Raw genomic sequence first — 243,793 nt, 5'->3', positions numbered from 1 at the left:
CTTTTTATTATTATACGTGATATTTATTTGTAATTTATTTTTTATTGAATATTTTAAACATACAATATACTTGCAGTGAAGCCGCTCAACAACTACATCACATTAGTCATTGAACAGACTCCCATCCAGAGCGACACATAGAAGCAACCAGGGTCAATTGCCCTCCTCAATGGCACGTCGACAGATCTCCCACAAGGTCAAAATCGGGGACCCGAACCAGTGATCCATCAGCCACCGGCCCAAGCTCCCAACCACCAGGCCACCAACCCTCCAAGACCCCCTCCTCCCACATACACACATTTCCCCAAGAGCTGCCCCTCAACCATCTGAGACCCCCCACACAGCCCCACCCCCACAGTGCCCCCTGAGAAAATAAGAAAAAATGATAATAATTCCCCACCCCCAAGACCCCACCATAACCAAGAAAATGAACAAAAGAGACAAAATTGAAAGACAAAGGAAAACAGAAAACAACAATGTAAAAAACAAAAGACATCAAGGACAACAAAAATCATAACAGCAAGGCCAACTGAATATGTTTGAGTGCATTTATGGCACTATGTACATGTGTGTGTGTCTGTGTACAGTGATTCTTCCTGTAAAAGTTGCATCATACTGCAGCACACCTTGCGGGCTGCCGTAGAATTCTATGGCACATTATTTAAATGTAAGCCATTGTTGCCATTAATGCTAGTTAGTGCTAGCTTGACCACCAGAGGGCAATGTTGAGAAGTATTTGACAGTCTTTAATATTGGCTGTACTAGATCATTTAAAAACTTTTTTTGAAAGGAGCAGTGGGGCAAAAAAGTATTTAGTCAGCCACCAATTGTGCAAGTTCTCCCACTTAAAAATATAAGAGAGGCCTGTAATTTTCATCATAGGTACACTTCAACTATGACAGACAAAATGACTAAAATAAATCCAGAAAATCACATTGTAGGATTTTTTATGAATTTATTAGCAAATTATGGTGGAAAGTAAGTATTTGGTCAATAACAAAAGTTTATCTCAATACTTTGTCATATACCCTTTGTTGGCAATGACAGAGGTCAAAAGTTTTCTGTAAGTCTTCACAAGGTTTTCACACACTGTTGCTGGTATTTTGGCCCATTCCTCCATGCAGATCTCCTCTAGAGCAGTGATGTTTCGGGGCTGTTGCTGGGCAACAGGGACTTTCAACTCCCTCCAAAGTTTTTCTATGGGGTTGAGATCTGGAGACTGGCTAGGCCACTCCAGGACCTTGAAATGCTTCTTACGAAGCAACTCCTTCATTGCCCGGGCGGTGTGTTTGGGATCATTGTCATGCTGAAAGACCCAGCCACGTTTCATCTTCAATGCCCTTGCTGATGGAAGGAGGTTTACGATACATGGCCCCATTCATTCTTTCCTTTACACAGATCAGTCGTCCTGGTCCCTTTGCAGAAAAACAGCCCCAAAGCATGATGTTTCCACCCCCATGCTTCACAGTCGGTATGGTGTTCTTTGGATGCACCACAGCATTCTTTGTTCTCCAAACACGACGAGTTGAGTTTTTACCAAAAGGTTATATTTTGGTTTCATCTGACCATATGACATCCCAATCTTCTTCTGGATCATCCAAATGCTCTCTAGCAAACTTTAGACGGGCCTGGACATGTTCTTGCTTAAGCAGGGGGACACGTCTGGCACTGCAGGATTTGAGTCCCTGGCGGCGTAGTGTGTTACTGATGGTAGGCTTTGTTACTTTGGTCCCAGCTCTCAGCAGGTCATTCACTAGGTCCCCCCGTGTGGTTCTGGGATTTTTGCTCACCGTTCTTGTGATCATTTTGACCCCACAGGGTGAGATCTTTCGTGGAGCCCCAGATCGAGGGAGATTATCAGTAGTCTTGTATGTCTTCTATTTCCTAATAATTGCTCCCACAGTTGATTTCTTCAAACCAAGCTGCTTACCTATTGCAGATTCAGTATTTCCAGCCTGGTGCAGGTCTACAATTTTGTTTCTGGTGTCCTTTGACAGCTCTTTGGTCTTGGCCATAGTGGAGTTTGGAGTGTGACTGTTTGAGGTTGTGGACAGGTGTCTTTTATACTGATAACAAGTTCAAACATGTGCTATTAATACAGGTAAGGAGTGGAGGACAGAGGAGCCTCTTAAAGGAGAAGTTACAAGTCTGTGAGAGCCAGAAATCTTGCTTGTTTGTCAGTGACCAAATACTTATTTTCCACCATAATTTGCAAATTAATTCATTAAAAATCCGACAATGTGATTTTCTGGATTTTTCATTCTCATTTTGTCCGTCATAGTTGAAGTGTACCTATGATGAAAATTACAGGCCTCTCTCATCTTTTTAAGGGGGAGAACTTGAACAATTGGTCGCTGACTAAATACTTTTTTTCCCCACTGTACATAGTATATGGGATTGATTTGAAGAAATGTAGCTTAATTAATATGATTAATATTATGGTGTTTCTATCCCCCAAAAAATAAATAACGAAACTCTCAGGGTTTCTGTTAGGAAAATATGGTGCTGTACAACGTGACCGGTAGGGAGTAAGTAGTACAGTAATAAGAGCAAAATAATCCTAATATTTCCATACATTAATTGTAGTCTAACCAATACCCAAACAGAGATTCATTGAAAATCAAATCTAATTGATTTATCAAGACCAGTTCCCATTCTTGTCTCAGAGCAGGGCGAATAAGTGCTTAAATAGTTGACAACACGTGGGTAGGCTATTGCTTCAAATCCTATTGCTTCTATCTTCAATTTTCTTTAAATGCCACAAATAATTGAACACACACAATTCTTAAAACTCTGAGAAGGGTAATGGGAGGTGATCTGCACTACATATTAAACTGACATTCTTATTGCTATATTCCACGCATCTCTCTCTCTCTCTCTCTCTATCTCACACACACTCTCTCACACACACTCTCTCACACACTCTCTCTCTCACACACTCTCTCTCACACACTCTCTCTCACACACTCTCTCTCTCACACACACACACACACACACACACACACACACACACACACACACACACACACACACACACACACACACACACACACACACACACACACACACACACACACACACACACACACACACACACACACACACACACACACACACACACACTTGCTGTCTTGACCTCTGAATGCTCAGATATGAAAAGCCAACTGGCATTTACTTCTAAGGTGTTGACCGGTTGCACCCTCTATAACCACTGTTTATATTATTTGATCCTGCTGGTCATCTATTAATGTTTGAACAGCTTGAAAAAAAATCTAGCCTTTATGGCTTGATCAAGTACTCTTATAATCTCCAACCAGTTCGGATTTAAGTATACATTTTGTATGACCGACGCCTTTATGGAGAGGTCTAATGCTTTAATATTTTATAATTTCTGCCCTCCAAATTCATATTCATTATATAAATGGGACCATGAGCACCTTGATATTGGGGCTGTGACATGCGGCTGTGCCTAACAGGGAAATGAGGGGTGGAGCAGGTCGGGTGCAACACAGGCGACATGGAGATGCGGGGATCCGAGTTCGGGTGAGAGCCGAAGCCACCATCCTGACCCCCCGGCCCAGCACCCTGCAACGAAGGAAGGGAGAAGCGGAAGGCGTGGGTTCCCTATCCTACCCAGTCCTCAGAGAGTCAAAGATACTCCCTTCTTTTTCCCGTGCTTCATTGATCTGTTTCGCTTGATGGCCCTCCAATCTGCACTTGGAGGGCCATCACCTGAAACCCCACCTCTTCAAGGAATACCTAGGATAGGGTAAGTAATCCTTCTCACCCCCCCCCCCCCTAAAAAGATTTAGATGCACTATTGTAAAGTGGCTGTTTCACTGGATGTCATAAGGTGTATGCACCAATTTGTAAGTCGCTCTGGATAAGAGCGTCTGCTAAATGACTTAAATGTAAATGTAAATGTTAGAGGGCACTCCAACCTGCAACCGTTTTCTACGGTTATATACAGTGTGTTCCCTTTCTTGTAGTGTATTTTATTGCCCATCTAACTATCGTCCTGGGATTATAGATCGAGTCAATCCTTCATCAGATGAACCACAACATGTCGGGTAAAGCTTTTTAATTCATGAATACATTTGAAAGTTTTGAATATTGTGATAGATCAGAGCAAAATTCCTCTCAGGAAAATTATCATTACTGTTACGTCAACTGGTAGGCTAACCACACAATTGTACAAAATGGTAAGAGAACTGGTGAAGAAAGTCAACCCTCTAATTACACATTTCTTTACCGGAATCTCTAAATGAATATACTGGCAGATCCATAACATTTCCTTGTACAGTAGTATATCTAATTAAATGCAGAGGATTATAATTCAATATCTAAGGGGATTTTATACAATTTACATTGCATGGTAAATTTAAAAAAACTGTTTAAAAATATATGTTCATTATTAAGTAGTCTTGCTTGTCTCAGAGCAGCGCGAAATGGTGCTGAAATAGTTAACCACACGCAGGTAGACTATTGCTTGTTGGGAGGTATTTTCACAAGGTAGTTGGGCTACTAAACTAATCGTTGAATAACAGATCGGCTCTCGGAACTCATTAACACACATAATGTGTGTGTTTCGATATTTGAAGAATCCCTTATAATGGTTCCTCGAAGAACCTCCATTATAGAAACATATTTAAATAACAAGAAGAAGAATAATATTGACAATATGGATTTAAATTATTAATTGTTTATTTAGAGGCATCACAAATGTGAATATTTACAAAATAATTTAGCAAACAAAACACATTACAAAATTGCTAAAGGTTTCTGCAGACAAGTCAGACCATAATAAATAATAAATGTACTTTGTATAGTGCTTTTCATTACAATTTCCAGCGAGACTATTCAAGCCATTGACTCAATGATGGTTGAAGATGATGGGCGATCGGCAAATGCAGTCTGGAATCTGCTGGCATCACAGGAAAATATCAATATTGCTCAAAATCACAGTCAGAAGACAGTTGAAGAAACTTGAGTGGACTTATGGAAAGGCTTTGTTAGGCATGTTATATATGGGGGTGCCACAGGGTTCAATTCTCGGGCCGACTCTTTTCTCTGTATATATCAATGATGTTGCTCTTGCTGCGGGCGATTCCCTGATCCACCTCTACGCAGACGACACCATTCTATATACTTCCGGCCCGTCCTTGGACACTGTGCCATCTAACCTCCAAACTAGCTTCAATGCCATACAACACTCCTTCCGTGGCCTCCAACTGCTCTTAAACGCTAGTAAAACCAAATGCATGCTTTTCAAACGTTCGCTGCCTGCACCCGCACGCCTGACCAGCATCACCACCCTGGATGGTTCCGACCTTGAATATGTGGACATCTATAAGTACCTAGGTGTCTGGCTAGACTGTAAACTCTCCTTCCAGACTCATATCAAACATCTCCAATCGAAAATCAAATCAAGAGTCGGCTTTCTATTCCGCAACAAAGCCTCCTTCACTCACGCCGCCAAACTTACCCTAGTAAAACTGACTATCCTACCGATCCTCGACTTCGGCGATGTCATCTACAAAATTGCTTCCAACACTCTACTCAGCAAACTGGATGCAGTTTATCACAGTGCCATCCGTTTTGTCACTAAAGCACCTTATTCCACCCACCACTGCGACCTGTATGCTCTAGTCGGCTGGCACTCGCTACATATTCGTCGCCAGACCCACTGGCTCCAGGTCATCTTACAAGTCCATGCTAGGTAAAGCTCCGCCTTATCTCAGTTCACTGGTCACGATGGCAACACCTACCCGTAACATGCGCTCCAGCAGGTGTATCTCACTGATCATCCCTAAAGCGAACACCTCATTTGGCCGCCTTTCGTTCCAGTTCAACAAATTGCAAAAATCGCTGAAGTTGGAGATTTTTATCTCCCTCACCAACTTCAAACATCTGCTATCTGAGCAGCTAACCGATTGCTGCCGCTGTACATAGTCTATCGGTAAATAGCCCACCCATTTTTACCTACCTCATCTCCATACTGTTTTTAGTTATTTTATTTTCTGCTCTTTTGCACACCAATATCTCTACCTGTACATGACCATCTGATCATTTATCACTCCAGTGTTAATCTGTAAAATTGTAATTATTCGCCTACCTCCTCATGCCTTTTGCACACATTGTATATAGACTCTCCTTTTTTCTACTGTATTATTGACTTGTTAATTGTTTACTCCATGTGTAACTCTGTGTTGTCTGTTCACACTGCTATGCTTTATCTTGGCCAGGTCGCAGTTGCAAATGAGAACTAGTTCTCAACTAGCCTACTTGGTTAAATAAAGGTGAAATAAAAAAATAAAAAAATATACATAAATACAGTTGAAGTCGGAAGTTTACATAGACCTTAACCAAATACATTTATACTCAGTTTTCCTAAATTCATCACATTTAATCCTAGTAAAAATGCCCTGTCTTAGGTCAGATAGGATTACCACATTATTTTAATAATGTGAAATGTCAGAATAATAGAAGAAGAGGAGGATTTATTGCAGCTTTTATTTCTTTCATCACATTCTCAGCGGGTCAGAAGTTTACATGCACTCATTTAGTATTTGGTAGAATTGCCCTTAAACTGTTTATCTTGGGTCAAACATTGCGGGTAGCCTTCCAAAAGCTTCCCACAATGAGTTGGGTGAATTCTGGCCCATTCCTCCTGACAGAGCTGGTGTAACTGAGTCAGGTTTGTGGGCCCCCTTGCTTGCACATGCTTTTTCTGTTCTGCCCACACATTTTATATAAGATTGAGGTCAGGGCTTTGTGATGGCCACTCCAATACCTTTACTTTGTTGTCCTTAAGCCATTTTGCCACAACTTTGGAAGTATGCTTGGGGTCATTGTCCATTTGGAAGACTCATTTGCGACCAAGCTTTAACTTCATGACTGATGTCTTGAGATGTTGCTTCAATATATCCACATATACTTCCCACCTCATGATGCCATCTATTTTGTGAAGTGCACCATTCCCTCCTGCAGCAAAGCACCCCCACAACATGATGCTGCCACCTCCGTGCTTTAAGGTTGGGATGATGTTCTTCGGCTTGCAAGCCTACCCTTTTTCCTCCAAACATAACGATGGTCAATTTGTCCAAACAGTTCTATTTTTGTTTCATCAGACCAGAGGACATTCCTCCAAAAAGTACGATCTTTGTCCCCATGTACAGTTGCAAACCATCTGGCTTTTTTATGGCGATTTTGGAGCAGTGGCTTCTTCCTTCTTCCTTCTTCCTTCTTCCTCGTCAATATAGGACTTGTTTTACTGTGGATATAGATACTTTTGTACCTGTTTCCTCCATCATCTTCATAAGGTCACTTGTCGCACCAAAGTAAGCTCATCTCTAGGAGACAGAACGAATCTCCTTCCTGAGAGGTATGACGGCTGCATGGTCCCATGGTGTTTATACTTGCGTACTATTGTTTGTACAGATGAACGTGGTACCTTCAGCCATTTGGAAATTGCCCCCAAGGATGAACCAGACTTGTGGAGGTTTAAAAAAAATTCTGAGGACTTGGCTGATTTTTTTTGATTTTCCCATGATGTCAAGCAAAGAGGCACTGAGTTTGAAGGTAGGCCTTGAAATACATCCACAGGTACACCTCCAATTGACTAAAATGATGTCAATTCGCCTGTCAGAAGCTTCTAAAGCCATGACATCATTTTATGGAATTTTCCAAGCTATTTAAAGGCACAGTCAACTTTAGTTTACGTAAACTTCTGACCCACTGGAATTGTGATACAGTGAATTACAAGTGAAATCTGTCTGTAAACAATTGTTGTAAAAATGTCTTGTGTCATGCACAAAGTAGATGTCCGAACCGACTTGCCAAAACTACAGTTTGTTAACAAGACATTTGTGTAGTGGTTGAAAAACAAGTTTTTATGACTCCAACCTAAGTGTATGTAAACGTCTGACTTCAACTGTACATAACCTTCCTTATGTTTCACTATATTGGATCACTCCTGTATATTGTTATACCTGTACCAGATTTAGTAGGTGCTAGAGGGACCTAGCCAGCCGGGGGCGAAGACCCAGCGCAGGATCGAGACGCAGGGGCCGTCATTGTGGAAGTGGGGTCCCGCCAAAGTCCCCAGAAGGGGAGGCGATGCCCAGGACCACTGAACCAACCGCAAAGGAAGGTGCCACATTTACTTGATAGTACCTAGCAAAGGTGCAAGAGGAAGCCCAGCTAACCGCAGCACAGATATACTCCACCCACCGGGGTCCATCCGGTAGCACTCAGAACTTACAAAAAGAGCATGGTGCGCACCCACCCTCTTCATGGAAGTAATCGCTACCAGGAAAGCCACCTTCATAGAGAGGTGTTTCAGTGAGGCAGACTCCAAATGTTCTAAATGCGGCTTCGCCAAAGCTGCCAAGACCACATCCAAATCCCAGCTCGCCATTGAGTGGGTCATAGCTGGATGCAGAAGACGAACCCCACTTATAAACCTGGAGACCAAGGGATGGTGCCCCACTGGCCTGTCCATCCACCCCACATGGTAGGCAGATATAGCGGCCAAATACCCTCTCAGTGTAGAAGCTGCCAAGCCTTCATCCAAGTGAGACTGCAGGTATTGGAGGACATACTGCACCCAGCATGACTCGGGCAAAACCTCAATACCAGTGCACCAAGAGCAGGACAACCGCAAGCGCAACTGTTATGCCGCGGTTGTAGCCAGTGGCTTTGCGCTCTGCATGGTGGACATTACACCCTTCTGTAGTCCTAACATGGACCATTGGTCAAATCAAATCAAATTTTATTTGTCACGTGCGCCGAATACAACAGGTACCTTACAGTGAAATGCTTACTTACAGGCTGTCGTGTCTTCACTATCATTAAATTGATTTAGTTTTATCAAATATTCTCTGTAATTAGTATTACGCGATTAGACTGATTAATCATGTAACTGTAATTAACTAGGAAGTCGGGGCACCAAGGAAAATATTCAGATTACAAGGTTATAATTTCCCAATATAACCTTACCGACGTACTCGGTGCTCCTTTTCCTGTAGTCCACAACCATCTCCTTAGTCTTGGTTACGTTGAGGGATAGGCTGTTATTCTGGCACCACCCGGCCAGGTCTCTGACCTCCTCCATATAGGCTGTCTCGTCGTTGTCGGTGATCAGGCCTACCACTGTTGTGTCGTTAGCAAACATAATAATGGTGTTGGAGTAGTGCCTGGCCATGCAGTCGTGGGTGAACAGGGAGTACAGGAGGGGACTGAGCACGCACCCCTGGGGAGCTCCAGCGTGGCAGATGTGTTGCTACCTACCCTCACCACCTGGGGGCAGCCCATCAGGAAGTCCATGATCCAGTTGCAGAGGGAGGTGTTTAGTCCCAGGTTCCTTAGGTTAGTGATGAGCTATTATTCAGTAATAAGATCTAAATTAAGTTTAGCAATGAGCAAGTGATTTGTCCCAAAAGCCTATTGCTAGTTATCCATTCTAAAACTGACTGGAGCTCTATGTTAAGTTACTCAGTTATTTATTTTACTGTTGAAACCGATGTGTACAGTATACTGTTAAGTTGTCAGCGTACATAGACACACATGCTTTATTCAAGGTCAATGGAAGGTCATTTGTAAAAACAGAAAACAATAATGGCCCTGGCCGGCTGCTTTGCAGTACACCACACTCAACTGAATTTGCGAGACAGGCTTCCATTAACAAAAACCCTTAGTTTTTTATTTGATAGGTATCTCTCAATGCATAATAAGGCAGAGGAGGAAAATCCATAACACCTATGTATTTCAACATGGGATAAGATCAATGACATCAAAAGCTGCACTTAAGTCTAACATAACAGCCCCCACAATCTTCTTACAATCAATTTCTTTCAGCCTTTAACCTATAATCAGTCATTTGTTTCAGTGCCGAGCATGTTGACTGCCCTTCCCTATAAGCATGCTGAAAGTCTGTAGTTAATTTGTCAGCTGTTTGAACCTTTAAAGAGTGCTCTACTACTCTTGGGTGGCGGAATGACCTTTGCCACCCCCCATGTCTGAGGGCTCACACTGTCTTCTAGGCTTAAATTGAGATGTGGCAAAATGGATCCACAATGTATTCTGCTACCAACCTCAGCAATTTACCATCCAGGTTATTATGAACAAGCCTTCTGCCTCAATGAAAGATGGAACCCGAGTTTGCGTTCTTGCCTAGAATATCATTTAAAGTACTCCAGAGCTTTTTACTATCTGTCACGCCTTGGTCATTGTATTTTGTGTTTTCGTTATATGTTTGGTCAGGCCAGGGTGTGACATGGGTTTGTATTTCGTATTTCGTATTGGGGTTTTTGTATTATTGGGATTGCGGCTGAGTAGGGGTGTTGTATGGGCTTGGCTGCCTGAGGCGGTTCTCAATCAGAGTCAGGTGATTCTCGTTGTCTCTGATTGGGAACCGTATTTAAGTAGCCTGGTTTCGCTTTGTATTTCGTGGGTGATTGTTCCTGTCTCTGTGTAGTTTCACCAGATAGGCTGTAATAGGTTTCACGTTCCGTTTGTTGTTTTGTATTTTGTATCGTTATTTCATGTGTCGCTTTTGTCATTAACCTCTTGCTCCTACCTGACACGCAGGCGTCCCATCTAGACATCTGGAAATGCAAATGCGCAACGCTAAATGCTAATAGTACTAGTTAAAACTCAAACGTTCATTAAAATACACATGCAGGGTATTGAATTAAAGCTACACTCGTTGTGAATCCAGGCAACAAGTCAGATTTTTAAAATGCTTTTCGGCGAAAGCATGAGAAGCTATTATCTGATAGCATGTAACACCCCAAAAGACCCGCAGGGGACGTAAACAAAATAATTAGCATAGTCGTCGCTACACAAACCGCACAAATAAAATATAAAACATTCATTACCTTTGACCATCTTCTTTGTTGGCACTCCTAGATGTCCCGTAATCACTATTGGGTATTTTTTTTCGATTAAATCGGTCCATATATAGCCTAGATATCGATCTATGAAGACTGTGTGATAAACGAAAAAAAATAGTGTCTTATATCGTAACGTCATTTTTTTTAATTAAAAAAGTCGACGATAAACTTTCACAAAACACTTCGAAATACTTTTGTAATGCAACTTTAGGTATTAGTAAACGTTAATAAGCGATCAAATTGATCACAAGGCGAAGTATATTCCTTTAGCTGTGCGTCTGGAAATAATGTCCGGGTAAATCTCAACCAAAATATCCGGTCGGAGACCTGAAGAAATGCGCTGCCTTGCGTCTGTTTGACCAAGAAACAAAGCCTAGGCAAATGACAAGACTCTAGACAACGTGTGGAAGCTGTAGGTATTGCAACCTCAGCCCCATTAAATGTGGTTCACCTTTATCAATGGGTTCAAGTCGCGCATGGATATATTTTTCCATTTTCAGTGATCAGATTTTCCTGCACTTTTCGATGAAACGCACGTTCTGTTATAGTCACAGCCGTGATTTAACAGTTTTATAAACGTCTGAGTGTTTTCTATCCACACATACTAATCATATGCATATACTATATTCCTGGCATGAGCAGCAGGGCGCTGAAATGTTGTGCGATTTTTAACAGAATGTTCGAAAAAGTAGGGGGTAGGAGTAACAGGTTAAAGTCATGAGTAACCACTACGCTGCATTTCGGTCCGACTCTCTTTCTACAAACGAAGAACGCCGTTACAGAATCACCCACCACACTCGGACCGAGCAGCGTGTTAACAGGCAGCGACAGCAGGAGCAGAAAAAGGAGGACGTTATGGATAGCAGAGGCATGGAGTATACGACGTGGGAAGAAATCGACAGGTGGGTGGCCGACCCAGAGAGAGTGCAGGAGCCCGCCTGGGATTCGCTGGAACAGTGCGAAGAGGTCTATAGGCGAATGGAGTCGAAAAAGAAGACACGCCGGCTAAAGCGGAGAGGCGCTGGTATAAACAGGCAGCGACAGCTGGAGCAGCAAAAGGAGGATGAATTATTCGGAGAATGGACATGGGAAGACGTGTTGGATGGTAAAGGTTGTTACTCTTGGGAGGAGATACTGGCCGGAAGAGATCGCCTCCCATGGGAACAGGTGGAGGCACTAAGGAGAGCAGAGGCAGCCGGAGATAGGAGCCGACGATATGAGGGAACACAGTTGGCAAGGAAGCCCGAAAAGCAGCCCCAAAAAAAATATTGGGGGGGGGGGCTTAATGGGAGTATGGCTATGCCTGGTAAGAGACCTGCGCAAACTCCCTGTGCTCACCGGTGGGCTAGAGAGACCGGGCAGGCACCGTGTTATGCCATGGAGCACACGGTGTTTCCAGTGCGGGTACATAGCCCGGTGCGGCACATACCAGCCCTTCGTATTGGCCGGGCTAGAGTGGGCATCGAGCCAGGTAAGGTTGGGCAGGCTCGGTGCTCAAGAGCTCCAGTGCGCCTGCACGGTCCGGTCTATCCAGAGCCACCTCCACACACCAGTCCTCCGGTAGCAGCTCCCCGCACCAGGCTTCCTGTGCGTGTCCTCAATCCTGTAGCACCAGTTCCAGCACCACGCACCAGGCCTTCTGTGCGCCTCGCCTGTTCAGCATAGCCAGAGCCTTCATTCCCTCCTGCGCTACTGGAGTCTCCTGTCTGTTCAGCGCTATCAGAGCCTTCCTTCCCTCCTGCGCTACTGGAGTCTCCTGTCTGTTCAGCACAGCCAGAGCCTTCATTCCCTCCTGCGCTACTGGAGTCTCCTGTCTGTTCAGCACAGCCAGAGCCTTCATTCCCTCCTGCGCTACTGGAGTCTCCTGTCTGTTCAGCGCTATCAGAGCCTTCCTTCCCTCCTGCGCTACTGGAGTCTCCTGTCTGTTCAGCGCTATCAGAGCCTTCCTTCCCTCCTGCGCTGTCGGAGTCTCCCGCCTGTTCAGCGCTATCAGAGCCTTCCTCCTCTACAGCGCTGCCGGAGCCTCATCATGCCTGTTCGGAGCAGCCTGAGCTGTCAGTCTGCATGAAGCAGCCAGAGCTGCCAGTCTGCAAGGAGCTGCCAGTCTGCAAGCAGCTGCCAGTCTGCAAGGTGCTGCCAGCCTGCATGGAGCAGTCAGAGCTGTCAGCCTGCATGGAGCAGTCAGAGCTGTCAGCCTGCATGGAGCAGTCAGAGCTGTCAGTCTGTATGAAGCAGCCAGAGCTGTCAGTCTGCATGAAGCAGCCAGAGCTGCCAGTCTGCAAGGAGCTGCTAGTCTGCAAGGAGCTGCCAGTCTGCAAGGTGCTGCCAGTCTGCAAGGTGCTGTCAGCCGTCATGGAGCAGTCAGAGCTGTCAGCCTGCATGGTGCAGTCTGAGCTGTCAGCCTGCATGGAGCAGTCAAAGCTGTCAGTCTGTTCGAAGCAGCCAGAGCTGTCAGTCTGCATGAAGCAGCCAGAGCTGTCAGTCTGCAAAGAGCTGTCAGTCTGCATAGAGCAGCTAGATCCGCCAGTCAGCCATGATCTTCTAGATCTGCCAGTCAACCAGATTCTTCCAGATCTGCTAGTCAACCAGAATCTTCCAGATCCGCCAGCCAGCCAGGATCTACCGGAGCCTACTACCTGCCTGAGCTTCCTCTCAGTACTGGGCTTCCTCTCAGTACTGGGCTTCCTCTCAGTACTGGGCTTCCTCTCAGTACTGGGCATCCTCTCAGTCCCGAGCTGCCCCTCAGTCCCGAGCTGCCCCTCAGTCCCGAGCTGCCCCTCAGTCCCGAGCTGTCCCTCAGTCCCGAGATGCCCCTCAGTCACGAGCTGCTCCTCAGTTCTGTAGGGTTCTGGGTTAGGACTATTAGGCCATGGTCAGTGGCGAGGGTGGATTATCCCAGGACGCGAAGGGGAGGAAAAAGGACTTTAATGGAGTGGGGGCCACGTCCTGAGCCGGAACCGCCACCATGGACAGACGCCCACCCGGGCCCTCCCTATGGTTTTGAGGTGCGTCCGGGAGTCCGCACCTTAGGGGGGTTCTGTCACGCCTTGGTCATTGTATTTTGTGTTTTCGTTATATGTTTGGTCAGGCCAGGGTGTGACATGGGTTTATGTTGTTGTATTTCGTATTGGGGTTTTTGTATTATTGGGATTGCGGCTGAGTAGGGGTGTTGTATGGGCTTGGCTGCCTGAGGCGGTTCTCAATCAGAGTCAGGTGATTCTCGTTGTCTCTGATTGGGAACCGTATTTAGGTAGCCTGGTTTCGCTTTGTATTTTGTGGGTGATTGTTGCAGTCTCTGTGTAGTTTCACCAGATAGGCTGTAATAGGTTTCACGTTCCGTTTGTTGTTTTGTATTTTGTATCGTTATTTCATGTGTCGCTTTTGTCATTAAAGTCATGAGTAACCACTACGCTGCATTTCGATCCGACTCTCTTTCTACAAACGAAGAACGCCGTTACACTATCATTCTTCATATAATTTATCTTGGTTCCATAGGATAGTTTATTTTTCTTCTTTTTAGTTTAGTTATGTGAATTTTCAATTTACTATATGTTTGCCTACTATATGTCTGCTGTGTGGTCAGAATTATTTTTTTATTCCCTTTGCCTCATCCCTCTCAGCCATACATTTTTTAAGTTCATCATCTATTGGGGATTTGGTAGTTCTTAACAGTCAGTTTCATGATGGGCCTATCATGCCTATCAGTAACCGAAAGAAGCAGTTTCTTAAATGCTTCATGTGCAGCGTCCGGATGTTCCTCATTACACACATCAGACCAACAAATATTTTTCACATCTTCGACATAGGAATCATTACAAAACCTCCTGTATGATCGTTTATACACATCGTTTATACACATTGTGGTGGGAACTGGAACAAACTGTCACACGCATTGATCCAGAGCACTGAAAACATGCTCAATTGGTGATATGTTTGGTGAAGCCAAGGAAGAACTGGGAAATGTTGAGCTTCCAGGAATTGTGAAACATAATAACATGAAACATAAACATCAGGATCTCATCATGCTTTCTCTGTGCATTCAAATTGCAATTGTCCGTAGCTTATGCCTGCCTATACCATATCCCCACCGCCACCATGGGGCACTCTGTTCACAACTTGACATCAGTAAACCACTCGCCCACACGACGCCATACACGTGGCCTGTGGTTGTGAGGCCGATTGGACGTACTGGCGAATTCTCTAAAAGGACGTCTGAGGCGGCTTATGGTATAGAAATGAACATTAAACTCTATGGCAACAGCTCTGGTGGACATTCATGCAGTCCACATGCCAATTGCACTCTTCCTCAAAACTTGTGTAGTGTGATAAAACTGCACACCTGTGAGGTGGATGGATTATCTTTGCAAATGAGAAATGCTCTCTAACAGAAATGTCAACACATTTTTGTCCAGAATGTGAGATAAATAAGCTATTTGTGTGGGTTTTTAAACTTCTTAGGGATAGGGGGCAGTATTCGGAAGTTCAGATGACTGACGTGCCCAAAGTAAACTGCCTGTTACTCAGTCCCAGAAGCTATGCATATAAAGGATATGCATATAATTTGTAGAATTGGATAGAAAACACTCTGATGTTTCTAAAACTGTAAAAATAATGTATGTGAGTATAACAGAACTGATATGTTAGGTGAAAACTCGAGGAGAATTCATCCTGAATTTTATTTTTTAAATGGGAAATTCAAAGGAAATCCTCCCAGATTGCAGTTCCTATGGCTTCCACTAGATGTCAACAGTCTTTAGAAAGGGTTTCAGGCTGGTTGTTTGAAAAATGAGCTAGAATTTGTAGTTTTTCAAGGTGGCTCTCATTTTGACTGTAGTCTTGTGGCGAGCATGGATGAGGGCGCGCACTTTGTTATTTATCTCCGGTATTGAACACACTATTCTCCGTCTTAAATGTTATCTTTTATTTACATATTAGGGTACCTGAGGATTGATTAGAAACATTGTTTGACTTGTTTGGATGAAGATTATTGGTAACTTTTTGGATTCCTTTGTATGCATTTTGAACGAGTGGAACAGGTGGATTACTGAATCAAGCGTGCCAACTAAACTGACTTTTTTGGGATATAAAGAAGGACTTTAGAACAAAAATAGTATTTGTTGTGTAGCTGGGACCCTTGAGGTTGCAAACAGAGGAAGATCTTCAAAGGTAAGTGATTTATTTTATCGCTATTTCTGACTTTTGTGAAGCCTCTGCTGGTTTGGAACTGTTTTTAATGCTTTTGTATAATCGCATGGTATGCTTTCACCGTAAAGCATTTTTTAAATCTGACGAAGCGGCTGGATTAACAAGAAGTTAAGCATTTAAATGATGTATGACACTTGTATTTTCATGAGTGTTTAATATTACAATTTTTGTATTTTGAATTTTTGTATTTTGTATTTTGAACCTCCCAAAGAAGTGTTAACATTTCTGGATTTGTTTTATTTCAGAACATGAAACATGGGACCAACACTTACATGTTGCATTCATATTTTTGTTCAGTGTAGTTTAGAGCAATGATGCCCGGACACCTCCGTCTTGTGGTTTTGTTTGAAAAATATCAGTCAGTTAACATGACCTTTATGAATTATGAAGTCTTTATGTACTTGTTTTGATTACATACACTTTTCAAAATTCACATAAGGTTATCTCATTGGACAAAACATAGAAGATCTCCTAAGCCTGTGTTTAGCACAGACCTCGGCATTTATACAAAAAAAACTACAAAACCCCCATTAATTTCCCCAACGGAGTAAGTGCCTATTAAAAGCCATTAGGTTACTAGTGCTTTCTACAGCTACTACTGTCATGCGGCTTTGATGGAACAGGTCCTGTATTTTCTAGCGCTGGTTCTGGGGGTCAGACATATTAAGTTAATGGGGACTGTGAACACAGATCTTCCCTGCTCGGTATTGGCGGTCGCGCCTCTGACCTGATGCCTGTCAAACTGCACGTGTGTAATCCAATTGACTTCTTAGTGCCAGGGCGGGCTAATAATAGTGGCAATTTACAGGAAGAAACCAAACGTTTTGAAACACCGTAACATTTCAAGGATCTGGTAATGGAAGAAATGGATTTGGCTGTTTTGTGTTGAGGCACTGGCATGGAGTACAGTTTGGTTACAGTCTTGCGTTGCTTGATGGACTGTAGCTCCGAGTTACAGAGAGGACGAGAAAACTACATGCAAGGATTATATTGGAGCAGTGTTGAAGACGCTAAGGATATTACTGAAGGTTTGAGTTCTTCACATATCGATTGTGACCAGGTGAAATGAAGCCCACATAAACAGAATGTTCTTCTTTCTATCTATTTAAACCGGGAAGTGTAATTTAGTATATCACCTGCTAATAAAATTAGATAATTGGATAGTTAGGGGCTGTTCTGTATCCTGTTGTAAACCCACTGTATCACTTTTGTTGTTGATACAAGTAGGCCTAAACATTATAGACCATACAGTATATTGCCATATCCATGTTGGCTTCATGCCAAACAAAATACAAAAAGGTAGGCTTAAAGTTTATGGGCTTATATAGGCTACTCAACAACTGCACACTTACTTCCAGTCTTTGCCTTTGTAGGTTGTCCTTTGGTAGACACTCAGCCTAAAGTGTTGAAAGTATGCATGAAAGTACATTTCTGTTTGAGTCTGACAGTGATTTGTAAACATATCATGGGCAAACTCCAACACACACACACACACACACACACACACACACACACACACACACACACACACACACACACACACACACACACACACACACACACACACACACACAGTTTCCAGACTCACTCTCTATATTAGATATCCCTCTCAATGTCTGACACAAATATTTAAAATATAATTCAAAGTATGTCTTTGTCATTCATGTGACAAGAGCTACAGTTAGTGTCAGACCACGACAGTACAGTGAAGTTCACACGGCAGCTTTTGCTTTATGTCATTGGTTGTCATGATATGCGCGATTTAAAGGGATACGTCACCAAGCCTACTGTAAATGACTGGGAGCCACTGATTGTCTGATGTGTTGTGTGTTGTGGTGTAGATTCAAAGAAACAATGGAGAGTTTTACTTTTGTTAAGTTTTTGTTTAGGCAGCATCCCTCCCTGCAGACCATTTTTGAACAGACACTTATCTCATACAAGCTCAGAAATGATTTCAGACCCCTTCCATGTACTTCACCCCGAGTATCAGCTTCTCCCCTCAGGCAGACGCTATAGGGTCCCAAAATGTGTGTATGCTGAACATGCATAAGCACTCCTTTATTCCCATGTCTATCAAATACCTAAACAGCGTAGTTGAGCTGTGTTAATACACCACTGGCATAATGTGCAAGAGCAGTGTGCAATATGCATTATGTATGTGGTTGTACGAGACATGTACAATATGTATGACATGGGTAATGTGTGTATTATGTTGAGTGTGTAATGTACCGTGTTTATTTTGGATACAGTCAGTAGTACTATATACAAAGTAGTCCTATCCTATTCTCTAATCTACTATTACATGTGCTACTATTCTACCAAGTTTATAGAGGAGCCTTCCCCTTCCTGGCTGATAGGGTTCTTACTTCCTGATTAGGGCTTTTCCCATTTATCTTTAAGGATTTTCTAGAAATGAGTGGGCTGCTGCACCTGAGAGGTCGCTGTCCACTGCTTTGTGGTGCTGAACTTCAGAATTCTGATTATCCCGCTGTTCGCTTCAGTGGTGTCTGCTATTTGTTTGCTTGTTTTTAGCACCCTCAGAACTTCTACACATGTGACAAAGTTGCCACAAATGTCTCAAACGGCCAACATGGGCCTAAGCGATGGACTGGGGCGTCACTCTGGAAAATGATGTTGCAGGAATGTTAGTACTTGAACCATAATCACCAGTGGGAAGCCTCTTCTTGAACTATCCTGTAGTTTTCAATCCATACATTTTTTTTTTAATGTCTCCTATCAGTAGATGCAATCACATTGAAGATTGCAGTCAGAAGCCTACATTTCCATGGAGTGTGTCTGCCCCAAGTCCCACCATTCACCCTTGTACCACACAACCTGGGCCTAAAGTGACAGTGGCAGTGGTTTTGGAGTTGTTTTTAAAGTGGTAGGAATTTACAGTATATCTGATCCAGAGCTTGTAATGGATTACAACAGGAACATGGGCAGGGTTGACCATCTTGACCAACTGAGGAGCTATCACAATGTTTGACACACAGACAGAAAATGGTGGAAGAGAGGGTGTGTGGTGTGCATCCGGAGTGGATGCAGTGCAAAGAGTGGGAAATGTGTAGAAACCTCCTGAAGCTGTCATCAAGGCAAAGGGGGGCTACAATGTAGAATATAGTTAAAATAAATCAAATCCCTTGAATGTCCAAACTTTTAACTGGTCTGTGTACTTCCATATATTTTTTCAACTGGTACCGGGGGATCTTCATTCAAGTCATGAGGCCTGTGGGCATCCTAGAACAAAACAACATGTACAAGTTCATGAGAGTCTCACCTCTCACCTATTGTGTAGCCCAAACTATTATTGTGTAGCCCAACTGTATATATTTGTAATATTGACAATTACAACAATACTGAATGAACAATGAACACTTATTTTAACTTAATATAATACATACTAGTAACTGAAAGGTAGCAAGATAAAATCCACGAGCTGACAAGGTAAAAATCTGTCGTTCTGCCCCTGAACAAGGCAGTTAACCCACTGTTCCTAGGCCGTCAAAGAAAATAAGAATTTTTTCTTCACTGACTTGCCTAGTTAAATAAAGGTAAAATAAAAAAATAAAAAATTGCCATTCTAATCTCAGGACTTGATAGGCTTGAAGTCATAAACAGCGCTGTGATCAAGCATTGCTAAGAGCTGCTGGCAAACAAAGTAAAGTATGAATGAATGCTTACGAGCCTGCTGCTGCCTACCACCGCGCTATCAAACCACAGACTTAATTATAATATAATAAACACAGAAATACGATCATTGGTCATTAATATGATCATATCTGGAAACTATCATTTCGAGAACAAAACTTTTATTATTTTTATTCTTTCAGTGAAATAAGGAATCATATTTTATCAAACGGGTGGCAGCCCTAACATGCTGACCAGACCATATGCGAGCGTCGCAAAATAAATGTAGAAAGCCATGTTATTCAATTATTGCACCCATACTGCTCGCATGCGCCAACGATCATCTGCGTTGCCAAAGGCTAAAATAGAAGTCATTCCTATTTCTGACGCAGATCGCTCTGTAAGTCCTGCCTCTCCCATCTCCTCATTGGTTATACCCATGTGGCAATACTATGAAAGTGTAGATGCCAATCACCATATAAGTTTGAAGATGAAAAAGCCTGGAAGGAGGAGAGATGAATAGAAACGATTTGGTTGGCCGTTTTATGTGTGGATTAATTGTCGGAGTAGAGGACCTTGTGCATTTCAGGTAAAATAACAACTCAATGTTTATGTCCCAGGACAAATTAGCTAGCAACAGCAAGCTAACTAGCTAAATTACCATACATGTTTAATGCTTTGAGACCTGTCCCCAAATTAATGTCATTGGTTCAGAGTTTGTTTTGATATTTGAACCTGTGTGTCGTGATCGCGTTTGGTGTAGGGGGACAAAATAAATTTGCGCACGATAGCGCACGCGGCAGCCGGTTTGGGTTCCGTGTTAGTCTAAATATTGCTGTTACATTGCACAACCTTCAATGTTATGTCATAATTATGTAAAATTCTGGAAAATTTGTTTGCAACAAGCCAGGCAGCCCAAACTGTTGCATATACCTGTAACGGTTTCCTTCTGGTGAAAGAGAGGCGGACCAAAATGCAGCGTGGTGGTTATTCATGTTTAATTTATAAAGACACTATACATGAATAAACTAACAAAAACAATAAACGTGCGAAAACCTAAACAGCCCTATCTGGTGCAAACACAGAGACAGGAACAATCACCCACAAACACACAGTGAAACCCAGGCTACCTAAATATGGTTCCCAATCAGAGACCATGACTAACACCTGCCTCTGATTGAGAACCATATCAGGCCAGACATAGAAATAGACAAACAAGACATCCAACATAGAATGCCCACTCAGATCACACCCTGACCAACCAAAACATAGAAACATACAAAGCAAACTATGGTCAGGGTGTGACAATACCCTGACTCTGCATGCAATGAACACAAGAGAAGTGACACAATTTCCCTAGTTAATATTGCCTGTTAACATGAATTTCTTAACTAAATATGCAGGTTAAAAAATATATACTTCCGTTTATTGATTTTAAGAAAGGCAAAAGATGTTTATGGTTCGGTACATTTGTGCAACGATTGTGCTTTTTTCGCGAATGCGCCTTTGTTAAATCATCACCATTTGGCGAAGTAGGCTGTGATTTGATGATAAATTAACAGTTGATAAATGTCTCATTTTCCAGGTGTGTGAGCAGAATGAGCAGAACATTTGTGACGCTAGCAGAGGTGTTGGAGACTCGAGGAGGTCCCCTTCTGGAGGATGAAGTGTGGTCCCTCCTCCTGGGCACCACAGAATCCCTGGTTGATGTCTCATACAAAGGTACGACTGATGTTCTAACTCACTACTATTAAATACTAAATAATACTAATACTCCTCCTGGGAATCCTTACTGAAAAACCACATGATTTTGTATTAACTTCACATAAGATCACATGTGATCACAGAAAAACATTTTTGGAACACTTACGTGATCACACGCTTTGTGACCCTTCACCCTAATTACATGTAACAGATTTTAACCAAAATTCATATTCTATCAGGCAGATAGAGTTGACAGTTTATGGTTGTGACCATGGTGATTACAATGTTGCTTACAGACATTAATGGTATTGTTGCACTACATGCAACGGGCACATGAATAAGGGGTCCTTATGGTACAGCTGACCATGCTCATTCCTGATTAATTTAGGATTTTAGGCAAATCTGACTGAGTAAACCGACTCTCTTTTGGGAATGTAAGTTTTGCCATGAAAGATTTTTAAAGTCACATAGGGCTATTGCAATAAACTCCATAAGACAATTTTTCAGTTAATATCAATTTCTGCCAGTTATTTTTTTACATTAAACCATTTTTGTGAGAGGTTGAAATTGAGATCCTTTTCTCCGGACAAGGGCATTTCCAGGCATTGAGCAGGCATGGAAATTATTGATATAGAAATTATTGTGAAAAAAACAACTCTTTTCACTTTTTCCCCCTAAATGTACATTTTTAGCTCAAATAATGCAACAAAATAATTTTCTTTACATCAAAATAAAGTTTCACTGCCGGACAAGGATTGTCCTGACTTTCAAGAATCCCTTTGCTAATTTCCTGCTATTCTACACATTTTACCATGAGCCTGAGAGAAAATGTTGCAGTTTTAAAGCTAATTTCAGTAAATTACAGTAAATTTGCTCATGAGCTTTGAGGGCCACCAACCCCCAGAAGTCAGACCCCCCAGATAGCATAGCCATAGCATAGCTGTCTGGGGGCCTGACCACTGGGTTTGGGGGCCCTCAAAGCTTGTGAGCCCCCCCCCCGCTTTGCAATATTATTTGCTTTGCCAGTGGATCACATGTGAAATTCATCTGTCTTTTATGTAAGGGTACCCACTACAATACTGTTCTATACAGCTACTAATAATAATGTCGTAACTACCGCATACTAAATACTACTTCAGTTGTACAGCTTAATATTACATACTGACCACATGCTAACTAAGGGGATATGGATTTGTGGAGAAATATGATTTAGAGACATTGATCAGGTATTGCATGTCATTTCCAGTATCTTTATTTCTGTTCCCTTCTCAGGACATAACAGTATGTGTAGCATCATAAGCCCCTCCTCCCTGCTGCTCTCGGGCACCGGCACACTGGCGTTTAAGAACTGTGCCCTATCAGACGAGGCGTGCAACTTTACTGCGCCAGAGATGCTGCGAGGCTGTGCTTCCTCAACCAAAGATGTTATGGAGAAGGTAGCACACACCGGACACAAGTCCCAACACACGTTTCCCGTAGGCACAGATCTAGAATCAGCTAACCCTCCCAAATCCTATCCTTATATATCAGGGGGCATAAATGTAAACCTAACATTAGATTAGCGTCTATCACAATGTGGTTTCTGATGTTGACATTAGTAACAGTTCTGCTGTTGACCGTTAGAGAGGTGTGAATTTGGTTTTTCATGGTTCACCTCAGAGAGAGAGAGGATTTACAGTATGATGTAATCCATCCCTCACATGGCCTCGGGCCAGCACCACTAACTAAAAGCATTAATGGCACTATCAGCACAAACACTGCTGCAGCGAGCTAAGTCCTTGTACTGAAGCTAATACACAAGGGGGCAGCACTAACATACTGTGTGTGTGTGTGTGTGTGTGTGTGTGTGTGTGTGTGTGTGTGTGTGTGTGTGTGTGTGTGTGTGTGTGTGTGTGTGTGTGTGTGTGTGTGTGTGTGTGTGTGTGTGTGTGTGTGTGTGTGTGTGCCATGTGTGCCGTGTGTGCGTGCGTGTGTACTCCTGATACAGTAGATGGAAGCACTTACAGCAGTGAGCCTCAAGTAATAACTCGCACATAACCCCATCTAGTGGTACGGAAAACCGTTTTTTAAGTGCTGCCCTTGTGTAGACACTGCTTTGCCTGTGTAAACCAAACACAATACACCATCTGCGCTGTTGAGGTGAATTGTTTTGGCAAACAGGGGTGTTTTCAGAAGGATTTCATGTCTGACTCATATTAAGTGTCGTGCTCTTATCTGTCTGTCTTCTGCCAGATGCTGGTGTATTCACTGGGTATGACTCTCTACTGGTCTGTCAATTATCATCTACCTCAGAATCAGGTGAGGCCATTTTCTTTTCAAACAACACATATAGATTTATAAGACTTATCAGAGCAGTGATACCAAATGTGGCTCTCTGACATTACTATGGCCCTCAACGTTAATTTATTTAAAATCAGAGTAGCATTAAACTTGTACACAACAAAGTTAGTCTCTCAAGTCTTTCTCTCAAGCATGTTCTTCCAGTGGTTTCGGGCACACCACTACACTTCTCTTATTCTTTCTATTCCCGTATTGGTATTAGTACCTGGAGAGATATTGATACCTCGTCTATCGTCTCTATTCCTGTCTCTCCTAGCCGGTCCAGTTGAGTGACCACCTGAACGGCCTGCTAGTGAGTATGTGCGAGGACCTGGCCCACCGCAGGGTCAATCTGAACAGTATCCTGGAGTCCTGTGAGTCTCAGCACAAAGCCTCTCTCCTGCCTCCGCCCAACAGAGTAATACGACAGCTGGTGGAGGATGTCTTTAACGAAGTTGTGAGTGTGTGTCGGGGAGGGTGGGGGGAGTCTATCTATGTGTATGTGTGTGTCTGTCTCTCTGTAATGCCGCAATCTAATCAGTAGAATGCTTTTCTCTCAGGTGGACCATGTGTCTGAGCCTTTTGTTCCACTGTGTGGGAGGAGTCAGATGATCAGAGAAAGGGTTAACGGTAAGGACCGCTTCTGAACAATCTCTATAGCCCTGTCTGGGATCTTGTCTGATTAGCTTTTTGTGACATTATGTCCAGATTGTTCATTGGACCTAATCTCCAGACCTTACAATAAACTAATCCGGTTGTAGTACTAGTAAACTGGGACAGGTCAGAGTGTCCAGGTCCCCTATCACTGTTAGAGGCTCTTAGCTCTAGATTTGAACTACTACCCTGACAAACAGCAGCATGACATCATCGTACATCACATCCTCTGTCAGCTCTTGTTTCCATGATAACAGAGTGATAATAGTGGGTAATAGGGATAAATAGAGTCCTAAACAAAAACAAAATTCTAATCCCCCTGACTGCCACTATATTATCTTCCCAATGTGATTTGACTTCTGTTTGCTGAGTCTACCTTTAATCGCATCTAATAGTTTGGATTAGGTTGTTGTATGTCGCGTGTAAACGTAAATAGGTCATTTTTACCTTTTAGCGTTACTGACAACACAAAGACGTAGACCACCTAAATTGTTCCTGCGGTAAGACTTTGGTAAAAAAGGATTAAGAGTTTAACCTTGAGGCACAGTAAGGATTAGGACCTGCAGTGATAACTAGTAATCTACGGATGCAGAGTAGACGCACACACACAAACACACACTTACAAACTCGAAGATGGAGTAGTTACCCAGGTCAAACGGACAGGCAGCCATACTTACCCCTATTTCTGGAACTTTGTGTTAGAAGCAATAAAGAAAATAAACTGTAAACTTTTTGATCGCTGACCATACTATTTTGGCATCTATGGACTAACTGGCTTTAACGCCACAAACAAAGATATAGACAGCTAACGAAGCTGGGTAAAATGTGCGTTTTTCAACTGAAAAAACAACACTGTGCTATGGAAAGTCTATGGTATTTATGGAACGTGGAACATTGATTTGAACCTTTAAACCAGGTAAAGCCATTAGTCACCTGGTTGTTTACCTGGGTTGTATTCACAAAGCACTAAAGGGAAGAAAACTTGTTTCCATTTCCTTCTGCAAAACATATTCTTATGTTTTGCTACGATGTTCACTAATGAATACACCCCTGGTTTTACGTGTTGTTTTACCTGGTATTTCCCCTGTTGTTCTACCTGGTATTTTACCTGGTGTTTTACCAGGTAAGCATGATCGGTATCCTGACTACAGTGAGGGCTGTGCGGCTGGAGCAGGGAGCAGACAGTACTCTAACAACTCTGGCACCAAGTCAGGTAAAATGCATGGGTTAGAATGCTTTGGTAGGAACAAATGATAGAAAGTGTTTTGAACAGGAGAATTAGTGTTCTTATTGGACAATTGTTTTCTCTCATTTAGTGACTCCTGAAAACAATTACTGATGTACAGTCCATTCGGGAAATGACTTTTTCCACATTTTGTTACGTTACAGCCTTATTCTAAAATTGATTAAATGATTTACACACAATACCCCATAATGACAAAGCGACAGGTTTTTCGACATTTTTGCAAATGTATTAAAAATGAGAAACCGAAATAGCTTCTTTACATATGTAACGGCTCTCTTCTATCTCCTCCTCTGACGAAGAGGTAGAACAAGGATCGGACCAAAATGCAACGTGATGATGATTCATGATATTTTAATGAAGGTAAACCTATACATACAGAAACTACAAAAATAACTAAATGAAATAATGAAAACCGAAACAGCCCTATCTGGTGCAAACACAAAGACAGGAACAATAACCCACGAAACACTCACAGAATATGGCTGCCTAAATATGGTTCCCAATCAGAGACAATGATAATCACCTGACTCTGATTGAGAACCGCCTCAGGCAGCCATAGACTATGTAGACACCCCACAAAACCCCTAAGACAAAAACACACCACAATAACCCATGTCACACCCTGGCCTGACCAAATAAAGAAAGAAAACACAAAATACTAAGACCAAGGCGTGACAACATAAGTATTCAGACTCTTTGCTATGAGACTCGAAATTGAGCTTGGTACATCCTGTTTCCATTGATCATCCTTGAGATGTTTCTACAACTTGATTGGATCTACCTGTGGTAGATTCAATGTATTGGACATGATTTGGAAAGGCGCACACCTGTCTATATAAGGTCCCATGTCAGAGCTTGAGAGGATCTGCAGAGAAGAATGGGAGGAACTCCCCAAATACAGGTGTGCCAAGCTTGTAGAGTCATATCGAAGAAGACTTGAGGTTGTAAACGCTGCCAATGGTGCTTAAACAAAGTTGCTTTCTTCCTGGGAAGGGGAGGCGGACCAAAACGCAGCGTGGTTATAGTTCATGGTAATTTAATAAGGTAACTCAAACATGAACAGGATACAAAACAATAAACGTGAAAACCGAAACAGCCCTATCTGGTGCAGAAAACACAGACAGGAAACAACCACCCACAAAACCCAACACAAAACAGGCTCCCTAAATATGGTTCCCAATCAGAGACAATGACTAACACCTGCCTCTGATTGAGAACCATATCAGGCCAAACATAGAAATAGACAAACCAGACACACAACATAGAATGCCCACCCAGCTCACGTCCTGACCAACACTAAAACAAGGAAAACACAAAAAAACTATGGTCAGAACGTGACAAAGGTACTAAGTAAAGAGTCTGAATACTTATGTAAATGTGATATTCCCGATTTTCATTTGTAATAAATTTGCAAACATTTCTAAAAAACAGTTTTTGCTTGGTCGTTATGGTGTATTGTGTGTAGAATAATGAGGGAAAAAATCAATCTACTCCATTTTAGAATAAGGCTGTAACGTAACAAAATGTGGAAAAAGTCAAGGGGTCTGAATACTTAATGAATGCACTGTACATTGTGTCTATACATTTTTGATGTGCAAAGGGGTAGCTAGACAGAGCTCAGTGTTTTTAAAACGGTATATTTGTTACTACTGTACAACAAATTAGATTTCTATGTTTCACCTGTTTTTGAAGAATGTTGTAGATGGTCTAGATTAGGCACTCCTAATGGTTAATTTGCTCAGTACAGTTAGTGAGATAGTATTGCATTTGACCATGGAAGCTGCTGAAATGTGTCCAAAGGGAAACCTTCCTTTTTTTAGTAAATGAGTGATATGTGTATAATTTTATTGAAATAGTTTCAACAGTATAATGTGTGATATATGTTTAGAATATTTAAGTATCTTTGAACGAAACAAATGTTTGTATTAGGCCTATCTATTCCTTAAGTATGTGTTTTATCAGTGTCATTTGGTGTTTGTGTTACAGAGAGTTTACTTCACAAACCCTGGAGACAGAAACCCAGAAGTTCTCCCACCCCTGCATACCCACCTAACATAGACAGGTATACACGCCTAACAAAGCAGATAAACACACACACACACACACACACACACACACACACACACACACACACACACACACACACACACACACACACACACACACACACACACACACACACACACACACACACACACACACACAACTGTGGGACTGACCTGTGTGTGACCCCAGGCCGTTAACAACAAGTAAGAATCTGGGGAAATACGCACTCAAACATCCATTACTGTGTCCTATACAATAACGGACATAAATAAATCATTTTAAATCAATAATTTTATGTTGATTTACAATCAACTTGATAATGAGCAACTAATGTTGTGAAAGTATTGGAAAATGTGGACAAGTGTTTAGATTTTTTTGGATTGAGGCATACGGTTGAAGCACTTTTTCTGAACTTTCTATATCTGTCTCTCGCTACCTGTCGTCTTTAACTTGAGTGTCTGTCGCTCATCTCCCTTTCTCCCCTTCCCTTTCCCCTTCTGAATGTTCTCTCGCTCTCTCTCTCTCTTTCTCTCTCTCTCTCTCTCTTTGAATCTCTCTTTCTGACTCTCTTCTCTCTCTGACTCTCTTTCTCCACTGTCCCTCCAGACTGCCACAAGATCTCAGACACATGGAAAGTAGCAGTAGCCCCTACATTGGTGCCCCCTCAAAGGGTGCACCCCAACCCCACAGCCCCTTCATCATCTTCAGTGACTCCTCAGCCAGCCTCACCGAGAGGAAAGTCAAGGTAAATCTGTCTGTCTGTCACTCCATCATCTGTCCATACATCCATCCATCCGTCTATGATCTATCTATGGCAGGGTTCCTCAACTGGCGGCCAGCAGGCTGAATTTGACCCACAGGGGATTTTATTTGCCCCCCCAGGTTTAATTATTTGCCATTAAAGACTGTAAAAAAACAGCAAATCAGCTCCAAGTGATCTTCATTTTGGAAATCTGTTCCAAAGTATTCCCAATCATAACAAAGAGATGTGATAGTATACATACAGAACCAGTCAAAAGTTTGGACACAACTACTCATTCAAGGGTTATTCTTTATTTTCACTATTTTCTACATTGTAGAATAATAGTAAATATATCAAAACTATTAAATAACACATATAGTAACCAAAAAAGTGTTAAACAAATCAAAATGTTTTTCATATTTTAGATTTTTCAAAGTAGACACCTTTTGCCTTGATGACAGCTTTGCCCACACTGGGCATTCTCTCAACCAGCTTCACCTGGAATGTTTTTCCAACAGTCTTGAAGGAGTTCTCACATATGCTGATGTCGTGTCTTGGACTATCATTAATGTGAATACTTTTATATTATCAAATCAATTCTCTATGTCTATGTTGTTTAAAGAGTTACTATTTCCCGAATTGAACTCTCTTCAGATATGTTCATATCTTATCAATAACAGTCACTTATTAATGTATTATTACCTCATCAGTCATATTCGGAATGTTGCAAACTCTTGGAAATCTAGCATAAGTGATGAATCAGCGTTATACCAATTGGCTTAACTATATATTTACTAACTAACTAAATAATCACACAGGCTAGGTTATACATTGGTTACTAACATGATACAATGAAAAATCCCCAGTAGACTAAACCGATATGACGGCTTGTTAAACCAAATGAAAAGGGAGGGGCATGTAAGAAAGAGTGGGTGAAAAGACAAAGGACTCTACTATCGTACACACAGCTGATAACTATGCTCATGGAAATGCCACTAATTCCAAAGGATTTTCCATTTACATATTTCCGATTGTATGCCTTTGTTGTCTCTCTGTTGAAATCGCCGGTCCGTCTGCTGGAAGGTCAGTCGACAGAAAGTCTCTGGTTTGTCCCCCAGATTCTTTGTAGTTATACAGTTGAAGTCAGAAGTTTACATACACTTAGGTTAGAGTCATAAAAACTCATTTTTCACCCACTCCACAAATTTCTTGTTAACAAACTATAGTTTTGGCATCTACTTCGTGCATGAGACAAGTAATTTTTCCAACAATTGTTTACAGACAGATTATTTCACTCATAATTCACTGTATCAAAATTGCAGTGGGTCAGAAAATTACATACACTAAGTTAACTGTGCCTTTAAACAGCTTGGAAAATTGCAGAAAATTATGTTATGGCTTTAGAAGCTTCTGAAATGCTAATTGACATCATTTGAGTCAATTGGAGGTGTACCTGTGGATGTATTTCAAGGCCTACCTTCAAACTCAGTGTCTCTTTGCTTGACATAATGGGAAAATCAAAAGAAATCAGCCAAGGCCTCAGAAAAAATTGTAGACCTCCACAAGTCTGGTTCATCCTTGGGGGCAATTTCTAAATGCCTGAAGGTACCAATTTCATCTGTACAAACAATAGTAACCAAGTATAAACACCATGGGAGGATGCAGCCGTCATACCGCTCAGGAAGGAGACACATTCTGTCTCCTAGAGATGAACGTAATTTGGTGTGAAAAGTGCAAATCAATCCCAGAACAACAGCAAAGGACCTTGTGAAGATCCGGTAGGAAATAGGTACAAAGTGTCTATATCCACAGTAAAACAAGTCCTATATCGACATAACCTGAAAGGTCGCTCAGCAAGGAAGAAGCCACTGCTCCAAAAAAAAAAAAAAAAAAAAAAGCCAGACTTCGGTTTGCAACTGTATATGGGGACAAAGATTGTACTTTTTGGATAAATGTCCTCTGGTCTGATGAAACAAAAACAGAACTGTTTGGCCATAATGACCATCGTTATGTTTGGAGGAAAACGGGGGAAGCTTGCATGGGGTTGGCAGCATCATGTTGTGGGGGTGCTTTGCTGCAGGAGGGACTGGTGCACTTCACGAAATAGATGGCATTATGAGGGAGGAAAATAATGTGGATATATTGAAACAACATATCAAGACATCAGTCTGGAAGTTAAAGCTTGGTTGCAAATGGGTCTTCCAATTGGACAATGACCCCAAGCTTACTTCCAAAGTTGAGGCAAAATGGCTTAAGGACAACAAAGTCAAGGTATTGGAGTGGCCATCACAAAGCCCTGACCTCAATCTTATATAAAATTTGTGGGCAGAACTGAAAAAGCGTGTGCGAGCAAGGGGGCCTTCAAACCTGACTCAGTTACACCAACTCTGTCAGGAGGAATGGGCCAAAATTCGCCCAACTTGTGGAAGGCTACCCAAAACGTTTGACCCAAGTTAAACAATTTAAAGGCAATACCACCAAATACTAATTGAGTGTATGTAAACTTCTGACCCATTTGGGAATGTGATGAAAGAAATCAAATATTAAATAAATCATTCTTCCTACTATTATTCTGACATTTCACATTCTTAAAACAAAGTGGTGATCCTAACTGACCTAAAACAGTGAATTTGTACTAGGATTAAATGTCAGCAATTGTGAAAAACTGAGTTTAAATGTATTTGGATAAGGTGGATGTGGAGGTGGATGTCAACTGGTTAAGACTTCATATGAAAAACAATTATCTTGTTTAGAAGGCTAACATTACATTACACCTTCTCACAAATAGTTTAATATTTAATCATATAAGATCTCCCACATTTGGATATGACGCTGAAAACTGGGAAATATATACATTCAGATATACAGTTATGTTGTTATGCTGACCTTCATGTGATCCCCAGAAACAACTGATCTGACATAATTGGTCTGCGAGTACCCACGGACCACTCCAAATGTTTGGATTACAGAAATACTGTTTAATTATTCAACCTTTTGATGTTACCATACTGCAATGTCTCTCTCTGTGGTAACAAAGGGATTTAACTTCAATTTCTGAGAGTGGGAGAGAGAGTTTTCCTGCAGGTATTTATGACTGTCATAAAACTGTGGATAGAGAGAGAGAGGGGAAAGGGGGTGGCACATATGATCCTCCCCCAAAGTGCACATCATGACACTGAGCACTTGTTGGCTGCTTTTCCTTCACTGCAGTCCAACTCATCCCAAACCATCTCAATTGGGTTGAGGTTGGGTGATTGTGGAGGCCAGGTCAGGTCATCTGATGCAGCACTCCATCACTCTCCTTCTTGATCAAAAAGCCCTTACACAGCCTGGAAGTGTATTTTAGGCCATTGTCCTATTGTAAAACAATTGATAGTCCCACTAAGTGCAAACCAGATGGGATGGTGTATCGCTACAGAATGCTGTGGTAGCCATGCTGGTTAAGTGTGCCTTGAATTCTAAATAAATTACTGTCAGTGTCACCAGCAAAGCACCCCCACACCATCACACCTCCTCATCCATGCTTCACGGTAGGAACCACACATTTGGAGATCATCTGTTCACCTACTCTGCGTCTCACAAAGACATGGCGGTTGGAAACAAAAACCTCAAATTTAGACTCATCAGACCAAAGGACGGATTTCCACCAGTCTAATGTCCATTGCTCATGTTTCTTGGACCAAGCAAGTCTTTTCTTATTATTGGTGTCCTTTAGTAGTGGTTGCTTTGCAGAAATTCAACCATGAATGCCTGATTCACGCAGTCTCCTCTGAACAGTTGACGTTGAGATGTGTCTGTTACTTGAACTCTGAAGCATTTATTTTAGCAGCAATCTGAGGTGCAGTTAACTCCAATGAACTTATCCTCTGCAGCAGAGGTAACTCTGGGTCTTCCTTTCCTGTGACGGTCCTCATGACAGACAGTTTCATCATAGCGCTTGATGGTTTTTGCAACTGCACTTGAAGAAAGTTCTTGAAATTTTCCATATTGACTGACCTTCATGTCTTAAAGTAATGATGGACTGTCGTTTCTCTTTCCTTATTTGAGCTGTTCTTGCCATAATATGGACTTGGTCTTTTACCACATAGGGCTATCTTCTGTATACCACCCCTACCTTGTCACAATGTAACTGATTGGCTCAAACACATGAAAGAAATTCCACAAATTAACTTTTAAGAAGGCACACCTGTTAATTGAAATGCATTCCAGGTGTGTGCAAAGCTGTCATCAAGGCAAAGGGTACATTTGACAGTGCAAAGCTGTCATCAAGGGTGGCTACTTTGAAAATTCTCAAATATAAAATATATTTAGATTGGTTTAACACTTTTTTGGTTACAACATTGATGTCATCACTATTATTCTACAATGTAGAAAATAGTAAAAAAAATAAAGAAAGAAAAACCCTTGAATGAGTAGGTGTGTCAACACTTTTAACTGGTATTGTATGTAAGCAAGGTTTCACATGATTATGTTTTAGTCAAATATTGCTTTAAATGATGTGCAGCTGATAAAGGCTTCATAAAGCCTCCATACATCCTTCATAAACACAACATAAATGTGTTACAAATCATCTACAACTATGTGTTATGCTTTATAAAGAGTTCAAAAATGTGGCATGTGTAAGCAGAATGAAGGCTGAAGCCCATGTGAGTGTACAAAGCTGGATCAATATCAAATTGATCATTGGACATGTAAAAATGTATTCTCTATCCCTCTCTCTTTCACTCTCGCTCTCCACCCATCCCCTCCCTACAGGTGTGTTCTAGCTCTACCTCCATCTGCAGTCTGAGGGCTGGGAAGCAGCTGGTGGTGGAGCTGAAAAAGGCTAATGGCAGCCTGGGCATCAGTGTAGCTGTGAGTAAATCTATATACGTTACAATAGTGTTTCCCAACCCCACACCTTGGCCATCCCATAGAAACGGTATTACTAGAATGTGTACACATGAGTGTTTCAGTCAAATTGCTGTGGTCTGAGGGGCTTTGTCCCCTCTAGTAATTATATTCCTAATTTCCACTGATTACACTCCTACTGTCTCAGTCACACCAATCTATAGTACACACTCCTCTATAGAGTGGAGTTTAGAGGTCAGACTAGGGGTTAGGGTTAGGGGTCATGCTAAAAACAACCCCTAGTGCCTTCGCCTAGCCCGTACTCATAGTCTCCTATACTTAATGCAGTATGTTATATGTTCTCCAGGGGAGTCAACACCATTGTTAGTTTCAGGGGAAAGAGTCAAAGGCTAGGGGCAGGGGTAGAAGCTATGGTATAATATATACAGTACAGTACAGTATGTGTTGTTATCTCCAGGGTGGAGTGAACACCAGTGTTCATGACGGGGGGATCTACATCGAGAGTCTGGTGCCAAGGGGTGCTGCTGAACAGGACGGACGCATTCAGATTGGTAACCAAACATCACTAATCAACCAATACCTGACTAGTTTCACACATTCAGATAACCAGACAGCACTAATTAATCATGTGTGTGTGTATGACAGGTGACCGACTGCTGGAAGTTGATGGGTCCAACTTGCGAGGTGTAACACAAAAACAGGCCGTGGAGTGCCTGAAGAGGACTGGAGAGGTACGATGCACACACACTCCATCCATCTTTCTCTCGCTCTTTATTCTTTTTCTCTTTCCCTCTCTCTCTCTCTGACAGTGGCAAGGTAAACCATATGTTTGCAGTTGTTGTTATTTTAGCCCATGCTAATGAGCTTTAGCCTCAACCTTTAATTTAATTGGATGTTTAGCGTGCTCTACACTGAAACCCAGGTCATAGAGCTAACATAGCGATAACACAGCCTAGCTTAGCTCCGTCCCCTCTTGTCCCCTCTGGGTTACTGTGCATTTGTAAAGTATTAAGACCCCTTTACTTTTTCCACATTTTGTTACATTACAGCCTTATTCTAAAATGTATGCGCAATACCCCGTAATGACAAAGCAAAAACAGGTTTTTATACATTTTTGCCAATGTATAAAAATGTAATAAATTCGGAATACTTTCCGAATGCAATGTGTATATAAAGCCCAGATTCCAGGACAATAACTAGTAACATAACAAATCTAGCTTTTTCCTCACATGGCATAATGAGTCTCTAAACACCCGTGTCTAAACCTTTACGGACAGCATTCTGTGTTTTTAGCTGTTACAGTAAGTGCTTTTTGATGTTTTTTTCTTCTTCTGTGTATGTTCACTGAGCTGTGGGTGAATGACCGTTATATGTGCAATTGCTGTGTGTGCTTAGGTGGTGCGCCTGCTTCTAGAGAAAGAGCTCCAGGTGGCTTCACAGAGCCAATCAGGAAGCCTCAGGAGAGACAGCTCCATGGAGATGACCTTGAGTGGCAAGGACTACAGCTTTGTCACTGATGGTGAGAGGACGCACACACACACACACACACACACACACACACACACACACACACACACACACACACACACACACACACACACACACACACACACACACACACACACACACACACACACACACACACACACACACACACACACACACACACACACACACACACACACACACACACACACACACACACACTCCTGTGACTTATCTGACAGCTACATTGTGATGACTGTCACACAGGCACACTGATGCCTTTTACAGCTCAGTGTTCGTGTGTGGATTCCACAGTGCACTTGTACGTGAGTGTGTGTGTGTTCCGAGTCAGAAGCACAATCTGGGTTTTACGGTTTACACACATTCCAATCTGGTGGAGGGGCATAATGTACTCAGTCATTTTTTAACAGTAGAACATGCTAATTGTTGCATGTAAATAATGTGAAGCTGAATTAAAGGTGCACTAAGCAGAAATCACTCTGCCCTTTCCTGTTTGCAAAAATTAGAATAGTTAGTCTAATTTCAGTTTGTGACAAAACAAGGAAGTATAGTGTAGAGAATCATTGTACCATCTAAACCGTTGTTTAATATCTTTTCCATAAACAAAGATTTAGCATTTTCAGCTGGTGTACAAAACCAAATGTAAAAGACTCAAAAATGGAACTTAAGTACGGGAAGCATAGAAATAGTGCACATAGAACAGGGAAACCGCTTCTTAGCCTTGTTATTGCAGGTACATTTGGTTGGGTCACCCAAAAAGTTACATATTGCAGCTTTAAATTAAACACAAACACACACCGTCCCCCCTCTTTCAAACACAGCTAAATAAAAATGCACTCTTCTCAGACAACACTCTGGATGTGCGGTTGAAGAAGAGTCTGTGTGGTTTGGGCTTCAGCTTCTACATCAGTGAGTTGAACAGTGGTTCTGACCAGGGCAGCAGTGTGGTGCACATCAAAACTCTGTTCCAGGGTCAACCAGCCCAGGAGTCAGGACAGATCAGAGAGGGAGACATCATATTGACTGTCAATGGAAGATGGGTTTCAGGACTCAGCTACCAGGTACGCAATGTTTTTTTTTTGTACAAATCCCTTTGTCAAATCTCTTTGTGTTAAGGTTCGGTGTTAAATATTTACATATGTTGACGTACCTTGCTGAATCTGAGTGAACGGGGGGGTGGCGGCCGTTTCCACTCCTAACCAATTGTGTTTTTTTTGCGTTATTTGTAAATTATTTTGTGTATAATGTGTCTGCCACTGTCTCTTATGACCGAAAAGAGCTTCTAGAAATCAGGACAGCGATTACTCACCTCGTATTAAAATACAATGTTTTTCTTCAACGAGTCGGATGAGGTGGATTTACTCCAGACACCTGACATCCCCATCATTCGCAGGAGAAAAAGACAAGAGATATCGAGGACGAAGGTCGGGATGCCTTGTAAGGATCTGGCAGCGAATTTGCCTTTAGCATCGGTCCTATTAGCTAACGTACAATCATTGGATAATAAAATAGATTAACTACAAGCAAGTATATCCTACCAACAGGACATTAAAAACTGTAATATCTTATGTTTCACCAAGTCGTGGCTGAACGACCACATGAATAACATACAGCTGGTGGGTTATACACTGTAATCAGCATAGAAGCCTCTGGTAAGACAAGGGGTAGCGGTTTATGTATATTTGTAAACAATAGCCGGTGCACGATATCTAAGGAAGTCTCAAGGTTTTGCTCGCCTGAGGTAGAGTATCTCATGATAAGCTGTAGACCACACTCCAAGAGAGTTTATATCTATTCTTTGTAGCTGTCTATTTACCACCACAAACCGATGCTTGCACTAAGACCGCACACAATCAGCTGTAAACGGCCATAAGCATACAAGAAATGCTCATTCCGAGGCGGCACTCCTAGTGGACGGGGACTTTAATACAAGGAAATTTACATCCATTTTACTTCATTTCTATCAGCATGTTAAATGTGCAACCAGAGGGGAAAATGCTCTAGACCACCCTTACTCCACACACAGAGACGCATACAAAGCTCTCCCTCACCCTCCATTTGGCAAATCTGACCATAATTCTATCCTGATTCCTGTTTACAAGCAAAAACTGAAGCACCAGTGACTCGGTCAATAAAAAAGTGTTCAGATGAAGTAGATGCTATGCTTCAGGACTGTTTTGCTAGCACAGACTGGAATATGTTCCGGGATTCTAACGTTGGCATTGTGAAGTACACCACATCAGTTACTGGCTTCATCAATAAGTGCATTGATGACGTCGTCCCCACAGTGACTGTACGTACATACCCCAACCAGAAGCCATGGATTACAGGCAACATCCGCATTGAGCTAAAGGATAGAGCTGTCGCTTTCAAGGAGCAGGATTCTAACCCGAAAGCTTATAAGAAATCCCACTATATCCTCCTCCGAACCATCAAACAGGCAAAGTATCAATACAGGACTAAGATCAAATTGTACTACACCAGCTGCGACGCTTGCCAGATGTGGCAGGGCTTGCAAACTATTACAGACTTCAAAGGGAAGCACAGTCGCGAGCTGCCCAGTGACACGAGCATACCAGATAAGCTAAATGACTTCTATGCTCGCTTCAAGGCAAGTAGCACTGGCCAGACGGATTACCAGGACGAGTACTGCGAGCATCCAATGACTGACTAGCAGTGTCTTCAATGACATTTTCAATCTCACCCTGTCTGACTCTGTAATACCAGCATGTTTCAAGCAGACCACCATTGTCCCTGTGCCCAAAAACACTAAGGTAACCTGTCTAAATGACTACAGACCCGTAGCACTCATATCTGTAGCCATGAAGTGCTTTGAAAGGCTGGTAATGGCCCACATCAAAACCATTATCCCAGAGACCCTAGACCTACTCCAATTTGCATACCGCCCCAACAGATCCACAGATGATGCCATCCATATTGCTCTCCACACTGCCCTTTCCCACGTGGACAAAAGGGACACGTGGACTCCTGCCTCTGTAACTGGATCCTGAACTTCTTGACGGGCAGCTCCCAGGTGGTAAGGGTAGGTAACAACACATCTGCCATGCTGATCCTCATGGGGTCCCCTCAGGTGTGTGTGCTTAGTCCCCTCCTGTTCTCCCTTGTTCATTCATGACTGCATGGCCAGGCACGACTCCAACACCATCATTAAGTTTGCTGATGACACAACAGTGGTAGGCCTGATCACCGACAACTATGAGACAGCCTAGAGGGAAGAGGTCAGAGACCTGGCTGTGTGGTACCAGGACAACCTCTCCATAGTCTCTAGGCAGTGCTGAGTTCAAGGACATGCCCCCACTTGACCGTAGCTCGCTCGTCCTGACAGCAGTGAGCGTGCAAAAAAGTAGGCCCAAAATTAAGCCTGACCTAAAGTTGAGGTGCTTTTGGGTGACAGTGGCAGATCACCGTTGAGGCTAGAAACAATTCAACCACAGGAACGTTCCTAAGGTCCTCCCAATCTGTACAAGCATAACCTGACCGTGTGGAATTAACCCTTAAGCGTGAAAACATCTTACATCTTTCCCCATAGGTATACGTTGCCTGCCTGCTGATTTCAATTTTCCTGGAACAACCGGAAGTGTTTAAATTTACCTTAAAAGTGGTTTTGATTTCACAACCTACAGATACATTTTACATTACATTTAAGTCATTTAGCAGACGCTCTTATCCAGAGCTTACAAATTGGTGCATTCACCTTATGACATCCAGTGGAACAGCCACTTTACAATAGTGCATCTAAATATTTTAAGGGGGGTGAGAAGGATTGCTTTATCCTATCCTAGGTATTCCTTAAAGAGGGGGGGGTTCAGGTGTCTCCGGAAGGTGGTGATTGACTCCGCTGTCCTGGCGTCGTGAGGGAGTTTGTTCCACCATTGGGGGGCCAGAGCAGCGAACAGTTTTGACTGGGCTGAGCGGGAACTGTACTTCCTCAGTGGTAGGGAGGCGAGCAGGCCAGAGGTGGATGAACGCAGTGCCCTTGTTTGGGTGTAGGGCCTGATCAGAGCCTGGAGGTACTGAGGTGCCGTTCCCCTCACAGCTCCGTAGGCAAGCACCATGGTCTTGTAGCGGATGCGAGCTTCAACTGGAAGCCAGTGGAGAGAGCGGAGGAGCGGGGTGACGTGAGAGAACTTGGGAAGGTTGAACACCAGACGGGCTGCGGCGTTCTGGATGAGTTGTAGGGGTTTAATGGCACAGGCAGGGAGCCCAGCCAACAGCGAGTTGCAGTAATCCAGACGGGAGATGACAAGTGCCTGGATTAGGACCTGCGCCGCTTCCTGTGTGAGGCAGGGTCGTACTCTGCGGATGTTGTAGAGCTTGAACCTACAGGAACGGGCCACCGCCTTGATGTTAGTTGAGAACGACAGGGTGTTGTCCAGGATCACGCCAAGGTTCTTAGCGCTCTGGGAGGAGGACACAATGGAGTTGTCAACCGTGATGGCGAGATCATGGAACGGGCAGTCCTTCCCCGGGAGGAAGAGCAGCTCCGTCTTGCCGAGGTTCAGCTTGAGGTGGTGATCCGTCATCCACACTGATATGTCTGCCAGACATGCAGAGATGCGATTCGCCACCTGGTCATCAGAAGGGGGAAAGGAGAAGATTAATTGTGTGTCGTCTGCATAGCAATGATAGGAGAGACCATGTGAGGTTATGACAGAGCCAAGTGACTTGGTGTATAAAGATACGGCATTCATCTCTCTGTAAATAAGTCCGTTCTTAACATAAAGACGTGAAACTCAGGATTCTGTAAAAGCCTGCCCCAAGGAGGATATGTTTACTTTCAGTTTCCAGTGACAACTGGAAGTGTCATAAATTGGGGTCATAGGGGCTGTTGCAAAGGGTTAAAAAGGTCACATCTTTCCAAAATGTCATATGTGTGATTAGGCAACCCTCATGAATTGTAAATCAGTCATTTCTCCCATCAGATGTCCAAGAAAAAACATACACACTGCCAGGATGTAGTGACACAGTGTGGTACGTACAGACACACAGAGCCTGTAATAGTTACCGCCGTTCACACCGTCAAAGAACCGTCAGACCTAGAGCGCTGAAACTTAATGAAAATGTTCTAGAGCTTATGTCAGTAGTGTACGGTGAGTTATGTGGCTCTAGAAGGTTCTCAGGCTGAGAAACAGCCTCATCCATTTGCAATATATTCAATACATTTTTAGTGTTGTAAAAATGACGACATTTAGAAAAGGCCCAGAATCACAAGACTTGGTGCATTGAAACCGCCTCGGCCCATAGACTGACCCTACACGTTTCTGTTCGCTAGCTCGTGCATTTTCAGCACTAATTAACATCACTGCTCGGGCTCCGAATGACCTATCGAGCCAAGATTTGAGGTCGCCTCAGCTAGGCCTACACATAATGTCAGAACTGGACCTCCAGCTCGAATGTAACTATGTTTCTGAAGGTTTTTTATGGTTTTAACAGAAGGTGCTATGAATTGTGGGCCGGCTCGGAAATATGTGATAGTTGGCTACTAGAAGAGTTGGACAAAGTGGGTTTGGTGTCTGTATGTACAGTGGGGAGAACAAGTATTTGACACACTGCTGATTTTGCAAGTTTTACTACTTACAAAGCAGGTCTGTAATTGTTATCATAGGTACACTTCAACTGTGAGAGAAAGAAAATCCAGAAAATCACATTGTATGATTTTTAAGTAATTAATTTGCATTTTATTGCATGACAAATGTGTTTGATACATAACATAATATTTGGTACAGAAACCTTTGTTTGCAATTACAGAGATCATACGTTTCCTGTAGTTCTTGACCAGGTTTGCACACACTGCAGCAGGGATTTTGGCCCACTCCTCCATACAGACCTTCTCCAGATACTTCAGGTTTCGGGGCTGTCGCTGGGCAATACGGACTTTGAGCTCCCTCCAAAGATTTTCTATTGGGTTCAGGTCTGGAGACTGGTTAGTCCACTCCAGGACCTTGAGATGCTTCTTACGGAGCCACTCCTTAGTTGCCCTGGCTGTGTGTTTCGGGTCGTTGTCATGCTGAAAGACCTAGCCACGACCCATCTTCAATGCTCTTACTGAGGGTCGGAAGTTGTTGGCCAAGATCTCGCAACACATGGCCCCATCCATCCTCCCCTCAATATGGTGCAGTCATCCTGCCCCCTTTGCTGAAAAGCATCCCCAAAGAATGATGTTTCCACCTCCATGCTTCACGGCTGGGATGGTGTTCTTGGGGTTGTACTCATCCTTCTTCCTCCAAACACGGCAAGTGGAGTTTAGACCAAAAAGCTCTATTTTTGTCTCATCAGACCACATGACCTTCTCCCATTCCTCCTCTGGATCATCCAGATGGTCATTGGCAAACTTCAGACGGACCTGGACATGCACTGTCCCCACCTTGCGTGCACTGCAGGATTTTAATCCATGACGGCATAGTGTGTTACTAATGGTTTTCTTTGAGACAGTGGTCCCAGCTCTCTTCAGGTCATTGACCAGGACTGCCGTGTAGTTCTGGGCTGATCCCTCACCTTCCTCATGATCATTGATGCCCCACGAGGTGAGATCTTATGTCATGCAATAAAATGCAAATTAATTACTTAAAAATCATACAATGTGATTTTCAGGATTTTTGTTTTAGATTCTGTCTCTCACAGTTGAAGTGTACCTATGATAAAAATAACAGACTTTGTACATTTCTACATGCTTTGTAAGTAGGAAAACCTGCAAAATTGGCAGTGTATCAAATACTTGTTCTCCCCACTGTATAAGTTTGGTGTCGGTATGAAATCATACTGACTGATGGCTGACTTGATGGCAGTATAATATATTGGGATTGTAGATTTTATATTGCAAATGGACAGTGTACATTTCCAATGTGTTTAATGAGGGATTTTCCATCATAAAATGGAAAGGCTGAAATCAACACCAACAAGCGAATGAGGGAAAACACTATCACTGCTCGGCCATCCCGAGTTCAACGTGCCAGACAATTGGGCATTTAAGCAGTATATTAAAGCACCGAGTGATGTTAAATGCCCATTGTAATACATTGCAAATGGACCGTGTACATTTGTACTTTTCCAATGTATTTAATGAGGGATTTTCCATCACCAAATGGACAGGCTGAAATCAACACAAACGAGCAATTGGACAGTGTCTATTACACATATGCCAACTTCCTATAATCATATATGGCAAGTGGACATAACATACTGATTTAGTACTTTCAATACTGATATATGCCATTTGGACATGGTTCACTGACTTTTGGGCTCTGGCTGACTTCCTAAGATCATATATGGCAAACAGACAAAACATAGGCCTTATGGACAAATTCAAAAAAATAAGAAATGCATGTCCTTATGGTTGCTACATATGCATAGTTGACACTTTCCCCCCTTTTTTCTCTCTCGAAAAACAGTCCAAAAAGCACTTTTTATGAGGTTTTAAAATTGCACTTTTATTTTTATTTTGAAGATGTCACCCTTGAGACCCAACTTTGCCCATTTCCCATATGAAATCCTATGGTGGAGTGTGTTCACTGCCTTTGGAATTTTTGGAGAATGACACTTGGCATTTGCCATGTGAACTACTGTCCATTTGAGTGGTATTTGCGATTGTGTATATGTTTCGCCCAATGCCAGTAAGATGCCCTTCATTTTGTCCATTTCATGGGGGTCTTCTCTTTTATGTTCTTTGGTGAGTCAGCATCACAGATTATTTTGACAATTTATGGAGTAGTTGCTTGAAGCGGAGGCTAGGATTTTAACCAGAAAGTGTGGGTAGTTATGTTAGTCAGCTAGCTAGCTAAAGCATGCAAGATTTGGTTCTGGTTTCTGATAATAGGGTTAGTTCAGTGTTAAAATGCAGTGTGTGTCTCTGTATGTTAGCTCTGTGCTTTATTTATTTATTCCTCCTCTCTGTTCCATGTTACATTTAATTATCTGATCTAGTAGAAATTAGCTCTGTGTGTCTCACTTCCACTGACTCTGAATTCAGGATTACACAGCGATCAGACTGTCTGCCTCAGTCTAGTTAACATGCAAATGAGTTGTTGTCATGGAATGCTTGGTGCAAATTGATACTGTATGTATCTGTGGCCCACCAATGTAACCACACAATCTAATTTTACATTAGTGCACAAATATGGGGAAAAATAAATTGAGGCTAATTCAGATCATTTGTTGTGGTTAGTAAAAGCCTGCAGACCTCCCTACCAATATGCCCCTGCCCTCCGCAGCAGACACACACACATCCATAATTCCTTGTACTGACCCTTGACCTGTCATCCACAGAGGGTCTTGTTCCTGCTCAGTGGGACTCTGTCTGAGGTCCACCTGACTCTCTGCAGACCTGTTCCTGGAGTACCGTCTCAACTGGACACTGACACACTGGTGATTGTACACACACACACACACACACACACACACACACACACACACACACACACACACACACACACACACACACACACACACACACACACACACACACACACACACACACACACACACACACACACACACACACACACACACACACACACACACACACACACTCACAGTAACAGGCAAACACATACTGAGCACGTACTGAGTTTTATCTCACTCTTTAAATAGGTTCCTTTCTCATATCCTACCAGTGGGGTGAGGTCCAGGTCTCTCGACATCAGGCTGGGAGAAGACTACAGCCAGCTGCTCAAGCTACAGTCACACCAGATTCACCAGAACCATCAGTACAACAAGGAGAACCAGGCCCAGAAGGGGCCTATGAAGTCATCATATGCACAGGAACAAGCCTCCGGTCAAGAGAGTCAGGACAGCGAGATGAAAGCAGCTGAGAAACAGCCATCCTCACTCTCTCCCACCCCTCCCTCACCCCCCTCCCCGATTTCCCTCGCCAGCAGAAGTGACCCAGCAGACCATGAAGAGTTGTCTGTTGTGGACGAGGAAGTTTCCAAAGAAATTAGCTTGGCATCTGGTGGGTCCAAGACCAGCGTTAGTCCCATGTACACCAGGTAACATTATTGAACATTCTATATACAGTAACATATTATTGATTGCTGCCTTTTGGAAACAGGTCTCGCTTGTAAAATACATGTTTGTTTTCAATGGGATTTACCCGTATAATTAAAGGATCAAATAAATTAACACACACAACCTAACTGTGATTGAACTCTGTATGCACTTCCAGTGGCATCAGAGACAGGGCGGATGGCGGTTTGACATACTGCCTTATGGGTGATCGAATAACCATTCTGGCTGATAAAGAGTACTTGACCGTCAGTTCAACAGTCCCTCTAGCCTCACCTCAAACACCTCATGTACCCCCTCATGTACCCCCAGTGTGGTTTCACACACCACCTCTCATACACCCAGGCCCAGGTCCACCACACCTACTAGTGTCCGATCCACCAGTCCCAATTGTACTTCCATCCCCCACAGCTTGTCCTCGCAGACCACAAGCTCAACAAACCCCAATCTGTCCTCGAAAACCACCTCCGTCCAGCAGACACGATCTCAGCCCTTTTCTAGGCCTCCATCCAGCCTCTCTTCTAGGATGTCTGACCTCAACATCAGCCACTCTGTGCATCAGCCCCAGCCTGCTATACCCCCTCTTCCCAGCCTCTCCTCCCATACTGCAAACCCTAACTCCAGGACCTCCGATCGCAAACACAGCATCACCTTTAAGACTACCAATGCCTCCAACCTCACTAGTACAGTCATCCAATACCACCCCCAGCCCCCTGACACCTTCCCCCTCTCGCAACCCCCCACACACCACCCCTCTCCCCAGCCTCCCCCATTCTCACTCTCTCCCCCCATTCAGCCCGCACCCCTCCCATGCACATGTACTAGCTGGAGACAGGAGACAGAAGGGGAGGAGGATGAAAATGATGATGAGGATCCCAGAAAGGTAAGACCTAGGGCTCTATTGTAATAAACCTAATGCAATGGTCAATCTAAGCGCTTGCGGTAGTGCCATAAGAAAGTATTCAGCCCCCTTGACTTTTTCCACATTTTGTTACGTTACAGCCTTATTTTAAAATTTATAAAATACCCGATAATGACGAAGCAGAAAATAAAATATCACATTTACATAATTATTCAGACCCTTTACTCAGTACTTTGTTGAAGCACCTTTGGCAATTACACTCTTGGGTCTTCTTGGGTATTTGGGAAGTTTCTCCCATTCTTCTATGCAAATCCTCTCTAACTCTGTCAGGTTGGACGGGGAGCGTCACTGCACAGCTATTTTCAGGTCTCTCGATTGGGTCCAAGTCCGGGCTCTTGCTGGGCCACTCAAGGACATTCAGAGACTAATCCCGATGCCATTCCTACGTTGTCTTTGTGTGCTTAGGGTCGGCTTCCTGTTGGAAGGTGAACCTTCGCCCCAATCTGAGGTTCTGAGCTCTCTGGAGCAGGTTATCATCAAGGATCTCTCTCTACTTTGCTCCTTTCATCTTTGCCTCGATCCTGACTAGTCTCCCAGTCCCTGCCACTGAAAAACACCCCCGCAGCATGATGCTGCCACCACCATGCTTGACCGTAGGGTTGGTGCCAATCTTGCTTTTATCAGATCAGAGAATCTTATTTCCTTATTTCATCTTAGTCCTTTAGGTGCCTTTTGGCAAACACCACGTGGACTGTCATGTGTCCTTTACTGAGGAGTGGCTTCCGTCTAGCGACTTTACCATAAAGGCCTTGTTGATCTAGTGCTACAGAGATGGTTGTCCTTCTGGAAGGTTCTCTAATCTCTGCAGAGGAACTCTGGAGCTCTGTCAGTGACAATTGGGTTCTTGTTCACCTCCCTGACCAAGGTCTTTCTCCCCGATTGCTCAGTTTGACCAGGCGGCCAGCACTAGGAAGAGTCTTGGTTGTTCAAAACTTCCATTGAAGAAATGGAGGCCACTTTGTTCTTGGGGATGTTCAATGCTGCAGAAATGTTTTGGTACCCTTCCCCAGATCTGTGCCTCGACACAATCCTGTCTCAGAGCTCTACGGACAATTCCTTCGACCTCATGGTTTGGTTTTTGCTCTGACATGCACGTTCAACTGTGGGACCTTATATAGACAGGTGTGTGCTTTTCTACATCATGTCCAATCAATTGCATTTACCACTGGTGGACTCCAATCAAGTTGTAGAAACATCTCAAGGATGATCAATGGAAATAGGATGCACCTGAGCTCAATTTCAAGTCAAGCAAAGGGCCTGAATACATATGTAAATAAGGGGATTGTTTTTCACTCTCTTTGTTAGACTAGTCAAAGCTCAAACCACGTTCATTCACCAAAGGGATCAAACAGCTGCAAAGACCAAGACATTTACACGAGCACTGGTATTTATACCCTCCTGCTATGCTGCTTCTCCTCCTTACACATCTGGACAGCAAATCCATCTGTTGCTAGACACGATTTTAGTGAGACCTGTTCATTCTCACTTCATCCAACCTGACCTTGGCCCAGAATGCTCACTCCTCCCCAACTCACAACTGTCCTGTTGTCTGGAACCAGACTGTGACCCTTCTCGTCTCCATAGGATACCTGATGTCTAACAAGATGTTCTGACAGAATGTAAACTTTCCTCATTCCCCTCTCTCCCTCAGTAACATGAATAAGGATATTTCATATTTCAAGATTAGAGGTCTGTACCCATCAATCCCTCCTCATGAACATTAACTCCATACTGTTCAAATTATATAAACTTGGAAATGACTTTTAAACTAACAGCAAATAACACATGATTAACATTCACAGTTGATTATTATGTTTACACCTCCGAGATGTATGGCCTCTGATCTAGACTTACACTATGCACACTCATTTCCATTTCTCGTCAGACAACTGAGAATGACATTTCAGCTGAAGCTTTTAACAACCTCCATTTCAGCTGGAGCTTTTTACTTTCTCCATTTCCTTCTGATTCCTAAGAGAGTGATAGCATAAGACTTGAAAAGCATAAAGAAACACAAAACATAACAAGTATTAATATTGTGTTAAGCTATGCATAATTATATATGCAAAGAAAATCTGAAGTTTAATAACATGATGATACCCACTCTCTTCACCTGAATCTATTCCCTTCTGGAACATTTTCTGCTGGGTTACACAAATATGAAAACTTCCTCATGCTTTCACCCAGTCTTCCCCGTCCGGGACACTGGTTACTAGAGGTGTTCCCAAGCCATGTCATTTTCACTTTGCTCCCAATCTCCTTCCTCCTCCATGGCCACCGTATATACACATACTGTGGCCCTAATCAACTTTACCTCACCCTGAAGAAAATCAGCACTGTATATAAGTTTCAACATAAATGCCCTCAGAAGATGATATCCCAACAATGCTATCAAGCTAACCCCTGCTACTACTAACACTGCCCATGACGCATACTTCAAAATACCCCTCATTTGCACCTTAGTCCACTTCCATGCTGTGACTATAGCATCCTTCACTACTACTATCACTCCTTCAGTTACTGTCCCTACTGTGACTGCCGTGAGAATAACTATTACATGGAATCTGTCTCCTGTTCTCCTATTGCCTTCGTGGTTCACTGATGGATCTAGGACTGAAACTTTCAGATACTCCCTACCTGTCTCCCAACTTATACACGGTTCCATAGTCACCAACCTCTCCAATGACCTCCTGTTTTCTGCTACAGTCGGTACCTGTGGATGACACTTCCCTGTGCTCAGGTTAGGTAAACATCGCTCATCCCAAGGCCGATATACACCCCACCCCTTTGTGAACGCCCTCTTTAGTGTAAACGTTGGGTCCTAACGGTTGATAAGCAGACACCTTCTGACACTTTCCGTTTAACGTCACTCGGTCCCATTCTTCTGGGAGATGTATCAAGTGTTTGCTGGCTGTTAGGAATGGGGGAGAGATTAGTGGTGTTGGAAGAGTATCCAACCTCACAAAACTAACTCACATGTTTCTTAATCACACTCTGCAGGAGATGTGATGCTACTACCACAGCAAACTTCTCTTCCGGTGATATGGCCTTCTGTATACAGGGATCTGTGGCTATTCTTTCAGGCGTTGTACCTTCTTTGATCACTGAAAGTTGATAATAGTGTCTGAAATGACAACACGATCTCTGCTACTCTAACCATGATCTGGGTATGTGTGACGTTAAATTTAACTTCATAATAGTCACTATATTGTGCACAGTTAGCTGTCCTTCCTCTCCTACGAGCTGTCCTCTGTAACAATATACATAGAGGAGTGGTATCGTTCCCAGAGACTCTATTACCCACTTCCTTAATTTATTAGCCAAATCTCCGCCACAGTCATATTAAATTCTGCTTCCCCAATTCCCTGTGATGTTAACACCTTGGTTTTTGGGACTCCATAGTATAATTAAGAGATTATAAGAGTATAATTACCCCCAACAAGCTATCTTTCCCCATGTCTAAAACTTTCCCTGACCACTTCACTCCCTTAGTTGCTGTACTAACACTATCCTTTGCTGCTCCAATGTCAGCAATGGTTGTGTCAATGCTATTAACCTCCTGAAATGGTTTTAGTTCTGGTAGCATTAATCTGAAACCTGACCTTCAGCTGATTTATAACCCCGGCACCTTATGTCCATCTGCGGCAAAAGAGAAAATCTAGTTTAGTTCTTTAGACTCTATTACGTTCCTTCCACACTCAAATCAAATCAAAATTTGTCATGTGCGCCGAATACAACAGGTGTAGGTAGACCTTACAGTGAAATGCTTACTTACAAGCCCTAACCAACAGTGTAACTTTTAAGTAAAAAATAGGTATGGACCCACAGTACAAGTCAACGTTGTGGGGATGTTTTTCAGCAGCAGGGATCAGGAGACTAGTCGGGATCAAGGGAAAGATGAACGGAGAAATGTACAGAGATCCTTGATGAAAACCTGCTCCAGAGCGCTCAGGACCTCAGACTGGGGCAAAGGTTCACATTCCAACAGACAATGACCCTAAGCACACAGCCAAGACAACACAGGAGTGGCTTCGGGACAAGTCTCTGAATGTCCTTGAGTGGCCCAACCAGAGCCCGGACTTGAACCTGATCGAACATCTCTGGAGAGACCTGAAAATTGCTTTGCAGCGACGCTCCCCATCCATCCTGACAGACCCAGAGTGGCTCTGCAGAGAAGAATGGGAGAAACTCCCCAAATACAGGTGTGCCAAGCTTGTATCGTCATATCCAAGAAGACTCTAGGATGTAATCGCTGCCAAAGATGCTTCAACAAAGTACAGAGTAAAGTGTCTAAATACTACTGAAATGTCATATTTCCTTCTTTTTTTGTGTATGAATTTGCAAACATTTGCAAAAACAAATATTTCTAAAAACCCGTTTTGGCTTTGTCATTATGTGGTATTGTGTGTGTGTGTGTGTGTGTGTGTGTGTATGTATATGATTGAGAGGGGAAAAATATTTAATCCATTTTCGAATAAGGCTGTAGTGCAACAAAATGTGGGAAAAGTCAAGTGGTCTGAATACTTTCTGAATGCACTGTATTTACACAAGCACTGGTATTCATACCTTCCTTCTATGCTGTGTCTCCTCCTTACACATCTGGACAGCCAATACATCTCTGTTGCTAGACAGGACATTAGTGAGACCTGTTCTTTCTCATTTCATCTGACCTGACCTTGGCCCAGATTCCTCATTCCTCCCCAACTCACGGCTGTCCTGTTGACAGGAACCAGACTTTGGCCCTTCTCTCTATAGGATTCCCGATGTCTAACAATAACATGTTCTGATAGAATGTAATATAAAACAGCAGAGATGGTGTCCAGTCCTTTGGTCTATATATCTATCTTTGTTTCCCTCCAGGGTATGATGAAGGAGTTTGAGATGTGTGTTGTTCTGACCAAGTTGTGGCGCGGAGGTTTTGGGTTCACCATCACACGCAGCAAACTGGATGCCTGCTACTACATCCAGGACATACTGGACAACCCTGCTAAGACTGATGGACGGCTCAGACCAGGGGACAGACTAGTCACGGTACACCAGTGGAGGCCGCTGAAGGAAGAACGGCTCATAATGGCTGGAATGGAGTCAATGGAGTGGTATCAACTACATGGAAACCACGTGTTTGATATGATTCCATTATAGCCATTATCATGAGCCGTCCTCCACTCAGCAGTCTCCACTACGGTACACACACATACACACACACCCACAGGCACACATTATCCCTTACCGGTTTCTTCCATTTTCCCCTCTCCCAGGTCAACGGCCAGGATGTGACAAACGTGACAGATGAGGTTGCCATGTCGATCCTGAGGTCATCTCCTAGGAGGCTGAGTATGACTCTGGGGAGGGCAGTGACCAACCTGATAGCTCCACCTTCTCCAGACAACCTGCAAGACATCATTCTACACAAGACACCTACTGGACAGCTTGGTAAAAAACTGAGAGGGAGCGGGACAATTAGGATTTAGTTGAGGGAATCATCTTATAGGTATGCTTGTAGTCGTTAAGGACAGTTTTTCAGGATAAAAATGGAATGGAGCCTAAGGACAGTTTTCCTAGAGGAAAACAATGCAAGCCCAAATATACACTGGAGTTGCTTACTAAGAAAACATTGAACATTCCTGAGTGTCAAGTTACAGTTAAAGCTACTTGAAAATCTATGGCAAGACCTAAACATGGTATTGTGGGGTATTGTGTCTGGGTGAGGGGAAAGAATCTTTGATTTATCCATTTTGACTTCCGGCTGTAACACAACAAAATGTGGAATAATTCAAGGGGTATGAATACGTTCAGAACTGTATATCTGGATGGTGTTCATTAGGGCACACCGTAGCAAATATTTGTAAGATGAAAACATTGTTAGTCAAGTCTAATGAACATTTCTCAGGTATAAAGCTGACAGGTGGTATAGGCAGCAAGAGGCAGGGGATCTACTGTCTGGAGGTGGTTCCTGGTTCACCTGCCAGTGAGGAAGGCAGCGTCCAACCAAACGACAGGATCCTGTACATCTGTGGCCGATGCACCATGGGAATGACTTTGGAGGATGCTGTCAAGGCCTGCGAGAACGCTCCACGCAAAGTGAAACTCAAGGCCACCAGGTGTGTTTGGAGGGCGGTGTGTGTGTGTTTGCATGCCCTTATGCTTGTGTGTGTATCTTCTGCATGCATGCGTGTGTGTGTGCACTCAAGTGTGTGTTTTTGTGTTAAATTAAGTTTCTTTCTTGTTGTAGAAATGATCAGCCTGTGACGCCCAAAGCCAAGAGGAATGGTGTGTATCAGATGATGAGCACTATGTTCAGCTCAGAACTCCTCTTGATGTGGATGACTGCTGGTTCAAAGAGAAACAGAAACTCTGGAAGGTGGCCAAGTGGTGCAATAGGTTAAGTTGATATAATGAGAGGTTCGTAGGTTGACACCTCATTGAGGATTAGATGCTATTCTCAGATCAATCGTTACCAGAGTTGATAACCATACCTCAGACAGAGACAGAGGCTTTATGGTGTGGCGTTTCAACCAGTGGAGGCTGCTGAGTGAAGGATGGCTCATAATAATGGCTGTAATGAAGTGTAAAGGCCTTTAATTAAGTGAATGAAATGGTATCAAAACAATGACAACCATGTGTTTGATACCATTCTGTTCACTCCATTCTGGCCATTATTATGAGCCGTCCTCCCCTCAGCAGCCTCAACTGGTTTCAAAATAGGGTGGCAGGTAGCTTAGCGGTTAAGAGCGTTGGGCCAGTAACCAAAAGGTCACTAGTTTGAATCCCAGACCCGGCTAGGTGAAACATCTGATGTGGCTTGAGCATGGCACTTAACTCTAATTGCTCTTGTAAGTCACTCTGCATAAGAGCATCTGCTAATTGACAAAAATGCAACAGTAAATGTAAACATGACAGTGTGATTCTGGGTCCTGTCTGTCTAGGTCTCAGTGACCTGAGAGAGTGGAAGAAGGAGAAGGAATGGAAGTATTTCACTCATTTTGAGGAACCTGTCTCTCCTGAGCCAGAGACACCTACTGAGCAGGGTAAGAAACTTCTTGCTCATTCTTTCTCTCTTCTCGTCTCTTTTTCTGTGTTTGTAGCCGTAGACTGGTGTTAATAGACAGGGTGCTGTGTGTGTAGGGGGGTTGCTGACGACCACACGGTTGTAGGCCTGATAATCATCAACAACGACGAATCAGCCTATAGGGAGGAGGTAAGTGAACTGGTATTGTGGTGCCAGGACAACAACATCTCCCTAAACGTCAGCAAAAGAAAAGGAGTTGGTGGTTGACTTCAGGAAGCAAAGGTAACATGCCCTGATTCACACCAACGGGACTGCAGTAGAGAGTCAGCATTCACATCGTTGAGGACTTGACATGGACAAAAAAACACCACTCTCGTCAAGAGGGCACAACAGCATCTCTTCTTCCTAAAGCGGCTGAAGACGTTTGGCATGCTTCCCCTGGTCTTCTCAAAATACTACGGCTGATTCATTGAGCGCGTCCTGACTGGTTGCATCACGGTCTGGTACAGGAATTTCTCAATCCAAGACCACAAGGTGAAGACAGCCCAGTACATCTCTGGAAACGTGCTCCCACCCATCCAGGATATCTACTTGAAACAGTGCCTAAGGAAGGCCCGCAGCTTCAAAGACCCTACACACCCCAGCCATGAGCTGTTCACACCTATACCGTCGGGCAGACAGTATCAGAGCATGAGGTCTGATACTAACAGGCTCGGAGACAGTTTCTATCTACAAGCTATCAGTCTGCTGAACACATGAACTGGACTAACCACCTGCACGAACTCTCCGCACCTTAGCACACATGCACTCACTCACGCACACACCCACACAGATATACACTCATCCACACACACACCCACATAGACATTCATGCTACACACACATCACAACCCCAATATACTGCACAATTTAAACACTTGCCCCCCAAGACATGTAAATATTGGACTATAAATTGTACTTTCCTTTGGAAACACTGAAGCCCAAGCCCCCCCATTTTTTGTTGTTGCAGTTACCTTGTTTGAACACCTTAGTATTTAGTTTTGAATGACTTAATTGTTTTGTCTAATTAGGCCTATTTTATTATGCAGTTTGTCATACCATGTAGTGGTGGATGCAGCCATTCATTCATTGACAGTTCTTTTATAGCCTAAAGCCGAGTTGCTTTTAAATACTGGAGCATGTAAAGGGGAGAGTTTGGAGCAGAGCATAATTCAAGCAGATTTTAATTCAATTGTATCGGCCTTCTCTCATGCTCAATTTTTTGTTCTGGTACTGCTCAGCCACAAGCTCTGGGCTTGATCTGCCAAACATTTATCGTTTCCTTTATCACTATTTTAATTAGAACCCAAAGCAGGTGGAGGAAAATACATTTATTCAAAGAGAACAAATTGTGTGGGGAGGTAGGTTAATTCTCCCTTGTCCTCAGTGATTCTCTCCACAGAACAAAGAGACAGTATGCAGCTTTTACAACCCAGCCCTAGCCCCCCAGTAAAACTTGTTTTTCAACCACTCCACAAATTTCTTGTTAACAAACTATAGTTTTTGCTGTGGATATATTTCAAGGCCTACCTTCAAATGCAGTGCCTCTTTGCTTGACATCATGGGAATATCAAAAGAAATCAGCCAAGACCTCAGACAAAAGGCTGTAGACCTCCACAAGTCTGGTTCATTCTTGGGAGCAATTTCCGAACGCCTGAAGGTTCCACGTTCATCTGTACAAACAATAGCACGCAAGTATAAACACCATGGGACCATGCAGCCGTCAGACCGCTCAGGAAGGAGACGCGTTCTGTCTCCTAAAGATGAACGTACTTTGGTGTGAAAAGCGCAAATTAATCCCAGAACAACAGCAAAGGACCATGTGATGATACTGGAGGAAACATGTACAAAAGTATCTATATCCACAGTAAAACAAATCCTATATCGACATAACCTGAAAGGATGCTCAGCAAGGAAGAAGCCACTGCTCCAAACCGCCATATAAAAGCCAGACCACGGTTTGCAACTGTACATGGTGACAAAGATCGTACTTTTTGGAGAAATGTCCTCTGGTCTGATGAAACAGAAATATAACTGTTTGGCCATAATGACCATCATTATGTTTGGAGGAAAAAGGGGGAGGCTTGCAAGCCGAAGAACACCATTCAACCGTGAAGCATGGGGGTGGCAGCATCATGTTGTGGGGGTGCTTTGCTACAGAAGGGACTGGTGCACGTCACAAAATAGATGGCACCATGAGGGAGGAAAATGATGTGGATATGTTGAAGCAAAATCTAAAGACATCAGTCAGGAAGTTAAATCTAAAGATATCTAAAGACATCAGTTAAAGTCAGGAAGTTATTAAAGGGTCTTCCAAATGGACAATGACCCCAAGCATACTTCCAAAGTTGTGGCAAAATGGCTTAAGGACAACAAAGTCAAGGTATTGGAGTGGCCATCACAAATTCCTGTCCTCAACCCTATAGACAATGTGTGGGCAGAACTGAAAAGGCCTGTGCGAGCAAGGAGGCATGGCCTGCAAACCTGACTCAGTTACACCAGCTCTGTCAGGAGGAATGGGCCAAAATTCATCCAACTTATTGTGGGAAGCTTGTGGAAGGCTAACCAAAACGTTTGACCCAAGTTAAACCATTTAAAGGCAACGCTATCAAATACTAATTGAGTGTATGTAAACTTCTGACCCACAGGGAATGTGATGAAATAAATAAAAGCTGAAATAAATCATTCTCTCTATTCTGACATTTCACATTCTTAAAATAAAGTGGTGATCCTAAGACAGGGAATTTTTACTTGGATTAAATGTCAGGAATTGTTAAAAAAACACACAAAAAAAACAGAGTTTAAATGTATTTGGGTAAGGTGTATGTAAACTTCCGACTTCAACTGTATATGTTTTGTAAAAGATATGGGCAATACTGTGAATTCTTCACCCGTATCTACTGCAAAGCTATTAGCCATGTTCACATATATCCCATCCGATTTCATATGTACCCCAGCTGAGATGGGACGTAAGAGGTGGTCTATTAGTTTACCTCCACAGCATCCAGCAAACTCTGCTGCTGAGCCGGAGAGAGATTTTTCTATTTCTCCATCAGCATTGCGTCGTTGGGGCTGTTGTCTTGATTCCATTTTCCCTTAGACGGACCCTTCCAATAAGAACACGTTTTATTTCCCGACATTCTCGTTGCCAGTGACCAGAAATCCCTCAATGACATTCACCAGGATTCTCTTCTACTGAACGAATAATGTTGGTTTCACTCGGAACCTGCACAACTCGGACAGCCGGTTTATTACGTTGATTGATGTCTTTCTCCAATCGTGACAACCTGTTGCCAAAGTTTTGTCTCTCCCAGTCATTAGTTGTGGAAACATGTTGACTCAAAGCCAGGCAATGCTGACCAGATGCTTGAAACCTGATCTGCCCTGCGCGACTCAGTGTGTGTTGATTGAGGGAACAAAGGGTCCACATGTTGGAGCCAAGTCTGTTTTTATGACCATTGCCTATAATTGTTGTATTTCTACTTACAAGGTTCACCAAGAGCTCTCAAACTATCTTTATCTCTCTGCAATGTCCTGTCATGATTCTCCAGAAACAAGCTGTTTGTATATCAGACAAATTCCATCTTTGTCAACAATGACGGAGTATTTCTTTATCACTTGCCTACACCTTTCTACTTTGAAATGGTTCTTCAGATCACAAAATCGTTTTCATGCTCACATACGGAGAAGCTGTCCCGCCCTTTCCAAAGTGTTTTTTCACTTAACAATGGCATTACATTAACTTCAAAAGTTGTATAATATATTTTTAACCCCCCCCCCCCAGAAAGAAAAATATATATCACCCCTTGAGAACTCAAACCTCCTATCTATAGAACACATTGTTTCTGTGGGGCCTGGTTACCCATAACACTTGTGTTCACTTCAAAAGCTTGTGGAAGGCTTACATTAACCACACATGTAAAAATTGCTACTCAACTAGCAACTCGCTTCTATGCCTCAAGGTTTCAAAGAAACAGAGGCCTCAAGCCTTTTAATTGTAATGGTTTTCTTCATCTGAACGAGAGGCGGACCAAAGCGCAGCGTGGTTGTTTTGATTCATGCTTTAATAAATCACTACACATGAACAAACTAACAAAAACAAGAAATGTGAAAACTCAAAACAGTCCTATCTAGTGCATACACAGAGACAGGAACAATCACCCACAAACACACAGTGAAACCCAGGCTACCTAAGTATGATTCTCAATCAAAGACAACTAATGACACCTGCCTCTGATTGAGAACCATACTAGGCCGAAACATAGAAATACCCAAAACATAGAAAAACAAACATAGACTGCCCACCCAACTCACGCCCTGACCATACTAACTAAATACAAAACACAGGAAATAAAGGTCAGAACGTGACATTAATAGAGGACTTGAACCCCTATAATAGATCTAACAAACCTGTAACAGAGCAAAGGACTTGAACCGTATACATCACAGATACAGTGGTTTGTCCTTCAAAATGTGCAGCGTACTGCAGCACAGCTTGCATGGTGCCGCAGAATTCTATGGTACGTTATTTAAGTATCAGCCATTGTCACTTTTAAAGCTAATTAGTGCTAGTTTGACCACCAGAGGGCATCTTTGAGAAATCAAATCAAATCAAATTTATTTATATAGCCCTTCGTACATCAGCTGATATCTCAAAGTGCTGTACAGAAACCCAGCCTAAAACCCCAAACAGCAAGCAATGCAGGTGTAGAAGCACGGTGGCTAGGAAAAACTCCCTAGAAAGGCCAAAACCAAGGAAGAAACCTAGAGAGGAACCAGGCTATGTGGGGTGGCCAGTCCTCTTCTGGCTGTGCCGGGTGGAGATTATAACAGAACATGGCCAAGATGTTCAAATGTTTATAAATGACCAGCATGGTCGTATAATAATAAGGCAGAACACTTGAAACTGGAGCAGCAGCACGGCCAGGTGGACTGGGGACAGCAAGCAGTCATCATGTCAGGTAGTGCTGGGGCATGGTCCTAGGGCTCAGGTCCTCCAAGAGAGAGAAAGAAAGAGAGAAGGAGAGAATTAGAGAACGCACACTTAGATTCACACAGGACACTGAATAGGACAGGAGAAGTACTCCAGATATAACAAACTGACCCTAGCCCCCCGACACAAACTACTGCAGCATAAATACTGGAGGCTGAGACAGGAGGGATCAGGAGACACTGTGGCCCCATCCGAGGACACCCCCGGACAGGGCCAAACAGGAAGGATATAACCCCACCCACTTTGCCAAAGCACAGCCCCCACACCACTGGGGAGAAGCATTTGATAGCCTCCAATAGTGGCTGTACTAGAGAATTTAAAACCTTTTTTTGTAAGAACACTGTATATGGAACTGATTTTATGAAATGTTGCTTAAAAAGTTTGATTAATATTATGGGGTTTTCTATTCCAAGAAAAATGAAAAACCGTCAAGGTTTCCATTAGGATGAATGTAAAATATGGCACTGTACAACGTTACGGTCGGGAGTAGGCTACAGTACTAAAAGTATAACATTTCCACACCCTAATTGTAGTCTAACCAATACCCAAACAGAGATTCAGTGAAAATAAACATTTCATTGATTTATCAAGACCAATCCCCATGCTTGTCTTAGAGCCACGCGAAACAGTCCTAAAATAGTTGACCCACAACGGGTAGGCTTTTGCTTCAAATCCTATTGCTTCTAACTTCAATATGCTCTTTAAATAAACAAGACCTACAACACTTTTAACAGCACATTACTCAACACTAGTGCGACTCATGTCACCTACGGTAGGCCTACAGCATATCGAAAAAATATTTTTTTCAATTTGTGACCGCCAATGATTACATATGGGTCTCCGGCACGGGTATCTAACCTGCATCTGTAGCAACGCATTTTGTACTGCGATACAGTGTCTTAGTCCACTGCTCCAATAATGAGGCCCCATCCACAAGTATCAAAATACAGAGAGATGTTGGTAAAGGTATATTGTCCTGCTAACAGCCCATAATGGGCTATTATAATACTCTACATGGTTTCCAGGTCAGGATAACCAAAACATTTCTTCATTAAAGACTATCAGAAAGAATGTTGGTACCTATTTATTTTGATCCAAGGCCAAGAATGAGTGAGTCACTCAGCTTTATGTAGGTGCCGGGCTATATTACTCTGCCATCAACTTGATAATAAATGACAATATTTTGGAGGTTATTTAGTTTTCAAAAGAAAGTGAGCAATTGTAATTTGAATAAAGGCCAAAATAATATTTTTAAAGGCCAAAACATTTATTTCTGTTTTCTAGAGGGAGAAACGCTGGGCCATTTGTCTGCCGCCCTGTGGGACTCCCAATCACAGTCAGATTTGATACACAATAAAAACATGACCGTGTGTGTTTGAAAGAGTACTTTCCAGTAAGCAACCATTTGTTTACCTTCATTATTAGACAACTTTGTTCCAATATTTCTGTAATTCAGTGATATTTATTCCCATAGTAATTCATTATGGATCCATATTCTGACGAGGAGTAAGACATATCGGCCCAATTTGCAGCGTGGTAAGTGTCCATTTTAATATGTAAAACTGAACACTACAAAAATACAAAATAACAAAGTGAAAGAACGAAACAGTCCCGTGTGGCACAAACACTGACACGGAAAATAGTCACCCACAACTCAAAAGTGAAAGCAGGCTACCTAAATATGGTTCTCAATCAGGGACAACAATAAACAGCTGCCTCTGATTGAGAACCATACCAGGCCAAACACAGAAACCCCAAAACATAGAAAAAGGAACATAGACAACCCACCCAACTCACGCCCTGACCATACTAAAACAAAGACATAATAAAATAACTAAGGTCAGAACGTGACAGTACCCCTCCCCCCCAAAGGTGCAGACTCCGGTCTCAAAACCGAAACCTATAGGGGAGGGTATGGGTCGGTGTCTGTCCGCGGTGGCGGCTCTGGCGCGGGACGTGGACCCCACTCCACCATCGTCCTTCTCCGCCTCTTTACCCGCCTCCGTGGCCTCTTTAACGCGGCGACCCTCGCCGCCCACCTCGAACTGGGGACCCAAGCCACGAGTCCCGAATGGACGGGAGATTCCGGCAGCACCGGACGGACGGGAGATTCCGGCAGCACCGGACAGGCGGGAGACTCTGGCAGCTCCGGAGTGAACGGTGATTGTGGCAGCGCCTGCGTGACAGGCGATTCTGGCAGCTCCTGGCTGACGGACGGCTCCTGGCTGACTGGCGGCTCTGGCAGCTCCTGGCTGACTGGTGGCTCTGGCAGCCCCTGGCCGACTGGCGGCTCTCGCAGCTCCTGGCTGACAGGCGGCTCTGGCAGCTCCTGGCTGACGGACGGCTCTGGCAGCTCCTGACTGGCGGACGGCTCTGGCTGCCCCTGACTGGTGGGCGGCTCTGGCAGCTCAGGACAGACTGGCGACTCTGGCAGCTCCTGACTGACCGTGGCTCTGGCAGCTCCTGACTGGCGGGCACATTGCTTGTCTTTACAATATGAGTATAGCCTACCTGACTGGCATGAAAATGAACCACGGGAAAAGCGTCATCCATTTGCTATTTAAGTGCATAGATGACATGGATTTTTGTTCTGCCCGTTTTGAGACAGGTGCATGATAATGGTCCACTCTAGAGGTCGACCAATTATGAGTTTTCAATGCCGATACCGATTAATGGAGGACCAAAAAAAGCAGATACCAATTATTATTATTTTTTACGCTGATTTAATTTTTTATTTATTTGTAATAATGACAATTACAACAAGACTGAATGAACACTTATTTTAACATCAATAAAATCAATTTAGTCTCAAATAAATAATGAAGCATGTTCAATTTGGTTTAAATAATGCAAAAACAAAGTGTTGGAGAAGAAAGTAAAAGTGCAATATGTGCCATGTAAAAAAAAAAAGCTAACGTTTAAGTTCCTTGCTCAGAACATGAGAACATATGAAAACTGGTGGTTCCTTTTAACATGCGTCTTCAATATTTCCGGGTTGTAGTTATTTAAGATTGTAGTTATTATTGGAATTATAGGACTATTCCTCTCTATATCATTTGTATTTCATATACCTTTGACTATTGGATGTTCTTATAGGCACTTTAGTGTAACAGTATAGCTTCCGTTCCTCTCCTCGCCCCTACCTGGGCTCGAACCAGGAACACTTCGACAACAGCCACCCTCGAAGCATCGTTACCCATCGCTCCACAAAAGTCGCAGCCCTTGAGGAGCAAGGGGAACAACTACTCCAAGTCTCAGAGAGAGTGACGTTTGAAACACCATTAGCGCGCACCCCGCTAACTAGCTAGACATTTCACATCGGTTACACCAGCCTAATCTCGGTAGTTGATAGGCTTGAAGTCATAAACAGCGCAATGCTTGAAGCATTGCGAAGAGCTGCTGGCAAACGCACAAAAGTGCTGTTTTAATGAATGCTTACGAGCCTGCTGCTGCCTACCATCGCTCAGTCAGAATGCTTTATCAAATCAGACTTAATTATAACATAATAACACAAATAAATACGAGCCTTTGGTCATTAATTATGGTCAAATCCGGAAACTATCATTTCGAAATCAAAACGTTTATTCCTTCAATGAAATACGGAACCGTTCCGTCTTTTATCTAACGGATGGCATCCCTAAGTCTAAATATTGCTCTTTACATTGTACAACGTTCAATGTTATGACCTTCAACGTTATGTCATAATTATGTACAATTCTGGCAAATTAATTACGGTCTTTGTTAGGAATAAATGGACTTCACACAGTTCGCAAAACGTTTATTCCTTCAATGAAATACGGAACCGTTCCGTCTTTTATCTAACGGGTGGCATCCCTAAGTCTAAATATTGCTCTTACATTGTACAACCTTCAATGTTATGACCTTCAACGTTATGTCATAATTATGTACAATTCTGGCAAATGTATTACCTTCTTTGTTAGGAATAAATGGACTTCACACAGTTCGCAATGAGCCAGGCGGCCCAAACTGCTGCATATTCCCTGACTGCTTGCACGGAACGCAAGAGAAGTGACACAATTTCCCTAATTCATGTTAGCAGGCAAAATTAACTAAATATGCAGTTTAAAAATATATATATACTTGTGTATTGATTTTAAAGAAAGCATTGATGTTTTATGGTTTGGTACATTGGTGCAACGACAGTGCTTTTTTTTCAAATGCACTTGTTAAATCGTCACCCGTTTGCCGTGATTCGATGAGAAATTAACATGCACCGCATCGATTATATACACGCTAGATAAACTAGTAATATCATCAACCATGTGTAATTAACTAGTGATCATGTTAAGATTGATTGTTTTTTATAAGGTACGTTTAATGCTAGCTAGCATCTTACCTTGGCTTCTTGCTGCCCTCGCGTAACAGTTAGTCAGTCTGCCACGCAGGCTCCTCGTGGGGTGCAAGGCAGGTGGTTAGAGCGTTGGGACTCGTAACCGGAAGGTTGCAAAAACGAATCCCGGAGCTGACAAGGTAAAAATCTGTCGTTCTGCCCCTGAACAAGGCAGTTAACCCACCGTTCCTAGGCCGTCATTGAAAATAAGAATGTGTTCTTAACTGACTTGCCTAGTTAAATAAAAAATAAAAATAATCGGCAAATCGGTGTCCAAAAATACTGATTACCGATTGTTATGAAAACTAAATCTGCCCGAATTATTCGGCCATTCCGATTAATCGGTCGACCTCTAGTCCATTCTAAATCAAAACAAATTTCACACATATTATTTAGTATAAGTAAAGAGAATATTAAATAAATAATAGTCTCATGGCTGATAATATTAGCATATCACTTGTGAATTATATCTTATCACCTGTGATTGATGCAAAGCATACCTTTTTTGCAACTTTTTCAAAGTCATGTAGCCTATCCCATAGGCCTATATGTTTGTATCACTAAAATCAACTAAAATTGCCAAATAACTTTTTAATATTAAGCACATTAATCCACTTTACAATGGGTGTAGAGCGTAAATGGCATACATACGTAGTGCGTGAGTTTCAATTTTGGGGGAGAATTTTCACCATAAAAATGCACCTTCATAAATAAAAAATAATCGCATTTGTGCTCACTTTTGATAGTGATGTTTTCCTGCTATTTGAACATCCAGGCTTATATCCTTGTGCTGTGGGCTCATTACTGTGCTTATGTGAAGAAATAGCCTAATAGTTTATCAACATTTTAAGCTAAATGTTCTGATCTGTTGCATCAACCTCATTGTGTATTTTTAATGCAAGTGGTTGTATAAATTTGGTATTTATCGCATCCCACAACTGTCCTAGACTTTGGAATATTTATCTCTCGCACAGAATAGTATAGTTCAACTTTTGTACTATGGGGGACAGTAGATTGACATAGGTTAGTGCTTTTGCTGTTCGTTAGGCCTACTTAATCTGTTTGGATGACGAAAAGTAAATGTGGACAGTGGACACTTCCAATATCTTCAATATGCGCCTCGGAATTGTAGTTGTGTCTCCGATGTGTCTGTCTTCACTTGAAGCGTCTGAGAAAGACCCGATCACCTGACTGAGAGCCATGTGAGTGAGAGATGCTTCGGAACATTAAGCATGCAGGGAAAATGGAATTAAAATTATTATATTCAGCCCAAGGGCACAACGGCTACTGGCCGCATAAGACATGGATTTTTTTAGGGGTCATTACGGTCACACAAAGGGGATGCCGTAGGGAAATTCAAGGCATTAGCAAGTGCTTGTCAAATTGTGAATGAGAGACTAATGAAGTGTTCACAGCCTGCACAAAAAAAACATAGCAGAGCTCATGCCTTTCATGCAAACTTTTTCAAAACATCATTAGTTGCATCATGCAGCCTTAGAATCTATTGAAAAATGTAAACATATAGCCCAACGTTTGTATCACAATTAAAGTTACATAAATAATTCTAAATTAACACATTCCTCTCATCATTATCCATACCGGAGCCATCTCTCCCTGCTACCTCATAATACACAAACACCAACTCATGCTATGGAATGCAGTCTTTAGGTTTTATCACCAAGGCATTGTAAATCCACTGTCAGCATTAAGCCCCAGAGGCCCCCTCTCAGCTCACACAGACAGATGAGTGAGTACTAATAGAACCCTATTCTATTGCATAAAACAACCATTCGATGCAATAACAGTATTATAACATAATCGTGTAATTTCCCCACCACAGTATCCTGTACAAACGACTAACTTGAGTGTGTGTGTGTGTGTTTGTGACTGCAGGATTAATTATTACAGAGGGTCTACCCCTCCACGGTGGGTATTGAGGGACACACATTCACACACACACACACACACACACCAGAGATGGAAACACAGACACACACAAACACAGGTACATGACCAGCCACCCATACACACACACATTCTTGCGCTCTCTACTGGGCGGTCTATTTGTGTGGTGACAGTGAGGGGTGAGGTAGCGGAATAAGAGGGGAAATCTAGAAGGCCAGTGTTGTCTTTCTGTCTGAGAGGAAACCTACACACCAAAATGGCCACAGAGGATGGAGTTCAACGTGAGTTTTTGTCCTGTTCTGACTACAGTGCATTCGGAAAGTATTCAGACCCGTGGACTTTTTCCACATTTTGTTACGTTACAGCCATTGACAATCACCAGACCCGGGCTTTCGTGGCTCTAGCCGTCCAAATGATTTTGACTCAGAGTCTTTTGCCTTGCTGGGATGGTGTAAAACAAGCTAGGCTATACTACATTTCACATGGCAATGAATACTCCAAACTTGAGCCCTGGCCTGGCTCTGCCTTTTTAGTGCTGCCTCAAACTAGCATTTCTGTGTACGGTGGTGTCTCCAGCAGGCGGAGTCAAAGTGGTTTTCCAAAGTCTTTTTTATTCATCACCAAAAAGTATATTTCGGTGCCTGCGGGCGACTGTTCATTCTCTGAGGGAGAAAGTGTAAAGATGAGAAGGAGAACTGGAGGTGAACTTTGTTGGCTTGCTATTACTATAGCACATTTTGTTAGCCCAGTTATTGACCTCACATTAAGACAGATTCGACTAACTTACATTTAAACATGTTGACTCAAACGCTGCACTGACAGATAATGTTAAGATAACTCATTAACGTGAGGGACTACCCAGTCTAGCTAGCAGCAGTGCTGCTTAATTAGAAACCTAGCAAATTTTATGTTATTGATTAGCTATCTGGACACTGAATCCGCTGCTGGAGCTCTGTTCACCAGCCGACAAAGTATAACTAACTAACCAATTACTGTCTAAGCAAGGACTGTCCAAATATGATTTTTTTTTTAATTAAGATGACTTGCTTTTGGAAATGCCGAAGGAATTATCTAAAGGACTCTCAAACCATGAGAAACAAGATTCTCTGGTCTGATGAAACCATGTCACGACTTCCGCCGAAGTCGGCTCCTCTCCTTGTTCGGGCGACGCTTGGCGGTTCGACGTCACCTGCTTTCTAGCCATCGCCGCTCCATATTTCATGTATCCATTTGTTTTGTCTTGTTCCCTTCACACCTGGTTTGCATTCCCCAATCAATCCATATGTATTTATTCCTCTGTTCCCCATCATGTCTTTGTGTAAGATTATTTGTGTTATGTGTATTTTGGAATTGTGGATATTGTTACGCGCATTACTTTTTGTCTATGTTCCGTGTTGTGGTGGAAATTTCCTCTATTTACCAAATCATGAGAGCAAACCACACACAAGTCAGAGTTAGTTATCAAAGTCCATCTTTAAGGATCTCTATGTTCTCTGCTCTGTTTATCTTACCCTCAATCCTGACTAGTCTCCCAGTCCAAACCGCTGAAAAACATCCCCACAGCATGATGCTAACACCACCATGCTTCACCGTAGAAAAGGTGCCATTTTGAGGCGAAGTCAGGTGCAGGAAAGCAGAGTGTAGTGAACAGGCGCACTTTTTATTCCGTTCCAAAATGACAGCACAAAGTAACATAAAATGTGCCCAAACAATGTTGGGGAATAATCAGAATTGGTTGGTAACATAGGTAAGATGTTTAATATTCATCATATGTTTGTAAGTTACTTCTCATCAGAATGTTATTTTTGTATAATACTGTGGCGGGGTTGCAGTATCTGTTCTATGTCAAGACTAAGTTGCTTGGGCCGGAGAGAGGGGAGGTCAAGCGTGTATCTCTTGGCTCCACAATGTCTGTGTGCCAGTCAGTGTTTCTCTGTGATCTTGTCAAGATAGGATGGATTTGATATATGCCTGTTGACATGGAGGATTGGTTTATGGTTCTGAGTTTAAGAAAATAACATAGTTTAGGAGACAAAGCTGAACGATAAATTATGCCTATGCTGTCTCACTATGTGTCTTTGCTATAAAGGATCTCAGTTGAAATGTGTGAGGGACTCTCAGATAATTCATTGATAGACACTGAATTGATCTGAGAGTCACAGGGTTGTGATAGAGCTCATATAATTAACCTTTTGCGTGTAGGGGGCAGTATTTTTGTTTTTGGCTAAAAAATGTACCCATTTGAAACAGCCTATTTCTCAGCCCCAGAAACTAGAATATGCATATAATTGTCCGATTAGGATAGAAAACACTCTAAAGTTTCCAAAACTGTAAAAGTATTGTCTGTGAGTATAACAGAACTGATATTTCAGGAGAAAACCTGAGGAAAATCCAATCAAGAAGTGACTCTTATTTTGAAACCTCTCTGTTCCTATGCATGCCTATCCTCCATTTAAAGGGATATCAACCGGATTCCTTTTTCTGTTACTTCCTTAAGGTGTCAACAGTCTTTAGACATAGTTTCAGGCTTTTATTTTGAAAAATGAGCGCGAAAGATCACATTGCGTAAGTGGATAGGTGGGAGCTCTCAGAGTGAGTTTTGCGCTACAGAGTACAGCAGCAATTGTTTCTCCCGGTGTTATTGAAAAACCTACACACCCGCTTGATATATTATCGAATATATATTTTTAAAAACAACCTGAGGATTGATTATAAAAATCGTTTGACATGTTTCTGTGGACATTATGGATATGATTTCTGTGACCGCTCTTTCCTGTGGATTTCTGAACATAACGTGACAAACAAACGGAGGTATTTTGGGTATAAAAATAATCTTTACGGAACAAAAGGAACATTTGTTGTGTAAAAGAGTCTCGTGAGTGAAAACATCCGAAGATCATCAAAGGTAAACGATTAATTTGATTGCTTTTCTGATTTTGCTATGCTATCGATAAACTTACACAAACGCTTGGATTGCTTTCGCTGTAAAGCATCATTTCAAAAATCTGAGACGACAGGTGGATTAACAAAAGGCTAAGCTGTGTTTTGCAAAACCTGCTCCAGAGCGCTCAGGCCCTCAGACTGGGGCAAAGGTTCACATTCCAACAGAACTATGACACAAAGTACACAGCCAAGACAACGCGAGTGGCTTTGGGACATGTCTCTGAATGTCCCCGAGTGGCCCAGCCAGAGCTCGGACTTGAACCCGATCGAACATTTCTGGAGAGACCTGAAAATAACTGCAGCAACGCTCCCCATCCAAACTGACAGAGCTTGATAGGATCTGCAGAGAAGAATTGGAGTAACTTCCCAAATACAGGTGTGCCAAGCTTGTTGCGTCATAAACAAGAAGACTCAAGGCTATAATAGCTGCCAAAGGTGTTTCAACAAAGCACTGAGTAAAGGGTCTGAATACTTAAAAAGTGATATTTCAGTATTTTATTGTTAACTTCTTGCGTCGAGCCATCCTGGATCCGGTATCGTGACTACAGCCTCAAGCTCATTACCATAACGCAACGTTAACTATTCATGAAAATCGCAAATTAAATGAAATGAATCTATTTGCTCTCAAGCTTAGCCTTTTGTTAACAACACTGTCATCTCAGATTTTCAAAATATGTTTCTCAACCATTGCAAAACAAGCATTTGTGTAACAGTATTGATGGCTAACGTAGCATTTAGCATAGCATTTAGCGTTAGCATTCAGCATGCAACATTTTCCACCAAAACCATAAAAGCATTCAAATAAAATCATTTACCTTTGAAGAACTTCAGATGTTTTCAATGAGGAGACTCTCAGATAGCAAATGTTCAGTTTTTCCTTAAAGATTATTTGTTTAGGACAAATCGCTCCGTTTTCTGCGTCACGTTTAGCTACGGAAAAAAACCTGTATCCAGGATTGTGTAAATCTATCAGCAAGCTCATTACCATAACGCCACGTTAACTATTCATGAAAATCGCAAATTAAATGAAATTAATCTATTTGCTCTCAAGCTTAGCCTTTTGTTAACAACACTGTCATCTCAGATTTTCAAAATATGCTTCTCAACAATTGCAAAACAAGCATTTGTGTAACAGTATTGATGGCTAACGTACCATTTAGCATTAGCATTCAGCGTTAGCATTCAGCATGCAACATTTTCCACCAAAACCATAAAAGCATTCAAATAAATGAATTTACCTTTGAAGAACTTCAGATGTTTTCAATGAGGAGACTCTGTTAGATAGCAAATGTTCCGTTTTTACAAAAAATATTATTTGTGTCGACTAATCGCTCCGTTTTGTTCATCACATTTTGGTAAGGAAAAATAAATTAAAATAAGTAATTAAAACGCAAACTTTTTTCCAAATGAACTCCATAATATCGACAGAAACATGGCAAACGATGTTTAGAATCAATCCTCAAGGTGTTTTTCACATATCTATCGACGATAAAATCCATCGTGGCAGTTTACTTTCAATTCTGAAGAAATGGAACACGCATGGACTGATTACGCACACAGGACACCGGGCGGGACACCAGGTAAATGTAGTCTCTTATGGTCAATCTTCCAATGATATGCCTACAAACACGTCACAATGCTGCAGACACCTCGGGGAATATACAGAAAGCACAGGCTCATTCCTGGCGCATTCACAGCCATATAAGGAGACATTGGAACACAGCGCCTTCAGATTCCGGGGCATTTCCTGTATGAAACATCATCTTGGTTTCGTTGCATTAGTTCTGGGGCACGCACAGATAACATCTTTGCAGTTTTGGAGAAGTCAGAGTTGTGTCTTTCCAAGGCTGTCAATTCCATGCATAGTCGAGCATCTTTTCGTGACAAAATATTGCGCTTAAAACGGGCACGTCTTTTTATCCAATAATGACACAGCGCCCCTATAGGTTCAAGAGGTTAATACATTTGCAAAAATATGTAAAAACCTTTTTTGCTTCGTCATTATGGGGTATTGTGTGTAGATTGATGAGGGAATAAAACAATTTAATAAGGCTGTAACGTATCAAAATGTTGATAAAGTAGTGGAGTCTGAATACGTTCCGAATGCACTGTATATTGTTGAAGTGAAGAGAAATGTTCCTCTTGAAGAGGCTTTGTTTTGTGACTGGAGGGATATAACTATTTTCAAGGTCAAACAGGCATTGATACAGTGTATGTGTTAGATGAATCTTGTTTCACTATAAATCTGCATTGGTTATGGTACCTGCTTATGAATAAGATCAGGAGCGGGGGTGTGTCTATTTGTCAATAACCGCTGTGCGATGTCTAATATTAAAGAAGTCTCGAGGTATTGCTCGCCTGAGGAAGAGTACCTTATGATAAACTGTAGACCACAAAATCTACCATGAGAGTTTTCATCTACGAATATTGTTTGTAGCCGTCTATTTACCACCACAAATCGTTGCTGGCGCTAAGATCGCACTCAACCAGCTGTATAAGAAAAACAAGAAAATGCTCATCTAGTGTTGCCGAGGAAACTTAAATCATTTTTACTTAATTTCTACCAGCATGTCACATACATGTGCAACCAGAGGAAAAATGCTCTCGACCACCTTTACTCCACACAGAGATGCATGCAAAGCTCTCCCTTGCCCTCCATTTGGCAAATCTGACCATAACTCTATCCTCGTGATTCCTGCTTACAAGCCAAACCTAATGCAGGAAGTACCAGTGACTCGCTCAATACAGAAGTGGTCAGATGACGCAGAGGGTACGCTACAGGACTGTTTTGCTAGCACAGACGGATTTTTTTCCCAGGATTCATCCAATGGCATTGAGGAGTATACCACCTCAGTTATTGGCTTCATCGATAAGTGCATCGACGACATCATCTCCACAGTGACCGTACGTACATATCCTAACCAGAAGCCATGGATTACAGGCAACATCCGCATCAAGATAAAGGCTAGGAGCGGGACACTAATTCTTATATAAGAAATCCCGCTACGCCCTCAGATGAACCATCAAACAGGCAAAGCATCAATACAGGATTAAGATTGTATCCTAGTACTCCGGCTCTAACGCTCGTCGGATGTGGCAGGGCTTGAAAACTATTACAGACTACAAAGGGAAACCCAGCCGCGAGCTGCCCAGTGACACGAGGCTACCAGATGAGCTAAATGCCTTTTATGCCCACTTTTAGGCAAGCAACACTGAAGCATGCATGAGAGCACCAGCTGTTCCGGACGACTGTGTGATAATGCTCTCGGTAGCCGATGTGAGCAAGACCTTTAAAACAGGTCAACATTCAAAAAGCTGCGGGGCCAGACGGATTACCAGGATGTGTACTCAAAGCATCTGGCAAGTGGCAAGGGACTTTACTGACATTTTCAACCTCTGCCTGACCGAGTCTGTAATACCTACATGTTTCAGGGAGACCATCAAAGGTTGTGTGCCAAAGGAAGCGAAGGTAACCTGCCTAAATTAACCCGCCCCGAAGCCATGAAGTGCTTTGAAAGGCTGGTCATGACTCACATCAACAGCATCATCCCGGGTAACCTCCCCTCTGATTCACATACCGCTCCAACAGATCCACAGATGATGCAATCTCTAATTTTTTAACCTTTATTTAACTAGGCAAGTCAGTGAAGAACAAATTCTTATTTTCAATGATGGCCTAGGAACAGTTTGTTAACTGCCTGTTCAGGGGCAGAACGACAGATTTGTACCTGGTCAGCTCAGGGATTTGAACTTGCAACCTTTCAGGTTACAAGTCCTACACACTAACCACTGGACAAAAGGAACATCTATGTGAGAATGCTGTTCATTAACTAAAGCTAAAGTGTTCAACACCATAGTGCCCACAAAGCTCATCACTAAGCTAAGGACCCTTGGACTAAACAGCTCCCTCTTGCAACTGGATCCTGGACTTCCTGACGTGTCGGCCCCAGGTGGTAGGGTAGGCAACAATACTCAGGGTCTGTGCTTAATTCCCTCCTGTACTCCCTGTTCACCCACAACTGCATGGCCAAACACGGCTCCAACACCGTCATTAAGTTTGCTGAAGGTTGAAAGTCATGCGTCCTCCGATACACAACCCAACCAGCCGCACTGCTTCTTAACACAGCGCGCATCCAGCCGCACCAATGTGTCGGAGGATACACCGTGCACCTGGCAACCTTGGTTAATGCCCGGCCCGCCACAGGAGTCGCTGGTGCGCGATGAGACAAGGACATCCCTACCGACCAAGCCCTCCCTAACCCGGACGACGCTAGGCCAATTGTGCGTCGCCCCACGGACCTCCCGGTCGAGACCGGTTACGACAGAGCCTGGGCGCGAACCCAGGGACTCTGATGGCACAGCTGGCGCTGCAGTACACCGCCCTTAACCATAAACTTTTATGTTCTTGCAGAGACATGTTTTTTTAAGCTCTCCTCTGTCTCATTTTGTTCCGTCTCTCTGTGTTTGTTCTGCAGCTAAAGCCGTGACCGAGACCACTGGGAAATTCAGATCACGTCTCTCTGTCACCTCAGATCAAGATGTAAGTAATATCGCTGTCTACCTATCTCTTTTTCTTTCTCGCTCTCATTATCTCTCTCTCTCTTTCTATCGCTCTCTCTCTCTTTCTCTCAGTGATGACACAGGTTGAAGCTAGAGTCATCTGTGCTTTCGGCTCTGGGGAGCTGTGTGGGCATTCTCTTCACCTGATTAATGCATTCATATTTTACTGCTCAAACACTGCTCACTTCAGCCTGTTGGCAGAGAATTGCTTAATGCACCTATATTTTTACTGTCTTGGTACAAGGGATATGGGGAAATGCCTAACTTCCTAAACTGAATTTTCACTTAATCATGCATTGATATCAATGGGAGATTTAGTGCAAATTTGACTTTAAGTGGAAGTTAGAATTGACCCCTTATGAGTGGATTTGTAACATCCCCCTTTCCCTCAATCAGAGCTGTATCTTGAAGATAGATGTCTGTAAGCCAGAGGGAGGGTGGCTGGGCTTTGCTCTGATTGGAGGATGCAATGGGAGCGTGCTCAGAGTGAAGAAGATCTGCACTGGAGGCGTGGCCCACCAAGACGGGCGGCTCAGAGTGGGAGACATACTTCTCGAGGTACGCACAAGCACGTACACACACACACTTATCAATAACTGATTGAGTCCTAACATGAGTCCTAACATTACTTTTAATATATTTGTAGTAAATACAGTGAGCTCCAAAAGTATTGGGACAGTGACTTTTTGTTTTGGCTCTGTACTCCAGCACTTTGGATTTGAAATGATACAATGACTATGAGATTAAAGTGCATTTTGGGTAAACCGTTTGAGAAATTACAGCACTTTTTGTACGTAGTCCCTCAATTTTAGAGGACCAAAGGTATTGGGACAAATTCACGTACTATATATGTATAAAAATAATAAAAATTAAGGTATTTGGTCTCATATTCAAAGCACGCAATGACTACATCAAGCTTGTGACTCTACAATTTGTTGGATGCATTTGCTGTTTGTTTCGCTTGTGTTTCAAATTGTTTTGTGCCCAATAGTAATTCATAGTAAATAATGTATTGTGTGGTTTTGGAGTCACTTTTATTGTAAATGAACACTTCTACATTAATGTGGATGCTACCATGATTACAGATAATCCTGAATGAATCGTGAATAATGATGATTGAGAAAGTTACAGAGACATACATATCATACCCACCCAACAAACAAAAAAATCAAGGAAAAGGGTGGCTACTTTGAAGAATCTCAAATATAAAATATAAAAACTTTTTGGGTTACTACATTATTCCATATGTGTTATTTCATAGTGTCGATGTATTCACAATTATTCTACAGTGTAGAAAATAGTTTAAAAAAAACAAAAAAAAACTGGAATGAGTAGGAGTGTCCAAACCTTTGACTAGTACTGTACATGTACTTGGATGTGTAGTGTCAGCTTTTGTTGCTGGCATTTCATGCCTACGTTTGAAAAATTTGCCAATGAAATATAATTAAAGTAGTTGGCAATATCAATTGGTTTTGAATTGAATGAGCCAACTGATTCAATGAATGATGGAGCTGAGTTTGCCTTTTTCCCCCAAAATATCTATGAAGGTGCTCCGAAACTTTTTACTGTTATTTTTTGTCATTTATCTTTGTTTCATAGTGTAGTTTCTTCTTTTTATTCCGTTTAGTCACATGATTTCTCAATTTGCAGTATGTTTGCCAATCGGTTGTGAAGCCATTCCTTTTGCTTTATCCCTCTCAACCATGCACTTTTTCAATTCTTCATCAATCCATGGGGATTTAGCAGTTTCTTAATGTGTGCATGCTTTTTAGTAACCGGGATAAGCAATTTCATAAATATGTCAAGTGCACCGTCTGTTTGCTCCTCATTACACACCACAGACCAACAAATATTCTTTACATCAACAACATAGGAATCACTACAAAACTTATTGAATGACCTCTTATACACTGTATTAGGCCCAACCTTTGGAACTTTGGTTTTCCTGTATATGGCTACTTTATTGTGGTCACTACATCCAATGGATCTGTGTACTGCTTTCAAGAACATTTCTGCAGCATTAGTAATGATGTGATCAATACATTGATTATATGTTGATTATTTCATTCCTGCGCAGTTTGAAACTACCCTGGTAGGTTGACTGATAACGTGAACCAGGTTGCAGGCACTGGTTACAGTTTGAAGCTTTTTCTTGAGTGGGCAGCTTGATAAAAGCCAGTCTATTTAAATCACCCAGAAAATATACCTCTCTGTTGATATCACATACGTTGTCAAGCATTTCACACATGTTATCCAGCTACTGACTGTTAGCACTTGGTGGTCTATAGCAGCTTCCCACATGAATGTAACTTTGCATCCAACACTTTTGTACAGTCACAAGCTTAATGTAGCCATTGTGTGTTGGGAATATGGGACTAAATATGGAACTTTTTATCTACTTTAATACACATATAAGTGAATTTGTCCCAATACTTTAAAATAGGGGGACTATGATAAAGAAGTGCTATAATTTCTAAACTGATATGGATGAAAATACCCTCAAATTAAAGCTGATAGTCTGTACTTTATCCTCATGGTCATTGTATCATTTCAAATCCAAAGTGGTGGAGTACTGAGCCAAAACAACACAAATGTATCACTGTCCCAATACTTTTGGAGTTCATTGTATGTGTCAGTGTTGTATTCCAATGTGTTTTAGGTGAATGGGATAATAGTATCAGGTCTGAGCCACAGTAAGGTGGTGGATATCCTCCGTAAGGTAAAGGGAAACGTCCAGCTCAACATCTGTAGAGACATCATACGACGGGCCAATACAGCACCCTGCACTGATGGTTTCTTCTATATGGCCTCTTGCCCTAGAGACAACATGGCTGCATGCCCTGGGTCAAATACGGCCTCCTGTCCTGGATCAGGATCCAATATGGCCTCTTGTACTGGATCCAATATGGCCTCCTGTCCTGGATCAAATATTTCCCCTTGTCCTGGGTCAAATATGATGACCTGCCAAGGCGTCAACATGGGGGATAAAGCAGAGCTTGTCTCTAAACCTGCTGCCTGCTTCTTACCTGATGTCCAGCAGGAGGACCTTCCCCCTGGTGAGATATAAGAGGGCCAGTTAATCCCAAATTCATGTTTGTTGGGGGGGTTTCATACTTAAAAAGTTGTATTTTTAGCTAAGTATATATTCCAATCTGAAGTCCTCAAACCTAAACAAAATGTACTTAAGTAATTGAGTTATACTGTATGTAATTTAGCCTGTATGTTTGATTCCAGAGTTGACTTCAGATCCAGTACCTTATGTAGAGGAGGATGCCCCCCACTCTCCCCCCCAACCCTCTCCTCCCCATCATCCCGCACACCGCCTGCAGGCCCTGACAGAAGGCATGGCTGGACAGGTAACACACACACCCACACACAAACTCACAGAGCTCTAAATAAAACAACATAAATGGTGGCACTGGTGCTCCCAACTTTAGAAAGTTAGAAGTACCACATAAAATTTAGGAGCACCAGAAAATACAATTTCTTGTTGATTGAGACAGTCTTTATTGGGCATATAATAATTCTAGTTATTGTAGTTTTCAAGCAGATGTTGTGCCATAGAAACAAATTTGTTACCCTGTAAAGACATTTGTTTATTATAAAAGCTAAAATCTTGATACAAATACCTGTCATTGAAAGTTTCCAATTGAGATGCATTACATTGAAAATTGTTCACTGTCTCTTTAAGAATGTCAGTGATGTTCTGAGTGACAACATGCAAATATGTCATTCATTAATTGCTATTGATCTCTAATTTCCATTTTTTCTGTGCCCCAAAATGTTTGGATATACTGGTAAAGTTGGCAGGTGGTTAGCTAGCTACCTATTGAGGTAACATGACTGAACAAGGTGTTAACAGCCTACAATTAGTTTTAAAACAAGATGGTTTATGAATGTAAAATGTGGTCCGCCAATTGAGATGCATCCAGCTGCAACGTAGATTATATGGGTCACAAATTTTGAACAGTTTGGGCTAGAGACAAGCGGTTTTCAATGTAGTATTGGTACAACCACCACGGTCACAAATCTGCACTCACTTTTTTCTCTAGGGCACTTGGAAACAGCAGTACAGTGATGCTTATTGCAAATGCTTTTACTCAAATAGTATTTTACTAGGTGACTTTTACTTGAGTAATTTTGTATTAAGGTATCTCTACTTTTACTCAAGCAAGTATGACAATTTAGTACTTTTTCCACTACTGCATGTTATGTGTATTATGCTTGTCATCAGTAAGGACTTGGGAGTTTAGGATAAAAAGAAACAGAATAGAGTTTAGCATGAGCAAAATCGAGCAAAACCCTAGAAGAATATCTGGATCAGTCTGCTTCCAACAGACACTGGGAGACAAATTAATCTTTCAGCAGGACAATAAACCTAAAGCCAAATATACAATGGAGTCGCTTACCATGACGACCTTGAATGTTCCTGAGTGGCCTAGCTACAGTTTTGACTTGAATCATCTTGAAAATATATGGCAAAACTTGAAAATGTCTGTAGCAATGATCAACAAATCAAATCTATTTATATAGCCCTTCTTACATCAGCTGATATCTCAAAGTGCTGTACAGAAACGCAGCCTAAAACCCCAAACAGCAAGCAATGCAAGTGTAGAAGCACGGTGGCTAGGAAAAACTCCCTAGAAAGGCCAAAACCTAGGAAGAAACCTAGAGAGGAACAAAGCTATGAGGGGTGTCCAGTCCTCTTCTGGCTGTGCCAGGTGGAGATTATAAAAGAACATGGCCAAGATGTTCAAATGTTCATAAATGACCAGCATGTCAAATAATAATAATCGCAGTAGTTGTCGAGGGTGCAACAAGTCAGCACCTCAGGAGTAAATGTCAGTTGTCTTTTCATAGCCCATCATTAAGAGTATCTCTACCGCTCCTGCTGTCTCTAGAGAGTTGAAAACAGCAGGTCTGGGACAGGTAGCACGTCCGGTGAACTGGTCTCGGTTCCATAGCCGCAGACAGAACAGTTGAAACTGGAGCAGCAGCACAGCCAGGTGGACTTAGGACAGCAAGGAGTCATCATGCCAGGTAATCCTGAGGCATGGTCCTAGGGCTCAGGACCTCCGAGAGAGAGAATGAGAGAATTAGAGAGAGCATACTTAAATTCACACAGGACACCGGCTAAGACAAGAGAAGTACTCCAGATATAACAGACTGACCCTAGCCCCCCGACACAAACTACTGCAGCATAAATACTGGAGGCTGAGACTGGAGGGGTCAGGAGACACTGTGGCCCCATCCGATGATACCCCCGGACAGGGCCAAACAGGCAGGATATAACCTCACCCACTTTGCCGAAGCACAGCGCCCACACCACTGGAGGGATATCTTCAACCACCAACTTACCATCCTGAGACAAGGCCGAGTATAGCCCACAAAGTTCTCCGCCACGGCACAACCCAAGGAGGGGGGGGGTGCCAACCTAGACAGGAAGATCACGTCAGTGACTCAACCCACTCAAGTGACGCACCAGTAAGCCAGTGACTCAGTAAGTCAGTGACTCAACCCAGTCAAGTGAAGCACCAGTAAGCCAGTGACTCAGCCCCTGTAATAGGGTAAGAGGCAGAGAATCCCAGTGGAGAGAGAGGAACCAGCCAGGCAGAGACAGCAATGAGTCTTCAGTAAAGACTTAAGGTTGAGACCGAGTCTGCGTCTCTCACATAGGTAGGCAGACCATTCCATTAAAATGGAGCTCTAGGAGAAAGCCCTGCTTCCAGCTGTTTGCTTAGAAATTAGAGGGGCAATTAGGAGGTCTGAGCCTTGTGATCGTAGCATACGTGCAGGTATGTACGGCAGGACCAAATCGGAAAGATAAGTAGGAGCAAGCCCATGTAATGCTTTGTAGGTTAACAGTAAAACCTTGAAATCAGCCCTTGCCTTAACAGGAAGCCAGTGTAGGGAGGCTAGCAAAGGAGTAATATGATTTTTTTTAAATGGTTCTAGTGTCACGACTCCCGTCGAAGTTTGTGATTTCTTGATTTGCTTTCCTATTTAAGCTTGTGTAGCCCACCCTTGTTTGTGCGGGATTATATTTTGTTCACATCTTGTATTGGAGGTGTTATTGTGCTCCGGACCATTGTTACCCTGTGTTTTGGGCATGACCATTTTGTGCCGGATTAAAGTGCATTTTTCCGTGAACCCTCTGCTCTCTGCGCCTGATTCCTACCTTCACCTTCGAGTCATCCGTGACATCTGGTCAGGATTCTAGCAGCCATATTTAGCACTAACTGAAGTTTATTTAGTGCTTTATCCAGTTGCAGTTACCAACGCTCTGGATAACATAACAGCCTAACCAGCTCTGCTATAGCGAGCAATGTTCAGTGAGCTGTTCCCTCACTTGTGTCTGGAAGTAGCTAGAAAGTTAGCTTGAGTGCCTGACTGCTTTTTAATCAGGATCGGTGTCCCGTTAGCGGGCACACAATTCAAATAAATAATTGTAAATATTATGGATTTTAAACATTTAGGTACATATAAGTGTCTTATATCAGATGTAAACTTAAATTCTTGTTAATCTAAATGCACTGTCCGATTTACAGTAGCTATTACAGCGAAAACATGCCATGCGATTGTTTAAGGACGGCGCCCCACATCAACATATTTTTCCACCGGCACAGGTTTCATACATTTACATATAAAGATTAAATATTCACTTACTTTTTGAAAATCTTCCTCTGATTTGTCATCCAAAGGGTCCCAGCTATAACTTGTAGTGTAATTTTGTTAGATAAAATCCTTCTTTATATCCCAAAAAGTCTGTTTAGTTGGCGCCATCGATTTGAGTAATCCACTCGTTCAATTTGCAGAGAAAGGAATCCAAAAATCTACCCCTAAACTTTGTTTCAACAAGTCAAAATATATTTCTATATACCCCTCAGATACCCTAAAATGTCATCAAACTATAATATTTATTTCGGAAAATTTAGCAGTTGCGTAATTTCTTCATGACGCATGCAAATTCGGATTTCTAAGACTGTGTCCTTCAACTAAAACTATTATTTCTTATTCATTTTTGAAGTTATAAGCCTGAAACCTTGAACATAGACTGCTGACACCGTGTGGAAGCCATAGGAATTCCATCCAAGGAGCTCATTTTCAATATGACCTTTCTCTTGTATTTCTAAGAGGATGGTCTCTCTCTCTCTCTCTCTCTCTCTCTCTCTCTCTCTCTCTCTCTCTCTCTCTCTCTCTCTCTCTCAAAAAAAAAAACATTTCCAGACGGAAATGGAGAAAAAAAGGGCCTAGCCCATAGAAGTTAAAATGTGTTTTGTATTATTATTATTGTTATTATCAACAAAACAAATACAAAAACAGAAATATACAAACAAGAGTACATAAACCTAACAGTATTACATATCGAGATGATACATTTTCATTTTGTCAAAATTTTTTATGGTATGTATTGCTTTTTTGTTTTTACACTTACTGATAATTTCGAAATAATATTTAGATTATATTTTAAACAATGTAAAGATGGGTTTGTTCTCCACACACTTCATTTTATGGATAAAGAATCTGCTGTGAAAAATCAACAAATTAACAATGTAAGTTAAATCAGGGTCCGTATAATTTGGATCAAAATAAAACATACTGGCCTCCCGGGTGGCGCAGTGGTATAAGGCACTGCATCGCAGTGCTAGCTGTCCCACCAGAGATTCTGGGTTCAAGCCCAGGCTCTGTCGCAGCCGGGAGGCCCATGGGTGGCACACAAGTGGCCCAGCGTCGTCTGGATTGGGGAAGATTTGGCTGGCAGGGATATCCTTGTCTCATCGCGCACTAGTGACTCCTGTGGCGGGCCGGGCGCAGTGCACGCTAACCAGGTCGCCAGGAGGTGTATGGTGTTTTCTCTGACACATTGGTGCAGCTGGCTTCCGGGTTGGGTGTTGGAATTGTGTCAAGAAGCAGTGAGGCTTGGTTGGGTTGGGTTGTGTTTCAGAGGACGCGACCTTCGCCTCTCCCAAGTCTGTATGGGAGTTGCAGCAATGAGACAAGACTGTAACTACTACCAATTGGATTCCATGAAATTGGGGAGAGAAAAGGGGTAAAAAAATATATGAATCATAATATCAGTCTTTCAAATTAACATAGTAGTTCATTTTATACTTCTTCTAACGTACTCCAAAATCTTCTGAAATAAGAACAGTCTCAACATAAATGGTCAAGAGTCTTTGGGTCACAACTACAAAATAGTGTTATCATTTTGAATCTGACTAAAAAAGGTCAGATAAACCCTTAAAGAGATGGGTGGGGATAAAGCTTAAGAGGGTGTGAGCGATGCTGAGTGGGTGTAGACAAAGAAAGGCTCTCCAGTAGTAGTAGCAAAACATTCAAAGGCCATTTTTTCAAAGTGAGTTTATAAACTTTCAAAATAACTTCCCCATTGCTCTTTAACTGTAGTGTATGATATACCATTTTCTAGCTCCTCGTCTCTACTTTTATCCAATGTAAAAAACACAATTTCAAATTTTGCTACATGATTTGAGCCAGTCGGTCACATATATTGTTCTTTTCCAGGTGTGCAAAGCTCTTAGAGACTTACCCAGAAAGACTCACAGCTGTAATCACTGCCAAAGGTGATTCTAACGTGTGAATACTTTTGTACTTTTGTAAATTAGATATTTCAGTACTTAATTTTCAATACATTTGCAAACATTTCTTAAAACATGTTTTTACAACAAAATGTGGAAAAAGTCCATATTTACTGTATGTAACAAAATGTTTGCGCTTTAGAGTCTTACACACATACACACCACTGTAACATTGCAGTGTATCTTAAGAGCCACCTGTCACCTCACTCTCTTTCTCTCTTTCACTCTCTTTCTCTCTTGTTCTCTCTCTCTCTCACTCTCTTTCTCTCTTCTTCTCTCTCTCTCTCTCTCTCTCTCTCTCTCTCTCTCTCTCTCTCTCTCTCTCTCTCTCTCTCTCTCTCTGTTTTGTGTAGGAGAGCTGTACCAGTATACCCTCTCATCCGGCTTGTTGCCTGTCTAGCAAGAGTGTGGCTAACTTGCTGCATGAAGCCTCTGACAGGTAAGACTAATTTCTATCCTCCTCTTTTCCTCTCTTCTCTTCCTCTGCTCTGTCTGTCTCTCAAAAACAATCACACATTTGGGCCTGTACGTTTTGGATTCTTAAAGCTAAATTCACTTTAGTTGAATGATCAGTTTCAGACACAAAATAGATGTTTCCTTGATGAGTTAACTGCCATGTAAGTTCTGTGTATTAATATTAAAGTCATGTTTCAGTTGTTGTTCTCCTGTGTACATCTGTAGACTGACTTTGACCACAAGGAGGGAGCAAAGAGTCACTAATCAAACACAAACTCATGTTTCCTATGATGATATACCCATATCACAATAGAATGTTCTAGTTGAATAGAAGTTGACTTGACTCTTAAAGGCTCTTCATGGTCAATCCGAACTGCAGTGGCCATACAGCATTTACTGCCTCCCCAAAAGTCAGAGCATTCATGCTTTTTGCACTTCAGGGAGCTGTCATTCATATCCAATACATTTTTCTGTACTGCGCTACTCGTAATGATTGAGGGTTAATCTCTATAGCCATCCAGTTAATTTCAAGCAACTGGCTCAATGAAAATACCTTACCTCTTCTGAGATGTTGGAGTTCATTTCCCGGTGCTTGACATAGGAGCTCAGCCAAGATAGCATGAAATAAAAAGACTGCCCTGTTTTCCCACCTGCATCTCAATACCACATTTCTCAGCAAAATTAGCCTACATTTAGGCTATTGTTTATTTGTGTATTTCAAACAAAGTTGAAGTAAAAATCTGAGTATAATGCTTGTATGGATTTCAACCCCATTGTCATCAATCAACTACATAACCGTTAAAAACTACTTTGACAACCATAAACAATTTCTGTGCGCCAGCTATGCTACCAGCTTATACGAATGGGAGTTAGCATTTGGCAGTCACTTTTTCTAAACCTTAAAAGGGACAACTTCTAAATGCTATGCAGCCAAATATATCTAAATCGTATTTTAGTAACCACATTGTAGAGCTGTGGGCCGGTTACAATACATCAATCATGACAGATTTGACAAATATCCACTGTTAGATCAGATGTGTTAAATGTGCGCCAATCCAGTGTCCTATCTCCCATGGTCTGCATTTGATTGACCTATTTACAACTAATATGTATTAAACTTAATCTACCTTTTAATGGGATTTATTGAACATTGTAAACCTCCCATTGTTAAAAACTCCCGTGCTGAAGCTATGACTTTCAACATTCTATTCACTTTAAACAGTGTAACTTTTGATGTAGATCAGCTACTTTGACCACTTTCCCAACAACTTAGAGAAAAAGATGTATGACATCTTTGTCTTCTCTACTATTCAAATCTGGAATAAGTACAGAATTATCTACTACCTATCAAGAGGTAGAGCTGTTTTAGTAACCGCATCAACTACTTTCATTAGCTAACTTCCTACTGTTGAATTCATTGTTAAAGACCTTTCAGAAATGTCTAGGTATAGCACTGGGTGAGCACATTTTAAGCATTGTGACCTTTGACACAAATCAGCTACTTTGACCACATTCCCATAATTTAAAACAAAACTTAAGAGTGTATGAAATCCTTATCTACTTCTCTGCTTTTCAAATATAAAATCAAAACAATTACAGCTCTTTTAGTAACTGCATCAACTCCATTTTTTTTTCAACTTTTAGAAACAACTGAATGTTTGACCACTTTCCCAGTACTTTAGACAAAAACTTAAAGGGTATGTATGACATCTTTGCTATTTAAATCTGGAATAAGAACACAATTATCTTCTACCAATTAAGAGTGTCGTAACTTTACTTTAACATCAATCTGAAGACTTATTTATCTAATTAACTAACTATGTTTAATTGTTACCTGAATAAATTAATGTAACAATTATCTCATTAGGATCTGGGGCACCATGAAAGCAGTTCTTTAAAGTGTTACCATCTCCCGAATTAAACTCTAAAAATGTCTTTAGCTATCACATATATAATCAGTTAACTTATTAATCATAACCTCGTATCATATCATCACTCTGAACAGTTGTAACCTCCTTGCCTCTGCAAAAACCTGAGCCTTACTTATGATTCAGTACTACACAAATTGGTTTAATTATTTATTTACTAGCTAATTAAATGGGAACACAGGATAAACATACACACGTTGCATCGGTTATTGACTTAATATGCAGAAGACAGGTCCCTCGCAGAATGACAACAATATGGCTGCTTGTTGAAGAAGAGATGGAGAGAGAGAGGGACAGAGACACTTAGCATTAGTACATTCAGAAATGATTGTCACTTACAGTAACCATATACTTTGCATTTACCATCATGTATACAGTTTGTAGGAAAAGGGCGGTTCCGGCAGGCTGACACACTTTCTGATCTCACTCAGTGGCGGTGACTACACACTTTGCAAAGTCTTTAAAAAATAATTACTTCTTATAGCTAATCAAATCACATCCCACTCTGAACAAAAACACGTTAATCATTTTTAATAATACATGCTCAAAGCACAGTAAGGAAACTATATACATGTAGTGGGTATACTTTCCAAGTTACAGTATTTCCTTTATAACATTCTAAGCCTGAGACGATGAGTAAACATTATGACTTTTGATACAAATCAGCTACTTTGACCATTTCCCAACAACTTAGACACAAACTTGGAGGGTATGACATCTTGGTCTACTTTTCTGCTTTTCAAATCTAAAATCAGAACAGAAATCAAGAGTGACCTCTGTTTTAGTAACCACATCAACTATTTTTCATCTCAACTTTTACAAATAACAGACATTTTGACCATTTACCAGCACTTTTGACACAAACTTAGTGGGTATGAAGTATTGATCTTATTTCTCTACTATTCAAATCTAAAGCCAGAACACTTCTTACAGTACTAGAAAAACAATTTTAAAGAGATGAAGCAAGGCACATCATTTTACCTCATGTAAAATTACCATCTCGTTTGATATCAGATATAATAGCAGCTTTTCTAGACAGTATTTGGTCCCGCCTAAATTACATGCAGCTTATAAAGCCTTCATAAACCCTACATAAATGTGTTACAAATCATCTATAGCCATATGTCATGCTTTTATAAAGGGTTCATACATTTGGTCTAACTCTGTGACATAACCACCAATGTCAAATCTGACATAACCCACTATGTCCAATATGACATAAACCTGTGCTTCATAAAGGATTACATATTGGATTCAATTCCCTTGACAACCCATACGTAAAAATGTATTCACGCATGACTGTATGGTACATTTTATTAATTATATTATATTTCACTAAAACATTTTTAGGGTGGCCCAACCTCTTTCCCACTAGGGTGCATATTCAATATTGGACCTGATCTCAACTTCAACTTGTTAGGGCCTTTTAAAATCGGTTTAAATGTTTTGCCTACTTCTGTTTTTTCTAATATTCCGTTTTCTTGCTTTTGGTTTTCCAGGTTTCGGTTTACCCCAGCTTTTTCACTAAAAAACAACAGCATTTGATTTTCTGTGTTTCTTGCTTAAACCACATCAAGGGGATGTCTTTTGAGTTCTGGAAACAATCTAAGAAACGTCGATTTTTGAGTGTACTTGCCCTTTAATTCAGTGTGCATGCCCTGCACTGTTGTTTGGTGAGCAGATTTTCTGTAATGCAGTAAGCGCACATTGAATGTGATTCGGCCGCCAATGGAATGGGTGGAGGAAAAGGCCACTCCGTATCATTCAGACCCCCATGAAATGATACCATACAGTACATTCTACAGACCCTACTGAGTATTCACTACAATTATTTTGCTGTTGCAGAATGAGTTATTTCTCTAAGCCAATATGTATTCCATATACAGTGATTCGCATTGTCTTCATTTATTTGACAATGGAACATGTTTTAAAACAGTCATTTAATGCATGTCACTTAAATATGAACAAATATAAATCATTGTTAATGTTTAGACAATTATTTTACATATATCATGAATAGTTATTGACACTTTTCTACTATTACGTGGGGGACCTTTATTTAGATTTTGTATTTGAATCTCGTGACCCGGAAGTACTTTTTTTAGTGTTGTTGATGAGACTGATTTTTCCACATTTTGTTACGTTGCAGCCTTATTCTATTCTGTTGCAGAATGAGTTATTTCTCTAAGCCAATATGTATTCCATATACAGTGTTTCACATTGTCTTAATTTATTTGACAATGGAACATGTTTTAAAACAGTCATTTAATGCAGGTCACTTAAATATGAACAAATATAAATCATTGTTAATGTTTAAACAATTATTTTACATATATCATGAATAGTTATTGACACTTTTCTACTATTACGTGGGGACCTTTATTTAGATTTTGTATTTTAATCTCGTGACCCAGAAGTACTTTTTTTAGTGTTGTTGATGAGACACTGATTTTTTCACATTTTGTTACGTTGCAGCCTTATTTTAACATTGATTAAATATTTTTCTTTTTTCAACAATCTACAAACAATACCCCATAATGACAAAGCGAAAACAGGTTTAGACGTTTTTGCAAAATATATTTTTTTTAAAGCAGCATTACAGCATTATTTACGTTAGTATTCAGCCCCTTGGAGTTTGTCAAAATGCACCTAAAGACTCTCAGACCATGGGAAACAAGATTCTTTGGTCTGATGAAACCAACATTGAACTCTTTGGCCTGAATGCTTGTGTCACTTCTGGAGAAAACCTGGCACCATCCCTACGGTGAAGCATTGTGGTGGCAGCATCATGCTGTGGGGATGTTTTTCAGTGGCAGAGACTGGGAGAATTGTCAGGATTGAGGGAAAGATGAATGGAGAAACAGAGAGATCCTCGATGAAAACATGCTCCAGAGCACTCAGGACCTCAGTCTGGGGCGAATGTTCACCTTCCAACAGGACAACGACCCTAAGCACACAGCCAAGACAAAGCAGGAGTGGCTTCGGGACAAGTCTGAATGTCCTTGAGCGACCCAGCTAGAGACCGGACTTGAACCCGATCTAACATATCTGGATTGACCTGAAAATAGCTATGCAGCAATGCTCCCCATCCAACCTGACAGAGCTTAGGTGTGCCAAGATTGTAGTGCCAAACCCAGGAAGACTCGCTGCTGTAATCGTTGCCAAAGGTGCTTCAACAAAGTGCTGAGTAAAGGGTCTGAATACTTATGTAAAAGTGATATTTCAAGTATTACATTTTTTATGAATTTGCAAAAATTTCTCAACCTGTTTTTGCTTTGTCATTATGTGGTATTGTGTACGATGAATACATTTTAGAATAAGGCTGAAACATAATTTGTTTTTGAAAAAGTCAAGGGGTCTGAATACTTTCCGTAGGCACTGTATGTGTTATGAATGACCGAAGGTGTCTCACTTTAAACAAAGTATTACAGGACACCACATAGTGTCAATAAATAGGTTATTAATGTTCTGCTAATTTATGAAGGTTCCTTCATGATCCGCAGGTGGTTACTGTAGGGTGTGAGAGGTATTTGTAGGGTGTGAATGTTTTTGTTGTGTGTATGTTTGTGTACTAAGGAACATGTAACTTGGTTCCAGAAGAAAGACGCTTTCAATTTCATTAGGTTGGGGGCTTTCATCAAGTGTTTCTTGTGGTAGCGTCATCCCATATAAGCCTGTGAATATCTATCAACCAATTTGGCCTTAGTGGGAGTGACCATAGAATTCTATAGGAATGACCTTACTGAATAAAGTATTTGTCATTGTCACTGCTAAACACTACTTAACCCTTCCCATTTCCATAATTTATCTTCAGAAAATTGTATTTTAAACCTAACCCTAACTAATGAAGTTTGATGCGTTGGTCCACCAGACCTTTTGCACATTTGGGCGGAAGTGTCTAGGAATGAGATTAGGTGTAATGTGTCTAAAATGTCATCCCAGCCCAAAATGTCACCCTTTATAAAGCACATGTTTTCATTATATGTCACATTTGTTATGTCACATTTGACATTGGTGATTGTCACACAGTTATGCCACATTTATGAACCCTTTATAAAGCATGACATATGGTTATAGATGCTTTAACACATTTATTTAGTGCTTATGAAGGCTTTAGTACGGTTTTAGGAAGCCTTTATAAGCTGAAAGTCATGTAAAGCGTAAAGGTAAAAAAGAAGCAGGGAAAGGAGGGTCAGCCTTGCATGATTTCAACCCTATTACAGAACACTATAATAGTCTGGTCTGACCCCTACAGAAGAGTAGGAATGGTCTCATCCCTGACCCCCCCCCCCCCCCTTCCAGGAACCAAATCTCTGTGACGACATTGGGCGAACCCATCACGGGCAGCAAGAACAGCCAATCAGATGGCTGGAGCAGCGTGGATGAGGATGATGGGGCGTTTGAAGCTAATGGTCAGGAGGCGATGTCACCTTCTTCAGGTACATGGCAGGGCCGCCGGTTCAAATCCCCATTATTTTTTTTGAGCAAGGGCACTTAACCACTAAACTGCTCCAGGAGCTCTTGCATCATGGCTTTTTCTTTTTCAAGCACTGTTAAATGGTTGGTCTACAAAAACCTTACTACAGGTAGCCTAGCGTTTAAGAGCCTTTGCTCTAAAGTCCGCTAGTTCGAATCCCCGAGCCGACTAGTTAGCAAACTGCCGATGTGCCCTTGAGCAAGACACTTAACCCTAATTGCGCCTGTAAGTCGCTCTGGATAAGAGGGTCTGCTAAATTACTAAAATGTAAGAACTGATTCCCTCCCTTCTCTCTCCAGGCCCCCCTATAGTTTCAGAAGAAGAGTTGGCCAGCCTAGCCATGATCAGTCCAGCTAAAACCAGTCAATACTCTGGGCCCAGAGTGAAAGCCCTGATACAGATACTACAACATCAACTAGACCAGCAAGAACTGGTCCGAGAGTTCATGGTGGGTATATAGTTTGTGTTCCTCATACACATACACGCACGCAAACACACACTAATGAAATATGCTAACCATATCATGCACGTTGGTCTGGCTTTTCAATAGCAGAAGCAAACATTTTCAGTTGCTGTTATTTGTGTTGCTTGTTTTAGGCCTTGGAGCATCTACAGCCATTTGATAACCTTCTGGTGGGGAAAGCTCCTGAGAACCGGGAGAAGAACCTCTACCGGGACATCCTGCCCTGTAAGTTCTGTTAAACTAGTTAAACTACAGTCCCTTTTACCCTGCTGTGTAGTCTGCACTAGAACTATCTAATCTGGGCTGGGGCTGGAGAGAACAGCTGCGGGCCAAATTGACACAAGACATCTTAATGTCATCATTTTCTGGTTGCAAGATTACAACCCAGTGGTCCTTGTTGCAACCAGATGAAGAGGTATGTTTAATGACAATAACAAGACATTATGGGAAAGATGTCATATTTTGGTTGTTATCTGGTCAGATAATAGTTCAAGATAAATATTGTTTTTTTTGTGGTAGCTTAAAGAGCTGAGGGATGGGGCTGGAGAAATGTAACCACTTTCAAATTAATAGACAGAGCTATGGATGCAAGGACTTACCATCCACGAGATCAAGTGTACAGTTCTAGCCCTGATTTGAGGCTATACAGTGTTTGTTTACAATGACATTGGTTACAAACATTGCTTTTATTTTGGGTTCTGAAGGGGTAGCACAGTTGAACTAACTCATGAGGCATTCACAAGTTATATTCTTCAAGAATCAATGGGTATACAGTATGTCATTAATTTAAAAGTCCAGAAATTGATGTAGCTATCGCAGGTTGCCGCTTTAAAGACATCAACAAAACGTCCTTATACAACCAGTATATAACCTGACCATAATATCGTCATTGCAACCAGTTTTGCTTGCTGGGCAGTGTTTACACAAATCTTATCCCTTATTTTATGACTTCCCATATTTAGGATATTTATTTTCTCTCACAAATGAAACATTTCTAGTCAGCATGTTTACAGTGTTGACTGATCACTATTACCTGAGAGGAAACTGCCACAGCACCCCCATATACAGCAGCTAGTGACAGGATGGAAAGAGTGTAACAGAAGGTATACGTTTACAAGTGAACAGTGGAGCACTTGAATCCATACAACACACACACACACACTGGACTACATGCAGCATGGCAATTAAATGAAACTAATCCGATTGCTGTGGTAATTTACGGCTATGTGAGTGATAGGTGAGGCAAGTCTGATTGTCAGAGACTTCTCACCCTCTTACAAGATGGAGACAGAAAGTTCTACAAACATAAACAGTTTAGCACATTAGAAGGTTTGAGAACATTATCATGGGAAAAGATCAGACCTGATCCTCAAATACATACACACACACTAGGGCTGGGCGATATAGACAGAATATCATATAATTATATTTTTTACTGTATTTTTTGAATAATAAAAGTTCTACATTGGCTTTATGAGTTGTGCATGACACTAGCTTAGCAACACATACATTTTAAGTATTTCTATGGGGTTTTCACCATTTCAATGGGGTTTTCACCATTTCAATGGGGTTTTCGCCATTTCAGTGGGGTTTTCGCCATTTCAGTGGGGCTTTCTGATTGTTTCATCACTCAAACTTCAACCAAAAGTTTATCTCATTTGAGATCATTTCCACACTGTCACATAGGTCTGCACAATATGGGCAAAAAAATCTAGGCCTTATTTGTAAACAAATATTGCTATTTCCCTTTGACTGGTGATTTAGATCAAAACACTTGGGTGATCTGTTGAAATTTTAGAAATAGAATCATTATTCTAATTCTACAGTTAGAATGTACAGTTGAAGTCGGAAGTTTACATACATCTGAGCCAACTACATTTAAACTCAGTTTTTCACAATTCCTGACATTTAATCCCCTGTCTTAGGTCAGTTAGGATCACCACTTTATTTTAAGAACGTGAAATGTCAGAATAATAGTAGAGAGAATGATTTATTTCAGTATTTATTTATTTCATCACATTCCCAGTGGGTCAGAAGTTTACATACACACAATTAGTATTTGGTCTTGTTTAAATTGTTTAACTTGGGTCAAACGTTTTGGGGAGCCTTCCACAAACTTCCCACAATAAGTTAGGTGAATTCTGGCTCATTCCTCCTGACAGAGCTGGTGTAACTGAATCAGGTTTATAGGCCTTCTTGCTCGCACACGCCTTTTCAGTTCTCCCCACACATTTTCTATGAGATCGAGGTCAGGGCTTTGTGATGGCCACTCCAATACCTTGTCTTTGTTGTCCTTAAGCCATTTTGCCACAACTTTGGGAGTATGCTTGGGGTCATTGTCCATTTAGAAGACCCATTTGTGACCAAGCTTTAACTTCCTGACTGATGTCTTAAGATGTTGCTTCAATATATCCACATAATTTTCCTCCCTCATGATGCCATGTATTTTGTGAAGTGCACCAGACCTTCCTGCAGCAAAGCACCCCACAACATGCTGCCACCCCCGTGCTTTCATGGTTGTGATGGTGTTCTTTGGCTTGCAAGCATCTCCCTTTTCCTTCCAAACATAATGATGGTCATTATGGCCAAACAGTTCTATTTTTGTTTCATCAGACCAGAGGACATTTCTCCAAAAAGTACGATATTTGTCCCCATGTGCAGTTGCAAACCGTAGTCTGCCTTCTTTATGGCAGTTTTGGAGCAGTGGCTTATCCTTGTTGAGCGGCCTTTCAGGTTATGTCAATATAGGACTCGTTTTACTGTGGATATAGATACTTTTGTACCTGTTTCCTCCAACATATTTACAAGGTCCTTTGCTGTTGTTCTGGGATTGATTTGCACTTTTCGCACTAAAGTACGTTCATCTCTAGGAGACAGAACGTGTCTCCTTCCTGAGCGGTATGACGGCTGCATAGTCCCATGGTGTTTATCCTTGCGTACTATTGTTTGTACAGATGAACGTGGTACCTTCAGGCGTTTGGAAATTGCCCCCAAGGATGAACCAGACTTGTGGAGGTCTACTTTGTTTTTCTGATGTCTTGGCTGATTTCTTTTGATTTTCCCAAGATGTCAAGCAAAGAGGCACTGAGTTTGAAATACATCCACAGGTCCACCTCCAATTGACTCAAATTATGTCAATTAGCCTATCAGAAGCTTCTAAAGCCATAACATAATTTTCTGGAATTTTCCAAGCTGTTTAAAGGCACAGTCAACTTAGTGTATGTAAACATCTGACCCACTGGAATTGTGATACAGTGAATTATAAGTGAAATAATCTGTCTGTAAACAATTGTTGAAAAAATTATTAGTGTCATGCACAAACTAGATGTACTAATTTGCAAATCAATTCATTAAAAATCCTACAATGTGATTTTCTGGTTTTTATTTTCTCATTTTGTCTGTCATAGTTGAAGTGTACCTAGGATGGAAATTACAGGCCTCTCTCATCTTTTTAAGTGGGAGAACTTGCACAATTAGTGGCTGACTAAATACTATTTTGCTCCACTGTAACTAACTTTCTCTGCCCCTCTCTAACCCCTCTCTCACTCTCTCTTCCCATTCTCTAGATGATAAGGCACGTGTTCTAGTGGGTGATAACCAGGACTATATTAACGCCAGTTATATCCGTATGGAGGTTGGCAGTGAGGAGTTATTCTATATCTCCTGCCAGGGTCCTCTGCCCTCCACCGTGCCTGACTTCTGGCAGATGGTCTGGGAGAACAGGTCTGTGGTGATTACTGTGTTGTGAAAAGTGTTTACATACAGTACATGACATCAGTGCACACACAAGTGTTTTGACAGAAAACATTTTCCAGTAGAAAATCTGCATTTATTATTCCATGTTTATTAGTCCATGTAGTCCCTCCCTGTTTCAGTCTGTTTTCTTCTATTTGATGCCTAATAAACACTATACTGGTGTGTCAGTGCTGACCTCTAACTAAAATCTTATAGCATATAATTGAACAGGACAAAGTTGTTAACAAACCTCCTCCCCCACTTCCCAGGTCTGATGTGATAGCCATGATGACCCAGGATGTGGAGAGAGGCAGGGTTAAGTGTCACCGCTACTGGCCAAAGAAGGTTAGCTGTCCCCTGGACACGGGACCCTTCCATCTCAGCTTGGAGAACCAGCAGATCCAGGAATACTTCCACATCAAGATCATCCGCATGGTGGAGAAAGAGGTGAGGGGGAGAGTGGGATGACAGAAAGAGAACACAGCTCAAATACGGTCTACTCATAGATGTGACGGAGAGAGGATAGTAGAAGCTGAAATATGTAAAGAATGAATTAGCATGAGTATAATGTGCTAATTTTGTATCTACTAAATCCAATGAAAGCAGTTTTGAAGGATGCAATTAAGTCATTTCAATTAAGTCGTCGATAAGCCACTGTCATCTCTTAGAGGGTTTAGGCCCTGGTTTTTGTTATGTTAAAATGCATTTGTACAAATATTATAATTTTACATTTTATTGATTGATCAGTTGATTGATATCTGTTCCCTCCTGTTCCAGTCTGGTAAGACCCACTTTGTCCATCACCTGAAGTTTACCCGTTGGCCTGATCACGGTGTGCCGCAGTGTTCAGAGCAGCTGGTCAGGTTTATCCGTTACCTCCGAGCGGTCCACCATAAAGGACCTGTCACTGTACACTGTAGTGCTGGAATAGGACAAACAGGAGTACTGATCTGCACCGATGTCATACTGAGTCTCATAGAATACGATCTCCCGGTAAGTTGGAGCACACGTGCTCACCAATGATGTAAACGCTAGATTACTGATACTATGTTTTGGCAATGAGAGATTTTGAATCCCCCGTCCACCATATTGGTACTGCTCAGAAGGAGCATTCCTCCATCGGATTGAATGGAATTCTACAGTATTTCAATTAAATGTTTCAAGGACAAAAGTACATGTACACTGTATTTAAGTATTTATTGTTGTAGTGGGGACAGTAACATTAGTACTCTCTACAAATTATATTTTAAAGGGGCAATCCACTGTTGACACAATAAAAGCTGAAGGATGGGCCAGGAGAAATGTAACCAATCTCAAATTGATAAACAGAGCTATGTTCTTACTAGTTACTGATTTTAGGCACTGATAAACAACATGTAGCTTGTTCTTTATTGACAATAGTTTGACCGCTTTCTGATGAATAAGTGTTCTCAGAAATCAGTCCGTACTGACAGCATGTTTCTAAGCAATGTTGTGTCAGCTGTCTACACTGTCTACTTTAAATGGAAATGGTTTTTCTTCAGAAATAATGCACAAAACACCTTAGCTCGATGTAAAATTGTGCGACTAAAACCTCTGTAAAAATGTCAAATTTTCTTCCTGATTCATCAAAGATTAATCCTGAAAAAAGTAGTAGTGGCAATGTTGTTGCTATGGTGACTCAAGATGGACAAAGAACAACGAATGTCAGGGTACGATATAGCGAACATAACACACCCACATCGAAGACGCAAATCTTGTTTTGAGCAGCAGAAAAGCCCAGACAATATCAGTTAGTTCAGACGCTCTTCAATCTGCAATTGAGACATTAACAAAGTGTTTCCCCCCCACTGTTTCGATAAACATCTGAGGTATGGGGCTGGAAAATTGTAACCACTCTCATATTCATAGACTGAGCTATGGATGCAACGCCTGACCAACATTTTAGTTGTTAATCATGTTTCGATGCTTTACAGTGTGTGTTTACATTCACTTTGTTTACAAACATTGGCCTAAAATGCTACTGAACAAAAATGTAAAATGCTATATGCAACAATTTCAAGATTTTACCAAGTTAGAGTTCATATAAGGAAATCAGTGAATTGAAATAAATTAATTAGGCCCTAATCTATGGATTTCACATGGCATGAGCAATAATAATAATAATATAATATATATATATGCCATTTAGCTGACGCTTTTATCCAAAGCGACTTACAGTCATGTGTGCATACATTCTACGTATGGGTGGTCCCGGGAATCGAACCCACTACCCTGGCGTTACAAGCGCCATGCTCTACCAACTGAGCCACAGAAGGACCACAGGCATGGGTGGGCCTGGGAGGGCATAGGCCCACCCACTGGGGAGCCAGATCCAACCACTGGGGAGCCAGTCCCACCCACCGGGGATATGCCACACCTGTCAGGCAGATGGATTATCTTGGCAGAGTAATGCTCACTAACAGGGATGTAAACTCATTTCTGCAACATAATATTTTTGTGCATATGAAAAAAGTCTGGGATCTTTTATTTCGGCTCATGAAACATGGGACCAACACTTTACATGTTGTGTTTATCAAATCTAATTTTGTTTTGTCACATGCTCCGAATACAACATGTGGACCTTACCGTGAAATGCTTACTTGCAAGCAATGCAGTTCAAGAAATAAAGTTACGAAAATATATACTAAATAAATTAAAGTGAATTAAAAAAATGTAAAACAATATAAGTAACACAAGAAAATTACATAACAATAACAAGGCTATATACATATACAGTGGGGCAAAAAAATATTTTGTCAGCCACCAATTGTGCAAGTTCTCCCACTTAAAAAGATGAGAGGCCTGTAATTTTCATCATAGGTACACTTCAACTATGACAGACAAAATGAGAGGAAAAAAATCACATTGTAGGATTTTTAATGAATTTATTTGCAAAATATGGTGGAAAATAAGTATGGTAGGATCGCGTAACTGGGCAGCTGCGACTGGGTTTCCCTTTGTAGTCCATAATATTTTTCAAGCCCTGCCACATCTGACGAGCGTCAGAGCTGGTGTAGTAGAATTCAATCTTAGTCCTGTATTGATGCTTTGTCTGAGGGAATAGCAGGATTTCTTCTAAGCGTCCAAATTAGTGTCCCGCTCCTTGAAAATCGGCAGCTCTAGCCTTTAGCTCAGTGCGGATGTTGCCTGTAATTCATGGTTTCTGGTTGGGAAATGTACGTACGGCCACTTTGGGAACGACGTCATCGATGCACTTATTGATGAAGCTGGTGACTACGGTGTTATACTCCTCAATTCCATTGCCTGAATCCCAGAACATATTCCAGTCTGTGCTAGCAAAACAGTCCTAGAGCGTAGCATCTGCGTCATCCGACCACGTCTAAGATGCAACAGTCAACATTTGAGCTGGCCACACTGTTTTGTCACAGAAACATTTTACACAAACAATCATCACAACTTTATGTTCTCAGTGTGAGCAGTTTATTTTTGGATGGAATGTTCAGACATTCAAAGAAATAGCAACAGCAAAACACAATTCTCATCCAAACCTAAAAAATGTAGGCTATATGAGTCCTAGCGCTAACTGAGGAAAGAGTGAGCTAATCTGAGTGGTCATATTTAGCTAACTCTCAGCTGACAGAAACCATACTATAAATGAACAAATAGCAATTACTATTTACAATTCATTACATCATGGGTGAGCTCAGTGATTAAACACTTTACAAAATAAACACGCTGAAAATAAACAAGACTTCATTGCATTGCACACACTATCCAACTGCCGCGCCAACCAAGAGCTACCTTTCAGAGAGCCGGAATAGCTATCTTTATTTCCTCCTACCTTACTGCTGATGTGCTCTAAAGGTGTCAGCGCAGGGTTTCACCACAACACAAACCATTTTCTGATAATGATTTACAGATACGTACATGTGGCACGTTCCGTCAGTCAATCACGTAACCTCTTGACACTCACTCAGAGCCTTTCAGTATTGTTCTTTAAGTATGTAGCTAGTGGGCTAAGTAGTAGCACTAGCAATGTCAATCAAAAGGCGATAACTCACAAATGTGGAATTTCTGGCAATTTTTTAAAAAGTCTGAGAATGAAAGTGAGAAATCAGATTGTGACAGTGAGGAGCCATTGAGAACCCTGCATCTGAAGACCCTGGCCCACCAAGTCCCAGGTCCCTCTGAAGATGCTGGTGGTGATGGAGGCAGACCAACAATGGATGGGGTACGGGAGGTCTGCGGTAGCTGGAAAGCCACCAGCCATTTCACCCGTCTTGGCCCTGCTGTTGACTTTGATGAGTCCCAGTCTGAAATGCAAAGCCTGGAGTGCTCCAAGCTGTTTCTGACAGACAAGCTGGTCAGAGACATAGTGGGGGAGACCAATCGCTATGCCTTGGAGTTATAGGAGAAGAGAAAGCCAGGCTTGAGGGGGAAGCTCACTAAATGAGTGACAACCACAATTAGTGAAATGAATACCTTTCTGGTGACAGTCCTTCTCTTTGGGAATAGTGAAGCACAAATCCACTTTTCTCAAGACCTCTTCCTAGTTATGCTATGATGCCTGCATTTCGCCAACAATGCTACTGCCCACCTACAGTGCCTTCGGAAAGTAATTTGACCCCTTGACTTTTTCCATATTTTGTTACGTTACAGACTTATTCTAAAATGGATTAAATCCTCAGGAATCTACACACAATACCCCATAATGAGAAAGCCTAAACAGGTTTTTAGACATTTTTACAAATAAAATAAAACAAACAGAAAGACCCATTGTTATGAGATTCGAAATTGAGCTCAGGTTTCTACAACTTGATTGGAGTCCACCTGTGGTAAATTCAATGAATTTCAATTTATTTAGAAAGCCACACACCTGTCTATATAAGGACCCACAGTTGACAGTGCATGTCAGAGCAAAAACCAAGCCTTGAGGTCAAAGGAATTGTCCGTAGAGCTCAGAGACAGGATTCTGTTGAGGCACAGATCTGGGGAAGGTTTCCAAAAAATGTCTGCAGCACTGAAGGTCCCCAAGAACACAGAGGCCGCATCATTCCTAAATGGAAGAAGATTGAAACCACAAAGAATCTTCCTAGAACTGGCCGACCGGCCAAACTGAGCAATCGGGGGAGAAGGGCCTTTGTCAGGGAGGTGACCAAGAACCCGATGGTCACTCTAACAGAGCTCCTCAGTGGGCACGGGAGAACCTTCCAGAAGGACAACCATCTCTGCAGCACTCCTATCAGACCTTTATGGTACGACAAAAGCCACTACTCAGTAAAAGGCACATGACAGCCTAAAGACTCTCAGACCATGAGAAACCAGATTCTCTGGTCTGATGAAAACAATATTGAATTCTTTGGCCTGAATGCCTAGCGTCACTTCTGGAGGAAACCTGACACCATCCCTACTGTGAAGCATGGTGGTGGCAGCAACATGCTGTGGGCATGTTTTTCAGCGGCAGGGACTGATAGACTAGTCAGGATCGAGGCAAAGATGATCGGAGCAAAGTACAGAGAGATCCTTGATGAAAACCTGATCCAGAACGCTCAGGACCTAAGACTGGGGTGAAATTTCACCTTCCAACAAGACAATGACCCAAAGCACACAGCCAAGACAATGCAGGAGTGGCTTTGAGACAAGTCTCTGAATTTCCTTGAGAGGCCCAGCCAGAGTCCGGACTTGAACTCGATCAAACATCTCCGGAGATGTCACGTTCGTTGGAATGAATATCGGACCAAAGTGTAGCGGATGTTGAGTTCCACATGATTTATTATTTATTAGTGCTACGTGCACTAACTGAAAACAAGATCCCAAAACACACAGGTGGAAAAAAGGCTACCCCCCCCCAAAGGTGCGGACTCCGACCGCAAAACCTGAAACAAAAAGGGAGGGTTAGGGGGGGGGGTGTCTAGTATCAGTGGCGGCTTTGGTGCCTCTTGATTCTAGCCATCCCGGATCCGGGATCTTGAATACAGCCTCAAGCTCATTACCATAACACAACATTAACTATTCATGAAAATCGCAAATGAAATAAAATAAATATATTTGCTCTCAAGCTTAGCCTTTTGTTAACCTATTAAGTCGACCCGACACACATGCGTCCCATCTAGCCATCTGGAAATGCAAATGTGCTACGCTAAATGCTAATAGCACTCGTTAAAACTCAAACGTTCATTAAAACACACGTGCAGGGTACTGAATTAAAGCTACACTCGTTGTGAATCCAGCCAACAAGTCAGATTTTTAAAATGCTTTTCGGTGAAAGCATGAGAAGCCATTATCGGATAGCATGCAACACCCCGAAATACCTGAAGGGGACGTAAACAAAATAATTAGCATAGCCGGCGCTACGCAAAACGCAGAAATAAAATATAAAACATTCATTACCTTTGACGATCTTCTTTGTTGGCACTCCTAGATGCCCCATAAACATCACTATTGGGTCTTTTTTCGATTAAATCGGTCCATATATACCCTAAATGTCGATCTATGAAGAGTGTGTGATCCAGGAAAAAACAGCGTTTTAAAACGCAACGTCATTTTTTTAAATTAAAAAAGTCGGCGATAAACTTTCACAAAAAACTTCGAAATACTTTTGTAATCCAACTTTAGGTATTAGTAAACGTTAATAATCTATCAAATTGATCACGGGGCGATGTGTATTCAATAGCTCCACGTCTTAAAATCATGGTCGGAAATTTCTCTGCCAAAACATCCTGTCGGAGACCGGAAGGAATGGGCTCTCTCTTACTCGTTTGACCAAGAAACAAAGCGCAGGCAATTGCCAAGACTGGCAACATCGTGTGGAAGCTGTAGGACTTGCAATCTCAGCCCCATGTAATTTGCTTTCCAATAGACAATACATGCAAGTGGCGCATTGATATATTTTCCAGATTTTGGTGATCAGTTTTTCTTGCGCTTTTCACTGAAACACACGTTATGTTATAGTCACAGCCGTGATTTAACCAGTTTTAGAAACGTCAGAGTGGTTTCTATCCACACATACTAATCATATGCATATACTATATTCCTGGCATGAGAAGCAGGACGCTGAAATGTTGCGCGATTTTTAACAGAATGTTCGAAAAAGTAGGGGGTAGACTTCACTCTTCTCCAATTTATCCAACAACTCCTCGAAGGTCTCTAACTCTCCCCTCCGTTTACTCTCCTCCAATTTATCCAATAACTCCTCGACGGTCTCTGACTCACCCCTCAACTTCGCCGACCACCCCATGTCTGTCGCCAAGGAAGGGTTTCGTATCTCCCCATCACTTCTTCCCATGTCCAGAAATACTTCACCTGGTTAACCTGCTGCTTGGTCCTGGTTTGATGGGATATTCTGTCACGTTCGTTGGAATGAATATCGGACCAAGGCGCAGCGAATGTTGAGTTCCACATTATTTATTAGAAAGTGAAACTAAGCAAAGACAAAAACAAATAAACAATAAACTAACAACTAACCGTGACTACAGAGATGCTACGTGCACTAACTCAAAACAATATCTCATAACACATAAGTGGAAAAAATGCTACTTAAGTATGATCCCCAATTAGAGACAACGATAGCCTCTAATTGGGAATCATACCAAAACACCAACATAGAAAAAACAAACTAGAACCCCACATAGAAAATATAAACTAGACTAAACCCCTAGTCACGCCCTGACCTACTCTACCATAGAAAATAAAGGCTTTCTCATGGTCAGGCCGTGACAGGAGATACCTGAAAATAGCTGTGCATTAACGCTCCCCATCCAACCTGACAGAACTTGAGGGTATCTGCAGAGAAAAATGTGGAAACTGCCCAAATACAGGTGTGCAAAACTTGTAGTGTAGACCCAAGAAGTCTCTAGACTTTAATCGCTGCCAAAGGTGCTTCAACAAAGTCCTGAGTGAAGTGTTTGAATACTTATGTAATGTGTATTCAATTGATTACGTTGTTTTTTCCCCATATCAATACCCCATAATGACAAAGCAAAAACAGGATATTAGAAATGTTGCTTTGTCATTATGGGGTATTGATATGGGGAAAAAACAACGTAATCAATTTTAGAATAAGACTGTAACCTACCAAAATATGATAAAAGTCAAGGGGTCTGAATACTTTCCAAAGGCACTGTATATTATATATGTATTATAATATCAATAATAATAACAATGATTATTATTATTACTGTTTATATACAGTACCAGTCAAAAGTTTGGACACACCTACTCATTCAAGGGTAGTGTAATAGTGAAGTAATCAAAACTATGAAATAACACATATGGAATCATGTAGTAACCAAAAAGTGTAAAACAAATCAAAGTATATTTTACATTCTTCAAAGTAGCCACCTGTCTTCCAACTGTCTTGAAGGAGTTCCCACATATGCTGGGCACTTGTTGCCTACTTTTCTTTTCCTTTACTCTGCGGTCCAACTCATCCCAAACCATCTCAATTGGGTCGAGGTTGGGTGATTGTGGAGGCCAGGTCATCTCATGTAGCACTCCATCACCCTCCTTCTTAGCCAAATAGCCCTTACACAGCCTGGAGGTGTGTTGGGTCATTGTCCTTTTGAAGAGAAAAAAAATAGTCCCACTAAGCGCAAACCAGATGGGATGGCGTATCTCTGCAGAATGCTGTGGTAGCTATGGTGGTTAAGTGTGAATTGAATTCAAATATCAATCACAAACAGTGTCACCAGCATCACACCTCCTCCATGCTACACATGCGGAGATCAATCGTTCACAAAGCATTAAGAAGGAAAGAAATTCCACAAATTAACTTTTAAGAAGGCACACCTGTGCAAAGCAGTCATCAAGGCAAAGGGTGGCTACTTTGAAGAATCTAAAATCTCAAATATATTTTGATTTGTTTAACACTTTTTTGGTTACCTATGTGTTATTTCATAGTTTTGATGTCTTCACTATTATTCTACAATGTAGAAAATAGTACAAATAAAGAAAATCCCTTGATGTGTGTAGGTGTGTCCAAACTTTTTTCTGGTACTCTATATCTGACCAAATTATGAAAGACACAAATTGTAATTTTGAATTCTGTAAAGTGAGTGTGGAAGAGGTGAACACATTTTTTTTGTCTATCAACAATGACAACAATTATAAAAACACCAGGAAATCAGCTCCAAGTAATTTTATTTAGGAAATCTGTTCCCAAATATTATCATGCATTATAGAGACATATGTGGTCATATACTAATAATAAACCATAATTAATTTGATTTATATAGTGATTTTGTACCAACTGAGGTACTCAAAGAGCTCCAGGGAGAAACTTGCCTCATCCACCATCAATGTGTAGCACCCGACTATTTTTGTGCCAGATTGCTTTACATTACCACACATCAGCTAAATTGGTGCATTCACCTTATGGTGGAGATGTGCATCTAAATCTTTTAAGGAGGATTACTTTATCCTATCCTAGGTATTCCTTAAAGAGGTATATGCGAATTAGGAATGAGTGGGCTTATTAGGTGGCCATGATTGAATGTGGCCAGGTTGGGAATTTAGCCATGACACCGGGGTGAACACCCCTACTCGTAAAATAAGTGCCATGGGACTTTGAATGACCACAGAGAGTCAGGACACCCGTTTTAACGTCCCATCTGTAAGACGGCACCCTACGCAGGGCAATGTCCCCAAATGTAATGAAGATTTGAATTGATTATTTAAGTCAAATATTATATCTGTTTAGGCTTCTTGAAGTCAATTTGCAATCTAAAAATATTTGTTTTATTATATTCTGGCCCCCTGACCATCCGCTCAAGAAACAATTGGCCCACGGCTGAATCTTGTTGAGGATCCTTGCCCTACCGCAACCATGTCAGCCACAAGGAGTCTGCATGACCTGACGGGAAAGAGAAAGATCAAGTCAGACTGTACTTGACGATAACCTCAAAATGGGGGCAGTGGATAAAGCAGACATTATAAACAGCTTTGTGGAATGTGCTTGGAAAACTACCAAGTAGTATAAGAAGATAATTTTCCATTTGATCCTCACTGCTGTCCTCAATGGCCACATAATTCACCACCAGCTAACAATTGAGATTATTGCTGAACAGGTTTTTTTTTGTAATTGGACATACAGTTCACATACAAATCACATAGTCCAGCAGTTTGGTGAAGTCATTGTTTCATTTTATGATACAAGTATCAAATAATAATACTAATACTAGATACCTTAAGGAACATTTTAAAGATCATATTCAGTCTGTCAGTCAACCAGGTCGGCCTATCAGGGCAGTCCTGATAATGAGTGGCAAGAGTGTGGCATTGAGAGAGAGAGCCAACAGGTGAAATCAACTTGGTTGATCAAGTTAATCTCAGTTGTATGCTGCTCCACTCCGAGGGCTTTTGTACAGCTGCCAAACAGCTGCAATGATATACAGTATAATATGATATTCTGTTTTGTGTCTATTTTAAGAAACGTGACAGGAAACAGCCCTGTACACATCACTTTAGGTAAAATCCAATAGGAATGCATTATGTCCAGCAGACAGGTAATCCATTAATATTATACCTTTCAGTCTTTACACAAAGTGAGTCAACTACTACATAACTACTGCATAACCTATTATACTCTAAAATACCAGTTTTCTAAAATGACCACCAACCAGCTACATTGGTTCTAATTGGACAGGATTCACATGGCCATTTAGCCATAAATAATTGGTACATACATGGCTTAAAATGTTTGTGGTGGTGTGGAGAACACAATAAAATGACCCAAGTATGCCTTGTGGTGAAAATGCCCCCTAAAACTTTGAATTGGCCATAACTTCATTAGTAAGTGGTGTATTTAACCTAATGATAGCTTAACTTGTTCAGGATAGTTTGGTAAATACAATATAATGAATCATGTGTGTTTTTTTAAGATGTTTTTGAAAATAAAACAAAATAATTGCCCAAAATGCTGTCTAAATCACAGATTTTGATAATATTTTCATATCTCAATTGAGCGGATTATGGTTCAGCATGCTCCACAATACTGTGTGATATCTGTGGATTAAAATGATATACAACATGTGCGTAATGGCAGCCTTAGTAGTCCCATACATCCCATTTAAAAAGGTAGACTTCTATTGACTTCTAATGGCTTCACATCCATGTTTCCATTTTCAACATTCTAAATAGAGAAGGGGGGATACCTAGTCAGTTGTCCAACTGAATGTATTCAACTGAAATGTGTCTTCTGCATTTAATCCAACCCCTCTGAATCTGAGAGGTGCAGGGGGCTGCCTTAATCGCCATCTTCGGTGGGTTAACTGCCTTGCTCATGGGCAGAACAACAGCTTTTTACCTTGTCAGCTCGGGGATTCGATCCAGCAACCTTTCAGTTACTGGCCCAACGCTCTAACCAATAGGAAACCTGACGCCCCAATACAGGGAAGGTTTCTTGTCACCTTTCTTGAAATTGTGTGCTGAATAGTTACAATTTTTCTCATGATGCAGTTAAAACTGGTATTCGGGTGCAGCTTGGATGTTTCACCCGTAAAACAATAATAATTATCTTTCACAATTAGCCTAAAGGTCTCATCATAAAAGTATTTTGTTAAAATGGGTTACAAAATCCTGGGGCGAACCCTCGGTTACCTGTCTCTCTGGTGGACATGTATTCATTCCTATGGGATTTGCCCTAAAGTGACATGTACGGGGCAGGTTTCCTCTTTATTTTTTATTTTTTTTACAATTGAAACAAAACCGAATATCATATTATATATCACTGCAATCACAGTAGACTTCAGGGAACACCCATATGACTTGTTTTTAGAGTGTTTACTTGTAAAGCTATTGGAATTAACCATGAAAACATTGACACGCATTTTCACCACTTTTCTACTTAAAGCTTAAAGGATGCATCTATATGTGGCATTTCTGGGCCATTTTATTTATATAGTGTTTTCCAGACCCCCTCAAACATTTTAAGCCATCATTGGGCTGTATCTACTGTATAAATTATTTATGGAGATATGACCAAGAAAATCTTGTCCAATATGTCCCCATGTAGCTGGTTGGCCACCAGGGGGTAATGGGCAAAATCTTCTTTAGACATGCGTCAGCTGTGTGTGAAATTTGGTGACTAACAAGTCCAAAATGTTCTCCCCTCGCAGCTGGACTGTGGTTAAAAGGACCTCAATATGACCCCCATGAAGGTCTTGAGTATTTTATGATCAGCATTATTGTCTACATTAATTGTGGGGTTTATTTGGTAGGTAGATAACATTACAAAGTCATTTTCAGATTGTTTGGAATGATTCAACCCTATTTTATTCTAACAGGAAACCCAAATGGCAGCCATTTTGTTAAAATGGCCGCCCTTGTTGACTGACAGACTGTCACCTAGTGTTTATGTACATCATTGGTGCGCACCCAAACACACACACATACACGCACACACTCCTTACCTTAAAATAAGGACACAAACTATGCTCTTCAGTTGGTGTTCACAAAAGTTTGTGTGTATATCACAGACATATATATACCTGTACTGACCTCCATGAACCTACAGTAACTCCTTGTCCCTCTCTCTGTCCACAGATCAAGGTCAGTAGCATTGTTAGGGAGATGAGACTGCAGCGATATGGCATGATTCAGACCAAGGTCAGTACGGTAGGCCTACCATACAGAGGTTAGTGTTCAGAGGTCAGAGGTTAAAAGTTTTTATGGCCATTCAGGGTACCAATGATTCTTTGTCTATGGCTTCCATAATCCTGTCCACTCTATTGTTTCCTACATAGTCAGATATTAAATTACACATATTCCAGAAACCCAGGTTGAGTAGTAGTTCTTTGGACCTACTAACCTGGTGTGGGTTTCCAAAGACTTCATAGCGAGTTGTATTTTATTTTTCTCTGCCACACAGCCGCAAGAGAGTAACAACAATCAAACCAATGTTTGACAGTCAATCTATGCATGACCATATCTAATTCATTAAAAAAATAAAGCACTTTGCGGTTGGAGTGGCCTGAGTCTGGTTGGACCAGAGAAAGTATTTTAGCTAAGAAACTTACGAGAAACCCACCCTCATCATTAATGACCGTGTGTGAATAGAGTAAGTGGACCCCCAGAGAGCTAGAGAAAGAGGCTTCCACCCAGAAGCTATTTCCCCCTAACCACTAATGTACCACATCATTAGTCATTAAAACATCCTATAATAATTTGACTACAGTCGGCTCTTTACTGCACTCTGTGTGTGTGTGTGTGTGTGTGTGTGTGTGTGTGTGTGTGTGTGTGTGTGTGTGTGTGTGTGTGTGTGTGTGTGTGTGTGTGTGTGTGTGTGTGTGTGTGTGTGTGTGTGTGTGTGTGTGACCACAAGTCCCCACAAGAATAGTAAACTAACAAACATTTTACCAACTGGGGACATTTTGTTAGTCCCCACAAGGTCAAATGCTATTTTTAGGGGGGGGTTGAGTTAAGGTTAGAATTAGTGTTAGGGTTAGAATTAGGTTTAGAGTTAGGAGCTAGGGCTCGTTTTCGAGTTAGGATTAAGTTTAGGGTTGAGGTTAGGTTTAGGCTTAGGCTTAGGCTTAGGGAAAATAGGATCTTCAATGGGACTGAATTGAGGTTAGTTATGAAAGACTGTGTGTGTGTGTGTGTGTGCGCGTGCGCATGTTGTAACACCTGTCTTGTCTCTGCATAGGAACAGTACCTGTTCTGCTACAAGTTATGGTTGGAGGTTCTACAGGGCATCCTGCAGCTGCATGGTAACCGATGGCATCCTGAGAGCCCCCGCAAATTGCAACCCGAGAGCCCCCCGCAAACTTATGGGCCCTCACAAACACAGTAGCCGATGGCAACCCGAGAGCCCCCATGAAGATAACCAATTTGTTTAACCAGTTACTTCCCACCTTCCCAAAGAAGATACCTTATCAATGAAGATGTGTAATATTTGAATAGTTGACTGTGTAAGTTATACATTTGTTAGCAGTTTAATTTGTTATGAGCACTGTAAGTATGTGTTTTAGCCAGCTACTTTATTTGTTGTCATGTCTAACATGACTATTAACAGTTGGCTATAGCACATATAGATGGAAGATATAGATGGAAGACCAGGCTATGTTTCTGCAGTGTTTTGATATTTGGGTTATGCATTTATTGATGGAGGTAGACATTCTTACTGTTGGTTCTTTCTGTGTTCTCAAACTGTGATTATAGTATTTAAAAAATTGTAAAATAAGTGCATGTTAATCATTTATTAATTCTGTCCATGACTGAAACCAAAAGTGAATAGAATCAAGTGCCTTGGAAAGACTTGCAGCTTTATGTGACACTGATTAATAATCCAGTTTTCTGGGGGTGAATCCAAACATGCGATCTTGGAGTGCTAAGAGATTCATATTTTTGTTTGTTTCACCCACAGAAACCTGGAAACCAGGTTTGATTGAACAGTAACCTCAGTACAAATGCTCTGTGTGATTCTGAAAGGAATGTCTGTCCGATACTGATTTTGTTCGAATCTTGTTGTCCCAAAACTCTGATTCACTGTGTGTGAATTTTGCAGCACAGTAGTGAAACTCTATTCATTTTGCAGTCTAATCTCTATGACCACTGAGCAAGTGCTTGAAGTTTGAAATATAATGGGGGTCAAATGCACAAAATCATTGTACAGTAACATCACCATTGTAGTTGCAGTTTCAGTAGCATGATAATATGCTTTAACATTCACTACCAGTACAGTATAGCCTCGGTCTGATCACTGATCCTCCTATTACCTTGGACCGTCAAATAAGAGTTGTTCTGAAATACTGCTTTGTTTCATGGCGTCGTAAGGGCTGGATCACAATTAGAAACTGATATTTTTTATTTGGTAGGTCACAGGTGCTGTCTGTATATGACAAGGCAGTTGGCTATAGTAATATCTACAAGCAGAGAGAGTGAGAGATTTACCTACAAGTGCTAACTGACAGAACATGGAAAAGAGTCCCGTACTAGGCTTACTGAAGGGTAAATAAGTGTGTCTCAGAGGGGCCCTTGTGACTGCATGGGGGGAAAAAATCTAACAGTATGCTCCCTAAGAGGAAACAGCTAGCCACACACACAGAGGCTCTGGAGTGGGAAGTCTTCAAACCTGAGTTTGTGGAAAGCCCTGTTGTACAGTCTACCTCTCTCCCACTCAGTGTCTCCATCAGGACTCCCAACCTCACTCATTCACTCACTAAGTCCCTTCCTCATTCCCTCTCTCGCACTCTTTCCCTACTTCCCTCTCACCCAGACCTTATTATAGTTTTGAGTTATTGCATAATAGGCACGACGTGGGTTATTCAGGGTCCAGTTACTTTTATAGGTTTATGGAGTTATATAAATCCTACTTGCCTTCCTAGTTTTATATAAATAGTTGTTAATTGGAATAGTTTTGTATATAAGGAGAGGGCTATCAACCAACGTGAGTCGAGTTCAATGCCTTTTATAGTTTTGTGTAAATAGTTCTTTCATCTTTATAAAAGGTGATCACAGGAGTCGTGAGGGACCTCTGACCTTCTCATCCAATGGGTTTTGAGGAGGCGAGAGGATGCAAGGAATCAAGGAAATGCATTTGAGATTCTAACCTTGATAAAGTCTCACATTCTCCTCATCCGTCACCAGCCACCGTTCTATAGCAGCACTGTAGACACTGTAATCTTCTCTCTAACTATAAGGCACATGTGAGAGGATTATGCTTTAGCTGTAAGGAGAGGAAAGAAGGAGTGGAGGAGAGGACGTCCAGAGGTGATAGGAGTGTGGAGAACATGGGGAGGTGGTAGAGTAATTAGTTGTGTGTTCAGTGATTTACAAACCATGGGAACATGTAGGAAGGAACTTACCAACTTCCAGTAAATCCTCCTCTCTGTTGGATTCACAAAGAAACACACACACAACCATCTTTTCTGTTAATACATTTAAAATGCAGGCTGTATCACAACAAAATGTGGGAAAAGTCCAGGGGTAGAATACTTTCTGAATGCACTGTAAATAGGGGACTTAACATTTCACCAAAACACAACATAATGATATCTTCTCAATGTAGTTGTTTTAACAACCAGTTAATCCAATTGTAAAAAATGCTAGATATTTTTTTTTAAATTGCCCTTTGAATGTAATATGCTATAGTAATATAAATTACACAACATTACACCATTTTTACATTAGGCAATACACTTGCACTACCGACTGAAAATCACATTTCCATCATTTCTATCCCATGTGTTATCAAAGTTGTGATCCCTGAAGACAACGTTCACAAAATGCAAAAAAATAAAATGTTTTGTTCCAATATAATTACAAGATAGGTGTACTGTAATCAAATTAAACATAAAATAAACAATGTTTAGCAGGCACTAGTTTGCATCCGGCCTGTCCTGAGCATTTGGCCATAGGTTCTCTTCGACATTACTGTAAATGTCCTCATTGTTTATGCAGCTGGGAAAAAAACTTTTGGCATGGCGAATCCAAGTGTGACATTGGTCTGGAAAGAGGTCATCGCATGCCTCATTCATCGCCTGAAGGAGGGTGGCTCACTCATGGGGAGTGTGCCTGTACTACACCTGTACTGTAGTCATGTATTGTATTTTACAGTTTGTATTGTACTTGTGTATTGTAGTGTATGTGACTCAGTATGGAGCACGACTTTAGCAACACAAGAGTGGTGGGTACGATTCCCACTGGGGTCACATACGAAAATGTGTGGAGTCACTGTTGTCACTTTGGATAAAAGCGTCTGCCCCCATCAAAAAGACCCCGGCAATTTAATTTTGGATACATGTTTACTGTTGTAAGGTTCTTATTTTTCAGAGTAAATTCACAGACACTAGAGAAGCTTGACCAAGTTTAATTCTTCCTAAAGGGTCCACACAGCTGTATTCAGACAAAAAACGTGCTCTCACCATCACAAGTATATATACCCCACTTTGGACACTCCTCTCTAATCTTTACATCGTATGGTTTAACAGGAAGAGGGTAACAGGATACAGGGGATCTGACCTGACCTCAACCCCTCCTTCGCCTAATCCACAGATGTCCTCTCGTATCACCTATAGCACTCCCGTGACTCTCTCCCGTCCACGCATCACATTCCACAGCCACTGTCTTTCTACAGATCTCACTCCTTTATATACTATGCATCTATCATGTCTTTAATATCTCAATATTCAAAGTTTAGCCCGAATCCAACACTGTATAGGGATGCATTTGTCATTATAGTATATCTTTTTTTTTTACTTAGTCTGAAGTAAAATCATAAGTCATTACAGTATATACAGTTGAAGCAGGAAGTTTACATACATTTAGGTTGGAGTCAATAAAACTCATTTTTCAACCACTCCACAAATTTCTTGTTAACAAACTATAGGTTTGGCAAGTCGGTTTAGGACAATCTACTTTGTGCATGACAAGTAATTTTTCCAACAATTGTTTACAGACAGATTTTTTCACTTATAATTTACTGTATCACAATTCTAGTGGGTCAAAAGTTTACATACACAAAGTTGACTGTGCCTTTAAACAGTTTGGAAAATTCCAGAAAATGATGTCATGACTTTAGAAGCTTCTGATAGGCTAATTGACATAATTTGAGTCAATTGGAGGTGTACCTGTGAATGTATTTCAAGGTCCATCTTCAAACTCAGTGCTTCTTTGCTTGACATCATGGGAAAATCAAAAGAAGTCAGCCAAGACCTCAGAAAAACAATTGTAGACCTCCACAAGTCTGGTTCATCCTTGGGAGCAATTTCCAAACGCCTGAAGGCACCACTTTCATCTGTACAAACAATAGTGCGCAAGTATAAACACCATGGGATCACCAGCCGGCATACCGCTCAGGAAGGACACGCGTTCTGTCTCCTCGAGATGAACGTACTTTGGTGCAAAAAGTGCAAATCAATCCCAGAACAACAGCAAAGGACTTTGTGAAGATGCTGGAGGAAACGGGTACAAAAGTATCTAAAAAAGAAGCCAGACCACGGTTTGCAATTGCACATGGCACAATTGCACATGGGGACAAAGATCATACTTTTTTGGAGAAATGGCCTCTGGTCTGATGAAACATCAATGGAACTGTTTGGCCATAATGACCATCGTTTTGTTTGGAGGAAAGGGGGGCTTGAAAGCCGAAGGACACCATCCCAACTGTGAAGCATGGGGGTGGCAGCATCATGTTGTGGGGGTTCATTGCTGCAAGAGGGACTCGTGCACTTCACAAAATAGATGGCAACATGAGGGCGGAAAATTAGGTGGATATATTGAAGCAACATCAAGACATCAGTCAGGAGTTAAGGCTTGGTCGCAAATGGGTCTTCCAAATGGACAATGACCCCAAGCATACTTCCAAAGTTGCGGCAAAATGGTTTAAGGGCAACAAAGTCAAGGTATTGGAGTGACCATCACAGAGCCCTGACCTCAATCCCATAGAAACATTGTGGGCAGAACTGAAAAAGCGTGTGTGAGCAAGGAGGCCTACAAACCTGACTCAGTTACACCAGCTCTGTCAGGAGGAATGGGCCAAAATTCACCCAACTTGTAGTGGGAAGCTTGTGGAAGGCAACCCGAAACGTTTGACCCAAGTTAAACAATTTAAAAAGCAATGCTACCAAATACTAATTGTGTGTATGTAAACTCCTGAGCCACTGGGAATATGGTGAAATAAATAAAAGTTTAAATAAATCCCTCTTTAGTATTATTCTAACATTTCACATTATTAAAACAAAGTTGTGATCCTAAGTGACCTAAGACAGGGAATTTTTTACTAGGATTAAATGTCAGGAATTGTGAAAAACTGAGTTTAAATGTATTTGACTAAGGTGTATGTAAAACTCCGACTTCAACTGTATATAATTAACATTGCATGTCATTGCAGAATGTGTAGAACTGACCAGAGTGGGTGAAAGTACACTCTGGTGATGACATTTCACTTCCTTATGTTATGAAATACATTTTGCCAAGACAAATATGGTTATTCATGTTCTAAATCGTTCATTGGGTTCTTTCTCTAACATATCATTCCACCGGTCTAATGTCCAGTGTTTTTTGGCCGAAGCGAGTCACTTCTTCTTATTGGTGTCCTGTAGTAGTGGTTTCTTTGCAGCAAATCGACCATGAAGGCTTGATTCATGCAGTTGATGTTGAGAAGTGTCTGTTACTTGAACTCTGTGAAGCATTTATTTGGACTGCAATTTCTGAGTTTGGTAACTCTAATGAACTTATCCTCTGCAGCAGAGGTAACTCTGGGTCTTCCTTTCCTGTGGCGGTCCTCATGAAAGCCAGTTTCATCATAGAGCTTGATGGTTTTTGCGACTGACCTTCATGCCTTAAAGTAATGATGGACTGTAATTTCTCTTTGCTTATTTGAGCTGTTCTTGCCATATTATGGACTTGGTCTTTTACCAAATAAGGCTATATTCTGTATACCACCCCTACCGTGTCACAACATAACTGATTAGCTCAAATGCATTAAGAAGGAAAGAAATTCCACAAATTCCTTTTAACAAGGCACACCTGTTAATTAAAATGCACTCCAGGTGACTACCTCATGAAGCTGGTTGAGAGAATGTCAAGAGTGTGCAAAGCTGTCAAAGGGTGGCTACTTTGAGGTATATCAAATATATTTTAATTTATTTAACACTTTTTTGGTAACAACATGATTCCATGTGTGTTATTTCATAATTTTATACAAAGAGTGAGCTTTCCAACACCATACATGGCTTGCGGTAACAGCAAATTGTTGGCTGTCTATGAACACGCTTTCATACTTCACTGCAACAATACTGGCAACTGAGAACATGGAGGAGAGGGACATAACAGAGAACCTAAAACGGCATTAATGACCATCGTTGCTCAGTGGGTGAATAATACCAGGCATACACTACACAATTTTTTCCCGTCCAAGACTAATTTTCATGATCGGGGTGAAATCCTTTGAACTTGGGCAAGATTCAGTACGTCGGGACTCACGTAGTTCGAGCAGGTTAAGGACACACCGATGATGGCTGTTCCGTTCTCCAGACCCCTGTCTGATATCACAATCATTTTCTGAGTTCAGAAATGTTGGTCGTGCCTCTTGTAATATGAGTTGTGGTATGATGCAATTGGGCAAGGACTGCTGCCAATAGCCAATGACCATCCAGCATCTAAAACCAAAACAAAGATGGTGAAGAGGAAAGCAACAACACGCACCGTGTGGACCGAGGTGATAGAAGACAGATTGGAGGCGCTGTGGAGAGAACACAGCTGCCTTTTCAACAGGCAAGTTCGTTTTACATGGGGCGGAGTTTGATTATTTTAGACCATTCCAATGGTCCTTAAGTGAAATCTCCACCCACCCTAGGCACCGGGCCATGCAAAATGAACACCATCAGTAGTACATCTGCGTCCTACTATGACAGAAACAAAAAAATGAATTTCATATGATTATTGTTTCATATTAATTCCATATTCTGCACCTCTGCCTCTTTTTTAATGTTTCTTAATGTGTCTACATAATGTTTGCGTGTCTACATTTTTTCTACAACAACTGAGAAACACAGGGCAGGATCAACTAGCACCCACGTCCTGGGGTTGAGGATGGATGGAATGAAAGATCTGAGACACGGAAATTGCGAATTGTGAGCACATCCAAGTTGTTAATATTTTAGAAGTTGTGTAGTGTATGCCCAGCATAAGGTGAGCGCTGTCTGTTATGTAGCCAGGACAGTGGTAGAACTGCATTGCCCCCTAACAGTCATATGAATGGTTAATATACATCATTGGGTCATATACAGGACCATTTTTGAATTGACGTCATTTTATGATTGCGGTTTAAATGTTAAGAACAATTGTACATTTGTCACATCCCTACTATGTACTGTAGATACACTATAATTACAAGTAAGTACCCCTCAATATACACCTTGTAATTACCTTGTACTTATGCAGATATTACATGCATTCTGTGGTGTATTAGTGTGTTTATAATCTTGATCAAGCAGTTGATAGTGTCCTGTGGAATGTTGTCCCACTTCTCTTCAATGGCTGTGCGAAGTTGTTGGATATTGGCGGGAACTGGAACACTCTGCCGTACATGTCGATCCAGAGCATCCCAAACATGCTCAATGGGTGACATGTCTGGTGAGAACAGTATGCAGGCTATGGAAGGACTGGGACATTTTCAGCTTCCAGGAATTGTGTACAGAGCCTTGCGACATGGGGCCGTGCATTACCATGCTGAAACATGGGGTGATGGCGGTGGATGGCATGACTATGAGCCTCAGGATCTCATCACGATATCTGTGTGCATTCAAATGCAATTGTGTTCGTTGTCTGTAGCTTATGCCTGCCCACACCATAACCCCACTACCACCATGGGTCACTCTGTTCACAATGTTGACATCAGCAAACCGCAGGTTGGACGTACTGCCAAATTCTCTAAAATGTTAAGTTGGAGCCAGCTTAATGGTAGAGAAATTAATATTCAATTCTCTAGCAACAGCTCTGGTGGACATTCCTGCAGTCAGAATGCCAATTGTACACTCCCTCAAAACTTGAGACATGTGTGGCATTCTGTTGTGTGACAAAACTGCATATTTGGGTGGCCTTTTATTGTCCCAAGCACAAGGGGCTTCTTGATATGCCACACCTGTCAGGTGGATGGATTATCTTGGCAAAGGAGAAATGCTCACGAATAGAGATGCAAAAAAAATTGTGCACAAAATTGGAGAACATTTTGGGGATCTTTAATTTCAGCTCATGAAGCATGGGACCAACACTTTACATGTTGCGTTGATATTTTTGTTATGTGTAGTTTGTAACCCAAATGGTTACAGACAGAAGTTAGCACATCAGCAGTACCGATTTAAGACTAGTTTGTGAGGCTTGTGGGGGTCGTAAATAGAAATGGAGAACGCCATTGTGTTCGTGAGAGTCTCATCTTTCCATAGTGGTCATATTATTTTGTAGGCCAAACCGTTCTGACGCTCTCGTTCTCTTGTCACACATAGGACTATTGATAAATTACACATTTGCACATTTAAATCTCCTCCAATGTCTCTAGTCTTTCTAGTGAGGGTGATCAGGCCTCACCAGTAAGTCAGAACAGAGGTCAGAGGTCATTCAACCCCATCAAGTGAGTGTTTGTCTCCCTGTATCTCAGACATTTTTAAAGATATTTCAAATATTTCAAACATTTTGTGTATCAGGTTTACATTTTCAGTACATTTCTTATCAAGAGAAATTACAAGTGTACAACCAAAACTCTCACAATAGAAACCCCAGAAAAATGTAATTTGTTTACCATTTAAGTTGCATCCTTTCCAACCCACTAAAACAAAAATAAATATACCCCACACAATAAATCAGAGTATTAACCACTAACAAATATGAATTAACAGGTGGGTTGTGTGTGGGTGCTGGTGTGTGTGTGGTAAAACTCTCAGGGTAAAAACAAACCAAATGGCCAGGCCTTACCCTTACATCAAGCTGAATAGGCACATTCTAAAGTAGACAATCCCAGAGCCCCTCTCTTGTAATCATTGTTATTTTGATCTGTTGCATTGAAATACAGTTCTGTACAAACTGGTGCTACCCAAACTATAGATTTGATTATTAATAATTGGAAATGGTCAAAAACCTGCCTTATTCAATAATTCATACCTCTGTCCCAAATTTCAATCAATCAGCTTATCATCCAAATTTCAATCAGCTTAACACATCCTTTCCACACTCACAAAACTTTCACATCCACATTCACTTAGTACTATTCCCAAACATGCTCAGTAATCTCCCGTATTACTTCATGTGCATCTTCAATGATTCTCCTGTCGTTACATAGGAAATGCACCATATGCATCTTTCTATACATATAGAATAGCCTCATATTCGGAAATAATACTCTGTTCTTTCATATCTCCATACAGAATCCCTATATAATGTTATAAATCTTTAGTTATTCATGTCCACACCACAGCAACGATCACAACGCAGCAGCCCAAGAGGTACACATATCTTTCATATCGAGGAAATCAGTGTCCGGGGGCTGTTACCCTCTCAAATATTTCAATGTCTTCTCCTGTCAGTGCTCACTACCTGTAGATCGATGGGCGCTGATGGACAGAACCCCAAGATGACGTTATAGATCTGAAAACTCAGCTCACACAGAACTGGTTGGGGTATTCATTATTTTCCTTATATAACTATACTTAGGTATTCATATCCACACAACTCGATGTGCGTATATGCACCATAAGTGACCCGTTTCAGGAAACTAGGCATATGTCATGGGTCACTACTTCACAGGAGAACCGTTTGAACGTAAACTTGTTATTTTTATCAAAATGCGTTTTTTGGCAGAAATGCCTTCTCGAACATGTGAACTTTCATGTGCCTTGATAACAAAGTTGTATGCCATCTGTAAATATGCATACTATTTTTTAATGACGAGCATAATTGGTTAAGCCACAGAAAAAGTGAGCAACCTTCGCGCTATCCATGATTGGCTGAGATGAGTGGGCTGGACATGCCGAGAGATGATTTTGGATTGGTCTGCCATATAGCACGCTTCTGTCTATTTGAACTGGTCAGTATGTGTAGTGTAGGTAATCCTATCTAATGCTGCTTTTTTTAAATGTATTGCATCGTAAAACTTAACAAAAAAAATACTATGCAAGTATCCATTTCAATAGAATGTCACTGCAACAACTGATGAATAACTGATGAATTTACAAACGCTCAACACCGGTTGAATATGTCCAGTAAACGTCTGCAAAAAAATGGGATTAAATTGTTGCCAGGAGCACAGTTACAGTCACCAACGTTCTGGATAACATGAAAACAGGCTAACCATCTCTGCTAGGGCGAGTAAAAGTTTGGGTGGGGGCTAAAGCTTAAGATGATTCTTATGGCATTGCACACGGTCAGTGTGAACCAAAGTGACTTGACACAACAGGTCAAGCAAGTTGTACAAACAAAACGGAAAAGACACAGGATGGGTTGCATTCTGCCGTGAAGTGTTCATCCATGTATATGGGTAAGAGTCTAGCTACAGTTTCAGATGTTATACATTTCTAATTTTGTCAGAAAGTTGTTTTCATTGCAAGTTAAGCTTACTGTTAGCTAGCTAGCTGATGTTAGATGGCTAGCTCACTAGCTAACATTACGTTTATGATCTGTGTGTAGTAATGTTTTCTCAGAATGCCATATCGCATTGCTAATTATAGCCTAATATTAGCTAGCTAACTCGCTAACAATAAACCTATTTGGTTAACTTTAGCTAGCTATGACAATCGGTTTGTATTGCTAGTACTGGATTAGGATTGTGGTTCATTGTTTAGCTAGCATGTCTAAACAAAAGACTCCACTTTACCAGATGATTAGAGGACCCATCAATTTAGCTAGGTGTCACTACTTCCTCCGAAGTCGGCTCCTCTCCTTGTTCGGGCGGCGTTCGGCGATCATCGTCACCGGCTTTCTAGCCATCACCGCTCCATTTTTCATATTTCCATTTGTTTTGTCTTGTTCCATACACACCTGGTTTTCATTCCCTAATCACAAATAAACAACATGTTTTTATTTTTTTATTTACCTCCAACATGACTGGCATTACTTTTATTAATCTCACATCCTTTTTTCTGTTATTTCCCGTTTTACATCTTTGATGCTCTGGAGCCTGGTGTTGTTGTCGCCAAGGAGCGTTCGGGCTCAGTCGGGACCAAGTTTCAGCTGCTTTGCAATGCTGACATCCTTCCTCCCATAGATGACGAAGAGGCTATGGACATCACATGCCCTGCACCAAAGTCAAGAGTAGGACCAAAACAGGCTCTCTGAATATAGATTATCTTGTTCATGCATGGTGCGGACGGACCAGTTCGTCACTGGGGGTGAGTTCCCAGTCATCAGCACTATCTGCAGTGCCTACTATTCAAATTACTTTCTTCTAACACACACGCTGCTACTATTTTCTTTTTTTTATGCTGCTCAGACACTTTACCCCTGATTGTATGCATATAACTACCTCATCAATCACTGATATCGTTATTGATATTGTTCAAATCAAATCTTATTTGTCACATATACATGGTTAGCAGATGTTAATGCGAGTGTAGCGAAATGCTTGTGCTTCTGGTTACGACAGTGGAGTAATATCTAAGTAATCTAACTCCCCAACAACTACCCAAAATATACACATTTTAAAAGTGGTGAATGAGAACATGTACATATAAATATATGGATGAGCGATGGCCAAGTTGCATAGGCAAGGTGCAATAGATGGTATAAAATATGGTATATACACATGTGATATAAGTAATGTAAGATATGTAAACATTCTTAAAGTGGCATTATTTAAAGTGGCATTGTTTAAAAACTTCCTACGGCTAGGGGTTCCGCTAGCAGCACCCCTCGACAACATTCCACTGAAAAGAAAAAATTAAAAAATATATTTTTTAAACATGTAACTTTCATACATTAACAAGTGCAATACACCAAATGAAAGATACACTTCTTGTTAACCTGTTACTCCTTACCCCCTACTTTTTCGAACATTCTGTTAAAAATCGCGCAACATTTCAGCGCCCTGCTGCTCATGCCAGGAATATAGTATATGCATATGATTAGTATGTGTGGATAGAAAACACTCAGACGTTTATAAAACTGGTTAAATCACGGCTGTGACTATAACAGAACGTGTGTTTCATCGAAAAGCGCAGGAAAATCTGATCACTGAAAATGGAAATATATATCCATCCGCCACTTCAACCCATTGATAAAGGCGAACCACAATAAATGGGGCTGAGGTTGCAATACCTACAGCTTCCACACGATGTCAACAGTCTTGTCATTTGCCTAGGCTTTGTTTCTTGGTCAAACAAAGAAGAGACAAGCCATTTGTTCAGGTCTCCGACCGGATATTTTGGTTGAGATTTACCCGGACATTATTTCCAGACGGACAGCTAAAGAAAATACATCGCCTCGTGATCAATTTGATCGCTTATTAACGTGTACTAATACCTAAAGTTGCATTACAAAAGTATTTCGAAGTGTTTTGTGAAAGTTTATCGTCGACTTTTTTAATTTTAAAAAATGACGTTACGTTATAAGACGCTATTTTTTCCCGTTTATCACACAGTCTTCATAGATCGATATCTAGGCTATATATGGACCGATTTCATCGAAAAAAAGACCCAATAGTGATTATGGGACATCTAGGAGTGCCAACAAAGAAGATGGTCAAAGGTAATGAATGTTTTATATTTTATTTGTGCGGTTTGTGTAGCGACGACTATGCTAATTATTTTGTTTACGTCCCCTGCGGGTCTTTTGGGGTGTTACATGCTATCAGATAATAGCTTCTCATGCTTTCGCCGAAAAGCATTTTAAAAATCTGACTTGTTGCCTGGATTCACAACGAGTGTAGCTTTAATTCAATACCCTGCATGTGTATTTTAATGAACGTTTGAGTTTTAACTAATACTATTAGCATTTAGCGTAGCGCATTTGCATTTCCAGATGTCTAGATGGGACGCCTGCGTTACATCGAAAGCACAACATATGATTATGTTAGGTCAGAGCCAAGTCACAAAAACACACACAGCCATTTTTCCAGCCAAAGGGAGGAGTCACAAAAAGCAGAAATATAGATAAAATAAATCACTAACCTTTGATGATCTTAATCGGATGACACTCATAGGACATTGTTACACAATACATGTATGTTTTGTTCGATAAAGTGCATATTTATATCCAAAAATCTCAGTTTACATTGGCGCGATACGTTCAGTAATGTTTTGCTTCCAAAACATCCGGTGATTTTGTAGAGAGCCACATCAATTTACAGAAATACTCATAATAAACATTGATAAAGAACAACTGTCATTCACAGAATTAAATATATAATTCTCCTTAATGCAACTGCTGTGTCAGATTTCAAAAAAACTTTACGGAAAAAACTATAATCGGAGTACAGCGCTCAGACGACAAATCAAACCAAACAGATATCTGCCGTGTTGAAGTCAACAGAAGTCAGAAATAACATAACTATTTACTTACCTTTGATTATCTTCATCAGAATGCACTCCCAGGAATCCCAGTTCCACAATAAATGTTTGATTTGTTCGATAAAGTTAATATTTTTGTCCAAATACCTCCTTGTTGTTAGCGCGTTCAGCCCAGTAATCCATATTCGTGACGCACGAGCAGACGAAAAGTAAAAAAGTTCCATTACAGTCCGTAGAAACATGTCAATCGAAGTATAGAATCAATCTTTAGGATGTTTTTTTAATCATAAATCTTCAATAATGTTCCAACCTGAGAATTCCTTTGCCTTCAGAAATGCAATGGAACTCAAGCTAACTCTCACGTGAACGCTCATCACGAGTTCATGGCGCTCTGCCAGACCACTGACTCATTGAGCCCTCATTCCCTCCTCCTTCACAGTAGAAGCCTGAAACAAGGTTCTAAAGACTGTTGACATCTAGTGGAAGCCTTAGGAAGTGCAATTTGACCCCATAGACACTGTTTTCAATAGGCCAAGAGTTGAAAAACTACAAACCTCAGATTTCCCACTTCCTGGTTGAATTTTTCTCAGGTTCCTGCCTGCCATATGAGTGCTGTTATACTCACAGACATCATTCAAACAGTTTTAGAAACTTCAGAGTATTTTCTATCCAAATCTACTAACAGTTTACTCTGGGCACACTTTTCATCCAAATGTGAAAATGCTGCCCCCTATCCCAAACAGGTTAACCTCTCTGGCACCAGTGGGATGGTAGCGTCCCACCTGGTCAACAGCCAGTGAAATTGCAGCGCGCTAAAATTGTAAATACACCATTCGGAATATTAAACATTCTTGTAAATACCGTAATTTCTGGACTATTAAGCGCACCTGAATATAAACCGCACCCACTGAATTATTAAAAAATATGTATTTTGTACATACATAAGCCGCACATGTCTATAAGCCGCAGGTGCCTACCGGTACATTGAAACAAATGAACTTTACACAGCCTTTAAACGAAACACGGCTTGTAACAAAAATAAATAGGCTTTAACGGATCACGGCTTGTAACAAAAATTAAACAGTAGCCTACCAAGAAAGTCATTGTTCACTATCTTCCTCCTCCTGTGCACTGAAACCACTGAAGTCATCTCCTTCGGTGTCGGAGTTGAATAGCCTCAGAATTGCTTCATCCGATGTTGGATCGTTTTCATTGTCGCTCTTGTCACTTTCATCCGGAGGCAAATTCCCCGCTGAGCTCATGCTGCCCTCTTCAACAAGCAGCAGTCCAAGCCTTTCGAAACCCGTTGATGATAGTGGATTTTTAACAATGCTCCACGCTGTCAGGACCCACTGGCAGACTTGACCATAAGTGGCTCTTCGCATGCGGTCCGTTTTAGTGAAGGATTTCTCCCCACTTGTCATCCAAGCCTCCCACTGAACACGGAGCACCATCTTAAATGCACGATTTACACTGATGTCGAGTGGCTGCAAATACTTTGTTGTGCCCCCAGGAATCACAGCTGGAATTGAGTTTGTCCTCTTGATGGCTTCTTTCACAAATCTGTTATGTGGGCCCTAATGCTGTCCAACACGAGCAATGCCTTGTTCTTGTGAAAGAATCCTCCCGGTCGCTTGCCGTAACACTCCGTATACCATTCATGCATTAGGCCTTCCGTCATCCATCCTTTCTTGTTGACTTTCATAACAATTCCTCTCTGGAATTTTTCTTTTGGCATCGTTATGCGTTTAAAAATCAACATCGGTGGAAGCTTTTCTCCCGATGCCGTGCAGCTCAGAACACAGGTGAAGTGCGTTTTTTCATGCCCAGTTGTTTTCAGCGTGACGGATGATTCGCTTTTCCTGTTGACAGTCCGAGTGAGAGGCAGGTCAAACGTCAGAGGAACCTCATCCATATTTATGATGTCGTGCGGGCCGATGGAATGCTCCTCTATCTTTGCATCAGTGAATTTGCGGAAGTTTGAAACTTTTTCCTCGTAGTCGGGAGGGAGCTGCTGACACAGACTTGTCCGTACCCTGATGGACAGGCCCTTACGTCTCATAAATCTTAGACACCACGATGGTCCACCTCTAAAATCCTCAAACTTCATTGCGTGGCGATTGTTTTGGCTTTCAGTCGGATCTGCACAGTTGAAACACCTCGGCCGTTTGCTCTCTGTGTGTTGACCCAGTCTTCAAACTCATGTTCTAGTTCGGGCCATCTGCTTTTCTTCCCTCTGAAAGCTTTTGTTGTCTTTTTGCACTGAGTCAGTTATTCACGCTGCTGTTTCCAACGTCTTATCATCGACTCATTAAGGCCAAGCTCCCGTGCTGCAGCTCTATTTCCTTTTCCAACAGCCAGATCGATCGCCTTCAATTTGAAAGCTGCATCATATGCATTTCTCAGTGTCTTTGCCATGATGAGGGTGACAAAATGACTACCGTAATCAGAATGAAGGGAAGTTTGAGCGCGCTCGATTTGCGTCACATTATGTGACGGTGCTCAGTTTTTTGGCGGCATGAATCTTGTGAAAGCGGGAAAAATCCATAAATTAGCCGCGTCATTGTATAAACCGTGGCTTATAGTCCGGAAATTACGGTACATGTGTCTTACATCATTTCAAAGCTCAATATCTTATTAATCCAGCCGCTGTGTCAGATTTTTAAAAGGCTTTACGTCAAAAGCAAACCATGTGATTATCTGAGGAGAGCACCCAGCTAACAAAAATAATACTAGCATTTTCCAACCAAGCATTAGCATCACAAAAGTTAGAAATAAGTGATTTATTGTATTGTTACCTATTCCTCTAGTGGCAATGCCAATTGTCCTAGCTCCACAGTGAATGTTAGTTATGTTTGATAAAATAAATGTTTATAGCCTAACACGAAACATTTGTAAACCGCTTGAGTTGTGATTTCTGTCTCATTCAACTTTGGACAAAACATTTGTGGTGAATACACACACTGAACACGTTTATCCAGTCATGGTTGGTTTCATTGCAATCCTGTTTGTTAGTAACACAATCACACTTGATGGCTCTTTTCTCAGGACGTATTGACCGAAACAAACCGATTTAAAGACACCAATCAATGACCTCATTGCGCACCAATGGTAGGAGCGGTCTATCGTTGCTTGACTTTATTTTGGCCCAATGAACACTGATCATCTTGAAATCTAGCTTGGAAGATAGCCAATGAGCTGAGGTAAACTGCAATATGTAATGGTTATACGTTCGAAGACCAGCCTTTGTCGTAAACTCTGGCGTAAAACAGGTTCATTCGCCATTGAAAATCCTACTTGACGGAGTCAAGAGTGTTGAAGAGCATTTTCAGCAATTTTATATATTTAAATTATGGCGAATAAATCAGGAAAAAGATAAAACAAAGTCTAGATATACAGATGGAACCCAAATTATAGAAGAAATTGATAGGATACTACAATGTTCTCCACAAGACCACAAAATGGTACAAGACATTTGTCTATAATTTCATTGACATTGCTGTGGTGAATGCCTTCATCCTCCAGAAGGAGCTTGCTAGCTACAGCAAGTCCACTGTAGCACCTTCTGTCCCCTCTACCTCTGTCCCTTCTGCTTCAACCAGTGGTGTTCACCTGCCCAGGTTCATCTCTCCAGGCATGAATGTGCCCCAGGGCAAAAAGGGCACAGTAGGGAGACGTCGTTGTGCCCTTTGTCACAGGAAATGCCCCATCACCTGCACCACCTGTTCAGTAAGCCTCTGCTTTACAGCAGAAAGAGACCGCTATGGGCCATGGCACCAGCAGCACAAAGTGTACAGGACCGAAGGTCTTCACAATATTGTAAATAGAAAATGTGTAAATAGTTACCCTTGTTATTTTTTATTTGTTTTTAAAAATATGTTTTATATATATATTTTTTGGTGTGTGTTAGAAGAGCATTTATGTATATTGTATATAGTTCTTTCCTTCAAAATGTATCACTGTACCAATTCGGCCACTTGGGTACATTTGGGTACATTGGTGTGGGACACCTGGGTGACTTCATGCTCAATGTCATGTAGCTCGCTCATTTTTGAAGTTATCTGTCTAAAACTTTGCTCAGCTATTGTTGCCATCTTATGTTCTTCATTCAGCATCCTATCTGTATGTTTGGCTGTTCTTGGTCACTTGAAAGATGATGCAGCAACAATAAAAAACAGAAAATGTATGTTTATTTCCTTGTATTTTCTTCTACCAGATCTATTGTGTTACATTCTCCTACATTTAATTCACATTTCCACAAAACTCAGAGTGTTTCCTTTCAAATGATACCAGGAATATGCATATCCTTGCTGCTGGGCCTGAGCTACAGGCAGTTGGATTTATGTATGTCTTTAGGTGGAAATTGAGAAGAAGGGGGGCTATTATTTAGTTTCAGTTTTCATGTTAGGCCTATGCGTGGGAGGCTAGGAACCAAATATGAGATTACAATGGTTGGAGGCTTGTGATGGAAATGTTTAAGTTTGTGCTTTTCTAATAAGCAATAACCACTAGGCTACCTGGGGCTGGTTAGCTGTAGTCAATGAACAGCATTCTTACATAGGTATACCTCTTGTCCAGATGGGATAGGGCAGTGTACAGTGTGATGGCGATTGCATCGTCTGGTCAAAGGAATTGTGAGGTCAAAGGAATTGTCTGTAGATCCCCGAGACAGGATTGTATCGAGGCACAGATCTGGGAAAGGGTACCAAAAAATGTCTGCAGCATTGAAGGTCCCCAAGAACACAGTGGCCTCCACCATTCGTAAATGGAAGAAGTTTGGAACCACTAAGACTCTTCCTAGAGCTGGCCGCCCGCCAAACTGAGCAATCGGGGGAGAAGAGCCTTGGTCAGGGAGGTGACCAAGCACCCGATGGTCACTCTGACAGAGCTCAAGAGTTCTTCTGTAGAGATGGGAGAACCTTACAGAAAGACAAAACATCTCTGCAGCACTCCACCAATCAGGCCTTTATGGTAGAGTGGCTAGATGGAGGCGACTCATTATGGGGTATTGTGTGTAGATTGAAGGAAAAATACAATTTAATACATTTTAGAATAAAGCTGTAACTTAACAAAATGTGTAAAAAGTCAAGGGGTCTGAATACTTACCGTGGGTACTGTACATTAATTGTCTTATCAGTGTCTATGTAGCCTGTTGGCATCGGCTACTTCTATAGAGAACAGTTCATTGGGACCATCAACTGGAAAGGTTTTTTGCAGCTTGATAAAGGCTTCATCAGCTCTTGTGAAATCCATATTTTGCGTTCCCTTCCATACCCACAGCACTGCTGGAAGGCAGAATTGAGATTTGTTCTCATTTTCCTCCAGCGACTGTGATTGGCAGGTAATCCTTACGTTTCTTTCTCAGTTTTGCAGACAGGTCCTGGACTAATCCAATGGTCTAGCCTTGGATTCTCATCCCCTTTCCCGGTTGTGCCTTCAGAATGTTGACTTTGATCTGATTGTTCCATTGTTTGAAGATTACTCGGTGTGGGTATTTAGCGTTCGATCCTTTTGCGTTATTCCAGATGCTCTGGTTATATTCCCACTTCAAGTTACTCTATCAGTTTGACTACGTAAATGGAAAGATAAATTTTTCCTCGTCTTCTAGTAAGGACAATATTCTCATGTAGTTACGTCTCATTCCGTTTTCTTGCTGATCCAATTTCTCTTCTAAAGTTAGCTTCTTTTTTTTTCAAAAGGCACATTTTGTTGCGTTGTTCGTTCATGCACACACCTTGTTTGTGCGTGTCTGACACGATGGCCTCCACTATCTTTGAGGCAAATCTACTTTTTAAAGGTTCATGATCTTGACACCAAAAACAGGAGCCTGGACATTCTCTATGTTGACGGACTGGTGAGTTTAAATAGGGTAGTAGTGAGATCCAGGGGCACAACTTTGGTTTTAGAAGTGGGGGGGACATAACTCCCATTTTTGAGAGGACCCATTTCCTGAATTTCTACATAATCTAATATGACCCATGGCCTTTCTAGCCATCTTTATTTAGAACAACATAAAGCACAAATGTCCATTCATCAAGCTAGGTAAGAGATCATTATTAAATATGTTTAAGTGATTGATAAGACTGAACTAGATCAATGATAATTCAATAATCAATATTGTGTTACACCTATAACCAATAGCCTAACAAATGAACAACTCTTACAAATAAAGTTAAGACTTTTACCCAAAGGATTGATCTTAAATCCAGCCGGCTGAAACTGAAAACTTCAGCCAGACCGCCCAGCCAGCCTTAGCCACCTGCAAGCCCAACCCCAACCAGTCTAGTCAATAACTCAACTCTCTCCCCAACACATTGTCTCAAGCAAAGCAAAATAAAGGGTTGTATCTGCAGAAATTCACCTCAACTCCATCACAGACTGGTCTTCCCTGGCTTGCCTGACCCCGATGAGACCCCTTTCACCATCTGATCCTTCTCAGATGAGGTATGACAAAGAATTACATTGGTGTACAGTTATACATTATCCATGAATAGAATCAATGTTTAAACAAGTGAAATTACCATTATTCCCAGATCCCAGACTGTAGCTTACCCTCAATTCACTGAGTGTTATAATATACTATATTATAATATACTTTAAAATTGTCCTGAGGTCTGTAGATTGGTCTTCCCTGGCTGTCTGACCCTGCAGACACCTGTCTCCATCTGATCCTGCTAAGATACGATGAGCATAGTGTTGTGTACTGACTGTGCCCCATGACCATACAGCCTGTAGAGCTGTTTATACTGTATCAGTGTGAAAGTAGGGAATCTGACAGGTCAATAACATAACATTGCTATACTGACTAGTAAAAACTGATATTGCACTGAAAAACCTTCAGAATAGTTGATTTAATCATTTTGATTCAGGTCAAGTGCGATTGAGGCAAAAATAATAGCTAAAGTTAGTGAGCTGACTTAAGCTAACTAGTTGGCTCACTATCTCTGCTAGCTAATTATGTTGAAACGAGACAAAACAAAGGCTACAAAACATTTCCATACATACAACAGCTGCCAGATACTGCTACCTGACAGATACTGTAGCTACAGGCTAGCTAGAGCTGAACTGGCTGTGGTAGCTACTAGCTAGATAACTAGCTGCTAGTAGTTCATTCACTTCAGTCAAGAGGGGATGAAACATTACCTAATGTAACATGTCAGTTACACTATTAGCTTAGGTCTAGGAATAAAAATATTTTTCTGTCAAAAAGCATTTACCTTGCCTGCTAGATCAGTCGACTAGAGGTGCCAGTTTCTGCTCTGCTTGTTTTTACAACTCTGAGAAAAAGTACAACAGACAGCAGAAGCTCTACCTTCACACAGCCTGTCCGCATACTCTGCGGTGCTTGTTCGGTCTTAAATCCAGCCGGCTGAAACTGGAAAACTACCCAACCTCTGAGGCGTCCGCATGGTACTAAAGCACACCGGAGCCACGTTTTGTATCACAGTGCGATGATAAAAGTGGGGGGTACGAACATGCAATTTCAGAATGTGGGGGTCATGTCCCCCCCTGTGCCCAGTGAAAGTTGCGCCTCTGGATTCAACTTGAAGTAGTTCTCAAATTTCCCTGTACCCTACTTTTAAATCTTGCTGAGAATAATTTGGGAAATCCTCTTTTCACACTAGACCATTTGTACATATACAATTAAAAGCCACAGTTTAAGGAAAAACTACAGTACTCCTGTTTTATAAATAGGGTGCAGTTTTCTGTGCTCGCCTGAAATGGCTCTTTCCGCAGATGATTAGAACCCGAAGCAAATCGTCGTTCTGTTAATTAGGACTAATAATGTGTCGGTTTATATAATCAGTCACATTTATTCCATAACATCCGAAACAGAACTATGATTGTTTGACTGAATAGTCAGTTAGAGTTTGTGCTTTCCATGGTGAATACAATTACGTTACAAAGATTGTACTCTGAGAAGGTGGAAGCCTGACTTTCCTATGAACCTTCAGGTCCTGGTGCCCACTTCCCACCTCATTTACCTGCGATAGAAAGGCAATTTATGTAGGCCAGGTTTACCCTGATGCCTCAATTAAGGGTTCTTATACTGCACAATAGTGAAACTGAAAACTCTGTAAGAACTTGTGCTTTTTGTCAGCTGTCTTCATATCTCTGCAACAAGATATAACTCAGGTCACTTTGGCAAAACAAAAGACTTGTCTTAAAATTAATCAGTGCAAAGTGATTATTCCATTTCAACCTCTAACCTCTATGCCTACCCTATGGTGTTGCGTTTACTAGGCCTATCTGAAGGGACTAGATAGGTGTCAACAATATGGCTAAAGCGCCACCCTGGAGACATCACTCTTCTTTCAGATCTGTGAACACTTAGGGCAGGGGAAAGGGACTTGGGCAGGTTGAAATGTAACTGGGCCTGATTTCTGAAATGTGGAAATAACACACTCTTAGGTGCTAGGAGCTCTACTAAAACTGATAAGAAATTGTCAATGTGAGAAATTGCCAGAGTTGACCTTGTGTGCCATTCGATATTGGTTCTATTTGTCTTCAAGGTCCAGATGGCTGGTTACCTTAAGGCCACCGTAACCAGCTATTAGATTCAGTGTTTAATGTTCAGCATGATTAACCAGATATTGTGCTAATTAACAGATGAAGTCATTGATTAAGATCTGTTATCGCTGGCAGCATGTAAATTCTAGATTATAAGCTTGATGAATGATAAAGACAAGAGTCAGACTATTGTGAGTGATGTTCCAGGTGGAATGTTTTTTTTTTCATAACATAATCCGTTGTTTTTCACCACTATAATGAATGACCTAATACTGTATAACACTTTGATTCGTATGGTTGGTTTTGGTACTAGCCCCACTTGGCCTCATTACCCACCTTCATTAAACAAGTTGAAAAGACCAACAAGTACTTTATTGAGCAATACATGTCCCCTTTCAGGTCATGAAAATGAAATGGGTCAAATAGTTCAGGTTGTGGGTGTCACATGTATGGGTGACCCAGTGAATCTGGTGGGCCAAGTAATACAAGGTCAATATGTTTCACACAAAATGTCTTTATCTAGGCCTAAGTATAAAGACACAGTGCTAGTAGAATTTGGCTTTGATGTTTTTCATCAAAAACAGCTAAATTAATCTACATATCTCTATACAAGCTCTGGTAATTCTGTATGTCTAGTCAAACAATGAGCAACAGACATTGAAAACAATAAAGAAAATAATAAAAGGTCTATAGCAAGAGCTACAATTAAGCTACCTCCAGTCTCTCTCCAGTCCCACCCTGAGTTTCATAAGGCACAGTTCAGTCATTTTCCAACCTACACAACAGGACAATGATCCAAAATATTCCTATCACGCACTGTGCAGATAAGTAAAGTAATGTAAAGTAAATTAAAGTCTCCCTCACCAACTTCAAACATCTGCTATCTGAGCAGCTAACCTATCGCTGCAGCTGTACATAGTCTATCGGTAAATAGCCCACCCATTTTTACCTACCTCATCCCCATACTGTTTTTAGTTATTTACTTTTCTGCTCTTTTGCACACCCATATCTCTACCTGCACATGACAATCTGATCATTTATCACTCCAGTGTTAATCTGCAAAATTTTAATTATTCGCCTACCTCCTCATGCCTTTTGCACACAATGTATATAGACTCCCTTTTTTTCTACTGTGTTATTGACTTGTTTATTGTTTACTCCATGTGTAACTCTGTGTTGTCTGTTCACACTGCTAAGCTTTATCTTGGCCAGGTCGCAGTTGCAAATGAGAACTTGTTCTCAACTAGCCTACCTGGTTAAATAAAGGTGAAATAAAAATATTAAAAAATGTGCAATGTATTCAATTTCATATTCTGTTGACATCTAGTGGGCACTGTGTGCAATCCTGAATAATACCTATGTGCCCTTACACATAATGATCGATAGTCACAAGTGAATGGTCCTACATTCAGGTGTTAGTGACTTCAAATTGTAATTAAATGTTTAATTATTCAGGTCTGCTCTTGTAATTAGATACAGAATGTCCGATGTCGTTTTCATTAAATATCAGTTTTCTTATGTCCAATAGGCATTAATTGTGAGAAGTCATGTGGCGTGACAGGTGGTGCCGTTCCCGGAAGAAGTCCTGGCAGATAGGGCATGTGAGTTTCTCCTCTCGCCTCCTCACCTGGGACCGCTTCAGAAACTCCTTTGTGTGGTGGGAGCGCATGTGTAACACCAGGTCTGAAGTCATGCGGAAGGAGAGGTTACACTTGGCGCACCAGTTCTGCACTGACACCCCAAAGGAGCTAAATGTTGGAGGAAGAATTGTTAGAGATGATGTTGTTTGTATTTGGGCTCCAATAATCCTGGACCAGTGCTCTGGAGGGTAAGGAAAAGCATTGCAAGTAACCGGTGTGGGTAGAGTCTGTGCGCCAGGTAAATCACCATTCAACATAATGTTATTAGATGCCAACAAATTGTTGTATCCCAGAACAGTCTTTGAGGTAAAAATGTCTCTCACGTCTTCTAGGTGGTTCGATGGGGCAGGTGTGTTGGATGGGTGAGCTGTAGAGCAGTTAGAAGTCCCTTCATTGGGTTTACAGAAAGCGCTTTTCTGCTCCTCCTGTCCACTGAACAGGACGAATGAACTCACTGTTGTTGCTCTTGGAGTTCAAACCAGAGCTTATCTCCTCACTGTCTCAGAATCAGCCTCTGTTGGCGTTTCTTTCTCGTGCATAACACTCCTTTTTGTAGCTCCTACTTCTGTGAACGCACTATTGTTGCATTCCACTTGGTCCTTTTTGAGCTGGTACTTCGCCGCCTTCAGTTTCAAAACAGAGCCAGTTGACTCTGGCACAATGAGGTGGTAGTCTCTGGTTATCTGTGTGATGTTGTCATTCAAGATGTTGGTTTTCTCCAGTAACACTGGTTTCCTCCATCGGGGGTAATCCGTCTCCTCATGTTTCCTTTTCCGCAGAGAAATCTCTTCTTCCTAACTGGCGCTGGATTCTTTATGTTCCAGATCCCTGGCGATGTTGTGGAAGTCTGTGATGCGGTGTTGCCGTTTTATTTCAATGTGTTTGTGTTCATAGGCCTCTCTGCTCGGCATGTCATTCTTCACCTGGGAGCACAGGAAGCGGCAGTGGGCCAAGTAGGGATGCTCGTTCTTGAAGACCTGGTTACATTTTGCATTTGAGCTCTGTGAAGATATGCATTTTGTTATTAATATGGACATTACAAAACACATTGGTGCAAAATGAAGCACATAACAATAGTCCACATATATTATCTTTGAAAAGTTTCAGTACATCTCTTAATTTTGTCCTTTCCATTAAGAATTTATGCACAGGCTACAACAAAACGTCTGACAAAATGCTGAAACAACAAGGGTAACATTAGTAGGCCTATCTTTTAAGGACGATCATGAAGAAGATGAGATGCCCTTATCAAATAGATTCTCACATTCCTATAGGATTTTGTCACCTCTATCAGAATCTATTGGACAACTTTCCCCCTATTGGAAATCAAAAGTAATCCGATTGGATCCTTTTTCATAATACTTGTAGGATTTTGTCACTCCAATCAGAATCCTATTAGAACTTTTTTCTTAATTGAACCCAATAAATTATAAGCTGTCTTAAGTTCCAGTACAATACAACAACATTAATCGACCTGGCCCGTGTATCCTGGAAGGACATTGACCTCATCCCGTCAGTTGAGGATGCCTGGTCATTCTTTAAAAGTAACTTCCTCACCATTTTAGATAAGCATGCTCCGTTCAAAAAATGCAGAACCAAGAACAGATACAGCCCTTGGTTCACTCCAGACCTGACTGCCCTCGACCAGCACAAAAACATCCTGTGGCGGACTGCAATAGCATCGAATAGCCCCGTGATATGCAACTGTTCAGGGAAGTCAGGAACCAATACACGCAGTCAGTCAAAAAAGCTAGGCCAGCTTCTTCAGGCAGAAGTTTGCATCCGCCAGCTCCAACTCCAAAAGTTCTGGGACACTGTGAAGTCCATGGAGAACAAGAGCACCTCCTCCCAGCTGCCCACTGCACTGAGGCTAGGAAACACGGTCTCCACCGATAAATCCATGATTATCGAAAACTTCAATAAGCACTTCTCAACGGCTGGCCATGCCTTCCGCCTGGCTACTCCAACCTCGGCCAACAGCTCCGCCCCCCCGTAGTTCCTCACCCAAGCCTCTCCAGGTTCTCCTTTACCCAAATCCAGATAGCAGATGTTCTGGAAAGAGCTGCAAAACCTGGACCCGTACAAATCAGCTGGGCTTGACAATCTGGACCCGCTATTTCTGAAACTATCTGCCGCCATTGTCGCAACCCCTATTACCAGCCTGTTCAATCTCTCTTTCATATCGTCTGAGATCCCCAAGGATTGGAAAGCTGCACGCAGTCATCCCCTCTTCAAGGGAGACACCCTGGACCCAAACTGCTATAGACCTATATCCATCCTGCCCTGCCTATCTAAGGTCTTCGAAAGCCAAGTCAACAAACAGGTCACTGACCATCTCGAATCCCACCGTACCTTCTCCGCTGTGCAATCTGGTTTCGAGCCGGTCACGGGTGCACCTCAGCCACACTCAAGGTACTAAATGATATCATAACCGCCATCGATAAAGACAGTACTGTGCAGCCGTCTTCATCGACCTCGCCAAGGCTTTCGACTCTGTCAATCACCAAATTCTTATCGGCAGACTCAACAGCCTCGGTTTTCGGATGACTGCCTTGCCTGGTTCACCAATTACTTTGCAGACAGAGTTCAGTGTGTCAAATCAGAGGGCATGCTGTCCGGTCCTCTGGCAGTCTCTATGGGGTGCCACAGGGTTCAATTCTCGGGCCGACTCTTTTCTCTGTATATATCAATGATGTTGCTCTTGCTGCGGGCGATTCCCTGATCCACCTCTCGCAGACGACACCATTCTATATACTTTCGGCCCGTCATTGGGCACACTGTGCTATCAACCTCCAAACGAGCTTCAATGCCATACAGCACTCCTTCCATGGCCTCCAACTGCTCTTAAGCGAGTAAAACCAAATGCATGCTTTTCAACCGATCGCTGCCTGCACCCGCATGCCCGACTAGCATCACCACCCTGGATGGTTCCAACCTTGAATATGTGGACATCTATAAGTACCTAGGTGTCTGGCTAGACTGCAAACTCTCCTTCAGACTCACATCAAACATCTCAATCAAAAATCAAATCCAGAGTCGGCTTTCTATTCCGCAACAAAGCCTCCCCTTCACTCACGCTGCCAAGCTTACCTAGTAAAACTGACTATCCTACCGATCCTCGACTTCGGCGATGTCATCTACAAATGGCTTCCAACACTCTACTCAGCAAACTGGATGCAGTCTATCACAGTGCCATCCGTTTTGTCACTAAAGCACCTTATACCACCCACCACTGCGACTTGTATGCTCTAGGTCGGCTGGCCCTCACTACATATTCGTCGCCAGACCCACTGGCTCAGGTCATCTACAAGTCCATGCTAGGTAAGCTCCGCCTTATCTCCAGTTCACTGGTCACGATGGCAACACCCATCCGTAGCACGCGCTCCAGCAGGTGTATCTCACTGATCATCCCCTAAAGCCAACACCTCATTTGGCCGCCTTTCGTTCCAGTACTCTGCTGCCTGTGACTGGAGCAATTGCCATCGCTGAAGTTGGAGACTTTTATCTCCCTCTCCAACTTCAAACATCAGCTATCCGAGCAGCTAACCGATCGCTGCAGCTGTACATAGTCTATAGGTAAATAGCTCACCCTTTTTCACCTACCTCATTCCCATACTGTTTTTATACTGTTTTTATTTATTTACTTTTCTGCTCTTTTGCACACCAATATCTCTACCTGTACATGCCCATCTGATCATTTATCACTCCAGTGTTAATCTGCAAAATTGTATTATTCGCCTACCTCCTCATGCCTTTTGCACACATTGTATATAGACTGCCCATTTTTTTCTACTGTGTTATTGACTTGCTAATTGTTTACTCCATGTGTAACTCTGTGTTGTCTGTTCACACTGCTATGCTTTATCTTGGCCAGGTCGCAGTTGCAAATGAGAACTTGTTCTCAACTAGCCTACCTGGTTAAATAAAGGTGAAATAAATAAATAAAAAAATAACAATATTTTAGTTGCTCTAAAATAAAATAACGTAATCTGTAGCTTTATTGGACAATCTCACAGCTAAATATGGCACAGAAACCTAAACATTTATGTTCAGCTGCAATCAGACCAGTAAACTGAGGAACACTCTCTCTCTCGTGTCTCTCCGGAGCATAATCTTCATCTCTTTGCCTACTCACATCAGTAATAAATAATTCCCTGAGGTTCTTAACCTTTTCAACATAGCAGCACAATATCGGAGTGATTCAAACCTATCACATTTTGGAACCAGTCCTCTTCGACGCCTATGGGATTCTACTGTATAGTATAGGATTTTATTTTACAGGATTCCAATACAATAGACAAATCATATCAGATGTTGGAACCAGTCCTATTTGACAGCTATGGGATTTTACTGTATACTATAGGATTCTATTTTACAGGATTCTAATACAATAGACAAATCATATCAGATTTTGGAACCAGTCTATTGGACTTCTATGGGATTCTTTCCTATAGGATTTTATCTTAAATGATTCCAATACAAGAATCAATCAGATTTTGGAACCAGTCCTATAGATAAAATCCTATAGGAGAGGTTCCAAAATCTGATAGGATTTTCTATTAGGGTTGTTTATTGGAATCCTATAGGATTTTTGGCTAGGTTGCTGAATAAGAGCTGTATTTCTATAGCACTTTCCCAAGTCTCTCACCGGCATTATGTCCTCTGGTTGAGATGTCAGTGAAGCCCAGTAGATGTGACAGCTCCTGGTCATACCACACCAACAGTTCCTCATCCTGATGGATTTCCTTAGTGGTCCGGAAATACAGCTGGCCTCCCTTCAGGAACACTTCGGTGTTCTGCTCCTCCCGGTGATGTGCCGCTTGCACCAGAGGCAGCCAGGACAGCACAAGAGCAGAGCTCCGCATAGCCTCGGGGCCCACCTGTTCAGAGAAATCATTATGACATAGAGACATCAGGATCGCCTCTCCTCAATCATAGTGAAAACATTTAATTGATTGGAATTTGTAAAGATGTAAATGCAATGGCTGGTCAATCATTTTCCACTGGTATGTGGATGACAATCAAGCCATTTTGTGGTATATAATTTTCTTAACAAGATTTTGATTTAGCCTATGAGTCTCTGTTTTGTATCCTTGTGTCTCTGTGTGGTATGCCAGCTTGCAAGCCAAAATGTGTTATTAAATAGAAAATAAATTTACCCTGAACACGTATGATTTGCTTCTCTTGTCGCTGGATTTTAGCGCTATGAAGGTGATGGTGTCATGGAACGTGTTCTGAAGGATGCACGGGCCGAACTGTGCCCCAGCAGGGGATTTTGCACATGACATGTACACTGGAGTAGAGGACTGTCGCGTGGCGGTGGAGGAATTTACCTCACTAGTCAGAGGGAATGAGGTAAATGATGGTTCATGGTTTGTCTGTAGGAAGATGATATATGTTAATAATGCATTATTAAAATGATAGTTATTTGAAAAGTGTAGGACATTTTAAATGTGATGAATCGAGACTTTGAATATTATGCTTTTGCGAAAAGAGTTATTAGAATACAATATATTAGGCTTAAATATGCATAATCCCAAATTAGTAGGCCAATATAAATGCAGTGTAAAACTTTTCCCTGTTAGTTTACAGCATTATGCACTGGCAGCAGAGTTGCTGTTACAGGGATCCTGTAAAACATTTTACAGTAAGAACTGTAATCATTGCAGCAACACTTCTTGCGAATCCAAGATGGCGTAGCAGTAGGACGTGTGTGTTTGTCTTTGTCTGATCCCGTGTAAATAGCCAGTATTTTTTCGTATATATCTTAATCTCACTTTCTATCTCACTTTCTATCTACAAGCTAAAAATATTTTCTTTACAACCCCCCTCACCCAATATGGTACGGATCTGCTATTTTTATTCCTTATAACTGGAACTTCCATCAGGAGCTAGCCAGCTAACTAGCTACTAGTCATGGTTTGCCACGGCTAGCGGTCTTCACTTTTTTCTCAGTCACCAACCAGCCTTAGCTCGGACAACACCTGCCAGTTTGCACAGTGCGATACCAACTCAGATCATATCGGACTGCTTCTCTCTACCACATCACCGGATTCCTGCCGCTCTGGATCATTACACCGGATCATCGCAGATAGCTAGCTGCAAACAAGTGGCTACTGTTAGCTAACGCCTCTGTCCCGAAGCAAGCACCAGCTAGCCTTAAGCTAGCCTCGAGCTGAGCCCATATACCAGCTAATTCTAGGGCTACAATACCTCCTTTGCCAATTGGCCTGGACTACAGGTCGACTGATTAGGATTTTCAACGCAGATACCAATACCGATTATTGGAGGACCAAAAAAGCCGATACTGATTAAATTGGTTGATTTATTTATGTGTAATAAATGACAATTACAACAATACTGAATGAACAATGAACACTTATTTTAACTTAATATAATACATTAATAAAAATCTATTTAGTCTCAAATAAATAATGAAACATGTTTAAATAATGCAAAAACACTGTGTTGGAGAAGAAAGTAAAAGTGAAATATGTGCCATGTAAAAAAGCTAACGTTTAAGTTCCTTGATCAGAACATATCAAAGCTGGTGGTTCCTTTTAGCCATGAAAAAGTCTTCAATATTCCCAGTTTAAGAAGTTTTAGGATGTAGTTATTATAAAATTATAGGACTATTTCTTTATATACCATTTGTATTTCATATACATTTGACAATTGAATGTTCTTATAGGCACTAATCTCAGAAGTTGATAGGCTTGAAGTCATAAACAGCTGTGCTTCAAGCATTGCGAAGGCTGCTAGCAAACGCAGGGAAAGTGCTGTTTGAATGAATGACTTAATATAATATAATAAACACACAAAAATATGAGCCTCAGGTCATTAAGATGGTCAAATCCGGAAACTATCATTTTGAAAACGAAAACGTTTATTCTTTCAGTGAAATACAGAACCGTTCCATATTTTATCGAACGAGAGGTACCCATAAGTCTAAATATTGCTGTACATTGCACAACCTTCAATGTTATGTCATAATTATATACAATTCTGGCAAATTAAATTATGGTCTTTGTTAGGAAGAAATGGTCTTCACACAGTTCGCCACGAGCCAGGCAGACCAAAATGCTGCATATAGACTCTACTTGCACAGAACACAAGAGAAGTTACAATTTCCCTAGTTAATACTGCCTACTAACATGAATTTCTAAATATGAAAATATATATATAACTAAATATGCGGGTTTTTAAAAATATACTAGTGTATTGATTATAAGAAAGGAATTGATGTTCATGGTTAGGTACATTGGTGCGACGCCAGTGCTTTTTTCGCGTATGCGCTTGTTAAATCATCACCTGTTTGGCAAGGTAGACTGATTCGATGATAAATGAACATGCAACGCATTGATTATTTGCAACGCAGGACAAGCTAGCTAAACTAGTAATATCATCAACCATGTGTAGTTAACTAGTGATTATGTTAAGATTGATTGTTTTTTATAAGATAAGTTTAATGCCAGCTAGCAACTTACCTTGGCTCCTTGCTGCACTCACGTAACAGGCCCCTCTCTTAACTTTCTTTGTTTGTAGCTTGTGTAGTCAAATTAATCTATGATCGTATGCTATCCATTTGTTGTTTGTATGTTCTTTGTATGACATTTTCATATTTGATAATCAACCAATGATATTAGGCCACTCTTGGCCATGATTACAGACACCTGTGTCTTTTGACACTACATAAATGAGTCATCCCGCAGTGTTTGTGATGATACCTGATGAAGACAGCTTGGCTGTCGAAACGTTAGTAATTACATTTTTGCATCTGAGCTCCTAGAGTGTGCGGCTCTCTTTTATTTTCAAGTCTCTATGGGGGTGCCACAGGAGAGCAGGGCTAAGATTGAATCATATTACACCGGCCTGACGCTTGCCTTATGTGGCAGGGCATGCAAACTATTACAGACTACAAGGGAAGCACAGCCATGAGCTGCCCAGTGACCTGAGCTTACCAGGCAGGCTAAATCACTTCTATGCTCGCTTTGGTCAAGCAACACTGAGGCATGCATGAGAGCATCAGCTGTTCCGGACGACTGTGTGATCATGCTCTCCGTAGCCGGCGTGAGTAAGACCTTTAAACAGGCCAACATACACAAGGCTGCGGGGCCAGGCGGATTACCAGGACGTGTGCTCAGGCATGTGCTGACCAACTGGCAGGTGTCTTCACTGACATTTTCAACATATTCTTGATTGAGTCTGTAATGCCAACATGTTTCAAGCAGACCACCATAGTCCCTGTGCCCAAGAACACAAAGGCAACCTGCCTAAATGACTACAGACCATTAGCACTCACATCCGTAGCCATGAAGTGCTTTCAAGGTTGGTAATGGCTCACAGCAACACCATTATCCCAGAAACCCTAGACCCACTCCAATTTGCATACCGCCCAAACAGATCCACAGATGATGCAATCTCTATTTTACTCCACACTGCCCTTTCCCACCTGGACAAAAGGAACACCTATGTGAGAATGCTATTCATTGACTACAGCTCAGCGTTCAACAACATAGTACCTTCAAAGCTCATCACGAAAGCTAAGGATCCTGGGATTAATAAACACCTCCCTCTCTGCAACTGGATCCTGGGCTTCCTGACGGGCCGCCCCAGGTGGTGAGGGTAGGTAGCAACACATATGCCACGCTGATCCTCAACCTTGGAGCTCCCCAGGGGTGCGTGCTCAGTCCCCTCCTGTACTCCCTGTTCACCCACGACTGCATGGCCAGGCACGACTCCAACACCATCATTAATTTTGCTGACGACACAACAGTGGTAGGCCTGATCACCGACAATGACGAGACAGCCTATAGGGAGGAAGTCAAAGACCTGGCCGGGTGGTGCCAGAATAACAACCTATCCCTCAACGTAACCAAGACTAAGATGATTGTGGACTACAGGAAAAGGAGGACCGAGCACGCCCCCATTCTCATCGACGGGCAGTAGTGGAGCAGGTTGAGAGCTTCAAGTTCCTTGGTGTCCACATCAACAACAAACTAGAATGGTCCAAACACACCAAGACAGTCATGAAGAGGGCACGACAAAGCCTATTCCCCCTCAGGAAACTAAAAAGATTTGGCATGGATCCTGAGATCCTCAAAAGGTTATACAGCTGCAACATCGAGAGCACCCTGAATTGCTGCACAGAAACCACTACTAAAGGACAAAAGAAGAGACTTGCTTGGGTCAGAAATATGACATTAGACTGGTGGAAATCTGTCCAAATTTTGGTTCCAATCACCATGTCTTTGTGAATGGATGATCTCTGCATGTGTAGTTCTCACCGCGAAGCATGGAGGTGGTGGTGTGATGGTGTGGGGGCGTTTTCTGGTGACACTGTCAGTGATTTATTTAGAATTCAAGGCACACTTAACCAGCATGGCTTAGTGGAACTATTTGTTTTTCAACAGGACAATGACCCAACACCTCCCGGCTCTGTAAGGGCTATTTGACCAAGGAAGTGATAGAGTGCTGCATTAGATGACCTGGCCTCCACAGTCATCCGACCTCAACCCAATTGAGATTGTTTGGGATGAGTTGGGATGAGTTGGACAAGAGTTTAAGAGTGTAAGTCGCTCTTATCCAGAGCGACTTACAAATTGGTGCATTCACCTTATGACATCCAGTGGAACAGCCACTTTACAATAGTGCATCTAAATCTTTTAAGGGGGGGGGGTGAGAAGGATTACTTTATCCTATCCTAGGTATTCCTTAAAGAGGTGGGGTTTCAGGTGTCTCCGGAAGGTGGTGATTGACTCCCGCTGTCCTGGCGTCGTGAGGAGTGTGTTCCACCATTGGGGAGCCAGAGCGAACAGTTTTGACTGGGCTGAGGCGGGAACTGTACTTCCTCAGTGGTAGGGAGCGGAGCAGGCCAGAGGTGGATGAACGCAGTGCCCTTGTTTGGGTGTAGGGCCTGATCAGAGCCTGGAGGTACTGAGGTGCGTTCCCCTCACAGCTCCGTAGGCAAGCACCATGGTCTTGTACGGATGCGACTTCAACTGGAAGCCAGTGGAGAGCGGAGGAGCGGGGTGACGTGAGAGAACTTGGGAAGGTTGAACGCAGACGGGCTGCGGCGTTCTGGATGAGTTGTAGGGGTTTAATGGCACAGGCAGGGAGCCCAGCCAACAGCGAGTTGCAGTAATCCAGACGGGAGATGACAAGTGCCTGGATTAGGACCTGCGCCGCTTCCTGTGTGAGGCAGGGTCGTACTCTGCCCAGCAACTGACGCTCAATCGCACGTCAGAATTAGACATTCATCCATGTTTCTCAAACGTAAAATGGTGACGTTTAGGCATTAACTTTGAATGGTTAAGTGAATAGGCGTAAAACAAAAATCTCAAACAACTTTATATCGCTGGATTCAAATTTGGGGTCAGATGCAGATTCTTATGCCTATCCTCCACCCTAGCTAAAGCGAAACCTACTTGAAGGTAACAGCACTAAATTTTGCTCCTAGTGGCCGGTTTCCACGTAATCTCCTGACATCCTCAGACAAGGATGGACATAGAATACTGACTTTCACGGGTGAGCTGGTTTATGAGAGCGATGCCATATGTTTTTATACAACATTATCAATGATTTTGTGGTATATTCTTAATTTATATCATTCAACTAAATTGACCCTTACCTAAATATTGAGCAGGCATATGGGCTTGACTTCTAGAGTCCTTTGACTCAGGTAGTCGGTTTGTTTCATTGTCTCCCATCTGCACTGCAGCTGCCTCTGTCTACACGCGTCTGCAGTTTTGTTGCAAACAATGTCGTTTCACATGTGTTGGTCTATTCACTTGGGTTGGACGTTATGCCCATTTTAGTGTAGGCGACAGGCTTTTGATGAATAAGTAATTTTTCCTCTGGATATATCAAACTATACATTAAATAACACTTATATTGGGGTTTAGGTCTATTTCCAATAAATGTAGTAAAGTTGTCCGATAAACATTGTAAGACACGATGTTCTATCACAAACACCTGTCTTGGCATAAGGCTTTGGTAAAAATGACACATTCCCTTTTAAGGTAAAAAAGCAAAACAACTCATCCAAGAGATTCCAGAACTGTGTTGCACGTGCATATCACATACCCGCTGGTCGTTGAAGTAGCGTGTGTTGTCTGCGAGGAGGCTGGTCATCCGCAGGCGCACTCTGACCGTGACCGGTATAACGATTCTCCTTCCTTCCTTTGGTCGCTGTTAGCATCTGAGAGTGAGTGATCTCGAAAGTGTCTGCCTCATTACTGCCTCTGCTCTCACACACACTTATCCCTATCAGCAGAAGGTGTAGTGAGGCGTGCTATAACACGCACACGCGCTCTGCCTTGACAAATCAAAGGCGTGAATTTCGAAAATGTCACTCAAAGAAAAAGCGATATATATACTATAAATATACGTTCGATTGCGTAAGAATGCTATTTCAAATCCACAGAACACTCGCCACAATATTTCGAAGTGGTCTTATGTAAAAATTGCTTTACATTCAACTGTATGCAAAAAGTATGCCCTATGTATGAGGATAGTGGAAAAATATATAAACATTTAAAATTAATTTTGACAATAACCCTCATTGTACTAGTAGTTAGTTATTTCACTAATTCCTCAGCCTGGAAGAGATTACTCAATGTACCCCAACTAAACCCTTGATGCAGAATAATCCACTAAATGCTAATTAGATTTTATAAAACGTTCTGGTATAATTGCCCAATGGCAAGGCTGGACCCCTTGGATAAGATAATGCAACATTGTACAGCCCCTCAGTAGCCTATCATTATTATCACCCCAGTGAGAGGCCAAATTGTGTTTCTCTGCTATGCAATGTACTGTAACTTAATATATAATATATATATATATAATATGTAACTTCTACAGAGCTAATGCATTTCCTGAAACTCAAATTTACTATCATTACCAATCATTATTTAGTTAATTTCATACATGTCATATTTCAACAAAAGTCAATAGGAAGATTTATAAATTGTATGGAAAATGTATTTAACCTTTTACGTCCATAGGCTACAATCGAATCAATTCAGCATCCTTATTTTCAGACATTGTGGATGAATCAATAATTAACATTTGAGTAGACTTATGAACGTTTCACCAGAAAGTTGCTCTCACTAACCAGTACAATAAAATCTCATGACACATTTCCAACACTGCTTTCACCTTGATTACAGTAATTGGTGACAATTAACGCTGTGCCCTGTGGTGTGTGCCTAGCCACTGCCGCTAACTGGTGTGCCCTCCATGTTTTTTTTTTATTTAAAATCCATTTAAGTAGGCTTAATTGCAACTTTCACCAAGCATAACAATGTTTATTTGTATTTTTATGTGAAACCATCTATTCTATGGCCCCACCACCTTAAGGCATATGCATAAAAAGCATAAAATAATTGTGGATCTTAAGATTAACTTTTTATGCAAGGCAATTCATGTTGAAGTCCAAATGAAGTCTGGTAATTACGAGGCTAGAGAAAAGGGAACTTTCTTGTGCATAGTGAAATGTCGTGGATAGTTAAATAGCCTACACACATTTAGTTAACTTCCGACTGTGGTATAGGCTTTTTGGGATTTTCATTTACTATTTTTGTCTTTCACATGATTAGTTTTTATACTGAAAAAAGGAAATATGCTGGCTGTTGCCTTCCTATTTTGAGCGGAGTCCTGTCCTCCACAATTCCATCAGGGGATGCTTGGGGCGAGGAAGCCGAGCTAAAGAGGGACTTGGTTTGCAATATTAGTCAACAAAACTGTCCCGGAAAGATGAGGAGAGCTGCCATTCCTGTGTCTTTAGCCCTGGGTTGCGTTTCAAACTCAAAGTAGACAGCCCTCGGCCCTGAATCCTATGCCCTTGGGAATCCCGCGGCCATATTTGTCGTCTGTCCAAATGATTAGTCAAGCAAGAGAAGTTGGCAACTTACTGTAAAGCCCCTCAGCCCTTGTTTTTTTTTATAGAGTTTGCGAGTGTACAATTATGTTTACTCCGGGCCTAAAACGCCCCATAATTCAATTCGTGATGATTGTATATTCGCTAAGAAAGTTCTGCCAAAACTTAAAACCAACATTAATATGGAGGTCAACATACAAGTGTAAGTAAAAACGAATGTAAATAAGTTAGAAATTGTGCTACTAATGTACATGACGGCTCAGACACGTATCATAAAAGTAATGATGTTTTTGTTTGGTTAGCTTTTGGAAACATTAACTTGCTTACAACTTTCCCAGACATCACACTTATACATTGTAATTTTAATTTACCTGATATAATAGGATGTCTGCGGATGCGTTATCTTCTAGCCAAGCTATGAAATACAATCATAATTGACTGTAGCACATAAGGCACACAACAGTTCTATAATGACTGAAAACACACCCTTTGAGATGAACGAGTGACACATTTCCGGGCAAGAGCGGTCCATTTAAAATGAATTAATTCTTCCCTTGCCCTGCAGTGTCAGACATCATCAGAAGTGTCATCGTGCCTTTGACAAGTGTCCATTATTTTTATTTTCCCCACTGCATATCGCCATGCAACCCATTCAATAGTTTGGAAACGTGGTCTGCTTGCCGGAGCAGAAAGGCCGGTTTCCCAATTATTTCTCACATACTGTATCTACAAAACATCCCTGAGACAAGCTATGCCACCAGTAACTTTTCTGCAGTGGCAAGCATTTATGGATGCCAAGGGAAGCCAGGCTTCACCCCACAAAAAATAAATAAATGTGCCTGTTTCATAGTTTCCCTTCAATTCGCAAGAGGCTGAATGTATCTCCCAGGATAAAGCATCCAAGCGAGCGAAACAGTGTCTCTCTGTAGGCCAGCTATCTGATGCTGTTTGGTCCAAACGAGTATGACGTTGTTACCGGCTGAGCATCTGGGCTCTCTTGACAAAGTATTTAAAAAATGACCTATCATTCTTGTGTTCAACTGGGAATGGTCCTGGCACACCAAAAAAAAGTGGGAAGCCAGCTTGGATTTGGTGTCACTCCTATCAAATCCCATTGAGAGCATACCTCATTGACAGAAACTTGAATTGTTGCTTCTGGTTGTGTTGTCCTCTGGTGAATAGCTAGCTAAAATTGTCCCTTTCCTAAATGAGCTATGGATGGAGATGGGGATTTGGACTTGTGGTTTTACTTAATTCTCCATACAGGCCATTGATTATAACTGGGATTCTGATCCAACCATTAATTCATACATTGTTGTGACCGTTTAGTCAACATGAAAGAGTATGGCATTGGCGTTTCTCCATGGTTCTGATTTTTGTGTGTGTGTGCATGCGTGAACGCCCACAGAAATCAGGACCATGGATAGCCACATTTAGCTTAATTTTATTGGACAATTGTTTTTAGGTATCTTTTAGTTGTCTCTGTAATAGACTAAGCACAAGTGATTTTGAAGTTGAAATGGTGCTGAAATAGTGGAGGCAGTTCCTATTTTCTTTGCGACTTGCGATAACTCTGTGGTTCTAAATCAATAGTTGTTTAGTGGTCCAAAAAATGTAAAACATTAACTTGCTTGACCATGCTGTAGGTCATGTTATTGTACATGCAATATGCTTTGTGGACTTCCCTGGACAGAAGCTGCTATCCGGTTTTGTGATAAAACAAAGATGTGGTTGAATATATTCTGCCACTGTCTTATTGTCTCTGCCTTTAGGCCTATAATTCATATGCCTTGCGACTGTGATATAACAGGTTATAGAGCAAACAATGCAATTATCACAACACGCAGGTTGTAATATGGGGTGGGGAGGCTTGGCTTCCCCAATGATTTTTACCCATGCACCGTTACTGCTTTTCTGTTGTCATTAAAATGATTTTAATCATATATTTCCTCAAACAGTGTGGCCTATGCTATATACATATACTGTATATGGTAACTTTTTAAATGCAATTTAGTGAGTAGGAGGGAGCCTGGCATGAACTTTAATGTGGCCATTAATTACTGTGGTAAAGTTGTTTTGAAATGTGATATTCACCATTATAACTGGCTACACTTATTTTACCCCTTACCATAACTAGATACTATTCTCAGTCTAAACTGACCATAATTAGTGCTTGTAAAGTTATTACCATCAGAGGTATTATGACGGACAAAATTAGAGCTTTCTGATATTTAGAATTCAAGAAATAGGTTCTAGCAATATTTGTTTTATTCCCTTGCCTGTTTGACTGTGAGCCAGTGCCACAGTTGTTAGACAATTGAGACAAGATACAGTAAATCTGAGTAGGTTGATGTGTATGATATTGTATGTGATTTAGTGTGAGTGTGTATGTTTTCTGTATAAGATTAAGACTATAATGGGCTTTCCAAATAAATAATAACTCGGCCAATTTTCATGGTTGAGTGTCTGTGTGTAACATGAAGTGAGTATAGCCTTAATAGTCATGCTGATAATTGTTATCCATATCGTATCACCATCATAGTTGCATCATAATTACCTTTAACATCATTGAAAAACACATCCCAACATTTCCATAGCAATTGACATTTCACATGATCATGAAAGAGACCTTGCATTACTCTAGAGACGGCTTCACGATATCTTCCCCTTGCTTGTTGTAAACATATATAAACTTGTAGACAAATACATAAAAAAGATAGACAAACAAGAAACATTAAATTATCAAACAGTTCTCGAAAATAGAGAGAGTGAGAGAAGAGAGCGAGGTCGTGTGTGTGTGTGTGTGTGTGGGTGTGTGTGTGTGTGTGTGTGTGTGTGTGTGTGTGTGTGTGTGTGTGTGTGTGTGTGTGTGTGTGTGTGTGTGTGTGTGTGTAGGGAGAAATAGGGAGAGACTGATATGGGGAGTGAGTGGAGAAGAAAAGGAGGAAGAAACAGAGACCGAGAGTGGGAGAGAGAGTGAGACCCTTCTTCATAAAGACTGTTCTGTATAATAATATGTTAATCAGGAATGGCATGTCCTTGCCTGGTCAGCCTGTCACTAGACATGTTCCAAACAGCCTAACTTACTATTCGATTGATGAGAACAGTAATGGTCAGTAAACTAAGAGACTTATTGGACAGTTTCATACACCCAGAATAAGTAGATTTAGAGGTTAAGTTGTCAATCAAGAGGAGTAAATGTGACGACGTCTTTAACAGTACATTAGATTAAAGGGAAAGGGGGATACCTAGTCAGTTGTACAACTGAATGCCTTCAACTGAAATGTGTCTTCCGGATTTAACCCAACCCTTTTGAATCAGAGAGGTGCGGGAGGCTGCCTTTAATCGACATCCACGTCTTCGGCGCCCGGGGAACAGTGGGGTTAACTGCCTTGCTCAGGGGCAGAATGACAGATTTTTACCTTGTCAGCTCAGTGATTCGTACCAGCAACCTTTCGGTTACTGGACCAAAAAAGGTAGGACTAAATATATTTACACTTTGCAATAATATTTGCAAGACTGTTTCAAGCAATGTCCATTAAACTGAAATCACTGTAAAATAATATTTTTTATAACTTTTTTAATGCATTTTCAATTAAGATATATTATATAGTCAAAGTTATCTGTTTTCATATTACGGTGTAAAAGAGTAATTCTTAACGAAAGTGGTGCTATGTAATGTGTTTTTAACATGACTGTTAACATCACCCTGCCTCCCCCTCCCCTTTTCTCCGCCCTTCCCTGTACCCCCAACCACTCGCACCCCATTTCTGTCCTGTCGCACTAACATGATTGAAGTGGCCACATTTGGACATGCCAAACCCCCCTACACAAACACAAACACACACATACAAGAACACACACAGACAAACGCATTGCCCTGATCTGCTGCTAGCCTACCACCACACACACAGGAGTTGTCACCTTATATTTGTACCTGCAAGCCTGACAAGGATGTGTATGTGTGTTTGTGTTGGCGTGCGTGCGTGTGTGGGTATGTGTGTGTACTGATATGCCAGCGGCCAACACCCCACCAGTTCCTGCCCACTACGAGGGGGAAAGAGAGAGGAGAAAGTAGAGAAGAGAAAGAAAAAGGAGGGAAGGAAGAGAGTGTGTTATCTCTGTAATTAAAGAAGTAGTGACAGGTTCATTGTGGGGATGTAGTGTGTAGGAAAGGGAGGGGTAAGGTGTGTGTGACTAATTCCGATGACTTGGTATTTCAGAGAGAATTCAAATGTTTTACCTTTAGTTGCTTGGACCTTTTTGAAACACTGCTTTTCCCTGGTGGTGAACACACGCATACGCACACACTGAACAGTGAACTTTACACTTTAGCTTTAAATGTTAAAGGTGTGTCAAATGTTAGCAGGGATAAGGCTAGAGTATGCATCAGTGCACAGCAGAGATCACACACACACACACAGACACACCATTGATGCCATAGGTAAAGTCAGAGCCACTCTGTCTCTGCTGGTAGCCCTGCAGACCGCTTTCTAAGCGAGTGCCCCCCCCCTCTCTACAACATATGCTGTACACACATCCACACACTGACACACACACATTCCAGCATATGCTGGTTAGCTTACGCCAATATGCTTTAGTGGTGCCTGGGGGGACTAAAAGATCAGAGACACACACACACATATTCCCATCCACACACACACACATCTCTCCCGGCTGTGCAGTTGGGGATTTGTAAACAGCAGTACTTTTAGCGTTAGCACCAGTGAAGCATATGCCGTTTGTTCTTCTGCTGCTTGAGTTTAGTCTTCCTGAAAGGTTAAGCATAGAGCACATGAGAGAGCAGGCAAAGAGTTACACACACACACACTGCCTCTGAACACTTTCTAATGTAAAACAGGGCCAAATGAGACAAATAAGTGGAAGAGAAGTGCTGCTGCGATACTCATTTTTTCTAACAGATTTTCACTAGAATACTTTCCTAGAATATACTTTCCCTTTTTTTAGGGTCATTTTGTTTTTACCTTTTCTGTTTCTTTCTCTGAGTTGTACCCGGTAGTGGTTCGAGGGAATTGTTTTCTTCACGCCAGAAACACCAACCAGGTCCTCTGTAGCATCAAACTCAACGTCACAAACACTCTGGGTTAGTCACACACAAACATACACGTTTATGTGAAAAATGGGGTGTCATTTAGGCTATAATTATAAATACTAAGAACATGTCTAATGAATATCTCTCTCTCTCACACACACATGTAACGGATGTGAAATGGCTATCTAGTTAGCGGTGTTCGCGCTAAATAGCGTTTCAATCGGTGACGTCACTTGCTCTGAGACCTTGAAGTAGTAGTTCCCCCGGCTTTTGTGGAGCGATGGGTAACGATGCTTTGAGGGTGACTGTTGTTGATGTGTGCAGAGGGTCCCTGGTTCGCGCCCGGATATGGGCGAGGGGACGGTCTAAAGTTATACTGTTACATTGATGCTGTTGACCCGGATCACTGGTTGCTGCGGAAAAGGAGGAGGTCAAAAGGGGGGTGAGTGTAACGGATGTGAAATGGCTAGCTAGTTAGCGGTGTTCGTGCTAAATAGTGTTTCAATTGGTGACGTCACTTGCTCTGAGACCTTGAAGTAGTAGTTCCCCTGGCTTTTGTGGAGCGATGGGTAACGATGCTTTGAGGGTGACTGTTGTTGTTGTGTGCAGAGGGTCCCTGGTTTGCGCCCGGATATGGACGAGGGAACGGTCTAAAGCTATACTGTTACACACACACATAAAAATCAAATACACACACATTTTCTGTATTAATTTGCAAGATTAATGTGATGTTAATTAACAGATGATAATTTATCTTTTGATGAGAGGCCTGCTGGTATAGAGGAAACGTTCCTGCTGTGAGTGAGTAGAAGGTAAGTTACTCTTCTACTTACTACATTATTCCAATGTGTACTTCAATCCTACATGGTCTTGTATAGCTACAGGACGTGCAGGCATTAGTTCCAGCCCTGCAGTAACGATAGTGCTAGCGCTCTGCCACTGCAGCTGGATTGGTAGATTGGTTTGAGCGAATTAGGGACAAAGTCGTTTGTTGCTGTGATCAGTCACCGCTAACGAGCTTAGACAGTAATCAGAGAGAGAAAGAGGGTTAAAGAGTGGAAAGGAAAAAATTAGAGGAGTAGAAGTAGGAACGTGGTTTAATTAGACTCTGGGAAAACACGCAGGAGAGACGGACAGAGCGTGTGTGCGTCTGGTGTGTGTGAACACAATCACTAGGGAGGTGAGAAGTTTTCTATGCATGTTGTATTTGCCTGGTCTCAGTTCAGCGCTAGGGGTCACAGAGGGACAGAGACAGAAACAGAGAGAGAGAGAGAGAGAGAGAGAGAGAGAGAGAGAGAGAGAGAGAGAGAGAGAGAGAGAGAGAGAGAGTGTTATATAAATAATCTAATATGAAGCGTTACTAGCAGACCAAAGCTCTGGTTACAGTCAAGTCTAGAGCCTGTGTGCAATAACATGATTATCCGAAGGACACACAGCTGCCATCACGCAAATATTACTCCCCTGTAAAACTACAAAGAGCATCCTGCAACAATAACGAGCTTAGAAGTGCCAAGCTATCTCACTGACATTGACCCTTTCATGCACTCCTGCATAAACAGGAAACACCTGCGCCTAAAGCAGACACTGCTAGTTTCCCCTATCTTACGTTCCTTGACACACAAACATCTCATGAAGCACTGTACACTCACACTCTACCCCCCTACTGGTCGGGTGCCAAGAGCAAATGACTTTGCTGTGCACCAAGGGGGCCCGCTCTGGCTAGCGCAAGGCCCGCCTCCAACTCTTCAGGACCAGTCAGAAGACCAACACGACGAGACTCCACCTACATTATTCTGTGTATACATTCTGCTGTAAACTCTGGCTGAGCGGCCTAATTATTCTGACTCCTCACAAGAGTCACATTCCTTAGGTCCGTGCACGATAAACAGCAGGACAAGATAACTTTGACCAATAAACTGCCTTTTGACACACCTGATTCCACTCTGTCCAGCGTCGTTGATTTGCATCCCCTCTCCAGTATGAAACACCAACGAGAGAGAGAGAGAGAGAGAGAGAGAGAGAGAGAGAGAGAGAGAGAGAGAGAGAGAGAGAGAGAGAGAGACTCCATGTCTAAACACTTCACCCCAGCATCCTCAAGAGCCACACCAGGTTTGAGAGCTTCTCAAGGGGCAGAGAAAGATCTGGGAGCTGGAAGAAACTACCCTCCAGCCCAGCGTATAATTATACCGCTGTCCCCCAGCCAGCCGCTATGTCTGGTGCAAACCTATTGAAAACCTTTGATTTGAATGACAGAGGGCAGTCCATAAGCGCAGACTAAGGATATCAAGAATCTGGAAGAATTCTTTCTGTATGGAGGAATGGAGGCTCAACTCTCCCTGTCCCTATGCTAAACATACCCCATACCCAGGATAAGTTGTGCCAAGAGACCACTTTTTTTGGACAAGCTATGTTTTAAAAACTGTTATGTTTACACTTATTCTGATTATTTCCAATGATACACAACATCCTGAAATATATGTAGATCTCTTTGTCAGAAAGAATACCGTATTTTCCCTTGATGTAGTGATGCTGAATGTAAATGCATCTTTGTTAACAGTACAGATTAGCAAAGTAAGGTTTATCAGGGTTGCATTGTCGACTGCCAACAAGTGGAGAAAAAAAGTGTAAAATGTGGAAAGTTGTCATTAGGTCACTGAATGACTTCCCTTCCCTATTGTTAGTGCTGCTATCTACAACACAGATCAGAGAGTAGTATTCTCTCTCTCTAAGTTAAATTGAGAGTTGGGGTTGGTGGGTTGATATTTGAGAGGAGAGTGAGTCGGTTTAGCATTGAGGGAGGAGGCGGGAAGGGGGACACATAGGGGCAAGGGGGGGTCAAGGTTATTTGTGGGTGGATGGAAAAAGAGGAAGCAGACTGAAAGAGAGGAAAGGGCCAGGGAGCCTTGTACCTCCCTTCTGGGACTTGCACTCACTCTATCAGTACCCTGTCAGTACCCTGGTGACAGAGCCATCGTACCACCCATCAATAAGCTCTCTGCCATGAGTGTGTGTAGCTTCTTCCAGAAGGTTCCCAGTCACCATGTGATTGTGTGACAGCAGCAATGATGTCTTCATCATATGTGACAGGGCTGAGGGGGGTGTGTGTGTGTGTGTGTGTGTGTGTGTGTGTGTGTGTGTGTGTGTGTGTGTGTGTGTGTGTGTGTGTGTGTGTGTGTGTGTGTGTGTGTGTGTGTGTGTGTGTGTGTGTGTTAGGGGGTTGGTGGTTGGTGGTTGCAGCCATGGGGGGAGGGGGAGATAGGAAGAGGGTATGGGCCCTTAAATCTTATGGGCCCTCAAATGCCCTCAAACATTGAGATTATATTAATAAGTCACTCTGGCACCTCCAGTTAGACATTCAGTTAGACAGAGCTTTGTAAAAGATACACAACCAAACATACAACGGTCATGTGCTTTTTAAGCATAATTACGTCTTTTAACCCGTTACACTAGCGGAAATGAACGAGGCCAAATTGAAATGTTTCTAACAGAAGAACTATAAAAAGCATATGCATACCCATGGTAGCAGTTTAAAGAGAACACTGAGATTATGGGCAAATGATCAGATCAAAGGTGAAGACACAACAGTTCACCTGACACAAGACTGAATCCAAACATTAAATTATTTTATGTGCATTTTACCAGGGATATGTGTGCTCTGGGGACCTTTTAATAGAATGTGACTGGTAGAATGGTTGTTGTATGTGGAGGATGAGGGCTGCAGTAAATATCTCAGATAGGCCTAAATCAAATCAAACTTTATTTGTCACATGCGCAGAATACAAGTGTAGACTTTACTGTGAAATGCTTATTTACAAGCCCTTAACCAACAGTGCAGTTGAAAATATTTACCAAGTAGACTAAAATAAAAAGTAATAATTAAAAGTAACACAATAAGAATAACAATAACGAGGCTATAAACAGGGGGCACCGGTACCGAGTCAGTGTGCAAGGGTACAGGCTAGTTGAGGTAATCTGTACATGTAGGTGTAGGTAACAAACAAACAGCGAGTAGCAGCAGTGTACAAAAGGGAGGGGAGGTCAATGTAAATTATTCGGGGAGATTTTATGAATTGTTCAGCAGTCTTATGGCTTGGGAGTAGAAGCTGTTGAGGAGCCTTTAGGTCCTAGACTTGGTGCTCCGGTACCGCTTGCCATGTGATAGCGGAGAAAACAGTCTATAACTTGGGTGACTGGAGTCTCTGACAATTTTATGGGCTTTCCTCTGACACCGCCTATCTGACACCGCCTATCTGGACCCACTCCCAGTAAGTATTGCAGGAAGCTTAGCCCCAGTGATGTACTGGGCCATTCGCACTACCCTCTGTAACACCTTACGGCCAGATGCAGAGTAATTGCCATACCAGGCGGTGATGATACTGGTCAGGATGCTCTCATGACTGTCTTGGTATGTTTGGACCATGATAGTTCGTTGGTGATGTGGACACCAAGGAACTTCAAACTCTCGACCACTACAGCCCCGTCGATGTTAATGGGGGCCTGTTCGGCCAGCCTTTTCCTGTAGTCCACGATCAGCTCCTTAGTCTTGCTCACAATTAGGGAGAGGTTGTTGTACTGGCAGTTCTCTGATCTCCTCCCAATAGGCAAACTTAATAATGGTTTTGTTTGGCCACGCAGTCGTGGGTGGACAGGGAATACAGGAGGGGACTAAGTACACACCCCTGAGGGGCCCCAGTGTTAAGGATCAGCGTGGCAGACGTGTTGTTGTCGACTCTTACCACCTGGGGGCGGCCCGTCAGGAAGTCCAGGATCCAGTTGCAGAGGGAGGTGTTTAGTCCTTAGCTTAGTGATGAGCTTCGTGGGCACTATGGTGTTGAACGCTGAGCTGTAGTCAATGAACAGCATTCTCACATAGGTGTTCCTTTTGTCCAGGTGAGAAAGGGCAGTGTGGAGTGCAATTGAGATTGCGTCATCTGTGGATCTGTTGGGACGGTATGCGAACTGGAGTGTCCGGGAGGATGCTGTTAATGTGAGCCATGACCAGCCTTTCAACGCACTTCATGGCTACCGACGTGAATGCCACGGGGCGGTAATCATTTAGGCAGGTTACCTTCACTTCCTTGGGCATAGGGACTATGGTGGTCTGCTTGAAACAACTAGGTATTACAGTCCGTAATATTTTTCAAGCCCTGCCACATCCGACAAGCGTCAGAGCCGGTGTAGTAGGATTCAATCCTAATCCTGTATTGACGCTTTGCTTGTTTGATGGTTCGTCTGAGGGCATTGCGGGATTTCATATAAGCGTCCGGATTAGTCTCCCGCTCCTTGAAAGCGGCATCTCTAGCCTTTAGCTCGATGCGGATGTCACTGTGGGGATGACGTCATTGATGCACTTATTGATGAAGCCGATGACTGAGGTGGTGTATTCCTCAATGCCATTGGATGAATCCTGGAACATATTCCAGTCCTGTAGTGTAGCATCTGCGTTATCTGACCACTTCCGTATTGAGCAAGTCACTGGTACTTCCTGCTTTAGTTTTTGCTTGTAAGCAGGAAACAGGAGGATAGAATTATGGTAAGATTTGCCAAATGGAGTTCGGGGGAAAGCTTAGTATGCATCTCTGTGTGTGGAGTAAAGGTGGTCTAGGATTTTTCCCCCCTGGTTACACGTGACATGCTGGTAAAAATTTGGTAAAACTGATTTAAGTTTGTCTGCATTCAAGTCCCCGGCCACTAGGAGCACCGCTTCTGGATGCACATTTTCTTCTTTGCCTATGGCCTTATAGAGTTGGTTGAGAGCGGTCTTAGTGCCAGCTTCGCTTTGTGGTGGTAAATAGACAGCTACAAATAATACAGATGAGAACTCTCTTGGTAGATATTATTTCCTGTAGAGCACAATAAGGTATTCTACCTCAAGCGAGCAATACCTTGAGACTTCTTTAATATTAGAAGTCGTGCACCAGCTCTAGTTGACAAAAAGACCACCCCCCACCACCCATCGTCTTACCAGAGGTAGTGTCTCTGTTCTGCCGGTGTATGGAAAATTCCACTAGCTGTATATTGTCCGTATCTTCGTTCAACAATGTCTCTGTGAAACATAAGATGTTACAGTTTTTAATGTCCTGTTGGTAGTATCATCTTAATCGTAGGTCATGAAATTTGTTTTCCAATGATTGCACGTTAGGTAGAAGAATGGAAAGCAATGGGAGTTTACTTGCTCCCCTCTGAATTCTCAGAAGGGTGCCCGATCTGCGGCCTCTTTTCCGGCATCTTTTCGCAAAGGCGTGGATCTGGTCCTGTTCCAAGGGAAAGTAGGATATCCTTCTCGTCGGACTTGTTAAAGGAAAAGGTTTCAGAGGTGAGTAATCGCTTTTCTGATGTCCAGAAGTTATTTTCAGTCATATGAGACGGTAGCAGCAACATTATGTACACAATAAGTTTAAAAAAATAAGTAACACAAAACGCAAAAAAAAAAAAAAAAATAGCACAATTGGTTTGGAGAATGTAAAACATCAGCCATATTCTTCGGCGCCTTCTTAATGGGGTTATATAAATAAGCATCAACCAGTGGGTCTTGGGACGGGTATACAGAGATGACCAGTTTACAGAGAAGTATAGAGTGCAGTGATGCGTCCTACAGTGCCTTGCAAAAGTGTACATACCCCTTGCCGTTTTTCCTATTTTGTTGCATTACAACCTGTAATTTAAATCGATTTTTATTTGGATTTTGTGCAATGGACAAACACAAAATAGTCCAAATTGGTGAAGTGAAATGAAAAAAATATGGAAAGTTATAAAAAATAAAAAACAGAAAAGTGTGTGTGTGAATATTTAGGGGCTATGAAGCCCCTAAATAAGATCTGGTGCAACCAATTACCTTCAGAAGTCACATCATTAGTTAAATAAAGTCCACCTGTGTACAATCTAAGTGTCACATGATCTGTCACATGATTTCAGTATATATATACACCTGTTCTGAAAGGCAGCAGAGTCTGCAAGTGACACCACCAAGCAAGTGACACCACCAAGCAAGTGACACCATTTAGACCAATGAGCTCTCCAAACAGGTCAGGGACAAAGTTGTGGAGAAGTACAGATCAGGGTTGGGTTATAAAAAAATATTCAGAAAATGTGAACATCCTACGGAGCACCACTAAATCCATTATTAAGAAAATGGAAAGAATATGGCACCACAACAAACCTGCCAAGAGAGGGCCGCCCACCAAAACTCACAGACCAGGCAAGGAGGGCATTAATCAAAGAGGCAACAAAGAGACCAAAGATAAACCTGAAGGAGCTGCAGAGTATCTGTCCATGGGACCACTGTAAGCCGTACACTCCACAGAGCTGGGCTTTATGGAAGAGTGGCCACAAAAAAAGCCATTGCTTAAAACTTCTTCGGGATCGGTGTCCCATCCATGGGACGGTTGAGCTAACATAGGCTAATGCGATTAGCATGAGGTTGTAAGTAACAAGAAAATTTCCCAGGACATAGACATATCTGATATTGGCAGAAAGCTTAAATTCTTGTTATTCTAATTGCACTCTCCATTTTACATCTATTACAGTGAAATAACACCATGCTATTGTTTGAGGAGAGTGCATAATTTTGAACATGAAAAGTTATTAATAAACAAATTAGGCTCATTTGGGCAGTCTTGATACAACATTTTCAACAGAAATACAATGGTTCATTGGATCAGTCTAAACTTTGCACATACACTGCTGCCATCTAGTGGCCATAATCTAAATTGCACCTGGGCTGGAATAATACATTATGGCTTTCTCTTGCATTTCAAAGATGATGGTACAAAAAAATACAAACGAACGGTAGGTTATTTCTTTGTATCATCTTTTACCAGATTTATGGTGTTATATTATCCTACATTCCTTGCCTCAGGGCCTGAGCTACAGGCAGTTACATTTGGGTCATTTTAGGCAGAAATTTTGGTGTTCGCGCAAAGTGCATGTGTGAGACTCCTCAAACATATGGAAGAAGGAACTTTGGTCAGATAGACTAAAATTTAGCTTTTTTGGCCATCAAGGAAAAAGCTATGTCTGGTGCATCACGTCCTGAAGCAATGCAAAATACAATATTTCTGTTGGTATATTTCTGGCGCCGACAGAGATGGCCGCCTCGCTTCGCGTTCCTAGGAAACTATGCAGGTTTTTTTTGGAATTGTTAGTTAGAGTACTTGTTGGTTATTACTGCATTGTCGGAACTAGAAGCACAAGCATTTCGCTACACTCGCATTAACATCTGCTAACCATGTGTATGTGACAAATAAAATGTGATTTGATTTGATTTCAATCCATTTTCTTCTGTGTTATGCCTAATAAACAATACCCAGACCCCCTTAAATCATCACTCATCTCAATTTATATCAATCTAGATTAAAACAAGACACCACATTACTTTGCTTTGACATATTATGATATCTCTCTCTGTGTAGTTTGACAGGACCATCCTGCTTATCACGTTTCTGGTTCTGACACTTTGGTTGGGCCAAAGACTGTTATGGTGACCGTATTACCGCCACACCAGCGGTCAAGAGTCAAGAGCCACCAGCTTCATTAAGTACTGCAGTGCATCTCCTCCTCATGGACTGCACCAGATTTGCCAGTTCTTGCTGTGAGATGTTACCCCACTCTTCCACCAAGGCACCTGTAAGTTCACAGGCATTATTGGGGGGAATCGTGAATCCGACTATCACCCCTGGTGAGACAAAACTGTGACTCGTCAGTGAAGAGCACCTTTTGCCAGTCCTGTCTGTTCCAGCGACGGGTTTGTGCCCATAGGCAACGTTGTTGCCGGTGATGTCTGGTGAGGACCTGCCTTACAACAGGCCTACAAGCACTCAGTCCAGCCTCTCTCAGCCTATTGCGGACCGTCTGAGCTCTGATGGAGGGATTGTGCGTTCCTGGTGTAAGTCGGGCAGTTGTTGTTGCCATCCTGTACCTGTCCCACAGGTGTGATGTTCGGATGTACCGATCCTGTGCAGGTGTGGTTACACGTGGTCTGCCATTGAGGACAATCAGCTGTCCATCCTGTCTCCCTGTAGCGCTGTCTTAGGCGTCTCACAGTACGGACATAGCAATTTATTTCCCTGGCTACATCTTCTGTCCTCATGCCGCCTTGCAGCATGGCACGTTCACGCAGATGAGCAGGGACCCTGGGCATCTTTCTTTTGGTGTTTTTCAGAGTCAGTAGAAAGGCCTCTTTAGTGTCCTAAGTTTTCATAACTGTAACCTTAATTGCCTACCGTCTGTAAGCTGTTAGTGTCTTAATGACCGTTTCACAGGTGCATGTTCATTCATTGTTTATGGTTCATTGAACAAGTATGGGAAACAGTGTTTAAATCCTATACAATGAAGATCTGTGAAGTTATTTGGATTTTTACGAATTATCTTTGAAAGACGGTCCTGAAAAAGGGACCTTCCTTTTTTTGCTGAGTTTATATTTTTTTGTATATGCAAAGACAAGATTAAATCAAGAATAGTGTGATGGGTGACAATATGTGACCAACCGGCTTGATTCTGGTCTTATGTAGAAAAATTTTAAATTGTGTTTCAAACATTCGATAAAAGTAGAGACAGTGCATCATACATTATAGTTGAGGAACAATGGGAAAGTAATTCTGCTTTCAAAGTTGATGAACTACTGGAAAACTCTTCTTCGTCAACACCCATTCAGCATCGTTCACACCCTCTTAAGCTTTAGCCCCCTCCCCCCCATCTGTTTAAGGATTCACGTGTGAAGCTATGTACTAAACAGCCAAAGACTTCAAGACTAAAGGCTGGCTTATACTACAGGTGTGTTCGTAAGTTTTATCTGGAGTGCCAGTGTGCTCTGGGCGTTGGTAAACTCAGAGCATTGTCAGATTTGAATTCGTAAATTCGGAGTGTTTTGCTCTCGGAGTGCTTAGAGCGCACACTGGACGGTCTGGACAAAAGGTATGGTTGATCGAAGCGTTCTGACCTAACAACATCAGTCAAGCACACAAGCTAACTGGCTAACATTGACTAGCTTGCTAGCTACTTTCAGACACAAAAAAAGAGAACAGCTCACTCTGACCATTATATTCACAATTGCAGAGCTGGTAAGGCTTATGTTATCTAGAGTGTTGGTCACTGCAACTGTGCTGCTGGAAACAATTTAATTAATTTTTTGCCAATGTTTACTGACACCGGCCATATTGAACGGGTGTTGAGCACTCGTAAATTTGACAGTTATTCTGTGCACTGGCACACTCAGATGAGGGTGCTCTGAAATCGGAGTAGATAACCCGAGCTAATTTACCAGCTATGTCTATTGACTAGTTGTCGCAGTGACATCAAACATTCTATTGAAATAGTTACTTGAATATTACTCTTTTGTTTAGATATGTAGCTAGCTAGCTAAACAATGAACCATAATCCCAACTCATAACGTTACTACCCTGCATGAATCTGCAGGTAGCTAACCAACCTGGTTCAATGTTAGCTTGCTAGCATTAGGCTATAACTAGCAATGCAAAGACTCTGAGATACGAATAATATTACTACATAGATCATACACGTAACTTTAGCTAGCTAGCTAGCCAGCCAGCCACCTAATGTTAGCGAGCTAGTAACTTGAAATGAAGAGGACTTTCTGACAAAAATTTGAAACGTGTAATGTCTGAAAATCTAGTTAGCTAGACTCTCTTAGACTGATGGACACTTCTCCCTCTCTGTCACAGATGCCATGCATGCCCATAGTTTGAAGATGTATTTTTTATTAATTAAAAAAAAAACATTTTGATTTTATAAATTAAATCAAATGTGATTTGTCACATGCGCCGAATACAACCTTACAGTGAAATGCTTACTTACAAGCCCTTAAACAAAAATGCAGTTTTAAGAAAGATAAGTGTTAAAGTAAAAGCTGTTAAGAAGCCTTTTGGACCTAGACTTGCCGCTCCAGTACCACTTGCCGTGTGGTAGCAGAGAGAACACTCTATGACAAGGGTGGCAGGAGTCTTTGGCAATTTTTAGGGCCTTCCTCTGACACCTCCTGGTATAGAGGTTCTGGATGGCAGGATGCTTAGCCCCTGTGATAGGGTAGAGCCTTACGGTCAGAGGCCGAGCAGTTGCCATACCTGGCTGTGATGCAACCAGTCAGGATGCTCTCTGGTGCAGCTGTAGAACTTTTTGAGGATCTGAAGATGCATGCCAAATCTTTCTCCTGAGGGGGAATAGGTGATGCCATGCCCTCTTCGTGACTGTCTTGTTGTGTTTGGACCATGATAGTTCATTGGTGATGTGGACACCAAGCTCCAAACCTGCTCCATTACAGCCCCGTCGATGAGAAGAGGGGTGTGCTCGTTCCTCATTTTCCTGTAGTCGACAATCATCTCCTTTGTCTTGATCACATTGAGAGAGAGGTTGTTATCCTGGCACCCACACTGCCAGATCTCTGACCTTATCACAACTTCCGCCGAAGTTGGTGCCTCTCCTTGTTTGGGCGGCGTTCGGCGGTAGTCGTCACCGGCTTTCTAGCTGCCACCGATCTACGTTTCTTTTTTCATTTGTTTTGTCTTGATTGTACACACCTGGTTCCCATTACGTTATAATTTATTCCCTATTTAACCCTCTAGTTCCCACATGGTTTTGTGCATGTGTTTGTTCTTTGTTTAGTGTTCAAGACTTCTGTGAGCTGGTGTGTTTTCCCTGCGTGGAAATGTTTCTTTTCGAGTAAAGTAAGTATTTTACTCAGTTCTGTGTCCTGCGCCGGACTCCGTCCTAACAGCTGCACATTGACACATGACAGAAACACGCACCTCGTATGGAGTCAGCAGGTGCACCCAGTCCTCCGTTACCAGTGGAGGAGCGCATCCACCATGGCTGTGCCGCACACCATGGAGCGATGGGAGAGAGAGGGTTTTCCCACACCCCCATCAACTTCACCCTAACCCACACCACTGTCCACCCCTCCGTCACCTGGACCCAATGGGATTCGGCTCTCGCTCCCGAGGGCATATGGTGGGACGGCTGCCAGGTGCCAGGGGTTCCTACTCCAGTTGGAGCTCTACCTGGCGACCGCCCACCCGGCTCCCTCGGAATACCAGAGTGTGTCCGCCCTCATCTCCTGTTTGTCTGGGAAAGCGCCGAATGGGGAGGAATAGACGCAGCGTTGGTCCGCTTCGCGGATGTCCGGATTGGGGTCCGTCCATTCCATCCCCCAGCATCCCCCAACCCGGATCGGGGTCAATCCCCCAGGTGCTGTTCTAAGGGTGACCGGCGGGGGTGTTTCCTGCACCACCTGTGGCCACAGAGGGCACACTGCTGGTCAGTGCTGGAGAGGTAGCAGGCAGGGCACTGGTGGATCATCCCAGGTGAGTAGGCACCCGACTCACCCAGAGATCCCTGTTGCGCACATGTGTGTATGTATAGAATTTGAGTTTCCCCCGCAATCCAAGCATAAGGCGCTAGTAGATTGAGGATCAGATGGGAACTTTATTGACCGTTCATTTGCACTTAGATTAGGGATCCCTATTGTTCCTGTTGATGTGCCCTTCCCTGTACATGCCTTAGATAGTCGTCCTTTAGAGTCGGGCCTTATTAGGGAGGTCACAGCTCCACTACGTATGATAACGCAGGAGGGTTATGAGGAGAGAATTAGTCTCTTCCTGATTGATTCTCCTGCTTTTCCTGTGGTGTTGGGGCTTCCCTGGTTGGCCTATCATGACGCCACTATTTCGTGGCAACAGAGGGCTCTCAAGGGATGGTCACGTCAGTGCTCAGGTAGCTGTATAGGTGTTTCCATTGGTGCAACTACGGTGGAGAATCCAAACCAGGTCTCCACCATGCACATCCCCCCTGAATATGCCGATTTGGCTCTCGCCTTCTATAAAAAGAAGGCGACTCAATTACCACCGCATCGACGGGGGATTGTGCGATAAATCTCCTGGTAGACGCAGCACTTCCCAGGAGTCACGTGTATCCTCTGTCACAGGAGGAAACAGCAGCTATGGAAACATATGTCTCCGAATCTTTGGGACAGGGATACATTCGGCCTTCCACTTCACCTGCCTCCTCTAGTTTATTTTTTGTGAAGAAGAAGGATGGAGGTTTACGCCCGTGCATTGACTATAGAGGTATAAATCAGATCACGGTGAAGTATAGTTACCCGCTGCCACTCATAGCCAGTGTGACCGAGTCATTGCACGGGGTGCGCTTCTTCACCAAATTGGAGCGCTTACAACCTGGTGCATATCCGGGAGGGGGATGAGTGGAAGATGGCATTTAGTACTACCTCTGGGCACTATGAGTACCTCGTCATGCCGTACAGGTTGATGAATGCTCCATCAGTCTTCCAATCCTTTGTAGACAAGTTTTCAGAGACCTGCACGGGCAGGGTATAGTGGTGTATATAGATGGCATTCTAATATACTCCGCTACACGCGCCAAGCATGTCTTCCTGGTGCACAAGGTGCTTGGTTGACTGTTGGAGCATGACCTGTACGTCAAGGCTGAGAAATGTCTGTTCTTCCAACAGTCCATCTCCTTCCTAGAGTACCGCCTGTCCGTGTCAGGGGTGGAGATGGAGAATGAACGCATTTCAGCCTTGAGTAATTGGCAGACTCCAACCATGGAAAAGGAGGTGCAGCGGTTCTTAGGGTTTGCCAACTACTACCGGAGCTTTATCCGGGGCTTTGATAAGGTGGCGGCTCCCATTACCTCCTTGCTGAAGGGGGAACTGGTGCGACTGCAGTGGTCAACTGGGGCGGACAGGGCTTTTGGTCACCTGAAGGCTCTGTTTACCTCGGCTCCTGTGCTGGCTCACCCTGATCCCTCCTTGGCATTCATAGTAGAGGTGGATGCGTCCGAGGCTGGGATAGGAGCTGTGCTGTCCCAGCGCTCGGGTATGCCACCAAAGCTCCGTCCCTGTGCTTTCTTTTCGAAGAGGCTCAGCCCGGCGGAGCGAAACTATGATGTGGGGGACCGGGAGCTGTTGGCTGTTGTCAGGGCTCTGAAGGCGTGGAGGCATTGGCTTGAGGGGGCTAAACACCCTTTTCTCAATTGGACTGACCACTGCAATCTGGAGTACATCCGGGCAGCGAGGAGAATGAACCCTCGCCAGGCAAGGTAGGCCATGTTTTTCACCCGTTTGGTTTTCACCCTATCCTACAGACCAGGTTCCCAGAACGCGAAGGCAGATGCACTGTCCCGGATGTATGACACAGAGGAGCGGTCCACGGATCCCACTCTCTTGCCTGATGGCACCGGTGGTATGTTGAGGTTGACCCGGACATCGAGTGGGCGTTACTTGCGGAGCCCACTCCCACCCAGTGTCCAGTTGGGAGTCTGTACGCTCCGTCTGATGTCCGGAATCGATTGATCTGATGGGCCCACACGTCACCCTCCTCTGGTCATCCTGGTATCGGTCGGCCAGTGCGCTGTCTTAGTGGGAAGTACTGGTGGCCCACATGAGGGTTTCTGTTTCCTCCTGCTCGGTGTGCGCCCATTGCAAGGCACCTAGACACATGCCCAGAGGGAAATTACAACCCCTACCCGTTTCACAACGGCTGCGGACACACCCATCGGTGGATTTGGTGACGGATATTCCTCCCTCACAAGGAAACACCACGATTCTGGTCGTTGTGGATCGGTTTTCTAAGTCCTGCCATCTCCTTCCTTTGCCCGGTCTCCCTACAGCCCTACAGACTGCGAAGGCCTTGTTTACACATGTCTTCCGGCACTACGGGGTGCCTGAGGATATAGTGTCTGATCAGGGTCCCCAGTTCACATCGAGGGTCTGGAGGGCGTTCATGGAACGTCTGGGGTCTCGGTCAGCCTGACCTCAGGGTTTCACCCCGAGAGTAATGGGCAGGTGGAGAGAGTTGGGTAGGATGTGGGTAGGTTTCCACCCCAGGATGTGGGTAGGTTTCTGCGGTCCTATTGCCAGGACGAGTGGGTGGCTTTCATCCTCTGGGCAGAGATGGCCCAAAACTCCCTCTGCCACTCCTCCACTAACCTGTCTCCATTTCAGTGTGTACTAGGTTATCAGCCGGACCTGGCACCGTTGCATCAGAGCCAGATCAAGGCACCTGCGGTGGATGAATGGTTTCGGTGCTCGGAGGAGACAATCGGATGCTGCCCATGTGTGCCTGCAACGGGCCATCAGATGACAGAAGGCGAGCGCCGACCGCCACAGCAGAGGCCCCGGTGTACGCCCTGGGTGACCGGGTCTGGCTCTAGACCCGAAACCTGCCCCTTCGCCTGCCCTGCCGGAAGCTGGGTCCCTGGTTTGTGGGGCCATTTAAAGTCCTGAGGAGATTTTTAAAGAGTTAAAGTCCGGGGTATGTTATAGGTTACAGCTTCCCCCTGATTACCGTATTAACCCCTCGTTCCATGTGTCTCTCCTCAGGTCTGAGGTGCGGGAGGTTCCTCACCCCCTCTGGACATCGAGGGGGCCCCGGCGTATACTGTGCGAGCCATCATGAACTCAAGGCGTCAGGCGAGGGGCCTTCAGTACCTCGTGGAGTGGGAGGGGTACGGTCCGGAGGAGAGATGCTGGGTGCCAGTGGAGGACATCCTGGACCCTTCCTTTACTGCAGGAATTTCATCATCTCCACCCGGATCACCCTGAGCCGCGTCCTCCCCAAGGCTGGTGCCGGGGCGCTGCTGGAGATCCGCGTCAGGGGGGGGGTACTGTCACGACTTCCGCCAAAGTTGGTGCCTCTCCTTTTTTGGGCGACGTTCGGCAGACGTCGTCACCGGCTTTCTAGCTGCCACCGATCTACATTTATTTTTCCATTTGTTTTGTCTTGAGTGTACACACCTGATGTGTATGTTGTTATTCCCTATTTAACCCTCTAGTTCCCACATGGTTTTGTGCGTGTTTGTTCTTTGTTTAGTGTTCAAGACTTCTGTGAGCTGGTGTGTTTTCCCTGCGTGGAAATGTTGTTGTTTCTCTTCGAGTAAAGTAGGTCTTTTACTCAGTTATGTGTCCTATGCCTGACACCGTCCTGACCGCTGCACATTGACACATGACAGACCTCCTCTCTATAGTCTGTCTCATCGTTGTCTGTGATCAGGCCTACCACAGTTGTGTCATCGGCAAACGTAATGATGGTGTTGGAGGGGACTGAGCACACACCCCTGAGGGGCCACCATGTTGAGGATAGCGTGGCAGATGCGTTGTTACCTATCCTTACCACCTGGGGGTGGCCTATTAGGAAGTCCAGGATCCAGTTGTAAAGGGAGGTGTTTAGTCCCAGGGTCCTTAGCTTAGTGGGCTGACACAACAGCCTTCTGTGTGTTCTCATTTTGACTATTTGAAATCAAACGGCAGAATTATCTCCATCTCCTTTGCTATCATACTTAAAACTGATTTCAAAACTCAGTCCTCCAAAAAGTGGAGAGCAACACTTATGCACTTCTACTGCGTGACATCTTAAAAAAAATATGCGTTAAAGGATTACCTACACATACTGACGAGCTCATATTATAGACAGAAGCGCAGTACATGGCAGACCAATCCGAACTCATCTCTCGGCATGTCTAACCCACTCGTTATCTCAACCAATCATGGCTAGTGGGAAAGTTGCTGTCTTTTTCTGTAGCTTAACCAACTAGGCTCATAATTGAACAATTTTATGCGTATTTGGCATATGGCATACACGTTTGTTATTAAGGCAGATGAAAGTTCACATGTTCCAGAAGGGGCAATTTTGATATATTTTTTAAGTTGACGTTCAAATGGTGCTCCTGTGTAGTAGTGATGCGCGACATACGCCTAGTTTCCTGAAAAGAGTCACATATTATCACTTCTGAATTATGTATTATCATTTAGCTTAAGGCAAAAAGCGCATTCTTTTTTTTGTTGACTTTTTCAAATCAGAGTCACACCTTATGTAGCCTAGCCCATTGGCCTATATGTTTTGATAATTTTGTATCACAACTCAAGTGGCCAAATAACTTCATAAAAGGAAGCACATTAATCCGCTTTACAACGGGTGTAAGCCTAACTGGCATGCATAATCGCGTTTGTGGTCACTTTTGAGAATGGTGTTTTCCTGCTAATGGAACATTAACACTTATAGTCTAATTATAGACTAATAATTTATGAACATTTTCAGCTAAACGTTATTTTTAGCATGGAGAGGAAGGATGTTTTGTTGTGTTTAATGTATCTTCTTACTGATTTACCTATTGAGTCTTTATTCTACCTTATGGAGGTACTTAAAAAAGCCGGAGAGGACAAATTCTTTCGAGAGTCTTTATCTCAAGCTGTGATTACAGTAATTCACAAGAAAGGGAAAAACCCGCTAAAGTGCGCCTCCTATAGATCACTCTATCCCCTTAATAACAGATTGTAAACTGGTCACCAAGATGCTATCTAAGAGACTGGAGTCATGTCTCCCCCTGTTGGTCAACCCAGATCAGACTGGCTTCATAATTAATAGATTGCCCCTTAATAATCTCAGAAGGTTTTTTGATATAATACACCTTGCTAACAAAAACAAAATACCTAGTATCGCGGTCTCCCTCGATACCAAAAAGGCCTTTGATAGGGTCGAATGGCCATATCTCTTTCACGTCTTGGAAAAGTTTGGTTTAGGCACCGTGTTTGTAAATTTAATAAAATCACTCTACACATCTCCAAAAAATAGGATTGCTACCAATGGGATTACATCCTTTCCCTCTCTATAGGGGGAATAGACAAGGTTGCCCAATTAGCCTCCACCACATCGCTCTCGCCATCGAACCGTTGGCTGAGGCCATTAGAACGTGCCCTGACATACATGGATTTGAGGTGGGCCGCCATACCCATAAATTAGCACTTTTTGCGGACGACCTTATCTTATTTCTAATGAACCCAGAACATTCCCTCTCTCACTTACAGAACCTATTACAGTATCATTGGTATTTCTCTGAATATAAGGTCAATTTTGATAAAAGTTCAATCTTACCGCCTGCATTTGGCCGTCATCAAATCAAATCAAATGTTATTGGTCACATACACACGGTTAGCCGATGTTATTGCGAGTGAAGCGAAATGCTTATGCTTCCAGATCCGACAGTGCAGTAATATCTAACAATTCCACAAAACCTAATATCTAACAAATTCCACAAAAAAAAATAATACACAAAATCTAGTAAAGGAATGGGATGAGAATATAGAGTGGGGCAAAAAGGTATTTAGTCAGCAACCAATTGTGCAAGTTCTCCCACTTAAAAAGATGAGAGAGGCCTGTAATTTTCATCATAGGTACACTTCAACTATGACAGACAAAATTAGAAAAAAAAACAGAAAATCACATTGTAGGATTTTTAATGAATTTATTTGCAAATTATGGTGGAAAACAAGTACTTGGTCACCTACAAACAAGCAAGATTTCTGGCTCTCACAGACCTGTAACTTCTTCTTTAAGAGGCTCCTCTGTCCTCCACTCGTTACCTGTATTAATGGCACCTGTTTGAACTTGTTATCAGTATAAAAGACACCTGTCCACAACTTCAAACAGTCACACTCCAATCTCCACTATGGCCAAGACCAAAGAGCTGTCAAAGGACACCAGAAACAAAATTGTAGACCTGCACCAGGCTGGGAAGACTGAATATGCAATAGGTAAGCAGTTTGGTTTGAAGAAATCAACTGTGGGAAAAATGATTAGGAAATGGAGGACATACAAGACCACTGATAATCTCCCTCGATCTGTGGCCCCACGCAAGATCTCACCCCGTGGGGTCAAAATGATCACAAGAACGGTGAGCAAAAATCCCAGAACCACACAGGGGGACCTAGTGAATGACCTGCAGAGAGCTGGGACCAAAGTAACAAAGCCTACCATCCACACACTACGCCGCCAGGGACTCAAAGCCTGCAGTGCCAGACGTGTCCCCCTGCTTAAGCCAGTACATGTCTAGGCCCGTCTGAAGTTTGCTAGAGAGCATTTGGATTATCCAGAAGAAGATTGGGAGAATGTCATATGGTCAGATGAAACCAAAATATAACTTTTTGGTAAAAACTCAACTCGTCGTGTTTGGAGGACAAAGAATGCTGAGTTGCATCCAAAGAACACCATACCTACTGTGAAGCATGGGTGTGGAAACATCATGCCTTGGGGCTGTTTTTCTGCAAAGGGACCAGGACGACTGATCCGTATAAAGGAAAGAATGAATGGGGCCATGTATCATGAGATTTTGAGTGAAAACTTCCTTCCATCAGCAAGGGCATTGAAGATGAAACGTGGCTGGGTCTTTCAGCATGACAATGATCCCAAACACACCGCCCGGGCAACGAAGGAGTGGCTTCGTAAGAAGCATTTCAAGGTCCTGGAGTGGCCTAGCCAGACTCCAGATCTCAACCCCATAGAAAATCTTTGGAGGGAGTTGAAAGTCCGTGTTGCCCAGCAACAGCCCCAAAACATCACTGCTCTAGAGGAGATCTGCATGGAGGAATGGGACAAAATACCAGCAACAGTGTGTGAAAGCCTTGTGAAGACTTACAGAAAACGTTTGACCTCTGTCATTGCCAACAAAGGGTATATAACAAAGTATTGAGATAAACTTTTGTTATTGACCAAATACTTATTTTCCGCCATAATTTGCAAATAAATTCATTAAAAAATCCTACAATGTGATTTTCTGGATTTTTTTCTCTCATTTTGTCTGTCATAGTTATAGTCCATCACTTTACTCTTAGTTATATGTACATATCTACCTCAATTACCTTGTCCCCTTGCACATCGCCTCAGATCTGGTACCCCGTGTATATAGCCAAGTTATCTTTGGGTATTTATTATTTTATTGTTATGTGTTTTACTTTTCTATTATTTCTCTATTTTCCTTTTCTCTGCATTTATTATTGTTATTATTATTATTTTTATTTCACCTTTATTTAACCAGGTAGGCTAGTTGAGAACAAGTTCTCATTTACAACTGCGACCTGGCCAACATAAAGCATAGCAGTGTGAACAGACAACACAGAGTTACACATGGAGTAAACAATAAACAAGTCAATAAAACAGTAGAAAAAACAGAAAAAAAGAGTCTATATACATTGTGTGCAAAAGGCATGAGGAGGTAGGTGAATAATTACAATTTAGCAGATTAACACTGGAGTGATACATGATCACATGGTCATGTGCAGGTAGAGATACTGGTGTGTAAAAGAGCAGAAAAATAAATAAATAAAAACAGTATGGGGATGAGGTAGGTAAATTGGGTGGGCTATTTACCGATGGACTATGTACAGCTGCAGCGATCGGTTAGCTGCTCAGATAGCAGATGTTTAAAGTTGGTGGGGGAGATAAAAGTCTCCCCCACCAACTTTGGTGGTGGGTGGTATGGTATAAGGTGGTGGGTGGTATAAGGTGCTTTAGTAACAAAACGGATGGCACTGTGATAAACTGCATCTAGTTTGCTGAGTAGAGTATTGGAAGCTATTTTGTAGACAACATCGCCGAAGTCGAAGTTTGGCGGCGTGAGTGAAGGAGGCTTTGTTGCGGAATAGAAAGCCGACTCTAGATTTGATTTTAGATTGGAGATGTTTGATTTGAGTCTGGAAGGAGAGTTTACAGTCTTGCCAGACACCTAGGTACTTATAGATGTCCACATATTTTAGGTCGGAACCATCCAGGGTGGTGATGCTAGTCGGGCGTGCGGGTGCAGGCAGCGAACGGATGAAAAGCATGCATTTGGTTTTACTAGCGTTTAAGAGCAGTTGGAGGCCACGGAAGGAGTGTTGTATGGTATTGAAGCTTGTTTGGAGGTTAGATAGCACAGTGTCCAAGGAAGGGCGAGAAGTATACAGAATGGTGTCGTCTGCGTAGAGGTGGATCAGGGAATTGCCCGCAGCAAGAGCAACATCATTGATATATACAGAGAAAAGAGTCGGCCCGAGAATTGAACCCTGTGGCACCCCCATAGAGACTGCCAGAGGACCGGACAACATGCCCTCCGATTTGACACACTGAACTCTGTCTGCAAAATAGTTGGTGAACCAGGCAAGGCAGTCATTGTTGGGAAGGGCCCGTAAGTAAGCATTTCACTGTTAGTCTACGCCTGATGTTTACGAAGCATGTGACACATAACATTTGATTTTAAAAACTTGATTTGATTGATTTGGGACATGGGTAGGTAGTGTACCACTCATAGGAAGGGAAGCTGCCACAGTGAGCACAGTCATGTGGAAAAACGGAAGGCAACTTTGGTGGATACTCACAATCTTGACTCCAGCCTCGTCCAGAATGTCTTTAATCTCTCCCTCATCATCTGTAGGGTGAAGAAAGATACATCATTCTGCTTTAGCATCAATCAAATGTAATCAATTGTTTGATTGATTAATGTATTTATAAAGCCCTTGATGTATTTATAAAGCCCTTCTCACATCAGCATGTATGACCTGGACCCCAAAGAGCAAGCAAAAGGCTCTCTTCGAGTCAGTGGTTATGATAGACAGACTATTACTAGATGTAGAGATAGAGTAATGTGGGTGAAAGAAAAAATACTAATTTCCATTTCCACAAAATGGGTGATAAAGTATTCCTTGTCTTCTAATTACAGTTGACGTCAGAAGTTTACATACACTTAGGAAGGAGTCATTAAAACTCGTTTTTCAACCACTCCACACATTTTTTGTTAACAAACTATAATTTGGCAAGTCAGATAGGAGATCTGCTTTGTGCATGACACACGTAATTTTTACAACAATTGTTTAGAGACAGATTATTTCACTTATAATTCACTGTATCACAATTCCAGTGGGTCAGAAGTTTACATACACTAAGTAAACAGCTTGGAAAATTCCAGAAAATTATGTAATGGCTTTAGAAGTTTCTGATAGACTAATTGACATAATTTGAGTCAATTAGAGGTGTACCTGTGGATGTATTTCAAGGCCTACCTTCAAACTGAGTGTATCTTTGCTTGACATCAAAAGAAATCAGCCAAGACCTCAGAAAACAAAAATGTAGACTTCCACAAGTCTGCTTCATCCTTGTGAGAAATTTACAAACGCCTGAAGGTACCACATTCATCTATACAAACAATAGTACGCAAGTATAAACACCATGGGACCACGCAGCTGTCATACCTCTCAGGAAGGAGATGCGTTCTGTCTCCTACAGATGAACGTACTTTGGTGCAAAAAGTGCAAATCAATCCCAGAACAACAGAAAAGGACCTTGTGAAGATGCTGGAAGAAACAGGTACAAAAGTATCTATATCCACAGTAAAACAAGTCCTATATCGACAAAACCTGAGAGGCCGCTCAGCAAGGAAGAAGCCACTGCTCCAAAACCACCATAAAAATGCCAGACTACAGTTTACAACTGCTCATGGGGACAAAGATCATACTTTTTGGAGAAATGTCCTCTGGTCTGATGGAAAATAAATAGAACTGTTTGGCCATAATGTCCATCAGTCAGGAAGTTAAAGCTTTTGGTCGCAAATCGGTCTTCCAGATGGACAATGACCCCAAGCATTCTTCCAAAGTTGTGGCAAAATGGTTAAGGAAAACAAAGTCAAGGTATAGATAGGGTGGCCATCACAAAGCCCTGACCTCAATCCTATAGAACATTTGCCTCGTGCAACGATACACATCTCCTTCGCATAGAGTTGATTGGGGAATGTTGTCCCACTCCTCTTCAATGGCTGTGCGAAGTTGCTGGATATTGGCGGGAACTGGAACACGCTGTTGTAGATGTCGACCCAGAGCATCCCAAACATGCTCAATGGGTGTCATGTTTTTTATTTATTTTTTATTTTACCTTTATTTAACCAGGCAAGTCAGTTAAGAACACATTCTTATTTTCAATGACGGCCTGGGAACAGTGGGTTAACTGCCTGTTCAGGGGCAGAACGACAGATTTGTACCTTGTCAGCTCGGGGGTTTGAACTGGCAACACTTCCGGTTACTAGTCCAACGCTCTAACCACTAGGCTACGCTGCCGGACATTTTCATCATTAGCATTTGCCCACTGAAGTTGGTTACGACACTGAACTGCAGGTCAAGTTCCTAGTGAGGATGACGAGCGCGTAGATGAGTTTCCCTGAGACAGTTTCTGACAGTTTGGGCAGAAATTCTTCTGTTGTGCAATCCCCCAGTTTCATCAGCTGTCCAGTTGGCTGGTCTCAGATGATCCCGCAAGTGAAGAAGCCGGATGTGAAGGTCCTGGGCTGGCGTGGCTGCACATGGCCTGCGGTTTGAGGCCTGTTGGACGTACTGCCGAATTCTCTAAAACTACGTTGGAGGTGGCTTATGGTAGAGAAATTAACATAAAATTCTCTGGCAACAGGTCTGGTGGACATTCCTGCAGTCAGCAAGCCCTCAAAACTTGAGACATATGTGGCATTGCGTTGTGTGACAAAACTGCACATTTGATTGCCCGCAGCACAAGGTGCACCTGTGTAATGATCATGCTGATTAATCAGCTTCTTGGTATGCCACACCTGTCCCGTGAATGGATTATTTAGGCAAAGTAGAAACGCTCACTGAAAGGGTTTTAAACATATTTGTGAGAACATTTCTGGGATCTTTTATTTCAGATCATGAAACATGGGACCAGCGCTTATATTTTTGTTCAGTATGTTTGTAGTACAGTCACTACTTCTACTACTAGCCCCAATTTTTCTACACTAGTAATTTAAATGTATACACTTGACTACCATAAAAACAGTTTTTGACACTGTTACCATTTGTAGTTACACTTTGTCATTACTCAGGGGACGATTCGGACTTAGGAAATGTATGATTTTTTAAAAGCGTTTTGATTTAAGCACTCAGTATTTGGTATTCAGACTTACCTTATGAAGACATTTAGTAGATTTAAAAACATCTAATCTTGTAGATTATTTAGGGTTAGGAAGGCATTTATGAATCTACCTACTTCATGATAAAAAAACTTGTTTCCAAAATTCTGAATGAATTTTGATTTGATTCATTTAGAATATTTATTCATAAATTCATTCACAAATATTCATCCACTTTTAGTGCACTTCGGAGCATACAAAACTACAGCATGTTATCCATACCTGATTGGAAAAATAGAGAAATTCAAATGAGCTATTTCCACCTTATAAACCAGTATTTTCACTTGTTCATCACATTGACTTTTCATGAACATTTTCACTTAAAAATACATTTCTGCTTATTAAATATATAATTACTCACAATTAAACACGCATTGAAACAGTATGTAAACATTCTTTCATAAATCTGTCAATATTATTCTTTACCATTAATCAGACAATAGAAATAGTACAAATAGAATGGCTTTCAGTATAAATGGAGATCCAATAGAATATTTGTATCGTCAGGCAGGATACTTTCCACTGTCCAACCCTATTCATAGTTTAAAGTTCCAGATGGACACAATCACAAGGAAAATCATTTATATACTGTCGGGGACAGAGGTGTAATGGAAGTGGATGATAAAAAACAAACAAACAAACAAACAGACAGACAGACAGACAGACAGACAGACAGACAGACAGACAGACAGACGCACTGTAGTAAATTCTCCTCATGCCATGATTCTCTTCCAGTTCAGTCTACAGTTTGTCCATTCTTTGCCAGGCTACAAATACGCAGTGAAAATACACAAATTAACAATGTGGGATTATTAGGAAATTGGGAAATACAAAAAGAGGATAGGAAATACAAAAGCAAACGTAAACTAATCATCAAATATTATACCCCAATTTCCTTTGCAGTAACCAACAGTTCAGGGTAGTGTCCACTAGACGTGAAATGTAAGAAAGTGGTCCGAAACTTGGGGGAACTATCTAAACATGTACAATAAAAACATGTTTGTTTTCTGTTGCAAAACGTTTCCCTACAGTGTGCGCTAATGAACACAACCCTGGTGTTCTTAACTTCCAGAGGAGTGAAACAAGGCCTTGCGTCACCTCTCTCTCTCAGTTTGGTATGAGTTTGGTTACGGGTGAGTAGTTGTTCACGATGACCTGGACCACAAAGTCTTTTTGTATCTTAGTGTCCTGGAGCCGGGTCTTATCTGTTAGCAGTTTCCCTGCAAAGAACCAGCGTTGGTGGGCCGCTTCAATATCCTCCTGCCCCTCCAGGGCTGTCTTCAGCTGGGAAATGGAGTCTGACATGGAGGCGCTTATACGTAGGTCCTTACCTGTGGAGGAGAAAGACATTAGTCAAGTTACTTATACAATCAGGGGTCTGTTCAGGAATATAGAATGGCGTCTTTCAATTAAGGACTCTAGCTTCAAGCTTTAAAACTGCAACATTTCTCTCTGCCTCATGGCAAAATGTGTAAAATCGCAGGAAATTAGCTTTAAAACTGCAACATTTCGTTTAAGATGCCAAGAGGAGAGCCTTTAAAAAGTTCCTTCCCAGGGCCGAGACTTGGTTCACCCAGCCATACACTGCCGAAGTCATAATAAAACTCCTTGTATGCTATTTTGTATCCCACTCAAGTTACGAGGGGGTCCCTGATGAATTTGCTATCACAAAAGTTTGAGAACCCCTGGCATAGGCGATTTCAAGACCCAAAACCTGGTTAGATGGCGTCAAGTTAGCTAAAAGGGTGAGTGACTAACTGTGTACTGTTTTGGCAGAGTGAATGTACAAAGACTTGCCACATCCACAAGAGACACCCACATTATACCCCCCCCCCCAAACTCTCGTTTGGCTTCAGTCATGGCAGCTGTACTTCTTCATGACCAAGCCGAAAAAACAAGGCCAAATCTAGAGCTTCAGGCCCCCTTTAAACACACTGTCAAAAAAGATGATAATAACTAGGCCTGAGGGTCTGACATTCACACTCCAGATTATTAGCATTGGAATGACCCTGGGGATTGGGCATAGATTTATCCTGGGTGGTGTACTACTCTAATCTAGATAGAGGAGTAAGCGAGCTAACTTTGGTCAACTCTGAGTTCAACTCGGGATAACCGGTGACAAAAGTCTTTGAGCCGTGAGTTGAGGACCAATCAAATTAAATTCCCTCCCTCTCGCAAAGAGTGCATCATCATCTCTTTGTTCTCCGGACCATATTTGAGGAATATCTATTTTTTAATAGTCATATTCAAATACATATCACACGACACAGTTAGAATTGATAGGATGTATTTGAAACATCACACGCAGTAAAACTTCTAATAGCACATTTCACCCCATAGTCTGCTGAATTTGCAGGTTAACTTTTCTTTCATTTTGATTTGGGCAAAAATTAAAATGTGGCACTGACTCCCCCATGAATTGACTTGCAACTAGTCATGTGCGACATGAACACGCAGGCTGGTAATGATAGGATGTAGGCAGGTGTTTGATCAATATTTACCTTTGTAACATGAATGAAGACTGAGCTTGAATGGGAAGTTAACTGAAGGTAGCTCATTTCAGAAAAGCCTGAGTACATTGATCTAGATTCATAGTATACCCCTCTTATCTCAATGAAGAACCCCAGAGAGAAATTCAACAAGTAAACGACAAAAGAGAAAAGGAATAGGGTGTCTCTCTTACCGCACGAGAGACGTACTCGTAGCTGGAACTCCTCTTTAGGAGGAGGGGGAGGCCTTTTCTGCTCCTTTAGATTGGGAGCTTGGCTCTCATTGGTGCATTCATTGATGAGGTTGGTGGGAGGGGCTAGAGTGTAGGCAGGAAGCTGGTAGCGGTTCCCCAGCTCATCATAACTCTCTGTCAGCGTACCTGGATGGGACAGATAGACACAAAACAAACCTCAGTAACACTCAGTGACAAGTCCTATCTGAAATGAACCACCAGCCTCTAGGGACCCCTAGACTAGAGGTGGCCAACCCTCTGCCCGGATCTTCAACACAGGCTTTTGCTCTAGCCCTGCTGAAACACCAATTCTGCAATGATCTGTTTAGAAAATAATACTAGAATGATGCAATACCACATGTCCAACATGCACATACATTAGAGAGGAGCTTTCCCTCTCTGCTGTGTCCATAATGTCTATGTAGCTAAATCCCTGAGGTCTTGTCATGCTGCCCAGGACTATTATATAACTACACAGCAGTAATCTGACAACCAGAGACATACAGATCTCAAATCAGCTAACTGGTCATGAATTATGTCACCCGTAGCCTGGTGGAACCAGACTGATCGCAGTGTTAAGTAAAACATAAATGGTAAGCCCTCTGTCATGTGATCAGGCTGGTTCCATCAGGACACATCACCCAGGCTATAAAAATACATGGTGGAGCGATTACTATATTGATGCCAGTGCAATCTATTCAGATCTCCACAAGTGCATATAGGGAGTTTACACTCCCTAACTAGAACCTAATATGGTTCTTTGGATGTTGCCATAGGAGAACCCTTTGAAGAACCCTTGTTGGTTCTAAGCAGAACCATTTTGGGTTCCATGTAATACCCTTTCCACAGGGAGGTTCTACATGAAACCAAAAATTATTCTAACTGGAACCAAAAAGGATTTTACCTGGAACCAAAAAGGGTTCCCCTATGGGGACAGCCAGAGAACACTTTTGGGGTCGATTTGGGTTTAGGCATAGGATTGATATAGCATTATAATGTCCGTCAGGTTGGTGCCAAATGTTATAAATACTCATTTTATATTAGTTAGATGTTACAAGTTAGTTATTAAGATGGAACGTGCGCGCGTGTGTGTGTGTGTGTGTGTGTGTGTGTGTGTGTGTGTGTGTGTGTGTGTGTGTGTGTGTGTGTGTGTGTGTGTGTGTGTGTGTGTGTGTGTGTGTGTGTGTGTCTCACCGTGTGGTAGTGTGATGCAGGCTCCATCCACTATGGCCTGAGCCAGTTCCAGGTCGTTAACCTCTGCAGCCACTGCTGCCGCTCGGAGCGCGTCCCAAATCTCCTTCCTGCCGTCAAAGGCTGGAGCCGTGTCCCAAAACTCATTCCTCTTACTCCTCAGCTGGCCCTCAGTCATAGGGTACTCACTCTTCCATTTAGGGCACTCCTTCTTAAGGGGCTCATTGCGTCCTGAATGGAAATAAAGAAAAAGTAAATACATCAGGTTGCGTATATTTAATGAGGATATTCAATTCAGCGTTTCGATCTGAATGTACACTGCCATTCCTCTGAATATCATGTAATATAACACTTATTACAGAGTGTAGCTTACTATCTCTCATTCATTGTAATTTTTAAATGCCAATCATGTGTGGCTGGAGCTAGCCATTATATAAAGGATTATTAGGGGGCTTGTCTATATTCAGAAGTAGGACATCCACAGACTATTCTCTTGTCTGTCTTTGACTCATGGCATCAATTGATGAACAGTGAGTGAGAAAACATATAGGGAGAACAGAAGCAACCAAAGCAGAATCGTATAATTTGACAAAATAGGACAGAAGTGAATCGTCCTGGACCTCAACATGCAAGCACACCACATTCTAGAAAAGCAAAACTTTGCATGAAACATGAAGATCAGATGCATTCATCTTCAAGGTGGATAACAATCAGCTTACAAGATGGACAGAACTCCAGAATAACAATAAACACCAATCATTATATAAAAAGGTGACAAGTAAATGTAACGAGGCAGAAAGTAACCCTCAACAGGAATAGTTATTTAGACACTCTGTCAATGTCTGCCTCTGAGAAAACCAGAAACCTTTGAGTAAATCTCCACTGTGGTTGCCAGGTTGGCCTAGGTCCCTAGGTCTCTCAAGGTTTAAAGATTGGCCAGAGTTCAGGTATATCTGGGGCTTAACTTTATACTGCTGAAGCACATCTCAAGAAGAGGTGTGTGTACCCCTCTGTAAGCATCTTCAGCGTAGAGACTCAGTATAATAGTGGTAGTCATTGTGGTCATAGTGGAGTATACAGTACAGGAAACTAAGGTCACTTTGATTCAGAGAGAGAGGGGGAAATCAAAGTGATTATTTATAGTGCAGTGGACCGTCCAGAGTTACATCCACACACACTCATTTTAGTGGACAACAGTCCAATGGATTACCACAGTAATCAGGCACCACATAACAGGATTTAGCTCCTGCTATCCCACAATGCATTGCTCTGAGAGGTGAGTGCTGAGTGGAGACTGACAGGTGACTGCTATAGACTCAACGGACCTCAAAATGATGATAACTGCATTCTGAAACAAATCCATATTTCTTAGATCACGAACAAACATAAATCTGAAATGGGAATGAAAAGCATACAACCAGGGGTGCAACTATCACTGGGAACAGGGGGGACATGACCCAGATACTCCCATGGTCACAGGCTGTAGCTGCGATAGCAGATGTTCTGACTTTATACACGGCACTCTTTGAGAGAAGTAGTTAGCAAACTAGGCCAAAGACCCCTCAGAGACACCAATACTCCTTAGCTGGCCCACAAGAATCGAATGGTCTACCATATCAAAAGCTTTGGCCAAGTCAATTAAAATAGCAGCACAACTTTGCTTAGAATCAAGGGCAATGGTGACATCATTGAGGACCTTTAAGGTTGCAGTGACACATCCATAACCTGAGCGGAAACGAGATTGCGTACCCGAGAGAATACTATAAACGTCAAAAAAGCCAGTCAGTTGATTATTGACAAGTTTTTCCAACACTTTTGATAAACAGGGCAAAATAGAAATTGGCCTATAACAGTTAGGATCAGCTTGATCTGCCCCTTTAAATAAAGGACACACCGTGGCTGCCTTCCAAGCAATGGGAACCTCCCCAGAATGGAGAGACAAGGTAAAAAGGTCAGAGAAGTTGTGTCTCAAGAGAATGAACTACTGTGATTGCTCAATTAAACATTTTGTGATTATGCTGCGGGACTTAGAGGTAAATTGTGGTTTGTACAGTACCCTGCATCACTACTTCATTGCTCCAGGCCAGAGCAAGGGGGAGTTCGTTAGAGCACTGATTATGCTTTTAGGTTCCAAGGCGCTACTTTGTCTCTAACTGACAATGAATGGGCGACATACACCAAATAGATACTAATAATTGTGCACGACTTCAAAACTGAATTTCAATGAACTGAATGTGAAAGAAAGTGATTGAATTTAGAAGAATAGCGTAAGAATTGCTATTCCTCTGTCCTGAATGTACACACCCAGAAAAATACACTTTTTTTGTTACTACTTGTCAGTATTACTTAGTAAAACTGTTGTTACACTATGGTTTTTATTCTAAGATAAACTTAGACTTCAATTAGGGTGTGGAAATGTTAGGATTATTTTGTAGCCTACTCCCGACCAGTCACATTGTACAGAGCTTGAGTGGCGCAGTGGTATAGGACACTGCATCAGAGTGCAAACTGCGTTGCTACAGATGCTGGTTCAACACCCATGCTGACCATGACTGAGTGCACACCCAGAAAAATACCATGAGGTGACGGTAGACTTTTGGTTTCTCTCCCTTTAAAAACAGAAATAAATCATTCTAAATAACAAACTGGCTTTATTTACAAATTAATAACAATGTCTCACCCCATGTTCAAGGATGGCCATTTTCCTCACTTTACATTAATTTGAAAACAAAATCTCGAAAATCCCATTCTTTTTTAAACAAGCCACAGAAAGTTGGTTGCAATTTCAGTTTAATCCACCAGAAAAGAGAACAAATAATACAACAAAAATTGTGGTTAAACTCAAATATACTAATTGATTTAAAAAACTGTAGCAATTGGAACCTTTAACAAGTGTAAGGGGGGAAAAGTATTATAATTATTATGAATATTAACCCTTGTTTTTCACAAATGTATCAGGCTGTGAATTCTGCAAACAACGTTTCTAGGACGGGCTATTAACAGGACAATATATACAGTATATTGGTAATGTTGATCACGGCTCCCAATTGGCGCAGTCGTCTAAGGCACTGCATCTCAGTGCAAGAGGATTCACTACAATCTCTGGTTTGAATCCAGGCTGTATCACATCCGACCGTGATTGGAAAGTCCCATAGGGTGGACAAATGGCCCTTAGATATTAATTTAGAATCCTCCAATCCTCTAAATGTCATTGAAACAAATATTTGTAGATATTCTGTAGGCCTACCGTAGGTGACATGAGTATCACTAGTGTTGAGTAATGTGCTGTTGAAAGTGGTGTAGGTATTATTTATTTAAAAAACATATTGAAGTTCGAAGCAATTGAATTTGAAGCATCAAATGCTTCACAAAGCTGCCCTCTGGTGATCAAACTAGCACTAACTAGCATTAATGGTAACAATGGCTGACAATTAAATAACGTGCCATAGAATTATGCGGCAACCCACAAGGTGTGCTGCAGTATGACACAACTTTTAAAGTTAGAACCACTGTAGCTAGCTAGTAGGTACCACAGCCAGTTCAGCTCTAGTCTCTAGCTATCTGTCAGCTGTTGTATGTATGGAAATGTTTTGTAACCTTTTTGTCCCATTTCAACAGAAGTAAATTCACTTGGCTTGTTTTCGTCAGTTGATGTACCATTTGAGCTAGACAAAAGTTGGCTAACGTTAGCTAGCTACAGTACCAGTCAAAAGTTTGGACACACCTACTCATTCAAGGGTTTTTCTTTAGTTGGACTATTTTCTACATTGTAGAATAATAGTGAAGACATCAAAACTATGAAATAACAGATATGGAATCATGTAGTAACCAAAAAAGTGTATTTTATATTTGAGATTCTTCAAAGTAGCCACCCTTTGCATTGACGACAGCTGCACACTCTTGTCATACTCTCAACCAGCTTCACCTGGAATACTTTACTCTGGCACTCTGTTTTTCCTCTCTTGAGTTCCCACAGATGCTGAGCACTTGTTGGCTGCTTTTCCTTCACTCTGTGGTCCAACTCATCCCAAACCATCTCAAATGGGTTGAGGTCAGGTGATTGTGGAGGCCGGGTCATCTGATGCAGCATTCCATCACCTTCTTGGTCAAATAGTCCTTACACTGCCTGGAGGTGTGTTGGATCATTGTCCTGTTGAAAAACAAATGATAGTCCCACTAAGCGCAAACCAAATGGGATGGCGTATCGATGCAGAATGCTGTGGTAGTCATGCTGGTTAATTGTGACTTGAATTCTAAATAAATCACAGACACTGTCACCAGCAAAGCACCATCATACCTTCTCCCCATGCCTCATGGGAGATCATATGCAGAGATCAATCATTCACCTACTCTGCGTCTCACAAAGACCAGGCGGTTGGAACCATAAATCTCACATTTGGTCTCATCAGATCAAAGGACAGATTTCCACCAGTCTTATTGTCCAATGCTCGTGTTTCTTGGCCCAAGCAAGTCTCTTCTTCTTATTGGTGTCCTTGTGAGGAATACCGGGAGAAGCTATTGATGATGATGAATGGATACAGATATGTTTGAATGCCCAGTCATGTTCATTTTATTATCTCAGCCATAAATTACTGCAGTTTAAGACCATCCATAGAACATACTAAACTGAGCAAAAAAAGAAGAAGAATCCCATTTTCAGGACCCTGTCATTCAAAGATAATTAGTACAAATCCAAATAACTTCACAGATCTTCATTGTAAAGAGTTTTACCTTTTTGGGCTACATGGCAGTATTCAGAATTTTGGATGACTGAAGTGCCCATAGTAAACTGCCTGTTACTCAGGCCCAGAAGCGAGGATATGCATATAATTGGAAACATTAGATAGAAAACACTGAAGTTTCTAAAACTGTTAACATAATGTCTATGAATATAACAGAACTGATATGGCCCATTCAGGAAATGGGATTTTTTTTGATGCGAGTGGTTTTCCATTGAAAGCCTATCGACTATATAAGGGTTTAGGGCCCAGATTGCAGTTCCTATGGTTTCCACTAGATGTCAACAGTCTTTAGACATGGTTTCAGGCTTGTTTTCTGAAAAATGACGAAGAATAGGAACTTTTGGAATCATGCAGTACTGGTTTGTGCACGTGACTGTGTGCGCGCTTTTCATTATTTTTCCTTTCTATTGAATACGCTATTGTCCGGTTAAAATATGATCAATTATTTAGTTAATTGTCAACCTGAGGATTAATTATAAACATCGTTTGACATGTTTCGACAAACTTTACCGGTACTATTAAGATGTATTCATCTGCATGTTTTGACCGCCTTTGAGCCAGTGGATTACTGACCAAAACACGCCAACAAAACTGAGTTTTTGGGATATAAAAAGGGACTTTATCGAACAAAACAACCATTTATTGTATAGCTGGGACCCTTTGGATTGCCAACAGAGGAAGATCTTCAAAGGTAAGTGATTTATTTTAACGCTATTTCTGACTTTCATGACGCCTCTGCTTGGTTGGAAAATGTTTGTATGTTTTTGTATGCGGGGTGCTGTCCTCAGATAATCGCATGGTATGCTTTCGGCGTAAAGCCTTTTTGAAATCTGACAAAGCGGCTGGATTAACAAGAAGTTCATCTTTTAACCGATCTTTAACACTTGTATTTTCATGAATGTTTATTATTACTATTTTTGTAATTTGAATTTGGCGCTCTGCAATTTCACTGGATGTTGTCGAGGTGGGACGCTAGCTTCCCAAAGAGCACAAAGAAGTTACACTGTTTCCCACTCTTGTTCAATGAACCATAAACAATTAATGAATATGCACCTGAGGAATGGTCGTTAAGACACTAAACGCTTACAGACGGTAGGCAATTAAGGTCACAGTTAAGAAAACTTAGGACACTAAAGAGGCCTTTCTACTGACTCTGAAAAACACCAAAAGAAAGATGCCCAGGGTTCCTGCTCATCTGCGTAAACGTGCCTTAGGCATGCTGCAAGGAGGCATGAGGACTGCAGTTGTGGCCAGGGCAATATATTGCAATGTTCGTACTGTGAGACGCCTAAGACAGCGCTACAGGGAGACAGGACAGACAACTAATCATCCTTGCAGTGGCAGACCACGTGTAACAACACCTGCACAGGATCGGTACATCCGAACATCCCACCTGCGGGACAGGTACAGGATGGCAAACAACAACTTCCCGACTTACACCAGGAATGCACAATCCCTCCATCAGTGCTCAGACTGTCTGCAATAGGCTGAGAGAGGCTGGACTGAGGGCTTGTAGGCCTGTTGTAAGGCAGGTCCTCACCAGACATCAGTGGAAACAACGTCGCCTATGGGCACAAACCCACTGTCGCTGGACCAGACAGGACTGTCAAAAACTGCTCTTCACTGACATGTTGCGATTTTGTCTCACCAGGGGTGATGGTCAGATTCGCGTTTATTGTCGAAGGAATGAGCGTTACACCGAGGCTTGTACTCTGGAGCGGGATTGATTTGGAGGTGGAGGGTCTGTCATGGTCTGGGGCGGTGTGTCACGACATCATCGGACTGAGCTTGTTGTCATTGCAGGCAATCTCAACGCTGACATCCTCATCCCTCATGTGGTAGCCTTCCTCCAGGTTCATCCTGACATGACCCTCCAGCATGACAATGCCACCAGCCATGCTGCTCGTTCTGTGCATTATTTCCTGCAAGACAGGAATGTCAGTGTTCTGCCATGGCCAGCGAAGAGCCCGGATCACAATCCCATTGAGCACATCTGGGACCTGTTGGATTGGAGGGTGAGGGCTAGGGCCATTCTACCCAGAAATGTCCGGGAACATGCTCTGCCTTGGTGGAAGAGTGGGGTAACATCTCACATCAAGAACTGTCAGATCTGGTGCAGTCCATGAGGAGGAGATGCACTGCAGTACTTAATGCAGCTGATACTGACTGTTACTTTTGATTTTGATCCCCCCCCCTTTGTTCAGGACACATTATTCCATTTATGTTAGTCACATGTCTGTGGAACTTGTTCAGTTTATGTCTCAGTTGTTGAATCTTATGTTCCTACAAATATTTACACATGTTAAGTTTTCTGAAAATAAACACAGTTGACAGTGAGAGGACTTTTCTTTTTGTGGACTAATCCATTGAGGCCACAGAGATAACGCGGTCCAAGATTATAGAGATTGTGGCTCAGATGCACAAGGCACGTCTCTCTCCAGAATGTGTTCTCTCCCGCCATTCATTGCTTCATAACTTTATTGTGTGCATTGTTTGCTGTGTCTATTAATTCCCCATTACACACAGTGCATTCGGAAAGTATTCAGACCCCTTGACCTTTTCCACATTTTGTTACATTAAAGCCTCATTCTAAAATTGCTTAAATTGTTCGTTTCTCATCAATCTACACACAATACCCCATAATGACCAAGACAAAACAGGTTTTTAGACATTTTTGCAAATGTATTAAAAATAAGAAACAGAAATACCTTATTTACAAAAGTATTCAGACCCTTTTCTATGAGACTCTAAATTGAGCTCAGGTGCATCCTGTTTCCATTGATCATCCTTGAGATGTTATTACATCTTGATTAGAGTCCACCTGTGGTAAATTCAATTGATTGGACATGATTTGGAAAGGCAGACACCTGTCTATATAAGGTCCCACAGTTGAAAGTGCGTGTCAGAGCAAAAACCAAGCCATGTCAAAGGAATTGTCCGTAGAGTGCTGAGACGGGGATTGTGTCGAGGCACAGATCTGGGGAAGGGTACAATTTTTTTTTGCAGCATTGAAGATCCCCAAGAATATAGTGGCATCCATCATTCTTAAATGGAAGAAGTTTGGAACCACCAAGACTCTTTCGAGAGCTGGCCGCCCGGCCAAACTGAGCAATCAGGGGAGAAGGTCCTTGGTCAGGGACGTGACCAAGCACCCGATGGTGACTCTGATAGAGCTCCAAAGTTCCTCTGTGGAGATAGGAGAACCTTCCAGAAGGACAACCATCTCTGCAGCACTCCACCAATCAGACATTTATGCTAGAGTGGCCAGACAGAAGCCACTCCTCAGTAAAAGGAACATGACAGCCCGCTTGGAGTTTGCCAAAAGGTACCTAAAGGACTTTCAGACCATGAGAAACAAGATTCTCTAGTCTGATGAAACCAAGATTGAACTCTTTGGCCTGCATGCCAAGTGTCACATCTGGATGAAACCTGCACCATCCCAGTGAAGCATGGTGGTGACAGCATCATGCTGTGGGCATGTTTTTCAGCGACAGGGAGACTAGTCAGGATCGAGGGAAAGAAGAACAGAGCAAATTACAGAAAGATCATTGATGAAAACCTGCCCCAGAGCGCTCAGGACCTCAGACTGGGGCGAAGGATTACCTTCCAAGAGGACAACAATGAACGACTGGCTTCGGGACATGTCTCTGAATAACCTTGAGTGTCCCAGCCAGAGCCCGGACTTGAACCGGATTGAACATCTCTGGAGAGACCTGTCTGTGTAGTGACGTTCCCCATACAACCTGACAGAGCTTGAGAGGATCTGCAGAGAAGAATGGGAGAAACTCCCCAAATACAGGTGTGCCAAGCTTGTAACGTCATACCCAAGAAGACTTGAGGTTGTAATCACTGCCAAAGGTGTTTCAACAAAGTACTGAATAAAGGATCTAAATACTTATGAAAACTTGATATTTCAGTAGTTTATTTTTAATACATTTACAAAAAAAACTAAAAAACTGTTTTTGCTTTGTCACTACAGGTATTGTATGTAGATTGATGAGGGGAAAAATCAATTTTAGAATATGGTACTAACGTAACAAAATGTAGAAAACGTCAAGGGGTCTGAATACTCTCCGAATGCACTGTTTATACCTAAATGATCTTTACCAGTTTAATTTTTAAATTTTTTATTACACCATTTCTGAAATATTATATATAAGTATTGAGGTTGTGGACAGGTATCTTTTATACTGATAACAAGTTCAAACAGGTGCCATTAATACAGCTAACGAGTGGAGGACAGAGGAGCCTCTTAAAGAAGAAGTTACAGGTCTGTGAGAGCCAGAAATCTTGCTTGTTTGTAGGTGACTAAATACTTATTTTCCACCATAATTTGCAAATAAACTCATTAAAAATCCTACAATGTGATTTTCTGGATTTTTTTTTCTCATTTTGTCTGTCATAGTTGAAGTGTACCTATGATGAAAATTACAGGCCTCTCATATTTTTAAGTGGGAGAACTTGCACAATTGGTGGCTGACTAAATACTTTTCTGCCCCACTGTAAGTCTAAAGAATACATTTCAGAAGAAGCAGACAAAATGTGGTGAATGCACATGCTTCTGAGGCCAAGATATGATTCATCCATATCCATCACATCCACAACCGTTATGGATGTTACGGATATCATAACGCTAAAAAAGGATACCGAAAAAAAAGAGAACAATTATAAACCACATAAAACCTTGACGAAAGAGAGCTTTATAGAGACATTTTCAAGACGATCTAATGTAAGAGGCATATTTTACATATTTTACATGTAACGTCGCCTGTCCCAATCACACCCCTATCTTCACAAGACGTAAGAACTAGCAAATAAAACTCATCAAACATCATCAAAATCTTAACTTCATAACAAACACTGGCGGACAACTGTGAGTGGGAAAACAAGCTCTGTGAGAACTTTCTAAATGCTGTGAAATATGATTGTCTGAAAAGCCATATTTGAGACATGGCTTCCTATTCTGTAATGGACTAATTTAAATATAACTATTTCATAAAGGGACATAGTGAATGCTATGGAGTGTCTATCAGGGACTGCAAAACACTGAACAAAGTGCTGATTTGCCCCTAGAATCACATAATAGGCATTACAATACCTTGGGTGATGGCACTGGTATAGTTATACAGGAGAGAGGTCAGAGCTAACAGAATGATCCCAGGGCAGCCACCTGGACTTCAGCCCGTCTACCAAACCCTTTCCAGGAATTAGATTAGAGGAGTAGATCAGAAACTGGAGGTTCTGATGAATGGGATAGTACTTACTGCACAGCCAAAAGCACAATGACCCCTAAAGTTTAAATCTGTGACTCCCTTGAATACCAGTGAACAAAAATCCTTGCATCAATGCACTCATATTTCATGCAAATCTAAAGAATGTATGTTTCCCTCATACAGGCAGTGGCTATAATGGAAGTTTGATGCTGGTCTCCAGCCCTAACAGATGGTGCACAATGCATAAACAGTCAAACATCACTGGGAAACATACAAATCCTTTGTGTGCTGCAGGTTAGGCTGAGTTTAACGGCGATCCCGCCACTTTTCAACCTCACATTCATTATCTCCAGCACCAAACCAGTGCCTACATATGTGAAAACAGAGCCTTTCTATGATCTGTGTTTAAAAGAAAATAAGAAGGTCCTAAAAAATGCTTCTCTGACACCACAGGGTAGGATTAGCAAGAGGGATGGTATTTTGTTGCTCCCCACATCACTGTGGATCTCATAGTGTTTTAAAATCATGTTTTAACTTTTGATGATGTCATGGGGTAGAACTTTTTAACTTTATATTTCTTCCTACAAAAAGGTAGAAATGTGCCATTTCCACATATTTAGATACTGGTATTATGTTTGAGATAATGAAAATTAGGTTGAAAAGTGGTGTAATTGCCCTTTAATAGTCACTATTATATAGTTTTACACACATTTGACTCCTGATACTACTACAGTATATTTCCATAATAATTAGTCTAAATCCCCTTATTTACATTACACACTTCCTTCTCCTCATAACCCTTCAGGGGGGTTGGGTTAAATGCGGATGACACATTTCAGTTGAATACATTCAAGTGGACAACTGACTAGCTATCCCCCTTTCCCTTCCCTTCATAAACATCCCCTGTCCCGTTAACTGAATTCATGAAATGAGGTAGGTTATATTAACACGTCACACTTTAGCTTAAGACAGATGTATTACAACCTTACAACAAGTTGTTACCAATATCTAAATGACCACATCTTACACATGTTGGAAAACAAACTATACACAGACTTAATACTTTTATGTTATTGGCAATTGAAGCTCTAGAACGATGAGGCTCACTAGCACAGTCATCCAGCACTCCAACAATCAATAGTCCATCTGCAGCCATACTCACTTTTCAGCACCACCTTAATGGGAGACTGTGAGGGGTGGTACGGATGGTAGTCCCTAGAGTTAGCGACTCCCATGTTCTTCTCTTTCTCTCTCCCAGAGATTTTATGTGTGTGTTAGACACACAATATCTTAGTTCCAGATACCGTTGTTTAAATCAAACACAACACTGATGACTCAGTGTCAGAAAAAACAGCCCTTCAGAGACTCCAGAAATTGAAGCTTACGTCTAAGGTTGCAGTGGTCAAGGGTATGATCCCACCACCTGGACTAGATTCTCACGCTTTGGCTATCCGTGACGACTACAATTATTCTTGTGGAGTCTCAACTAGGTTAGCTAGCTGTTGTGACACTTCCCTAGTTCTTTACTAACGAATGCCTTAATAACACACACACACTCACCCAGCCATCCAAAATACCCCAGGATCAATATATGACAGATGGAATATCTGGCTGCATATGCCATAAACAGCATCTATCAATAGTATCCTATCCAGATTGGCTAGGTAGGCAGCTAATGCTTACACAACAGCACAAATCCAATTAGCAAATTTAGGGGAAGAGGTCAAGAATAACCCAAGTCAACACCACAACCCCATTATAGACTTTAAACTCTGGTCAGACCATGCTAATCTGCTGTGAATGGGATTGCACCTGTTGATGAGCAGTTCAAGGTATACTCCATTGTACAAATGTTTGGGGGTAGATAGTTGTAGGTAGAATCCATTGTACATCTCTTTGGGGGGAGGGGGGGGGCTACTTCTTGGTATAATCCAATGTATAGGTTACCTGTTTGTTAAGAAACAAACTTGGCCTTGGAAAGTTCCAGGTATGATCCATTGCAGACCAGCCTAGACCAGAGACTATAGCTTCTGTAGAAGGGTCTTACATTAGCTTAACCATCATTTATATATTATGACAATTACGCTTTCATTCAAAGTGACTAACAGTCATGCGTGCATCCATTTTATGTACGGGTGGTCCACAGAATCAAACCCACTATCCTGGCATTGCAACCGCCATGCTCTACCAACTGAGCAACGTTCAATCGTATGATAATCCTAACAAAAAGGACCAAATGTTTTTGTTATCATAGGTGACATTGTAAACAAATAATGTAGTATATAGGTAAATCCATTTGAATTAAATCACTTTTTGACCACACCCCTTTTCATTTAAACAAAACTTTCAATGCATGTTTTTGCCCATAGAAGGTCAGAAAGGGACTTTTTGGACCCGAATGCCAAAATATTTAGGAATTAGAGGTGCTCAAAGTTTAAACCCTGTTTGAAAGCTGATGGGTTCCTTCTCTTTAATAGAGGCCATCAAAACTCTTGTTTTCTCACACAATTTCATAGCACAGCCTATAGAAATGTTGCGCAACAGGAACACATTTCATCTTATGCATCAACCAGCTATGAGGAGCTGGCTCTCGCTGCGCAACAGGGCTCTAATGAAGTGTTTGATTTGATTTTCGATTGCATTTGCATTGATGTCAGAGTGATTAGAGGGACACTAGCAACTGGCAGTTCGCAAGTTTGGTAGGCTACTACTAATGACCATCGGAAGCATTAGAGCACAGTTTTGGAGAAGTCTAGTTACTGTGACTCAATGGTCACGTGGAATTTCACTGCGGTAATGACTCCTGACTGCCAGCGGTAATATGGTCACCATAACAGCCCTAGTTACCAGTGTTTCTGTAACGCACATGAGATGGAGTTTGCAAAACAAATGGCCACTGGATTGATGCAAATAATCATGATATCATTCTGCCTGGCAGAGGCTACTTTGAGTGAAGTATACACAATGCCCACTGAAGAAAGGTGGGTATATGACGTGTACCCTCCACTACACCACTGTCTGCAGAGCATTATACAGTCAGAATTTCTTACCTCCTCGTTTTTTGCTCCATGTAGAGGTCCTGGCAGGCCCTGGTCCGTCCAGCTGATCCCTCCCCACACACCCGCCCATGACTGTCTCTGCAGAGCCATACAATTACATAACATCAGTCGCTACATAACATCAGGAAAACACACACACACACACACACACACACACACACACACACACACACACACACACACACACACACACACACACACACACACACACACACACACACACACACACACACACACACACACACACACACACACACACACAGGAAAGAGATTAAAGATGAACAGTTATCAATCAGTTATAATGTTGCCAAACAAATGTAAGGGGAGCTATTGAAATATAGAAACAAAACAAATCATAAGCATTGTGTTTTTTTAATTCATCCAAATACAATACTTGTCAGTATGATGTATACCTGCAAAACACATCTCAGATTTGGATGGTCAATGACATTGGCTCGTTGTTTAATTGGTAATGCTGTAATGGCAATGTTTACATGCCACATCTACCATGAGCTGTCAACATGTCTGACAGCTTGAGCTCACAAACTGCAATTAAGATAGCAAGATGGCTGTTTCCATTAGCCTGAAGACCTGACTTTGAATTGTATTGGATTGGATTCAACATTCCACATAAATGTGCATTTGGATCAGGAAAGTTCTCTCTCAACCTCTACAAACCCAGTATGTTTAATAAAATTATATTTTACTGGTTGTCGCGTGGTTGGTCCTTTTGCAGGTAAGAATGTGAGACAATATATCCACAGGAAAGTATGATTACACTAACTTTTGGAAAGCACTGGTAGTCACCTGAAGCACCTGCAGAAACATGTAAACACATGCACGAGCTCCTGCTGATGCTTTAGATGATATACATCTGAACGCATAGTACTTTGAAACGTTAATGTAATTATATTGTCCTATGGATATATTGTCTCACATTCCTACCTGCAAAATGACAAACCACGCAGACAACCAGTAAAGTACAATATAATTGTATTCTAGCCTGGGCAGCCACTAAGGACTAGCCTAGGAATGCTAGTCCCAGATGTTGCCTGTCGCATTCGGCCAATCCAGTTGCATCAATCAAGCTGAAGGGGAAAAAAGTAAGCATTATAGTTCCCCCTTTTTTCTGCCTTTTCACAATTACATTTATTTAAGGAGGAAATCGAAGCCTTGCATGAATGGAGAATGGTGTATGTACGAACCGGTCGCTGGGGGGGTCACAAGTGTATCACCAGCTGTACACATCAAGCCAAGATGATAGTAAAGATACATAAAACCACTCGCGGGTAACCCAGGCAAATTTCATTCAACATTCTCGATTGTGGGATTTGAGAGGAATTTGTCTGATCCACATCCACACTTATGCCCGACGTCGAATTGAATGCAATTCGATATCGGGTCTTCAGGCTGTTTCCACATGTCTTGGTTTTGTATCTATCAAATAAATGCAACCGTATCTTAAAAACTACACACATTAGACGATTCTGTCAGCGCTGTTATTTGCAATTATTGCATTGGTAAACAATCAATTCAACAAAACAGGTTTTTATTTACCAGATATCCAGTTCGTTAAACTCAGCATTTGTCTGCAGTTGGCTTGCCACATCCAAATAACTTAAACTCCAAAGTTAGTTCTGGATTCAGCTGCAGCGATACGTGAGATGAGACACGAGTCAGCAGCTTTGCGCTGTGTCTGTCCTGTCACCTTTGCGCCAACAGGTGCCTATTCTCACAGCCGCTGTGCCAAGCCTGACCTGTGTGACGCTAACCGTAATAAGGAATAGCCACAATAGTGATATTTGAGGTTCGCCTTAAAAATAAAAGTCCCCATTGAACGTGATTCAAACGGATAGTGGAATCATGGACTAGATTTTTTTTTTAAATGTTTAACTTTATTTTGATCATGCTAAACAAGGTCGGAATGTTCTATAAAAATTAAACGAAAGACAAGAATGAGTTAATTTGACACAAAAAAGAAAACATCCGTTGAATTAGTACTCTGGATGTATTAGACTTTAGAATTGCATTGGAGACTTACAGTGCATTCGGAAAGTATTCAGACCCCTTGACTTTTTCCACATTTTGGTACGTTACAGCCTTGTTCTGTGGTCCTTCTGTAGCTCAGTTGGTAGAGCATGGCGCTTGTAACGCCAGGGTAGTGGGTTCGATCCCCGGGACCACCCATACGTAGAATGTATGCACACATGACTGTAAGTCGCTTTGGATAAAAGCGTCTGATAAATGGCATATATTATTATTATTATTGTTCTAAAACTGATTACGTCGTTTTTTACCCTCAATCTACACATTATTGCATTTTGTTTCATTTATAACATTCCGACCTTGTCTCTTCAGTGGGTCATATGATTGAGTGTAGTCTGGCCCAGGAGTGGGAAGGTGAACGGAAAGGCTCTGGAGCAACGAACCGCCCTTGCTGTCTCTGCCTGGCCGGTTCCCCTCTTTCCACTGGGATTCTCTGCCTCTAACCCTGTTACGGGGGCTGAGTCACTGGCTTGCTGGGGCTCTCTCGTGCCGTCCCTGGGGGGGGGGGTGCGTCACCTGGGTGGGTTGATTCACTGTTGTGGTCGGCCTGTCTGGGTTGGCGCCCCCCTTGGGTTGTCCGTGGCGGAGATCTTTGTGGGCTATACTCGGCCTTGTCTCAGGATGGTAAGTTGGTGGTTGAAGATATCCCTCTAGTGGTGTGGGGGCTGTGCTTTGGCAAAGTGGGTGGGGTTATATCCTTCCTGTTTGGCCCTGTCCGGGGTGTCCTCGGATGGGGCCACAGTGTCTCCTGACCCCTCCTGTCTCAGCCTCCAGTATTTATGCTGCAGTAGTTTATGTGTCGGGGGGCTAGGGTCAGTTTGTTATATCTGGAGTACTTCTCCTGTCCTATTCGGTGTCCTGTGTGAATCTAAGTGTGCGTTCTCTAATTCTCTCCTCTCTTTCTTTCTCTCTCTCGGAGGACCTGAGCCCTAGGACCATGCCCCAGGACTACCTGACATGATGACTCCTTGCTGTCCCCAGTCCACCTGGCCATGCTGCTGCTCCAGTTTCAACTGGCCTGGGCCCTAGGACCATGCCCCAGGACTACCTGACATGATGACTCCTTGCTGTCCCCAGTCCACCTGGCCATGCTGCTGCTCCAGTTTCAACTGTTCTGCCTTACTATTATTCAACCATGCTGGTCATTTATGAACATTTGAACATCTTGGCCACGTTCTGTTATAATCTCCACCCGGCACAGCCAGAAGAGGACTGGCCACCCCACATATGCTCTCTCTAATTCTCTCTTTCTTTCTCTCTCTCGGAGGACCTGAGCCCTAGGACCGTGCCCCAGGACTACCTGACATGATGGCTCCTTGCTGTCCCCAGTCCACCTGACTGTGCTGCTGCTCCAGTTTCAACTGTTCTGCCTTATTATTATTCGACCATGCTGGTCATTTATGAACATTTAAACATCTTGGTCATGTTCTGTTATAATCTCTACCCGGCACAGCCAGAAGAGGACTGGCCACCCCACATAGCCCGGTTCCTCTCTAGGTTTCTTCCTAGGTTTTGGCCTTTCTAGGGAGTTTTTCCTAGCCACCGTGCTTTTACACCTGCATTGTTTGCTGTTTGGGGTTTTAGGCTGGGTTTCTGTACAGCACTTTGAGATATCAGCTGATGTACGAAGGGCTATATAAATACATTTGATTTGATTTGATTTGTTAAGCGTTATCTGGTCAAAATATGGAATGGTTCCACTATTTGTTGTATCCGTTTGAATCACTTTCAACGAGGCAACTTTTATTTTGAAGGCGAACCGCACATTCCACTAGCATGGCTAATCCTTATTGTGGCTAGCTTCACACAGGCCCAAGACCGTGCCTGCTCTGACCCCTGCGTCCCAAAACTAGATTATCTTTTCGTTCGAATAAAAAAGGCCGCGGTATAAAAACTAGAGTTGATGTACTTGCAATAGATTGAAAACGCCCTGCGCCGTGTCTGATAAGGTAAACATGTGGATTCATCCATGCAATCAATCTGCAGCTTGTTTATAGATTTAATCGCCTTTCACTCCGCGTTCACTGTCCCGAGGACAAAATTAATCGGAAACGCATGCGCAGTATAAACAGCAGCAGCAAGACATATAATTTATAGCTAAATCAAACATTTCTCTTAAAACAGCCGGCCATAAAATGGTATACATGCATGTATGTAAATATAGTTAATTAAGAACCCTACATCAAATAGAAAATTGTTCAGACCATATATTTCCTGATTTTTAATACTTATGTAAATAAGGTTTCTGTTTTTTATGTTTAATACATTTGCTAAAATGACAAAACTGTTTTCACTTTGTCATTATGGGGTATTGTGTGTAGATTGATGACAAAATTAATACATTTTAGAAAACAAGGCTGTATTGTAACAAAATGTGTAAAAAGTTCTGAATACTTTCCGAATGCACTGTATACACTCACTCACACACATACACTACATACGCACACCCACATACCGACACAACACAAACACATATACATATGACACACACGCACACACACTTTTATACTTATCATTTGCTGCTGCTACTATGTTCTTTATTTTACTCATTTACATGTTCTATCCTGATGGCTAGTCACTTTACCCTGCCTTCATGTACATATCTACCGCAAATACCTTGTAACTCTGCACATTGATCTGCTACTGGTACTCTCTGTATATAGCTCCATTGTCTATTAAATGTTTTTCTTCGTGTTAATATTTTATTTGTATTGTTATTTTTAAACTGCATCATTGGGAAGGGCTCTTAAGCAAGCATTTCACAGTAAAGTCTACAACAGTTTTATTTGGTGCATATGACATAAAATACAGTATTATTTGATATCAACCCTGAACTAGTCAAGCTTTACCCCTAACTCCTCAAGCTTCACCCTTGCATTGATCAGTTATCATGCAAGAAGAGGACAGAGGAGTGAATGGACTTTTGAGAAAAGGCCAGAGAAGAAAAAACAAACCTCTTTAATGATGTAAAGAAAACAGGGTAAAAAAACATTTAATTTAAAGATCAGAAATACAGATAGACATTCAGATATTGTGGAAGCACAGCTTCTCTACCATGTTGGCAGTCTGATATGGATGATTAGAATCAGATTACATTTGGCCTTATGCCAAAAAGGTTATGTTAAAAAAGGTTCCAGCCAAAGTTAGTGCATTATACAGGAAATAGGGTCCAATTACAGGCCCTTGGTGTTCGTAATAGTTTGTGGGACATCAAAGACTCCATCTCCTCCTACAGTGTACATGGGTAATACCACAAATAGAGTGCATTTTAAGTCCCACAGACATTGTGTGTACATGTTGATAAATCACTCAATTAAAAAGTTAAATCACATCTATTTTCTCATTCTCTCACTTGTCCATTTCCTCATATGAATTAAATGCTGTCACTGTCACTTGTCCACTCAAGCTTAACATTGTTGTCATCTATCGCCCACCAGGGGCCCTTGGAGAGTTCATCAATGAGCTTGACGCTTTGATAAGTTCATTTCCTGACGATGGCTCACTTCTCTTCGTACTTAGCAACTTCAACCTCCCAACCTCTGCATTCGATTTGTTTCTTTCCAACTCTCTTTCCCCTCCTTGCCTCTTTTGACCTCACCCTTTCCCAGTCCCCTCCCACTCACAAGGCAGGCAATATGCTTGACCTCTTCTTTACCAGAGGCTGTTCGCCTACTACAGTGCCTTGCGAAAGTATTCAGCCCCCTTGAACTTTGCGACCTTTTGCCACATTTCAGGCTTCAAACATAAAGATATAAAACTGTATTTTTTGTATGAAGAATCAACAACAAGTGGGACACAATCATGAAGTGGAACGACATTTATTGGATATTTCAAACTTTTTTAACAAATCAAAAACTGAAAAATTTGGCGTGCAAAATTATTCAGCCCCCTTAAGTTAATACTTTGTAGCGCCACCTTTTGCTGCGATTACAGCTGTAAGTCGCTTGGGGTATATCACTATCAGTTTTGCACATCGAGAGACTGAACATTTTTCCCATTCCTCCTTGCAAAACAGCTCGAGCTCAGTGAGGTTGGATGGAGAGCATTTGTGAACAGCAGTTTTCAGTTCTTTCCACAGATTCTCGATTGGATTCAGGTCTGGACTTGTTGTTTGTTTATTTTTGAACCATTCCATTGTAGATTTTGCTTTATGTTTTGGATCATTGTCTTGTTGGAAGACAAATCTCCGTCCCAGTCTCAGGCTCTACACTCTTGGATTGCATCCTACCTGGCAGGCTGCTCCTACCAGGTGACGTGGAGAGGATCTGTGTCTGCACGACATACTCACATACTGGTGTCCCTCAGGGCTTGGTTGTAGGCCCTCTCCTCTTCAATCTATACACTAAGTCACTCGACTCCATCATATCCTCACATGGTCTCTCCTATCATTGCTATGCGGATGACACAACTACTTTTCTCCTCTCACCCCTTCTGACACCCGGGTGAAAACACGCATCTCTGTGTGCCTCGCAGAAATCTCAACTTGGCCCACCACCTCAAGCTCAACCTCAAGAAGACGGAGTGTCTTGGCGTGACCCTGGACAACACCCTGTCGTTCTCAGCAAACATCAAAGCAGTGACTCGCTTCTGCAGGTTAATACTCTACAACATCTGTAGAGTACGACTCTACCTCACACAGGAAACGGCGAAGGTCCTAATCCAGGCACTTGTCATCTCCTTTTTGGACTACTACAACTCGCTGTTGGCTGGGCTCCCTGCTTGTGCCATCAAATCCCTGCAATTTATACAAAATACTGAAGGCCGCCTGGTGTTCAACCTTCCTAAGTTCTCCCATGTCACCATGCTTCTCCACACACTCCACTGGCTTCCAGTCTAAGCTCGCATCCACTACAAGACCATGATACTTGTCTACGGAGCAGCAAGACGAACTGCCCCTCCCTACCTTCAGGCTATGCTCAAACTCTACACCCCAACCAGAACACTCCATTCTGTCACCCTACCGACAAAAAGCTATACAAAGATGCCGAATTATAATTATTTTCCTGACACTGGTTAAAGACAAAACAAGATTACTTTGAATATAGCTAAAGTGAGCGGGGGTAATTCTGACCTCTCGAAAGAACTGTTCAATTTATCTAAACGCCAGATGAGAATGCATCTACATATAGTCACTCTTAGTGATTATGTGCGTCAAGGCATTATTCCACGGGGGCTCAGGTGGCAAAAAGAACCATCATTGGGACAACGCACAGATGATTTATGTGAGCGCTGGTGTGCCATCCTGAACAAATGCTCTATTGATTTAATTACATTAATTGTTGACCAGTTGAAAAATGATTTTATTGAAATGGATAACACGATTGAAGAGACCGACGAGATGCCGCACCCGATGGGGTAAGAAGAAGGGGACCGTTCACACGGTCCCAGAACCCACGGGACTGAGTGTTTTTAATTTATCAAGCAAGATATTGCGCCCTGTCCATATCTCCTTGCTTAATAAAGGGTTATCTTTTGTGCCTACAACTCAGTGCAACGATTTTGATGTTAAGGTAGACATGTTTAAGATTTTTTAGAAACATCCGTTTAAGGAAATAGTTTAGCTTCCCTACTCGTGATATTTCTATTGAACATGTAGGTTGCTCACATACTCCAACTCCTTTTAGAAGTAAGAGTTATTTTGTACCTCCAGCCAAACGCAATCACTCGAGACATATTGCAAACTTGTTCAAAAATATGTTGTTAATCTCAAACAGAAGTACATATCTTTCCATAATTTACCTAAGGATGAAAAACAAGCTTTGCTTGATTTACAATCCGATACGTCAGTCCTTACCCGCCATGTTGATAAGGGTGGATCGGTTGTACTCATGGATAGGCCAGTTTATGTAAATGAGTGTCATAGACAACAGTTTGACAACACCTTTTACAAGAAACTCAGAAGTGACCCCACTGCCCAATTTCAGAACACGATCTTGACTGTCCTAAATGAGTATTTAAGTTCTGGTCAGATAACCAAACATGACTTTGGCTATTCAACACCCTAAAATTGCCACTTTTTATACTTTGCCAAAATTACACAATGTTACAAAACCTCCAAGGCGCCCTATTGTAGTGGGCATTGATGCAGTAACGGCCCCTCTTGACTTTTGTTGCCTTTTTTAATTACACCACTCGCAGAACAGTTCCCCTCCGTTATAAAGGACACCAGCAGTATGATCTCTATTATTGAATCTCTTGTTCCTTTCCCAGATAATACTTTGTTAGTTACTTTTGATGTCGAGTCATTATACATATATCGTAGAATGTATGCACACATGACTGTAAGTCGCTTTGGATAAAAGCGTCAGCTAAATGGCATATATTATTATAATATATTTTATATATTATACACAAATATTCCACAAGAGGGCAGTATTGAAGCTATGGAACATTTTCTTCTGCAACGTGACCATAATGAACCTCCTTCCAGTGCATGCATTATAACATTGGCTGAAATAGTACTCACACACTTCATGGTCCTAAATTATTTCTTTATTCAGACGAAGGGTACTGCTATGGGATCCCCCTTGGCTCATAACTATGCTAATTTGTATGTGGGTTACGTGGAGAAACAAATGTTTTCTTGCCTAATATCATTATATGGAAACGGTAGATTGATGATATTTTTGTTCTGTGGAGGGGTGATGCGAAACAGCTCCAGGCGTTCCATTGCTTTTCTTAACTCCTGTTCTGCGCATCTGTGATTTACTATGCAATCTGATACACCTCAAATTTGTTTTCTTGATCTTCTGATCGTGTGTGAAGATAATGTTCTATACACTGATCGTAACAGTTTGTTGAGGGCTGATAGTTGTCACCCACTTCCCTTGAAAAACAGTTTGCCCTACAGCCAATTCTGTCGAATCAAAAGAATTTGTAAAAAAAACGACAGAAATATGACTGAGACGCAAAGAAAATTCAAGGAGAGGGGGTACAAAAATGGTCAGATTAATATTGCCATTGAGAAAATTCAAAACGAGACATGACCTTTTTCAAGGTAAAAATCGTAAAATTAAGCATTCTTGCGTTCTAACTACCCGCTATTCAAAGTGCTCTGAACAAATTAAGGGAATCGTTCACAAACATTGGCACATTCTAAGATCCGATGATAGTATCGGTAATGTGTTTTCAGACCTTCCCTTGGTCGTATTCTCACGGAGCAGAAACCTCAGAGATCAACTGGTAAACTCTTGATTTTACCACCCCAAAATATCCCTGCACAACGTGTATTTGCGCCACTACAGGGTGGAAACTACGTGTAATGGCTGTGCTCAATGCAATGGCACTTATAAATGTAGATCATTAAAACACCCTCAAACAGGGAAATAGATCCCAATCAAAGATGTTATCACGTGCTCCACTAGAGCAGTTATTTATCTTATAACTTGTCCTTGTGGGAAAAAAATGTTGTGGGTAAAACAAAGCGCGAATTAAAAGTACGTATCTCGGAGCATCGTAGCACCAGTTGCGGCCCACTTTTTGGAAGAAAACCACTCGATTTTGACTCTACGTTATATTGGCATTGAACATGTCACCCTCATAGGAGGGGGTGACCTCGACAATTTATTGTTCAAACGAAAGGCTGCTTGGATCTTTAATTTAAAGACCATTGCTCCCTTCGGTCTCAACATAGACTTTGATCTGAATCCATTCTTGTGATGTTGCTATTGTATGCTACCCATTTGTCTTTTTTATGCTATTTTAATATATGAGAATTAACCAATGATATCAGGCTAAACCCGGCCATGATTACAGACACGTGTGTCTTTTGACACTATATAAATGAGTCATCCCGCAGTGTTTGTCATTATACCCAGATGAAGTCAGCTTGTCTGTCGAAACGTTGGACATAAATATTTTTTGCATCCGAGCTCCTAGAGTGTGCTGCTCCCCTTTATTTTTTTTTAAAGAGGACCAGGTTCTAAACATTTTGTAGGGGGGCAATTCCACGGTAAACTGAATTGCGCTGAGTCAGATTTTACACTTCAAATCTATGCCAAACAAAAACCATTGATTCCAAAGTTTAACAAACCATACACATCTATGCACAAGGACAACTTTCAACAATTTACACTTGAATATTTTACAAAAACACATTCACTGGAAGAACTGTGCAGGTGCAAATTTAGGTAACATAATTTCATTAAAATCTCCCTCAGTTTTTTACATGACCACATTTTCAAAAACGTTTAAATATCTAGATTCAATGTCTTCAGAAAGAATGTGGTGCCAGTTATGATAACAGCTTGAGTTTGGAATTACAATAAGTGAAGTGGATTTACACCTGGTAACAGAATTTTATCATGGGTCCCTGATCTGTACTACACAGAAATGCAAAATTATGGATGTAATTCTGTTCATGGTGATGTATCCTAAATAGTTAGACCAAAAGGTAGAAATATGCAATATCATTCTTTGCATACTTGGCTATTATTTTAATTAGCTATGCCACCAAACAAGACTATTTTTATTGCTTCTATAATCAGCACAACAGTTGTCAGCTGTGCTAACATAATTGCAAAAGGGTTTTCTAATGATCAATTAGCCTTTAAAAAGTATAAACTTGGATTAGCTAACACAACGTGCCATTGAAACACAGGAGAATTGTTGCTGATAATGGGCCTCTGTACACCTATGCAGATATCCATTAAAAATCAGCTGTTTCCAGCTACAATAGTAATATACAACATTAACAATGTCTACACTGTATTTCGGATGAATTTTATGTTATTTTAATGGACCATTTCTACATGACCCCAAACCTTTGAACGGTAGTGTAGTTCAGTACAGTCATTTGTGTACTCAACTTGTGTGCTCTACTGTGTATTGTTTTGAACTCTACTTTTCTTCACTGTACTGAACTACAGTACCAGTGAAAGAATATGGACACACCTACTCATTCAAGGGGTTTTCTTTAATTTTTATTATAATAATGAAGACATCAGAACTATGAAATAACACCTATGGAATCATGTAATATTTTCGATTCCTCAAAGTAGCAACCCTTTGCCTTGATGACAGCATTGCACACTCTTGGCACTCTGCTTTTCCTCTCTTGAGTTCCCACATATGCTGAGCACTTGTTGGATGCTTTTCCTTCACTCTGTGGTCCAACTCATCCCAAACCATATCAATTGGGTTGCGGTCGTGTGATTGTGGAAGCCAGGTCATCTGATGCAGCACTCAATCACTCTCCTTGGTCAAATAAACCTTACACAGCCTGGAGGTGTGTTTTGGGTCATTGTCCTGTTGAAAAACAAATGATAGTCCCACAAAGTCAAAACCAGATGGGATGGCATATCACTGAAAAAAGAAAATCACACATTTGGATTCATCAGGCCAAAGGACAGATATCCACTGGTCTAATGTCCATTGCTCGTGTTTCTTGGCCCAAGAAAGTCTCTTCTCATTACTGTCCTTTAGTAGTGGTCCGACCATCTCATTACTGTCCTTAAGTAGTGGTCCGACCATGAATGTCTGATTCATGCAGTCTACTCTGAACAGTTGATGTTAGAAGTGTCTGTTACTTGAACTCTGTGAAACATTTACCTTGTGAAGCTGGTTGAGAGAATGCCAAGAGTGTGCAAAGCTGTCAAAGCAAAGGGTGGCTACTTTAAAGAATCTCAAATATAATATATTTACATTTGTTTAACAACTGGCTACTACATGATTCCATGTGTTATTTCATAGTTTTGATGTCTTCACTATTATTTTACAATGTTGACCCTGGAAAGAGTAGGTGTGTCCAAACCGTTGACTGGTGCTGTATACTTTACTGTACTTCACCTACGGTGCTGTAATGTACTGAACGATACTCTACTGTAGTGTACTGTTCAAACTTGTGAAACACTATGTTTGGGTCAAATGAAGGCCGGTCCAGACGTTTGTGGATGTTGAAACCAAGGCTGGTCCGGACCAAAAAACATCTGTGGGCAATGAAATCAAGGCCAGGGCAGATTGAACCAAATTTTAACTACTTTTTACGTCCATGGGACGTCCGATGCTCAGTAGAGGAGGAGGCTGGTTTCAGTAAATGGAAAGAGAGGACTCATGGGTAGGTGTCTGTAAAAGCTGTTAAGAGGTTACAATTCATTTCTGTCTAAGACCAAAACAAAACAGTTATAAGCTGAACATAAAAGTATGCCAGTGGAAGGGAGGACAGTAGCAGGTGACACAACTGTGGTATGTGAATACTATGATTTCCCATTGTAGCCAATTCAATTGCAATTTGGTAACAGAATTAAAAGTTTTAATACCTTAATTCATTAAGTAAAAACAATATCACTAATTGATAGTTCTACTTTTACTTGTTACTTCTGGAAGGAGTAACAAGTAAATGAGAAATGTTTTAAATATCTTAAAGATATGTGGGTTTTTGGTAAAGGAATTTCAAGGCAAAAGGCAATGTTTCTTAAAACTTACAGAAGGCAGAAAAAGTTCAGCTAAAATGTGTTGCCATTAGTTGGCAGGGGTCTTTACTTCAATAGTATTGTCTTTTGATATATTTCGAATACATTTTAAGACTTTTTCTGGTAGATGTCTTCCAAGACTCCTTTTCCATCTGTTTGACAAAAAATCAAAGCGTTTGCCTATTCCACATTTTTAGGATGTAAAATCATTTAAACATTTACAGTTGAAGTCGGAAGTTTAAATACACCGTAGCCAAATATATTTCAACTCTGTTTTTCACAATTCCTGACATTTAATCCTAGTAAAAAAGTCCCTGTCTTAAGTCAATTAGGATCACCACTTTAATTTAAGAATGTGAAATGTTAGAATAATAGTAGAGAATGATTTATTTCAGCTTTTATTTATTTCATCACAATTCCAGTTGGTCAGAAGCTCACATACACTCAATTAGTATTTGGTAGCATTGCATTTATATTGTTTAACTTGGGTCAAACATTTCAGGTAGCCTTCCACAAGCTTCCCACAACAAGTTAAACAAGGTGAATTTTGGCCTTTCCTCCTGACAGAGCTGGTGTAACGGACTTTTTCAGTTCTGCTCACAACTTTTCTATGCGATTGAGGTCAGGGCTTTGTAATGGCCACTCCAATACCTTGACTTTGTTGTCTGTCCTTAAGCCATTTTGCCACAACTTTGGATGTATGCTTGGGGTCATCGTCCATTTGAAAGACCCATTTGCGACCAAGCTTTAACTTCCAGACTGATGTCTTGAGATGATGCTTCAATATATCCACATCATTCTCCTTCCTCATGATGCTATCTATTTTGTGAAGTGCACCAGTCCCTCCTGCAGGAAAGCACCCCCACAACATGATGCTGCCACCCCCGTGCTTCACGGTTGGGGTGGTGTTCTTCGGCTTGCAAGACTCCCCCTTTTTCCTCCAAGCATAACGATGGTCATTATAGCCAAACAGTTCTATTTTTGATTCATCAGTACGATCTTTGTCCCCATGTGCAGTTGCAAACCGTAGTCTGGCTTTATGGTGGTTTTGGAGCAGTGGCTTCTTCCTTGCCGAGCGGCCTTTCAGGTTATGTCGATATAGGTCTCGTTTTACTGTGGATATAGATACTTTTGTACCCGTTTCCTCCAGCATCTTCACAAGGTCCTTTGCTGTTGTTCTGGGATTGATTTGCACATTTCGCACCAAAATACGTTCACCTCTAGGACACGGAATGAGTCTCCTTCCTGAGATGCATGACGGCTGCGTGGTACCATGGTGTTTATACTTGCATACTATTGTTTGTACAGATGAACGTGGTACCTTCAGGCGTTTGGAAATTGCTCCCAAGGATGAACCAGACTTGTGGAGGTCTACAATTTTTTTATGAGGTCTTGGCTGATTTCACCATGATGTCAAGCAAAGAGGCACTGAGTTTGAAGGTAGTCCTTGAAATAAATCCACAGGTACACCTCCAAATGACTGAAATGTTGTATATTAGCCCATCAGAAGCTTCTAAAGCCATGACATTTTCTGGAATTTTCCAAGCTGTTTAAAGGCACAGTCAACTTAGTGTATGTAAACTTCTGACCCACTGGAATTGTGATAGTTACCTGTGTCATGCACAAAGTAGATGTCCTAACCGACTTGCCAAAACTATAGTTTGTTAACAAGAAACTTGTGGAGTGGTTGAAAAACAAGTTTAAGTGACTCCAGTCTAAGTGTATGTAAACTTCTGACTTCAACTGTATATATGCATTAATTTCTCAAAAATATTGACACCCAATTTGACATGCTCCTATGAACTTCACATGTTGGTGCTCATGGGTCCTTTTACATGGAAATGACCAGGTTTGTTTCACTTGGGCGCTGCAAACATTCCCCATCTCTTCCCTGCTGGCCATCCCTGTAGTTCTCACTCTCCAGCTCAGAACTCCACTTCTCATCTATATAACCTGGTCATCGGTCTTCAGCACCTGTAGGGAACAGGGGCGACAGAGTCTGTGTGGTCAGGGGTCAGACAGCCATCAGGTATTTCTTCATTGGGTAGATGTCTCAAGTCAGTTATTTTGTATTTGGCTCAGACGGGAATCATGTCTTTTCTGATTGGACAGATGTCCCAGGTCAGGCCGTTCCCATAGGGGGCATGTCCAGAGGGCAGGAGGACTCGCGTCAGCCAATGACTGGAGAGAGAAGAGAGGCAGAGGTTACCTCAACGAAATAATAATATTTATGAATAGTGTTTTATTTCTGACCACAACAGTCACATAATGTGTGTGTTAAATATCTGCACAGAGCAACAGATCTTCACACTGCTTGGTGACAAGCATGTAACTAACCTTCTCTTCTCCACACCAAAGAAGACTTTCCAATTGTTTAGTCTGCCATAGTTAAAGGGGTTCTTGTACACCTGGGAGAAAGAGGAGAATACAGTTTAAATAGCTTGTGTCCGCCAACTTTAAGACAAGTGGCGTGTGTGTGCTCACCTTGCCATGTTTGGCCATGCGTTCGGCCTCCTTGCTGTTGATGTGTCTCTCTATGCTGGTCTCTCCTCGGGATATCAGCACTGCGTGCCAGATAGTCAGCCCCCCCAGAGCTACGGCCACCGTGCTAAAATGACCAATCACAGTTTTTTGGGGGAAAACAACCAATGACAACACACACGGTACGGTGAGGCTGAAGTTCTATCATTACGGGAAAATAATGTACTTTGGTTGCAAAAATGATTATTTTCACCTAATTTCAGTTAATGTGGCAAAACAAGCAGGTATTGTGTAAAGAATATTTGTACCATCTAAACCACTGAAATATATTTTATAACAGAAAATATTGTATTTTCAGCTGTTTGAAACTGGTGTACAAAACCAAAAGTAAAAGAAAAAAACAATACGGGAAGAATGGGAAGCACAGAAATAGCTCACAAAGAACATTTCTACTGCTTCTTAGACTTCCTTTCAATGACAATTACAGATCTATAACTAACATTTCTATGTGAACATGGTCAGGTCACCCAAAAAGTTACATATTACAGTAATAATAACAGTAATATTGTGAAGCAGATCTCACCTAGTTAATACCCACATGTAGATTATACTCTTGTGGAACATCTTGTCTCTGAACGTGTAGGGAGGAGGAGGGGTCTGGTAGGTGCTCTGATTGACAACAACATACAGAGGTCATACAAACGCCTAAACAGTAAAACATATCCTAATCGGGACCAGAGGTTGTGCTTAAGTAACCGGTTTCATGAGTATGCAATAATAAGTATAATATAAGATCAAAGATCGTATGAACAATATCACCCTTTAAATCTAAGTCATCCATTGACCTACCACCACTAAGAACAAGAAAGTAACTACGAGAAGCAGAATGACGTGGAAGGGGCAGTGTGTGTGTGTGTGTGTGTGTGTGTACACGTACTACCTGCCCAGGAGGTAAGATTCCTATGAGTTGCCCCATTCCTGTCACCGGGACACCTGATTTATCCAAGTCCATGTGTTTGAAGCGCTATGGGGACAATGCAAAAACACACACCAAGACAACCAAGAGTTAGAGATAAACAGAAACACTTAAAGAGTTAAAACTGAACACAGAGACTGTTAAAGTAGACCATGACCCTCTCAACAATGAAAGCCCCACAATGGAGGAGATAGCAGACGAGCAGGCTCAGCAGACGAGCAGGCTCAGGTCTCTCTCAAAGAGTTTGCAAGCGTGTGTATGTGTGTACCTCTATAGCACTATAAGCATCTAGGAAGAGGTTCCGGCCACTGATGCTGCAGTAGACACAGCCCAGGGTCATGGAGAGACAGAAGCAGAAGAAGTAGCGCTGGTTAAAATGGCCAACACAGTTATTCAGCCACGCTGGAGGGAACGGGAGTTAAGGAGGAAACCAAAAACACTAACACCCATCCTCATTACACCCATCCCTGATAACTTGACATTACCAATCATAATCTCCACTCTCCAACTCCATTTAAAGGATACGACAATGATGATCCATTTTCAGAATGCACCTGTGAAGTAGAAGATGTCATGTTAACGTTGGCCTACAACGCTACCATACTACCCTGCTACCATACTGTAGCAGGATTATGAGTTTATCGAGTAGGTAGATAGGTAGGTAGTAATTCCCGTACCATTGGCCCAGGGTCAGCTATTTCATCCACCTAGTGGTTATGATTAGGATATGCGATAGGGTCATCTGATCTGGGATCTATGGTTAGGGGCAACCTGAGTTTGTCTTACGTGTTGCAGATTCCACAGTGGTGAGTCCTGGCTGGTTTGGGGATGATACACTTCTTACACACGGACACAAACGGAATGTCATTCTTTACCTGGAATAAACACAACACAGATATTTATTCCACCTCTGTGTGTGTGTGTGTGTGTGTGTGTGTGTGTGTGTGTGTGTACCGTAGGGGGGTATCCTGGGGAGGTCTTGGTGGCTTTATAGTAGTGGAAGACAATCATGATGAGGTTCCAGTGTCCATAACCGATGTGCCAGACTATCCAGGGTGGAGAGTAGGTGTTGAGAATCAGGGGCAGCAGACCCACGTAGGCTATCAGCAGGATAGAACTGGTCAGTATCACCACCAGACAGACAAACACCTGGAGAGATGGAGAGAGTGATAGAGTAATTAAAGACATGATCTGGAACTTTGGTGACTACTTAGTATTTTTTTTTTTAAACCTCCCGCTTTGGGCTGCATGTGTCAATGTGTAGTTCAAACATGCATAATCTATGAGCAGAATTAGTCTTAATTTGCCACAAAATAGTGGTTTGAAAAGCGACTGTTTTTCTGAAAGCTGTGCTGTGCCATTTTCCCTACATTTGCCCCCAGATGGGCCCACCCCCTAGCAATGTGATTTCTACCTTAGAGCTTCAGCCAATCGCCATATAAGTGACAGCTAGCAAGAGGTATATCATGCACCCACCGCAGAGCAAGAGAACAATGACGCGGTGCACATAATGTGATGTAGTACGTAATTGTCGGGAACCACTTGTCTCGAGCGCTACTTTCAGAACTACTGGCTAAAAAGTATACAAAAAAGGTACCAGAGAATCAATTGAAGAGATTGAGAAATTGTTTCATGAGCAAAAACATCTGCGCAACTATCACACATACTTACCGCCCCGAACCAGCGGGTAAGTAGGTCCACCATCCAGAAGATGGGTTCCATCAGTGAGTCCATGACGACATCAGAGTTGGTGAGGGAGTTGTAATAGAGTGAGTTAACCATCAGTTTGAGGTAGGCCCATCTCTGTCTCACACACAGAGGTAGTCTACTGTTGTTGCCATTGCTGTAGCGCCACCGTCTGGCGCACATGCGCAACCGCACCCAGCGCAGCAGCACCAGCAGGAAGGTGGGGCACGGCCGCATTCTGCTCCTGAAACACACACACACACACACACACACACGGGGATGAATGTACACACACACAGCTACAAAGACCACATGGGTGTAAGGAATGGTATTGGCTCTGGGTTCAGGCCTACTCCTTCTCTTGTCATCTGCCGGACGTAGCAATTATGACTTTGGGATCTATGTTCCGACATTCCTGTGGCTCCCCGGGAATAACGGCATATGTTGGAACAGCCGGCTGGCCCTTCTGCCTACCCGTAATTCCAATTTAGGATTAGATTAAACCAACCCCCCACCACATGACATCACATGTAATCTCTGCCATTGGATGGGAAATTACATTCCAGCCATTTGGGGGGGGAAAAAAAAAAACTGTGGCAGTAGTGTTGTTTCATACTTTCACATCCTTTTCAGATGGGGGTTGACTACAACGTACTGAAGAATCAATGATGAAATCTCGATTAAAACAGTCCAAATTAAATTAATTTAACTAGGGAAGTCAGTTAAGAAATTATTATTATTTACAATGAGGACCTAGGAACAGTTGGTTAACTGCAATGTTCAGTGGCAGAATGACAGATCTTTACCTCGTCAGCTCGTGGATTCGATCAAGCAACCTTTTGGTTACTGGCCCAACGCTCTAACCACTAGGCTATCTGGCGCCCCAAAAGGGGACTCCGTAAAGGAATAATGTGGAAACAGGTTAAATGTACATTTATAAATCACTGCCCCAATTCCAAACCGATCACTTGACCCTCCGCTCAATGCACTTGTGGAGATCGGAGATAGTTTGATAGGTCAAAGCAATATGGTGAAACTTCCACCTAGCCTATCAGAGGCCAAATTGGAACTATTACCAAATTGCTAACACCTGTCAAATCAAAGTGTATAGGGTAGATTTGGGATTGAACCACCAACTGCTAGGCCTACTGCTGTAAAAAAGAAATTACAACACTTAATTTACAGCAGCTCTTGCTATTCTGCATTCCAAATGCGCTAACGATGTCAATACATGTCCTTAAAGATGGAAGGCAGGAGACAAACGACGAGATCAGGTAAAACCATTCACGCCAATGAGAACTCCGATATAAAGTTGTTTTTTTCCTCAAAGTTGTCGAAATGCCACATGCGTCCACTTATATCAGTGCATTCGTAACAACATAACCACCAGGAAGCTTCTATTCAAATAAGCCTCACATTGTGGTCTTATGTTTGTGGGCAGATTTTGGGCGGAGTAAACCCTCTCGCTTCGCCTCTTCCTCTCCAATATCCAGATGTTCTTAAAAGGCCCAATGAAGCCATTTTTAATCTCAATATCAAATCATTTTTGGGTAACAAGTAAATACCTTACTTTTGGATTGAAAACAATCACAGTAACAAAAATGGATTCTTAGCAAGAGCCATTTCTGATGAAAGAATGGGGGAAACTGAAAACTAGCAGAGGGCTTTGTGTTATGTATGCTAGAATGGAGATTTATAAACGACAGCTGTAAATGCATATTAACCAATCCATATGGCATAGCCTACACATATAGCACACTTTGCAATACAATATTCTCTAAAAACAGTTGTACAATGTGCTCTGCAATAAGAAATCCAGAGTTTGAGTTCTAAACCAGAGTTCTAAACCAGCCGCTTCCCTATACCATGGTGAGCGTGCATAATGTTGGATGCATTAGAATATAAGGTATGGAGAATGACAAAGAGCCTGTAGGATTATAGCAGTTGGGAAATTAATGTTTGACTTTCAAATACTAAATACTCAGTGAATGCAAGTATATTTAGGTATATAAAAATCAGCAATTCTCCACTTGTGGGTCACAAACCAAGATTTTAAAAGGGTCACAGGTGTCTGAGTAATTTTAAAAAATGCACTGAACAAAATTATTTAAAAAACGCAACATGTCTTCATGTGCTGAAATAAAATATCCTAGATATATTCCAAAATGTACAAAAAGCGAATTGTCTCAAAAATGTTGTGAAACAAAATGTTTACATCCCTGTTAGTGAGCATGTTATCCTTTGTTAAGATAATCCATCCCCCTGACAGGTGTGGCATATCAAGAAGCTGATTAAACAGTATGATCATTACACAGATGCACCTTGTGCTGGGGACAATAAAAGTACACAAATGTGCAGTTGTCACACAACTCAATACTGACTGCAGGAATATCCACCAGAGCTTTTGCCAGAGAATTTAATGTTAATTTCTCTACCATAAGCCACCTCCAAAATTTTATAGAATTTGGCAGTACGTACAACCTGCCTCACAACCGCAGGCCTTGTTTATGAGCGGGTTTGCTGATGTCAATGTTGTAAACAGAGTGTCCCATGGTGGCGATGGGGTTATGGTATGGGCAGGCATAAGCTACGGAAAATTAACACAATAGCATTTTACATATGGCAATTTGAATGCACAGAGATACCATGACAAGATCCTAAGGCCCATTGTCCTGCCATTCATCTGCCACCATCACCTCATGTTTCAGCATGATAATACACGACCCCATGCCACAAGGATCTGTACACAATTCCTGGAAGCTGACAATTTCCCAGTTCTTCCATGCCCTGCATACTCACCAGACATGTCACCCATTGAGCAAGTTTCGTTTACTCTGTATAGACGTGTACGACACCAATATCGAGGAAATCCGCATAGCCATTGAAGAAGATTGGGACAACATTCCACAGGCCATAATCAACAGCCTGATCAACTTTATGCAAAGATGTGTTGCGCTACATGAGGAAAATGGTGGTCACACAAGATACTGACTGGTTTTCTGATCCATGCCCCTACTTTCTTTTTACGGTATCTGTGACCAGATGCATATCTGTATTCCCAGTCAGAGCAGGGTGGCCCTATACGCTCATTGCGCAAATTGCGTTGGGCCCGCAAATTACTCAAGAGCCTCACCTCCCCCTTGTGTCAAAGTTGGTGTCAATGTTTACTACTTCGATGAGAGGATGAAGCGGAACTATCCTTCTGGTCACAAAAAAAAGAAGAAAAAAACAACATGAGAGTGAATTGCGGGAACAGCGATCAGCTAAACTTGTGTTCTCTCCAAGTTTGATGTCAGCAAATAACAGTAACGTTAAGTTGATGTGCATCGCTCTCTAGTCTGTCTGTCTTGCTAACCGAGCTGGGCAGTGCGTCTCTTGGTCCGTCTGTCTTGCTTGCTTTCCAGCCACTTCCAGGTTTGTGTTCTGTGACTTTGTGACTGACCAAAGTGAGAGTGAAATACAACTATTTATTACGTTTGATAAGCGCCAACAGTGTAAACTGCAGCTCGGAAAAGATAACTGCGTCACGTGTGGCGTTCATGAAATGGAACTCATGCTTTCCAGCAGCAACCTCTGTGGGTACCAGTCCAGACAATATATGGGCGTGATGGCACTCATAGGTGTACAGAATATTAAAACAAGGCAATGATTATTTAGTCTCTCAGTCAAGGTTTAGTTTAAACTCTGGGCTAATGCAAGATGGAAAGCAATGGATTGACATTGACTATTGATTTATATATTGAATAAAAAAATGTTGATTAGCTAGGAATACTGGGCAATATGGATGCACATCTCAGTAAATAATAACCATCAAGTATTCAGCCAAGCCATAGTATAAATAGTATTTATATTTTAAAATGTATAAAATAAATCTGGGGGAGCCAGTTAGAATGGGCCTGATACAGCTGATAAAATGTATAATAGTATTGTTAACTATAATTTACAGGTGCTATGCTTACGTGTGTCAGTAGAGGAGGTGCTGGATCATCAGCCAGTACAAGCACAGACTCAGGTAATCCACATCCAGCTTCAGCCAGTACTAACGCAGACCCAGTACAGCCAGCTTCAGCAAATACTAACACAGACCTAGTAATGGCAGCTTCAGCAAGTACAGTACTAACACAGACCCAGTACAGCTGGCTTCGGCAAATACTAACACACAGCCAATACAGCAGTTTTCAGCAAGAACTAACACAGACCCAGGTGAAGTACAGGCAACCTCATCCAGTACTAGCGCAACCAGAGGTGTACAGCCAGCATCAGACACAAGCAGCTCAGACCATTATAGAACAGTTTCTGCTCCATCAAATGACCCAGCAGATTGACCCCCAGTCTTAACAGACTTTATGAGGACCGAGTTAATGGACCGCTGCGCACTCAAACCAGGACTGTATTTTTCTTACACCAAAGACAAGTATAGAAGAGGTTTCCATTCAGGCTTATTACAGAGACAGCTGTCAAATGGGGAAAAGATTACCAGAAGCTGGCTTTCATACTCAAAAACAACAGTATTGTTTTTGCTGCAAGCTCTTTTCTACAAAAGATTACAAAATAATAAAAGGCGTGAATGACTGGTCAAATATCAATACCATTCTGAAACACCATGAGGGTAGTCCTGAACACACAGACTCTTGACCAGATACAAATGACAATTTTGGAGGCTTAGAGAAAATGAGAGAAAAAAATCCAGAAAATCACATTGTATAATTTTTAATGAATTTATTTGCAAATTATGGTGGAAAATAAATATTTGGTCAATAACAAAAGTTTCTCAATACTTTGTTATATACCCTTTGTTGGCAATGACAGAGGTCAAACGTTTTCTGTAAGTCTTCACAAGGTTTTCACACAATGTTGCTGGTATTTTGGCCCATTCCTCCATGCAGATCTCCTCTAGAGCAGTGATGTTTTGGGGCTGTTGCTGAGCAACACAGACTTTCAACTCCCTCCAAAGTTTTTCTTTGAGATCTGCAGACTGGCTAGGCCACTCCAGGACCTTGAAATGCTTCTTACGAAGCCACTCCTTCGTTGCCCAGGCGGTGTGTTTGGGATCATTGTCATGCTGAAAGACCCAGCCACGTTTCATCTTCATTCACTAGGTCCCCCTGTTTGGTTCTGGGATTTTTGCTCACCGTTCTTGTGATCATTTTGACCCCACCGGGGTGAGATCTTGCGTGGAGCCCCAGATCAAGGGAGATTATCAGTGGTCTTGTATGTCTTCCATTTCCTAATAATTGCTCCCACAGTTGATTTCTTCAAACCAAGCTGCTTAACTATTGCAGATTCAGTCTTCCCAGCCTGGTGCAGGTCTACAATTTTGTTTCTGGTGTCCTTTGGCAGCTCTTTGGTCTTGGCCATAGTGGAGTTTGGAGTGTGACTTTGAGGTTGTGGACAGGTGTCTTTTATACTGATAACAAGTTCAAACAGGTGCCATTAATACAGGTAACGAGTGGAGGACAGAGGAGCCTCTTAAAGAAGAAGTTACAGGTCTGTGAGAGCCAGAAATCTTGCTTGTTTGTAGGTGACCAAATACTTATTTTCCACCATAATTTGCAAATAAATTCATTAAAAATCCTACAATGTGATTTTCTGGATTTTCTTTTCTCATTTTCTCTGTCATAGTTGAAGTGTACCTATGATGAAATGATAGGCCTCTCTCATCTTTTTAAGTGGGAGAACTAAATACTTTTTTGCCCCACTGTATTTTGGATATAAAAATAATCTTTATGGAACAAAAGGAACATTTATTGTGTAACTGGGAGTCTCGTGAGTGAAAACATCCGAAGATCAAAGGTAAGCGATTAATTTGATTGCTTTTCTGATTTTCGTGACCAAGCTACTTAATGCTAACTGTACATAATGTTTTGTTGGGCGATTGATAAACTTACACAAACGCTTGGATTGCTTTTGCTGGAAAACATATTTTCAAAATTTGAGATGACAGGTGGATTAACAAAAGGCTAAACTGTGTTTTACAATATTGCACTCGTGATTTCATGAATATAAATATTTTTAGTAATATTATGTGAATGTGGCACTATGATATTCAGCGGTTGTTGATGACAATTATTCCGCTAAAGATGGGTAGCGCCAAGAAGTTAATGTTGACTGCTAACACGAATTTCTTTTAACTAGGGAAATTTTGTCACTTCTATTGCGTTCTGCGCAAGCAAAGTCAGGGTATAAGCAGCATTTTGGGCCGCCTGGCTCGTTGCGAACTGTGTGAAGACCATTTCTTCCTAACAAAGACCGTAATTCATTTTCCAGAATTGTACATAATTATGACATAACATTGAAGGTTGTGCAATATAACAGCAATATTTACACTTAGTGATGCCACTCGTTCGATAAAATACAGAACGGTTCCTTATTTCACTGAAAAAATAAAAATTTTGTTTTCGAAATGATAGGTCATTAATATGGTCAAATCGGGAAACTAAGGTTTGTAATTTCTTTGTTATTATATTATAATTAAGTCTATGATTTGAAAGAGCAGTCTGACTGAGCGGTGGTAGGCAGCAGCAGGCTCGTAAGCATTCATTCAAACAGCACTTTCCTGCATTTGCCAGCAGCTCTTCGCTATGCTTCAAGCATTGCGCTGTTTATGACTTCAAGCCTATCAACTCCCGAGATTAGGCTGGCAATACTAAAGTGCCTATTAGAACATCCAACAGTCAAAGGTATATGAAATACAAATGGTATAGAGAGAAATAGTCCTATAATAACTACAACCGAAAAATTCTCACCTGGGAATATTGAAGACTCTTGTTAAAAGGAACCACCAGCTTTCATATGTTCTGAGCAAGGAACTTAAATGTTAGCTTTTTTACATGCATGGCACATATTGCACTTTTACTTTCTTATCCAACAGTGTTTTTGCATTATTTAAACATGTTTCATTAAATTTATTTAAGACTAAATTGATTTTATTGATGTATTATATTAAGTTAATAAGTGTTCATTCAGTATTGTTGTAATTGTCATTATTACAAATATATATTTAAAATTGCCTGAATAATCGGTATCTGCTTTTTTTGGGCCTCCAATAATCGGTATCGGCGTTGAAAAATCATAAATCTACTACCAAGTGAGCTATTTTTCAGATGTTGCCCTACCGGAGCTACACAGTAATACCGTCACTGCTATTAGCTTCACAACATACTATGGAACGCCATTTGGGTCTTTGGGTGTCAGAGGATACAGTAGCCCTCTCAAAGCTATACAAAAAAAAGTTTGCAAACAACCGAACACAAATGATGTGTTTACCGCATTGATAATAAAGAATCATGTTTAACCGCAACTTCTGAGGTAGCTACCTTTAGCTTGGTACCTAGCTAGCGCCAATACAACTATCCTGAAAACAATGACCAGTAGAAACTGCAGTCAGTTTCATTATTCTTAGCAATGATTTCCGGCGCCGACAGAGATGGCCGCCTCATTTCGCGTTCCTCGGAAACTATGCAGTTTTTTGTTTTTTTACGTGTTATTTCTTACATATAGCAGATGTTCTGAAAGAGCTGCAAAACCTGGACCCGTACAAATCAGCTGGGCTTGACAATCTGGACCCGCTATTTCTGAAACTATCTGCCGCCATTGTCGCAACCCCTATTACCAGCCTGTTCAACCTCTCTTTCATATCGTCTGAGATCCCCAAGGATTGGAAAGCTGCCGCAGTCATCCCCCTCTTCAAAGGGGGAGACACCCTGGACCCAAACTGCTATAGACCTATATCCATCCTGCCCTGCCTATCTAAGGTCTTCGAAAGCCAAGTCAACAAACAGGTCACTGACCATCTCGAATCCCACCGTACCTTCTCCGCTGTGCAATCTGGTTTCCGAGCCGGTCACGGGTGCACCTCAGCCACACTCAAGGTACTAAATGATATCATAACCGCCATCGATAAAAGACAGTACTGTGCAGCCGTCTTCATCGACCTCGCCAAGGCTTTCGACTCTGTCAATCACCAAATTCTTATCGGCAGACTCAACAGCCTCGGTTTTTCGGATGACTGCCTTGCCTGGTTCACCAATTACTTTGCAGACAGAGTTCAGTGTGTCAAATCAGAGGGCATGCTGTCCGGTCCTCTGGCAGTCTCTATGGGGGTGCCACAGGGTTCAATTCTCGGGCCGACTCTTTTCTCTGTATATATCAATGATGTTGCTCTTGCTGCGGGCGATTCCCTGATCCACCTCTACGCAGACGACACCATTCTATATACTTTCGGCCCGTCATTGGACACTGTGCTATCCAACCTCCAAACGAGCTTCAATGCCATACAGCACTCCTTCCGTGGCCTCCAACTGCTCTTAAACGCGAGTAAAACCAAATGCATGCTTTTCAACCGATCGCTGCCTGCACCCGCATGCCCGACTAGCATCACCACCCTGGATGGTTCCAACCTTGAATACGTGGACATCTATAAGTACCTAGGTGTATGGCTAGACTGCAAACTCTCCTTCCAGACTCACATCAAACATCTCCAATCAAAAATCAAATCCAGAGTCGGCTTTCTATTCCGCAACAAAGCCTCCTTCACTCACGCTGCCAAGCTTACCCTAGTAAAACTGACTATCCTACCGATCCTCGACTTCGGCGATGTCATCTACAAAATGGCTTCCAACACTCTACTCAGCAAACTGGATGCAGTCTATCACAGTGCCATCCGTTTTGTCACTAAAGCACCTTATACCACCCACCACTGCGACTTGTATGCTCTAGTCGGCTGGCCCTCACTACATATTCGTCGCCAGACCCACTGGCTCCAGGTCATCTACAAGTCCATGCTAGGTAAAGCTCCGCCTTATCTCAGTTCACTGGTCACGATGGCAACACCCATCCGTAGCACGCGCTCCAGCAGGTGTATCTCACTGATCATCCCTAAAGCCAACACCTCATTTGGCCGCCTTTCGTTCCAGTACTCTGCTGCCTGTGACTGGAACGAATTGCAAAAATCGCTGAAGTTGGAGACTTTTATCTCCCTCTCCAACTTCAAACATCAGCTATCCGAGCAGCTAACCGAATGCTGCAGCTGTACATAGTCTATAGGTAAATAGCTCACCCTTTTCACCTACCTCATTCCCATACTGTTTTTATACTGTTTTTATTTATTTACTTTTCTGCTCTTTTGCACACCAATATCTCTACCTGTACATGCCCATCTGATCATTTATCACTCCAGTGTTAATCTGCAAAATTGTATTATTCGCCTACCTCCTCATGCCTTTTGCACACATTGTATATAGACTGCCCATTTTTTTCTACTGTGTTATTGACTTGCTAATTGTTTACTCCATGTGTAACTCTGTGTTGTCTGTTCACACTGCTATGCTTTATCTTGGCCAGGTCGCAGTTGCAAATGAGAACTTGTTCTCAACTAGCCTACCTGGTTAAATAAAGGTGAAATAAAATTTTTAAAAAAACATTAGTACCCCAGGTCATCTTAGGTTTCATTACATACAGTCGAGAAGAACTACTGAATATAAGATCAGCGTCAACTCACCATCAGTACGACCAATAATATGTTTTCCGCAATGCGGATCCTGTGTTCTGCCTTACAAACAGGTCAACGGAATTGATTCCATGCAGCGACCCCCCAAAAAAACGACTTCGTAAAAGAGGGAAACGTAGCGGTCTTCTGGTCAGACTCAGGACACGGGCACATCGCGCACCACTCCCTAGCATTCTTCTTGCCAATGTCCAGTCTCTTGACAACAAGGTTGATGAAATCCGAGCAAGGGTAGCATTCCAGAGGGACATCAGAGACTGTAACGTTCTCTGCTTCACGGAAACATGGCTCACTGGGAAGACGCTATCCGGGGCGGTGCAGCCAACGGGTTTCTCCACGCATCGCGCCGACAGAAACAAACATCTTTCTGGTAAGAAGAGTGGCGGGGGCGTATGCCTCATGACTAACGAGACATGGTGTGATGAAAGAAACATACAGGAACTCAAATCCTTCTGTTCACCTGATTTAGAATTCCTCACAATCAAATGTAGTCCGCATTATCTACCAAGAGAATTCTCTTCGATTATAATCACAGCCGTATATATCCCCCCCCAAGCAGACACATTCGATGGCTCTGAACAAACTTTATTTAACTCTTTGCAAACTGTTTATCCGGAGGCTGCATTCATTGTAGCTGGGGATTTTAACAAAGCTAATCTGAAAACAAGACTCCCTACATTTTATCAGCATATCGATTGCGCAACCAAGGGTGGTAAAACCTTGGATCATTGTTACTCTAACTTCCGCGACGCATATAAGGCCCTGCCCCGCCCTCCTTTCGGAAAAGCTGACCACGACTCCATTTTGTTGATCCCTGCCTACAGACAGAAACTTAAACAAGAGGCTCCCACGCTGAGGTCTGTCCAACGCTGGTCCGACCAAGCTGACTCCACACTCCAAGACTGCCTCCATCACGTGGACTGGGACATGTATCGTATTGCGTCAGATAAAAATATTGACGAATACGCTGATTCGGTGTGCGAGTTCATTAGAACGTGCGTTGAAGATGTCGTTCCCATAGCAACGATAAAAACATTCCCTAACCAGAAACCGTGGATTGATGGCAGCATTCGCGTGAAACTGAAAGCGCGAACCACTGCTTTTAATCAGGGCAAGGTGTCTGGTAACATGACCGAATATAAACAATGCAGCTATTCCCTCCGCAAGGCTATTAAACAAGCTAAGCGTCAGTACAGAGACAAAGTAGAATCTCAATTCAACGGCTCAGACACAAGAGGCATGTGGCAGGGTCTACAGTCAATCACGGACTACAAGAAGAAACCCAGCCCAGTCACGGACCAGGATGTCTTGCTCCCCGGCAGACTAAATAACTTTTTTGCCCGCTTTGAGGACAATACAGTGCCACTGTCACGGCCTGCAACGAAAACATGCGGTCTCTCCTTCACTGCAGCCGAGGTGAGTAAAACATTTAAACGTGTTAACCCTCGCAAGGCTGCAGGCCCAGACAGCATCCCCAGCCGCGCCCTCAGAGCATGCGCAGACCAGCTGGCCGGTGTGTTTACGGACATATTCAATCAATCCCTATACCAGTCTGCTGTTCCCACATGCTTCAAGAGGGCCACCATTGTTCCTGTTCCCAAGAAAGCTAAGGTAACTGAGCTAAACGACTACCGCCCCGTAGCACTCACTTCCGTCATCATGAAGTGCTTTGAGAGACTAGTCAAGGACCATATCACCTCCACCCTACCTGACACCCTAGACCCACTCCAATTTGCTTACCGCCCAAATAGGTCCACAGACGACACAATCTCAACCACACTGCACACTGCCCTAACCCACCTGGACAAGAGGAATACCTATGTGAGAATGCTGTTCATCGACTACAGCTCGGCATTCAACACCATAGTACCCTCCAAGCTCGTCATCAAGCTCGAGACCCTGGGTCTCGACCCCGCCCTGTGCAACTGGGTACTGGACTTCCTGACGGGCCGCCCCCAGGTGGTGAGGGTAGGCAACAACATCTCCTCCCCGCTGATCCTCAACACGGGGACCCCACAAGGGTGCATTCTGAGCCCTCTCCTGTACTCCCTGTTCACCCACGACTGCGTGGCCACGCACGCCTCCAACTCAATCATCAAGTTTGCGGACGACACAACAGTGGTAGGCTTGATTACCAACAACGACGAGACGGCCTACAGGGAGGAGGTGAGGGCCCTCGGAGTGTGGTGTCAGGAAAATAACCTCACACTCAACAAAACTAAGGAGATGATTGTGGACTTCAGGAAACAGCAGAGGGAACACCCCCCTATCCACATCGATGGAACAGTCGTGGAGAGGGTAGCAAGTTTTAAGTTCCTCGGCATACACATCACAGACAAACTGAATTGGTCCACTCACACTGACAGCGTCGTGAAGAAGGCGCAGCGGCGCCTCTTCAACCTCAGGAGGCTGAAGAAATTCGGCTTGTCACCAAAAGCGCTCACAAACTTCTACAGATGCACAATCGAGAGCATCCTGGCGGGCTGTATCACCGCCTGGTACGGCAACTGCTCCGCCCTCAACCGTAAGGCTCTCCAGAGGGTAGTGAGGTCTGCACAACGCATCACCGGGGGCAAACTACCTGCCCTCCAGGACACCTACACCACCCGATGTTACAGGAAGGCCATAAAGATCATCAAGGACATCAACCACCCGAGCCACTGCCTGTTCACCCCGCTATCATCCAGAAGGCGAGGTCAGTACAGGTGCATCAAAGCTGGGACCGAGAGAATGAAAACAGCTTCTATCTCAAGGCCATCAGACTGTTAAACAGCCACCACTAACATTGAGTGGCTGCTGCCAACACACTGTCATTGACACTGACCCAACTCCAGCCACTTTAATAATGGGAATTGATGGGAAATTATGTAAATATATCACTAGCCACTTTAAACAATGCTACCTTATATAATGTTACTTACCCTACATTATTCATCTCATATGCATACGTATATACTGTACTCTATATCATCGACTGCATCCTTATGTAATACATGTATCACTAGCCACTTTAACTATGCCACTTTGTTTACTTTGTCTACATACTCATCTCATATGTATATACTGTACTCGATACCATCTACTGTATGCTGCCCTGTACCATCACTCATTCATATATCCTTATGTACATATTCTTTATCCCCTTACACTGTGTATAAGACAGTTTTGGAATTGTTAGTTAGATTACTTGTTGGTTATCACTGCATTGTCGGAACTAGAAGCACAAGCATTTCGCTACACTCGCATTAACATCTGCTAACCATGTGTATGTGACAAATAAAATTTGATTTAGGAATCCTTGTGAGCAAGTATTAGCTAGGTTGCCTCTTGTTGTTCGCCTATTGAAATTGAATTTCAGTTCATGAAAATAAATAGCTTGCCAGCTACATAATCCTGTTGCCCAAAGCTAATGTTATAAGGAGCCAGCCAACTTCATCTGGCTGGCTCGACAGGACCATGTGTTGTGAAGCTAGCCACAATGAGGGTTAGGCACAATAGTGGAATTTGCAGTTCGCCTTCAAAATAAAAGTGTCATTGACAGTGACGCAAATAAATACAAATAGTATAATTATGCCATACTTTTATTATGAAGGCTAAACACAAAGTCCACTATTGTGACTCATCTTTATTGTGGCTAGTTTCACATAGATGGTCCGACCACCATTAATCAAATAAGAACTGTCTTATAAATTAGGGTTATTTTAGATGACACCTAGATTGTTTTGCTATGTTTTTAGGGAAGAACGTTGTTTGCATCCATGAGCTAGCTAGCTTTATTTTTAATGACCAGCATTGTAGGTGCGTGCACGAGACAACATTACCAGCATCACAGCATACGTATGGATTAATCGTTGTGACATATGAAATACGAGTGATAGTGTAATCAATGTGTAATAACTACGTAAAGAACAAATGAATGCGTTACATTATTATGTGACGTGCAGACATAGTCAGGTCTTGATTGGTCAAATAGTATATTTTTTTATCAAGCAAAGACCCAAACGGCATTCCATAGAAATCCTGGTTGAGAATGAAACGACAAAACAAATTAACAACAAAACAGCACAGCAGGTAAGTGAAAGAAATAGGTTTTGATTATGTTTTACTGATAATAGGGACATACATAAATGCCAACAAATTAACTTTTTGGTCAGTGTGGTGTGTGTGTGTGCGACCTTTATTTAACATGGCAAGTCAGTTAAGAACAAATTCTTATAGGTCGACCGATTTGGGTTTTTCAACGCCGATACATATTATTGGAAGACCAAAAAAAGCCGATAGGGATTAACTTGTTCTCAACTGGCTTACCTGGATGAATAAAGGTGAGAGAAAAAAAATTATAGAAATACTGTATGTGGGAATGTCTATTGTCTGTCCTACATGTACCGTTGGTACATGGAATATTCCTCAACTGCATATATCATAAATTGCTATTGCAAATAGAAGTATTGTGTTCAACAACTGACATTTTCAGATGTTATTTTTACAAACACACTTTGGTGCTTACAATTCATTCTCTATTGTCATAGATTTGGTGGGCACTCATGACTTTTTTTTAAGCACGTACTGATGAAACGGTCACTTAATATTTTTGTCTAAATGTCTACAAATGCTCTACATTTATTCACTCTGTGATAGGGTTGGATCCCATATCCTACTTTTATTATTGTCCTGTAATTGGTTCAGTGGCTATAATTTAGGCTGTGTGTGTAGAATGGGACATAAAGGAAATTACCTCTACTACTAGTTTATAGTGATAAGGAAAACAGCATACCAATTTGGCTTGTGTATTCATTTGCCTATAACTAATCAGAATTCCATTATATTTACATAAAAAAGTGAATACTTCAAAATGAGAAGATCCTGCCATGGAAAAGACGACTGGGTGGACGTAAAGTGGAATGGAGGGGAAATAACTCACACCATGCAGCAGGACACCTTCAGCTGCGGGGTCTTTGTAATGCAGGTTTGATAGCTATATTTTCAATAATTAATGGTTAGCTGTTATGTGGCAATTAGGTCAAAAACTAAATTTTATTTTTTGGTGTAGATGGCCAAGGAAGTTGCACATAACTCCCAACATCCCCTCCCAAATTGATATGGAACCTTCAAAATCACATGGAGCAACTGCAAAAAGAAATGGCTGAGGATATACTAAAAATGTCTGGTATGTAATGACATTTAATTCAAAGTAAATGTAAATTCATTATTTTTATGTAGTTGTGTCAGACAGCCCTATGTTCAGTTCATGCCTATGATTTCAGAGTTCAACAAAGCCAACAACTACTTCATGTGTGCCACTGATAAAGAACCTGGATGTGGCCCAAAGTCTGACTGGGTTAGTAACATTATTTAACATGTTTATAATCTTTTGACAACAGTGACGGCATGTAAGACAATTTATGATGTAACACAATGGATGTCTACTTCGTCATTCTACATTGATATTTGATGTTATTTATAACGTGTTACGCTTTGTTTTGTTTTAGATTGAATGTTTTGCATGCCAACGGTGGCTCCATGTGCTGTAACTAGGGATGAAGACAAAATAGTTCAACAGAGTGGAGAACACAAACTTGAAGTGCTTGTTGAAAATGTATGCTATACCCCATCCACACTGAAGAGGCTCTAAAATGTACATCAACCAGGGATAAAGAGAAAGTTAACACTGAAATGTTCTCATCTTTATGTAATACATGTATCACTAGCCACTTTAAACTATGCCACTTTATTTACATACCCTACATTACTCATCTCATATGTATATACTGTACTCGATACCATCTACTGCACCTTGCCTATGCCATTCTGTACCATCACTCATTCATATCTTTATGTAATATTCTTTATCCCTTTACACTTGTGTCTATAAGGTAGTAGTTTTGGAATTGTTAGGTTAGATTACTTGTTGGTTATTACTGCATTGTCAGAACTAAAGCACAAGCATTTTGCTACTCTCGCATTAACATCTGCTAAACATGTGTATGTGACAAATACATTTGATTTGATGTGTCTGACATGTTGGAAAAGATTAAAGGTCTACAATTTCTGTTTCATTTGTCAATATTACATTTTTATTCATTGATTTACTAGCCACCATTACTGTGGTTACATGTTCAGTATATGTATTCACCAGTAAACTCACTGCAGCCTACCTCACCATCTCACTCTCCATCCCTGCTTTGGACAATTAATAGCATGACTCTCGTACTTTGCCCTTTTCCTTTATAGTTGATGTTAACGACGAAAGGAGATATTATCTGTCTCTCTCCTATTGTGTACGTCTGTTAAATACTGTGGGTGGGAAAAAAAACACAAAAAAAATGGGGAAAATAAGTACTTAGAACTACCAATAATTATAGATAAATATTAAAGAAAAGGGTAAACACAACACTGGACTGAACCCCCTAATTGTCAAACTAATATTAATGTACAACAATATAGAAGAGACATAACTAGAGGTTAAGCAATATGGGTGTATGCACACTTCTTAGGTGTGTAATTGACATGAAGTTTAAAACTACGAAAAATGTACATTAAACCACGTGATTTTACAGTACAAAAACAAAAGTGTGCAATATATAAGGAAGGGTCCATTCTGCACCATGTTTGGAGTCAGTAGGTCACATGACCAAGGAGCTATTGAAATCCTACATTTTTTTTTAATTCATGTAAAACCTGGAAATGAAAATGGACTAACTAGCAGGTGTGCAATGTCGAGGCCCACTGAGTGGACATTCTGAACCTTGTTTGAAGTCTCTAGGTCACACAGAAATTTTACATTTGGAAAAATTCATTTAAAAACATGTGAGATGGAAAATGGACAAACTAAAGGGTGTGCAATATAGAAGGGTAGTCAGTGGGCATTCTGAACCTTGTTTGAGTCCAGTAGGACATACGACCAATGAGCTATAGAAATTCAAAAATGTAAAAAAAAAAAAAAAAAATAGTGCAAGATGTAAATCGACAAAAAATAAATGTGTGTAATGCGTGTCTATGTCATCGGGTTAGCTAGAACCAGCTTTGAACGTTTTAGGAGTAATGGTGATAGAGCTATCGGAATTTGAATATTTTGATTTGTCACCATGTTGACGGTCCCTAACTGCTGTTGGTGGACCTAAGGAAAACTACAAGCGAATACCCAACCTGAAACTGTCTTTACCTCGGTCTGCCACTGTCACAGAAATAATAAAGCTTTTTCGTGATACAATTCGATTTCAATTGAACATTGTATTTGTATCGTGCACCGAATACAACACGTGTAGTAGACCTTAGCTGAAATGCTTACTTAAAAGCCCTTAATTAACCAACAATGCAGTTAAAGAAATATAGTTTAGAAAATAATTTATTAAACAAACTAAAGTGACAGAACAACGAGCCATTATACAGGGGGTACAGGGTAGTCGAGACAATTTAAAAAGTGACTATGTATAGATAAAACAGCGAGTGGCAGCAGTGTAAAAACAAAAGGATGGGGGTTCAATGTGACGGCACGACGGAACGAATGCTATTTATAAAAGATAGCTAAACAATAATATGTAAACATTCATATAAATTTAAACGCTGACATCTTCCTCACCGCCCTGTCTGCCAAAAATAATCTATTGAAATGATAAACCCATTGGCACAGACCAGCGGTGTCGTGAGCTAACCAGTAACAAGCTTCGAGAGTAGCGTTGTATGCTGCTTGCTAGCAACCATTGCACAAATACATTGAATGTATTTACTCACTTTCTTAGGATCGCACGCCACCCGCGAGAAAGGTGCTATCTCTGTCCATTATACCGAAGTAGGTTTAAATTATTCGGAGGCGAATACTTGAAAGATAGATACTCTGGCGCGGGCTTCGTTTTTAGCCCAAACGCTACACCTCTACTGCGCAGACTCAGTGCTGCAAGGTGTTCTGGGTATTTAGCTAACTCCTTTTCCTTCCAGTCCGCGTGTAGGTTGCAGAATTTATTCCCTGCCTTTTATAGCTATACTTGTTAAATACACTGCTTCGTCAGAACTATGTCTTTCAGTTTCAACTTCGACGTGCAGTTGACGACAAAGGGGCAACAAGGTGCAGAAAGTCAATCACAAACTGGAAAGCAGGATTATGCAGTCAAACCTGTGAGTAACAGAACTAGCTAGCTCGAGCCACTACAACTTTAGTTATGAGGTCCCAAATAATTCCACAGGCTTTTTGGGCTGTTACCTAAGAGCAGAATTCCTGCTACGTTAATTACGTGGAACTGAATATAATTTATTTACGAAGTAGAGGTAACCCTGCCTTTATATTCTTGTTTAAAATTGATTGTGTGCAGCTGCCCCTGTATCTGCGTTAAGGGCCATCCACACCAAGTATGATAACTATAACAATCAATTAGAGCAACATGAACGCCCGAGGTAAAGACCGATTCATATTCGCCTGTAGTTTTCCTTACGTCCACAACGGCAGTTAGGGACTGACAACATAGTGACAAATCACACATTTCAATAGCTCTTTAACCATTACCCCTAAAACTTTCAAAACTGGTTTTGACCGATGGCATAGACACACATTGCACACTTACATTTTTTTTCATTAGCTCCTATGTCATGTGACCTGACTTCAAATAAGGTTCCGAATGTACACTCAGTGGGCCTACTCATTGCACACCCTTTAGTTTGTCCATTTTCATCTCACACAATTTTACATGGTTTTTCAATGTTAATAATTTTAATAGCTCATTGGTCATGTGACCTCCTGACCTCCAAGTTTCATAATGTCCACTAACTACCCCTCTATTGCACACCCTATTCATCTCACGTGGTTTTAAATCAATTTTGTAAACATTCTAATTTCAATAGCTATTTGGTTTAGAGGTCGACCGATTAATAGGAATGACCGATTTCAAGTTTTCATAACAATCGGAAATCTGTATTTTTGGGCCCCGATTTGCCCCCCCTTACGCCTTTATTTAACGAGGCAAGTCAGTTAAGAAAATATTATTATTTTCAATGACTGCCTAGGAACAGTGGGTTAACTGCCTTGTTCAGGGGCAGAACAACAGATTTTCACCTTGTCAGCTCGGGGGATCCAATCTTGCAACCTTAACTAGTCCAACGCAATAACGACCTGCCTCCCTTTCGTTGCACTCCACGGAGTTACGCGAATGCAGTAAACCGAGGTAAGTTGCTAGCTAGCATTAAACTTAAATTATAAAAAACAATCAATCATAATCGCTAGTTAACTACACATGGTTGATGATATTACTAGATATTATCTAGCATGTCCTGTGTTGCATATAATCTGACTAAGCATACAAGTATCTGACTGAGCGGTGGTAGGCAGAAGCAGGCGCGTAAACATTCATTCAAACAGCACTTTCGTGCGTTTTGCCAGCAGCTCTTCGTTGTGCGTCAAGCATTGCGCTGTTTGACTTCAAGCCTATTAACTCCCGAGATTAGGCTCGTGTAACCGAAGTGAAATGGCTAGCTAGTTAGTGCGCGCTAATTGTCGTTGTGTTGCTGGTTCGAGCCCAGGGAGGAGAGAGGAGAGGGACGGAAGCTATACTGTTACACTGGCAATACTAAAGTGCCTATAAGAACATCCAATAGTCAAAGGTTACTGAAATACAAATGGTATAGAGGGAAATAGTCCTATAATTCCTATAACAACTACAACCTAAAACTTCTTACCTGGGAATATTGAAGACTCATGTTAAAAGGAACCACCAGCTTTCATATGTTCTCATATTCTGAGCAAGGAACTGAAACGTTAGCTTTCTTACATGGGACATATTTTACATGGAACATATTGCACTTTTACTTTCTTCTCCAACACTTTGTTTTTGCATTATTTAAACCAAATTGAACATGTTTCATTATTTACTTGAGGCTAAATAGAGTTTTATTGATGTATTATATTAAGTTAAAAAAAAGTGTTCATTCTGTATCGTTGTAATTGTCATTATTACAAAATAAAATTGTCAGATTAATCGGTATCGGCTTTTATGGTCCTCCAATAATCGGTATCGGAGTTGGAAAATCATAATCAGTCGACCTCTAATCGGTCGACCTCTAAACTGGACTCAAACAAGGTTCAGAATGTCCACTGAATACCCTTCTATATTGCCACCCTTTAGTTTGTCCATTTTCATCTCATGCAATATTACATGAATTTTCGATGTTTCTTATTTCAATAGCCCCTTGGTCATGTGACCTGACTTCAAACAAGGTTCAGAATGTACACTCAGTGGGCCTACACATTGCACACCCTTTAGTTTGTCCATTTTCATCGCATACGCATTACATGAATTTTTCAAAATTCAAATTTTCAATAGCTCCTTGACCATGTGACCTACTGGACTCTGAAGGTTCAGAATGTCCACGGACTACCCTTCTATATTGCATACCCTTAAGTTTGTCCATTTTCAACTCACTTTTAAATTTCAATAGCTCCCTGTTAATGTGACCGACTGACTTTCAGAATTGTCCACGGACTGGCGGAGATGGGCACCGCAAGGCATCCAGTACGGTAACGCGACCGATCCCTGCGAAGCTGACGGTAGCCCCGGGGAGAGTCCTTTTTTCTTTGTGAAGGGCAGGGTGCCCTGGAATGGGTTCGCCCTGAGAGAGGGGCCCAAGCCCTGGAAAGCGTTGCAGGGTCCGGTGAGCTCTCCCTGATCCTTGAAAATCTGAGGGAGAGGGTGTAATACTCGCATCGTACCCATATCCGCAGTAGGTCATGTTATAACAATGTAGGTAAGGGAAGTTGGCAAAAAAGATCCCTAACTTCGGGATAAGGATTGGCTCTAAGGGCTGGGTCGGTCAGGCTGGGGTGCGAGGGCGGGGCTGAGCTCGGGCCAGTCGCTCCGTTTTCCTCCTCTCACCAACATTGTTGTGTGGCCCATCTCGCTGTCTCTCTTGCATTGACTTGCAAAGGGCTGTGTGTGGGGTTTCTTTTGGGTGGTGTCCATTGGCGGGCCGAAGGTGGACCGGTGGGGGTTTGGGTCTGGTGGTTGGCGACAGCAACTCTGGAACGCGTGCCGGGCCCTTCTCGCGGATCACCCCAGCTACTCTATGCTCACTAGACTTGAGGCGGAGACCAAACCCATTGGCCCTGCAGTGATGGGCCATTGCATGGATCTGGCTCATGCCCTACGAAGTGGGGAGAGTTATCTCCAGCTTGTCTGGAGAGGAAGGCCAACACCTGATGTGGGTAGTACCATCCAAGCCCATTGATTTGCCAGCGCAACCATAAAACGGACGGCAGAAGCCTAGGTTCCCACTGGGCACAGATCACTGAATGTCAACTTGGTGAAATGCAAAGGAGTGTACACACCTGTCGCGCGCAAATCACCCTTGGAGTGACTGTGACCCACTCATGTCAAAGTGAGGAATATTGAAGTGTGGGTAAAGGTGGTTCCTATGGCTCTATCCCAGAGGGCTGATTGGCAAGCAAATGATTGAAAGGGGATGATTATTTTCTGTTGCTTCATCCGACAATCGGCCGATGGCGCCGATTTATACTGCGAGGGGTATTTGCTTCTCAAGCCTATAAGTATTGCGCTGGAACCTGATGTTGGTTGGGTGAAAAACCAAGTTAAAGGCCCGCTGAAGGTTAGTAGCGGCAACTGATGTCCAGTTTAAGACAAAACAAGCCTCTGATGCCACTGGGCGTGATTCGAATGAATGCCAATTTGATGATATCTGACCGTGGGCATGCTTCCCTTTGCAGTCGCATTCAAAACACCTTTGGGGTGGCTGTGACTCGCGCATGTCAAAGTAAGGAAATTAGATGAAGCGGGGGTAAACGGCGGGACATAATTAAGTCTAGAGGTAGCCAAATGCCTCGTCATCCAGTTAGTGACACGCATGAATGGATGGATGAGATTCCCACTGTCCCTACCTACTATCTAGCAAAACCACAGCCAAGGGAACAGGCTTTGCTGAATCAGCGGGGAAAGAAGTCCTTGTTGATCTTGACTCTGGCACTGTGAAGAAACATGAGGTGTAGAATAAGTGGGAGGCCTCGACCGCCGATGAAATACCACTATTTTATCGTTTTTCACTTACCCAGTGAGGCTGGGATGTGAGATCCGGGTGCTCGCGCTGTGCGCCGGGTGCGACCTGCTCCAGGGACAGTGGCAGGTGGTTAGTTTGACTGGGGCGGTACACCTGTCAAACGGTAACGCAGGTGTCCTAAGGCGAGCTTGGGGAGGACAGAAACTTCCCGTGGAGCAGAAGAGCAGAAGCTTGCATGATCTTGATTTTCAGTATGAATACAGACCGTGAAAGTGGGGCGTCTTCCTATCATTGTGAAGCAGAATTCACCAAGTGTTGGATTGTTCACCCACTAATAGGGAACGTGAGCTGGGTTTGGACTGTCGTGAGACAGGTTAGTTTTACCCTACTGATGTGTTGCAATAGTAATCCTGCTCAGTACGAGACAGACATTTTGTGTATTTGCTTGGCTGAGGAGCCAATGGTGCGAGGCTACCATCTGTGGGACCATCTTATGACTAAACGCCTCTATGTCAGAACCCCCCTAAACGTAGAGATACCATAGCACCGCGGATCTTCGTTTGGCCCGGGATAGCCTGCCTCTTTTGGCAGGTGAGTAGAGCCGTTCGTAACGGGGTTGGGGTGCGGCCGGATGAGTTACTGCCCCTCTACTGATGCGCACCGCATGTTTGTGGGGAACCTGGTGCTAAGTCACCTTCAGACGATCTGATTCTGGGTCAGAGTTTCGTACGTGGCAGAGCAGCTCACTCGCTGCGAGCTATTGAAAATCAGCCCTTGATCCAAGCTTTTGTTGGGGACGGAAGGCATCTTCCACCACCAATCCTCCTGCTTTACTTATGGGTTACAGGTGCACAGAGAAGGGCCGGAGGCCAGACATGGAGTGTGAGAGAGCCCAGGCAGGCGGGTAGAAGGCATAAGACATTTACATTGGGCTCTGGAGGGGGCTAGGTGGTGGGCGCCATCCTCTGGTGGGACAGTGCGTCAGGTTGGGCCTTGCTGTGGAAGTCAAAAGGTTACCAGGTGCACGAGGAGGCCTCCCCCAAGGCGAGGGGCACTCGGGGGCGGCTGGAATCGGGCTGGGGGCAGCACTCGGGCTGTGGAGGTTGGGGACTTATTCTCTGAGCGGATAAAAGCGGGCTGGTTACCACGTGCCCAGAGCCTGTTAAGGGTTATCAGGTTCACATGGATCCTGGCAGCGGGACTATAGACGTCTTAGAGTATAGCTTATTCCCTGGAATTACTAAAGCCAAGGGAGAGGGGTGTTGACCGAGTAGGTGTGGAGGTCTGTAGTTCCAGGGAGTAAGCTATACACTCTCAGGCCCAGGTAGAAGGCAGGCATGGAGTGTAGGCCTAGAGGTCACCAGGTCAATGGGGGGGGGCTGCCTGGAGGTCAGGAAGGCCCAAGTGAATGTGTGTGTAACACTGTCCTTCAAGGGGGCAGAGCAGGCAAATTAATGTAAAATTGCATGAGATTAAAATGGACAAACTAAAGGGTGTGCAATGTGTAGGCCCACTGATTGTACATTCTGAACCTTGTTTGATGTCAGTAGGTCACATGACCAAGGAGCTATTGAAATTGAAATGTAAAAAAAACAAACTTTGTTTACGCTCCCTAACTAATTCAACGAGGAATACAAAATGCTGCTCACATGTTCATTAGCTTTGCAAAGCAAATTAAAGGCCAGGTCGTGAAAATAAGACCTGTGCAATGTTGTGCAATTTTTCCAACATCATGACACTTATTTGGAGTTTGTGACTCAAGTGGTTTGAAAGCTGCTGTGGTTTGAAAGCGCAAATATCCAACCTGAAACTCTTTTTACCTCGGTCTATAAACGTTGGTGAGCATCCACACCAGTGGGTCGTTTATTGTTCTGCAGTATACCTGTAAATCAACTGATCAACGCATCCTACTGCATGCTGTTGGCCTATTAATAAGTAGCTGTTGATCACGGAGTTACAGGAAGTAGGGGTGCCACTTCCTGAATCACCCCCTGATAAATCAAAAAAATATCAACCGTACTTTCATAATAGTTATTGTCCTTGGTGTGGATAGCCCTTTAGAGATTTGTATTTATTTATTTTTTTACTTAACCTTGTCGACGATGAGAATGACGGGTCTCATCACTAACGCCCAGGAAACTCAGATTTAAACCAGACATGTCCGCTATGGATTTTTTTGTGAGACGATTGAGATTTTTGGTGCTCAACATTTTTTATGTAAGCTTTTATTTGACTAGGCAAGTCGGTTAAGAACAATCCACTGTTCCTAGGCCGTTATTGAAAATAATGTGTTCAAACTGACTTGCCTAGTTAAATAGTTTTTTTTTTTAAACGGCCATTCCGATTAATTGGTCGACCTCTACTCTGTACCCCACACATACAAATTATCTGTAGGATCTCTGTCGAGCAGTGAATTTCAAACACATACTCAACCACGAAGACCGGGAAGGTTTTCCAATGCCTCACAAAGAAGGACAACTATTGGTAGACGTGTAGAAAAAAAGCAGACACTGAATAGCCCTTTGCGCATGGTACAGTTATAAATTACACTTTGGATGGTGTATCCATACAGTCACCTAAAAGATACAGGAGTCCTTCCTAATTATTATTATATTATATTATATTACTAATTCAGTTACTGGAGAGGAAGTAAACCGCTCAGGGATTTCACCAAGAGGCCAATGGTGACTTTTTAAAACAGTTAGTTTAATGGCTGTAATAGGAGATAACTGAGGATGGATCAACAGCATTGCAGGTACTCCACAATACTAACCTAATTGACAGTTAAAAGGATCCTGTACAAAATAAAAATATTCCCAAACATGCATCCTGTTTGCAACAAGCTATTAAAGCAGTGGTTCTCAATCCTGGTCCTGTGGACACACAGGGTGGCACCTTTTTGTTTTTGCCCTACACACCTGACTCAAATCATCAAAGTATTTTAATGAGTTTTGAATTTGAATCAGCTGGGCAAATCCAATACAAACATTACGGAGTACCACTCTCCATATTTTCAGGCATAGTGGTGGCTGCATCGTGTTGTAGGTATGCTTGTAATCGTTAAGGACTGGAGTTTTTCAGGATAAAAAATAAACTGAATGCAGCTAAGCAAAATCCTAGAGCAAAACCTGGTTGTCTGCTTTCCAACAGGCACTGGGAGATGAATTGACCTTTCAGTAGGACAATAACCAAAAACACAAGACCAAATCTCCACGAGTTGCTTATCAAGAACACTGAATGTTCCTTAGTGATAAAGTTAGTTTTGACGTACATCTATGGCAAAACCTAGAAATGATCAACAACCAATTTGACAAGAGTTTGATGAATTTTGAAAAGAATAATGGGCGAATGTTGCACAATCTAGGTGCGGAAGCTCTTAGAGACTTAGGCAGAAAGACTCACAGCTGTAATTGCTTCCAAGTTGACTCTACATGGATTGACTTAGGGTTAAATACTTACCAAATCAAGATATTCATTTTTCTTTTACAAATGTTCAAGTTTTTCTCCCACTCTCACAGAGTATTTTGTGTATATCGTTGACAAAAAAAAGGACATCCATTTTAAACCAACTTTAACACAACACTGTGGAAAACGTCAAGGGGTGTGAAGCCACTGTAGCTAAAACGCTTCCTCCTTTCCCTGTCAAGACAATCAGCTGTCAATTTACGGATAGGATAAATTATATAGCTAACTAACACCACAGATGAAAGGATTAGTTAGCTATGTGACCTGTTAGCAAATATTAGGATATCTGCTTAGCTAGCTTGCTTATTGTATGCATGTCCGGGCACGTCAACGCAAGCCTTATTATTAGTGAATTAACTAAACTAATATTTGCAACAGGAGCTCAATTTTGGTCACTGTCAATTAATTAATTCAAGTCCATTAATTTCTATTTCTGTTGGAAAATGAGCTAGCTTGCTGCTGCTGATTTTCCCAACTAGACATTCCACGGCATTGTGCAGTGCTCGTGGCTCAGACGTGAGTGGCGGCTAGCATAGCAGCAGCTTTGCTATTTAGCGGGAATATTGGCAAAGCCGATAGACTAGAAAAGGCCAATAAAAGCCTGATGTATTGTCTCTGCCAATAATTTTTATTTTTTATTGGTTTTCTTATTCAAACTCCCATTAGACAGCTCTGCAAGTTTTATGTCAAAATTAGTTTGTTGTTCACCAGATATGGAGTTTGGCGATGTACATCCAAAGAAATTTGAGTTGCGATAATGTGAACTTTCGTTATGTACTTCCCAAAAAGGTCTAAATAAAAATGTACAAGCAACTTGAAAAAACGCCTCTTCGGCACCTCCGTTACTGCCACGCACAGGTCGAAAGTCTGCAACAGCTCAATACATTGGAGGTGCCAAAGACAGTTTTTTGGTTGCTTGTACATGTTTATTTATCTTTTTGGGGGGGAGTACATATCAGCCCTAACGGTAGTAGATGAAGATAGTTGCACAGTGACGTGCCTTATTTGGTGATTATCAAACATTATTTGACAATGATTGCAGAGCTGTCTAATGGAAGTTTGAATCTGCGCTTCCTGGGTGTTAGACTAGATGTGTCATACTCATCAACATCTCTAACACACAGATACTGGGACAGTGTGCGGCCAACCACAAGAGGGAGTCCGTGTTATTCTGTGTCCTTCATGACATTAGGCATCTTTGCTTGTGCGTAAGCATTAGGATGCTGCTACAGTGGCAAGAAAAAGTATGTGAACCCTTTGGATTTACCTGGATTTCTACATAAATTTGACATCAAATTTGATCTGATCTTCATCTAAATCACAACAATACACAAGCAGTGTGTTTAAACTAATAACATAAATTATTGTATATTTCTTGTCTATATTGAATACAACATTTAATCATTCACAGTGTAGGTTGGAAAAAGTATGTGAACCCCTAGGCTAATTGACTTCTCCAAAAGCTAATTGGTGTCAGGAGTTGACTAACCTGGAGTCCAATCAATGAGACGAGATCTGAGATGTTGGTTAGAGCTGCCCTGCCCCCAAAAGAACAAGAAGCATTGCCTGATGTCAACCATGCCTCCAACAAAAGAGATCTCAGAATACTTAAGATTAAGAATGGTTGCCTTACTTCTGTAATCCTTTCCAGATTTATGCATCTGTCAGTACAGGGTAAGACAAATTGAGCATCATGGTTTGGGGCTGCTTTGCTGCCTCAGGGCCTGGACAACTTGCTATCATCGTAGTTTAGCCTAACAGTCTCCTGCAAAATGTCTATCTGCCAATTGAAGCTCAACAGAAGTTGGGTGATGCGACAGGACAACAACCCAAAGACAGAAGTAAATCAACAACAGAATGGCTTGAACAGAAGAAAATACGCCTTCTGCAGTGGCCCAGTTAGTCCTGAACTCAACCCGATTGGCATGACCTCAAGAGAGCGGTTCACACCAGACATCCCAAGAATATTGCTGAACTGAAACAGTTTTGTAAAGAGGAATGGTCCAAAATTCCTCCTGACCATTTTGCATGTCTAATCCACAACTATAGAAAAAGTTTGGTTGAGGTTATTACTGCCAAAGGAGGGTCAACCTGTTCTTAAATCCAAGGGTTCACATACTTCTTCCAGCCTGCACTGTGAATGTTTATGTGGTGTGTTCAATGAAGATATGAAACATAATTGTTTGTTAGTTTAAGCAGACTGTGTTTTGTCTGTAGTTGTGACTGATGAAGATCAGATAAAATGTTATGACCAATTTATGCAGAAATCCAGGTCATTCTAAAGGGTTCACACAATTTTTCTTCGCACTATGTCTGTTATATTCATGTGTATGTAGTTGACTACCAGGAGAGAAGACAGTTACAACACTTGTGTATGCATGCAGATTGTACTTTGCATTGCACATGAAAATGGGCATCTTTTACCTGTGTGTAATCAACAGGTGCCCGGCAACAACAACACCACCACTCCAGCAGAAACTGTCAAAGCAGCTGTTGAACACCATCCCCCTGCAGATCCCCACTTTCTCCTCAACGATGCTGTCTCTGAGACTGTTACCATAGGAACGCTTCCACCCCTCCACTTCCTGAATGAGTCTGTGTTCGAGCGGACGGCCAGCGAGCGAGATGACGACGAGAGGATCCTGTCGCGGACCGCCGCCCAGAGCTCGGACCTCATCTCCGGGGTGTACGAGGGAGGGTTGAAGGTGTGGGAGTGTACCTATGACCTCCTGGAGCTGCTAGAGAGGGAGGGGGAGACGTTCGGGGGGAAGATGGTTCTGGATTTGGGCTGTGGTGCTGGACTGCTGGGCCTACTGGCGCTAAAGAGCGGAGCAAGTCAGGTCCATTTCCAGGACTATAATAGTACTGTTATAGAACAGCTCACACTGCCTAACGCACTGCTCAACTGTCAGGTGGAAGGGGAGGAGGAAGAAGTGAAGGGAAAGAAACGGGGGCTGCAGGAGGAGGATGATGAGACAATTATAGAAGAGGACAAAATGAAAAAGGATGAAGAGGCAACGTCCGATGAGGAGAAGAAGAATGAACAGAAAAAAGAGGGAGAGGATGGCAGCCCGTTGCCCAAGAGGCAAGCCCTGGACCTATCCCAGCATTCGAAGCTGACCTGCTGTCGTTTCTTCTCGGGCGACTGGACAACGTTCCTAGCGCTGGTCCTCAAGGAAGACCTGTTCCCTAAATATGACATCATCTTCACCTCAGAGACCATCTACAACACGGCGTACTACTCAGCTCTTCACGACACCCTCCACAGACTGTTGGCCCCGAGGGGAGTGGTCTACCTGGCCACCAAGGCCCACTACTTTGGGGTGGGGGGTGGACTGCTCCTATTTGAACAGTTTATAGAGGACAAGGGAGTGTTTGATATGGAGAAACTGTGGGACGTGGACCAGGGGCTACAGAGACATGTTGTGGCCATGCACTTCAAAACAACAAACAAGTCTTGACTTTTTACTTTGTGTAGTTTCACAGAACTAAAAAGGATAATATTTTTCAAATTAATTTCTACTCAATGCACCTGGAACGTCTATGCTACCTAAGGTGTGCTAACATCAGTCAGTTTCAAAAACTTTTTCCTATAAAGATCACCTGTGTGTCAATTGGGACAAAGAAACAGGACTTTCACATAATTTAAATGACCGCATGTTTGATTGTTTGACAGATAATGAAAAGAATATTTAAGACTTTCTGTAGGTCTGTCAGTCATGGCTTATTTTACCTTGGTGGTAAAACCTTGTATGTCAAATACTGGAGATGAGCTTCACAAAGGCAGATTAAGGAGGAGTTTGAATATTCGCCAGTTGAAGAGGACAACAGGATAGCTTCACTGATGGAGGGAAAAGAAGCAGAAGTCTGATAAAGAAGATTGAGGAGATGAGCAGATATTCCATTGTTTCCATTGTAGTGTGCAAACTAGGCCAATATCAAGCGTACCTCAAGTATTTCAAGGTATTTTGGCAAGTGTATTTGGTGCAGGTCGGTTTTTAACAGGACATAAGTGGTAGTTGAAGTAGGCGCAATATACTACCCGAACGAAGATACCGTTTCATGTCAACTTTACCCTTTGTTCACATCTCTCTAACTTTCTATATTTATTTAGAATAGGGCTAGTGCATGAGAAAGGTGGAAAGGAAATGAAGGTCTTTATAGGGGGTTGATTCCCAAAGTGTTCAAATAGCACCATGAAAGCTATACTTGTTTCTGAAGTCCGCTGCAAAATGTCAATTGCGACTTATCTCATCTGCGTAAGGACGAGGCCTGAAAGTGGAGCCCAGTGTAGTGTAGCACATCTATTCTGCAGTAGGGCTTTGTGGTTTCTGTTCACCTTTTCACATTTTGTTGCCCATCAGTATTATTTTGTATACACTTTAAAGACTTGGCAATGTCATGTTACAATCTAATGTTATCAAAGATAGACGCATATCAAAATGTCTTATGTGGCATGTCGAGTGCCCTGTTTCATCCAATAAGATTAAGATGACTTTATTGGTCAATTCCAGCTGAAATTTGACTTCCCCTGTTTCCACCAACCCCAGAAAGATACACATACAGTGCCTTCAGAAAGTATTCATACCACTTTACTTATTCCTATTTTTGTTGTTACAGCCTGAATTCAAAATTGATTAAATATATTTTTCACACATTTACACACTATCCCATAATGACAAAGTGAAAACATGCTTTTAGAAATGTATTGAAAAAATTAATTGAATCCATAAACTTTAGAAGCACCTATTTTCTAGGTAAGTGTCTTAAGAGCATTCCACACCTGGATTGTGCAACATTTGCCCATTTTATTATTTTCATAATTCTTAAACTTCTGTCAAATGAGTTGTTGATCATTGCTATACAACTGTTTTCAGGTCTTGCCATTAGTGTTGCAAAGGGTCAGAAACTTTCTGGGAAATTTTCCATGGGATGTTAAGCCCATGAATTTTGGGAATTTGATTCTCAAGATCTTGCACACTAATGAGATGCTATTGAGCCCACACTACTACACTGAGGCAATGACTACATGCCTTCTGGTAAGTTTTGATTACAATACTGGGTGAGGTGAATAGCTTTTATGACACGTCATTTTTTGTTAACTAGTAAATAGTAGCCTACAGCAAAGTGTTTAAATCATTTCTAACTTGTTAACAGTTTCTGCTTGTTAGTTTTTGCTACCATGTCGGTTTTAGCTTGCTTGAGCCTGCTAACTGAGGAGTGTTAATTCACCTGTTTCATAAAAATAAATCTTACAAAGGAGTTTACAATTATTTTTCTAATCTTTACAGGAAAATGCCAAATGTGTGGAGAAATTTCACTACAGCTAATCTAGAAGGAAAAGTTGTGTACATTTGCAAATACTGTGCCAAATAATATGTGAAGAATGCATCAAAGATGCAGAATCATTTGGCCAAGTGCATAATGTTCCCTCAGTGCTCACAACAAGCAACCTGACAAAAGTCCCTCTACTTTTATTCAAGGTCAAAGTTATGAATCACACCTTATCGATAGTAACAGCTCATGGTCCTCCTGGAATCAGAAGTTTTTTGACTCAATGGAGGAACATAGAGAGATGTTGATGAATGTCTTGCTCGAGCTGTGTCTGTAACGGGTTCACCTCTGCTCACAGGCAATGTGTATTTAAGGAGATTTCTGAATGTTCTTCGCCCAGCATACAACCCTCCAACCAGACATGTTTTTATCTACTAATTTGCTGGATGCAGAGTTAAACAGAATTCAAGTGAATGTTCGTGGGCAAGAAATAATTAACTACATCTCCACCCCTCAACCAGTATTCTACAAGAGCACAGACACAAGGGACAACAGACACACCAGTCTTTACATTGCAGATGAGCTGAAGGCCTTTGACCACAGAAGGTGTTTGCACCGGTGACGGATAATGCTGTGAACGTGAAGGCTGCTTGGTCTAAGGTGGAGGAGTCCTACCCTCACATCACACCCATTGGCTGTGCTGCTCATGATTTGAATCTGCTCCTCAAGGACGACATGGCACTGAAAACAATGGATACGCTACAAGAGATCCAAGGAAATGGTTAGGCATGTGAAGGATCATCAAGTTATAAAGTGAGAAGAATAAGAGCACCACATTGAAGTTGCCCAGCAACACCTGTTGGGGTGGTGTTGTCATCATGTGAGGGGAACGGCACCTCAGTACCTCCAGGCTCTGATCAGGCCCTACACCCAAACAAGGGCACTGCGTTCATCCACCTCTGGCCTGCTCGCCTCCCTACCACTGAGGAAGTACAGTTCCCGCTCAGCCCAGTCAAAACTGTTCGCTGCTCTGGCTCCCCAATGGTGGAACACACTCCCTCACGACGCCAGGACAGCGGAGTCAATCACCACCTTCCGGAGACACCTGAAACCCCACCTCTTTAAGGAATACCTAGGATAGGATAAAGTAATCCTTCTCACCCCCCCCAGATTTAGATGCACTATTGTAAAGTGGCTGTTCCACTGGATGTCATAAGGTGAATGCACCAATTTGTAAGTCGCTCTGGATAAGAGCGTCTGCTAAATGACTTAAATGTAATGTAAATGTAATCATGTTTGACAGTCTCCTGGAGGGAAGGAGTCTCTCCCAGTGATGCCAACTACCCTGGCAACCTTTTTCCAAACACCACCTAGCAACTAATTTAGCTACTTTTAAAAATGTGTTTGGAACTTTTAGCAACGTTTGAAAAGTGACTCAAATGCTAAAATGCGAGCATTTCCCCTCTAAATGACACTAAAACCATTTTCTCTGTCACAAAAAGTGCATTGTGAGTGATGTCAGCAGCAGGCGCTCAGCTTGTGCACAGGCAGCAGCAATTTCAGCAAATTGCAAGTCGTTGTTGGCTGACTGCAGCAGGAATATTACGGGTTCGACGAGCCAAACTAAATTAATATAGTTGGTCACGAATGTTTGATCTTGAACAGAACTTACAACATCAATCAACATGCCTCAATCAAAAATGTACAGCCAGAAGTACAGAAAAGAGTTGGAGTCTGTACCTGAACAAATATCAAATCATATTTTTTGCCAAGATGGTCAGTCAATTAAAGTGCATTGTGAGTGATGTCAGCAGCAGGCACTCAGCTTGTGCACAGGCAGCAGCAATTTCAGCAAATTGCAAGTCGTTGTTGGCTGACTGCAGCAGGAGTATTACGGGTTCGACGAGCCAAACTCAATATAGTTGGTCACGAATGTAAGATCTTGAACATAATTTACAACATCAATCAACATGCCTCAATCAAAAATTTACAGCCAGAAGTACAGAAAGAGTGGGAGTCTGTACCTGAACAAATGTCAAAACATGTTTTTTGCCGAGATGGCCAGTCAATTTGAGTAACGTTATTGTGTATTCTACGTAATGACGCAGTTTTACGTTATCATGCAATGACATGACAACGTCATTTAGCAACTTTTAGCAACTAATCAACCTTCCTCTAGCAACTTACACTGAAAATTAGTAGTTGGCAACACTGGTCTCTCCAAGAAATGGCCATATCAAAGTCTGCTGATATGGACAGTTCAATCAAGAGGATCCTCCTGGATGATGTATTTTGGGAGAGAGTGGTAAGCAGCCTGAAACTCCTGAAACCTATAGCAGTAGGCATTGCACAGATTGAGGGAGACAATGCCACCCTGTCTGATGTTCAGACTCTGCTTGCAGGTGTAAGAGAAGAAATCCATACTGCCCTGCCCACTTCACTGTTGCTCCAAGCAGAGGAAACTGCAGTTGTGAAATACATCAAAAAGTGTGAAGACTTCTGCCTGAATCCCATACAAGCCGCAGGTACATGTTGGACCCCAAGTATGCTGGCAAGAGCATCCTGTATGATGGTGCAGAGATCAACAAGGCCTATGGTTGTCATCACTACCGTATCTCGCCACCTTGGCCTGGATGAGGGCAACGTTCTTGGCAGTCTGGCGAAGTACACTTCCAAGCAAGGGCGTTAGGATGCAGATACAATATGGCAGTCGTGCCAACATATCTCATCAGCCACCTGGTGGAAGAGACTGTGGATCTGAGGTTCTTTCCCCTGTTGCCTTCATCATCCTCCAAATCCCACCAACATCAGCCGCCTCAGCGAGCTAACTGGTCCTTGTTTGGGATCATACTCACCAAAGCACGCAACAAGCTGACCAATACAAGGGTTGAAAAATCGATGGCCATCTGAGCAAATTTGAGTCTTTTTGAGCTTGACAATGAGCCATCCTCAACAAGGTTGGAAAGGGACAGTGAGTTCTCAGTCTGATGTTCAAGAGGTGGTCATTGAGGAGGTCCAGGGAGAAGACCTGGAAGACAACCAAAGCTTTAGTTTCTAGACTATAATTTTACAGATGTACAGTGGAAGTCAGAAGTTTACATACAATTTAGCAAACTACATTTAAACTCAGTTTTTAAGAATTCCTGACATTTAATGATAGTAGAAATCCCCTGTCCCAGGTCAGTTAGGATCACCACTTTATTTTAAGAATGTGAATTGTCAGAATAATAGTAGAGAATTATTTATTTCAGATTTGATTTATTTCAGTTCAGTCCACAAATTTTCTATAGGATTGAGGTCAGAGCTTTGTGATGGCAACTCCAATACCTTGACTTTGTTGTCCTTAAGCCATTTTGCCACAACTTTGGAAGTATGCTTGGGGTCATTGACCATTTGGAAGACCCATTTGCGACCAAGACATGAAAAAAAAAAGTACGATCTTTGTCCCCTTGTGTAGTTGCAAACCGTAGTCTGGGTTTTTATGGTGGTTTTGCAGCAGTGATTCCTTCCTTGATGAGTGGCCTTTCAGGTTATGTCGATATAGGAGTCGTTTTACTGTGGATATAGATTCTTCACAAGGTCCTTTGCTGTTGTATGTTCATCTCTAGGAGACAGAACGCGTCTTCTTCCTGAGCGGTATGACTGCTGCGTGGTCCCATGGTGTTTATACTTGGGTACTATTGTTTGTACAGATGAAGGTAGTACCTTCAGGTGTTTGGAAATTGCTCCCAAGGATGAACCAGACTTGTGGAGGTCTACAAAACAAATTCTGTGGTCTTGTCTGATTTCTTTTGATTTTCCCATGATGTCAAGGAAAGAGGCAGTGAGTTTGAAAGTAGGCCTTGAAATACATCCACAGGTACACCTCCAATTGACTCAAATGATGTCAATTATCCTATCAGAAGCTTCTAAAATAATTGTCTAGAATTTTCCAAGCTGTTTAAAGGCACAGTCAACGTAGTGTATGTAAACTTCTGATCCACTGGAATTGTGATACAGTGAAATAATCTGTCTGTAAACAATTGTTGTAAAAATTACTTGTGTCAAGCACAAAGTAGATGTCCTAACTGACTTGCCAAAACTATAGTTTGTTAATAAGACATTTGTGGAGTGGGTAACATTTTAGGTTATGTTTTAGGTTATTGTCCTGCTGAAAGGTGAATTTGTGTCTGGTGGAAAGCAGACTGAACCAGGTTTTTCTCTGCGATTTTGCCTGTGCTTAGCTCTATTCAGTTTATTTTTTTTATCTGAAAAACTCCCCAGGCCTTAACGATTACAAGCATACACATAACATGATGCAGCCACCACTATGCTTGACAATATTTAGACTGAAACTCAGTCATGTGTTGTATTGGATTTGTACTAAACAACAGTGTATTCAGGACAAAAAGTGAATTGCTTTGACACATTCTTTGCAGTATTACTTTAGTACCTGTAATAACTTCACCATGCGCGAAGTGATATTCAGTGTCTGCTTTTTTTCTTTCATTTTTACACATCTACCAATAGGTGCCCTTCTTTGAGAGGCATTGGAAAACCTCCCTGGTCTTTGTGGTTGAATCTGTTTGAAATTCACTGCTCGACTGAGAGACCATTGTATGTGTGGGGTACAGAGATGAGGTAATCATTCAAAATTCATGTTAAACACTTATTGCACTCACGCAACTTATTATTTTACTTTTTAAGCAAATGTTTACTCCTAAACGTATTTAGTCTTGCCATAACAAAGGGGTTGAATAATTATTGACTTTTCAGCTTTTCAATTAATTTTTACAAATTTCTAAAATCATTGAAATTATGGGGTAAAGTGTGTTAGCCAATGACAAAAACATCTCAGTTGAATCTATTTTAAATTCAGACTAACATAAATGTGGAAAAAGTCAAGGGGTGTGAATACTTTCTGAAGGCACTGTATACAGGTTTTGGAACGGTGTGGAGGGTTGTCACACTGGGAGCTACTGTTGTGGGGGGGTTAAGTGCTCAAGGGCTCAACAGCAGGAAATATCATCTAGGATTTAACGCCGGCAACCCTCCGATTGCCAGCTCACTTCCCTCCAGATTTTTCCCATCAGACCCGGGATTTGAACTGGCAACCCTCCAGTTGCTGGCTTGCCTCTCTAACCGTTAGGCTAATTATCAGTTTAATCATGCACAGTAGACCTAACAGTGGAGTCAGTTATTTTTTAGGCTTCAAGCTTGTCTAGATTTCTCAAGTTGACTCCCTTCTCCACACGCAGTAATCAGAATCAATGACGCAATAACCTAATTGACATGTATGAGAAAAAAATATTTGTGGTTTTGTGGAAACCTAATTGTATTCCACCAACTCTTGAAGCATGCCTCTTTGTTAAAAAGGGCAACACGTGACTGCATAAAATATCCACTTTTCACTCAAACACACAGATACCAACCAATGCATGTTTTCCTGTGCCTTGTGCCAGCAGCTGTTCTGAGGCTGAGGGGAATTCCTGTTTCCTCCACCAGACTAGGGCTGCATATCAATACTCTAACACAGGTTCCTCCTCTCCTAACCTTGTCTCCTCTTCATCTGACCGGAGAGGACGTGACAACACAATTCCTCATAGGAATTCATTTACATTTTTTGCTAATGTTTTTAGATCAGAGAAGAGAAATAAGAGAGTTGAAGGTGAGAGAAAAGATAAGACAAGCAGAGGAAGTGACTATAGACTATTAAGCAACCCCTAGCCTCTCCCCAGGTTTTCTGATGGGAAGTGAGGGAGAGAGGGAGGGCAGGGCTGGTCTGATGGAGTTCCTCAGAAGCAGCTCTGTTGAATCACTGTGTGTGGGGGCGTGAGCCTCACTCCCACTGTTTCCTTGCTGGGAAGTGACTGCTTTACTTGTCATACAGGGGGAAAGCTAGAAAAACAAGGAGTGGTATTTAAGCGAGTCTCAACTCAATGTCAGAGAGTGTGGTGTGACTGTGGGACAGGGAACAGTGGGACCTGGCTGGACAGTACAGGTGGATATCAGTGGAGGGAGAAATGTGGAGGATGGCCTAAACTCCAGTAGGATTTCAGAATGAAACAGAATATCCTCAATGGTGTTTTAAATGGACATATCAGATGCCAAAATGGAAGATACCGCTATTTGTTGGGTGAGGGCCAGGTCACAATTGTGAGTTTTGTTTTTTAATTAGCCAGAACATTGTTTCTGGGAAAGACACGATGAAGCAATGGGACAATGTATGTAGTCTGGTGTAAGTATTTTAGTAATAAATGTCTTCATCTGTGTGAGTATAATTTCTGTATTGGAATAAGAGATTATGTAGAGCTGTTACTATTCAACATTATGTATCACACAAAGTAGTGTGAATCGCCTAGTCTGAAATTAACCACTAAACCCTTGTACACTTCTTGTTGGCCTTTCAACGTTCTGTGAGAATTGGATGGATGTAAGCAACATGGCAGAAACCCAAAGGCTACAAGGGCTGTGTGGAGTTAGAGTATCTGATCTATGAGGGGACATTGAAGCGTATCTGTCTGGGTTACATATGCTAGAGGTTGATTAAAGATTAGAGACTGTGCTCAGACTTTGCCTGGTAGCCAGATCTGTCCCCGCTTTAGTCTACACCATATTTGTGATTCATATCTTTTCATTTTTATTTTTGAACAACAATAGTTCCTAGTCAACAACTGAATAGGTTTGACTGTGTTTAACCCCACTGGGTGAAAGCCTAAGCATTAGCTCTGGGAGCTAACACAAGACTCCAGGTCTCAGGCAAGGTTATTCCAGTTTAGATCCAGGCAGTTCAACCGGTTGTTGCTCAGTTCAACTAACTGACGGGAAGACTGCAGTTTCCTGAGCATATATTAAGGTGTGTTCTTCCTCACAACATTGTGTGTGTGTGCTTGTTTGTTTGTATGTCCACTCAGGAATGCACTGTAAACCACCTGGGGATAACACTGCAGATTCCTCGAACTGTACTCACACTGTCAATATTGACTCTAGTCATTTGAATGGGTTATATTCCTGCAAAATAAATTGTTCAGATGACGATGAGTGGCAAACCATATCTATTGTTGTGGATTTAAAGATATACTGAGCAACATTAAAATAAGTATTGTGTGTTTGTATCACACTGCTGGGGCTTGTCCATGGGAGGGTTCTACGTTACAGAACGTTAAGATAGATATGTATTGTGTACAGATACAGTATGATTGGGTTTCATGTAGTGAATCAACTATTTATTTTTATCTGAACGTTTCACCTTCCTGACTACTCCCCTTGTTTCTGTTGAACTGTTTTATGTGACAAGTCATGTCTCGGCTTGAACAGTACACTGTGTGTGCGCGTGCTTGTTTGTGGCTGACCACTGCTGTACAGTATCTCGCATTGAAATCTGAATCAGGCCTTGCATCACCCCACCACAGAAGATTCCCTTTCCTCCCTGCCAACTTCCATCACAGAAGTTGTGAAACGCTCAGGAATCTTGGCTGCTGCAGATGGATCCTTTAAACATCCTTTGGCTAGGTTAAGAGTAGGAGTAACCCTTAGGCACAGATCTAGGATCAGGAACTGCATACCCCTCTAACAAACTGGCTCATCGTTCAGTCTAAGATGAAGATGGAATATGCCCAACCAAAAAGCATTTTACTCTTAGGAGGAAGAGGTGCTGATATCTTCTATCACCATCTTCTCACATCCATTTTAGTGGCTTTTTATAGAAATAAAGATTGCCCAACCTCTAACGACGAGCAGGAGATCAGTGGAGAGATTGCCCAACCTCTTACCACCCCCAGCTTCACCGCAAAATGAAGCTGGGGGTGGTAAGAGGTTGGGCAATCTCTCCACTGATCTCCTGCTCGTCGTTTCACTGCCTTTTATCACTCAGCTGTACAGCGGTTTCGTTCTAAATAGGAGTCAGACCAGTTCCGTTTACTGAGGTTTTAAAATATGTTTCAACATGGTAGAGCGGTACACTTGATTGAACTTGCCTGATGGGTCTAGTTGAATAGTCCTAAAAGTGCAAACCTCACACAACCAGCCTGGCCTCAGAGCCATACAAAACATACTTGACATTTTTCTGAGCACCTTCAAGATGTATGATACCTACTAATGGTCTAGTTACTTTAGACATAAACGAAATAGGGAGGTTGCTCGGGGAGTAGGGGTGGGCATAATCCGTGACCGTTTAGCAATCCAAAGGTACTGTGTTCGAGTCGCTTCTGGGATAGTTATAGCATTTTAGCTAACCCTTATGCTGAATTTAACCCAATTCACATAACCTGCTATGTACATTTTCATAACCTTTGTCGTTAGTTCCCCTAACCGCCAACATAAATTCTTCCCATAATTTGTCATTCTCCTTTGTTGTTATGAGTGCGTAACAAGCAACGAGGCCTTAGAGAAAGACGTATAATACTATACGTCCTCCAAAATATATGATAAATTAATCATCCAATTCATAAGCTATTGTAGGACTCACTCAGTAAGACGTATGGAACTATATGTCTTATAATTCGTACGATATTGTACACTGTTATTCCATTCATAATGTAACCTAAAGTAATGTAAAATATCATACTAAAGTGTCACAGATTGACTATGAACGAAAACAAATACCATTTTGAGCCAGGTGTTACAGCAGCCATTTGAATGAATTTAAAAGGTGCTAAAGCCTAGAGAGTACAAGAGAAGCTCAGGAAGACACAATATGGGAGGAGAATGAGAGGTGTTGTGCCCTGAGAACTGAATTCCATAGATGGTGGCTACTGGAGATGTCATCTATGGGCTCAGTTCTTCTGGCAAGGCACTGCTTATCAGCATAACAAGACAGCACCTATACTTCTATATGAGGAATATGGATTCTCTGACTTTCCATGGCAAACTTGTGGTTTCAAATAAAATAATTATTGTGTCCTTCTGTAGATTACATGTAGTCAGCACATTAAATTTCAGCTTTGTTAAGTAATAAACTGCTAAAGTCTGTAATTGGGGTATGTATTTTGTATGTACACCGTGTAAATTAATAAATGTGTCTTCAGAAAATACACTCTCATTGTAAAGATTAATCTCATGTTTATTTACACTATGGACTGGATTAATATTGACAGTCAAACATTCATGAACAGTAAAATCATCAGTGACACTTATTTATAGAGAAACAGGGTGTGTGCTCAAGCACATATATTTTACTGTACATTTTTACAGTTCAGGGAACATTCTAAACATAGGATGGCGTATTTCCAACCAACACAACCTGGCCACAACTATGTGTGATCTCTCAACTGGGAAAGGTGACTCAGACACAGAGCCTGTTCCATGGAAGAGTTAGTGACTACCAGTTAGTGACTTCACTGGGAATGTCCATTCTAGTACTTGTATTTCTATGCTGATGGACAGAGTCAAATGTGAGTGATGAGAGATTCGACTGGCTTTAATACAGTATACGACAGAGGGTTATACAGTAAGAGATCAATCATCGGTGACATATATGAAAGACAAAGGTTAGAACGACAGTGGGTTATGTAGGAGAGATAGGGTTTAAATGCATGACGTGGTTATGCAGTAAACTAAGAGGCAAATGACAGGAGTTTATAAAAGGAGTGGCAAAGCAAACAGTAAAACGAGTAATCCCCTCTCTTCTTATGCAAACTTGTTAATGTTACAGAACACCTTGATAAATTATAGTAGTACATGGTAGCCAAATGAAAACACCAGACCTGAATGACTCCAACATTGAAGTAGCCTGATGTAGCTATGTATTAATAAAATAATGAGATGGAGAAAATGAACAAATAAGTAGCATTTGGCTGCTTTGTATTAAACATATAGTATCTGGAGTTTGGATGTCAAACGTTTATTTTAAGTGAATTTGTCCCAATACTTTTGGTTTCCTAAAATAGGGGGACGATGTACAAAAAGTGCTGTAATTTCTAAATGGTTCACCCGACATGGATGAAAATACCCTCAAATTAAAGATGACAGTCTGCACCTTGACCTCACAGTCACTGTATAATTTAAAATCTAAAGAGCTGGAGTACAGAGCCCAAAATAATACTTTTGGAGCTCACTGTAAGTCTACCGTTACTCCAGGGCAGATGGTAAGGTTGATGATAGTGGTGGAACGCC

General features: G+C 42.0%; 4 protein-coding genes, 3 long non-coding RNA genes and 1 pseudogene across 10 annotated transcripts; 5 read left to right on the top strand and 3 right to left on the bottom strand.

Annotated features, from left to right (window-relative positions):
* Positions 1-7,403: 7,403 nt before the first annotated feature.
* Positions 7,404-220,852, bottom strand: LOC118402328 (palmitoyltransferase ZDHHC16A-like). Of its 3 annotated transcripts, XR_008078692.1 has the most exons (12): positions 220,703-220,852; positions 203,452-203,710; positions 202,735-202,929; positions 202,567-202,655; positions 202,306-202,334; positions 202,049-202,182; positions 201,742-201,828; positions 201,388-201,473; positions 200,808-200,931; positions 200,661-200,731; positions 199,645-200,504; positions 7,404-7,453 (listed from the first exon to the last, which is right to left on the bottom strand). XR_008078692.1 is itself a non-coding variant. In XM_035800450.2 (11 exons), exons 2-11 carry the CDS (start codon positions 203,701-203,703, stop codon positions 200,402-200,404), a joined length of 1,170 nt encoding a protein of 389 aa, XP_035656343.1. In that variant the 5' UTR covers positions 203,704-203,710; positions 220,703-220,852; the 3' UTR covers positions 195,792-200,401. The 3 variants fall into 3 exon arrangements, 2 of the variants coding, with proteins under 2 accessions (XP_035656343.1, XP_035656353.1); XM_035800450.2 differs by lacking the exon at positions 7,404-7,453 and having other exon boundaries at positions 195,792-200,504; XM_035800460.2 differs by lacking the exon at positions 7,404-7,453 and having other exon boundaries at positions 195,792-200,504; positions 201,745-201,828.
* On the top strand, positions 33,198-34,025 carry LOC127911505 (uncharacterized). Its single transcript, XR_008078768.1, has 3 exons — positions 33,198-33,295; positions 33,750-33,843; positions 33,938-34,025. It is a non-coding gene; the product is annotated as an uncharacterized LOC127911505 (long non-coding RNA).
* Positions 70,979-106,978, top strand: LOC118362014 (tyrosine-protein phosphatase non-receptor type 20-like). The gene is made up of 12 exons (XM_035742231.2): positions 70,979-71,099; positions 73,201-73,597; positions 73,776-73,897; positions 79,492-79,577; positions 85,825-85,961; positions 86,299-86,447; positions 86,597-86,687; positions 90,029-90,185; positions 90,467-90,644; positions 90,975-91,190; positions 102,720-102,782; positions 103,822-106,978. Exons 2-12 carry the CDS (start codon positions 73,345-73,347, stop codon positions 103,966-103,968), a joined length of 1,599 nt encoding a protein of 532 aa, XP_035598124.1. The 5' UTR covers positions 70,979-71,099; positions 73,201-73,344; the 3' UTR covers positions 103,969-106,978.
* Positions 126,212-133,181, bottom strand: LOC127909380 (PR domain zinc finger protein 8-like; annotated as a pseudogene).
* On the top strand, positions 143,066-146,539 carry LOC127911501 (uncharacterized). The gene is made up of 2 exons (XR_008078757.1): positions 143,066-143,622; positions 143,945-146,539. It is a non-coding gene; the product is annotated as an uncharacterized LOC127911501 (long non-coding RNA).
* Positions 154,013-161,122, top strand: LOC118362003 (uncharacterized). Its single transcript, XR_008078766.1, has 2 exons — positions 154,013-160,426; positions 160,549-161,122. It is a non-coding gene; the product is annotated as an uncharacterized LOC118362003 (long non-coding RNA).
* On the bottom strand, positions 169,509-187,646 carry LOC118402357 (ubiquitin domain-containing protein 1-like). 2 transcript variants are annotated; one of them, XM_035800511.2, is made up of 5 exons: positions 187,426-187,646; positions 185,860-185,946; positions 172,858-173,085; positions 171,625-171,810; positions 169,509-170,272 (listed from the first exon to the last, which is right to left on the bottom strand). In XM_035800511.2, the coding sequence occupies exons 1-5, from the start codon at positions 187,475-187,477 to the stop codon at positions 170,049-170,051; spliced, it is 777 nt and encodes a 258-aa protein (XP_035656404.1). In that variant the 5' UTR covers positions 187,478-187,646; the 3' UTR covers positions 169,509-170,048. The 2 variants fall into 2 exon arrangements, with proteins under 2 accessions (XP_035656404.1, XP_052334380.1); XM_052478420.1 differs by lacking the exons at positions 185,860-185,946; positions 187,426-187,646 and adding an exon at positions 183,972-184,103.
* On the top strand, positions 220,845-233,689 carry mettl18 (methyltransferase like 18). Its single transcript, XM_035800490.2, has 2 exons — positions 220,845-221,083; positions 230,869-233,689. Exons 1-2 carry the CDS (start codon positions 220,982-220,984, stop codon positions 231,886-231,888), a joined length of 1,122 nt encoding a protein of 373 aa, XP_035656383.1. The 5' UTR covers positions 220,845-220,981; the 3' UTR covers positions 231,889-233,689.
* The last annotated feature ends 10,104 nt before the right edge of the window (positions 233,690-243,793 follow it).

This window comes from Oncorhynchus keta, chromosome 2, assembly GCF_023373465.1.
Source record: "Oncorhynchus keta strain PuntledgeMale-10-30-2019 chromosome 2, Oket_V2, whole genome shotgun sequence".
NCBI classification, from domain to species: Eukaryota; Metazoa; Chordata; class Actinopteri; order Salmoniformes; family Salmonidae; genus Oncorhynchus; species Oncorhynchus keta.
This window is presented reverse-complemented; position numbering and strand designations above follow the sequence as displayed.

Excerpts from the sequence above, each read along its gene's own strand:
- LOC118362014 (XM_035742231.2), top strand. The coding sequence starts at position 73,345 with ATGGCCTCTTGCCCTAGAGACAACATGGCTGCATGCCCTGGGTCAAAT. Across the intron at positions 86,688-90,028 it reads CTACCGGGACATCCTGCCCT|ATGATAAGGCACGTGTTCTA; the intron begins GTAAGTTCTGTT and ends CCCATTCTCTAG. Across the intron at positions 102,783-103,821 it reads ATGGCATGATTCAGACCAAG|GAACAGTACCTGTTCTGCTA; the intron begins GTCAGTACGGTA and ends GTCTCTGCATAG.
- LOC118402357 (XM_035800511.2), bottom strand. The coding sequence starts at position 187,477 with ATGTGGCAAGCCAACTGCAGACAAATGCTGAGTTTAACGAACTGGATA. Across the intron at positions 185,947-187,425 it reads TTTAACGAACTGGATATCTG|AGACAGTCATGGGCGGGTGT; the intron begins GTAAATAAAAAC and ends ATGGCTCTGCAG. Across the intron at positions 171,811-172,857 it reads CTGCATCACACTACCACACG|GTACGCTGACAGAGAGTTAT; the intron begins GTGAGACACACA and ends TGTCCCATCCAG.
- LOC118402328 (XM_035800450.2), bottom strand. The coding sequence starts at position 203,703 with ATGCGGCCGTGCCCCACCTTCCTGCTGGTGCTGCTGCGCTGGGTGCGG. Across the intron at positions 202,930-203,451 it reads TTACCCGCTGGTTCGGGGCG|GTGTTTGTCTGTCTGGTGGT; the intron begins GTAAGTATGTGT and ends CCATCTCTCCAG. Across the intron at positions 201,829-202,048 it reads ATGCTTATAGTGCTATAGAG|CGCTTCAAACACATGGACTT; the intron begins GTACACACATAC and ends TTGTCCCCATAG.
- mettl18 (XM_035800490.2), top strand. The coding sequence starts at position 220,982 with ATGTCTTTCAGTTTCAACTTCGACGTGCAGTTGACGACAAAGGGGCAA. Across the intron at positions 221,084-230,868 it reads AGGATTATGCAGTCAAACCT|GTGCCCGGCAACAACAACAC; the intron begins GTGAGTAACAGA and ends TGTAATCAACAG.